The sequence below is a fragment of the Camelus ferus genome, chromosome 15 (assembly GCF_009834535.1).
Source record: "Camelus ferus isolate YT-003-E chromosome 15, BCGSAC_Cfer_1.0, whole genome shotgun sequence".
Classification (NCBI taxonomy): Eukaryota; Metazoa; Chordata; class Mammalia; order Artiodactyla; family Camelidae; genus Camelus; species Camelus ferus.
This window is the reverse complement of record NC_045710.1, coordinates 51,461,144-51,746,530: the sequence shown is the minus strand read 5'-3', so window position 1 is coordinate 51,746,530 and position 285,387 is coordinate 51,461,144. Positions and strand designations below refer to the sequence as shown.

General features: G+C 45.4%; 9 protein-coding genes and 2 long non-coding RNA genes across 27 annotated transcripts in view; 6 read left to right on the top strand and 5 right to left on the bottom strand.

Annotated features, from left to right (window-relative positions):
• ZNF638 (zinc finger protein 638) overlaps positions 1-42,989 on the bottom strand; it is a 108,996-nt gene extending 66,007 nt beyond the window's left edge. Inside the window, exon 1 of one of the 6 annotated variants that reach the window (XR_004326408.1) lies at positions 42,885-42,988. The gene's annotated coding sequence lies outside the window, so the exon portion shown is untranslated. Of the gene's footprint in view, positions 1-42,884 lie in introns of all 6 variants that reach the window. The other 5 variants (XM_032497786.1, XM_032497784.1, XM_032497783.1 and 2 more) reach the window with 5 other exon arrangements.
• Positions 30,407-61,907, top strand: LOC106728613. 2 transcript variants are annotated; one of them, XR_004326410.1, is made up of 4 exons: positions 30,407-30,859; positions 43,423-43,533; positions 50,439-50,613; positions 61,677-61,907. It is a non-coding gene; the product is annotated as an uncharacterized LOC106728613 (long non-coding RNA). The 2 variants fall into 2 exon arrangements; XR_001364866.2 differs by lacking the exon at positions 50,439-50,613.
• A 4,212-nt stretch (positions 61,908-66,119) lies between these two features.
• On the top strand, positions 66,120-102,399 carry PAIP2B (poly(A) binding protein interacting protein 2B). 2 transcript variants are annotated; one of them, XM_014551861.2, is made up of 4 exons: positions 66,120-66,306; positions 91,582-91,730; positions 95,546-95,689; positions 96,701-102,399. In XM_014551861.2, exons 2-4 carry the CDS (start codon positions 91,593-91,595, stop codon positions 96,755-96,757), a joined length of 339 nt encoding a protein of 112 aa, XP_014407347.1. In that variant the 5' UTR covers positions 66,120-66,306; positions 91,582-91,592; the 3' UTR covers positions 96,758-102,399. The 2 variants fall into 2 exon arrangements, with proteins under 2 accessions (XP_014407347.1, XP_006176162.1); XM_006176100.3 differs by having other exon boundaries at positions 66,121-66,306; positions 95,546-95,722.
• Positions 102,400-105,262: 2,863 nt separating this feature from the next.
• Positions 105,263-114,533, bottom strand: NAGK (N-acetylglucosamine kinase). The gene is made up of 10 exons (XM_032497782.1): positions 114,250-114,533; positions 112,349-112,433; positions 112,095-112,193; positions 111,150-111,291; positions 110,245-110,355; positions 109,444-109,556; positions 107,901-107,988; positions 106,820-106,917; positions 106,236-106,314; positions 105,263-105,602 (listed from the first exon to the last, which is right to left on the bottom strand). Exons 1-10 carry the CDS (start codon positions 114,276-114,278, stop codon positions 105,412-105,414), a joined length of 1,035 nt encoding a protein of 344 aa, XP_032353673.1. The 5' UTR covers positions 114,279-114,533; the 3' UTR covers positions 105,263-105,411.
• A 17,900-nt stretch (positions 114,534-132,433) lies between these two features.
• Positions 132,434-140,434, top strand: TEX261 (testis expressed 261). Of its 3 annotated transcripts, none has more exons than XM_032497781.1 (6): positions 132,438-132,621; positions 133,531-133,610; positions 134,755-134,908; positions 136,703-136,770; positions 137,437-137,555; positions 137,722-140,434. In XM_032497781.1, the coding sequence occupies exons 1-6, from the start codon at positions 132,552-132,554 to the stop codon at positions 137,723-137,725; spliced, it is 495 nt and encodes a 164-aa protein (XP_032353672.1). In that variant the 5' UTR covers positions 132,438-132,551; the 3' UTR covers positions 137,726-140,434. The 3 variants fall into 3 exon arrangements, with proteins under 3 accessions (XP_032353671.1, XP_032353672.1, XP_032353670.1); XM_032497779.1 differs by having other exon boundaries at positions 132,441-132,621; positions 137,453-137,555; XM_032497780.1 differs by lacking the exons at positions 137,437-137,555; positions 137,722-140,434 and adding an exon at positions 137,195-137,416 and having other exon boundaries at positions 132,434-132,621.
• A 585-nt stretch (positions 140,435-141,019) lies between these two features.
• On the bottom strand, positions 141,020-147,082 carry ANKRD53 (ankyrin repeat domain 53). Its single transcript, XM_032497778.1, has 6 exons — positions 145,888-147,082; positions 145,554-145,692; positions 145,097-145,296; positions 143,851-144,015; positions 143,336-143,456; positions 141,020-141,789 (listed from the first exon to the last, which is right to left on the bottom strand). Exons 1-6 carry the CDS (start codon positions 145,938-145,940, stop codon positions 141,061-141,063), a joined length of 1,407 nt encoding a protein of 468 aa, XP_032353669.1. The 5' UTR covers positions 145,941-147,082; the 3' UTR covers positions 141,020-141,060.
• Positions 147,083-156,502: 9,420 nt separating this feature from the next.
• On the bottom strand, positions 156,503-182,393 carry ATP6V1B1 (ATPase H+ transporting V1 subunit B1). Of its 5 annotated transcripts, XM_032497772.1 has the most exons (15): positions 182,204-182,393; positions 175,843-175,898; positions 165,086-165,172; positions 164,886-164,984; positions 164,574-164,667; positions 163,909-163,986; positions 163,208-163,347; positions 162,132-162,233; positions 161,470-161,567; positions 160,363-160,486; positions 160,031-160,181; positions 159,707-159,789; positions 158,773-158,877; positions 158,448-158,577; positions 156,503-158,355 (listed from the first exon to the last, which is right to left on the bottom strand). In XM_032497772.1, exons 1-15 carry the CDS (start codon positions 182,319-182,321, stop codon positions 158,192-158,194), a joined length of 1,629 nt encoding a protein of 542 aa, XP_032353663.1. In that variant the 5' UTR covers positions 182,322-182,393; the 3' UTR covers positions 156,503-158,191. The 5 variants fall into 5 exon arrangements, with proteins under 5 accessions (XP_032353663.1, XP_032353665.1, XP_032353666.1 ...); XM_032497774.1 differs by lacking the exon at positions 165,086-165,172 and having other exon boundaries at positions 182,204-182,392; XM_032497775.1 differs by lacking the exon at positions 165,086-165,172 and having other exon boundaries at positions 164,561-164,667; positions 182,204-182,342.
• Positions 182,394-184,196: 1,803 nt separating this feature from the next.
• VAX2 (ventral anterior homeobox 2) lies at positions 184,197-209,666 on the bottom strand. The gene is made up of 3 exons (XM_032497771.1): positions 209,382-209,666; positions 190,798-190,985; positions 184,197-185,034 (listed from the first exon to the last, which is right to left on the bottom strand). The coding sequence occupies exons 1-3, from the start codon at positions 209,617-209,619 to the stop codon at positions 184,591-184,593; spliced, it is 870 nt and encodes a 289-aa protein (XP_032353662.1). The 5' UTR covers positions 209,620-209,666; the 3' UTR covers positions 184,197-184,590.
• Positions 201,238-204,327, top strand: LOC116669030. The gene is made up of 3 exons (XR_004326407.1): positions 201,238-201,662; positions 201,960-202,210; positions 204,000-204,327. It is a non-coding gene; the product is annotated as an uncharacterized LOC116669030 (long non-coding RNA).
• Positions 209,667-209,887: 221 nt separating the features above from the next.
• CD207 (CD207 molecule) lies at positions 209,888-262,337 on the top strand. 4 transcript variants are annotated; one of them, XM_032497768.1, is made up of 9 exons: positions 209,888-209,907; positions 210,001-210,096; positions 235,956-236,075; positions 237,235-237,314; positions 255,930-256,046; positions 257,473-257,847; positions 259,010-259,161; positions 260,150-260,268; positions 260,755-262,337. In XM_032497768.1, the coding sequence occupies exons 4-9, from the start codon at positions 237,236-237,238 to the stop codon at positions 260,903-260,905; spliced, it is 993 nt and encodes a 330-aa protein (XP_032353659.1). In that variant the 5' UTR covers positions 209,888-209,907; positions 210,001-210,096; positions 235,956-236,075; position 237,235; the 3' UTR covers positions 260,906-262,337. The 4 variants fall into 4 exon arrangements, with proteins under 4 accessions (XP_032353659.1, XP_014420652.2, XP_032353660.1 ...); XM_014565166.2 differs by lacking the exons at positions 209,888-209,907; positions 210,001-210,096 and adding an exon at positions 211,265-211,310; XM_032497769.1 differs by lacking the exons at positions 209,888-209,907; positions 210,001-210,096 and adding an exon at positions 227,351-227,369.
• A 5,507-nt stretch (positions 262,338-267,844) lies between these two features.
• CLEC4F (C-type lectin domain family 4 member F) lies at positions 267,845-279,340 on the top strand. The gene is made up of 7 exons (XM_014565165.2): positions 267,845-268,180; positions 268,962-269,078; positions 269,393-269,494; positions 271,396-272,514; positions 276,879-277,030; positions 277,877-277,995; positions 278,941-279,340. The coding sequence occupies exons 1-7, from the start codon at positions 267,850-267,852 to the stop codon at positions 279,083-279,085; spliced, it is 2,085 nt and encodes a 694-aa protein (XP_014420651.2). The 5' UTR covers positions 267,845-267,849; the 3' UTR covers positions 279,086-279,340.
• The last annotated feature ends 6,047 nt before the right edge of the window (positions 279,341-285,387 follow it).

The following is a 285,387-nucleotide window of genomic DNA, read 5'->3' as shown; positions in this document are numbered from 1 at the left end:
GAAATCGTCATTTTAAGTAAAATAAGCCAGAAAGAGAAAGAAAAATACCATATGATACCACTTATATGTGAAATCTTAAAAAAAAAAAAAGACATAAATGAACTTATTGACAAAACAGACAGACTCACAGACATAGAAAACACACTTACGGTTACCAGAGAGGAAAGGGGTGAGGAGAGATAAACAGAGTTTTGGATTTGCAGATACTAACTAATATAAATAAAACAGATAAAACAACAAGGTCCTACTGTTTAGCACAGGGAACTATATTCAATACCTTGTAATGGCCTATAATGAAAAAGAATATGAAAAGGGATAGGTAGATAGATAGATAGATAGACAGATAAACTGTATCACTATGCTGTACACCAGAAATTAACACAACATTGTAAATTGACTATACTTCAATAAAAAAAAAGTCCTGCTAGAGGCAACAAGCCAAAAACAAAAAAGAAAAAACCAACAAGCTCTCCCAAAACTCCAAATAACAAATGTTAACTTTAATATTTATTTCCTTCCATATATTTCTTTCTATTCCTACAAACATACACAAATACAAACAGCCTTACCAAATGATAGTTTTATTTCCAAGGACAAGAATCCCAAGTGAGACAACTAGATTATAGGAGAAAGAAAGAAAGAAAGAAAGAAAGAAAGAAAGAAAGAAAGAAAGAAAGAAAGAAAGAAAGAAAGAAAGAAAGAAAGAAAGAAAGAAAAGAAAGAAAGAAAGGAAGGAAGGAAGGAAGGAAGGAAGGAAAGGAAGGAAGGAAGGAAGGAAGGAAGGAAGAAAGGAAGATAGATAATTTAATTTTACTAGATATTGTCAGAATACTTTCAAAAAAGCTTATACAAATTCCCACTGTCACTAAACAGGTAAGAGAATGGACATTTCTCCACAACCTCACTTCTTTTCTAAACTCTGAAATAACCGAAAAATCGTTGGACCTGTCTGCTCTTTAAGATTGGTAGGATTCACCTTTGAAGTATCTCTTCTGGTAGTTTTTCTAGGGGCTTCTCTTGAATAACTTTCTCTAGATACTTTATAATATATAATTTCATTAGATTTCTCTCTCTCCACAATCATTTCTGTAATTTACATTCTCCTAAAAAAGCATCCACTCGATCTAGGTTTTCAAATTCATCTCCCTGAGAGTTGGGCAAACTAACCTCTTCAATTGTTTTCATTTCCTTTATGTCCCATTATATGGTTTTATTTCTACAGCACCTAGCACCTTCTAACATACCATGTTATCTCTTATTATTTCTTAACTATCTCTTTCCACTAGAACACAAGCTCTATGATGTTAGGAATATTTGTCTGTTTTCTTTACTGATTTATCTCCAATACCTAGAATGATACTTGGCACACAGTAGAAAATCAGTGCATATTTGATGAAAGAATGAACGACACTGATGGGTTAAAAAAAGAGAGAGAGTATGTATGTATGTATGTGTGTGTGCATGAAATTGTTGAGCATCCTTTCATACCTAGCGGCCATATGCATTTCCTCTTTAAAAAATAAAAAATACCCTTTAATATTACTTGCTCGTATTTCTTTTTTTTTTTTCTTTTTTATTGAAGTATAATCAGTTTACAAATGTGTCAATTTCTGGTGTACAGCATAATGTTTCAGTCATACATATACATATATGTACTTGTTTTCATATTCTTTTTCATTATAGGTTACTACAAGATATTGAGTATAGTTTTTGCTCATATTGAGCTAACTGTCCCTTTTTTATCAGGAGATAGTGCTTGAATATAAAGAGTATAACCCTTCATCAAATCTGTTGCAGTTGGTTTCTCCCCATTAATATTTTGAGTGTCTTTTGCTATTATAAAATTTAAACATAATCAAATTTGTCAATCTATTCCTTTATAACTTCTGAATTTTTTTTTGTCTAAGAAGACTCATCTGACCGCCCAGAAGCATATACACCCAGAAATTATACAAAAATTCTCCTAAAATTTCTAAAGTTTTGCTTACAATTTTATAAATTTATTTTTTGCAGTTAGATGCTTAGTTAATCTAAGATGTATTCTTTTTGTGATATGAAGTAGCAATCCAACTTTGTTTTCCAAATGTATTAAATCAGTCACGTGATGTTTCCAGATACTAAGTAAACCACCATTTCCCCCCTTCATTGAAATGCTTCTTCCCTTTAAAAAACAGCAACAACAAATTATTAAGTTCCTATGAAAATGGATTTAAGGACCTTCTAGTCTGTCCTACTAATCTATCTGTTTACCCATGGGCCAGGACCATTTATTCATTCATTAACTAATCCAAAAAATATTACTTGAGGGCCTACTCTGTGCCAAGGACTCTTCTGAGTACCAAAGAGTCAGTGACAAATCAGAAGGCAACACCAACTCTAACTCCGGCCCTATGACACATACAGCTTTGATGGGAGAGATGGACAATCAGTAAGTACATAGTATGTCAGAGGGTAATAAGTGCTATGGAGAAAAACAAACATAGGGGTCAGGACACAGGGAACAGGAGGTGATGGGGCTTGTAATTTAAATAAGATGGTCAAGAAAGGCGTCACCAAGAAGGCAGCATGTGAGCAGAAACCTGACTGAAATGTGCGAATAGCTGAGCTATCTGGGAGGAAGAGTATTCCAGGCAGAGTAAACACAAAATACAAAAGCAATGAGGTGAAAGCCATCTTGGCATATGTGAGAAACAGCAAGCAGGCCGGACAGGCTGCAATAGCATGAGTAAGAGGGGACATAGGGGATGGGGTGGAAGGGAACCGGGAACACTTATAGGCTGTATGAGTCAGCTTGGGCCGCTGTAACAAAATACCACTGGCTTAAAGAACATGAGTTAATTTTCACACAGTTTTGGAGGCTGGAACCCCAAGGTCAAGGTGTGGACAGGTTTGGTTTCTTGGGCTTTTCTTCTTGGCAGCTGGCCACCTTCTTGCTGTGTCCTCAAGTGGACTTTTCTCTATGTGTGTGCATCCCTGGTGTCTCTCCCTCTTCTTATAAGGACACGAGTCATATTGGATTAGGGCCCACCCAGATGACCTCATTGAACTGTAATCACTTCTTTAAAGGAAAATAAAGCCAGGGAGGGAAAATGATGAAGCAGGGGCTGGGTAAATGCTTTAGACAGGGTAATCAGGGAAGTCCTCACCGGTGAGGTGACAGCTAAGCAGAGATATAAAGAAAGAGGGGGAAGTCATACAGATACCTGGAAGAAGAGCTTTTCAATAGAGAACACATCAAGTGCAAAGGCCCTGGGACCGAAGAACGTTGCATTGTCTGAGGAATAACAAGAAGGCCAGCTTAGTTGAGGTGAAGTGATGCAGAGGAAGGACAAGGATGGAGATGCAGCAAGGAGTCAGATCATGAAACTCCTTATAAACCACTCAAGGCAATACTGCACACTGAACAAGACACTGGATTACCCTCCTAGCCCCAGCTCTGATACTAACCTCATTGGTTTTCAATGTCTTACAAGGGAGAGGACTAGGTTAGCTTGCCCATAAGATGTGAGTCTGGAAATCTTCTGTAAACTGAAAGATGCTCATCAATATTCATGGCATTCCAAAAAAATATTTTTTAACTCTTAGAGTCCACTATATCCATGCTACTCCAAGCTCTTATATCATCTAGTCTCCTTGGACCACTTACAGACATTCTAATTCCCATCGAAAGATGTCAGTATTCTTGATAGAAGAAAAGCTAGCTATCCAACCCCACATCCTTGTCTCACCATCACTCTATTCCACAATTCCCCATCGTTTCCTTTTATGTACTCTGTTTTCTGATTGGCCAGAAGAGTACTGAGCAGCTCCATCCAGAGCTCAGCTTCTGCTTTTTCAGCACAGCCACAGCTCTAGGCCCGAACGTATTAGAAAAAGAATAGTCATCACAAACTTTCCCCTGTGACTTGTTAACATAAATGGGGCTTTGTTTCAGTGACATAAAGAATCTCACTGCCATTTCATCTCAAGTGCAAGTGTCCCAATAAATAGGATCTGGGGGCAACCATTGCCCTCCTTCTGTCTTTAGAACCCAAATCTAACTATTGGGATAGACACAGGGCCAGGATGAAAGTTTGAGAAATCCCTCAGCCATTTCATGTCCCGCAAAAGGACATGAACATCAAGAAAACTTGGTTCTGCTATTTGAATTTTGCAGCATTTATATATGTAACTATTTCTATATATAAAATAGTTAGAAACTAACTCAATAAAACAAGCAGTTATTTTTCTGAGTTTGTATCAAAGCTTCTATAATGGTGATCAGAAATCAGTTTGCCTCTTTTGTTAAGGTGGTTTCTAACTACGTCCATGAATTCTTTGATACGTTTCACTTCACGTGGTGGAAACTAATTCCACTTCCCCTGAATGTAGGGCAGACTTGGCAAATTGGTTCTAGTGAACAGAATGTGGTGCGAGTGATGCTGTGTGACTTCCCCGGGCAGGTCATGAAAAGGGCAGCATCTGACCCTCCCTTCACTCTCTTGGATTACTCACACTAGAGAAAGCCAGCTGCTAGGTCATGAGGACATCCAAACAGCCTGTTGAGAAGCCCATGAGGAGAGAAAGTAAAGCCTCCTGCCAACAGCTACCACCAAATTGGCAGCTGTTTCAATGAGCCACTTTGGAGATAGAAGCTCCAGCCTCAGTTAAGCATTCAAGTGACTGTGGTTTAAGTCAACATTCTGAAAGCAACCTCATGATGGACCCTAAGGAGGAACTGCCCAGCTATGAATTTCTGACCCTTAGAAATGATAAAGATTAAAAAAAAAATGTTTGTCGTTGTTTTGAGCCATTAGGTTTTGGGATTATTTTTTATGTAAAAGTGCATAACTAATGCACTTGTTATCTGAAGATTAAGGTCTCAACTTATTAAAAATACAAATCAAAAGCATGATATATCCATCAAAGACCTAGGATTTGGAAACAACAGAATTTGGACTTGAACTCTGATTTAAGCAATACAAGCAAACAGTTTCCTCAAGCATAAAATGAGAATAATCCATTACCTTCAGGATTTTCATCTTATGAGTTCCTTACCCCATAGCACTTTGTATAGCGTCTACACACCAGCTACAAAAGCAATTCAAGAAAATGATCCATTTCAAGAATGGAAGCATGAAAAGTTGTACAGACATACTCCCTAGTGAACCAAACATACTGGTGAAAATTATTTTAAAAAAAATCGTTTAAAGTCTCTATACATTGTCCTCAGGATATACAGCAAATGAAGAAACATTTATTTCAAGAAAATCTACTAAATCTTGGTAAGAAGGGAGAGTTTGTGGTACTTGACCCATGGCCCACTCACTTACCACTCCCACCAATCTCAGTGCGATGGAAGCTCTACACCAGTTGCTACTGATAAGAAGATGGGGCTCCCTCTTCCCCTAGCTCCAAGGGAGATGGCATCCCTCCAGGAGGACAGGCCACCAACACTTCTTTCCCTGCGGGCGATGTGTTATAGAGGCTAAATTTCAGGCAAGTGCAGGACAGCGGGTTAGGGCTCTCTTCTTAAACCTAGCCTACATTCATAAGTTGGAGGTTAGGTCAAAGATGAAGCAGGCCCAAAATACTGTGGCCCTGATTAGCCTTGTCCCAAGCCTTTGGTACCACTTAGAGTGGTAGAGATTCCACTCTAAGAGAGGCAAGCCAAGAAGAACAGAGGCTGTGCTGCCCCTACCCAGAGTCCTGCTCATAAGCAGGGTTGTTGTCCAAAAGAAATGGGCCATTCTCCCCAACACTTGTTCTGGAGCAGTGGCTCAGAAATTTTGCCCAGGGGGAGAGGGAGGCCATAACGACAGAGATCTTAACAGTGTAAGGAAGTTCAAACCTAAGGGCAATCTCAGAAATAATGAAGAAATTGGATAAGAATTAAGAGAAAGCTGATAGCTTTATAATATCAGCAAGCTAAACTGGTAGGTCAGCAAGTTTAACAGAGAGAACCAAGAAAAGATAAAGCTCAGAGAGCCTCCTGAGGACAGAAGTAATGTCAGAGATTAGTCTCAAAAAGTACCCCAGCAAAGGAAGCCCAAACTGAATTGGATCAGAGTGTAAAGAAATTTATCTCCCAGGGGATCGTCAGAAACAACACAGCAATCAACCTAAAAGCTGGGTGTGATACCAACAGAGGCCTATAGCTTAACAGAGAGATCAGCGGAATAGACAAAGAGAGCCTTGCTAAAACACTGTCATCTCAGAGCAACTTGTGCACATTATAACCTCTGAGGAGCAAGTATACAGGCTGCATATTGCAGGAGCAACAGACATCACTAAAATAGTCAAGTCACTAAACAAATAAACAAGAACAAGGACAAGCCCCAGAGCACAGAACATCGGTATCCAGATTTGCTACATTACCTAAAAGATCCAGTTTTCAACAACAACAAAACATACAGAAAAACAGTATATGTAACTCATACACAGGAAAAAAAGCTAGGCAACAGAAACTGGCTGTGAGAAGGCCCACATATTGGATTTAACAGGCAAGGATCCCATAATAACCACTATAAACATATTCAAAGAGCTAAAGAAAACCAAAGTGGATAAAGATATGACAATGTTGCAACAAACAGAGAATGTCAATAAAGAGAGAGAAGTAATTTTTAAAAAGAACTATATAGACATTGTGGAGGTAAAATGTACAATAACTGAAATGACAAATTCACTACAGGTGTTCAACAACAGGGTTTGTATTGACATAGGAAAGAATCAGCTCTCCTGAAAATTAGAGATTTGATCAATAGAGATTGTGCAACCCGAAGAACAGAGACAAAAAAGAATGAAAAGAATGAAGAATATGCATGATGGAAGTACCAAAAAGAGTGGAGAGAGGAGACAGAGAAAGGAGCAGAAGAAAAAAAAATTGAAGAAATAATATCCAAGTACTTCCTATATTTGATGGAAACCATTAAGCTACACATCCAAGAAGCTTGACCAAGTGGTATAAACCAAAGAGATCCACACACAAACATATCATAGCAAAAATGTTGAAAGACAAAGAGAATTTTGAAAGCAGCAATACAAAAACCACTAATTTCTCATCAGAAACAAAGGGGGCCAGAAGGTATGGAATTACGTATTTAAAGTGCTGAGGGAAAAAAAATGATCAACCAAGCAATCTGTCTTTCAAAATCTATCTTTCAAAAATGAAAGTGAAATAAAGACATTTCAAATAAACAAAAACTGAGATAATATGTTGCAAAAAGACCTATCTTACAGATATGTAAGAATGCTAAAAGAAGTTACTAAGGTGGAAAACAAGAGACTGCAGGCAGTAATTCAAATCCTCAGGAAAAAGCAAAGACACCAGTAAAGGTAATTATGAAAGACAATATAAATGCCTATTTCTTTTCCTTTCTTCTCTTAAGTGATTTTAAAATCAACCTATAAAACAACAGGTACATAATTATATTGTTAGCCTGTAACATATAGACATGTAATCCATTTGACAATAATTGAACAAAAGAAGTGTACAGGAGCAAATCTCTGTTGCAGTAAGGTAGTGACACTACTTGAAAACACAGGAACAAATGAAGAGAACCAAAAATGGTAAATAGGAAGGCTACTATAACAAACTCTATAAATAAATACATATTACTTGTTCCCCTTTCTTCTCTCAGCTTCTCTAAAAGTCATAAAATTATATAAAGTAATATTTGTAACAATGTATTTTTGGGTTTGTAACATATACAATGTCATTTAAAAAGCATCAAAAAGGGGAAGAAGTAAAGAGTAATGCTTTTAAATATTACTACAATTAAGTTAGTATAAGTCTGAATGGATTCTGAAAAGTTAAAATGCATATGGTAAACCCTAGAGAAACAACTAAGGAAATAATTCAAGAAATATCTATATAATGAAAAAATATTAAAAGAATTAAGATGTTACACTAGGAAGACATCCACATAATGCAAAGGAAAGTAATAAAGGAGGAAATGAGACTAACAGAAAATTAAGAGTAAAATGACAGACATAAATCCAATCAGATTAATAAAATATTAAATGTGAATTGATTAAAGAATCCAATCAAAAGGCAGAGATCATCAGAATAGATAAAAATATACATTGTCTACAGAACACACACTTCAGACCCAACAATACAAAAAGGATGGAGATTGAGGGATAGGGTATAGTTCACGCAGTAGAGTGCATGCCTAGCATGCACAAGGTCCTGGATTCAATTCCCAGTACCTTCTCTAAAAATAAATAAACCTGATTACCTCCCCCCACCAAAAAAAAAAAAAAAAAAAAAAGATGGCGATTGTATCCCCTGGACTATTAGCAGGAATGATACGAGCATTGCAGGGAATGCTACAGGAGTTCCAGACAACACGGTGTAGTAGTACGACCATGAATTTGTCTCCTCTCACAAACACGACAAAACCACAACTGACTGCTGAACAATCACTGATAAAAAAGACTGGAGCCTACCAAAAAAGATCGTCAACTGGAGACATAAAGAGGGAACCACAGCAAGATGGTAGGAGTGGCAGGCTTGCCATATAATCTGGTCACATACCCCAGGTGGGCAACCCCACCAGCTGGAGAATAATTGCACTGCAGAGATTCACCCACAGGAATGAGAGTTCAGCCCTACATCAGGCTCCCCAGCCTGGGGGTCCAGCATCGGAAGGAGGATCCCTCAGGGCATTTGGCTTTGAAGGCCAGTGGGGCTTAACTGAAGGAGCTCCACGGAATTGGGGTAAACAGAGACTTTACCCTTAAAGAGTGCACATAGAATCTCATGTGCACTGAGACCAAGGGTGGAAGTAGTCATTTCATATGAGCCTGGGCCAGAGCTGCCTGCTGGTCTTAGAGGGTCTCCTGGGGAGGGGTGGGGCGTCTGTGGCTTACCTGGGAGATGTAAAAGCTAGTGGCAGACATTCAGGAAATATTCAGCCACATAAACTTTCCTGGAGGCTGACATCTTGCCTGGATCATTAGCACCAACACCTGGCCCCAACCAACAGCCAGTAGGCTTAAGTGCTTGGATGCCTCAGGCCAAACAACTAACTGGGTGGGAACACAGCCCCACCCATCAGCAGAGCTACCTAAGCTACCTAAGAACTTCTTGACCTCACAGCTGTCTCTAGACACGCCCCTAGACACAACCCCTCTCACCAAAGGGCCAGGACCCAGCTTTACCCAGCAGGGGGCAGGCACTGGCCCCTCCCACCAGGAAACCTGCACAAGTCTCTAGTCCAGCTTCACTCACCAGGGGGCAGACACCAGAAGCAAGAAAACAACAATCCAACAGCCTAAGGAAGGAGTCCACAAATGAAGGCCAGACTCTACCCTGGGACCAGCTGCCACCCACCCCACCCTGGCCCTTGGGTTATGAGGGGAGTGCACTACTGGAACTCATGGGATGTCACCTACAGAGGGCTATTTCTCAAAGGCTGAGAAACATAACTAATCTACTACATACAGAAAAATACAAATAGAAATTTAGACAAAATGAGGTGGCAGAGGAATATGCTCCAGGCAAAGAAACAAGATAAAATCCCACAAGAAGAACTACGATGAGAAGATAGGAGATCTACACAAGAAAGTTAAGAGTAATGATTGTGAAGATGATCAGAGAAATCAGGAGGAGAATGGATGCACATAGTAAGAAGTTAGGTTTTTAGTAGACTTATAAAATATAAAGAACAACCAAACGGAAATGAAGAACACAAACACTTAAATGAATAATATACTAGAAGGAACCAAGAGAAGACTAAATGAGGCAGAAGAACAAACCAATGAGCTAGAAGACAGAGTAGTGGAAATCACCACCGCAGAACAGAAAAAAGAGAAAAGACTGAAAAGAAATGAGGATAGTTTTGGAGACCTCTGGGACGATATGAAGCACACTAATTTTCACATAGGGGTCCCAGAAAGAGAAGAGAGAAAGGACCTGAAAAAATATTTGAAGAGCTAATAGCTAAAAACTTCCCTAACTTGGGAAAGGAAATAGTCACCCAAGTCCAGGAACCACAGAGTCCCATACAGGATTAACCCAAAGAGGAGCATGCTGAGGCACATAGTAATTAAACAGATTAAATTAAAAAATTAAAGATAAGGAGGAAATATTGAAAGCAACAAGAGAAAAGCAAAAACTAACATACAAGGGAACTCCCATAGGGTTATCAGCTGATTTTTCAGCAGAAACTCTGTAGGCCAGAAGGAAGTGATACTATGCATTTAAAGTGATGAAAAACCTACAATCAAGAACACTCTCACCAGCAAGGCTTTAGTTCATATTTGATGGAGAAATCAAAAGCTTCATGGATAAGCAAAAGCTAAAAGAATTCAGCACCACTAAATCAGCTTCACAACAAATGCTAAAGGAGCTTCCCTAGAAGCTTTTCTTTCCCTAGAAAAGAAAAGGCCACAACTAGAGACAAGAACATTATGAAATGGAAAAGCTCACCAGGGAAGGCAAACATACAGTAAAGATAGGAAATCATCCACACACTAACTAATAAGGAAGTTGAAAGACAATAGTAGCAAAAATCATCTGTACCCACAATAATCAGTAAAAGGATACACAAAAATAATTAGATGTAAAATATGATATCAAAGCCAGCAATCATGAGGGGAGAAGAGTACAAATACAGGGTATCTAAAATGCATTTGAAATTAAGAGACCATCAACTTAAATCAATCATGTGTATATATACATAGAATTCTATACCAAAATCTCATGGTAACTGCAAACCAAAAATCTATAATAGATATATATACAAAAAAGGGAAAGGAATCCAAACATAACACTAAAGATAGTCATCAAATCACAAGACAAGAGAACAAAAGAAAAAAGGGGGTAAAAAGATCTGCAAAAACAAGTCCAAAACAATGAACAAAATAGCAATAAGAACACACATATCAATAATCAGCTTAAATATAAATGGATTAAACACTCCAACCAAAAGACTAGACTGGCTGAATGGATACAAAAACAAGACCCTTATATATGGGGTCTACAAGAGACCCACTTCAGAGCTAGAGAAACATACAGGCTGGAAGTGAGGGGATGGAAAAAGGCATTCCATGCAATAAAAACCAAAAGAAAGCTGGAGTAGCAATACTTATATCAGACAAAACTGACTTTAAAATAAAGACTGTTATAAGAGACAAAGAAGGACACTACATAACGATCAAGGACTCAATACAAGAAGATATATAAATTGCATATATATATGCACCCAACATAGGAGCACCTCAGTATATAAGGCAACTGTTAACAGACATAAAAGGAGAAATCAAGTTACACAATAACAGTGGGGGAACTGAATACCCCACTTACATCAATGGATAGATCATCCACAGAAAATCAATAAGGAAATACAGGACTTTAAATAACACTCTAGACCAAATGTACTTAACTGAAATTTATAGAGCATTCCATCTGAAAGCAGCAGAATACGCATTCTCCTCAAGTGCACATGGAACAGTCCCCAAGATAGATCACATGATGGCCCACAAAGCGAACCTATCAACCCTCAATCTTTAAAGGATTTTAGAAAATTTTAGATGTGAATACATGACCTAGGTTGTTCCAATCAGACTAAGGGAAAAGAGTTATTTCATTTTAGTGGGAGATGTCCCAAGATATCACCCAGGAAGTCTGTGTTCTCTATAGTTACTGGCAGCTCCCTTGTTACTACAAGAAGTCAGTCTTAGGTTGAAGCCTCTGCAGATAATAGCAGATGAAGACAGGAACAAATCTGGGTGTATAATGACATAAATGAGCTATTGCAAATCTTTCCCAGTTTAAAGCCCACCCTACTGCTGAACTTCTGGTTATGCAAAACAATACATTTATTTGTCTGAATTTTTTTTTCTGTATCTCAAAATCAAAAACTATCCTATCATATAATTAGCCACTTCTGACATGTAATTCTTGCAAAAAAGAACAAGCTTCAAACTGGTCCATCTGAAAGCAGATAGGAGATACCATAAAGCCTTGCAAAGAGGCACCTTTATTGCCGACAGACAGTTAATCCCAAAGTGGGTGTGAATCAGATATCACTAACCTTACTAGGTTGCAAAAGCCAAAGCTTTTACTGCATGCTAAAGTAAAGAAGGAGACACAATGGGAGATCTGATCAGTACCCAGGAAGAGCCAAAGAACCACCATGCCTGAAAGGCCAAGGTCCCTTCTTCCTTCTCCAGCCCCACCCCAAGCTACTACTAGGTGGGACAAAAGGAACCAGTCTCTGAGGTGCAGACTGGGGACAAGAGGACAATAAGCTGCCCTTCCCTCAAACCCCAAGCCCACTCAAAGATGACAGAGACAGAGGCCAAGACTGAAACAGTTAAATTTATTGAAGGAGCTTAACAGAGAAAGAGGCCTACTGCTAAGGAACAGAAATGAACTTTCCCTTTCAACACTGATGGGGATGCAGTCTTTCTGGAAGGCAACTTAGCTTAACAAAATCCTTTTTAAAAAATGTCTCTACCCTGGATGCAGCAATTTTTTATCTAGGAATTGATCCTAAAGAAATAGAGTTACAACAGGTATGTTCTTGTAGTATTCAAAATAGCCAATCCCTGGATTGGGAGAGGGGGGAGCCATTAGTTCTGTCTAGCTTGGAATAAGTAGAGTTTGAAGTGTCTTTGATCCAAGTAGAAATGCTACGTAGGCAGTTAGACACCCAGCCTGGGGCTCAGAAGAGGCTTACGAGACATAAATTTGGAAGTCACTGGCATGCATCTAATAACTGAAGCTGTGAGACATCAATGAGATTACCTGGGGAGATAATACGGAGTAGAAGAGAAGACGGCCAAGTGTTGAGAATAGGCAATATTTAATGACTGAAGGAAAGGATGAGCCTGTGGAAATAATTGAGGTCAAACCACATAATGGTTTTATACTCATATAATAGAATATTACTCACTAGTTACATTTTTTAGATTTGTAAGATTAGCTGAAAAAGTTTAAACTATCTGTAGTATGTTCCCATTCTTAAACAACAACAAAAAAGACATATGTAATCATATATCCAAAAGTGTACGTCATAAAAAGCCTGGAGTTAACAGTGGGAGAGATTGAGAGGTATTTTTTCCTGATTATTTTTATTTCTATATTTTCTTATTTTTGTTTTTCTAAAATGACCACAGTTTTATTTTTCTTATGCCAAAGCAAACTTTTAAAAACTTATGTGCATGCCAGGATACAGTTCTCAGATTTAAAATTTTTACCTGAAACACAGAACATACATCAAAGAAGAGTATTAAAATTTTTTTTAACAGAAGTATAGTCAGTTTACAATGTGTCAATTTCTGGTGTACAGCATAAATGTTTCAGTCACACATATACATACATATTTCTTTTTATATTCTTTTTCATTATAGGTTGCTACAAGATACTGAATGTAGTTCCTTGTGCTATACAGTATAAACTTGTTGTTTATTTTATATATAGTAGTATCTACAAATCTCAAACTCCCAATTTATCCTTTTCCACCCCCTTCACCCCCTGGTAACCATAAGTTTGGTTTCTATATCTGAGTCTGTTTCTGTTTTGTAAATAAGTTCATTTGTGTCTTTCTTTTTTAGAGTCCACATATAATGGATATCATACGGTATTTTTCTTTCTCTTTCTGGCTTACTTTACTTAGACTCATGATCTCCAAGTCATCCATGTTGCTGCAAATGGCACGATTTTTTATGGCTGAGTAGTATTCCATTGTATAAATATACCACAACTTCTTTATCCAGTCATCTGTCAATGGACATTTAGGTTGTTTCCATGACTTGGTTATTGTAAATAGTGCTGCTATGAACACTGAGGTGCATGTATCTTTTTGAATTAGAGCTCCCTCCTGATATATGCCCAGGAGTGGGATTGCTGGATCATATGGTAAGTCTCTTTTTAGTTTTTTGAAGAATCTCCATACTATTTTCTATAATGGCTGCACCAAATCACATTCCCCACAGTGTAGGGGGGTTACCTTTTCTCCATACCTCTCCAGCACTTATGGTTGTGCACTTTTTAGTGATGGCCATTCTGACTGGTGTGTAAGGTGATATACTTCATTATAGTTTTGATTTGCATTTCTCTTATAATTAGTGATATTGAGAATTTTTTCATGTGTCTATTGGTCCTTTGTATGTCTTCATTGGAGAATCGCTTGTTTAGGCCTTTTGCTTATTTTTGGATTGGGTTTTTGTTGTTGTTGTTGTTGTTGTTGTTGTTAACTTGCATGAGCTGTTTATATATTCTGGAAATTGAGCCCTTATCAGCCACATCATTTGCAAATATTTCCTCCCATTCCATAGGTTGTCTTTTTATTTTGTTTATGGTTTCCTTTGCTGTGCAAAAGCTTATAAGTTTAATTAGGTCCCATTTATTTATTTTTGTTTTTATTTCTATTGCCTGGGTAGACCGTCCTAGGAGAACATTGCTAAGATTTATGTCAGAAGATGTTTTGCCTATGTTTTCTTCTAGGAGGTTTATAGTGTCTTGCCTTATATTTAAGTCGTTAAGCCATTTTCAGGTTTGTTTTTTTTTTTTGCATATAGTATGAGGATGTATTCTAATTTCACTGATTTACATGCAGCTGTCCAATTTCCCAGCATCACTTGAAGAGACTTGTCTTTTCTCCATTGTATATTCTTACCTCCTTTGTTCAAGATTAATTGACCGTAAGTCTGTGGATTTATTTCTGTGCTCTCTATTCTGTTCCACTGATCCGTATGTCTATTTTTGTGCCAATACTATGCTGTTTTGATTACTATAGCTCTGTAGTATTGTCTGAAGTCCAGCAGGGTTATTCTTCCAGCTTCATTCTTTTTCTTCAGTATTGCTTTGGCAATTCTAGGTCTTTTGTGATTCCATATAAATTTTGGATTTATTTGTTCTAGTTCTGTGAAAAATGTCATCGGTAATTTGATAGGGATCACATTAAATCTGCAGGTTGCTTTGGATAGTATGGCCATTTTAACAATATTAATTCTTCCAATCCGAGAGCATAGGATAACTTTAAATTTCTTTAAGTCATCTTTATTTTCTTTAATCAATATGTTATAGTTCTCCATATATGTCTTTCACATCCTTGGTCAGGTTTACTCTTAAGTATTTTTTTATGTGATTTTTAAAAGGGATTTTTTTTTTACTTCCTTTTCTGATATTTCATTGTTAGTGTAAAGAAATGCAACTGATTTCTATATGTTAATCTTGCATCCTGCTACCTTGCCAAATTCTTCTATCAGCTCCAGTAGTTTTTGTGTGAATCTTTAGGGTTTTCTATATATGGTATCATGTCATCTGTATATAATGACAATTGTACCTCTTCTCTTCCAGTTTAGATCCCTTTTATTTCTTTTTATTATCTGATTGCTATGGCTAGGACTTCCAATACTATGTTGAATAAAAGTGGTGAGAATGGGCATCCTTGGCTTATTCTAGATTTTAGCAGAAAGAGCCCTCAAGTTTTGACTAAAGATTGCCAAAATCACATAAAGATCCTTTGAAAATATAGTCTCTTGGGAATGCTAAATTTGTATTTTTTCTAGCCTGGTGCTTATCAAAACTACATACTAGCACCAAGGAAAGAAATGATTTACAAAAAAAAATCACAAAATCAGAAAGTGTGGAAAACATTATTAAAGGGTAAATGTATCTACAAAAGTATTTGTAACACATATTACAAAGGACTAGTTCTACTACATAGCACCTGTATATCAATAAGGAAAAAATAACTCCTTACTGTTACTGTTACCAGATTAGCGTAGATCCAAAAGTATGATTATGTTGGGAAGAGTGTGGGTGATCAGCACCCCCATGTATTCCTATTTTGAGTGCAACTTGTTAGGACATCTATAGAAGACAATTTGGCAATGTCTGTCAAAATTACAAAAGCACATGCTCTTTGAAACAGCAATGCTAGGAATCCATAGGAATTCCATTACTGAGAATTTATCTTGCAGATGTACTCATAATTGTTCAAACATATAAGATTATTCACTGAGCATTATTTGTAACTGCAAAAAACTGAAACTATCCTAAATATCCACCAACAAGGTAGTTAAACAAAGCAAGGTACATCCCAGCCAATAAAAACACTATGAAGTTGTAGAAATGAGCAAGGACTCTGTACAATGATCAGGAAAAATCACTAAGTTGTATTTAGTGACAACAGAAAAATAAGAGGCAGAACACTGTGTCCAGGGAGTAGCTGGAGTATACACTTTGATACCTTTTAAATTTGAACCATGTGAATACATTGCCTATTCAAAATAATTTTTTAAAAGAGTGGGCTAAAAAAAAGTTCTCTCAAGTTTAAAGTTAACACACACACACACACACACACACACACACACACACACACACACACACACACAGAAAATAAATAAATAAACATGGCAGTAACGTCAGGAAAAAGATAAAGATGCCCATTGCTCTAGCTTCCTAGAGCTGCAATAACAAACCACTTAAGCTTAAAACATAGAAATGTATTCTCCCATTTCAGGAGGCCAGAAGTCCAAAAGCAAGCGTTATTAGGGTTGGTTCCTTCTGAAAGCTCTGAGGGAGAAACTGGTACATGCCTCTCCCACATTCCAGTGGTTGCTGGCAATCCCTGGCTTGTAAATATATTACTACAATCTCTGCCTCCATCTTCACATCACCTTCTTCTCTTTGTGTCTATGTGTGTCTTTCTCTGCCTCTTATCAGAACCCTTTCATTGGATTTTGGGCCCACCCTAATCCAGTATTATCTCACCTGGATTCTTAGTTATAGTTACAAAGACCCAATTTCCAAACGAGTTCACATTCTAAGTTTCCAGGTGGATGTGAATTTTGTGGGACACTATTTAACTATTATACCCATTTTCCCTGCTTTTTTGGGCATTACATTGGAGGTCATGGCTAATGAGGTAAGATTTTTTTAAAAAGGCAGTATAAAGATTAAAAAGAAATAGAATTATCACACTTTTACGATGCTATGGCTATGTATATAGAAAGCTTCAAAGAATCGACAGGTAAATAATTAGAATTAATAAGATAGTTTATCATAGTAACAATATAAGAGCAAATTACAAAATCAACTGCATATCTCTACATCAAAAGTCAGAAAATGTAATCAAAATAACTATGGTAGTGATAGAAATTTAGGTACCAAGAGTAAATTTTGTAAATGATATGCAAGATTCTATGTGGAAAAATCCTAAAACTTATTGAAAGATATTAAAGAAAATCTAAATAAATATGAACTATATACTATGTTTATGCATGGTAACATTCAATACATATAGCAATTCTCCCCCAAAGACATGTTAATTTAATTGAATTTCAATTAAAACCTGAACTGTATTTTTTTTGGAATTTGATAATCTAATTCTAAAATCTCTATGGAAGAATAATGAGCCAAGAATAGCTAAGATTCTCTTATGGAAGAAGAATTAGAAGGGGAGAATTGTTCCACCAGATATTAAGCGGCATTAAAGTTATAATATATAAGAAAGTGTGGCATTATGCAGAAATACACAAAAAATTAATGGAACAAAAAAGAGAGCCCAGAAGAAGACCTAAGCATTTATGGAAAATTGATTGATATATTTCAGAGGTGGCATGCAGATCTGTGAGGGAAAGGATAATTACCCATATGAAAAAAAAAATGCACTCCTTTTTCATAGCATTCCCCCAAACCCATTCCAGACAGATTAGATACTTGAAAGAAAGCTAAAGCTTTAAAACCGAAAGATAACAGGCAAATATCCCTATGACCTCGGGGTAGGAAAGAATTGCTTACAGAACACTCAAACAACATGCACCATAAAGGAAAATATTAATAACTTCACCACTTAGAATTAGAAAATTGTTTATCAGAAGATACCGGTATTTCCCAAAGGGTAAAAATTAAGTCACAAAGTGGAAGAATATTTATCAGACAAGTAATTAAAAACTTTTTTTTGTTATGTAAGGTTTTCAAACATGCAAATCAAATATGCAACATGGTGTATATGAATATGTTTATAAATTAGAAAGTACTTTTTAAGATAAAAGATTAAGAAAACCAGAAGTCAGAATGGGGGAAGTTTAAGAAATGGCATGGAATACAAAGGGCTTCCTAGGGGCATCTGGGGCTTCAAAGTATTATTAATGTTCTATTTCTTCAACTGAGTTGTAAGTACATGGCATTAATTCTATATTTATGATTTTATCAAATATAAAAATGTATTTATTATACAAATATATACAGTATCTTTTGGATACTTGAAGTATTTTATTTAAAAAGTTTTGTTTTCTAGATTATCAGCCTAACCATTTTTAAATTTTTAAAATTTAATTTATTATTTGGGGGGGAGGTAATTAGGTATTTATTTATGTATATGGCAGTACTGGGGACTGAACCCTGGACCTCCTGCATGCTAAGCATGCCCTCTACCACTGAGCTATACCCTGCCCTCTACCACTGAGCTATACCCTCCCCTCTAAAAAAGTTTTGTTTTCTAAAGAGTGAATGTACAAGTTTCAATTTCATTAGCAGATAGTTTTAATATGATCCTGAAATGGTTATAAATTGTAGCAGTATTTTTTTGGATCTGTCTCCTAAGGCAAGGGAACAAAAGCAAAAATAAATAAAATGACACCTAACTAAATTTAAAACTTTTGCACAGCAATGGAAACCACTGACAAAATGAAAAGACAACCTACTGAATGGCAGAAAATATTTGCAAATGATATGATCAATAAGGGTTTAATATCCAACATATATAAACAGCTCATACAACTCAATATCAAAAAAAAAAAAAACCCAATAAGAAATGCGCAGAAGACCTGAATAGACATCTTTTCCGAAGAAGACAAACAGATGGCCAACAGGTACATGAAAAGATGCTCAACATCGCTAATTACCAGAGAAATGTAAATCAAAACCACAATATCACCTTACACCAGTCAGAATGGCTATCATCAAATAAAGACCACAAATAACAAATGTTAGTGAGGATGTGGAGAAAAGGGAACTCTCATACACTGTTGGTGGGAATGTAAATTGGTGTAGTCACTGTGGAAAACCACATGTAGGTTCTGCAAAAAACTAAAACTAGAACTACCATATGATCCAGCAATTCCATTCCTGGGTATATATCTGAAGAAAACAAAAACACTAATTCAAAAAGATACTCTCCAATGTTCACAGCAGCATTATTAACAACAGCCAAGATATGGAAGCAACCTAAGTGTCCATTGACAGATGAATAGATAAAAAACATATATATATATATGCCACGTTTTCTTTTATATATATATGTGTGTATATGTATATATATTCATGTGCGTGCGCACACACACACACAGTGGAATACCACTCAACCATAAAAAAGAATGAAATTTTGCCTTTTGCCACAACATGGATGGACTTGGAGGGTATTATGCCTAGTGAAAGAAGTCAGAGAAAGACAAATACTGCTTTCACTTATATGCGGAATCTAAAAAATAAGACAAAAAAATGACCATTAAAAAAAGGCAAACAGATTCACAGATATAGAAAACAAACTAGTGGTTACGAGAAAGGAGAGGGAGGTGAGAAGGGCAAGATAGGGGAAGGGAATTAAGAGGTACAAACTACTATGTATAAAATAAATAAGCTACAAGAATATATTGTACAACATAGGAAACATAGCCAGTATTTTGTAACTATAAATGAAGTATAACCTATGAAAATTTTGAATCACTATGTTGTACACCTGGAAGAAATACAATATTGTAAATCAACTATATCACAAATTAAGAAAACCCTCTAAAATATATATGTAAAATCCTGAAATGGTTAAATAAGTAAGCATAGTACCCTTTAAAAAAATCTTCTGGATTATTGAAAAGGTTTTTCTTCTATACAGTTAGTGAATATCTATAAAATAAAAATGTTTGCTTTAATCTGTCGTTTTTTTTTCTTTCACTTTCTGGGAACATAACAACCCTATACCCTTTAATAAAAATCTTCCATATAAACAAAATTCGTATCATCTCTTCAGTAACTAATCTAAGGATGGGAAATAGGAAAACATGACTGATAGAAAAAAAAAACTATTAAATACCACCTACACCAAAGCAACTATTTGATTTAAAAGTTTTTTTTAACAAGAGCAAATCCTGAAACAGTTCACTCATCTGCTTAGTAAATTAAAACAATGCAACTCTGTAAATGAGTAGAAAATATTTGAAACCTTAATTCTATAAAAAATTAACATTTTTATATGCCAGGCATTGTTCTAAGTGTTTTTACACATATCAGCTTATTTAATCCTGAGAATAATCTAATGAAGAGGGCACTCTTATTATTTCTATTTTACAGACAAAGGAACCAAGGCAGAGTGAAGCAATTTGCTGAATGTCACACAGTTAATAACTGGTGGTCTGCATTTGAACTCAAACAGTAGGGCTCCACAGCCCATGCCGTCAACCACTATGTCACACTGCTTTCCTCAAATTGTGATGTCTTGGTGGAAGCAGAGAGAGGGATAGAGGTCAGAAAAGAGAGCAAAGGATGGCAGAAGGCTAAGGAGGCAATCCTGATGTCTGTTAAAGTCTGAGAAACAAATATCTAACTCATTTACCAATATTGCTCTTTTTTCTTTTTTCCTCAGCTTTATTGAGGTATAATTTAAAAATAAAATTGTAAGATTTTTAAAGCGTACATCGTGGTGATTTGATACGGGTCTGATTGTGAAAAGATTCCTCCCATCTAGTTGATTAACACGCCCATTATCCTATAACATTCATCACCCTGTATATGTGTGTATGTGCATATATACATGTACACATACATATATTTAGATTAACCCAACAAAGGTTTTTTTTTTTTTTGGCTTGTGCTACATGTCCAATGCTTTTTGGTAAAGGGGTTCTGTCCCAAGTAATCACACACTGTCCCTGGCTGAGAGTGGTTCCATCTTCTTGTGACACTGCTTCCTCACCATGTGGCTTTATACATATATATGTATATAATACTATATCTATTTTATACTCTATATAAATAGTGATGGATATATAAATTAACTACATACTATATATTAATTATATATATACTATATATATATATGCCCATATATGAATTTTTGTAAGAATATTTTAAAATGTTTCACTGTCTTGTTTCTCGGTAAAACACCACAATGTTGGTAAAAAAAAAAAGTTTCACTCTCTTGGTACATTTCAATTATACAATACAGTGTTATTATACAATAGTCATGTTTCACATCAGATCCTTAGAACTCATTCATCTTATAGCTAAAAGTTTGTACCCTTTTACCAACCTCTCCCTATTTCCCTCACTACCCTCCAGCTCCTGGAAACCACATGTCTACTCTCTGTTTCTATGACTTTGAGGTTTTTTTCAGTTTCACATATAAGTGGATACCACAACATTGTCCTTTAACGTGTATGAAATCCTTCGTCTAAACAATAAGCAAGTATTGCAAAAACTGCCAGAGCAAGTATTTTGATAATTCCGTAAGTTTTAAAATATAGACATTCTTAAACTTTCTTTTTCTTGTTTTCATCAAGGAACGTCTGATCCCAAATCTAGCTTTAAAAAAGTGGCCTTTTGGCATTCTTTTGTCGCCATCTTGTGGCCTTTTATAGTATTGCTACTGAAAACTATAAACACCTCTGGGCTGGGATCCCAAAAAATTCAATGCCAATCTTAGGGCTGATATGTTGCCTGCTTTTGATCACTCTGATATCCTTCTATGGGCTCCTGAATTTACATCTCTTTTTTTTCAATCAGAAAATTTACCCATTTTACTGATGCATTGCAATTGCTCTACATTTTACCATATTATGTAGAAAATTCTAAAAATACAAGCTACTTTGTAAAACCAAAGACAAATATTGAATCCAGTATCTACATCAATTTTTTTAAAGTGTGGAGACCAAAACTGAGCCCAGTCAATTAATGCCGTGCTAGACCAAGGATGGCCATGCCCAAAACCAGAAGGGAAAGCTGTTGGACCAAGCCCCTCCTGACGAGAAGTCTGTGTGGCTTTTCACAGTTATAAGTCTCTATGGTGGATTCATTCTGGGTTTCCTTAGTCTAATCCAGTAACACTCTGCATCAAATTAGAATTCTTAAATTAGTCACTGTCATATCTCCTCACCTCAGGGCTGTTCTCCCCCCTCGAGGGTATCTCCCCTTCCGTTCCTCTGGGAAGGGGGAGGGACAGGCTGGCCCTGGGCTGAGGAGGCAAGTGCAGATCCCGGGGGAACACTTCCCGGTGAGGGTCAGAGGGGAAGACTGATGAGTCTCTTAGGCACGTGTCCATTCCCTGGCAGCTCCCTGGTGTTGGCAACTTGACAGCCCAACTTAAACCCCAGAGAGAACTTGAGTGCACTCACCTTGCCTGCTTTTCTGCCTCGCTTATGGTCATAATAATCTGAAAATTCCTTATTCAGATAGAGCATTCACAGTTCTGTGCAGCCAATCCTAAACAACCAGGTGGTCAGTTCCCTTAATTCTCTTCACTCAGCTTTCTTTTTCTCAATGATCTTATATTCTTTCTTTCTTTCCTCTAGTGCTCTCAACCTGAGACAGCATGAGCCAAACCTTTGCTCCACCCACTTCTGTTCAAAGATCTGGAGGGGTGGTTCCTTGATTGACCCAATAACTCAGGAACTACCGGCATTTAATGGTTGAGGGCCAGATATACTAAATATCCTGCAATGGTGAGACACTCTTAAAACTAATAATCCTGCACAAGAGTTAAGATAGCCACAACGGTTCACTCATCTGGCCTCCCAAATTACGCATAACTCTTCTTTATAAATGGTCAGTAAAACCCTTAAAATTATTTGCATACTATTCCATAGACTGTTGTAGGACGGACCACATATTCACAAAGTAGGGAAAAGGCAACAGCTGCCCCCTGTCCCTCCTTAATAATATATATTTCTCTTCCTTTTACCTCCATGAATTGGTTGATTTTGAGTAACATAAAGGAATTTTGATGAAATTCCACTGTATCTATTTACTCCTCTGCCTATTTATAAACATACTATTCTGTGCCTTATTTTTGACTTAATAACCATTCTTTGAGATTCTTCTATATTAGTACAAAGAGCTCTACCCCATCCTTTTTAATGACAGCAGAATATTTCACTTTATGGAGCTATTCTAGCATTTACTTAACCAGTCTTTGTGGAAGAATTTTAAGCCAAAAAGCATCAAAATTAGATGTATAGTCAGACCTTTGAAAAGTCATTCTGGCTGATAATTGCCAGATACCACTCATTGTGGAAAAAGGCTTGAAGGTTTGCAATCATTTGTGAGAGGATACTACCGTAATATTCCTGGTGAGCAATGATTTCTTTAAATTGTTGCTCTCTAATAATTCCCCAGCAAGGCTAAAACTTGGTTGGAAGGAAGGAAGGAAAGAAGAGAGGAAGGAAGGGAGAGAGGGAGGGAAGCTCTTTGAGAAATATGACATATACACAAGGGAAAAAATAAGACAAGACAAAAATGTGTAACTCAATAATTCATGACAAAGTAAATATCTATATAACTCACCCAGATCAAGAAATTAAACATTGCAAAGACCCTCTAATGCCCTTTCTCCATAATAAGCCCTCCCTCCCTTTCAGAGGCCCACTATTATGGGCCTGATGGTTATAATAATCACTTCCTTGCTTTCCACTATAATTTTACCACCTAATCTTGCATTCCTAAACCTTTTAATTTAGTTTCTCTATTTTAAAACTTTATATAAATGGAATGATACAGCATGTATTCTCTTACATGTAGTTTCTTTCACTCAATGTTATGTTTATGAAAGTCACCTATATGGTTACACTTTCATTGTTCATTTTTATTGCTGCATAATATCCCATTGTTTGAACGTATTATAATTTAACTGTTCTATTGCTGGAGGGTATTTCACTTTGTTAAAAACTGGACAGTTGCAAAATGAAGCTATTTATCCTAAACCCCACATCACCAAACCAAGACTTGCTTAATACTTAATTACACTTTCTACTCTCCCAGAAATGGAATCTTAAACCAGTCAATCTGGAATTACCTGATCAAGACTAATGGGTCCCATAAACCCTTACTATCCCCTAAAGGAAAGTGACCTTGCCACAGCCCATCTGCTTTTTGCTGGTATAACTTCCTTGTCCTTCTCTCTTCTGTATATAAAAGCCTTTCATTTTGAACAGCTCCTCAGAGCTTCTTTCTATCTGCTAGACGGGATGCTGCCAGATTCACGAATCATTGAGTAAAATCAGTAAGATTTTTAAAATTTATTCAGTTGAATTTTTTTTTAACATTTGTTTCCAGTTTGGGACTACTATAAATAATGATACTATGAACATCCTTGTGCATGCTTCCCGGTGCACATGTGTATGCATTTCTGTTGAATATACAGATAAACTGGGATGGTTGATTACCCTAATATAAACCAAAGGAGTAAAAATTCTGGGCCAAAGAGTATGCATATCTTCGACGTTAGTAGATAATGCCAAATCATTCTCCCAAAGTACTCTACCAATTTACAAATGACGGGGTTCAGGGCATGCTACCATGAAATATGACTCTATTAGCAAAGCTCTATGGTAACTAACCTTAAACCAGCACCCCCCACCCCGGCTCTACTCATCTCCGGCCCAAGCACACTTTTCACATCTTTGGATCACACAATACCTTGCCTAACCCATCGGTTCTTTCCGAAGATCAAAGAAGTAGAAATGAAGAATAAGTAATTAACAGATGACCAGTTCTCTTCCCTAGCTGCCCCTCAGTAATCTTGCAAATAGACTGTGTGAACAAGACATTATCTAAAAAAAAGGTCATGGGAAGTCAACAAGCCTGCATGCAGTGGGAGAGGGCTGCAAGTTTGATCCCGTCTTCATGATTAACTGAGATTACCTCCCCTTTTCCCTTTAAAAACTTTCACGGCTGAGCAGGATCTTCAGAGTTGGTTTTGGGGGGATATGACTCCACCTTCTCCCTAGATTGCTGGCTTTCTGATTGAAAGCAACTTTTCATTTCCACCAACATATGCGTCTTGGGTATTGGTTTTCAAGCAGGCGAGCAGCCGGACCTGAGTTCAGGAATGCTCTCAGCATCATTTGCTGAAAAAAATTAGTCCTTTCCCCTTTTCTCTTTAGGGTCAATTTTGTCGTATATTAAGTATCCAGATACATGCATGTGTTTCTGGGCTCTGTATTCTATTCTGATGCTCAATTTTATCTTTCCATTAATATGCTACTTTCTTAATAATCGCAGCTTTATATAAAGTCTTGATAGCTAATTTACAGCTCGTCTTCCCACTGCTCAAGACTGGCCCTATTCTTGGCCTTTTGCATGCCCATGTACATTTTAGAATCAGCTTGTCAAGTTCTCAAAAAAAACCGATTGGATTTTAGGTTGGGATTGCATTGACTCAATAGATCCTTTTGATAAGAAGTGAAATCCTCTATAACTCAATAAAAAATGTTAAAAAAAAGTGAAATCTTTACAATTCTTTACAGTACAATAAACATGTCATATTCTCCATTCAATTAGAACTTTAATTTCTCACAATAATATTTTATAGCTTTCAGCATTGATACAGTACATACATTATGGTAGATGTATTCCTAGATACTTAATATTCCTGATGCTTTATGTCTAGATGCCTTTGTATTTTCTACATACACAATCATTTGATCTATGGCAATTACAATTTTATTCCTTCCTTCCCAATCTTAGGATAGTTTAGGGTTTTTTTTTTTTCTTATTTAGTGCACAATCTATGGTCACTAGTACATTGCCGAACACATGGGTGATAATGGACATTATTGTCTCATTCCCAATCTTAAAAGGAACACTTTCAATCTTTCACCATTAAGAACCCTGTTTTCACCAGTAAGATTTCACTTCTGTAGGATACATAAATGCCCAAGTGCTACTGCCGGGTTGTATGGTAATTGCATGGTTAATTTTGTAAGAAGCTGCCAAATTGTTTTCCAGAGTGACTGCACCATTTTATAGTCACACCAGCAAAGTATGAGGGATCTAGTTTCTTGGCCTTCGTGCTAGTATTTGGTGTTTTCACTATTTTTTACTTTAGCCATTTTAATAATTGTATAGTGATATCTCACTATGGTTTTAATTTGTGCTTCCCTAACAGCTAATGATATTGAACATCTTTTTCATGTGCTTACTTGCCATCTGTTTGTTTATTTATTTATTTAATTAATTAATTAATTTATTTATTTATTTAATTTAAGGGGGAGGTAATTAGGTTTTTATTTATTTTAGTGAAGGTACTATGGATTGAACCCAGGACTTCGAACATGCTAGTCTTGCACTCTACCCCTGAGTTATCCCCTCTCTGCTGTACATCCTCTTTGTTGAAATGTTTCTTAAGGAATTTAAGGTTTTTTTGCTCATTTTCTAATTGATTTTTAAGTCTTTAGCTTCTGAGAGTTCTTTATATATTCCAAATACTAGTCCTTTGTCAGACACGTGGTTTGCAAATGTTTTTTCCCACTCTGTAGCTTGTTTTCATCCCCTTAACGAAGCCTTCTGTAGAGCAGATGTTTTTAATTGTGATAAACACCGATTTATATCACTGTTTCCTTTTCTAGATTGTGCTTTTATGATTAATTTTAAGAACTTTTTATTTAGCCCTGGATCCTGAACATTTTCTCCTATTTTTTTTCCTGAAAGTTTTATAGTTCTATACTTTATATTTAAGTCTGTGATCCATTTTGAGTTAATTTTTGTATAACCAATGAGATTTGGGCCAAAGTTCATATTTTTGCCAGTGGGTGTCTTATTGCGGTAGCACCATTTGTTGAAAAAGCTCTCTCTCCCCCACTGAAATGCTTTGGCATCTTGTCAAAAATCAGTTGGGCATATTAGTATAGGCCTGTAACTAGATTCTCTGTTCTGGCCCATTAATCTATGTGTCTCTCCTTCCAGCAACACCAACAGTCTTGATTACCGTAGCTAAATACAGTAAGCCTTAGACTCAGGTAGCCTGACTGCTCCCATTTTAATCTTATTCTTAAAGATTGTAGCTATTATAGGTTCTTTACCTTTCCATATAAACTTTAGAATAAACTTATCTAGATCGACAAGAAAAATTGATGAGATTTTTATAGGAATTGCTTTAAATCTATATATCAATTTGGGAAGAACCAACATCTTCACTATATAGAGTCTTCCAATCCACAGTATTTCTCTTGAAAGAAGTATTTAGTGTTGTATAATTTTTGGCAAACAATTCCTGTATGTTTTTTCTTAGACTTACACCTAAGTATTTCAGGGTTTTGGAGCAACTGTAAATGGTATTGTATTTTTAATTTTGGTGTCCACGTGTTCATTGCCAGCATTTAGAAACATAATTGATTTTTGTATGTTTTTCTTGTATCCTACAATCCTGCTGAACTCATGTATTAGTTCTAGTTTTTCTCTTGATTCTTTGGAATTTTCTATTAAGATTATGATGTCATCAAAAATAGGAACAGTTTTATTTCTTCCTCTCTGATCTGCTGCCTTCTATTCTCTACTCTAACTTCCATCCCCATTCTTGTTCTCAAATCTTAAAGAGAAAGCAGTCTTGCACCTTTAAGTGTGATATTAGCTGTAGGTTTTTTATAGATGCTCTTTACCAAGCTGAGAAAGCTCTCCTCTCTCTCTTTTTTGAGAGTGTTTATCATGAATGGATGTTAAATTTTGTCAACTACTTTTTCTACATTGATTAATATGACCATGTGATTTTTCTTCTTACCCTGTTAATATGATTGATTACACTGATTAATTTTTCAAGTATTAAACAAGCCTTGCACCCCTCACTTGGCCAAGGTGTATAATTCTTTTTATATCTTGTTGAATTCTATTGTTAATATTTTGCTAAGGATTTTGCATCTTCAGTATTATGAGGGATCCTGATCTGTACCTCAAGAAAAATTCTTTGTCTGGTTTTGGCATCAGGGTAACACTAGCTTCATAAAATGAATTAGAGGGGGAAAAAATCATACAATCATCTCAATTGATGCAGAAAAAGTACTTGACAAAATTCAACATCATTTTGTGATTAAAAAAACACTCATCAAAAAAATGGATTGGAAGATTTAAAATTATTCAAATGTCAATAATACCCAAAGAGAGCTATACATTCAATGCACAGGTAACAAAAGAAAAAAATCATATAAATTGGACTTCATTTAAATTAAAACTTTTGTGCATTAAAGGGCAGTGCAAAAAGTAAAAAGGCAAACCACAAATAAGAGAAAATGTTTGCAAATTGTCTATCTGATAAAGTATTAGTATCCAGAGTATAGAAAGAACTCCTACTCAAAAACAAAAGAAATAAATAGCCCCATTAAAATAATGGGCAAAGATGTGAATAGACATTTCTCCAAGGAAGATACTTAGATGAACAACAAGCACATGAAATCAGTATTACTAATCACTAGGGAATTACAAACCAAAACCATAATAAGAAACCACACACATTAGGGTGGCCATTATCAAAAAACCAGAAAATAACAAGTGTTGGTGAGGATGTGGAAAAATTGGAAACTTAGTGCATGGCTGGTGGGAATGTAAAATGATGCAGCCACTGTGGAAAACAATATGGCAGTTCCTCAAAAAACTAAACACAGAAGTACCGTAAATCTATCAATTCCACTTACAGCTATAATATACCCAAAAGAGTTGAAAACAGGGACTTCGACAGATATTTGTACCCTAATATTCACAGCAGCATTATTTGTAAGAGCCAAAAAGTAAAAACAACCCAAATGTTTACCCACAGGTGAATGGGGAAAAAAATGTAGTACATACAAACAATGGAATTTTATTCAGCCTTTGAAAAGTACGAAATTCTGATAGATGCTACAACATAGATGAACCTTGGATACATGATGCTAAGTGAAATAAGCTAAACACAAAAGGACAAAAATTGTACGATTCCACTTACATAAGGAAACTGGAATAGTCAAATTCATAGAGAAAGAAAGCAGAACAATGGTTATCTGGGGCTCCAGGGAGTCCATTACTAACAAGGGTAGTTGTTCCTTAAGAGGTACTGAATTTCAGTTTGGGATGATGGAAAACTTCTGGACATGAATGGGGGTGATGGTTGTACAACAATCTGAATGGGCTTCATGCCACTGAACTGTACACTTAAAAAAGGTTATAGTGGTAAATTTCATGTTATGGACATATTACCACAATAAAAAGAAATTGAACACACAATTTCACATACAAAGTCATATATATACTCAGACTTTTTTTTTTCCCAGTGGATTACTTATACTATGTAATCAGGATGAGAATAATTGCTCTTGGCCACATCTCAAAAGTAGGTTCCCCTCTGATCAGTAGTTCCTGGGATCCCAGATCTAAGTGACTTCTTCTGGAAGTGCCTCTGTCTCATCCATTACCTCAACAATGAGTAACTGTCATTCAAGGCAGTTAACTGACTGCAGCTACCACAAAGTCCCAGCCAGCTGGGAGAAAGGTCCCCTATTCATCACAATATATATTTTATCCCAGACTCCCAAAGCAATGAAAGGAAGGTATGAAGACACTAAAAGAGTTGTTTGAAAACTTTTGTAGGTTTCCATGTACAAAGCTAACAGTATAATTCAAGTTATATAGAGCAGTGGCTCTCACAGTTTAGTGTACATCAGAATCACCACCTGTTGCTACTCACCATACTCCTCAAGAGTTTCTCATTCTGTAGATCTGGGATGGGACCCAAGATTTTGCATTTTCAGTAAGTTCCTAGACTGTACTGGGAACTACTGGCAGAGGGACCACACTTGAGAACTACTGAAAAACATCACAATACCTGATACCTATCTGACCCCAAAGAAGGATCAAAAGGGAGCAAGAAGAAATGTGAAGACTGGAGAGTTGCCATTTTACCCCTTGATATTATCATTTCTTTAAATAAACAGATTTTCGCTAAACATTCAGCAAAATTAAACATTTTTAAATTGAACTATAGTCAGTTTACAATGTTGGGTCAGTTTCTGGTGTGCAACATAAAATTTCAGTCAGACATATACATACATGTATTTGTTTTCATATTCCTTTTGATTATAGATTACTACAAGATATTGAATATAGTTCTCTGTGCTGTACAATAGAAACTTGTTGTTTATGTATTTTATTTACAGTAGTTAGTATCTGCAAATCCCGAACTCGCAATTGACCCCCCCCCCGTAACCATAAGTTTGTTTTTTATGTCTGTGAGTCTCTGTTTTGTAAGTAAGTTCATTTGTATCTTTTCTTAGATTCCACATGTAAGTGAAAAATTAAAATTTAAACACCCAACTAGACACTGAACTTAAGGGAAAAAAATGTTAATAGCGACAATTTAGTACCTACAAATTACTTAAGATTTAGAAAACCTAGTCCTCTTTTTCTTTGTTTTCCTTGGGCCAGTTTGGAAACTAGCCAAATTTTTTTTCTTCCGTGGTCAAAGCTTTACTACACTCTTTAAAGGTCTGTAATTCTATTAAAAGGCAACACACAGCAAGCAATTGAGAAGGCAGAGCCATAGCTGCGTCAGAGCCAAAGAGAGGACAGCACCGCGGCGGAGAGGGGAGTACCAGGCGGCTTCTCACGCACCGCACATGCGCGATCCCGAAGCCACGAATCAACGACGCGACAGCCGACACTCAGCAGTTACTACAAAACGAAGCACAGCCTCTGATTCCTCCCCAGAACAGAACTACCCGTCTAAACAGAGTCTGGATGGAGTCTCTGATCCTATCGAAGCTTATGGGTGTTGTTTTTCAATGGTTTGCCCAGAAATTCTCCCAGGGAATTCTCACTGAGGATTCTGCAGGGGGTGACAGAAGAGTGAAGGGAAAAGCTCTTGCCGCGTAATACTGAGAGGCCTAACGTGTGCTTGCAATGTTGAGATAAGTAAGTATAAATGCTCAATTTTCCTTTCCTAAAACTGCCACCGTGAAACAAACCGCCATGAAAACATGTTTCATGCCTAAGTTAAGGAAAAGTGGTAAAACTGTAAAATCAATTAGAACGATGTGATCACCATATTTTCATAGGCATCTTCCCCAAGGACATAGTTGAGATTTACTTTTCAACTATGACAAGGGTCACAAACTCAAATATGTACAGGGGACAAGCTAGTAACATAAATAATTGATCAAGATAACAGAAAATTCAGAGCTAGAAATAGAATCAAACTTTATTATTTGTTTATTTGTTTATTTATTTACCTATTTCTTTATTTATTTATATTCTTTTTCGGGGGGGAGGTAATTAGGTTTATTTGTTTATTTATCTATTTTTTAATGGAAGCACTGGGGCTTGAACCCAGGACCTCCTGCATGCTAAGCACACACTCTACTAATTGAACTATACCCTCCCCCCCAACATTATTTTTGAATGATGATTTAGGCATGTAACATAATGCAACCATTTATGCTATCAGAGATTATAAATTTGAAACCAAAAACATACAAATTAAAAAATAGGAACTTCATTATTAAATTTTTCTTGTAGCTCATACATTTTTGATCTAAAATAAAAAACTTGACACCCCTTGCCCATGCCAAGATTTCAGTGTAGTTAGAGTTGTATACAATGTGTAATATAGCTTTCAGCCCTGAATCCTTGAACTAAGAGCAGTATGTTTTTTTAAATTGAGTTTCATGAGAGAAAACAACTCCCCTTAAATAGTTACTTTCAAACAAAGAAGAAATTTTTGTATAGTGAGTTTTGAATTTAGAATAATTCAAAGGTATTTGAGAAATTCTGTTGCTCTGATGTTACAATAATCAGTTTTTAATACTTCCATCTGTAGCTATCTATTCACATTATTGCTACTAATTGAAAAAAGTTCATTTTCATAAAGTGTAAAATCGAAAAGCCTGCTTGGAATTCAGTCTTAAATTCCGTAATTTAGGGGATGAAGTTAAGGCCATAATTCTCATTTCTGGAAACCAACTTTAGCATATGAAAAGTGATCCTGGTTAGTCCTTTCAAAAAAAAAAAAGTTTGCCGAAAAACATATATATTTACTACAAATGGGAGAACTGAATCATATAAATGTGGCACTCCTTGTGAATGCTCATGCAAAAAAAAAATTTTACAGTATTTAGATGAGCTGTGATGTCAACCAAAAAAAGCCAGATCTTTGAACCATTTGTCATCGGTAAACTGAGGGTAAAGATTTTCCCTTGGATGACAAGTACAGATTGATTTCTTACAACAGATTAACAAAAAGCACTGTCAGCCCTAAACAACGTATTGGAGACTAGAGTTGCGCTTACTACGAATCTTGAAAATCCTTGAGACACCTGAAGTTCAAGAATCAGTATCCAATTTATGGTAATAATTACTATTTTGGATGCATTTTTAAGCTTTTGGCCTAAAATTATTCCTAGCAAAACCTGCAATAAACAAATTATTAAATCCATGGATTGTCTTTTCAATATGGTCCAATGTACTATCTATAATCAAGTTAATATATTTTTACCCATTTACATTAAATTTTGACAGACATTTCTAATATACATACATGAGTTATTTGATACTGGCCTTTTCATGGGCAACAAATCCAGAAGTTCTTCAACTCCTTCAAATTTCCAGATACCACAAATTTTGCTGTGTGATATTATCTATATATGTATTTTCACAAGCTTAAATTGAAAATGCCATAAATAATTTAAATTCATAATACCTTTTAAGTGTTTGGTCATATCTTCAGTATGCTATGAAATATAATTATGAAGTGTAATTGGAAATACTGTTTCCAATTATATTTACATTTATTTAGTTTTTTTCCCTGTTTGAGGTACATAATTTCTGCTCTACTCTAAAGGCACTGATTTAGGAATTTACTATTGATGTAATGTATTGAGACCCAGGAAATTTTTTCACCAAATAAATAACTACATGTTGTAATGGTGTCCCTTACTTAATTCCCACTCAAACACAAACCCTATTGTATCGTTTCTGTATACTAGTTAGGGTGCTTACTGTGTATGGTTGGTTTTAAAATGCATCTTAATTTGCATATTTTTGACACAGATACACTTTGCATACTAAAACAGGGGCATTCTGTGCTTCCACAAACAAACAAAATCTCTTTTTTTTTTTAATAATGAAAAGGCCTTTTTTCCTTCTTAAAGCTACAGTGGAAAAACAGCATCATAAGTACAAAGGATAAAGGGCTACTGACACTTAGCCTAGATACTGGGGGCAGGAGGGAATGGTGGGGACATCTAAGTGGAGAGCACATGCCTTTCTAAAAGGGACAGGCACTCCCCAGTTCCAGCCTATTGCAGCCAGGTACTACTGTAATCTCAGTGGTCTTAGAGCTTCCAGGTCTTTAAACACTGGAAAGGAATGCATGGGTGTGTGTGTGTGTGTGTGTGTGTGTGTGTGTGTGGAAAGAAATGCAGGTATGTGTGTGTGTGTGTGTGTGTGGAAAGAAATGCAGGGGTGTGTGTGTGTGTGTGTATCTGAAGCTGCTTTATTTTAAAGTGTTGGCAACTAATTCAAAACATACAAAATACTGTAAGGGCCCAACAAATGGTCCACAGCCAATCAATTTGAGACACCTTCCCCTCCAGATACCCTCCCCTGACCCATCATAAGATTCAAGTCCTATCAACATTGACCTATATTCTTAGTAAAACTAGCAAAGCAAACAGTAGTCTTTCTACACAAAAGGCCTTCCTTCTTTGTCTGGAGCTTAACAGTCTCCTACCAAACCTTGGTTAACTGCCCAGAACGCCCAGTTGCGTCTAAAAAGCCTAATTTTTTTTTTTTTGCCTTTTTAATGGCCTCACCTCCTAATTTTTTGTCATCCAAACTGCCTTGTTCTAATGAAACTGAGCTCAAAATGGAGTTAGTTCTTTAGCTTTTCTAAACTAAGCCTGTGGAGAAAAATAAATAAGAAACAAGTAAGAAAACTCCTGGGATGAGAAATTCTTGTTTTGTTTCTGCAGCCAGTTCCTGTCAAAACTCCTAAATACATGGCACATAGTCTGTCTGTCTACCTGCAAAGCTATTAGCCCTCCAAGCTCTAGGCAGTGTTGAACTTAAACAAATTGCCAGTCACTCTCCGGACTGGTACGGAAAACAGTCTGGGACCAATTGAGAAGCCTTCTAAATTATCTATTTAGCTCATCACTGATTTGCCTCATAAATCTAAACAAGTTGCTTAAAACAAGCAAGTAACTCAGCAAACAAAACAAACCCAGAATACAAATTGTAACTTCTCCATCAACCAGAATTTTTAGATAGATAATTTTACATGAGCAGGCAAATTAAAATAAAAACTTTGCTGGATGAATTATGTAAGAGAAAAATGTGTGCTTCAGTGGAAAACTATGCTGCATTTAGATCACACCCTCCCAGATTATGAGTCCAGCCTTTCATTGCTGTTGAACTATTTTACTTTGTTAGTTACTACTGAAGAAAACTGATAGTTTTGCAAAATAACTCTTGCCTCTAGGCTTGTAAATTCTGTCTGGTAGAGGTTTAATTGACTTTACTGTGGAAGAGGCCAGTTCTGCCTTTGTCTGCACATTCATTTCAATATTCCTCATCTATAAACGTGTCTGTTCTTTGGATTCTCCCTTTGCACTGGCTGTAACATCTTACTGGTTCCCTCATGTCATTAATGAGTTAAATAAGTTATATAAAATCATTTTATATCTGCATGAAAATCATGATTTTACCCATTTTTGAAAATTTTCCTTCAACAGCACATCTATCTGAGACAAGAGGGACTGATTCGGTGCTCTTAACCAAGGTTTTTTCAAAGCACAGGCTGGAGAATTACACAAACTGGGATTCAGATCCTGGCTCTTTGAGGCATTCAGGTCCACTGCACTGCGCACCTCCAGTGGGAGCCACTCACACTGCAGTTTTTGTGAACATGCATCACTGTGTGGTGCTCTGCATAGGTCTGCATTGCATACATGGCAGCATCACCTCCACTTCACGAGCTATCTGAGTGTGCGTGGGTGTGTGCACTAGAAGCATGCCTGTCCCATCCCTTTGCTTTGGTGATGATAAAATGTTTTATGAATAAAAAATAGATGTATATGTGCTCAGCTATCATGATGTAAACAAACAGCATGGGGTAGGAAAGAATAAGTGGAGGAGATAAGAAAAGCTTCTAATAGCTTTGATCAGCACTGTCCAAAAGAACTTTCTGCAACGATGCCAGTGTTCTACATCTATGCTGCCCAATACAGTAGCCACTACCCACAGGTGGTTACTGAACACCTCAAATGTGGTTAGTATGACTGAGAAACTGATTTTTGAATTTAATTTTATGTTATTAACTTATATTTAAATATAATATATTTAACTTACATTTGAATAGCTACATGTGACTAGCGGCTATCTGGACCACACAGGTATAAACAGACACCTAGTAAAAGGCAAACGGCTAGACTCCGAAAAATGGGAAATGTAGGTTTCTCAAGCTTTTTGGTCCAAGGACCTGTATGTTTAAAAAGCACTGGGTGAGACCCTAAGGAACTTTTGTTTATGTGGGTTATATCTATCTAGATTTATTATCTTAAGAAAAACCAAGAAATTTAAAAATCTTTATTAGTCCATTTAAAAATAATAAACTCATAATTTTTATGACAAAATAAATTTTCCAAAACAAAAAAATAAATTAGTGAGAAAAGTGGCACTGCTTTATATTTCTGTGTTCAGTCTATTGCAATATTATATAGCTTCCAGAAAACTCCATCCTATGCTTATAAGAAAAAGCATGTAACTGAATCACTTTGGGATACATCTGAAACTTAACACAACATTGTAAATCAACTCTACTTCAGTTTAAAAAAAGAAAAAAAGGGCAAATATCATGTAAGTATTATTACAAAAAGGGTCTCAGGAACCCCCAAGACTGCACTTTGAGAACCCCTTGCCTAGTCAGAAGTACACAGCAATGGTTTACTGATACAAAATGTTGGATACCCCCTTTCCTGGGGCCACTCTCCCCGTTGTTACAAACAGGTGACTTTGTCAGCCCCACAGCAGGTGACAGGCTGTTGCCTCCAGGTTACCAGTAGAGGGTAAAGATAAGGTACCAGGCAGAAGATGAGGAGGTTAAGAGAAAACCTATACAGTTGACCCTTGAACAACATGGGGTTAGATACACTGAACCCCCTCATGCAGTGGAAAATCCACCTGTAACTTTTGACTTGCTCAAAACTTGACTACTAATAGCCTACTGTTGACTGGAAGCCTCACCAATAACATAAACAATAGCTTAACGTGTATTTTGTTTGTTATATGTATTACATAGTGTATTTTTAGAATAAAGTAAGCTAGAGAAAAGAAAATGCTATTAAAACTATAAGGAAGAGAAAATACATTTACAGTACTATACTGTATTTGATACTGTAACATCACATCTGTTTACAAGATGAATTGTGTCAGTACCTAGATCATATTATCTTATATGATACAAAACACTAGATTTTACATGTATTACTAACACTAGACATTAAAAATGAAAAGATAACGTGAAAAAGAAATTCATATTTATTTACACATAGAAATGTTGCAGAAAAAATGTGTTACAGCTCAGTGTTACACCTCAGTTGTGACAGCAACCTGGATCCAGGCGAGAGACCAAGCAGCACTGGGAGAGTTGGAGAACTCAGGTTTATTACGCCAGCGGGCCCATAGAAGTTAACACTCCAAGCTCTGGACCCCCATCTGCAAGTTTACACAGGCTTTTATAGGCTGCCAGTTTACACTTTGCAATGTCATATGCAAATAAGGTATAATAAAAGTTGACTAATTAGGAACAAGTTTTGTAGAAATGGGCCAATCAGGAAGGAGAGAAATAACCGATCAGGAGTGAGCTCCATGTAAATGAAGTACTACAAATGGACCAATCAGAAGTTAGGGAGATGGACCAATCAGGAGTGAAGGAAATAACCAATCAGGAGTGAGCTCAGGGAACCAACAGAATTATAGGGATAAGTTCCACTTTCTTAGAAGTAAGCCATTTAAGAGGCAAAAAGTGAGATAGAGCCTCTGGGCCAGGGAACCGGATGGTGCTGGCAGGAGAGTAGTGGCCCTGCCTGGGGGTCCTGTCTGTCTTTTTATGGGGCTTCCCACCTCATAACAACATGCACTGATAATGAAGAAGCAGCAATATGATTGCTTTATGGTAGCCTAGTGTAATTAACATGATTGTTTGTGGAAACCTAGCCTATACACTAATAATGAAATCATTATAAATTTTTTAACATCTTTACAGTCATATTCATAATACAGTATTGGAAACACTGTTACACTTAAAAAAAAACCCCACTTTCCTGTGATGATATGCTGATACACAGTTTCTCCAATTAGGAGAACGACAGAAAGAGATGGGGGAGGGTATAGCTCAGTGGTAGAGCGCATGCTCAGCATGCACAAATTCCTGGGTTCAATCCCCAGTACCTCCATTAAAATAAATAAATAAATAAACTTAATTACCTTAAAAAAAAAACTTAAAGATAAAAGAGAGAGGCATACTGTATGATAATGTAATTCTTTGAAATCAAAGTCATTAAAACAGTAAGAAAACTTATACATTATTAATTTCATATTAAATATCACTCATCTTATGCTTAAGGATAGACTAGTATTTATATGTATTTTATACCTTCACAACATTTTTTTCCTTAATTTTTTCGATATTTCTAATCTACAAAGTTTCTCTGCAAGTATTTCAAATTGTAAATCTCCAAAAAATTTTCCAGCATATTCATTGAAAAAAATCCATGTTAACAAAAAGAAAGAAGGAAGGAAGGAAGGAAGGAAGGAAGGAAAGAAGGAAGGAAGGAAGGAAGGAAGGAAGGAAGGAAGGAAAGGAAAGGAAAGAAGGAAGGAAGGAAGAAAAAAAATCTGTGTACAAGAGGACCCACGGAGTTTATCAGTACTCCAAGTGATTTCCTCTTCAGTCAGCAAGAAGGCCTTGTACTCAACACCCCAACCATGAAGAAAACTCTTCTTTTAATTGTCTCTTCAATGTTTTGATCAAGGCCCATCTTTTGTCTTTATTCTCTCTTTCTGTGCTAATCATTTTTTTAGGAAAAAACTCTTTTTGAGGATGCTCTCTAGGCTACTGATGTGAAATGCTCTCTATGATGACAGTACGTCAAGTGGAAAAAGCAATGGAAGAAACCTGCAGATACATCTAAGAAGGGGAAAATGTAAATCTATTTTGATGTGGAAATGCATGAACTATCTCTGGAGGATAAGCAATAAACTAGTAATAATGATTACCTAGGGCAGGCGAGTTGAAGGAATGGAAATGGAGATGAGGGACAGGGGAGAGAGGAAGACTCTCCCTAGTATACTGTATATTAACTTTTTGATCTTTAACCCTGTGAAATGATTGCCTACTCAAATTTTTAAAAATATATTGTCATACTTCCTTATCTTGGTGTAAAATTAAAACATCATTATTTTCAATGTTTGGTGAAGTAATGAAAATAAAGAAAATAATACCCCCAAACTCCATCTCTCCAGAGATAACTGCTTTTAACACTTTGATGCACATACAGGGCAATCTTATCACGTATTTGGAACTTGCACATTTACATGCCAACATGAGAACATACCTGCCAGTCTCTTAATCCTCACAACAACAACAAAAAAACCTACTAACCTATAATAAGATTATAAAGGCTTAAATAAAATAGAAAGTAGTAAACCTTGTGGATTAGCAGGGACACTTGAAAACTCCCCATTCATCTCTAGGGATTCGATGATTATTTCAAAGACATAAAGGTTTCAGCCTAGATATGTGAATACAGCCTTTCCTTTTTCCTTCTTGCAATCTAGCTCAAGAGTTTTTATTTTTTTAATTAAATAATTTTTTTATTGAAGTATAGTCAGTTTACAATGTTGTGTCAATTTCTGGTGTACAGCACAATGTTTCAGTCATACATGAATATACATATATTGTTTTCATATTCTTTTTCACCGTAAGCTACTACAAGGTATTGAATATAGTTTCCTGTGCTATACAGTATAAACTTGTTTATCTATTTTATATATATCAGTCAGTATCTGCAAATCTCAGACTCTCAATTTATCCCTTCCTACCCCCTTCCCCTCTGGTAACCATAAGTTTGTTTTCTATGTCTGTGAGTCTGTTTCTGTTTTACATGTAAGTTCATTTGTCTTTTTTTTTTAGAGTCCACATATGAGTGATATCATATGATATTTTTCTATCTCTTTCTGGCTTACTTCACTTAGAATGACATTCTTCAGGGCCATCCATGTTGCTGCAAATGGCATTGTTTTATTCTTTTTATGGCTGAGTAGTACTCCACTGTATAAATATACCACAACTTCTTTATCCAGTCATCTGTCAATGGACATCTAGGCTATTTCCATGTCTTGGCTATTGTAAATAGTGCTGCTATGAACACTGGGGTGCAAGGGTCTTTTTGAATTAAGAATCCCTCTGGATATATGCCCAGGACAGGATTGCTGGATCATATGGTAAAACTATTTTTAGTTTTTTGATGAATCGCCATACTGTTTTCCACAATGGCTGCACCAAACTGCATTCCCACCAGCAGTGTAGGAGGGTTCCCTTTTCTCCACACCCTCTCCAGCATTTATCGTTTGTGGACTTTTGAATGATGGCAGTTCTGACTAGTGTGAAGTGATACCTCATTGTAGTTTTGATTTGCATTTCTCTGATAATTAGTGACATTGTAGCTCAAGGGTTTTTAAACTTTACTATGCAGAAGAACTCTTAAAGTGGCAAGCCTGAATCAAGAATAATCTTTACTACAATTCAATCTTTTTATACTTCTTTTAACCGAAGTGAAATGATACTCATAATTTTAAAGAATTTATTATTTTTTCCCCGACATTATGACGACCTTTCATTTTGTCAAATTTCTTCCAGTAATATAATTTATAATGATTGTACAGTTTTACATTATATAAATATATAGTGTGAATTATTATAGTCTATGATTTTAATTATTTTACCATTTCCCTTTTTAGGGACATTCAGTTTTTTCAAAGTTACATCATCATAAACAACATTGCAACAAACGTCCCAGTAACTAACCCTGTATATGTAGCCTTTGTTATTTCCTGAGAATGAATTTATAGAAGTGGAATTGCTGGGTCAAATGTATCTAAAAAATTAAGGAATTTTAATAAGTATAAGTGATATGCCTTCCAAAAACCTAATTAGCTCTTAATGGGAAAGTAAATATAAGGTACTTAGGGGAAGTGACAGGATATTTTACTAATTCCACCTGTGAGTCTTCAGGTACCAGGTAAATTCCCAAATCTCAAACTGTAAAATGTTGCTCCTGTAACGTGTCAAAAAGTCAAAAAGGAAGGTGACAAACCTTGATATCAAAAACCACAGCTCTGATGTGAGAGCTGCAAGGAAAATCTTGAGGATTCAAAGAGAGATCTCTATGACAGAGAAAACTCTTTTAGCAATGACGTGTCACTGAGAGATGACAGAAAGATTTAAATTCTCAAAGCCTTCCAATTTAATTCCATTTTTAAGAAAGCCCAGCATTTAATGGTAGTGGTTATAATATTCAAAATTATGAAAGGGTTTTATCATCAAATCCCTTTCTTGAAGGAGAAAATACCGTAACAGTCTCTGCAGGGGCTGACATTTCAATAGAGAAAAATAACTTTTTTAATAAGCCCCCACTCTCCCAAATTTCATATTGAACACTATTAACAACATTCCAAATTTGGAACCTGAGTATTTAGTTGTGGGTGAAAGCAGGCCTAAGTAAATTAGGAAAAAAAACTTTCAAAATCGATGATTCTAACAACATACATATTTTTTCTTTTTTTTTCCTGTATTTGGCAAATTTTCTTTAAGAAAAGATAGTGTTACTACCACAAAATAAGAAAGCTCACAATTTATTATTTAAGAAACAAATGTCTATTGCATTCCATTGACTATGATGACATCAAAAACTATTTCAAGGTGAGATAACAGCATACTATAGCATTCCAGAAATCATAATGAACACAATGTAACTTTTTTCAAAAACAGCAAAATTCTCTAAATCATTCTATTCTCATGGATCAGTCCTAAATAAATTTTCCTGGCCACCACAAAATGTCCTCAGAAGCAAAAAGTAAAGATTCACTACATTTTATAACTCCCTCAACTCCCCTCCCTAAAAGACACTTAAAGCTCAGCTAAAAGTCACTCAGAATCCAGACAACTAGGAACAGTAAAACACAACCCAAGTCCTTTAAGCAGATTCAAAAGAAAGAAAGAAAGAAATGATAAATTAAGGGTCCTTTTTTTGATTTTACAAGAGAATTCACAGAAGCATTGGCAGTTTTAAAGTGTGCATTTAAAGCACTTCACTTTTCCTGATTACTGAATATGAGAACGGCATTTGTTTTCCAACCCCTTAATAAGAACAATAATTACAGTATTCTACAATCTCCAATATGCCCTCATTTTTAAAAATCCATAATCTTCAGAATCTCTGAAGGAGGCAGACTAAATTCCAGCACCTTATTCTCAAGCCAACAGTCCCCCTTCCCAATTCTTACGGGATAAGAAATAAGCATTCCTTTTTGACTCAAACTAACCCACGGGGGCTTGGAAAAGGGCAAAGCAGGCTGAAACAATGCCACCAGAACTTGGACTGGGAAACCAGCTCTAAGAAACATGACACAACATCACAGCGTTCCGTTCTGCAAAACGTGTATCATTCTCTTCACTCCCGGCTCTCATCAACTCGCAACAAACGGCACAGAGATTAGAAGAGGGCAGTTATGGTACTTGTATTTAGTATTCTGAGCAATTCACTTAATTACTCTAAGCGTCAGTTCTGCCTGCCTCCAGTGAAGGACCAGAGGTCAACTCAGGCCACAGAAATTAAAAGAAATAGCCGATGCTGCGAAGTGACCCCCATATTGAGACTTGAGCAGTGTCCTAAACTGGCGTGCAGCCCGGCTTCCTGGATTCTCTCGGAACATGCAAATCGCTGCAATCAACAACCGGGCCGGGCGGCTGTCCGGAACCTCTCCTGCTCCGGGGAATGACCCGAGTCGGCAGCGCAGCCGGGATCCGGCACACGGCCGACATCCCTCGGCTGTCCAGTGGAACCCGGGCGGGGGCGCACACGCTTTTTACACCACTCCAAAATCGAACGTAGGGTATGTGGTTGCAAGTAAAAGCAAGCCTAAGCAAATGGGGAGGGCGGGGGGAGCATGGAAATCCCTTGACATTGATGGCTCAAAACAGTATGCATGGTTTCTTCCTTTATTTTTCTGTACTTGAGAAATTCCTTTAATGAAAGAAATCTATCACTCGAAAGTAAGAAAGCTCAAAACCTATTATCCACGGAATAAAAGTGTCAGCGTTGTCTTCAAATGACTACCCTGACATCAAACACTATTTTTGGCTGAGATACAGCATATTATGCTATTCTGCAATGTAATTTTTTAAAGAACAATCTTTAGAAAGAGCCCAAGTTCATCCGAGCTATTTCACTGACTTCGAAGCGAAAAAGAGACTATTTGGCGAGCCCTCATCACCCTAACCCCACCCCAAAAGCCTGCGTGTAAAGATCATTTACTTAATCGTGGTCTCCCAAGACCCTCATGCAGAGCGCCGCGTCCACTGAGCGTGTCCAGGACCCGAGAAGAGTTACTGGGACCGCAAAGTCGAGCGACAAGTGCCAGTGAGGCGTTCCATGGCGAGCTGACCCGCTGACGCCTCCGCACACACAACTTGCTTAGCGCTAAGGACCAGCCGACTGGGGACTAACAGTCACGGGGTTGGGAGTCGGGGTGGGGGTCCCAACGCCGCGATGTGACGATGCCTTGGCGCGGAACCAGCCGGCCATCTCGCCCCTGCTGTCCACCGCCTGCCAATTGCCCCTGAACATGGGAAAGGGCAGGGAGCCCAGGAAGTGCTCACCGCTTCAGCGGGTCCGTAGTCCGCAATGCAGCGGCGGTGGCGGAGACGGAGCTCGGAGCAGCGGACCCGGCAGCCGCCTGGGTTGTAGTCCCGGCAGGAACGCTGTCCCGCGGCATTGCCGGCCGCGCGCGCGCCACATCCGCGCAGCTCCTAGCGCTCCGCGCACGCCGGCCGTTTGGTTCCTAGGCTCAAGGCACCCTGCAGTGGGGCCCGCCCAGCCCCAAGGACGGCCAATGGGCGCAGCCCATCCCCAAGGACCGCCAATGGGAGCGGAGCGCGGGAAGCCGGGGACGAGGCGGGAGCGGACAGGGCCGCCCAGCCACTCTGCAGGCTCAGCGGGCCTCGCCCGCCCGCTGAGAGGCGTCCAGATTTCCTCGTGGCCCAGCTTGGAAGTGTGTTTCAGGTGAATGAGAAGAGGGGAGGAGAAACACATTCCGCAAATAAAAGATCTGTGAGTGTCTAAGACCTACAGGACTCGCTTCTGATTTTGCGGGGTCTCTTTCTATTTTTAATCAAACATTTCATCTACTGTTTACAGAACACCGATTGAGGGCCAGCCACAGTGCTTGGGGACGCACGGCAATGAGAAACACCTCCTACTTTAAAGAATCCCCGAGTCGGTCGGATACAGAAGGAGATAAGGAAACAGGTAACTAGGGAAGCCTGCATAAGGTGCATTCCAATTTCAAAAGTCCTGTTTTGCAATGGCGGTGGGAGGGAGATTTAGGCCAGGTGAGAACTGAAGAGCATGCTACTCTGGAATTCTAGTGGCCATGATTAAGTGGAGAACAATCCACACATCATTTATTTTCTTTTTTCTTTAAAGACGACTGGGTAGTATATGTAACAGTTAAAGTTTTCAATAGCCTCAAAAATATATGACATGCAATGAAAAGAAAGTTTCCATCATCCGCTGCCCCTAGTTTTCTTTCCTTTTAGGCTACAGTGTTAACTAATTTTTGCATATCGTTTCAGAGACATTCTGTGCATTAAATATGCCTGTGTATGTGAATTTTTACTCTTTCCCCAATCTCTCTCTCTCACACACACACACACACACACCCACACACATACACACCCAGTACTCCACACAGCTTTGCTACCTTGCTTTTTCTTCACTTACTACCGTAACTTGGATAACTTTGATTCTTTTTAATGATTGTATAGTATTCCATTAAACTATTGTTTCAGTTATGCTTCTGCAGCAATTTATCAGGGTACCTGTTTCACTACATCTCTCTATACACTATTTATCAAACAATTTTTTAAAATTTCATTTCTGTGAGCATTCTGTTCATATCCTTTGCCTGTTTTTCTATTCAATGTTAGTCTTTTATCTTAATTGTTGATATATATATATACAGAGAGAGAGAGAGAGAGGGAGAGAGAAGGCCTTTAGAGAGGTAACATGAGGTCATGGGGGTGGCGCCATAACCTAATATGCCTGGTGTCCTTATGAAAAGAGGAGGAGACACCAAGGATATGCACACACACAGAACAGGCCATGTGAGGACACAGTAAGCATGTGACCATCTCCAAGCCAAGGACAGAGACTTCAGGAGAAACCAAAAGTGTGGCTATCTTGATCTGGGACTTATAATCTCCAGAACTGTGATAAAATAAGTTTCTGTTGTTTAAACCACTCTGTAATATTTTGTTTTGCCAGCCCTAGCAAACTAATATAGCAAGAATGTGGAGAAGTTGGAACCCTCTTACACTGCTGGTAGGAATGTAAAATGGTGCATCTACTTTGGAAAACAGTCTGGTAGATCCTCAAAGAGTTAGATGTAGAGTTACGACCAAGCAATTGCTTTCTTACATATATACCCCCAAACAACTGTGCACACAAATACTTGTGCTTGAATGTTTATAGCAACATTATAGTAGACAAAAAGTGGAGACAACCCACATGCCTGTCAGTTGGTGAATGGCTAAAGAAATATGATATATCCATATAGTGGAATATCATTCATCAATAAAAAGGAATGAAGGAGCAGAGAGGGTATAGCTCAGTGGCAGAGTGCATGCTTAGCATGCACAAGGTTCTGGGTTCAATCCCCAGTACCTCCATTAAAAATAATAATAATAAAAAATAGATAAACCTAATTACCTCCCCCCTAAACAAAGTCAATTGTATCTCAATAAAATTGGGGGAAAAACACAAATATTAAAGAAAAACTCCAGTGGTAAGAAAAATCTGAAGTTCAACAATTCATTTAAAAAACAAAAGGAATGAAGGACGAATACATGCTACAACATGGAAAAAGTTGACAACATTATGTTAAGTGAAAGAAGCCAGTCACTAAGAACCACATGTTATATGATTCCATTTATATGAAATACCTGAAATGGGCAAATCTACAGAAACAGAAAGATTAGTGGTTACCTAAGGCTGGGGGTGGAATGAAAGGATTGGGAGTAATGACTAGAGATACACAGTTCCATTCTGAGGTAGTGAAATGTTCTAAAATTTATGGTGGTGATGGTTTCATAGCTCTGTGAATATACTAAAATTCATTGAATTGTACACTTTGAATGGATGAATTGCATGGTTTGTGAATTATGTCTCAATAAAAGTATTAAAACAGAATCAATATTTAGACTTCACTAGAGAAGAGGTCAAAGCATCTGACCAAATATTTCATACATGAAGAAACTCAGAGCTTAAGGAACTTAATCTTGGGGAAATGATTAGCCTTGCTGCAAGGCTAATTGATAATTACAAAGGAGAATATAGGCAGAGCTAAGAAAAATGGCCAAACTCATAAACTGACACAATTATTTATTAGGACAACTGTTTTTGAAAGTACTGAGGCAAACACAAGATCTATGAAGTTATTCATATGTGTCCCATAATCCACATTTGGGGATACATTCCCTTAAAAGAATCCAAATGAGAATAATCAATTTTCACAAAATGTTTATAGCAGTACTATTCAAAATGCAAAACAAAATAAAACTGGAAATAACTCAAATACCTGACAATTGGAAGGGCACTTAATAACATAACAAACATATATAATAAATGGGGGAAAGTGCATGCAAAATAATGAGAAAGTAGAATATAAATGTTTCTAAATTCTGATGACTGTACATTGCACATGGTTGAGAATAAAGAGGAGAAAATTTAGTAATAAATGTTACCAGAATTCTTCTTAGGAAAAACTGTCTTTGGGAAAATATTCCGATAAACTGTTTCTGGTATTAGGTGAGACTTTGAAAACATGGGTGTGAGCAGAAGCCCTAGCCACACAAGAAAAGTGGCTCTGCATGAAAACATGGAAGGAATCTCTTTTTGCTGCTGAGAGAGAGGGAGCGGGCGCGGGAGCTGGGAGAAGAGATGGGCCAAGCGAGGGAGGGATGGGAGAGGAGCTGAGAGGGGACCGAGAGCCTTACATAGGGACAGAGTGATGACATAAAGTCAGTCCGGGCTGCGTTGTGGAGGGAAGGCTGCTGGGAAATCGCTGGTGATTGGGTGGGTAGGAGATGGGACTATTAAAGGAACACGAGTGTCTGGTATACACATTTTAAGTTGTTTTCTCTGATCTTAAAATGTCGCTAAAGCTCTGTGGGAATGGAGTTTTGTAAAAGGGAAGGAAGAGACTGAAGTTGAGGTTAGGACAGTGAAAAGACAGCACCACTGGACGCAGGGGCTCAGGGCCAAAGAAGACGGAAGAAAATGAGCCCCTCAGAAATTACTGGGAATCTTGGGAAGGCCTCAGAACACCCAAACTGATGTTTGGGAGGATCGTACTTAAATTACAGAGGGAAGGGCCGCTCTAGCTGACATCTGCCTTACATAGGGATGGAACGATAACATAAAGTAATTGCAGGTGTTTTAAGTTTACAAGAGGCTTAAATGTATGAAGTTTTAAAAAGTTCCCATTTGTTCTAACAATACTGATCACCATCCACTGACTGAAACAGAATGAATGGATCCTGGCTAAGCCCCTGCCGTGGCAAATTCCAGTGGAAGTGATGTTCAGGTGCACCCTGGATAATGGCTGAGGGGAATGAAAATGAATACGCAAGATGAAAAAATTAACACCCAATCTCAGGTGGCAGCAGGGCTGGAGGGAATGTAGTTGGGCTGTCCAGCTTTTGAAAAAATTGTTCTATGTGTTTGTTGAAGTATCACTGGAGCAAAAATATGATCAAATGTTCAAGAACTGGCCTGTGAGAAAAGTTCACAGGGGAAAGGATTAATATGTAAAGGACTCTCGGTGAGCACATTGAAGTCCTTAATTGCCCAGTTCCAGAATTCAGGACTTCTACTGACTCAGCCAGAGGAGGGTTACTAACCAGCCCAAATTTACAGATGGCAGATCTGTGGCACAAGGCCTAGAAGTGATTTTTCCCAAGGTTACAGAGCAAGCCAGAGGGTGGGCTGAAAATAGAACTGGACCTCACACTCCCATGAAGGCTGTATGATAACTTGTGTACTGTCAGCAAAGAGCTGAGGAATGAATGTCCTGGAGAGATTAGCATAGCTTTATGGCGAAAGGAGTCTTGCTCAACAATTGCAGATGTAACTTGACAACAGCAAATGACCTACCTAATCCTATAAACAGTAACAACCCAAGCACTAAAGCAAAAGTTTCAGAAAAAAAAATTCCCTTTGACCCTTGCAAAATTTTTAAAATGCACAGCTCCACTGTTATGAAGCCTCTACTTGTGTGGAGCTTGAACTGCAGAGGTCACCTTTCACCCTCTCCCTCTAAAGACTAAACTTCCAAATAATGACTTGCAACACTGTAATATCGGCAAGCTTACAGGATCTTGCAAAAGTGTGTAAACGTTTTCATAGAGGCAGGATTTTCTGGAGTCCCTCAGCGATAACTTTCTGTAAGTTTCCTTACAGAATTAACAGAAGTGAAAAGTTGACTGGGATAGTCAGATAGTTAGAACCCCAGGGCTTAGCCACTAAATTTACGTCTCTAGGTACCGAGGCCCTGGAGAGATTGCTCAGCTAGCTGCCGAGCTCTATCTGAGCTGCTCTGCTCAGAGCTTTATGCAAACCACTGTTAGGTGACTGTTCTCTAGGGTGCATTTTTATATTGCACTGATCCAGTTATTAGAAAACTTAAATAACTTGTTTTCAGGAGTGTGGTTAATCCCATTCCCACTTTTCAGAAAGGATTCTTTGAGATGTTTGCTGTGTAAAGTGGGTTAATACTATCAGCCCGGGGGGCTGGGGGATATAGCTCAAAGGAAAAAGTGTGTGCTTAGCACAGGTGAGGTCCTGGGTTCAATTCCCGGTACCTCCATTCAGGACCTCCATCACAAATAAATAAATAAAAGTTAAAAAAGTTTTTTCAATCCAGCTCAGGTGGGAATATCACAAATAACCACAGGCTATGGATTTTTTAATTGCTAGTTTCCTCCCTTTCATATAAGGGGCTGCACTATTTCTGTGTTGTGCCTTCTACAAGACCCCAACCAGAAACATAAAATCTAAATGTACTATAGAAGAAAGGAAGTGATAGGTCTAGCAACTATTTCTCAGAGAGCTGTCATCTCACTGGTAAGAGCAGTGGAAGCCAATCCCCTTTCCATAGCATAACGGTGTATTTGAAACCATATTACAGAAGCCCCATGAAAAGCAGGAACAATGGAACTATCTGGATATTAAAAATATCCACCAATAAAATCAGGGTTATTAGAAATGTTACCTTTTGCAGGCAGTATTTTACTAATATGTTAACAACCCAGTTATCATGAGGTGAAGAAATAATCCAAACATTCAAATTTGCATGAAACTTTTTGCTCCTTCAGTCTCTTGTAGCATAAATATTTTGGCTGCTACCATTTTTTTTTCCTTTTAAGCAGCACAGTGACATAGGTTAAGATTTTCTGGGTTAAATACACATAAATACATAGGTTAAATACATTTGGAGTGGGAGTGGATCTAGCTCTATTCAGATGCCTTTTATGCATTCTTGGCCATTCTGTCTAAATTCTGGCAACATGCAGGATTTATCTCTGTTCACCCAACATCACCTATGTTTCACAGAGAAGGTGAAGAGTGTGAAAAACTCCAAGGGGTCAACAGTGTATTTGGGTTGCTCCTTTACTCACTTCCATTCCTGCCTTCTCAGTTTGACCCATGCTCTGTTTTCTAGTTCTGTTTTATTTTCAACCCTGGTTTAGCAATTTCTGTATGCACAGTTCCAACATATGGACTATTTTAATTGATTCATGAATTCACCCATCTATTTATTCACCAACATTTTTGTCACTGTAAGAGACATAAGCATTCTTAATAAGGCTGCATTTGAATAAGGGAGATAGCCAAGTGACAAACACAATGTAAGATATATGGAATATGCACTCCAGTGTTTGCAGCAGCACTATTTACATGGAAACAACCTAAAGTCCAGATGACTGGATAAAGAGGTTATGGTATATTTATACAATAGAATACTATTCAGCCATAAAAAAGAATAAAATAATGCCATTTGCTGCAACATAGGTAGACCTGGAGATTGTCATTCTAAGTGAAATAAGCCAGAAAGAGAAAGAAAAATACCATATGATATCACTTATATGCAGAATCTAAAAAAATAAAGATACAGATGAACTTATTTACAAAACAGAAACGGACTCACAGACATAGAAGAGCTTATGGTTATCGGGGGGAAAGGGAGTAGGAAGGGATAAATTGGGAGTTCGAAATTTGCAGATACTAGCTACTATATATAAAATAGATAAACAACAAGTTTCTCCAGTATAGCACAGGGAACTATATTCAATATCTTGTAGTAACCTATAATGAAAAAGAATACGAAAATGAATATATGTATGTATATATATGACTGAACCTTTATGCTGTACACTAGAAATTGACACAACATTGTAAACTGACTATATGCCAATAAAAAATAAAAATAAAAAAATATGTGAAATAAGTGTTAGAGGTAAGCTGTGAGGTCTGAAAGACTTAAGTTCAAATCCAGCTCTGCCATTTACTAGCTGAGTGACCTTGGTCGAATTATTGACTCTCACCGAGGTTCAGCTGCACTATTTGGGAAAGTGAGTGTGGCAGCTGTCTTTGAAGATGGCCCTCAATGATCCCAGGATTCATGCCCTTGTGTATCTGCTTGCCTTGACTGAGGGCTGGACCTAGTGACTTACTTCTAACAAACAAAACTGCAATTTTTTTTTCTATGATGGAGATTCAAAAACTGACTTACGTCTTACTGGATTTTTCTCTATTGCCTTCTTACTTCCATGCTTTCATGAAGTAAGCTGCCATGTTATAGAGCCCCATGTGGCAAAGAACTGAGGGCGGCCTCCAGCCAAGAGACAAGGAGGAACTAAATCCAGCCAACAATCATGTCAGTCAGCCTGGAAACAAATTGTTTCCCGATTGAGGCTTGTGATGGCCATAGTCTCGTTCCATACCTAGATTGCAGCCTATGAAGCAGGGAACTCAGCTAAGCCAGCCCAGACTCAAACTAAGATAATAAATGTTGTTTAAAGCCATAAGTTTTGATGGTCATTTGTTACGTATTAGTGGATAAGTAATACAATGAGATAACATGTTCCTTGCAGAATTATTGGGAATCAGAATATATATGAGGATTATGATGATGATGAAGATGATGAAGGCAACAGGAGGGGACCTAAACTAAGCTTAAAAGAAGACTCGGAACCTGGCAGAAATGCTACAAATGTGAAGAAGATGTTTTTAGTGCTTGAGCCTGGGAGGTGTACAGGAGAGATGAAGGTATGGAGAACAGGGTATTGTATTTCTCATTCAGGCCCTGACTGTGTCTGACTGATGAAAGGGACTTGTGAAAAAACTACAGTAGCAGATGTGTGAGGATTGGCAAACAAGAAATGGTGCTTGGGGGCCCAGGTGACAAAGTTTAGCAAAGAACTGGGGTGAGGTGCATTCTCACACTTCTGCTCAGATTGGAGTGTGGCTCCAGCTATACAGTGAGAACCGGAAGTCAAGGACTTCCTGCCTCAGGAGCATGGGGAGCAGCACCCTTGGCAGGGAGGAAGGGTTCTCTTGGGGGACAGTGGCCATGGTAGAGATATCAAGACCCTCCCACCTCTACTGAGATTGGGGCATAGCTCTTCCTGTGTTTGTGGCTGGTGAACAATAAGAAAGAGACTGGGGCAGGGGATAAGTTTCTTCTGTATAGCACAAGGAGCTATATTCAATATTTTGTAATAACCTTTAATGAAAAAGAATATGAAAACGAATATAGTGTATGTATGTGCATGACTGGGACATTGTGCTATACATCAGAAATCGACACATTGTAGCTGACTGTACTTCAATTTAAAAAATAATTCAGAGAAAAAGAAAGAGCCTAGGGAAGCGACCCAAGTACACTTGATTCTGGGCAGCTTCTGAGATAACAAAATGCTCTTAAAAAAATAAAAAATAAGATGCTCTTAAAAGAACTGGAGGACCAGCATCACCGTAAGCAAGTGAAATTTGGATTTTAGCTGTCTTAAAGGATGTGCAGGATTCTGACAAAGAAAGATAAACAGACACTCTATACGGAGGGAACAGCACAAGCAAAGATTCAGAGCTGTGAACAGAAATCATTAAGGAAAAGCAAGTAGTCTCGTGTGACTAGGGAGAAGAGTACAAACTAGTTAACATTTCCTATTCTGATTCTGATTTAGTCCCCAGAGCAGTGATTCTCAAACTTTTTCGTGTCAGTTTCCCTTTACACTCAAGAATTATTGGCGACCTCACAGAGCTTTTGTTTATGTGGATCATATGTTTTGAGTATTTACTGGATGAGAAATTTAAATGGATAAATTTTTAAATATTTAGTTTGAAATGATCTAAAATAGCAATAATTAATATGTTAACATAAATAGCATGTTTTATGAAAATTAACTGTATTTCCCAAAACACAACAAAAATAAGTGAGAAGAGTGGCATTCTTTTGTATTTCTGAAAGTCTTTTTTGTGTCTGGCTTAATAGAAGACAGCTGGGTTTTCATATATTTGTTTCTGCATCAATCTGTTACAATATTACACGTCACATTGCCCCTGGAAAACTGAGAATGAAAAATACGAATTATGTTTTTTGTATTATGCAAATAGTTTTGATCTCCCAGACCTTCTGAAAGAGTTTCAGGGACCCACAGAGGTTCCTGGACCAACCTTAGAAAATCACTGTCCTAGAACTTGCTCTGAGAGAAAAAGCCAGAATTTACTAATGTAGTAATGATGATGATGATACTAATAGTATTACTGATAATGAACACTTACTGGTTGCTTACTATGTGCAGTTCTAAGTACTCACAAAAACCTAAGAAGTAGGGGGAAGGTATAGCTCAAGTGGTAGAGCACGTGCTTAGCATACACAGGGTCCTGGGTTCAATCCCCAGTAACTCCTCAGAAAATTAATAAACCTGTTTACCTACCCCCACCAAAAAAAATAATAAAATAAAATAATTGTTTTAAAAAAAACCTAAGAAGTTCTTAAAATTATACTTTCCAGATGAGGAAACTAAGGGCAAAGAAGTTAAATAACTTGCCTAGTTTACACAGCTAGTAAGCGGGATAAAACTGGGATGTTCACGCAGGCAGCCTGGCCCCAAAGCCTGTCCTAACCATTGCACCATCGCACGTCCTCAGCGGACAAAAGCCTGCAGTATAAATTACAAAGAGTTGAGTCATCCCACTCACCCACCCCTACTCCCTCCTCTCCCTGCCATTTTAGATCTCAATGTTCTTTTCTCTTTCCCTCCCCATTTAGGGAACTCATGTTTCTTTTCACTCTGCAGTAAGTCCTTGTCCATTGCCCGTTGTTCATTATTCCCACCACTCCATAGAAACTGCTCTCTCCTGAGGCACCAGCGGCCTTATAATTACTAGATTCTGTTGCCAGTTTTCAGTCCTCATCCTCATTGTTGTGAGATGTGGGATATTTTTGACCATTTTCTTTTATATGAAAATTCCCCCTTTTATTGGTTATTCTGACACCAGACACTTTTCTTTTACCACTTATCCAATAAAGAATTTTAAAATAAATAAATAAACTGGTAACACCAATCCTTTATTGAGTAAATGCATTGTATCTTCTTCCAGTGCATGGTCTGTCTTTTCACTCTTTTTTTTTTCTTTTTCTTTTCTTTCTTTCTCTCTCCCTTTCTCTCTTTCTTTCTCTCTTTCCTTCTTTCTTTCCTTCTTTCTTTCTTTCCTTCTTTCCTTCCTTCCTTCCTTCCTCCCTTCCTTCATGGAGGTACTGGGGATTGAACCAAGGAACTTGTGTATGCATGCAGTCTACCACTGAGCTATACTCACCCCTAAGAATTTTCTTTTTATTTCTTTATGAGGTCTTCCTCCTTGGCTTGTCCCTTAAATATCTTCATTCCCCTGCACCCTTCTCTGATGTCTAGTGTTCTGTCCTGGACCCTTCTTTCTTCTCATTGTACAACTTCTCCAACTGCCACATCATTCACCTCCAAGGCTTTAGTTACTAAACATACACTGTTAACTCCCAAAGACATTATTTACCGCCCAGGCCTCAGTCATATGTCCAAATGATGCCTAGACATTCCTCAGACACCTGAAACTTAACACATCCACGTCCTGACCTCCATCTCCCCCCTCAAACTAGCCGCTTCTCCTATGGTCTCTGACCTGGGGAGTTACACCACCATCCTCCCACAAGTTGGGACAAAGAGTACAACCTGCTTGGAACCCACTTACCCCATCTAATGTGCACAGGAAAGGAGAACTAGTAAGGAGCAAATTGGAGCAGTTAGCTCACTTTCTATCGGTTGGATGCCACCAGTGTTTGAAAGGGAAGTCAAGATGCAGCCATCCTCCAAAAGATAAGTAACAGTCCCTCAGTACGTTCCATTGCCCTACATGCACTCAAATTCTCTCAGCTTCTGGATTAGGTTAGAATGATCAAAAAGCGTGTGGATATCTCCTTTTTGTCTGCCCAATATCCCTTTTTCTATCGGAGAACGTTCCCTTCCCCATCCTTAGTGGTTCTGGTAGTATTATCAATCATGGTGCCTTCTCCACCTCCTGGTGCAGGGGTGGGAGGGTGACCTAGGCCTAGGCAATTGTGGTGCTTCCACCTTCTGTCCCTAGCAGTTAGTCAAATGAATGGGTATATGACACAACTATAGCCAATCCGAATCACTCCATGAGATGCACTAGACCATAGCTGGAGAGCAAGGCTCTGTCTTTTTCCAGAATTGAAAGTTGTGAGAATCATAAATTCAAAAGCTGCATGTGTCCATCGTTTCTACCAGAGTGAAAGAACCTGCTTAACAATGAAACTACCACAGAGGAGAGCAGAGCAGGGAGAGAGAAGGAGAAATAGGGCCTAATGACATCGTTTGAACCCCTGGATCCAGCCATGCTTGACGCTAATCCTGAGGCTTTCCAACTAAGCAAACCAACAAATTCCCTTTTTGCTTAAGGGAATTTCAAGTTGGTTTCTGTCAGTTGCATCTAAAGAGTCTTGACCAGCAAAGGGCACTGCTGATGTCTGTATCTTGAATTCTGTGAAAGGGAGAACACTAATTATTCACCCTTATCTGGAAAAGATACATTCATTTTTCACAGCCCTTGAGCATCAATTCTAGGAGAGGGTAAGGAGGATGGAGCAATTCTCTTAATTTTTCATGTGGAGTATCTGGAGAAAGAGAGATGAGGGGCCCTCTGATAAGTCAGTAACTATTCAATTCAAAATATATACTGAGTAGAATTATATAATTAGCACTATGCTGGCCATTACTGAGAGTACAAGATATTCACCACCATCAAGTAAGGAATTTCGGAGAGAAGATTTATATACATTTAACACCTAAATAGCCATCCCAGGCTCAACACATTTTACAGGCCAAAATAAAACACGCAAGTGGCATGTACCATAAACATTTGAGGAATTTTAGGATGTCCTGTTCAGGTGATGGAAAGCCTCAAAGAGGAGTCTTGGGAAGTATTCGCACGATAAAGCGGTTGGGAAATTTGGCTCCTGAGGGCAAAGGGGCAGGTGGAAACTGGAGATCCACAGTCTATTCTGTTGTTATTTGTATGTTCTCTCTCTGCCCCATAGAGTCTGAAACCTGTCGTTGCTCTTATTTATATTTTGGTCTTTCCCTCTCATTGTGTGTCCTTCAAAGGCAAGAGCCATGTCACGTTCACATGTGAGTCCCCAGCACCAAGCTTTGCAGCTGGTGTAGAATAAATGGTCAGTAGGTGGGCGATGAGTGGAGGTGTGAATGGATGAGGCAGCATCACCTAGATCTGAGCCCTGGGAGACCCACAGACTGTTCCTGTTTTTACCTCCTTCCTGCACTTCCTGTCTAACTTTCCTCCCTACCATATAGGTTTACTCAATACATATGTCATTTGCCAGGATACAGGATGCCAATAAGTGCTGGGGAAGTAACAAATTAGAGCTCAGTCCTACCCATTTCCCTAGGCCCTGAAGTCCTGGCTCTGCCAAGGGCTCCCTGCCCAGTGACAGAAGCTGCACTCTCTTGCCAGCTTACTGTGCTGACAGCTCTAATTGCTAAATGAACAATCTGCGTTTCTAATGGGGAGAGAGCTTCTCAAAAGAGGATCTGGGCTCCTGCAATCTTGGGAAGGGAGTACACTAGTGTGCAATCAGAAACTACCACCTCAGCGGGAGAGGTCAGCCCTGAATTTTCCATTACAGGATGGGTAAATTTGGAAACTGGAAGCATTCTTGGAATTTTCGATTCCCAGAGTATGGTGGAACCCTTCTGTCATGGGGAATGTGCACGAGCTTTGCTTTCAGAACACAAACTGCTATATAAACATAATGGTTTGCAAAAGATAAATTGGGTGTGGGCACTGCAAATGTGTTCACAACATGAATATTTAAAATAAATCCATAAATAAATACTTGTTGGGCACATGCATGTGGGGGAGAGAAATCAAGAATATTAATATATGACCCTTAAAGAGGTGGCAACTTTACTGAGGAATAAATCAGGCAGTCACAATGACATAATTTAAAATGCTAGACAAAAAAATGATACAGATCCCATCATAAATACAAATACTCAGGAGAAGAAAAGAATCATTACTCCCAATGTCCTTAAAATGGAAGAATTTGCAAATGAATATTTAAATCATTGAAATCAGGCAGACCTAAGAAACTGCTGGAGAAATTCACTCAGAGGGCAATGTGATTTGTTAGGTCCCGGAAATTACCCTATAATCCAGAGGCTGCCGGCTCTGAACTTGTCTGAGCCAGTATGGTATTTTATAGACTCTTAGCTTGTAACAAAGTTATGGCGTTGACTGTATCTCAGTGGGGAGGTCAGGTCTGGTAACCTCTACCCTGTGCCCATTTCTCATGGAAGATGACCCCAGTCAAGGTCAAATATTATCTCCAGAAATGGGAATTCCAGCCTAAAATCAACTTTTAGTCACGGTTTCCTAAGGGCTCACGTTTAAGGCTAGGGCACACATCCCATCATAGCCTGTAGCATCTGCCACATGCAGAGAAGTTCTGTTCACACCAGGCAGCTGCCTCTTTTGAATGGTCTGAGTTTTCAGTCTAGACAGCCAAAACTGCCTGTGTTCAGGGAGCACGTGTTCAGATTGCTGCTGTGTCACTGCACTTCCTGACTAGTTTTAATTAGCCCTGAATATAGTCTACAAAGTATAGAATCAAAAATGACATCCTGTGCATTACTACTACCTGAGACTTCCATCCTGAGGTCAAGGAACACCTGGGAAGTGAGTGCATCCTCTCCAACTCCCAGTGCTTCCTTGCATGTTTTTGACCCAACCTCTCATCATGGACATTTTCCATTATTATCCCCTATCTGCACCTCAATGGCCAATCTGTTAATCAGCGAGGTCATCTTCCTTCAGAGACATTTGACTTCTGACCTAGTCCCCAGTTCGTGTCTCAGTTCTGAAGGGTACATCCTTGTCCACCTGAATGTTGCCCACCACACACCGTGATGACCAAATAGAACATCTCATTCAAAGGCTCAAAGGGAACCAACCATCAACATCACTGTGCCTCTGCAGAGCTCCCTGTCACTGCAGGGTTTGTGTTCAACAATTTGTTCCCTCTCTCTAATCAGAGCACCCCCACCATGTTCCCACATCTCCCTGCACTTCCAACCTGCATAGTAATGATGCTCTCATGTCCACTTGACCTGGAGCCTTCAAACCCACCAGACTAGCCTGTGGATCAGAATTGATAGAATAATAAAGACAAAGATTGCTCACTTTCAGTTCTTTCCCTAGAAATTAACTAGCATCCTCTGAATTTTACTTCCAGCTTTTTTTTAAAAGTATGTATGTATGTATGTATTTTAAAGTGGCAGTTTCTTTTTATTTATTTATTTTGGGGGGCTTATTCAATTGGCTTATTTATTTTCAGTGGAGGTACTAGGAATTGAATCCAGGACTTTGTGCATAATAAGCATATACTCTACCACTGAGTTATACCCTCCCCCCCTACTTCCAACTGGTGTTTATCCCAGCTCTCCTCAGCTCTTGACTCTTGACTTTGCCATCATCTGAGGCTCTGTTCATGCCCTTTGGAATCACTGAATGAACTTGGTTTTCTGGGCTTAACCCATCGAGTTCTTAAAGACTCTGCCTTGTATTCATTGCTCTGGTATACCAGCCATGATAAGTTGGGTCAGGTTGCGGTAACAATCAATTCCAAGATCTCAGAGCCTTCATGTAACAAAAGTCTGTCACTCATTGTATATGTCCAGGGTGAGGCAGCAGGGAACTCTGCTCATTGGAGTTACTCAAGAGACCCAAACTGATGGAGGCTTCATCTCAACACCTGTTACATGATCACTGTGGTAGGAAGAAGATATGGCATGTAATGTGCTGGCTTTTAAGATACCTGTCCAGAAATAACACACATTGCTTCCACTCACATTTCATTGGCCAAAGCAAATAACATGTTCATGCCCAACATTTTTTAAATATTGATTTATTTATTTATTTTAATTTTTTTTTAAATTGAAGTATAGTCAGTTTACAATGTTGTGTCAATTTCTGGTGTACAGCATGTTTCAGTCAGACATATACATACATATATTCCTTTTTATATTCTTTTTTGTTATAGGTTACTACAAGAGATTGAATATAGTTCCCTGTGCTGTACAGTATAAACTTGCTGTTTATCTATTTTACATATAGTAGTTAGTATCTCCAAATCTCGAACTCCCAGTTTATCCTTTCCCACCTCCTTCCCCTCTCCACCCCCAGTAACCTTAAATTTATTCTCTATGTCTGTGAGTCCATTTCTGTTTTGTAAATAAGTTCATTTGTGTCTTTTTTTTTTTTAGATTCCAGATATAAGTGATATCACATGGTATTTTTCTTTCTCTTTCTGGCTTACTTCACTTAGGATGACAATCTCCAGGTCCATCTATGTTGCAGCAAGTGGCATTTTTCTTTTTTATGGCTGAATAGTATTCCATTGGATAGATATAGATATAGATACACCACATTTTCTTTATGCAGTCACCTGTCAATGGGCATTTAGGTTGTTTCCATGTCTTGGCTGTTGTTAATAGTCATGCCCAACTTTAAAAGTGAAAGAAAAGTGCAACCTACCATAAGTCTACCAGATAAGCCCTTGTCTGCCTCTCCTCTGACAGCAGAGGCTTAGATACTGAGAGGCCCAGACTTGCAGCTGGAGGACAAATACCAAAGCTGTGTCCAAGAAAGGGTGCCAGGGCTGAGGAACTCAGCCAAATCTAGTTGTCATGCAAGGAGCCAGAGGCAAGAAACAGGATCCTAAGAGAAGGTCAGGCAGACAGGGAACATGAGAGTAAAAACCAGCAGAGCGGATGCTGCAAATAGAAACTCTGTAAACAAGATCCCAGACTCACACCTTTGGGTTTTCAAATTAAATCTCTTTAATCAAAATAATGCTTGCACATATTTGACAAAATCAACTGGTTTTCCAAGCCTTTCTGGGAAAATCACATTTCGTCCTCCACCCTTGAGGCTACCTTTTCAACTTTCTTTACCTTATCTTTTGAATCATATCCTCATATATTCTTGGATTTGGTGGAGGGAGTGTTAGACTCTCTATTTTAGTCTATTAGTTCCTTCCTGCTATGAAATAAGGGGAATTAGCTCTCTTACCCACTCACTGCATACTTTCCCTCTCCTTAGCGTCCCAGTGTTAATCCACATTGAGTGTCAATGTGATTCTGAATATGTAAATATTGTCATAGAAGCAACACAGCATAATGAGTAAGAGTAAGAACTCTGGAGATAGATTACCTCGATTTGAATCCTGTCTCCACCCCTTCCTGTGTGTGATAGGCTAAGTAATGTCTCCTCAAAGATGCCCACGCCCTGATTTCCAAAACTTATGAATGTTTTACTTTACGTGGTAAAAGGGACTTTGTAGATGGAAGCACTGTGAGATGGAGAGATTATCCTGGATTACCAGGTGGGCCCAGTGTAACCACCAGGGTCTTATTAAGAGGAAGGCAGAAAAAGAGAAGAATGTAAAGATGGAAGCAGAAGTCAGAGGGAGAGAAGATGCTACACTGCTGGCTTTGAAGATGGAGGAAGGCGCCAGGAGGCAAGGAATACAGGTGGCCTCCAGAAGATGGAAAAAGCCACGAACTGGATTCTCCCTTAGAGCCTCTAGAAAAAATGCAGGCCTGCAGACACCTTGATTTGAGCTCATCAAAACTTATTTTGGATGTGTGTTATTTTAAACAATTAAGTTTATGGTAATTTGTTACAGCAGAAAGAGGAAATGTAAGTACCGTGTGGCTTCATCGAGGTACTTAACCTCTTTGCCACAGACTTCTTATCTGCAAAATGAGTTACTGTGAGAATTAAATGAGTTAATAAATGTAAAATAGTTAGAACAGTTTCTTGCACATAGTAAGTGCTATATGTGTATTTCCTATTATTGTTTGTAGCTAAGCCACCAAGAGGAGTATGCCTTTTCTTTTGTCTTTTTCTGGCACTTATAAATCCCTTAGTCTTCTATGCATTTATCACTAACTCATCTCCAGCTATAAAATTGCCTGTCAATATGCCCATACATATAAATGACATGTCTATTTCATTTTTTTCTGGGAGACATCACTCCTGGAGCCCCGGGTTCGCCTCTCCACTGCAAGCAGGTTGCCCTCCAGGCCTGCCGCACGGCCACTGTCCCTTCATTGTCCTTCTGGGGACTCCCTTCAGTCTTCTCTTCTGTTAGGTCTCCTGCTTTCCTTGGTTCTGTCTCTTCCTCTTTCTTTTTTGTTTTCACTCCACTTTTATTGAGATATAACTGTATCTTTCTCTTTCTTATTTACTTTCTAACTTTGATGGTGTATATCCTCCAATAGCTCCTGAAAAAAGGTACCTCAGAGGTAAATTTGCTGAGACCTTGATTGTCTGAAAATATTTTTGTTCCATTCTCACACTTAATTGATAGTATGGCTGGATACCTTTTCTAGTGCCATAAACTGAATGTTTGTGTTCCGCACCCTGCCCCCGCCAAAATTTATATGTTGCAACTTAATCCCCAATGTGATAATATGTGGAGATGGGATCTTGGGAGGTCTTGAAGGTAGAGTCCTCATGAATGAGATTAGTGTCCTTATGAAACAGGACCTAGAGAGATCCCTCACCCCCTCCCCCATGTGAGGTTACGGTGAAAACACTGCCATCTCTGAACCTGGAAGCCGACCCTTCCCAGACACTGAATCTGCTGGCACTTTGATCTCGGTCTTCTTGGCCTCCAGAATTACAAGAAATAGATTTCTGTTGTTTTTAAGCCATCCAGTTTATTTTGTAACAGCTGCACGAACAGACTAAGACATCTAGATTAGAAATAATTTCCTGCATGATTTTGAATGTATCATTCCCCTGGCTCTGTCCTTCTATGTTACCTATGGAAAGTCTGAGTTTCTTGATTCCTGATTTTTTTTGTGTGACCTATTTCTTTCTGGGAACTCTTAGGATCTCCTCCTTATCTCTATTCATTTTTTACATTTGAATGCTGACAGATTTCAGTCCCCACCCCTCCCACTTCTCTTCCTCTGCATGTAGGCAAAACCATAAGCCCCATGGCCCCTCCTTTGGGAAGTTCAAACCATGCAACCATGTCTGTACATGAAAACTCTTAACCACACCCCTACTCACTAACTGCAATTGGAGCCAAAGCTAGTCATCCCTCCTGCCTCTGTCAAGATATTTTCTGACCTCCTTGGGAGCCTGGGGCATGGAAGACCTCATCATGTGCATAATAGACCTCTTCATGCCTTCTTGGTACATATGTGGTATCACTAGTGTTGACATCCGAATCCGTTCCTCATCTGCAAAGAGACCACAACACAGCTTCACCACTTACTAGCTGAATGATCTTAGGTAAATTCCATACCCTTTCCCTACCTGAGTTTATCTGTTTGTAAATGGGAATAATTGCAGTATTCATACTGTTCTGTTAGAGATGAAGTGGGTTAATACTTATAAAGTGTCTGGCCCATAGTAAAAATTCAACAAATATCAGTTATTACTGGTGGGAACCATTTTTCTTCAAAGATTTGGGCACTTGTTGAGTTCTCTCAGTTAAGAGACTCAGACGATTTTAGCTATAAGCTATGTTTCTGGTATTGTTGAATTTATACCCCTCCCTCTGTCCTCTACTTCTAGAACGTTTCCTACATTTTGTCTACTGTTTTCTATCCCACTTTCTTTTTATTTCGCTTTATGGGCCATTTCATCAACTTTATCTTCGTGCTCTTCTGCAGCCTTTATATCTAGTCTCTCGTTGTTAATTAATAGTAGAATCCTTGTTTCTTTTTTTTTAATAGCTACTTGGAGATCCAGACTGAACAGCTCATTTTCCAGCCTTCTTTGCAGTGAGGTATATCCATCTGACTAAGTTCTGAGCAGCAGAATGGGAAGGACAATGATGAGTGAAACGTCTCCTTGAAGTCTCTTAAAGAGAAGAAACATACTCTTCTTACTCCTGTCTGCTGCCTACGATGTGGAAGCACTGGGTTTCTTACTTTCAGGCTTATTATATGGGAGAGCAAAATAAAACACTGAATTTTGAAGAGTTATTTATTTATTTATTTTTGTTGGAGGGGACATAATTAGTTTTACTTACTTGTTTATTTTTAGGGGAGGTACTGGGGATTGAACCCATGACGTCATGCATGCTAGGCATGCACTCTACCACTTGAGCTATACCCTCCCCCAAAGAGTTTTACATTTTTAGTTTCTGAAAAGTCTTTCTTATTCTCTAAATGCTTCTTTTATTAAAGTAGCATTTTGTTCTCAATTGGTGATGAAATGTCTTACCCTTAAAGGATATTAATTACAGGGATTTTTGTTTGTTCATTTTTTTTCTTTCTTTTTTTTTTTGGCTTCTTATATTGTCTCTATTTCTACTGAGTTTAATTTTTTCTGTTTGTTTATTTTGACCTTTGACTTTTATGTTAGAGGCTTTTCCTTGATAGTCTGGTAATCATTGACTCTTCATGTTATAGAATGAGATGCTGTAAAGATAACTGTGTGTAATGGGGTTTGATCTCTCCATAAGGAATAAAGTAAGACCCAAACATTTTTTTTCAGGATCTCCAAATGCCAATATCTGTATGTCTTTTACCCTGGGCTAATCAGTGCCCCTAAAGGAAGATCATTTGCCTAAGGGAGTATAAGCCTGGCTACCTACACTGGTCAGGCCATGGCTGAGTGAATGATGGGAGGATGAAACCCGACAGGCAGTGTTGGAGAGGAAATTCCCCAGGATTGGTGTAGAAGTCCTCCCCATCTCTAGAATGAATGGATAGAATAACTATCTTGAGGAGAGAGGCAAAGAGTTCCTCCGCTTGAGCCCAGCACAGGGCTCAAGGGGCCACATATTCTTGACAATTGCTTCTTGGAGCCCCAGAAGATATCCAGGATGGCCTCAGGTGGCTCACTGCAGCTGGTCTAAGATGCAGCTGGTGTGCACAGTAACTTCTTTACTTTAGTTCTCTAGCTGATCTAGTTTTCTCCCAGAAACCTCTCTGGGTTGTGAAGGGAGAGGAAAAAAAATGGATATCCACTCTGATTTAAAGTTTTATCTGATTAAGTCATTTAAATAGAACCTACAAGAAATGCATAGCTCCTTCAGAAAAAAAAATTGCCTGTCTGCATGATAGCCTCCACTGTATCCTCCACAGTTTCTTTTCCTAAGGTGGCCTTCAGGTGCATGGTGAGAGATGGGCTTACATGATCTCATAGCTTTGGAAAACAGAGCCTTCAGATCCACATGGTGTTCTTGCACAATCAGAAATACTCTTCAAGTATCAAAGGATGCTATCCACAGAGAAAAGGCAAGCCACAGAATGGAAGAAAATATTTGCAAATCATACGTCTGATAAAGATTACTATCCAGATATATATACAGGATTTGTACAATTCAAAAGCAAACCAAAAAAAAAAAAACTAATTTTAAAATGTGCAAAGGGCTTGTATATATATTTCTCCAAAGAAGATATACAAATGTCCAAAAAGCACATGAAATGATGCTCAACGTCACTAATAACTAGGACAATCCAAATCAAAACCATAATGAGATACCACTTCACATTCATAAGAATAGATTTTTTTTAAAGCGCAGAAAATAGCAAATGTTGGCAACGATGTGAAGTTGGAACTCCTGTGCACTGCTGGTGGGAATATAAGATGGTGTAGCTGCTGTGGAAAACAGCAGTTCCTCTAAAAATTAAACATAGAATTACCATGTGATCCAACAATTCTGCTTCTGGGTATATACCCAAAAGGACTGAAAGCAAGGACTTGAACAAATATTTGCACAACCATAGCATTACTCACAATACTCAAATTCTATTGGCAGATGAATGGATAAACAAAAGGTGGCATATTTATATATATATATGCAATTGAATACTGGTCAGATTTAAAAAGGAATAAAATTGTGATTCATGCTATACTGTTAAAACATGGGTGAACCTTGACTACATTATGCCTAGTGAAATAAGCCAGGCACAAAAGGACAAATATTATATGATTCCACCTATATGAGGTATCCATAGTAGTCAAATTCATAAAGACAGAAAGTAGAATAGTAATTTCCAGGGGATGAGGGAAGGAAAGTTATTGTTTAATGGGTATGGAATTTCAGTTTGGGATGATGAAATCATTCTGGAGATGGATAGTGGTGATAGTTGCACAATAATATGAATATACTTAATGCCACTGAACTGTAGCCTTAAAATGGTTAAAATAGTAAAAATTGTTATGTGTAATTTACCACAGTAAAAATAAAAGAGATATCCTTTAAGGTTGAAGATTTATCATCAGGGGAGCAGTGGGATGTCGGGGAGGGTTAGTGGACTCCTCTTGTCTCCCTCTCTCTAACTGACACCATCCCCTGTAACTCCATGATGGGTTGTTGTCTCCTTTCTGTCCCTTCGAACTCCCATCTAGTCTGCATACTACCACCAGGTACCCACAAGGCTGCCTCCCTCCTTCATTGTTTTTTGGCTTCCATAGTTTCCTATAAGTCCGATGTAATTCTTACTTCCTCCCCCAAAATGTATATATCTTTTTTTCTCTGTCTGCTTTTAAGATTTTCTCTTTATTATTGGTGATATCCAGTCATTAAGTTATGAGACAGTGTCAGAGCTAGGAAGGTAACACCAACCCTTCCAAGAGCCCACCAATGCTTCCCCACATCCCATTGCTATCCTGGTAATAAATCTTCAGTTTGAAGAGTATTTCTGATTGCACAAAAATACCACATTGACCTGAAGACCCTGTTTTTCAAAGCTGTGGACTTATGAAGCCACCTTAAGAAAAGAAGCAGTGGAGGGTATGGGGAATTCATCTTGGAGACAGATTTTTGTTTTCTAGAAGAGATAAGTGTTTCTTGTAAGATCTATTTAGTCAGATAAAGCTTACAATCCTAAAAGGATATATACCTAATAACACAAGTTGTAAATGCATGGAGCAATATGACTAGTGATTCTAGACTTGTGCAGCTTAACGGCCCTGGAGAGGGTACCCACTTCCCACTCCTCACATTATTCACGTCTCAGTTCAATGATCCTTCTTCAAACAGCTCTTAAACACTTAAATCAAAAACAGCTATTCTTTCAACCATTCCTTAACCCTGCTTTATTTTTCTTTGTAGTGCTTAGTCAAAACATGACATTTTATTTTTTGGTTACCTGTTTACTGTCAGTTTCCTCAGCTGGTGAATAAGCACCCTGGGTGCATCTTTATTATGTTATTCATATCATATACCCAGAACTTAGATCAGAGTCTGGAGCATCATAACCTGCTCAATAATATTTGTTAAGTGAATGAATTTAATTATTTATATATTTACTTAATTCTTATATTTAATGTTACATATATATTTAAATTACTGTTATTTAATGAGTTTACTTAGCTATTCTTGTCATTTTTATCATGTATCCACTCATTTTGCAATGAATTAGTAAGCCTCCACTTTGTGTTATGTACATATTTAACATGACAGGTGGGGAGACACAAAGATGTATAAAGTAAGACTTCTATAAAGAAATCCCACTTTCTGAAGGATAAAATTCAACGTCCTTAGCAAGCAAAGACTGGACACCCTAAATCCAATGAGGAAGTAAGGATTTAAAAAAAAAAATCCAAGAAGCTAAATTTGTCTCTAGAAATGTGGCAGAGTCCCTCTGCTTCCCTCCAGCCCCTCCTACAAGCCCAACTCCCGAATTTCCGCAACGGAGGGCGGCTTCAGGTACCAAGCCGGCCTTGCTCAAAGCACCTCCCTGGGTAATTGACAGCTGGGGAAATCCCACTGAGACCCGCCCCCAAGCCCCTCCTTGCTAGACTGAGTGGCGCAATCCGGTGGGAGTGGCTGCTGGCTCAGCCAATGGAAGGAAATGGGAGCAAGCGCTTGTGTAAACAAACCGAGAGGTGCTGCGCTTTGAGCTCCTCCCCCACGTGGGGGCCAGACGCATCCTTGGCCCAGTGCCTATCCTGGACTACCTTAGCGTTGTTTCAGCCAATCAGAGCCGGTGTCTCTCGCAAGGAGGCGCTCCACCCCAAGGGAAAGACCGAAGGGAGCAAAAAGACAGACATTGATACCAATCAGACGCTGGAACTTCTGCGGGAGTGGGCGGGAACTGCTTCACATTTAGACCAATAAACAGCACACGTGCCCTTCTAGGTGACTGAGCGGCGTCCTCTTTCGCCCAATAGACGAATGGGGCGGTGCCCAGCAACCAATGGCTTGGGTTCCGGGGCGGGGTGAGGAGTCAGTGTTCAGTAAGAGGTAACCTGGAGAGTGGTAACGGCGCTCCTCGGGTGCTGTGGCTCACGCTTTGGTACTGGAGGCCGAGACTGTTCTGACGACGGCGACCTCTGCGGCTACAGCTGAGGTTCTCGGAGGAGTGGCGGAGTACGGTCTGGAGGAGAGGCTTCTGGACAGCCCAGGTGGGCAGGGGCGCCCGGGCTGCCGGGGAGGGGACCCGCGGGAAGCGCCGCTCTCCCGGCTCTGGGGGCCGCCCTGCGCCTCCCTTTCCGCCGCCGTCGGGGCTGTGAGGGGCATCGCGCGCCTGCCCGAGCTCCCGTGGGGAGGGTAAGGCGGCGGGTCCCACGTCGCGGCGGCCGGCGAGAAAGGGCGTCCGCTGGGGTCAGCCCCTGCCCCTCGGGGGGCGCTATGCGGTCTTTAGTCCCTTTCTCCCCGCACTGGCGCGCTATTCTTCCCCCACTCCCAGCTTCCCTGGACTCCCTCAGCCCCCTTGTAACACTCGGACTGAAACCTCAGGCTTGCGAGTCCCTTTACTGCCCCGGTGCACCACTGCTAGGCAAACTGACCAGTGCAGCCTCCTTCCGTACCCCACCCCCCCAAAATGGGGAGGGGGAAAGAGTTGCGCATTATCGGCCCTCTCCCCTTCGCGGGCCCCCGTGCATTATTTGCGTTTCTGATACTCCCTTCGCTTTCCGCGTTACTCTAGCCCTCATTCTTGATACCTAATTTGAGTTAGGGACCTTAGCCACTTCGCTTCATCCTTCCCTTCAACGAATGGGTCCTTTACTCCCTTCCACTCCCTGAATTTCATTCTCACCTCTCTTGGAAACTAACGTTTTCCACTTGCCCCTTCCAGGCAGCTGGAAGGTGGACGCGAGAGAGGCAGAATACACTATAGAGGGAGCTTTGCAAGGCTGGAAACTTTAATCGGTTTTGTTCATGGTAAACCATTCTTGCCTTCCTTAAAATGGCATTTGATCATTATATCCTTTCTAGAATCTTTGTCCCATTACAGTTGTTTTGGTGATAATTTTTGAAAGTGCAAATGACAAGGGTTTGCTGGCAGCAAGAAATTTGAAAATGTTTTATTTTTCAAGTGGATAGGATTGGATTATACTTTAAACAGCATAGCTGGAGTCTCCCAGAGTTTGCAGTGTAAGGGCCTGACCACCCTACTTTGTCATAAAATATAGGATATACTTTAGCTGTATAGCATAATGTGATTTGATCACACCCAGACTGTGGATAATATAGCATTGAATCTGTTTAAAAACAGCATTGTATTTATCTTCATAGTATCTTAGTTTGGGTTTCAATAGTTTTGGTTATAGCCATATGTTTCCAGATAAAAGTACAAACTATGTTGTGCCTGAATAAAATATGTCAAGAATTTTAGGGGGGAAAAGTAACTTATCATACTTAGTTTTGATTGAGACTTCAGAGTTTTGAAAATATTAATTTAGATTTTGAACAGTGAGGATTTTGTTTGAGGGGATGGAGGAAATCAAAGTATTGGGATAAGCCTGTTGGGTCCTTTACCCTGTGTGCGTGGAAATGGGAGGTGGGGGAGGGGAGAAAACACGGATACAAAGCCTTGTAGGTCCTGACAGTGCTTAGTTTCATGACTTTACATAAATTGGAATTATTTTTCCTAGTTCCTAGTGGGGAAATGTAAGTAGTGAGTTTAACATCATGTCCACTGTGTTTTGGCCAGAATTTCACAAGCTTTTGTGAAAAGTTCTCATTGTTTTCCTTATCCTATTTGTGACATATATATCAATATGCTACCTTGTATTTTACTGTGGTAATACTGTATCTTGTATATAGAGAAATAGGTCTAGTAGAATGAATTAAAAGGAATCTTTACTCTGAGGAGGCAGCATTGTCTAATGGACCATATGTTTGAGCCCTGTTAATACAAAAAATCACACTGAAAAGAGGAAGATCTTAAAACTGTTGTAACAAATGCCCAGGTGTCTAGAACAATAAAAAGATTTATGACAGAATTATTACCAGTCATCAAATAAAAGTCCTAGACAAATTGCAAACCTATGAGTTAGTCACTATTGCGAGTTGGTATAAGGCTGCACTGGAAAACTAAAGTTATTTTTGTACAGTCTTTTCAAGTATGTTTATGCTTAGTAATTATTTCTTTGCAAATTTAGAGCACTGTAGCTGTGATTTCTTCCTAGATTCCTTGCCTTTAAGGAGCTCATAGTTTAATGGAAAAGAGACCTGTAAACCACGAATTAAATGCAGAGGGAGAGATTCTGTAGTGTAGGGGATGTACAGGACGCAGAGAAGCACTGTGGCCCTGTGTTCTTCCTCATCTCCTACTGCTCTAGACTTTCTAAAGTGCCATTTCCTGAACCTACCTGTTTACTTCACATACCTGGGCCTGTCTGCAGGCACTCTTCTCTCTTCTTTCAAGCCTTTTCCACACCTTATGTGCCTGATGAGGTCCGATTTCAAAATCTTCTTGAAGCCTTCCACTGCCTACACTCTATCCAAATAATTGTTTTCTATATATTTCTGTTATTTTGTTATAAATAAGTTGACTCTCATTATTGACAGTGATTATGGTCTATAAAATCACACAGAACTCTAAATTAGCAAATACTGAACCGTTGTTCCTAAGGAAAATATGTACATTTCTCACATAGATTTTTATCTTAAATCCTGAATACAACCCATCCTGGTAGATTCGGTTTTCTTTATTTTACAAGAGAAAATGAGGTTCAGAAGGGTTAAGTGACTTGCCTGAGGCCAATCCCTAACAAGTGCGGAAGTTAGGACTCAAACCCTGTCCTACTGGCCCATGAGCCAGAACTCCTTGCACTGCACTACACTGCCCCCTACTGTCTGTTCCTTAGTCACTCCCGTGAGAGCTGAAATGCAGAGCACTGCTTAGTTTGACCTTAGCTGGGAACGTGCTCCAGGAGTGACTTAAAATTTTTGCTATTCTGTGCCTATCCGTGAATGACTGCAAAGGCACCACCAGGATTGATTTTGGGGTTCAAATAAATTTTAGCAAGTAACCAGATTCACAAATAGAGCATACACAAATAATGAGGGTCAACTGTACTTGAAGATCAACCCTGGAGTCTTTCATGGTAACCGTCCCTGCAGTCCACTGTGGAATGTGCCTTTAGCGTCTTTGAGAATTTATTCACTTATTCATTTATTCAACAAATATTTATTAAGCACTTACTATAAGCCAGGTTCTGTTTTAGACTGTGGTGAACAAACTAGAGATTAAGCTGCTACCCTTATAGATGTTAAATTTGAATAGGAAAGACAGATAGCTAACAGCCTGGAGCTCAGGGAATTAGAGATTAACTTGGCCAAGGTGATACCCGGTGCGGCCCCTCCAGCTTCACATGCCCTAGCACATTGATTTCCTGAACAGTTCTGTTCTCCTCTGTGCATACGCTCTTCCTTTTGAGCCTCTCTACTTGTTAATAGTTGGTTTTGAGGCCAGTTTTTTCCATGTTACTGGCAGGATATTCTAAAATAATCGAGTTAGCCAGGTCTTTGATTTCTGCCTTTGCCACCCAGCAACTGAGTGAATTTGGTCAAGCTGTTGAACTTCTTAAGCCTATTTCCTAATTTCAAAAGTGATGATGTGATGTGCTAGGTCCCTGTGGGTTGGAAGAAAGAGGCACACACACTACTTTTGATGATGAGGGTTTAATGTAAACTTGAGTGGGATATCATCTTAGCCACCGTATTGTCCCTTGACCCTAGTGCTTTCAAAACCTTATAAAACAATAATTTAGCAGTATTTCAAATAGGATTTGAGCTCTGGAGACCAGAGCTTGTTCACCCAGGATTGTGTTTCCTATGAGAGAGCATCTGATTGGATTGGTTTGTCACCTTTTAAAATGGAGGATCCGTACTGAGAAGAATTTTGAACCAAGCCATGTCCTAGGCAATCTCCCTTAAGTTCAAGCTGTGGATTGTCCTTAGAGCTCTGAGTCTGGTCCAGGCACTTGTGGCCAAAGTAGTAGAATTAGTTTCATGTATTTTTCTATGACACAGACTGTAATATATATGAAAAGACCCCTTTGGAGACAATTTCTTCAGAAAACAATTGAGGGTAGAGCAGTCCTTAGAGTTTCATGGACTTCTGTCCAATTCAAATACCTATCTAACATGATTATAGACAGTGTTTAATAAAACACCTAACAAGATAATTGACACATGTCAAATATTTCAAAGGTCTTCGTTTTGGTGTTGCACTTAACGTTATTATAGTGTGGTTATTTGTTCATGTGGCTGTCTTACTAGACTTTGAGTTCCATGAGGACAGGATCAACATCTGTATCCTTCTATCCAGTTAGTTCAGTGCCTGATATATGGTAATAAATGCACAAATGCCTGACTTGAAGAATTCCCTAACTTCCTGAAAGGATGGAAGGGTATGAAAGCTTCCCAGAGAAGGCATTGTTTAAGCTGGTTCTTAAGAATGAGTAGGAATGCTTTCTAGGTGTATAAATCCTTGAGGCAGCATTCCAAGTAGGGACCAGCAGGTGCAAAGGCACAGACTTATAAAAAGATAATGAAGTTTACGGAACATTCCTATAGATTAAAACAACAAACAAAAAGCAAACAAACAAAAATCACCTAACGGGAAAACTGTCATTGGGCTTGGCCAGAGGGCAAGTCACGACTGAGTTAACCATGACCACAGCTGCTCAGTAACAGATGCAAATTTTAGGGAGAAAGTGTAATATTCTCAAGTTGTTGACAGGGTATCAGTAACAGTTTAGAAAACAAGCATTGACTTCTGGGAACTGTTACACTGTAGTGAAATTATTTACTTCTTTATCATGAAGCTTATATGTGTCCCACACTGTTCAAGATGCTGAAATGTAATCAGACTCATTCTCAAGAAGCTTACAAGCTAATGTGGAGGACAGATGGATGAACTTGACTTATCATGTAAGAGAGATATGAACAAAATGTTACCTAAACCAGGAGAAAGGATTAGTTAGTAATATGGAGCCATGCGGGAAAATTTCTCAAATGAGGTGATATTTGAGCTAGGCCTTGGTAGATGAAGAGGTAGGAGTTCGCAAGACCAAAAGTAGGGACTTTATGAAGAATATTTGTGGTAGGAAAGATTGAAGAATTTTCCATTTTTGCTATATCTGTTGTGGGCGTTCAATTAATAGTTACAGTTATTTCAGTAACTTCTCTGAGCGTAAGACATGAGTAGCTATGCCGTAGCAGAAGAATTTTGTGTCAAAATATGCTGGGTTAAACAAAGATTTCTGTAATGCAGGACTGCTCTAGAGCTTTTATTTTTGTGTCCTTTGTGGATTGTAGATCTCCGAAAGGGGTACATTGTGTTTAACCATGGCTTCTCCTCTCCTCAATCCCCCACCCCCACCCCCTGCAGCATACAAAAGATGTTTATCTTTTGGAGAAGAATTGTAGAGATATAGTTTGAGAAATGATGAATTGAATTAAAATATATCTTTACCAAACTAAGATTTATTGATAGTGTCTATGTGCATTGTAAAATAGCATATATAATCTTTCAGAAAAAGAGAGACATTTGGAGAAAAAGAATACATTTCTACCGAAGTTATTATCATCTTGGTTAGTAAGTCCCAAACTTAGAAAAAATTGTTATATGATCACACCCATCCTTGAAAAGTCTGGCTTATTCATATTTTGAAATTCTGTAAAGTGATCAGAGACACCCTGGGGTGTCGCGGAACCGGAGCAGGAGTCAACGGTGGTGGCAAAGGCAAAAGTCATCTTGAAAGTGAGACTCTTCCAATTTGAGGGGATGCTACTTTTATTCTGCATTCATTTTAGGCCATATTAAGCATGTACCTTGCCAGTTGGGTCTTTTATTTAAGAGCATATTTAAAATCCACACCCTCTTCTGACTCTGGAATTTTGAGGACTGTATGCCAGTGTTCCCTCTTTTCAGTAATACTTGATCATATAAGCATTAAGGTCTGAGACCTTACTGTGTAATTTTAATTCATTTGTCAAATTCTGATTATGTGATTAACTCCCCAAAATATTGTTAAAATTAAGGAAGCAATGATCATGTTTTTGGTAGCGCATTGAATTTGAAGTCAGAAGATCTAGTTTTGAAGTCTGTCTCTGCCAGCTTTCTATTTGAATGACCTTGGGCACAACTGCCTAACCATCTGTGGCCTCCTTTTCTATTTTTTTTCCTTTCCCATTTTGACAAAATAAAAATGCATAGGGTTAGTGTAAGAATTAAATGATGCATATAAACATACTTTATGAATTCTGAAGTACTATACAAAGACAGGTGAAGGAACGTATCCAGCTTAATTTGAATCAATTTTATTTTTAGTTTTTAATTTTATATTACAGAAATAGTGTGTATTTACCATTGTAAAATTAGAAAGCATTGCATAGGTGAAAGGGGAGAAAAACTAGAGCACCTCATAGATCTACCATACTGAGACAATGGTTACCATTTTGATGGACATATTGAATGGATGTATACTTTCTGTGCATGTTCTTGTGTGCGTATGCATTTTAATAGAAATGCGTTCATCTTGGGTGTTTTGTTTAGTCACTTTATAAGTCCCCTAAGAGTACATTTGCTTGGTTCAAGGAATTGTTAAGTCTTTTACTACTGTTTTTGTATATAATGAGGAAAGGACATTGCCTTCTCAGCCTGGTGAACGTGTGACCCTTGTGGTAATCTAATATCCTGAACCATTTCAGAAGCTTCATGAAAGGCACGTTCAGAAATGAACTTGCTGTACATATGCAGTTATGCTTGGCATTTTTGTAATATCGTGCATGAAAAGGATGACTCCAGTGTGTCATCAAGGAGCTGGTTAAATAAACATCCAAAGCGTAGAATATTGTATAGTTGTAAAAAGAATGAAGAAGAGAGAAAAAAGGGTAGAATGAGACTATACATTGCTTATAATTGCAAGAAGAAATTCTAAAATGATATATAAGAAACCAATGAAAGAAATAGGAGAAATGGGATTTTCACCATATGCCTTTATATATATTTACATATTAAAAAAATTTTTGAATCATGTGTTTGTATTACATTTTCAAAAAATGAGTGAATGAATGGTGAATTAAATGAGTAAAGAGAGAGAAGAAGAAAGGATGTTAGGGGCTGCCCATCTTTTTGGTACCAGGTGAATACATAGTAACAGTAGCAGAGATTGGAAGAGAGGCCCCAGGGAGGAGTTGGCAGCCTTATTTTTCTCCTTTTACCAAGTTTTGAATATTTAAAAAATATTTTGAGAAGAATGAAATGATTTAAAACTGCCAGAATGCAGTCCCCATGGCTTGAATAGCTGCTTTCTTTTTCATATTCGCTTGTATTTTTTCATATGCATACAAATGAGTTTTCATTTCATTGCACTTTTAATACTTTTAAACTTACCTAATTAAATTTTTTTCTGTGTTGCTATAGGAGGACCTTTAAAAAAAAAAAAGTAGGGCAGGTTTGTCTCATGCACATCCCCAAAGTGGTCTCATCTACCTCAAGAGTCAAGAAATTCTAGCTGCCTATTCTATATGTGACATACTTACATGAGAAAAGATAAGAAAAAGAAGAGATTTAAATATACACAGATGAAAGTAACATATCTCGCTGATTATAAAAGAAACTACTTTTTTATAATTCAGAAAACAAAATATAAAGAAAAATGATCTTTAATTCCGCCACCCAAAACATTGTTTTTTTTTCCTTTTAAACCTTTTCTAATGCATGTAAGCATTTTTAAGAATAGAATTATATATATTTCTGGCAACTATTGAGATGCTCATGTAGTTTTTTTCTTTTCCTTTGCCTGTTAATATGATAAAATACATTTTCATATTTTTAAATTTTAGACCTTCCTTGCATTTCTGGGCTGAACCCTATTTGATCAAAGTGTTTTTGTTTTGCTTTAATTTTTAGATACATTGCTTGATTGTACTTGCTCATGTTTTATTTGAAATTACATGTTTCTAACATGGAAGTCGGTCTATGGTTTTCTTTTGTATTATCTTTGTTCTGTTTAGTGTGCTGAGCTGCCTGTATACTAATCGTTGGACTGCTCTCTTCATTAGCTTGTCTTCTGAACCAGTTGCATAGGAATCACCTGCTTTTTGAAAGTAGGTGCTTTGTGGAGTGTAGACTGGTCTTGCCTATCCTTTAAAATACATTAATCTCAGAGGAAGTCAAATTTTAACATAGTGATTTGAGTGTAAACAAAAGGAGAACAGAATGTAATTACCTAGTGAGAGCTTGCTTTTGTTTGGAAATGGTGTTCTCAGTGTCTTTTTGTTCCTTAGGCTAGTGCAGACGTTACACTCGCCATCTGAGAGTTTATAAAGCCTTTGTTTTAATGTTGGACAGATGTAACTGTCTAGTTCCAAAGCATTGCACGTATACAAAATGTCCCTACCAAGGCTCTGCTTTATCCCCACCAAAAGCAATAAGCAATGCGGTAAAACTCCCTAGCTAGAAGCTTTTGAAGAATGGAGTGTTCTGGTTTAATTCTATTAACTTGGGGAGTCTAAAGGTTTAAAAAAATCCTAAATTTCAACTCCCTGTTGAATGCAGTTCTAATACATAGCCAATAATTCCACTTTTCTTCTTTAGTAAGTTTGATATATTCAGACCTAGTTGATGTTTTATTATAGAATCCCTAAAGTGTGTGAGGCGCACAATAAAAAGATCCTTTTTTAGAACTTTAGATGTAAGAGGATGTAAATGGTATTGTGTGAAATCAGGCTGGATGGGAACCAATGCCTGTTAAGTATATATTTCAGTCTAAATCTCTGATTGCAGCTTGTTTTCTTATTTAACTCATTAAAATAAAACACACTGGATGGAGAGTGGGAGTTGTGAGGAAAGTATATCTTTTATTTGGATGTCTTTATTTCATATCAAGATAAAACATACAGTACCCCTGGCTTTGGACCCACAGAAGGAAACACGTTTTTCTGTTTGGTGTATACCAGTGGTGCTTCAGGAGCACCTGAAGTGCTTATTACTACTCAGATTGCTGGCCCCACCCAGGGTTCCTGATTCCCCAGGTCTGGCGTAGGGCCTGATAATTTGCATTTCTAACAAGTTCCCAGGTGATACTGATGGCTGCTAGGCCAGGAACTGAAGTTTGAAAGCCATTGCTGTATACTAACTGTAAATTCTAGAAATCTGGTTCTAGAAGAAAGCTAAGTTTGGTCTGGGAGTATAAGAAGCACATGGGTTATGGAGCAGATCATGAAAGGTTCAACTCTCGGCTGCTGCTAAGCATTGTGCTGAGTTCAGGTAAGGAGCCAGGTGCACTGAGGTGCCACAGTTCTTGTTTTATGATTGGAAATCTGAGCCAAATACCAAGTGAGAAATACCGTTTTATTCACAAGGCTTAGAGACCAGGGGGATTCTGATCAAAGAGGATTACGTGAGAATGGGGGTTATTTATACCTCCGTTTTGTCCTCCCCACTTAACATTTAGCCTTGCTTTAGAAAGGCCTGATTTTATTTTTTTGGGAAAGAACTTTGAGTGCCTATTAAATAGAAAGTTTTATGTATTTTAAAAGATATTAGCTATATTTATTCTTAAGCTTTTTTAAACAATATTTTAAGAGAGTAAGAAACTTTTTTTTTTTAAGAAATCAAGAATTAAATTGTGCTCTACACTGGAAATTGACACAACATTGTAAACTGACTATAACTCAATAAAATAAAAAAAGAAATCATTGGAATTATATTGTGTTGTAATATGTTGGAGAATATAATCTGCTTCATAAAACATCAAGCATACGTTGGATTTTTTTTTTAAGTGATTTGTCATTACATTGTTTGAGGTAATACTAGTAATTCTTGTAATCCCTCTGAAGATGAAAAATGAAGGCCAAAATCACAGACTTGACACAGAAACTGGAGACAGGAGACAGCTATGAAGGAATAGATAGACACACACATTTACACGCACGCGTATATATGCATATATAAAATACCCATACCTACACACAGTTTTTTTAATTATTATTTTTATTATTTTAGCTAAAGACATAGATACCTGTGTTGAACTCAGGCATCTGCTCTGGAAGCCACACCTTTTCGTGAAGGAGTTTTGCTTCAACAAGTTTTTCTCACTTGTCTGCTACCTAATTTATGTGGTTCCTCTGCTGACACCGTCAGTTTTCAGGTTGACCAGCTGGTTCAGCATTGACTGTTGGAGGGAAGAACTGGTATTACAGACAGTGGTTTGGGCAGATTCCCTACTTGGAAACCTTCCTGTTTTGCTCCATTGACCCCTCCAGAGGAGAATTGGGAGGAAAAGGAGACTACAGACTAGAGCAGTTCTGAAGCTTGTTGCATCTGAGAAACAACCCTCAAGCTTTCTAATACACAGTATAGATTTTGGGGGTCTCACCCCAAGACCTTCTGAATCGTGATCTCCTAGAATGGAGCCTTGGGGCTGCATTTTTAACAACTTCCTGAAATAATTTTATGGAGCCCCCAGGCTCTGTGCCTCAGACCAGATGAGAGCTGGTCCTAGGTGAACTTTAACCAGCTGTGAAATAAAAAAATTAGGACCACATAGTGTTTTTCGTAAAATTACATGTATTCAATATAAAGAATTGGTTTTTGCATTGAATTAAGGTCTTCTTGTATTTTTGGATGTTACAATATCCTTTTATAAAATTATGTTGATAAGGATATTTTTGTCATCCTTATTTAGTTAAAACAAATTGTCGTCTTATGTTGTCCTGAAAATATTTGTGAAAATTTACTGGTCTGTGAAATCCTAAAGATTGTGTATCTCTGATCTATTCATTTTTGGAAATTAAGTTTTTAAAATACTTTGGAATACAGATCCACAGAAGATCCAAAATCTTTGGCTAGATAAGTTTTGAAATTCAGAATTTTTCAGATTTGAGAGCGATGCTTTCTCTGAGGGTTTTATAATACCTCAGTGGGTCTGGTGCCGAATCCTTAGTCACACACATTAATATTTCTCAGAGAAACAAGAGTATTCACACTAAGATAAATGAAGCTATATATAGCTTCACATCAGTTCAGGCCAAGTTTGACTGTCAACTGTGTTTTGACGTGAAGCATATGGAAAATTTTTAGTTTTTAGAGCTTTTTGTGTTTTGGAATTGTGCTTAAGAGATTATAGACCAGTATGGGGTCTGCTTTCTCATCCTAAAAGTGCCAGCAAGCTACAAATTAAATGGAGCATTGTATGTTCATAGTAGGGAATATAATGTATTTTGATTTAACACACTGTTGTGTGATGTGACCTTATTTGTATTTTCCTTCCAAAGACCTAGTCCTTTGGTTGAGTGGCATTTTTCTTCAGCCTGGTTCTCCCACTCTTACTCGCAATATTTGAGAAAAATCAGAGTTTTATATCATAGCCATTCTGGAACTAAAGTGGGAAGTGTGAGAGTGTAGGGTAGTGATTAAGAGCATGGGCTTTGAGGACAGAAAGACCTAAGTGAAGCCCCAATCCTGGCACTTACTAGATTGCACCTTCCTTTAACAAATCTCTGAACATCAGAGGATTCAGAGAATTCATCTGAAAAACCAGGATAATAATAGCACCTACCTCAACAGGATTGTTGTGAAGGTGAAGAGAGAGAATGTTAGTGAAGTACTTAGAAGAGCTGTTACTCTTTTCTCATCTTCGTCCCCTGGTATTTGGCTGGGTTTCTTGCTTCCTCTGTGTAACTTGATTGTCTTATGGTACCCTCTGTTTCCCTTATAAATCTGGGTAAGCTTGTATCAAACACTTTCCCAATTCATGACCTAATTCTGTTCCATCCTTGCAACTTAGACATCACATCTGCCTCTCCACACCAAAAAATCCACAGGCTCCTAAGTTTAGTAGTTTTACTAAAAATGAGTGTTTTAGGGTAGAGTCCACATTACAAAATGTGAGACTTTTCACTGTCTGAAAGGTACTCCTCTTACTTTTTTCATCTTTACTTTGTTCCAGCACTGTGACCCCGCTAACCAGGGAACCCTTTCCCTTTCTCCCATGGAACAGTTCTGCTCTTACCTTGGCCCCTCAAGGACTCACTTTCCACCCCAAATTAATTTTCAAGGAGTTTCTCCCACCCTAAATGGTATCTTTCCTAAAAAGACTTCCAGTGAATACAGTTTTCTCTTCCTCATTACACATGTATTTAAACTGCTTAGCTCCTTTTTCCCCATTTTGCTGTGGAAGACAATTCTTTTTCCCCCAGAAATATATCAAATAAAATGAGCATGTGGTCCCTTTTTTTGGTGATTTTTATTGGGCTTCATGGTATGGATTGCTTCCAGTTTAGATAATCCACTATGGCAAGATTTTATAGCTAGCCTGCAGGCCGTGAAGAGAATATTATAGCCACCTGGTGTTATTAAATGCTAAAATAGTAAACAGGAACATGTAAAATATTTTCATGGACTAGAAGAGCCTTTTTTTCCCCTGAAGAGTAATTTAACCTGTCAAAAACAGATTCCTGAGTGATATTGTCGCTGGCTGTGGGGAGTAGCTGTTAATACTCAATGCAGAGTGCTCAGCCCACATCCAGGCCCCTAAGGGCATGCGCTTCCCTTCCTTGGAAATGAGATGTTTGTGTGTGTGTGTGTGTGTGTGCGCGCGCATGTGTGTGTGTCTCCATAGGTAAATTTATTGGAAATGGGATTTAGAATACGGCATTCTAAAAATGGCACTCCGTCAACAAATTATTTATTGAAGACCTGGTGGGCACACAAAAGCATGCCAGAAAGTGTAAAGGACTTGATTCTTGCCCTTAAGAAACTTCTAAGATTATATATAGACAGTTCTCAATACAAATAGTAATGCTTACTCGAATATATGTACAATCAGATGTGAAACGGGGGAGATCTTAGACGGAGATTGTATTTAGGCTTGTATGTTGGCACTTCTAATATTATTGTGCATTTGAAAAATAAGTTAAACTGTCATCAGATCAGTCTAAGACATTTAGAGGCCGTTCTTTCGTTATTCAGAAAAGTTACATATATTTCATACGTAATAATTTGCCCATAGGAATGTTTTGATGAATGTTATCTGCTAAAGATTCACAGTTTGCAATATTTCCATGTTAATAGCAAATAATACCTTGTTGGAGCTGAATATAGAGAAGTCAGGGTCCCTATGATCACCATTTGATGTTATCCTGGGAAGACAGTTGATGAATTTTACCTTGGGAAGTAGAGCTTAAGGGCAGATCTGGGTACAGAGAACTTGCCACTGACTGTAGTCAATCATTGATTCACTGTGAGTACCTTTAAATCCTTTATGGAGAGCATTTTATGTCTGTTCTGTACATTTCCAGTAAGATAATAGTAATATCACAGAACATCCTTAAAGCATTGCTTCTAAAAGTTTGTTAGGTGTTAGTTTAAAATGTAATAAATAGATAATAAGACAGTTAATTGGGGAAATGCTTGGTAGTTAAACAAGTCTTCTTAGAGCAATGAATTTACTTAATCATGGATTTTTTTTTTATTAATTAAAAAATATTTTTTTGCAAAGAACATTCACAAGACTGATGTTTTATAGAACACCAATTTGGGAACTGCTTATGTAGGAATTAGGGCAGTTGGGATTTGTACCGTTCCACATAGAGTTTGCCACTGTATTAGAGAAATTGTTCTTAATCTTTAGTCTTTCTGTGTATCAGAATTGCCTATAGCAGTTAATAGGCAAAAGTACAAATATTGGACCTTGGCTCAGGCCTAACAAATCAGAGTATCTGAAAGGCTATGACTGTGGAAAAGCTTCCTGGTGATTCTGATGTGCTTCAGAGATTGAGAACCACTGAATAGGAAAATGCCTTCTCTACACTTACTAAATGTATTCTTACTCCTGTTTGAGTATGTTTCTGTTTTGTATTCTTGGCGGTGGTCCAGGGACTAGACTATTGCAGTAATTAAGTTCAGTATTATTCCTCCCAGAATGTCTGTATCCAGATTTTCAGATTCCATTTCATCAGTAGGGCAAATTTATAGGTCAGTATAGAACACATTTTAAATAATAGTAGAAAAGAGATTGTTTTCTATTTATATTGTCTTTCTAATCTGGCAGCCTTGAGTTTAATTTAGAAGATGCTTCTATTTGTAATTTACTTGGGTTTTTAATGTATTTTACTATTAGGGAACTCAAATGATTTTCTTCTTGACAGCTGGTAAGCTTTTGAAAGCTTCTTATCAACTTCTAATTGCAGGTAAGTTCAGTTTTCTCTGTGCTTAACAAGCATTATAACATTCTGTTTGCAAGCCCTTGTCTTGCATCCAATGGAAGATAACTAATGGAGCATTTGTGTATTGAGGTCAAGACAGGAAAGCTTAGCAGAGTGATTACTTCCTTGTTTTCTGTTAAAGGCCATGCAGCTTCTCCAAGAATAAATGAAATGGAATAGTGGGGACAAGATCATTCTAATTAGAGATCGATCTGGAACCTGTTTTTAAAATCTCTGTGTATGTATCTTATGTGTCCTCCCCAACTACCTCCCCCCCAAAAAGCGGAACTATTCATTCTGCTTTCTTTGCACCTTGATCTAACACCAAATGATGGAGAAAAGCTGATGGATTTATTTACTTAAGTAAAAGACTTTGTAAAACAAGGGGAGAGAGAAATTATTTTAGTGCAAAATATAACATATCATATAAAACTATGTTTTACATTATGAAAGGTAAATCAAAATGGAATCAGTGTTGCTAAGAGAGCTCTTTCAAATGGAGCTGGGAAGCCATTAATGAAGTGTCAACTCAGCCTGGATGGAATCTGACCTTTTGACCTGATGAAGTCATCCAGAATACCTGCCAGAAACTTAAGATACTCTTCGGACCCTTAGCCTAGAATAACTGTAACAGTCTACCTACACACTCACAGGACCCTTACCCGAAAACAACGTGTGCCTTAAGGACAAATAATCTCCAACTCAACGACAGTTCAGTCACGATCCTCACAAGGCAATGTTTTTCTTTTTCCAAAGTGAAGACTATAATATTCTTTTATTAGTCTGCATGTAACAAGTTTAATACATACCTCAATCTTATTGGAGTAGTAGAGGAATCTTTGGAGCCAATAGAAAAGAACTGGGAGCTCCATCAAGCAGCAGTAACAGGGTCGTTTAGCAACAATTACCATTAAAGGCAAAACATGCATGCATAATTATGGAGGTGAGCTATTAAATAGTAAAATCATGACTTATTAATTATGATCAAATAAAAGTTAACATTGATTGCTTGTGATATGACAGGCGCTGTGCTGAACACTTTATTTTTTTAATTGGGGTACAGTCAGTTTATAATATTAGTTTCAGGTATATAACATAGTGAATCAAAATTTTTAATACATTATACTCCATTTAAAGTTGTTATAAAATAGTGACTGTATTCCCTGCATTGTAAAATATATTCTTGTAGTTACTTATTTTATACATAGTAGTTTGTACCTCTTAATCCTCTACCTCTATCTTGCTCCCTGCTTCCCTCTCTCCAGTGGTAACCACTAGTTTCTTCTCTATATCTGTGAGTCTGTTTCTATTTTGTTATAGTTATTCATTTGTTGTATTTTTTAGATTCTACATATAAGTGATAACATACAGTATTTGTCTTTCTCTGTCTGATTTATTTCACTAAGCATAATACCTTCCAGGTCCATCTATGTTGTTGCAGATGACAACATTTCATTCATTTTTATAACTGAGTAGTATTCCATTGTGTATATATACATCTTCTTCATCCATTCATCTCTTGATGGACCCTTAAGGTTGCTTCCAGATCTTGGGTATTATAAATATGCTGCTGTGAACATTAGGCTGCATTATCTTTTCAAATTAGTGTTTTTATTTTCTTCAGATATATACATAGGGGTGAAATTGCTGGATCATATGGTAGTTCTGTTTTTAATTTTAGGAGAAACCTCCTGTTTTCCCAATGGCTGTACCAATTTACATTCCCACCAATAGTGTTCCCTTTTCTCCACATCTTTGTCAACATTTGTTACTTGTGGTGTTTTTGATGATAACCATTCTGACAGTTGTGAGGTGCTATCTCACTGTGATTTTGATTTGCATTTCTCTGATGATTAGCAGTGTTGAGCATCTTTTCATGTTGGCCATCTGTGTGTCCTTTGGAAAAATATATATTTGCATCTTCTGCCCATTTTTTAATCAGGCTGTTTGTTTTTTTTAATACGAGTTGTATGAGCTGTTATATATTTTGGATATTAACCCACTTTAGGTCTCATTTGCACATATCTTCTCCTATTCAGTAGGTTGTCTTTTCATTTTGCTTATAGTTTCCTTTGCTGTACAAAAGCTTTTCAGTTGAATTAGGTCCCATTTTTTGTTTTTGCGTTTGTTTCCTTTGCCTTAGAAGACAGATCCAAAAAAATACTGCTACAATTTATGTTAAAGAGTGTTCTGCCTATATTTTCTTTTAGGATTCTTATGATTTCTGGTTGTATATTTAGGTCTTTATCTGCAATAAGCCGTTAAAGGATACACATAACAAAAAGATGTAAAATATGATGTCAAAAACAGTAATCATGAAGAGAAGGGAGTAAAAATGCAGTTGTTAAAATGCATTTGAAGTTGCGAGATCAGCAACTTAAAACAACTATGTGTGTGTGTGTGTGTGTGTGTGTGTATGTGTGTGTGTGTTGGCTATAGATAGGCCTCATGGTAACTACAACCCCAAAATCTATAATAGATATACACAAAAGAAAGAGGAATCCAAATGTAACAGTGAAGATTGTCATCAAATCACAAAGGAAGAGAACAAAAGAAGAAAGAAAGAAAGAAAAAAGAACCACAAAAACAATTAACAAAGTGGCAATAAATGCATACCTATCAAAGATTACTTTAAGTGTAAATAGACTAAGTGCTCCAATCAGAAGACACAGATTGGCTGAATGGATACAAAAACAAGACCCTATATTTGCTGCCTAAAAGAGACTCACTTCAGATCTAAAGACACATGCAGACTGAAAGGGATGGGAAAAGGTATTCCATGCAAATGAAAATCAAAAGAAAGTCAGAATTTCAATAGTTACATCAAATAAAATAGACTTTAAAACAAAGACTGTAACAAGAGACAAATATATTACATAATGATCAAGGGACCAATCCAAGAAGAAGATATAACAATTATAAATATATATGTACCCAACATAGGAGCACCTATACATAAGGCAAATATTAACAGATATAAAAGGAGACCTCAACAGTAACACAGTAATAGTAGGGGACTTGACCACTCCACTTCCATAAGTGGACAGATAACCTAGACAGAAAATCAATATAGAAACACTAGCCTTAAACGACATATTAGACCAAATGGACTTAATAGATATTTACAGAACATTCCATCCAAAAGCAGCAGAATATACATTCTTTCCAAGTGCACATGGAACATTCTTCAGGATAGATCATATGCTAAGCCACAAAACAAACCTTAGTAAATTTAAGAAAACTGAAATCATATCATGCATTATTTATGACTACAACACTGTAAGACATATATCTATGGGATGCATCATGACCAGGAAAGTTTATAGTGATACAAGCCAACCTCAGGAAATAGGAAAAATCTCAAATAACCTAACCTTACATGAAAGGGACTAGAAAAACAAGGACAAACAAAACCCAAAGGTAGTAGAAGGAAATAAATCATAAAGATCTGAGCATAAATGAATGAAACAGAGACTAAAAAACAATAAAAGATCAAAAGAGCAACGAGACTAAGACCTATTTCTTTGAAAAGATAAAATTGATAAACCTTTTTTTAAACTTTTTTTATTGATTTATAATCATTTTACAATGTTGTGTCAAATTCCAGTGTAGAGCACAATTTTTCAGTTATACATGAACATGTATATATTCATTGTCACATTTTTTTTCTCTGTGAGCTATCATAAGATCCTGTATATATTTCCCTGTGCTATACAGTATAATCTTGTTTATATATTCTACAATTTTGAAATCCCAGTCTATCTCATCCCACCCCCCACCCCCTTGGCAACCACAAGTTTATATTCTGTGTCTGTGAGTCTATTTCTGTTTTGTATTTATGCTTTGTTTGTTTTTTTTTTAGATTCCACATATGAGCTGATCTTATATGGTATTTTTCTTTCTCTTTCTGGCTTACTTCACTTAGAATGACATTCTCCAGGAGCATCTATGTTGCTGCAAATGGCGTTATGTTGTCGGTTTTTATGGCTGAGTAGTATTCCATTGTATAAATATACCACATCTTCTTTATCCAGTCATCTGTTGATGGACATTTAGGCTGTTTCCATGTCTTGGCTATTGTAAATAATGCTGCTATGAACATTGGGGTGCAGGTGTCATCCTGAAGTAGGGTTCCTTCTGGATATAAGCCCAGGAGTGGGATTCCTGGGTCATACAGTAAGTCTATTCCTAGTCTTTTGAGGAATCTCCATACTGTTTTCCACAGTGGCTGCACCAAACTGCATTCCCACCAGCAGTGAAGGAGGGTTCCCTCTTCTCCACAGCCTCTCCAGCATTTGTCATTTGTGGATTTTTGAATGATGGCCATTCTGACTGGTGTGAGGTGATACTACATTGTAGTTTTGATTTACATTTCTCTGATAAAAATTGATAAACCTTTAGCCAAACTCAGCAAGGAAAAAAAAAGAAGACCCAAATAAGTAAAATCAGAAATGAAAAAGAAGTTACTACCAACACCTAAAAGGATTGTAAGAAATTGCTTTCAAAAAGCTATATGCAAATAAAATGGTCACCTTAGAAGAAATGGACAAATTCCTAGAATATACAATCTCTCAAGATGAAACAAGGAAGAAACAAAAAATGAAGAGACCAGTTACCAATAACGAAATTAAATCAGTAATTAAAAAAAAAAACCAACTCAACAAAGTCCGGGACCAGATGACTTCACAGGTGAATTCTACCAAACATTTAGGGAAGAGTTAATACCTTTCCTTCTCAAACTAGCCCAAAAAATTGCAGGAAAATAAGGAATGCTTTGGAACTTATTTTACAAGACCAGCATCACCCTGATACCAAAGCCAACAAAGATACCACACACACACATACACACAAATTAAAGGACAATATTACTGATGACCACAGAGGCAAAAATCCTCAATAAAATATTTACAAATCCAACAATACATTAAAAGGATCAGACACTATGATCAAGCGGGATTTATCCCAGGGATACAAGGATGGTTCAATATCTGCAAATCAATCAGTGTGGTACACCACATTAACAAACTGAAAAAAAAAATCATGATCATCTCAGTAGATACAGCAAAAGCTCTTGACAAAATTCAACATCCATTTATGATAAAAACTCTCCACAAAGTGGGTAAAGAGGGAACATACCTCAAAATAATAAAGGCCATATATAATAAGCCCATAGCTAACATCATACTCAATGGTGGAAAGCTGAAAGCATTTCCTCTAAAATCAGGAAAAAGACAAGGATGCCCACTCTCACCACTTACATTCAACATAGTATTGGAAGTCCTACCCCTTGCAATTAGATAAGAAAAAGAGATAAAAGGACTCCAAATTGAAAAGGAAGGGGTAAAACTGTCACTCTTTGCAGATGACATGAAACTATATATAAAAAATCCTAAAGATGTAACAAAAAAACTACCAGAGCTTATCAATGAATTTGGTAAAGTTGTAGGATACAAAATTAATATACAGAAATCTGTTACATTTCTGTATACTAACATCAAACTATCAGAAAGAGAAATTAAGGAAGCAAATTCATTTACAATCACTTCAAAAAGAATAAAATACTTAGGGAATATCTAACTAAAGAGGTAAAAGACCCGTACTTGGAAAACTATAAGACATTGATGAACGAAATTGGAGACAACACAAACAGATGGAAAGATAGAACGTGTTCATGGGTTGGAAGGCTTTAAAATGTTCAAACTTGTCAGATCTGGGTCCTGAATCCTCTTCTCATCTCCCTTTGCCCTTTTTCCTTAGGCAATATATTCTAGTCCCATGACTTCTGTTACCGTTTATGTAAATGACTACTCCAAATTTATCTGTTTAGTCATACCTCTCCTATTGATGCATATAGACAACCTACTTACATCACCATTTGAGTGTTTCAGAGGCATGACGCATTTAATATGTCCAAAACAGAACTCATCACCCTTTCTTCCTTCACTCCCCATCAGCACCCAAGAAAAGCTTACCCTTCCCACAGAGTTCCTTAGCTCCGTGAATGACATTACCACCCACCTGGTTCCTTGTGCCAAAGTTATCCTTGATATTTCCCTCACCCTGTCTCCCCCCATCCAGTTCCTCACAAAAACAACCTAAAATAGTTTTGGAATCTGCCTACTCTCTTCTTAATGCCATTATCTTAGTCCACATAGCTATCATTTTTTTTCATCTGGATTTAGCACATTAGCTGCCTTACTGGTCTCCCATTATCCACCCTCGGTCTCTCCAATCCATTTTCCATATGGCAGCCTGACTGGTCTCAAAATTTAAATTGAATTGTGTCACTGGGCTGCTGAGAACCCTTTTTAATGGTTTTCATTGCTTTTAGGGTGATACCCAAAATCCTTCGTGTAGACTCTGATGTCCTGCGTGATCTGGTCCCACCTGCCTCTGCAACCTCTTCTTTCTTCCTTGCCAGTTCTCCCACCGGTTCTCCTTTGACCCTGCAACTTTATGCATTCCTATCTTCTTCAGTTCCTGAAAGTTCCCTCCTGCCTCCGAGTCTTCGCACATGCATTTCCCTCTCCTTCCCTGTTGCTTGTGCAGAGACACCTTTCCTAATTGTCCCCTACTCCTGGACTAGGTTGGGTCTTCCTGTTGTTTTCTAATAGTCCCTTTTACTTCTCCTTTTAACTCAATAGTAATTATTCTTAATTATTTGCTTATCTCTCTCCTGGGAGAATGTAAATACTGCAGGGCAAGGACTATGTACCCTGCCAAAGCACCAATCACAGTGCCTGTGGTAGACAGGCACACAGATTTTAGTGAGCGAGTGCATCTCATTACCTGAGTTGCTGACATGTGACTGGGAAAAGACGAAAGCTGAATCTAGCGGCAGCATATCTGGAGTAAAATAAAAGTAAAATGTAAAGCTGTTTACATTAAACCACAATGTTTAATTTTTAAAATGATATTAACCAGACTGAATGAAGTTTACCAAACTATAGGAAACAGAATAGTAGAGACTAGTTTTTATATCAACGGCTCAAAAGACTTTTTCCCAGTAATTCATTCAAAAGTCCCAAGTATTCTTGACAGTCAAGCTGTTGTCCTGGGCACAATCTAGGTTTATAGCTTCTGAGAAATCTCATTTAGGTTCAAAAATAGCCAGTTTTTGGTATGAGCGTGTTGGATCTGAAAGTTGTGGCTTTTCAAAGTGTTGAACTGATGACGTTTGTATTCTAGAAATATCCTAGATATATTAAAAGTCCTGAAGTTCTTTATGGCTGGGAACCGAGGCCCCTGTTTCAAGCCAAATATCTTAAACACAAGCCTTTGGCCATGATGAAGTGTTAAATCAAATGCTTGGCAGGAACTTTGCTTTGACCTGCTTTGACTCCGAACAGGACTACATGCTTTCCCATCTTCAGCCAAATGACATTGTTTTTTTTCCATTTTCTGCATATTTGCCACGTGTATAAGAAGGAAAGTGAGATGGAGGGGGAGTAAGTTTCAAATAGTTCTTAGATTTCTTAATGCACTGTAGACACAGACCAGAGACCAACTCCTTTATGTACTGTTGAGGTCTAGTTCTTGAAGAACTTATCAAGCAATGACCTACTTCACACTGCACATCTGTCCTCTTAATAGGTAAGTGGAAAGATGTGGCAACTGGTGGTTTGTGTGACTGAGCTAGTTGTCAGTGTTTGTTGAATACCTACATTAGTTATTTATTATTATATAACAACTTACCCCAAAGTTTAGCAGGTTAAAACAACAAACATTTATTATCTCACAGTTCCTGGGGGTCAGGAAGCTGGCAGCAGCTCAGCCGGGTGCCTCTGTCTCGTGAACTCACAGTCAGGCTGTCAGCGGGAGTGACAACCTCATCTGAAGGCTTGACTAGGGGAAGACGAACTTCTGAACTCACTCAGATGGTTGTTAACAAGATTGAGTTCCTTGTCCCCTGGGCCTCTGTGTAGTATAGCTGACACCATGGCAGCCGTTCTGATTTGTGATCCTACATATGTAACCAAGCATTTCCCCCATCTGTGGACGCTTCGGGGGTATTTTCTTTGTCTCCACTACAGTAGAATTTCACAGTGATGTGCCTTGATGTGGGAGGATCAAATGAAATAATGAACGTGAAAGGTCAAAGCAGGTAGTTTAGAGAAACACTGTGCGCTTGGCGGGTAGGCGTGATGGACAGGAAGCTGGAGAGGAGCTGAAAACAGCGAATGGTACATGCAGTTCTGGAAGCAGGAAGGTCAGGGAAGTTGCAGGCCGTGGTCCTCTCTTACCTGGGGTCTTCTCCAGGTTGGAAGGCATCCTGAATGTCCTACCTAGGTGTTACCAATCTCCAGCAAAATCTCCCCATTCACACCTGACTGCTAAAGGCAAGGGGTGCATTAAATACCCAGTTCTCTGTCACCCAGTCGGCCTACAGACCAGTACTGTTATTGAACTAACCCAGCAACTCAATTTGCTTAACCCCTGAACCGGTACCTTCTTTGGTCTTACTATAGCACTGTCTAGGTGTTTTTCCAAAGTGAGGTTGGGCAGATTATGTGCCATAAGTTACAGCATAGGTATGAGAGTGCTTTATAAATTGTTAAATACTATACAAATTAAGTTACTGGGTTGCTGCTATTTGGAGAAAGCAAACTTCCCAATTGTGTGGAATACACGGGTGGACTGGTATAAAATACAAATCAACACTGTATAACCTACGACGAGAAGACCGCTCTTCTGGTGCTGACAGTCTCGTAGCTCAGCGTTTTCACCTTTTCTAAAGTGTTTGCGTTAAATTGGGTAACATCTCCATGTTGAGTTTCTGGTAATTTTCCATTCCCTTTCTCATGAGCGAGTGTACCCTGCAATTTAATTCTCTGTGTTTTGCCTTGCTCTTGAATTAGCCAGGTTATTCTGTTCTGTCTTCCTCTGCCTTCCCTTTTTCCCTTCTGGTCAGGAGCACTCAGGTTTTATTTTCCGGGCAAAGGCAGATGTTTTAGAAAACCAAACTGTGATTCTCTGTGGATGACTTCCATAATGATGGGGAGAAATCACTGTGTTGGTGGTAGACACCTGCCAAATGAGTCTTTGGAAATAGAACTGTGTCATCTGCTACCCAGCAAGGTTCAAGACCCGTAAGAGTCTCTGTGATCAAGAATACCCACTAAGGCAGTTGCCCTGGCATTTAGAGCAGACTTGCTACTGTCATTTTTATGCTGCAAATGGAAGTGGTAAAAATAAAGAACTACCCCACCTTTTAGAGCCTTATGGAACTATTATTCTGAAACAGTGTTTGGAATAATCATTGATTTCTTTTGTCTGTATATAAATATGGTAAACTGGTATATTTCTTACTACGGGCCCTATTTAAACCAACAGTAAATTAAATGGGTGCTGTCTTAAATTCTTTCTGAACTATCAATGAATCGTTTTTCCATCTATTTCATACTCTGTACAATTTCTACTTTGTCTTTTAAGATTAGATTTTCTACTGTTCGTAACAGGTTAGAAAATTGCAAAAACTCTCAAGGGGAGTAAGCCAACATTTTTTAGCGTACACAGAAGCAGAGAAGGACTTTTTCATGAATGTTGCCAAGATAGAAATGAGTGAGGAAAGAACTTGTTACCGCGTAAAGATGCCCCGGGGAGGGTGTGGGAGGGAATGGAGCTGAGAGTGAAGAGACAAGCTAGAAAGGAAAGCGGCCTAACTAAACCTGGTGATCCACCTGTTTTTGGAGTTCCTAATATTTAGGTAAGTTACAAGTGGATAAACCTCCATCTTGTGTTTCAGGAGTTGAGAATCTAATTGGAAAGAGAAAAATTACACACATGAAACAACAATTAAGTAGTATTAACACCATGCTCACTGTGTACAAGAGCTTAGGAGAGGTAGTATAAAGACTGCAGTGGTTTTTGAAGAATAGTTAATATTTGAATAAAGAACAGGAAAAAAGACATATTCCAGATGATAGCAAACACATCAAAATGGATTTGGAAGTTAGAGTGAAAAACATGTACATACTTTAAAAGCCATAGACAGACAGACACTCACACAAGATGTAGACAAAAATTAAAGCCAGCAAAAACTGCCATCAAAAAAATTAAGCAAATACAATAAATAAGTAATTTTTATTTATAAATTAGTTTATGAAAAATAAAAATTATGACAGATGTAAAAATTCTTACAAAAGATAAGGAAATGATATATACCCTGAGAAAAAAACAGGTGAAGTACTTTAGCAGAAAAATTACAAAATAAGATGTATAAATGGCTAGTAAGCTTACCTCAAAATACTCAGCCTCAGTAAAAATCAAAGAAATGTAAATGAAAATAATAACTTGCAAGTTTTCTCTTATTATGAGGTTGGCAGTGGTTTAAAGAAATAACAGGAATGCAGAGACACAGGCACTTACATACTATCAGTGAGAATTTAAATTCATATGGCAGCGTGGCAATAAATCAAGTCTCCAAAAAAAATTCTTTTCAGTTTAGCAGTTCTATTTCTAAGAGTTATCCTAAGGAAATCAGAAAAGATGAACACAAAAAGTTCATCCAACCTTTATAATACAGAACATGGGAAAAACACCAGATGACAGCACAGCTATGTTAACCTAGAAATGAGGAAAAGCCAGTGCTGGAGCGTCGCACTGTTACTGTACGAGTGGGCACCTGGGGAACGGGTCTGTGTGTATGGATCTGCATACACATAGGGGAAGTCAGGAGGGTTATATCCAACAACTTTGTTAACCATTTTTTAAGTTTTCTGGATGGTTAGACAACTGTTACCTTACTTTTTTCCCTTTTGCTTTTAAATGCAATGAACATGTATTATTTTTTTTAATATGTTTTAAAGAAAAACAGAGCCTAAGAATCAGAATAAGATGCACTTGTTTACAGTGTTTCTTAAGAATGCATTTTCTCTCCCTATTTAAATGTTAAGAAAACTGTGTGATCTTGGTTAGTTTCTAGAAGAACCTAGAGAAATTTGGCTTGAAAAGATTTTCCCCACTGCCAACCCACTTGCCTAGAAAGGTTAACTGAGCCTACACATTTTTTTTCTTTTAACACTTAAAGAATTGTACATCTGTATAGTTGATAACTCCAGGATATGGCTAGTTTTGTAACAGTCCCAGACTAGCAGTTTCTGTTTATCTGTAGTTAATAACTTTGATTTAGAACTGCAGAGGCATCTGGAGGAATGTGGATATTACAGGTTTTTCATTTCCTTTGATCCCTGTATCATTTTATCCTTTTCTTGTTTGCTCCCATTTAGGTTCTATCATAATGAATGGATCCAGTGTGGTGAATACATCACCCAATGTAAAATCCAAAGAGGACCAGGCGTTAAATGGGCACGATGAGAAAGAAAACCCATTTGCAGAGTACATGTGGATGGAGAATGAAGAGGATTTCAACAGGCAGGTAAGGAAGCGGAAGGTCACTGACACGTGTAACTCAACAGCTGTAATAGTTTACTGTCAGTCTGTTCTAAGAGAATGGGTTCATTGGCGTTAGAATAACTTAAAAATACTCAGAAGCCTGGTCTGGACTGACCAAGAAGCAATTTCAACTGGTAAGGGACCAGATTGAAAGTAGCTTGGAGGAGGGTATTGAAATTTTTCTACCACACTGATTAAAAGAGGATCCAGTGGCGTGGTGTTCCAGTGTAGACTTCTGGGAAACAGCAGTTGTGTGCAGACAGGCCAGCGCAAATAGAAACTCGGGGACCAGCAGAATGCAAGTCTGAGATGGAGAAGTGTATCAGGTCGGGGAAGGCTAGACTGCTCCCACAAAGGTCCGGCAGTAATTGTTTGTCTTACATCTCTGTGATATTAACAGCCCAAGGTAAGCATTCGAGGTAGACCAGTGACTCTGGGAGCACTCGGTTCCCCCCGTGATGGGGCTCTGCCACCCCCCGGGACATTTTATCAGCTGAGTAGGTGAAGGATAACAAAGAAAGCAAGAGAGCCAAAGGCAAAGGTGATGCCAAAGTGCTCATATCCCTTCTGGGGACATTACGTGATCAATAGTTACATGGCCATATCCTGCATGGGAGACAGGAAATGTGGGGTTCTTTTTCTTTTTTTCAGGGGAGGGAAGGTAATTAGGTTTATTTGTTTAAATGGCAGTACTGGGGATTGAACCCAGGACCTCGTGCATGCTAGGCAAGCACTCTACCACTGAGCTACACCCTCCCTTACTTGGAAATGTGGTTTTAACTGAACAGCCCGGTGCTCTGGGGAGAAGGAAACAAGTTTAGGGGGCAGCCAGCAGTTCCACCCCCTGTGGCTCCCTGTGTTGTGGCCTGTGTGACTAGTACATAGAACATGCTCCCTGTCACACCCCTGGGTCCAGTAACCATTTTCTTGGACTGTGCCTGTGAACAGCGTTGATTTAATACAGAGTCATTAACGCTCTTGGGGAGAGTTGGGGCAGATCTTGAGCAGTACCGTCAAATCTTGTAGTTTGGAAATATTTTCTAGTTGTTGGTGTTTTAAGTACCTCGAAACTTACTTATTTGAGGTTAAAAAAAAAAAAGTGTGGCTAATTGTAATGTTACTGAAATAGTATGTTTAAGCTCGCTACCAGTGACTTTTCCTTTGAATTCATGAGGTTAAGTGTGTTAGTCAGTTTGAGTGATTATTTTTGCTTGACCAGCCCCCTAGTGGTGGCACCAGTGAGCCGCGACTCTGTCACCAGGCAGCCTGCAGGAAGTGGATGGCCAGATACGAAGCGGGAGGCCTGTTAAAACCACACTTACTCTCCAGAGTAAAGCATACTTTTTACTAAGAGTTAACAGTGTGCAAAGAAATGTAAAGTATCCTAGCTATATATTGCTTTAGTTTAGGGCAACCTCTAAGAAATACGACTTTGTTTCACTATTCACATTATTTCTTGTTTTGAAAGAATACTACGATGACATCATTTTCTGTTGGTATGCCAAAAAGTGTTCTTTACATCTTTCTAAGGTTCTGAAAGTATTTTTCTCCGGAAGGGGCCTCATTCCCAGAAAAGTGGGCCAGAAGCTTAGAGTTGGTTTTGATTTAATCTCAGGTATTCAGGTCGCGGTCTAGTTACATAGTTTCTATACCTTCTTACTTGTAAGATGGGACATTTAAGGAGAATTGCTTCTTAAAAAGATTGAGAAAAGAATTTCAAGCTTTAAAATGATTTTCTCTGAGTGCCATATGAGTGGGAAGTATCTGTGTCATGTATCAGAGATGTCAGAAGATCTGTGAAGACCTGGAATTTCTGTTATTTTGAATCACTATTTCCTCAGTCTTATTTTTGAATGAATTTGGTTGAAAAAAAAAACTAAAAATTTCATTTTCTCTAGCCTGTCATTAGAAGCATTGTAATTCTTAGTCGATCTCATGGAAGATCATTTTTTTAAACATTTTTTATTGATTTATAATCATTTTACAATGTTGTGTCAAATTCCAGTGTAGAGCACAATTTTTCAGTTATACATGAACATATGTATATTCATTGTCACATTTTTTTCTCTGTGAGCTACCACAAGATCTTGTATATAGTTCCCTGTGCTATACAGTATAATCTTGTTTATATATTCTACAATTTTGAAATCCCATCTATCCCATCCCACCCTCCATCCCTTTGGCAACCAAAAGTTTGTATTCTATGTCTGTGAGTCTATTTCTGTTTTGTATTTATGCTTTGTTTTTTTTGTTTTTGTTTTTTGTTTTTGTTTTTGTTTTTGTTTTTTAGATTCCACATATAAGCGATCTCATATGGTATTCTTCTTTCTCTTTCTGGCTTACTTCACTTAGAATGACATTCTCCAGGAGCATCCATGTTGCTGCAAATGGCGTTATGTTGTCGGTTTTTATGGCTGAGTAGTATTCCATTGTATAAGTATACCACATCTTCTTTATCCAGTCATCTGTTGATGGACATTTAGGCTGTTTCCATGTCTTGGCTATTGTAAATAGTGCTGCTATGAACACTGGGGTGCAGGTGTCATCCTGAAGTGGGGTTCCTTCTGGATATAAGCCCAGGAGCGGGATTCCTGGGTCATACAGTAAGTCTATTCCTAGTCTTTTGAGGAATCTCCATACTGTTTTCCATAGTGGCTGCACCAAACTGCATTCCCACAAGAAGTGTAGGAGGGTTCCCCTTTCTCCACAGCCTCTCCAGCATTTGTCATTTGTGGATTTTTGAATGATGGCCATTCTGACTGGTGTGAGGTGATACCTCATTGTAGTTTTGATTTGCATTTCTCTGATAATTAGTGATACTGAACATTTTTTCATGTGCCTATTGATCATTTGTATGTCTTCCTTGGAGAATTGCTTGTTTAGATCTTTTGCCCATTTTTGGATTGGGTTGTTTGGTTGTTTCTTATTAAGTCGTGTGAGCTGCTTATACGTTCTGGAGATCAAGCCTTTGTCGGTTTCATTTGCAAAAATTTTCTCCCATTCTATAGGTTGTCTTTTTGTTTTACTTATGGTTTCCTTTGCTGTGCAGAAGCTTGTAAGTTTCATTAGGTCCCATTTGTTTATTCTTGCTTTTATTTCTTCTAAGAGAAAATTTTTGAGATGTATGTCAGATAATGTTTTGCCTATATTTTCCTGTAGGAGGTTTATTGTATCTTGTCTTATGTTTAAGTCTTTGATCCATTTTGAGTTTATTTTTGTGTACGGTGTAAGGGAGTGTTCTAGCTTTATTGCTTTACATGCTGCTGTCCAGTTTTCCCAACACCATTTGCTGAAGAGACTGTCTTTATTCCATTGTATATTCTTGCCTCCTTTGTCGAAGATTAGTTAACCAAAAGTTTGTGGGTTCATTTGTGGGCTCTCTATTCTGTTCCATTGGTCTCTATGTCTGTTTTTGTACCAATACCATGCTGTCTTGATGACTGTAGCTCTATAGAGTTGTCTGAAGTCTGGGAGAGTTATTCCTCCAGCCTCTTTCTTTCTCTTCAGTACTGCTTTGGCAGTTCTAGGTCTTTGATGGTTCCATATAAATTTTATTATGATTTGTTCTAGTTCTGTGAAATCTGTCCTGGGTAATTTGATAGGGATTGCATTAAATCTGTAGATTGCCTTGGGCAGTGTGGCCATTTTAACAATATTGATTCTTCCAATCCAGGAGCGTGGGATATCTGGAAGATCATTCTTAATTGCAGAGTAATAACCTCTGAAAGAAAGTGGTGGAGAAAAAAGGTGTGAGTCCCACTGGGACAGTAAGTCTGAGCTCTTGCCCTTGCTTGCTAGGTGGAGGAGGAGCTGCAGGAGCAAGAGTTCCTTGACCGCTGCTTCCAGGAGATGCTGGATGAGGAAGACCAAGACTGGTTTATTCCATCGCGAGACCTGCCTCAGGCCATGGGCCAGTTGCAGCAACAGTTCAATGGACTGTCGGTCAGTGATGGTCATGATTCTGAAGATATTTTGGTAAGAGCATATGTAGTTCGACGTGTGACATAGCGAAAAGAGTGTGGGATTTGGAGTCACAGGCTCTCCCTTCGGCCCTCCAACCTTGGGCGAGCTCTGGGGCCCTCTGAGCTGCTGTTCCTTCACTCATCACCTGCGTGTTAATAAGAGGGTACATTGAAGATGCACCACTCAGAGCGCTGTGAAAGCGTCATTATTGCAACATCACCAGCTTTCATTTTCTCCAGTGGGCTTCTCAAAGCAGAACTGGGATTAAGGATAAAAATTTGAGCGTGGAAGAGGTTTGGTTTCAGATTATCATCTGCTGCTGTCCTTTCCTTTTACTAGCCCGCAAATCTGTATTTATAGTTTTGAATGATGCTGTTAGAAAAACTGCCTGTTCATTGTGGAAGGAACATACTCCTAAGAGGCCATTTTTCACATGTAATTAGAAGACCGGATAAATGAATTCCCTGCCTTCCACAGTTACGTAATGTCAGAATTCTGTAAGTGATACCATTCTCAACACAACTCATGTTTTGAATGATTGTGCCCTGCAGTTTGCCAATGTTTTAGATATGGCAACTCTCCCGAGAGTAGATACCAAAGAGAATGCAGCAGAATGGAGAGGAAAAAAAAAAAACCAACTAGGGATTGTGGTAACCAAACTGGCTTGCTGGAGTACTCTGATTTTCATTAAGCTAAGGTACTCAATGAATTAAAAAATTATTTTTAGAGTTGCACTTAACAAGCCTCTAACGAAAGCACCATGAAGGGAATAGGAGTCTAAAGCAGGAAGGAGAGAATGAGGTTAGCAGGGCTTAATACGTAGGAGCCACTGAGAGCATCCCAGCAGTGACAGCTGGAGTTGCAGGGAATTTTTTTTTTCCCTCTCCTTAAAGCAGAGAGGAAGGTACTGGTAATACTGGAAGCAGGAAGAAAATAAGTTTGAAAGTGCAGCTTGCCTTGGGATTTATTATCTCTTGGTTCTTATTTCAGAGCAAAAGTAACCTGAATCCGGATGCCAAGGAATTTATTCCAGGAGTGAAGTACTGAGCTGGAAGAAAGCTTTGAGGAGGACTTGTATGTCCCCACATCTGGGGACAGTGCTGCACAAAACGGCAGAGCTGAAGAGAGGGATGGGGTGGGCAAGGGGTGCGCAGCGGGGAAGGGGAACAGTGGTTTAACTTGACACTGTGACTAGAGTTAACCAATGCGCTCAGTCTGACTCTACAAGCCTCTGAGTATTGCTCTTTTGTTCTACTGATTTCATTCAGAGCAATTTCCTATTACTGTTATTAGCTTTTTGACTTAAGGAAATTGCAGTCTTCTTTCCCCTTTCATCAGGAATGTTCTACTGTGTGTGTTGAAGCAAAATAAGCTGACCGAGAAAGCCCAGGTGTTTAATTTAAGAATGCCCTTCTCACCCTGCTGTAAGCTTACTACCAAGGGCGTTGAACACCTGCAGAACTACTTGTTGAGTCTGGGTGGCGAGAGGGATGAGCGGGAGAAGCAGGTGTTGGAACCAGAGAAAGCAGCTCCCCGACCCCGTGGGATTTCCTGCGATGAACTGGGATTGCCATGGCCTGCTGAGCCTGTGCCTCCCTGCCCTGAAACCCATTCAGGAAGGCCCAGGCTTAAAGCGCTGCCTTACTGGTACTTCGGATGGTTAGTGAAGCACCCATTTATGGTAGGTGAACGCTGTAAATCCGAAGGAGAGGACTGGGCCGGTGATTATCACTTGGGTCATTCAGTTGCTGCTGGCCTGCTCTTAAGCCTCTGATTCCAGCTACCATCAGACTCATCACTTACAAGGTAAAAGAGCACGGGGGTGGGTTTGCCACTTCATCCCTCATGTTGTCCGGTCCCCTGTCTCCTTTCCACACCAGCCCTACTTTGTTTTTAAGAAAAGATGTTGTTGCCAAAGGTATAGGAGAGGTGTGCTGTGCTGGTCGTCAGCTTCAGCCTGGAGAAGTCATCTCTGAATCCTGCTAGTTGGAGCTTAAGTTTATTTTGACAGGTTTTTTCCAGCCTCATGATGAGTTGGTCCGCCTGGTATCCTTAGAAAGGTTTATGCACTTGTACAAGTAAATGTATTTTTCAAGACACTAACAAGAAGCTCAGTTTACACGTTGGATGCTTCTCCCCACCTTACAGAATTGTGCAGAATAACTACACAAAAGCCCAGGAGAATGAGCCCCGCCTGACCCTGTGGCCCTGTGACCCACTGGGACAGCTTTAGCAGTTAGAGAGTTTTGCTGTTCCCACACACCGAAGCTTTTTGAGTTTTCCTGGTTGGACGTTCTGGGTACGTTCTTTCCTGCCTACGAGTCACAGGGGTTTTTGGTTGTTAGTACTCGTGAGGAACTAAACCGGGCGCTAGGAGCTGCTTTTGTGTGATAGAGGTGTCAGCAGCAGAGTCAGAGCTGAAAGAACGCATCCAGTCCTGCCCGTCCTCGCAGGGGCCTGAGAAGGACAGCGGCTTCTGTATGGCTGCTGCCGCCGCCGTGTGATCGGCCTGTCAGGAAAAGATGGTGTAACTTGAAACAAAGTCTGTAAATACAGTATGTGGATGTGGGACAGAGGTTGAAAGGAAAAGACTAGGGTTTGGAAAGCTTCAGAATTTGTCCTTTTTCTTATGAGCTCCCTTGTTGACTCTTTGAACGGCCACAGGCTAATGTCGGATTGAAAATATGAACCCACATCATTCCCTCATTCAAGTCTGTAGGATGGTGTCATTTGAAAGATGCCCTCCTTGTGAGGTCACAGGTCACAGGGAAGTAGCTTAGGGAGGGAGCTGGTATTGCCAGGTGTGCTTATGAATTCCCAAAGCCTCTACATCAAGAGAGTGAAACTCGTAACTCGTTTTCAGGGAGGGCTACAAATAAAGAAACATCTTAATTCCAGGGCAGCTTTCAGCTGGAGTTGTTACCTTTAATAAGGAGAGGGCCTTGGAAGTGCAGGCAGAGGCCTCTCCCTGCGGGGGTGGCTTTTCCTCCTCCCATCTCCATTCACTCGTCCAAGCTCAGAATTCTAAAGGCTGCTGGAAGTGTGTCGGGATTGCAGAAAGAGGCGTTTTCCAGCCGGTGGTGTCTTCCATCACAGACAGCATTGTGCATTCTTGTTGTGTGGCTCCTGGTCTGAGAAGTCCTAGAGGGGTCCAGATTAAGCCGTTCCTTCATCCTGAAGAAGGCTTGCTCTTCCGACACCAGGATAAGCGAAGGTGTGAGGTGCAGTCCGCAGGGCTTGTCTTTCCACCTGCTGTGGGGTTTCGGCTTGGATGTCAGTCTTCAGCCCGGTTTCACAAGGCATGTTTGGTCAGGACGAAGAAAGCTTCCTGCTGGACGAGCAGTGGAGCCTGAGGGCTGGGCTTCCCAGTCCTGTGCAGAACCAGCGTGCTGACTTCAGAATCAGAAAGCAGCTAGCAGTGTGCCCCCCTTTTTAACGCATGGGTTTGTGCTTCCAACGGTTCCTCTTTAAGCCTACTCTTTTCTCCTTCTATTTTACGTTATGAGGTGGGAGCACAGTTGTCACCCAGACCACAGGCTCAGCTACAGTCAGAGTTTGCCAGCTTCTCAGCAGAAAATATGTGCGGGTCTTGTTGGCTCTTCACTCAGAAAGGCTGGGAACCTCTGTCTCAGACTTTTCCTCATCGGATAGGTTCTGGGTGCAAGGCAGGCTAGACACCTGACCCTTTAAGGGTGACTGGTATTGCAAGTGACCCCTTTGATGTTGAGTTTAAGCCACTACAGTTTAAGCTGTTTTTATTGGCAACTAGAAGTTTAAGTACAGAAACCGAATATGTATTTTTAACAATTGCCAATTCTGGCTGGTCCCAGTGTCAGTTTATTAGTGATTGATTTCTTATTTTTGTGTTTACTGCACTCTGAGACTCCAAAATGAAAATTATTTTATCTCTTGGTCTTCCAGAGGGAAAAAAAAAAAAAAAGGAAATGGCCTTTGAACTGTAGCAGAAAGCTTGATGGATGCAGCCTAGGCCTGAGACCTACAGCTGTGGGTCTTTGGACCAGTTTCTGACTGCAGCAGTTGACTTTTGGGGATCATACAAAGTCATACCCAAAAAGATCATTAGGAAAAGGCTGAACCTTACCAACACCTCTAGTTCCCAAAGCCAGAACAGCCAGCGTCTCTTTAATTAGGGTTCTAATGCTAAGGGTGGCTTTAAAAATGTTTTTAGTGAAACAATCACCATTTTTCAAGTTGTGCATTGCTATAATGTCAAAATTTTGTCTTGATTTTTGAAGAGGTTGGGAAGTAAGGATGTCAGTCAAACCCTGTGACCTCAGAGTAGAAATTAATATAACGTCAGAGAGGAAAGTTGTGTGAAGAAGTAGCCAAAGGAAACAGCTTGACTGAATCTTGTTGTGTTCGTGCCGCTGCAAAACCCATGTCTGTATAAACATCAGGAGCCCAGGAGCCAACACCGCTGAGACTGGGGGTAGCAAGTGTTCTTTGATAAACATCCTGGCATCACAGGTTAATAATGTTGCTTAGTTTTGGTGATGTTGGGGGGTGGGCTCAGGCAGAGGCCTGACAGATTTGACCAAGGTTTGGAGGTGTGCGCCTGGAAGACTGCACAGCCACTGTCCTCCAGGATAATTGCAGATCTCTTTAGTTTGGGAAGCGGGTGGAGAGAACAGAAGGATTGACCTGGATCTGGTCGGGACCCAGAGCTATCAGGAAACTTGATTTCCTCCTGCCTCTGCCCACAGTTCCCCACGTGAGTCATTTCCCCCCTCATTGCCCACAGAGACCATTAGTCCTTCTGGTCCCTGTGTGGTACACAGAGTACTTTTCTGCAGCCACTGCTCTGCTGCCTTGTGAATTTCATCCGTAGGCTTGGTTAGTTACAATTTTGAAAGGGCTTTTTTTTGCCCCTTTGTTTTTAATTTTGTTTTTGTTTCTCCCATCTTAAAGCTGCAATTAGTGACAAAGGACAGGGGAATAGGAGGCTGACCCAAGGAAACACTCAACTGCCCTGCTGGCTACTTGGCCTCCTGCCTCATTGCCCAGCACCTTCTGCTGTCCTCAGTCTAGACTTCGGGGGTGGGGGTGGGGGGTCATACAAATAGGACAGCTGAGTACACTGATCTCTACAGGATGCTGCCAAGAGACTCACCACCCTGTCCCCGGGGGGACAGAAGAGAAATCGACAAAGGGACAGATGCATCATCTTTATTCTGAAAGAAAAAGCCCCCTTAGATTTTGTTACTAGGAGTCATTTGTGAGGTCTGCCGACCTTTCCTCCCCAATCCTACCTTCTGACTGGCTACTTTTAATATTGTAACTAATGAAGAACACTCTAAGCTGTGTACTATGAGTTAGTACAGCGTTTTCACTCTAACTCAACACTGATAATACTGTCCTGTTGGTTGGGAGCCTGCAGAAGTGTTTAATACTTGATGGATCATTTGGGAGGCAAGGACTTTATTATTTTTTTTAAACAACTTTATTGAGGCATGTTTTACATATCATAAAATTCACCCATTTCAAGTGTACAATTCACTGATTTTAGTAACTTTCTTGAGTGGTGCAGCTATACAGTTCTCAGTTTTAGAACATTTTTATCTCCCTCAATAAGATCCTTCATGCCTATTTACATGATAATACCTGTTCCTAGCTCTAGGCAACCACTAATCTCTGTAAATTTGCCTTTTCTGGGCATCACCTCAATGGAAACATACAAAATATAGTCTCTTGGATCTGGCTTTTGTCACTGAGTGTATTTTCGAGGTTCACCCATGACATAAAGCTTGTATTAGTAGTCTGTTCCTTTTTTATTGCTGAATAATATTCCATTGGTGGATATTACCAGTTTGTCAGCAGAGAGTCTTTTAAACTTGGATTTCAACCTCTTGTGGTCTAAATGGAACCCTCAGAACACAGGACTCACGGGGAAGCGGCTGTGCATGTCAGAGGAACGGCTTATCAGAACCAGCTTTGTCATCAGAATCTCCACCTGAAGCTTCTGAGGCCTGAACTGCTGCAGAAATTTTTATAATAATTTTGCAACTTCTTTTTTATATGAAACTCCTGTGCCGTCTACACGTCAGGGCTTCCGAAGCATCTGACAGTTTAATAAGTACAAGCATGTGTTTGAGCGGACAAGAAAGTGAAACCATCAGTACTGTGTTGGATATTTTTTCCTCCCCGACTGGATGGGGGAATCTCTGAACTTTCTCAATGCAGTGCCTTCTCCGTTACAAAGCTGAACCTGTATTAAAGATCGTGCTGCCTTTGTTGGACCGATTTGGAAGGAAAGAGGGCAGCCAGCAGAGAAGGTCAAGAGGAGAAGGGGAGTGGACTTTGTGGTACAAGGGGTCCCCAGAGGGTTTGTGTATGGCCCACGCATCTGCCAGTGTGGAGAGTAAAGTGCGGCCGGTGCCTGCAGCTGAGCATGTCCAGCGGGCCCGGGGCGGGGCTTTGGACCTTTATCCCTGTTTCTCAAGTTTTTAAAAGCTCTTTCTGTTCCTTTTTTTTTCTTTTCCTAAGTAAACATTACATGGTAGTTATTAATACTTCTTTGGGGGAGGGACAGGGCTTTAAAACTGAAGAAAATGATTTTCATAAAAATATCAAAAATGGAAAAAAGTTACTTTTTAAAAAATTTGCTACACAAACCAAATGGCAGCTGTTGAAAGTCTCATTAAAATGAGAATAAAATACATTTGCTGGCAGTGGTACCCTTTTTCCTACAGTTGGGTCCTTCTATTACAGCGGGTGTATGGTGTGTGTTTGGTTTGGTTTTTGTCTCAATGTAGATCAGTTTTAGTTGTGTAATTCTCCATTGTAAATAGTGTTACAAAGTAGTAAAAGCATTGTCTTGGAAGTCACAGGCCTGATTGAATCCCACCTCCACTACTTTGTGCCTTTGGCCTGAACCTGTTTATTTGTGATGGTGTAACACCTTCCTCCTGGGGTTATTGTGAAAATTAGGCTGAATTTAATTTCAGACTCCTGGGTCGCATATAATAGACACTCAATCCATGGTAGTAACTGTGGCAATAATGTGTGTAGCGTTGAACAGAGGTGGTAACAGGAAATCCTTGGGCTTGAAGGGAAATTGGGTAGCTGTCATTTTCCTATTGCTGGGCAAAACTGACTCGTCTAGAAAACAAAGGGGTTCTATATCTGCCTTTCAACCACTCAACACGTCTGAGCACCTGCTAGGTACCAAGCACTGTCCTAGGGGCCAGGGCTGCAGGGGTTAACAAGCAGACATCATCCGTGCTCGGCTTTATTATATGTTAAAAAGATCACAGGACTAGACCGTAGCCCATGGGTTTTGCTTTGAGTGCTGTCTTTTCTTTGCCTTTTTCCTACAATCAGGTTTTAAAAAATTCTGAGCTCACTTGCCTGTTTACAGCTATAGTTCTATTTATACAGGGCCTGGATTGGTCACAGCCTTGAAGTGAATGGGGTATTCATTCATTTAAAATTGTCATTAAACTTAAGTATAATATACTACAGAAAAGTGCAGATACTGTAAACTGTGCAGTTCCTTAAATTTTCAACCACTTTCTGTTGGTGTAAGGTGTAAGGGTACACTCATTTTTCATCCTTAGATTAAAAATTCTTAGAGCACTCATCACAGCTAGAAGACATGCAGTGAATGTTTGCTGAATGGTACAGACGAGGCTGTGCCGTCCACGAGATCACACAGGTAGATTAAGGCAGCGCTGGCCTCTTCAAGTCCTGTTCTTGCTCCAAGCTCTCCTGCCTTGTCCAAAGGCTGTTAAAGCTCAGATATGAATCATATATCCAGCGCCTTGGCAGTACGGCATCCTTTTCATTGTTCCTGGTATCTTATAGGGAAGGAGGTTATACATTTTAAATTAAAGGGAGAGAATCTCATCAAACATCGCTTTATGCATTGCAACCTCCGTGTAATGGAGCCTGACTAGTTGGAGAAAAAGCCAACTCATCACATCTCCTTTGGTCATGGGAACTGGGAACACATCTGACCTTGTGCACGTTAATACCGCCTTCGTTTTTCCAACTAACGTTTAGTCAACACTTACATGTTGGCATTAAAAATCCGTCATGATGTGCTCCTTGCTGTGCTCTAAACCTCCTGTCCAACTGGAACAGCAGAGGCTAGGCAATGGTAAGGAAGTGATGGTTGTATCCTGAAGAACAGATGTCTCTTATTTATAAACTCATACAGTTTTAGATTCTAAATCCAAACTACTGCTTGATCCTGGTCTTGAGGCCACTCATTAGTAAAGTGTTCTTAGGACTGTCAGATCCTGTCGAGGCCCCTCTGCTGGGTCCCTGTTCTTTGCAAGCTATTCACCATATGATGTACTGGGGATTCACTGATAGCTGGCCCCCAGCTGTTGGGACCACACCTAGATGTGAAGAGGGCTGACTGTCCCCCAGGAAGGGACATGGCTTGAGTTCTTATTGCTGTGTTGAGCTAGAGCTGACGGGATGAGAGCCACCACCGTCCTGTTGTACACAGTGAAAGAACAGTGTCATTTGACTTGGGAAACGGGTATTCAAGAGCTGAATCAGAACTCCAAAGTTACCGGGGAGAGCTCCCCCAAGTGCAGATCGTGGACCTCTGCAGCAGAAATGACCCAAGGTTATTTAGCAAAAATGACAATTTCCCATCTCATCTCATCCTTGATCTACTGAATCAGACACCTTACAAAAGGGGGGAAAAAATGAAAATCAGAGTTTAAAACAAGTCTGTGAATAACTGATGCACAGAAGCTTGAGAACTGATGTTTAGGACACAATCCATGCCTTGTAACAGCTTCCACTCTGAACACCCGGAGAGGCAGCCGCTGTGGGTCAAGACTGTCTTCAGTCTTCACCCAGCACAGGCAGAACAGGAAGCCCCGGGCTTGTCTTTACTGATCAAACTACAGTATCCACAGGACAGGAATCCTATACAGGAATCCTATCTGCTTTCCACTGACGTTCGTCATTTCCGGTGCCACACAACAAATGCAAAGTTGTCATCCTGTAACCAGAGCCAGGCCAGCAGTCTCCAGGAATAGGTAGACCACCCATTTGTGTCTAGTTGGCCTTCTGGGACCTCAGCCATCCTCATAACCTCTTAAGAACTCATTCATGCAGAAAAACTGCACAATGTGCCCTTTACCTCTAAGTACCAAATCCAGTGAGGTAAAAATTCTCCCAGATTAGAATTGTACCATCCCCAAAATCCTACTGGGACTATGAAGACAGGGTGTGCTGTGTCTAAGGTTACTTCTGGGGATGTTGCATGGAGAACACTTAGTTTCACTAAAGATGGTCAGGCAGGGATCTTTACCCACTTGGACAGGGGAAAACTGAGACCACAGGTGAAGTGGCAGCCACACGGCATAGGAGTATGCTAATGTGGTGGGGGGGCAGCACACACATAAATGACCTGCCTGGCTGCTGGGCGAGCAGACTGTGACCACAGGCCAAGCACCTCGAGTGGGGCTTTAAACCCTGAGCTAAAACCATTTCTGAGCCCTCTGGGATAACCTCCTGGCAGGTGAGCTGAGGCTGTACACAGCATGTGTGCCTGATAACACCATCCAATTGGGGAGTGGGTAAAGTGCGTTTATTTTCTTCTATATGTGTTTTTTTTTTTTTTTTTAAAAAAGGGAAAAAAAGAAAGAGCCTCCTCCCTTCCCTTCCAGCACCCAATGTCCACTGGGCTTGGAGGGGGTGGAGCCAGGGCCAGCCCCCTAGGAGAAGGTGTAGGAGTAGAAGGCAATGGCATTGACGCTGTAGTCCATGGGGAGCAGGTGCCCGATGTGCCTGGCCCCCAGGCTGGCCCCGCCCAGGGCGGAGGAGTGCCGCAGCTTCATCAGGGTGAAGCTGGAGAAGGAGTTCTGAGCCTGGATCTCTCTGCCCTGGGTCAGCGCCAAAAGGAAACCTGCAGGAAAGAACACAGAGGGCGGAGATGAGAGACCAGGGAGAAGGTGGGGATGAAGAGGGAGGGAAAGAAGAGGCCCAGGCCCTGAGGCTTTGCATGGAGGTCCCACATGCCAAATCCCTAACGGATGGCGCACCAGGTGTGGGAGCCCAGGGACAGCTGTGGGGCCCCAGCACCCAGTGCCACTCAAGGGCTCCAAGGGAGCATCAGAGGCCTTTGAGCTACTTCAGAATGTCTAATGGGAACCACACAGCCACCCAAAACAAGCTGCAAAGGTGCGGACAGCACATTTCTTTCCTTCTGGCCAGGATTATGGTGATGAGGATGTTGCCACATACTGGTCAGAAGCTCCGACTTCCAAAGTTACATTTGTCTTTAATTTTTAAAAGGTGATGCTTATTTAATATATTCTTTGGGAAAAAAGACCTTTTTGTGACTTCAAGGAAGCTGGATGAGACGTTGTAAAAGGGCTCCCTGGAAAAGTGAAGTTTGAGGGTCTTGGTTTGAGACTTCAGTGGCCTGTCCAGGCCTCAGTGCCCAGGTAACCAAGTCCTCCCAGTTCTCCCAGGCCACCTCCTTCCCAGCCCCACCCCTCACCCTTGCCCATCCCCACCTGCCCCCACCTCTTCTCACCTTCCTTCAGCAGATCCCAGCTCTTCCACACAGAGCCCACACACAGGATGGGGAGGCCAATCTCACCCTGGAACAAGACCTGGGCAGAGAGCAGAAATGGAGATTGGGGGCAACCGAGCCTCTCCAGTGCCAAAGTGGGGAGTTTCTTAAGACCAGCCCACTCTAGCCCAATTCCTCCCCTCTAGCCAGGGACCAGGAGATGGAGTCAAGAATAAAGGGTAGAAAATAGGGAGAGTCATAAATGTGAGGGAGAGAAGGGAAAGGAAAAAGGGGGTTAAGCAACAACAGAGGAAGGAAAGAGAAGGGAGGGAAACAGACAGAAGCAGGACTGAAAGAAAGGGCGCAGCGCATTCACCACATTGAACAACTGACTCTATGTATACTGGCCTGGGACCAGCCAGAGGGGAGGCACTGAACCCAAGCACTTCTCTGTTACACACTTCCCACAGATGTTTTCTCATACCCAGAGTTCCTTTCAAATTATATCCCATTTACACAGTTTTATGGGAAAGTCTCACCCCTAATGGGGAAGGGTCAAATCTGGCCCAGCAGCTCCCCACCCCTCATTTCCCACCTCAACTCACCGGGTCAATCTCAGGCAACACTGCCACCACGTGTCTGCCCAGCATCTCCCCAGCCTTCCTGAAGATATACCGGGAGAGGGGGTCTCCCTGCTGAGCACCTGGGTAGGGAGGAGGGAACAGAGCTGGTGAACAATGGGGAGCCACTGGTCCTCAGTTACTCTCTCTCTCTCTGCTGCAGGGCAGCAACAGTGGGAGGTAGGAGTACCGAGAGGCAGCCAAGGTCTGAATCAGGAACAGATGCTCACGGCATGGCACGGGGCTAAGCCAGCCTCCAAAGCTGCCCTTTGTCCTTACTCCCTCGGCCCCCACCAGGAATTTCCACCCTAGGAAGGGTGCCCTGTACAGAGGTGGCTCATTCCAGGCACTTGAGAAGGGGAACCCCCCTAGGGGGCACACTGGCACTGGAGGTCTGTACTCCAACTCACACTGAGTTCTTCAGTCGGTCCCTGAAGGTCTCTCAGCTCTGGGGCCCCAGGACCCTACCTGAGCAGCTGGCCGGTACTCCTGTCGGGGCCCCCCACCCGCCTCTAACAGTCTGCTGGTGGTCAGCCCAGCCCCCTCCTTGCTCTGCTCTGAAGGGGCCTCAGACCAGCAGATCTCAGAGGGACCTACAATGCCCCGAGGCTTCAGGAATCCAAATGAAGGGAGTGTGGGCTGTATAATGGAGAAAGAAATGTGCAAACAAACATGCCCTGTGGTTCAGCTTCTCCTGATACCCAGCCAAACACGCCTCGCCTGTCCGGGATCCCCTAGTTCTGTGGGTATCATCGGTTAAAAAAGCAAGTTATAGATTTGCCCAAAGGACAACAGCCTCATACGTTTCTCAGAAACAGACACACAGCCTGCACAAGCCATGACAGCTGTCAAAAGGACCAGGTTACATAAAACAATTGTCATTACAACCTGTGTGTCCTGCCTCCACCCCAAGGCCCACCAGTACCAAGGCCCATGGTGGCAGAAAACAGGTCACCTGGACAAAGGGAAATTGGCTTCCAATCCCCATGTGACCCCTACTCCACCCTCCAATTGGGGAGGTCTTTGCAGAACAAAACCAGATAAAGCCCTGCCCCACCTCCAGTACCTTCTGCAACTTTCCGGCAAAAGCCAGCAAACCTGCATTTATCAAAGTCTCTGTACAGGTGGGTGAGAATTCCTAGCCGATCTGGCACCTGAGAGGCAGAAAGGGCACAAGACAGTCAGCAGCAGCAAAGGAAGACCCCCAGTGTGCCCACCCAGTTGGCCTTCCCGATATCTCTACTGTTTGAAAAGCTGGGGAAATGTTTACGCTCTAGAGAGTCCAAGGATTTGAGATTTCTCATTTGAGAAAGGTCCGTTTTCCCCAACATGGACCCTGCTGCTCTTTAGAGGTTAGCTTGGACGCAACATAGAACACACATCTGTGCCCACCAGAGTATTCTGTAGTTCCCCGAGGAGCTCTTGAAAAGATTTCTTGGGCCGAAGGAATCTAAGGACACCGCACACTGCACCCCTCTCTTAAAGAGAGTCACAGGGCAGATCAAGGGCTCCGAGAAGTCCTAACCAGGAAATTGATTTGTTTCTCCCCTCTTATTTGACCACAAGATCTATCTTCTTCCTCAACCAGCTTACACCCCTGTAACACCTCTGAAGGTCCTGAGGAACCAGAGATCCCCCGGCAAAATGGAAGGAAGAGGGGGTGGGGGCTAAATTGTGAGCATTTACGGCAACGTACTAAGCATGTTATACACACTGTGTCATTCAACCTTTGTAACGACCTAATGAGAATGACTAAAGGATAAGAGAGGGACTAGCAGACATGTCAGTGGAGCTTGGAACCAATCTGTTGCTTAACTCCACTTCCCACAGCAACTGCCATGAGAAGTGATTTCTCTTCCTGGCCCCTCCATACTCCTTACCTTGGCCCAAGCCAGAGTTCCTCTTCAATCGTCAATCCCTAAGCCTTGAGAATACAGGTCCTTCTTTCCAGCATCTCTACTCTTCCTTGACCCTGGCCCCAGCTCACCTAAGTGGCCCTCGTCCAGAGAGACGTCTATCAGATAAATTTACCTCCCTTCTCCTCTCCCACCTTTCACCTCTGCTTCAGCTCCAGGCAGCTGTTTCCTAATCCACTACAAATGAGCACAGCCCAAACCAAGAAGGGCGGTCAGTCCCTGATGCCTGGGGTAGGAGGCTGTACCTTCCCAAGAACCCTCCCCGCCCATTTCCTGAATGCGCTCTCCTCCGTGGCCTGTGCAGGTCAGAGGCAGCTCACTGTCCAACACATCTGCTGACTTTCCCCGCTGTCCCTGTGTCTGTGTGCACCGCCCCCGATCTCACCCCGCCCTTCCCATTCCAGCCTAAAATGGCACCTGCTTTCACCTCTCAGCAGAGTCTCGCTGCCCAAGAGTGAAGTCTAGCTTGTCCCTACCCTACCCCCTCCTCATGCCCGGAACCCTCCTGGAATGCACCACCTGCCTCATTCTGAATCCTGTCCTCACCTATGACTTCTCCATCCTCCAGCTCTGACCCACAACTCACCCCGACCTCCCTCTGGCTCACCCAGCCCCTCTCCTGCGTTCACCCCTGCACAGTCTCCCACAGCCCTATCCCAGGTGTGCACGTTTACCAGGGGGCAGGGGAAGTACCTGGAAGTAGTTGAACATGGCCTGTTTGACATAGCCAATGTCATGCGGAGCCGCCTCTAGGTTGTCGATGGAGTCAAACACTATTTTCACTGCTTGGTGTGCAATCCAGTAGGCTGCAGAGAGCAGAGAGGGCTAAGAAGATGGGGGCAATCTCCCCAAGCTCACAGGGAAGGGAACTCAGACCTAGACAGGGTTGGGTATTACAGAGAATTAGGTGCCCCGATTCCCAGCCTGGGGTCCTCTAACTAAACTGTATCTGACTGACCCACATGATGGAAAGCTGGAGGGGGAAGACAGAACAGGTGAAGCTGGGTCACACCAGCTCCTACCCCCGCAGACAGACACGGTCAGTCAGCTATCACACAAACCACCACGGTCACTGCCAGGAGCGGGGCCCTAAGGGCCCTTATGCAAACGTACACCTGCTACCCATATAGAGGTGGTGGTGGGAGCTTCCATCCCTCCTTCCCATGAGCAGACTGGTACGGCTACAGCCTTAACCTTCGTAGTGTCAGGTCCTTCCTAAGGACTCCAACAGTCAGCACAGATAGGCAACAGCCATTAGGCTGAGGCATGGCTCTTGAGTCCTGGGTGCAAATCGCTGCTGAAGACCAAGGCCAGCCAGGAGTCCCACAGCTCCATCTCCATGATCCCAGTCATTACCCTGCCCTCAGATTCAGGAGGTGTCCCAGAGAGCCCCCAGGCGTCGGCAGGCCAAGGGGAGGCGGCGAGAGGAAGATGGGGAGCTGCAGGGAGGGAAGGGTCCAGGACCCTGAGCCAGCCCAGTCGGCGTGCACTCACCTGAGCCCTCGTCTCCCATCATGTGGCCCCAGCCGCCGCAGCCGCTCTCAGAGCCGTCGGGATTGATGAGCCTGCAGTTGGAGCCTGTCCCTGAGATGAGCACGATCCCACCTGGGGAAAGGGCACGGGACACTCAGCGCGGCCGAGGCCCTGCAGAGCACAGAGCTTCCGACTGAGGGACGACAGGACAGACACCAGCCCCAAGCAAAGCGATCACCACCCAGTTTTGCAGAGAAAACCCAGCCCAGCTATTTTCCTGCCTGAAGGAGGAGGGCCTGGGTCTCAGAGAAACCCCAATCACATACAGCCCTTTTTGGGGAACAAGGAACACGAGTCTGTCTCCTTGCCCAGCCAGCCTTCAAGTGACTCCCTGCTTAACTGAGTCCCTGCCATGTGCCAGGATTGTGCTAGACTCTTTTCACATTCATTCAATGCCCTGACCCACCTTATGAATCTAATTACCCCCATCTCATGGATGAGGAAATTGAAACTCAGTTTCGTAACTTCTCCAAGATCGTACAGCTGGTAAAATGGGAGCTGAGATTCAAACGCCAGTCTCACAATGCCATCCCCTTCTGCGCTGCCATCACACTTCCTCCCATTTTCTTTTCCACACTTGCTGCTTTCCCTAGCCAGCTTCATCACTGCACTGCCTGGGGCGTCCTCCTCTGGAATGGAGTTTTATGCTGGACTCCATTCTCTGCTTCCCATCAAGATGCCCTTCCTGCCCTCCTTCCTCCTGCCCAGTCCCTGCTCTGGCCAACTTCAGCTAATGAGAGGAGTGGGAGGTATGACTGAGGCTGCCTTCCAGGTATTTGCAAGTCAGGTTCTGCCAGCTAAACCTAAGGGGCTTCTTCCCCCAAGAAAACCACTTCTCAACCTCACCCCTCCCTCCACCTCCTCACCATCCGGCGTGGCTGTGGCGATGGAGCCGGCTGCGTCGGTGGTGATTAAGTAGCTTTCACTCAGGTAAGGAAATCGGTCCCTCAGCTCCTCCATCAGGATCCTCACCGCGTCCTCCTGATCCCCACCGCTCAAGGATAGGCCCTAGGCCACGCGGGAGGTGAGCGAGCAAGCAGGGCCCCAGACCCAGCTCCTTTCTCAACCCCCTCCCCTTCTGATGTCTGCCCCCTGCTTTCTACATCGGGGCATACCCTGCTCATGCGGCCCGGGTCCTTCCACCCCACACAGTGACTCATCAGAAGGCAAGAACCTGGACTGAGGATGGACAAGAGAAAGGATTCGACACGGCCAGATTTGGAGCTGGAGAGGACAGTAGCGCCCTTAACAAAAAAAATCAGGCAGAGGAGCAAGCTGAGGGGAGAGAAGCTTGGTCCAGAATACACAGGGTCTGGCTGTGCCTGCAGGACATCTCACTGAGGGTGTCCCGGCAGTAGCCGGAGCTACAGCAACTCGGGAGAATGGGCTGAGCTAGGAATAATGGCTAACATTCATCGGAGCTTATGGGCCAGGTTCCCTGCAAACCATTTTGGGATGTACCATGTCATTTTACTTCCCCAGCAACTCTGAGGTAGCTACTGTTATCTGCATTTTCCAAATGAGGAAACTGAGGCTTAGAGAAGGTAAGTAACCTGCTTAGGGTCACATAGGTGTTGAGTGACAAAGATTCAAACCAAGATCTCAGTGGCTCTCCAAAGCCCTGTGCTCTTCCAATCCATGTGGCTTGTAGGTGGCAACTGGAGCCACAAGAATGCACGAGATGAGGTGAGTTTCTAGACCAGAGACTAGGCCCTCAAGGCCTTTCCTTCTGCAGTCATCAGACTCATCCAGTGCAAACTCACTGTCTCAGTGCTGCTGTGATCTCATTCCCAAGCTCTACCAGGACTCACCAAGCTTCGTAGAGGTACCAGAGGATCCACCCCTGCTTTCCGTTTGGCCCTGTTCACCATCTCGTTGATCCTCTCCACACACTTGTCTGTCCCGATCAGCTGGCCCCGATCAAGGGAAGGAAGAGTTACAAAGGCTCGCATGACCTGTGTTGCCCCTATGAGCTGCTAATGAGCCCCCAGCCACCACCTTAACAGGAACTACAGAGACTAAAACCACAAATCAAGCCCACCGGTCCCCTCAGTGTGGCCTTTACCCAGTGGTTTGTGCTGAGTCCATCCGCTTCTGCCAGGATCTGCCCATCCTCTGAGAGTAAAAGGACCTTGGACCGTGTGCCTCCCCTACAGAACACAAGGGGGCACTCAGTCTTGCTCAGAAAAACCTGCAGACACAGCTAAGCTTGTGCAGTCCTGGTCACAGGCAGAGCCCAGTGTGATGGAGACAGCTTCAGCAAACCCAGCCACCATTCCCAAATGCCCAGTTGCCACCTCCTCTGCAGTTTGGCGTTTGCTGTGTTCTTGGATTTCTGAAACACATTTCCCGTTCAGCCTCCCTTGGGGGTGTCCCACTTATCCTGCAAGACTCTACTCATATATCACCCAGTCCTTGAAACCTCTGATGTGTGGCCCTCCACCAAAGCTCCATTAGTTCAGCCATGTCAGTGCCCCTACGAACTCCTCTGTAGTAAAAGTGTGTTAAGCTGCTTTACTGTGCGCCTCTCTCTAGACTACAAACTCCACTGGGTAAAGCTCTGGATCATTTATTTACCTGCATGAATGGCACAGGCAACCCTCAGTAAATGTGACTGAAAAGAATGGCACGTCTCTCTGCTTCTTTCACAAAACCAAAGGCTGCCTTTTGCAGCTCCAGCTGCCAAGGTCTTCAAAACACTCTCATGAGAAATGCTGACCAGATGGCAGGGAGTTAATACCTGCTTAAGCAACTAAAGGGTCAAATGCTTATTACTGGGGCAAATGGTAGTTTCGACAGAGGGCTGTGGTGGTGCAACGTATGTTTATTGATCAGTACTTTCAGGAATATCAGAAGAGGACACAGAAGACCTGCTGATCAAACTCACAGGTGACAAGAAGTTGCAAGGAGTAATTAATGCATGAGGTAGCTGATTAATCGTCCCAAAAAATCTCTTGACAAGCTGGAAAAATGGGTCATACCTTACACCTGAATAGAACAGGGATGAATGCAAACTTCTGTACTTTTTTTTTTTAGTGCAATAGATACAGGGCAGGAGAGATCAATCATAAAAATGCACGTGAAAAAGACAGACTTTGGGGTCCATGAGTCAACAGTGAGATGTGACTGCCCTAGGAATAATCCAATCTTAGATTCAAAGTGCCCTGTCTTGAGACAACAGCCACTCTATTATGCCCTGATTTGATACACCCAGAGTCACAAAATATTGTCACTGGCAAGGGACTTGGCGACCATTCTGTTCATCCCTCTTCTGACTTGACACATAAGGTAACTGAAGCGCAAACAGGGCAAAAGTCTAGACCACCGTCATACCGAGGGCAAGAGCTACTATCAAAAAGTCCAGTAGACAAGCTTCCGAGCAGGAAATTCGCAAGAATAACACAGGGTGGATCTAGAGTGAGGAGCCCGGAGTGCCGACAAGAATGGAAGGGCTTCTGGCAGCAGGACAAGCCAGCAGTCTGGCTCGTCCAGCTTCAGTTCCCAGATACCCTCCGGCAAAGATCTTTGTCCGGGATTCCACCACCCTCCCACTGCTCTCCCCAAGTCCAGCAACTTCACACCTGACACCTGTTCAGCAAAACTCTCTCTGGGAGCAAGAATGCAAAAAAGGAGCTTCTTCAGCGGGGCCAGGTGGAGCGGGTCATCCGTGGGAGAAGGGGGCGTGGTTCCGCCGCAAAACACAAAGGTCCCCCCCCAGAGGTGTGGCCGTGGCACACACAGTGCGTGCAAATCACAAGACTGCGCGCGCGAGGGCACCGCCTCGCGTGTACACACTCCTCCACGAGGCCCCGCAGCCCGAAAGCCCAAAGTGGCCGAACCCTGACAGAGGCGGGAGGCCACCAGCCTGCCGGCCTGGCCACGGCCTTCCTTCCGCCCTGCCCAGGGAGCGGCCCAGGCCGCCTCCCAGGCGCCCCTCCCTGACTCCCTCCTCGAGGCCGCACTCACCCCTCTACACCCCCGTAGAGCGCGGCCATGCTGCTGCTACCGCCTCCGCCGCCGCGGATCCCGCCGTTCGCTTCCCTCCCGCCGGCGCTCCCCTCCCTCCAGCCCGCTCTGCACCGCCCCGCGTCACGTGAACGCCCCGCCGGTCCAGCTGAGGCCCACTGCGCCTGCGCGGGGGCGTGGTGCCCCTGCCCGCCGTCGGCCCCAGAGCGGCGGGCCGGGCGACTCCGGCAGGCTGGGTGAGTCCGGCAGGCTGGGTGAGTGCGGTGCTTAGCTGCTCCTCCGGACCTCCTCCCCACCTCCTGGGCCCCGCTTCTGGAGATGAATATGGGATCCCCAGCGGAGGAGCCAGAAAGCAGTACCCGGGTCGCATCCGCTAGACGCGTCACTGACCTGCCCTCCCCATCAGTGCCCGGAAGTGGCTGGCAGCCCCGTCTGGCGCGTGCGCAATGCTTGTGAGCCACGTAGACTGTGGGTGAAACAGTGACGCGCGCTCGGCTGGACCCCCCAGCGGTGTGTGAGGTCGGGGAGCCGGGCACGCAAGCTGGGGGGCCGCTGGGACTCTTAAATCATTATTGCATTGTTCAGCCCGGCACCTGCCTGTCAGTGGCAGTTACACGTGCACGCACAAGCACCCAGGCCGACTTGACTCTGCACTCGTGTGAATCTGCGTAACCCGGAGTAACTAGAAGTGGGCTGGGGAAGGGGAAAGCCCTGGAGGCTGTTCTTGTAAGACCAGAGAAGGAAGCGGTGTTTTTACTACGCGCTTACAAAAAAAGTTTGGTTCTTTGTGGAGGATATTGGCAGAGACATAGACTGCTTGGCAAACTAGCAGGTATGCTTTGTGAAATAAAACATTTTTTTGGGCAGGCAAAAATTTAAACAAAAAAGTTGTTCTTTGGCTTCCTCTTTTCCTCCTACTGTGCATAGTGTATCTGCATTATGCATGGAGCAAACCTTCCCAAGGCAGAAACACCTGCTCAACCAAAAGAGCAACATTCTCCTAGCATCAGTAAGAGAGCTCCTTAAAGGTTACATTCCTTCTTGATAAGGGGGTCACGTAGCGCTTAGATCTGGATTATGTAAACTGCCAATAGTACATCATTTAATGTACATCCTTCTCTCTCAAAAAACTTAATATAACTGTGACTTGACTTCTAAGGGGCAGAGCAGTACTCAGATAATTCTGAGGCGCTCCTCTGAGGTTATAATCCTCAAATTTATCCGGAATAGAATTTTGTTTCTTTCCTAGGTCGACTGATTAACTTTTCGTCGACAGGTTTTACAAGCCTTTTGTTGCCCTCCAGCCACCACTGCATTCTTCTTCCTTCCTTGCACCAGGTCAGGACAGGGAAAGGTAGTGCAAAGAGAGAAAATACTAGCCAGGTCTGAAAATCAAGCTGGGGCTCCTCCTCCTCTGTGGGCTCATTCGGGGGGTGCTGGGCCCATGAAAAGTAGCAGCTCGAACTAGGAGGGCAGTCAGCTGCACTTGGTATCTCTTCAGGAACATCAGCCTAGGGAGGGGTCTGTCGCAGGGTGGTTCTCAAGCCTGTCCCCACTCTCCCATCCATCTCTCCGGTGTGCCTGCAATCTTCTTATACAGAAACCCTGCACTAGGAGCCTCTTTCCCTGACAGCCAGCTGGATCTGGTTACGCTTTGCTGTGAACGCTTGGCGTGTATGTGCTTTTAAAACTGGAAGAGAGGAGTCTTTTCATTTCTTACCTACTTGGGACACAAAAACACTCCAATTTAACCCGCAAGAGTAATTAAAAAGTAAATTACATCACAGAGAATATCAGAAGGAAGGGTAGGATTTTTTTTTTATGCCCACCTGTATCATTTACATCCATAGCACGTCAGAGCTGGAAGGTGTTTAATCCATACACACATATTTTTAGAATAATGGAAGTAATAGGTTCTGGTCAGATTAAATTGGAAGGATTTTTGAAAGGAAGGAGATTGTAGGTGGATTTTCAAAGGACGAGTAGCTTTTCATGCACTAGTGCAATGAGCCTTGGGGTCTATGTGTGTGTAGTATTAAAATTTCCCTTTGTGTTTCCTGTTAAAAAAGGAAGCAAAAGAGAAAGGTTTGAAGATAAGGATTGAGCCCACCATTCACTAGCAGATGCTCTTCGGTGAATTACACATAATTGCCACTGCTTCTCCTCCTCTACAAAGTGGAGATAATAAACATCCACCTACACAGACAGGATTTAAACATCAAAAGAGTTTTGGAAACCATTATTAAGTACTACACAGACCTTAGCTAATTTTTATTGGCATCACTAGTTAGTATGGGCTGTCCAACCCAGTAGCTACATGTGACTACTGAGCACTTGAAATGTGGCTACTCCAAAATGAGATGTGCTGTGAGTGTAAAATACAGGAGTGCCCAGATTTAGTACCAAGTTAGAATGTAAAAGGATCTGCAGTAATTTTTATATGAATTACTTGTTGATTTACCTTTTGAGAGATAGTGAGTTAAAAGTATATATTATTGAAATCGATTTTGCCAGTCTGTTTTATCTTTTTTAATGTAGTTGCTAGAAATTGTTTAAAATTGTAGCATAATCAGTTTACAGTGTTGTGTCAATTTCTGGTGTGAAAGTTTTAAATTACACATGTGGCGCACCCATTTCTGTTGCACAGTGCTATTCTATATTTTGTCTCCTATCCATCCAGGCCAGACGATTTCAAAGTCATTAAGTGCCTGTTTATGAAATGACTAATTTAAAGAAGAAAACCACATTGAATAAAAGACTATATGTTTGTGTTGTACATTATAGTTCTATAAAGCTCTTTTATGTACCTTTATCTCATTTGATCATTCTAACAACCCTATGAAAAGATCAGATTTCTGACCACATACTACAAGTGAGGAAACTCTGAAATCAAAGTAACTAGCCTAGGTTCACACCAATGAGAGATGTTGCTTATAATGGGTGTGGGTATTTACTGTAATGGGACGGAAATAAAGATGTTGCAATGCAGACAAGTGTTAACGACTATTTAGCTTTGTAACAGTTTAATGCCTGTTTGTACTGGGCTTGCAACATCCCAGCGGCTGCTCCTGTGATGCTTATGAGGTTGATAAATTCCTCTAAGAATCTGCAAGCCACAGTTTCATTCTCTGTCTTCTCTCCTTTGTCCCCATGACTCCAAGAAGGCCATATTTCCTTGGGGAGGGAAAGGGCAGGTAAGAGGGACAGTGGAAAAATGTCTTCCCTCCCAAATCCACTTAGAATTTCAGGGAAGAAGACTTTGGGGCCCAAGATCCTGAGCAAGTTATGTGGACTTGGTTCATGAAAGCAAAACTACATCTGTTTTTACTCACCACTGTACTTCCAGGGCTAACCTTGGTACCCGACACGTGCTGGGAGGTGCGTGAAGAGTTTTGAGAGTGCTTCTAACTGTAAAGCACTGCACCACAAACATGACGGGTAGTAAATGCCTCACTGTGAACTAAAGAACGAAGCAAGCAGATTCTATGGCAGAGGCAACTGCAGATTAGGGAGAGGAAGACGTTTGGAGAAAATAGAAGTGAAATTGTGAACTGGGGAAGCAGGAGTTGGACAAGCGGTCAGGGGGCCTCAAAGGGACCTAGCCCTAATCTGTCCTGCATTGGGAAGTGGCCAGTACATGTGTGACCTCAGCACTGGGCTTCAGGATAATTAATCTGGCAGGTTTCTTATAGCAGGACAAATGGGAGGGAAGAGCCTGGAGCAGAGAGACATTTAGAAGGCAGGGGCAATGGCCCAGGCAAGAGATGAACAAGGAGGTGATAAGGGACAAGGCAGAAGTCATGCGAAAGGATGCAAGTAGGGAGGCGGGGGGTGTCATGCTGACCTTCTCCTCTGTTGATCTAGGATGATGGTAGAGACAGAAGCTGGTATTGGCTTTCCCACAAGGAAAGAGAGGGGGTGAGGGGCGGCCTTACTAAGGGGTTGGGGTGGGCCTCTGAGGCTGGTAGCTGTAAGGCAAGAGCTCTTCCAGACCTGCAGGACCACCAGGAACAACCCAGAAGGAGCAGGGTGAACACAGAAGCAGGAGTGGATGACTGACTGTACACAGTCTGCTCTTCAAGTTTCCTCTGCTTTGATCTGAGGTGGTTCTGAAAGGGGCAGCCTTAGGCCAAGGCAGCAACCCCAGAAAATCAGGTTGGTTTATTCCCTCTTCCTGGGCATGTGGGTGTTTATATGTGTGTTTATGTGCATGTTTTGGCTTGTATCGATCTCTATGTAGATGTGTGTATATTTATTTACATACTTGAACTTGTCTTTGTATGTGTTCCTAACTTTGTGTCTGAACTTGTCTTTGTATGTGACTAAATGTGTCTACAAGTGCATGTATTTGAGATTATATCTCTGTATTTTTCTGTACTAGTGTATGTATAGAATTAGAATTAGCATTTCAGTTCTTAAAGGGACCTAAGCAATTCTGCACATCCAGGCACCTTTGAGCAGATACATAGTGCCCAAATGTAACTTTGCAGTTTGTGCTGGAGCTGGCTCGCACTAGCTCACAAAGAGCTAATTGTGCAGATCTTTCTCCTTCCTTCAGTGATATGGTGTTGGTAGCTCTAAATTGCTGTGGTGGGAATGGTTGCAACACAGAAATCAGCAACTGCTACAAATCAGGTTACTGTTATTGTTGGTGTCCAGAAAGCCGGCTGTTAAACATTTACCAGTCCACACTGGATAGATGTTTCACGTGCGTGAGAACACCCTTGGTCTGTGTATATCAGTGTAGAAGTACAAATATGGAAGTGTGTACTTATGTAATTGAGACAGGAGAGAAGGGGGCAGGGCACAACCATTGAAGGAATGACACAGCAATTAAGGATAGGACACAAACTGGTTAGAACCAACTCAGCCCAAGATCTGGAAGATTCGACTCCCAGCAGTCCTTGAGCCTTATTATAGGCTCATTGTAATATATTAGCATGCTAAATGACACACCCACAGGGACCATGACGATACCCAGGCTGACTGTAAAAGGCCCAAAATGGGCGTGGCCCAATTCCTGGAAGTCCCTGCTCCTTCCTCAAGATAATTGGAATAATCCTCCTCATTAGCATATGAAATTACCCAGCCCATAAAAACTAACCACCCCACACACCCCAGGTCCGCTCAGGTTGGAGTGGGTTCTGTGGAACTCAGGGTGGGGTGGGTTATGTGGACCAGACCGGAGGTCAGATTCTCCCAGAACATGCCTCCTCTGGAAGAGGCCTGGGAAGAGGGGAGCCTCATCTCTCCCAGGCTCCTGTCTTGCCCCTTAGCAAATGTGTGGAACCCGGAGCCCCCCTTTTATATGACTTATTCCTTTTTAATAAATAAATAATTGTAGCTTTTATTGAGACAATTGTAGATTCATATGCAGGTGTGTGAAATACTGCAGAGAAATCCCATTCCCCTAAAGGTAACATTTTGTACAACTATAGTACAATATTGCAACCCACTTATTGACATGGATACAATCATCAATATAATTTCCCCAGTTTCACCTGTAGCCATTTTCGTGTGTGTGTGTGTGTGTGTGTGTGTGTGTGTGTGTGTTTAGTTTTGCAATTTTATCACATGCATAGGTTCATGTATCCACCACCTCAGTCAAGAGACAGAACAGTTCCATCTGCAAAGTCTCCCTCAAGTCACCCTCTATAACTGCCCTCCCTCCCCACACCCCACTTCTGCCCTCTGGTGACTACTAATTTGTTCTCCATTTCCAAAATTCTGTCATTACAAGAATGGGATATAAATAGAACCATGCAGTGTGCAACTTTTTCTCATGCAACATCATTCCCTGGAGGCTCATCTGAGCTGTGACATGTCCCAATAGCTCCTTTTCATTGCTGAGTAGTACTCCACAGTGTGCACGTTGTATATTTCTTTTTAGTGAAATATCTCACTCGAACAAAAATCTATGTAATGTACATAAAGGTCATAGAGTTGTGGCCTCTTATCTATGAACCCTTGAGTCTCACAGAAGAACCTGAGAAATGAGGAGAAACTATGTTTTGGCACCAACCTTGGAACCCTTGCAGGTGAGTACCCTCCCAGGGCCTGGAGGGACTGTTTGCGAGAGAGGGGGCTGATGAGAGGGGGAATGGAGTGAGGAGTTAAACCGAGCCTGAGACCAGACTAGTGCCTATTTAGACTAGGGCCTCCCTTTATGCTCAGACCTGTCGGAGAAGAGGCTGGAACAGATGGCTGCCGATGGGGGCTGGGCAGACTCTCCTGAGAACAAGTCACCTCCTGTTCTAGCACCATCTGTTACCCAGGGACAGGATGAGTCCAGAGCCAGTGCCAGGAGGGCTCCCTGGAGGAGGTGGGAAATCAGGACAGATACCTCTGAAGCTTTGTCCTCGGCTCCCAGAGCTGAACCTGTCTAGGACCTCCTTAGCAAGCACTAAGTCTCTACCTTTGGGTGTATGCAGGCAGCCCCAGCCTTGGACTGGTCGAGGCAGATGGGAGAGCCCAGCTGAAAGAAGGGACCTGGAGCCTGGGGAAGATGAGGTGTGTGAGGAAAGCAGAGGCTGGGAGCCTTGTTCAGGGCATCATTACTGTCCCAAATGGCTCAGCCACTCCCTACCACAGGCCCCAAAGACTCGCCCTCCAGCCTGAGTTTTCTCCTCCCGGAATCCTGAGGGTTTGCAACCCATTTCCCAATTTATCCATCCTAGGGGCCACAGCTGCATCTTCGTATGCTCTGTCCAACCCGACCCTCTCAGAATCCTCCTAAGGGTGGACCCCCACGGAAACTCAGGAGTCGGGAGGTGAGAAGGAGGGGCTGGGAGGGGAGACTGGGGCACTGGCTTCTGAGCATCTCCATATGACTTGGTCAGGTTAGGGGTGGGCAGACAAGGGTCTCACAGACTGGCTGGGGAGGCAAGGTGTCAAGTCCTGGAGAGTTCAGTAAGCCCAGACGTCATAAGGAGGCAGTAAATGAGCCCCGTGAGGACCATGGACTCTGGGTGCAAACAGGAGGCCAGCACAAGGATGTGCTGGAGCACCCAGGAAGGCTCCCTGGAGGAGGGATGTTAAGTGGGTCTTGAAAGACTGGTGGGACCTGGATGGGCAGACAGAATGGGCAAGAAGAACGCTGTGAGTAGGGGAGGAGGGTCTGTGCAGGGCAGGGGGCCAGGATGAGCAGGGTTCTTAGGGTTCCAGAGCCATGATTTCAAGTGCCACGTGTTGGGGTGGGAGATAGAGCCAGATAGCTTTCCTTCCCTTCTCCACCTGCCCAGGAGACTCTGCCAGTGTGACCTGCAGGGTGAGAGACAGAAGAGGAAGGGCTGGCTGGTAGCTTAACCAGTTAAGCTTTCACGGCGCCCTGCAGGTCTCAGAGGGCTCCTTGGGCTCCTTGGAGACAATCCCTGCTGTTTCAATACCCGCTAAGAAATAGCAAGACCAATGGTCTGGTTTGCTCAGGACCGAGGGAGTTCCTGCCGCGTGGGACTTTCAGTTTTAAAAGTGGGATGAGTTGGTCACCCCATGAAAAAAAACCCTTCCGGAGAGGAGTCCTAATGCAAGTCTGAGCAAGTCATTCGCCTCAGTGACCCGTGGCAGATTGATTCTGTGGTTTGGTTTTCAGTTCTATAAAATTGTCTTCCAATAATTTAGGAGACCAGGATTTATATGTCACTGCAAATAACAGAAAGAGGTATCATTCCCCGCTCAGTTTAGCAGTGTTTCCCCGTGCTGTCCCCTCGGGGGATGTTAATTGGTTCTTCCAGAACAAAGTGCTCCTGTGGTCGCTGGGAACCCGGAGTCCTTTCAATCTTCCCACCCAACCCTTACCTTGGAGAGTCCCTCTGCCCATCAGTACATTAAGGCTCAGAAAAGCCCCAAAGGAGAGAAACCCATTTCGTCCTGTTTAATGGCTCAGTAAACAGTGTTATTTGCACCAAAGGAGTCTTGTTTCTCAAGAGGTATTAAGTCCCCATTATATAGATCTAAGGATCACCTACTGTATGGTCCTGGAGGCCCTAAAGCAACTCAATGACATGGACAGATTTTAAGGATAATCCGGCTGAAAGTGTAATTTCTATTCTTGTTCAGTTTCCCTTTCTCTCTTCCTTCCTCCTTTTCCTCCTTCCTTTCAATAGTCTACTGGCTTTTCAAAGCTGGACTTTTCGACTCTCCAACATGCCTCACCCTAAAGCCTCAGGTCTGGACTTTGTTTCCCTCTGGGTGGAGCCACCAGCTGCCCCGACCACTTCCTGGGGCCAGGCCATCTCTGCTGGAGGCCCAAGGCCTGGGCAAGATGGACAAAGCCGCGCCCTCACAGGGTGGGAGGATCGGGGTGGCACTTCTCCACTCCTTCCTCTTACCTCCTTCCCTGGGGCCGCCTAGAATCTTCCCCAAGATACTGGCTCAGTAAGACGTTGGCCTGCCGCAGCCTCTTCTGACCCCTCAGCGGGAAGGGCAAGGTGGCTTTCAGACCCAGCCCAAGAGGTGTTACCGGTCTCTTGTGGGCCTCTCCCAGCATCCTGCCTCTCCCTGAGTGGGGGACTATATCAAAGGAGGCCATTGGAGTTGTTGATCAGGTGGGGATTTTTTTTTTTTTTTTCAGTCATGAATCCCTGAGCTGGAGCATTGAGGGAAGAAAGGCATGCTATAGCCCAAATATGCCTGGAGCCCTGTAGTCCCCTGAGTAGGGCAGACGGGGAAAGGATGGAGCCTTAGGTCGCAAGAGCAGGCCAGAGCAGCAGGAAGGGAGCCTTGCAGGAGGAGGCAGGATCTGAGGATGGCTTGGAGAGTGAGAGTATGCTAGACCCAAACTGGGAGGAGGCTTGGGCCCTTGTAAAACTGTGAAGGCGTACACGTTGGCCTCCGGAGTCATGAAAACTAGGAGCTAGGTGCGCACTCCTGGTTGGAAGCCAGGTCCTAAGAATTCTCAGGCCGGGGCACCGCCCCAGTCTCCACCCTCAAGTCCCACTGGGAGGAAAATCGGATAAATCAGCACACACGGAGGATCCGAGTCTGGGCTGAAGAAAAGCCACTTCATCTTCCCCAGATTCCTAGGGGATGGCAACAAGCTGGGGCAGCAGCTTCTCCTCAAAGTGGAAAATCTCTGGCAGGGAGGGTACAGCTCAGGGGAAGAGCACATGCTTAGTATGCATGAGATCCTGGGTTCAAGCCTCAGTGCTGGCATTAGAAAAAATTTCTTTTGATTAAAAAAAATAAAGGAAATCCCTGGAAACATGGTGCCAAGGGCATAACGGCATGCAGCTTAGAGTCCCGACAGATGATAGACGCAGGGCTAGGTGTAATATTCCAGTCAGTGGTGTTTCCTCTTCCCTTCCCACCCCACCCCCTACCCCCATCAGGGGATGTGTACTTTAAGAGAAACCCTGAGGGAGAACAGGATGGATCCAGAGGACTGTCCTCCTAACGGTGGCTTTCCAGGCACTGCATCAGGTCATCCTGAATGGAAATCTGGGTTTGGGGTCTTCCTCATACCCTTGTCATCACACCACTCCCTCCTCAGGCAAATGCCTCGCCCCACCCCAAGCCTGTCCTGTGTGCTGAGCGATCTCTGTTCTTTCCCAAGAGTGAGAGGGGCAGGGGCCACCATCAGAGGAGCTTGCTGGCCCGGCTGGTCCCACGTGGCCAGCCATGTGCGGTTCAGCAGCTGTCTGAGGTCTAAGCAGAGGGGACAGCAGCGCCTTTCCTGAGACAAGTGGGAAGAAGGTATCAGCCATGGCTGACCGAGCGGTGACCCAAGGCCCAACACAGAGCCAATTAGCAGCCACCACAGTGGTAGTGGACTCGCCGCGGCTTCCACGAGAAGCCCCACGTGTGACTGGCATGTCAGGCCGAGTTAGCACCGGGCAGGCTGAGTGGATCTGGCTGGAGGCTGCCTGCATGGGGGAACAGTGGTGATAATGCTTCCCCTGGGCTCTGGGGAGCTGGGCCAAGCGAGATGCGGGAGCGTGCGCAACTCTGCCCGAGAGATCCCGTGTGGGTGTCCGTGTGCTTGGTGCATGCGGCACAGTCTTCATCCAGGACTTGGGTGCCACCGTGCGTGTGCATGCCTGCTCACCTCCCTGCAGCAGGCTTAGTGTGTCCTTTGTGTGCCTACCTTGGGTGAGCAGGGAATTCTAGGACTGAGCAGGTCCAAGTCCCTGCCCTCACGGGGCTTACACTCTAGAAGGAGAGACAGAAAAGAAACAAGTAAACATCTACTATATTGACGTGGGGTGGAAGGTGCTACGAGGAAAAGCAAAACAGGAAATGGGATGGGGGACGCTATTTTGGGCTGTGATCAGGGACGGCCCCACTGAGGAGGTGATCTTGACCTAACAGAGGGAGCAGCTTGTGAGGAGGGCTGTAGGCAGAGGATGGGCAGTAAGCGGAGCGGCCAGTGTGTGTGGTGTGACAGGAGGAGAAGGGAGATCCCACAGCTGGGGTGACATGTGACAGCCAGGACATGGGGACAGCCCTCAGTGAGAACCTACTTGCCCAGCTTGGCTCTGAGGGGCAGCTCTGACCACCTCCCCAAATGCAATCCCACCGTCCAGCACAGAGAGGCCTCCTCTGCTTGTGCAGGGCCTGGGGCCGTCCCCGGGAGGGCCTCTCAGCACTGCTGATGTGACCACACAGCCACAAGAGGGGCCACTGGCGGGGAGAGGGAACAGGGCTCTCACAGCAGGCTCGCCCATGGGACCAGAGCCCGAAACTGGCCTTGAAGCTGCATCCCAGAGGCTGGAGATAAGCCCACCTGCGGGGACTCTGATGCATGGGACCCGCTGGCATGCGGTGTGTATTGGGACTGCCGAGAGGCTGCTAGGGGACATGGAGACCTCGGATCAGGCTCTCTTGGCCCAGACTTTCCCTTGGGAAGACTGGCAGAGTGCAGCCACCAGGGCTAGGCCTTGGGAAATCTGGAGGCCTCGCTCACTGTCCCGTGCACCTCCTCTCTGTGGAAGGAGCAGACTCTAGACCCCAGCAAAGGTGCTGCAAGCTGATTTCAGACGTGGTCCTCCATTTCCCAAACCCCACGGCCCTGGACAGAGAGCCTCGAAGGCCTAGGCGGGGAAGCTTAGCTGGTTCTGCCCGCCTTGGGCAGCCTCCAGGAGAGGTTGGGTGGATGAAAGGAAAGGGAGGTGGTTGGGTAGGAAGCTCTTGTCACCACACCAAACCAGCTGATGGCTCCCTGGGGCAGATGGATTCGGGCGTCTCAGGATGACGGCAGGCGTGGAGCGTGTCTGAGTGTCTTGCTGGGGAACCTGCATCCTCAGGTCTGCTTGTACAACTGCATACCGGGTGTTTGGGTCAGTATGGGTCCTTCTTGGTTGTCTGTGTGTCTGTGAGCGAGTTCCCTGTGCCTCTGAGCCTAGATGTCTGCCCGTGGGCACCTCCATGGCCCCCGCACATGCCAGCTATGGGGGGCCCTCTCTGGGTATGTCCTTTTCAGGGTGTGAGGGAGGGAGGTGTCTTGAGGTTTGTCGCCTGTCAGCCTCTGAAGCTCTAACACTCTGTTCCCTAGCGTGAGCCCAGGGCTCTCGGGGAGAAGCTGCCTGCTCCATTCTCGTCAAGGCGGCGGCTGGGGGCAGCGGGAGAGACGAGCAGCTCTTGGAAGACCTGGAGTGCTGGGCGGGTGGGCAGAGATCTGCACTTAGCTCTGCCTTCGCTGTCACTACCCCCTGCTGCTGCATGGCTGGCCGGACTGGCGGCCCCAAACCGGTCCCACCCTGACTCTGGCCTCTTCCTGACCTCTGGCTGTGGTTTCAAACACTCGTCACTGCAGCTGCCGACACCGAGTGGGTATGCAGCGTGGGGGACAGGAAGGGGGAAGGTTGGCTGGGATGGGCGGCTTAGCTGGTGTGTGGGGCTCAGAGATGTTGGATTTGGGAGGGATTTAAGAGGTAATCTAGCCCCCTTCCTCAGTTTATCCATCCTGGCGGCCACAGTTGCATTTTTGTGTGCTCCCTCCAACCTGACTCTCTCAGGACCCTCCTAAGGGTGGACCCTCACTGAAACTCAGGAGTGGGGAGGTGAAAGGGAGGGCCTGGGAGGGGCAGCCAGGGCACTGGCTTCTGAGCATCTCCATGTGCTTCTCTCAGGGTTCGGCCAGGCCAGGGGTGGAAGACATGGGTCTCACAGAGTGGCTATTCCGAGGCCGTGCATCCGTGGGAAAGGCATTCGCCTGTGTGCAGTCTGTCTCCCCTCCCTGGCCCGCATGAGAATGGACCTCGGGCTGGAACATGTCCTCGCCAAGAGACAAAGAGCCCAGGGGGCTGTGCCGGCTTGTCGCCTGGGTGGGAATACCTTTGCCTGTTGCCAGCTCAATGTGTGCTCCTTTGTTCAGCTTGTATCTGTGTATCAGTGGCCCTCAGGCACGCCCACAGATTTCAGTATTTCAGACTGCATGAAGGAGGGGTCAGGGTCCTTCCGCAGCAGCACAAGAGAGTGTGCGCAGAGGCCAAGTGCCCTGTGTCTGCCGCGCCTGCCATCAGGGCCACCTGCTGGCCACGAGAGACCAACTCCCACCCGCTGCGGAAGCTGCTCCTGCTGTCTCTTCTCTATGGGAGTAAAGTGTTGTGCCATCAGCGCTTGAGTGGGTCGTGTTTTCCTTGACGATTGCAACACCAGGATGCCGTGGGCAGAAGTGCTGGGACTTCTGTTCTGGTGACTGACAGTGTGGTGCTCTTTGCTGCCCTCCGCGTTGTTGGAGTCTTCCCCTGGCACTAGTTACCAGTACACGGTACTGTGGTTAAGCATGTGGGTACTGGTGCCCAGAAGACTGAAGACTGAGGTGACCAACTGACTCAAGTTTGCCCATGACTTTCCTGCCTGTGGTCCTGAAAGTCCTGTGTCCTGGTTGGTCACCCAGTCTGGGACTTACTGGCTGTGTGATCTTGATTAAATTACCTAACCTCTCTGTGCCCCCAGGTTCCTCCTCTGTAAAATGGGTGTGAAAATAATACCTACTTTTTAGAATTTTCATGAGGATTAAGTGAAAGTGTTTCTATAGAGGACCTAGCTCGGGGCCTGGCAGAAAGACGTGTTCAGCAAATATCAGCCGTGAATAACCGCATTATATTAGATTTATAGACTTTTTCTGGGGACTCCTACAGGGGGAAACTGGATCACTCCGTTCAGTAGAAGGAAATATTGCCTCACAGATTACGGAATAGATAGTTGCCAAGATGTTCAAATAAAGGCTGATGGTGGGCCTGCGCTTTGCGGTGGAACTTCCTCCTGGCCCCTTTATTTCTTAGTCTTTTGATTGATTCATCTCAGCGTCCTCTTTTCCCCTTGAGGAGGGCAGCAGGCTTGTCAGAGAGAGCTGTCCCTTTTCTTCCAATCAGGATTTCCTGCCATGGGAGGCCACTTGGAGCTGCCTGAATTGACAGGGATACACTCCAGCCACGATTCTAGGGATCTGGGTTAGGCAGAGGCAGAGCGAACACAAACAGCCGTCCAATGGGGCTGCCTCCTCTTTGGAGAGGAGCTCCCAGCCCTGCCTGGGCCTCCATCAGCCAGCTGCTTCCCCACAACCCTGCTCAGGGGCTCTTCCGTGTGTGTGTTTGTGTGTGTGTGTGTGTGTGTGTGTGTGAGAGAGAGAGAGAGAGAGAGAGAGAGAGAGAGAGAGAGAGAGAGACAAACAGACAGACAGACAGACAGAGCTGCAAGGGTCTCCGGTGATGTGTGCAAAGCCTCAGAGCACTTCCCTCCCCCTGCCTTGTTCTTTCCCGTCATTCCCCAGCCTCACGCCTTCACAAACCCCCTCCCCCCTCCCCAGCACTCCCAGTCCTCTCAGGCCCAGTAGCTTAGCTGAAGACAACGCTGAGGCAATTAACAGAGCCCTTTGAGGACTTGCCACCAGAAAGCTCTTTAACTCAGCCACCTGAGTTGGGCCCCCAGGCCTGTGATGGGATGGGGGAGGGGTGCCAGGGACACCAGGGCTGCCGCTTCCCTGGGTGGGGACAGCGGCAGAGCAGAGACACAGGCTCAGGAGGCCCAGGTGACGTGGGCATATGGATTACGCGGACGTAGCAGTGGTCACTGTCCTTTATGGTTTGTGGCGTCTCTCTTCCTAGAATTTTACTCTGGCTGACTCGCTGCAGAACCAAGACTTTGAGGTGAGATGCCAAACAGGAAAGCTGCTGACTACATGGACTGTCACAGCACAAATTTTCCTCTAGGATGTGGGCACCTTAGAGAGTCGACATCATGTGGCGACACTGTATGTATTAGGGGTAGAGCGGGATGGGGGCTGGCGTGTGCCCTTAAATCTTCCTGCCCCAACACGGCGCTTCTGTTGTGGCTGCCAGGGAAAGAGGCAAGAGCTAGCCAGGGGGAGGAGAGGAAGCGGAGAGAAGAGCGGCCTGGGTCTCCAGCCCTGTCTCTGCCTTCACGGTGTCTCTCACAAAACAACCACTGCCTGTAGCCAGACCAGGGCTCGCCCTCCTGGTCCTCACTCTAACACCGGCAGTGGGGCTCCCAGTTGTCTCTGGAAACTCCTTCAATAGGGTTTGAACTGGCCCTGGCTTTGGTCCTCTTCAGCTCCTCTGGATGCCACTAGGGGGCAGCAGCGAACATAGCCGGCTGGGGGAACTTGAGCCGCACACTCCTACACTCCTACACTCCCCAGCCTTTTCATTCCACACTTCCCTGCCCTTCTGAGCGCCTAGGGATGCTCAGGCCCGAGCCACTGGGACCACAGAACCAACTAAATGCCTGTCCCCAGCCTTGGGTGCAGTGGAGGTGTAAGTCTGAGAGAGTGTGAGAAGGTTAGCTGGTGAAAACACTGGAGGGGACCAGAGGAGAAGAGAGGTGGCCAAAGCCAGAACCTGAGGTGTATTCATTAACTTCTATAAGGATAAAGGTAGAGGGGTAAGAGAAAGAGCCAGGGGACCAGGCAGGGAGATGAAGCAGGGCCCAGCCCACTGGCCAATGGCATCTGAGGACCAGGCAGGCAGAATCGCCGACAGCAAAGGCAGGTTACTTTAGGAGACCAGAAAAAGCCACAGCCAGACTGTCCAGATTCAAACCCCAGCTCCTCCAAGTACTAGCTGTGTGACCTTAGATAAGGTACTGAACCTCTCTGAGCCTCGGTTTCTTATCTGTGAAATGGAGACGGTAACAGCATTATCTCTTCCAGTAGATGTGAGCGCTAAATGGGTTGAAACACAAATCACTTAGCACAGAGGAAGAACACTATACATGCACTAGTGTGCATTTATAGAAACACTAAAAAAAGAAACAAGAAGCAGTCACTGTTTTCTGCAGAAGAGATCCATATGATGTTGAAAGAGCTAGTTTCCCTAGAACATCCTCATGAGATGTATGGGAATGGGTCCCCACACTCGCAGGCATCAAATGGTAATATATGAGCGTGTGAGTCAGTAAAGTTAAGGGAGCACGTGTAACACTGGTGTAAGTGTATGTCGTCACTGAGGTCTGACAATGTGTAAATCAATAAAGCTTTGAATCTACAAATCTTTTCACTCTTGAGTCCCATGAATTGAGCATGGGAGCCCTCCTGCTCCCTCCCATCCCTCCTTCAAGAGAGGCTGGGTTTTTTTCATCCTTGTGACCTCCTGCCTGAGCTTGGGTCCCAAAGAGCATCCCTGAGCCCGCCTTGCTCTGCACTGTGGGGCCGGTGAAGCAGATGGGGGTCAGTGCCTCTGGCTTGCTTCTCACAGAGCGCAGGAAATCAGGGCTTCTCCATTCCTGCTGGCCCAGAGGAAATGCAAATCCAGGGGCCAGTTTTGGCTCTAAGATGATGGAGAAGTGAAAGTGCCCAGCTCTGGAATAACAATCCTGAATCAATCATCTGAATGAGCTCAACCTTTTTGGACCTCAAATTTCCTTATCTACAATTCTGGAGAGGGGAGGGAGGATACTTTTGTAATGATTTTCCTCCTTCCCTGGGAGGATAATGGTTAGGAAAAATTAAGACTGATGGAGATTTTATTGTGCTTCTATTGACTGATGCTTCTATGTCTCAAATACAAACTCCCCAATAGAAAAGACCTGACCATGAAACTCCCCTATTGGGCCAATCAGAGGTGACTGGGTCACATGATCCAAGATTAGCCAACTTACCTGTAAGGTGCCACAGGCCTTTCTCACAAAGGGACTGAGCGATGACAATTTGAGGCATCCTAGCAGGTCCAGCATACTACGAACATTTAAATATTCAACTTAATTACGAATAAGTAATATATTTACATAGTTCAATGTTTTAAGGATATATATATTGGGCATAGAGTGGAAACGCCCTCTCTTTCTCTTGAACCCCACTCTTTCTCTTCCTACCAAGCAAGCAAAGTTACTGTTTTCTAATGGATCCTTCTGAAGATATTCCATATAAAGAAGTATCTATGCAGACAGATACTTCCTTTCTGTTTGTTTGCTTTTTTCCAAGAGGGCATCCTCCTGATGTGGGTACATGAAGAATATCCCCAATTGTATTTATGACTCTGCTTTATGATGTACCAAAACGCACTTGCCCAGTTTCCTATGGATGAATGTAGGTTGTTTTCAGTCTCCTGGTTTGTTCTTTCTAGTGACCATCCCCCATCCTGCAGCTATTCAGGAGCCCAACAAGAGTCACCTCATTAGAACGAAAGATGCTCCCATCACCCAGGAAATTCCAAAAGATTTCAGAGCTCTGTGTCAGGAACTGGGGGCAAAGACCCAATATATATATTCTTATTATGTCACTGGTAGGTAGTTATTAGGTTTTTTGTTGGATCTGCTTATTTATGCATTAATAAAGAAGCATATATATTACTATATCAGTTTTCTAAAGAAACATTTTGATATCTGTATTTCAATATAATTCCTTTGTAATCTTATGTATTTTTTAATCACGGCAAACTATACATAACACAAAATTTACCATTTTAACCTTTTTAAGTGTACAAATCAGTGGCTTTAAGTACATTCACAATGTTGTGCAACCATCACTACCATCCATCTCCAGAACTTTTTCATCTTCTTAAAACTGAAACTCTGTACCCATTAAATAACTCCTTATTACCCTGCCCAGTCCCTTCCCCATCCCATCACCATCCTACTTTCTGTCTCTATGATTTTTGACTACCCAGATGAGTGGAATCATACTATATTTGTCCTTTCGTGTCTGGTTTATTTTACTTAGCATAATGTCCTCAAGGTTCATGCATGTTATAACATGTATCAGAATTTCATGTCTTTTTAAGGCTGAATAATATTCCATTGTATGCATATGCCATTTTGTTTATCCATTCATCCGTTGGACATTTGAGTTGTTTCCATCTTTTGACTGTTGCAAACAATGCTGCCATGAACATGGGTGAGCAAATATCTCTTTGAATCCCTGCTGTCAGTACTTTTGGGTGTATACCCAGGAGTGGAATTTCTCGATAAGATGGTAATTCTGTTTAAATTTATTGAGGAATATATATTTATTTTTATGCATGAAAGATACTCTGAGGTAAGAAACATACCAGACTCCCGTTTCACATGCGTTATTTTTGCATGCCTGTCTCCACCACTAGATGGGGGACTTCTTGATAAGGGCTGCCCGGCACCTTGGGCCCCCTCAGCTCTCCCAGAGGCACAGTAAACGCATTCAGCGCCTCGTGGGCGAACTCAGCCGAGAGGGAGATTTTGGTTTAAGGATGACTTCAAAGGCGCCCCAATTTCAATCTGTGCCACTTCCTAGACGTAAAACCCAATGCAAAGGAAACTTCCTTGGCCCCGGCTTCCCCATCCATAAAATGATCTACATCATCGCATTAATTTCCGCGAACCTACAGCCTAGCCTTTAGCACGGTGCCTGGCACACGTTAGGCACTCAACAGTTTTGTCACTGTAACCTGCGGTAGCAAGAGAAAGCGCTGAGGGCAGACCGCCTGGGGGCTTGCGGCGGGAGGTGGCTGGGGAGAAGGCCGGCGGCCCTCCCCTGCCCTGGACCGCACTCCGGGCTGGCGCGGGAGTGCACAGGGAGGGCCGGAGGCTACCTTCCGAGCTTCTGTACCAGCGCCGCGCCGCGCCCCGCCCCTGAGGACCTTCTAGCCTCCCCAGGGCCGCAGAGGCGACCGTCCCCCTCGGTGCAGCCCTGGGAACCCGGCGGGCAGCGGGCGCGCGCCGCTCCGGGCAGCAGCAGTTGACCCTCCGCGCCGGCAGACGGCGCTCGTCCGGGCCCGGCCGGGGGCGACGCTCGGGCCGGGCTGCTCTCGGCGGCGGCGTAAGGCCGTCCGCGGGGCGGGGACGCGGCAGGCGGTGGCGGCGGCTCTGTTTCGCCGGAGCCCGAGCGCGCAGGCCCGTCCCGGCGGTCGGGGGGCGGGCGGGGCGGGGGCGCCATGTGGTTCATGTACGTGCTGAGTTGGCTGTCGCTCTTCATCCAGGTGGCCTTCATCACGCTCGCCGTCGGTGAGAGTGCGCGACCCCGGCCCGCGCGGGCTCCCGCCCCGGCATCTGTTCCGCCGGGGGTCGCATCACGAGGGCGCCGGAGCGACCCGGGGGACCCCCGCCTGGTCTTCCCGGGCTTCGCATCCCCTCTCCTGTCCCCCCTGGTCCTGCCCCCTCCTCCTGCCCCCAGCAGCCCAGCCTGACCGCGGGTGCGCCCCAGCGCTGCCCGGGAGAGGCTGACTCAAGTGCTCCTTGCCCGCGCACCGCCAACCGCTGCTGCGCTCACCCTCGCAGGGCCGAACTTTCCCCCGACACCTACCGCCGCCTTTTCGCCTCGGGCCCGTCGTGATTACTACACTCTCTGACTTTGACATGCTTTCCGCTTCTGGCTAGTTCCTACTCTTGATCTCAGCCGAGATCTCACCTCCTCCGGGAGGCCCTCCTTATGGGGTTTAATGGCTCAGCAGTGCCCAGTACTTTCCCTGAAGTAGCACTTGTCACACTGGGATCGTCTGACTTCCCTCCGCCCTCAGCAACACCCTCCCAGCCCCCACTCCCGCAAAGCTGTGTCGGGGATGGTGCCTTGTCTGTCTCCTCGTCCTGTATTCTCAGCACTTGGCCCACACTAAGTGCCAACAGATAGTTAATGAATGAGTGAATGAAATCCCCCTTTATGGGCCAGAGGTTAGGTTCGTGCTGAGGCATCAAAAAGTGAGGTTTTCATTCACGTTTATGAAATCTCTCCTTACTGCCCCAACAAAGTGTTACTTCAGACTTGGGAGGGTAACACATGGGTTGTTTAGTTTGTTCCTTACCTAGTGGAGTCCATGAAGGGTGGGTGGGGACTCAGCTGCAGAGAGAGGGATGAGCAGGACGGTGTGCGTGACCCTGGCTAATGTTCTCCGTGCTTCCCCCCCTCCCCCCCAACAGCGGCCGGACTCTATTACCTGGCAGAACTGATAGAAGAGTACACAGTGGCCACCAGCAGGATCATAAAATACATGATCTGGGTAAGTGGCAGCTTTCCCCGAGGAATCCCCCTCAGCCTTTTGCTCTGCCTCAAAAGGAGGAAGTGGGGAAAGTTTGGCATGGGTGATGAGACCTCTGTCCGTGCTGTTTCCTGAGGGTCCCGCCCCCACCTCCCTGCCCTGTACCTTTTCCCCTGGGTGTGCTCTCCTGGGCCCAGGTCTTCCCTGTCCTCCTTCCCCAGGTGGCATCGTTTCACTGCATGCCTCGTTCTTGGCTCCCTAAGGAGAGAGTGCCCGTTCTCTGTTGACAGGACTGTGGCTTTGCCTTTGCTTGGCCATCTTCAATTGTCTTAGCCCTCTGCTCTACTCACAGCGTTTAGAACTGAGAGGAACCCTAAGAACAGTTTTGAGTACTTGTTCATTGCCCTCTAATTGGATCAAATGACTTACTCTAAGAAGGAGACACCTTCCCTGGCCCAGGCCCTGCCCTGCCCAGGGCTCATGGAAGGCTTCTCTTCCTGAAGACACAATCCTTGTGATAGATGTCAAGGCCACGGGAGTGACTGCTGGTGGATAGCTTTCTGCAGCTGCAGGAAAGGTTGGGGTGGGGCTGGGGGCACACTGGGACAGGAGGAGTCCAGTGCCTCTCAAGTCACGTGGTGTAAGCAGCCACTTCCACTCTGGGCATGGCCTGGGTTAGGGAGTCAGTGGTGGAGACAAGACTGTAGCTCGGTTCGGAGGTCCAGGTCATGGGTGTTGGTGCAGGAATTAGACCTTCATTCAACCACCTGCCTGCTACTTGTTAAGCACTGGCAACTATAAGTCCTTCAGAACAATGTTTTTCAAACTGCAAGTATGATTCATTATTGGGTTTGTGTAATCAGTTCAGTAGGCCATTATCAGCATTTAAAAAAAAAGGAATGGAAAAGACTTGAATTGAAATTTGAGGTTTGATCATATATATGTGCGTGTGTGTGTGTGTTTTGAGATCATGTGTTTTTTCTGTGGGTTGCTGTCAAAGAAACTGAGAATGGCATTAAAAGATGCTGCCCTTTGGGAGCTGAGAGACTAGTTGGGGAAACAAGGAGAGACTGAAGCATGAACACAGTGAGTAGGCTGGGGTTAGTGAGTCCAGGAAGGCTGCCTGGAAGAGGCTCCCTGCACTGTGTGCCTCTGGTTGTTTCAGTTCTCCACAGCCGTGCTGATTGGCCTCTACGTTTTTGAGCGCTTCCCTACCTGCATGATTGGCGTGGGCCTCTTCACCAACCTTGTCTACTTTGGCCTCCTCCAGACCTTCCCCTTCATCATGCTGACCTCGCCTAACTTCATCCTGTCGTGCGGTGAGAGGGGACAGAATGGGGAGGCAGCTGAGGTGGTTGAATGTGCCCAGTTCAATCTGGGATGCTGAGGAGGACATAAAGACAAGAGGCAAAGCACTGAGGTTCCCCAGGAGGCCAGGCAGATTGGATGATGGGGTTCTCACACATGAGAAGCTTAGAGCTCACCTTGTCACTAGTGACTAGAATTTAGGGGGATGGGATACTCAGAAAGAGAGGGCTTTCCCAGGGAGGTAAGTTTGATGAAGGGTTTGAGAAGGACAGAGAGGTGGGTTGGCTGAGTAGTTATAGCCCCTAAGAAACCACTTGACCGGAGACAGCCCAAAGCCCTTCCCCCGGCCTGCAAGCAGCTCCCCGTCCAGTCCTCTGGCCCACAGTTACGACTGAGACGAGCCTCATGGGGCTGTGGGTCTCCCTGCAGACAGCTGCCTGGGGGTGACAGGCGTGTTTGGAGGACCCTGGCCTTCCTGCCTTTCCTCTGCCACCGGTTTCTTCTCCCGGGGAGTCATCTCCCCTTTCTGACCTTGGCTTCTCCATCTGGTCAGGGATATTTGGGGGACTCATTGGGCCCACACGTGCTTATAGATATTTATAGTTATTCCCAGGAAAGGTTCTAGAAAATATTTGGTTATCAAGATTGCCTTTTCTCCTGTTAATCATTATTAGTCTTTGGTCAAGACACTGGGTGGAACTGGGGTTTTCTTAGAGCTACTTTTCTGTTTCTGTGAGAGAACCTGGAAAGAGAAGGTTGCTCATAAGGAGGGCACAGTGTTAAAGCCAGGACTGAGTGCCCCTGTGCGAGGAGTCCTTCCCTGGAGACCAGACCGCTTCTGCATCTTCCCTGGGGAGGGTGTGCCCAGCAGCGAGCTCCCCCCGCTTCCCTTTGTCACTCCCCTGCCTTGCCCTCTAGATGAGGTATCTGAAGGTCTGCGGGCATCAGGCAGCATCCCGTCCTGCACCCGCTAGCCCCAGGTGGGCCGGGCAGGGCGGAGCTGTGGTCTCCGCCTTAGAAGGGGGAAGGCAAGCGAGGAGAAAAGAGAAAAGAGGCCTGACGGTCTGCTGCGAGGTGTGTGTGAGGGGGGTTGGGCTGAGGGGCTGCTTTGTTCTGATGCTTGCCCTTCACCTCCCCGTGGGAACCGGAGGAGCGCCTGTCTCCGAGCAGCAGGTCCCCCGGATCTGTGCACGCATGTGCGCGCGCTCTCTCAAGTTCAGTTGCACACTAAGGGGGTGGGGAGGGGTCATCCAGAACATCCAGTTCAGACCAGTGAACCTCACCCTGGGGCAGGATGAGGAAGGACCCTCTTCCCCAGAATCTTGAGAAGCCCTAAGGCTGCACCCCGAAGCCTCTAGCCAGCTGCCCTTTATTCCTGAGGAGTGAGAGCCTCTTCTTTTGCTGCCGAGCTGGGAGTGTGTGATCTGCACACCCATGACTTCCTCTGCCCACTGCCCACGGAGAGCGCACCGCAGGGCTCACCCCCACTAAAAACCAGGTTAATCGGCACGGTGCTTCTGATTATGAACACTGAAGTCTCATTTCTACAACATTCAAGGAGCTTTTTTTTTTTACCTACTTCTAACTTCGCTAATAAATTAACCCTCTGCAGTGGGCAGGTGGGGGCGAATTCTTCCATTTTCACAAGTGGGAAGCTGAGTTCTGGAGAGCAGTGTGTTTGTACCCTGAGTTGGGCGCGAAGTCAGGACTAAGATGGGCCTCCAGCGTCCAGGGCCTTGGGAAGGCTAGAGGTCCAGCTTTCCGCCAGCCCCCCCGAACTAACTGGCTCTTCGTTCCCTCAACAGGGCTAGTGGTGGTGAATCATTACCTGGCGTTTCAGTTTTTTGCGGAGGAGTATTATCCTTTCTCAGAGGTAAGAAGTGCTCAGTACATCAGCCTGTTCCCAGCGACAGAGGGAGTAAATGGGACTGGCATGATTTCTTTGTGAACTCAGCTATGATTTGAAGCTGAGTCTTTTCAGGGATAACAGATTTTTTAAAAACACAGTGTAGATGCTTTTTGAAGCAGTGTGGTTGGGAAGCAGGGATCCCTTTGGCTGAGGTGGGGACGACACTGCTCTCTCCCAGTCAGTCCTTTAGGTCTCCCAGGATCCCAGCCTAAGGTCCTGAGGTCAGGAAGGGGCGGTGGGTGGCCTGGTCCGGCACAGACCTCATAGGGCAGGAATGGGCTGAGGCCCTGAACCCTGCTGCTCCAATTTGAACCTGGGGGAAGAACAAGTTCTCCTCTTTAGGGAGTGTGGGTCAGTCATGCTTTTGCCCTCCATCTGCCTCCTTCAGTTCAGAGGAGTTGCTGTCCTAGTGACCAGGATCTGGGGATCGTGGCCACTTAGTCATCTTCAGCCTCCACCTTCCCCCACTGATTTTCTCCACGTCTGGGGATGTCCTGTCTCTGCTTCCTGGGCCCTGCCCCTTCACGGATCAGGTGTGGGCTCTTTGGTGCACGTTTGACCACCTCGCCGAGATGCACGGTGACCACACTTGGCCCACCCTTGGCACCCGCAGGGGTACCCTCTTTTCAGTGTCTCTTGTTGCCAGGTCCTGGCCTATTTCACTTTCTGTCTGTGGATAATCCCGTTTGCGTTCTTTGTGTCACTGTCGGCTGGGGAGAACGTCCTGCCCTCCACCATGCAGCCAGGAGGTGAGAAGGGGTTTGTAAGGGGTCATGGTGGGAGGACGCCAGCGAGGCCTGAGTTGCTGGGGGAGCCGGAGCCCCGCCCAGGGATGGAGACCCTTGGACTCTGGGCGGGCAGAGATGGGTTCACGGTCAGGCACGCACACTTACCTCCCTGCCTGTGTCTCCACAGATGACGTGGTCTCCAACTACTTCACCAAAGGCAAGCGGGGCAAGCGCTTAGGGATCCTGGTTGTCTTCTCCTTCATCAAAGAGGCCATTCTACCCAGTCGGCAGAAGATATACTGACCCCCTGGGGAGGGGATGCGGGGGCAGGTTCAGGAGACTCAGGTCCCTGGGCCTCTGCACTAGGTGGGGGCCATCAGCGGGAAGCAGCGCCCCCAGCCCTGGCCCTCCTTCCCTCGACTTCCCCTGACGCCCCCATCCCTACGCTCCTTGGGAGGCTCAGCTTGGCTCAGTCTGATGCTGCCAGAGGCTGGGACCTCAGAGGGCACCAGGGAGGGGGCGGTGCCTGCTTAGCCAGCAGGCCGTGGTCCACCTGGGCGCGCGGAAGCCGAGCTCCTGTGGCCCTCCCGCCCCCTCCTGTGATGGGGCAGGCGTTCTGGCTCAGCCAGGGCAGGCAGGGCAGGGGCCATGAAGCTGGAGAGCAGACAGTGATAAATTCACTGGGCAGATGGCTGTGGGGAGGGGCCATGACTTAGCACTTGCAAGGGAAGTTTTTGCTGTTGAACTGTGATTTCTGTCCAAGTGCTAATTTCCGTTTGAATAAAGATTCTAGGTGGCACTGTTTGCCTTAATGCCCTGAAAGTTCATCTTCCTTTCTTCCTGCTGCCCTCCTGCCTTGGACTGGCTTTTCTCTGCCAGGGACTCCTTTTCTGGGTTTGGGTCTTGCCCTTCTGGAGGGACTGCTCTTGTGGCCCTTAGTGGGAAGTGGGCCGAGAGGAGGAATCGAGCTGGGGAGTCATGGTGGAGGCAGCCTCTCTTAACCCCCGCCCCTTTTTCCATCTCTTCTTTCCCGGAGGCTCCATGACTGTCAGGCTGGGAGCAGAGAGGGGCCAGTGTGGGACTGGGTTAGATTTTCAGAAGAACATCTACAGTATCCTATTTATATAAGTCTTCCCCTAGGGAAGAGGAGTGGTTTCTGGCTGAATTCTATCTTAGGCTCAAGGAGAAACAGAATAAAACTCGGCAGCCTGGGCTACAGCCTGTTCTTTGGGAAACGGGACTGGTACGAGCAGCTGTTTGTCACTCCGAGACCTCACAAGGGCTGGCCCTCTCTTCCAATAGCAGGCAGGCCAGGTCCTGGGCGCAGAGCAGCATTTGTTGACCTTGCACTCCAACTGCAGTGCCTTGCAAGTACTCAGCAGTACGTGTGGGAATGAAGTCCCCAGGAGGGCCATCACTGGCCATGTCCTATACCTCAAAGCAGGGCTGGTAGGTGCAGAGCTGGACTGCACACATGTGGTACTTGTAAGCCACTGGGAAGACCCCTGTGCTTGAAAACCTTTTCTCTACATCCTGCCTCAAGTCCCACCAGAGCCCTCCATCTCCTTGGCTTAGGCACTCCCATTCTCTTCAGAATACCAGCCTCCCCCTTTCCTTCGGGGAAGCAGCATATTTTGACCTCTCAGTGGGACCAAAGCTGCCGGGCCCTTGTGTCCTGTGCAGATGAGGGAGGACAAGTCGAGGACCCTGGGGGCCAGTGTTCTTACCGCTGGGCCAGCAGCTGGCCTTGCTCTCCCTTGCCGTCTATCTCTTTGTTCCTCTCCCCAGCGGTGTGGCTTGGCCCCTCCATTCACTCCACTGCCAGTGTTGGGGGGTTGCCAGTGGCCTTGTGCTAAGTCCAGCGGACCCTCTTCCTGCCTTCTCTTACTAGGTCCCTGCCACACCTGGCAGGACTGAGCACCCCCGGCTTCCTGAATTGCGCCGCCCTAGCACTGCTGTGGCTGGTTCTCGTCCCTCTCTGGCTGCTCCTTTCATGGTCCTGTGCAGGCTTCTCTGCTCACCCCGTGCACAGTGGCATTTCTCAGGGTTCTGTCGCGGGCTCCCTAGGGGAGCCCATCCATGCCGATGGCTTCAGTTGAGAGGTGGCCTCCGGCCCCAACATCCCTCTTGGTCGTCTGAGCCACAGTTCTGCTGCTGTTGGGAGCACAGGTAACTCTCATGGCCCAGCTGGCACATGTTGCTGTCCTCTGCCAATGTGCCTCTTTTGGGTGCCTGCCTTGGCCCCAAGACCACTCAGGAGCCCGACCAGAAACCTGCTTTCTATGCCTGCTTTTCTTTCTCCCCCACATCCAGTCTCCAGAAACTGTCAAGTTTACCTCCTTAACATCCCTTGATTTGAGCGCTCCCACTGTTACCAGTTTTCACCTGGGTTGTTGTGACAGCCTCCTTCTGCTTCTTTGTCCCACAGCCAGAGCTGTCTCTCTCCTGCATAGCTGACCGAGTCACTTTCTGGCTTAAAACCTTCCATGGCTCCCCACTGCCCTCAGGATAAAGTCCAGACCCTTAGCGTAGCTGTGAGACTCATGAGGTCCTGGTTCCTGCTCGCCTCTCTGGTCTCATCACTTGCCACTTTGCCCTCTGATTTTCAGCCTCCTGTATCCAGAGATGCCACTTTGATTCCCCTTTCTTCTATTCACCTGGGTACCTTCTCTGTCCATTCTCAACTTAGGTTTCACTTCCTCCAAGGAACTTTGAATTTCCCCTCTCCCTCCAGCACACCACACAGATCACTCTGGGCATATCTGCCTGCTTACTGGTCTATCTCCCCACTAGACTGTAAGCTCCTTGAGGGCAGGAACTGTCCTTCAATTTTTGTATCAGCAGTGCCTAGCTTGGCGCCTGGCACGTAGGAAGTACTCAATAAATGTTTGTTTCATGAATGACTTGAAGTGATGTGTACAGGGGACAGCAGGGGACCCAGGATAGCTTCCTGGAGGAAGTTCAAGTGCTTTCATAGTCTCAAACTGAAGCTGTAGGTCCTCCCCCCACTCCAGATAAGCTGCCTGTGCCTCCCTGCACTGCAGAAAGCCCAGTGGCAGCTGGAAGTGAAGGGAAGCCCGTGGCCTGTGACACATAAGCTGCCTTCCCCATTCTGGATCTGCAGATGAAGAGTGAGGCCTAGAGGCTGCAGCAGGAAGGACGTCATTTGAATAAGAGGCAGAATTTCCCCAATGGTCCCTCATCCTGGAATCCATGTCCCTGATGAGCTTTTGGAGGGGGCAGTAATGGGGACCCCAGGGTGCCACTTTTACAACGCTAGGGCCCAGGATAGAGATGGATCCCCACTCAGCTGGGGCCACTGCCCTAACTCGGATCTCCTGGGGGCCCAAGAGGTTCCTTTGAGGAGAGAAGGGAAGCCTGGGATCCAGTTCTACTGAGGGAGGTGGCTCCGATCTTTGAGCCGGGGAGTGGGCGGCACTCCTCCCCCGCCTCCCCGTCCACAAATGAGTCACCACACCTTAGCCTTCACTGGGAAGCCTCAGGTCCAGAGGCTACCGAAATAAGTTTAAGTGGGAGGTGGTCTGGGGGAGGGCAGAGTGGGGAGCCCTTGATGGGCTCGCACAGCTGCTAGGAAGGCTTCGTCACATGTCTCTCGCAGGCACATGGTCACAGTGTCGGTCCATAAGTTGCCATCACTACTTTCTGGACCCAAGCGCCGCTTCTGGGGGATGTCTCTCAAGGTGACAGAGCAAAAGTCCTGGGGCACCTTCATCCTGTGTGGCCGCAGGGAAGGGAACAGCTCACGGATGATCACCTCTGAAGGCAGCCGAGGCACGGGCGCCACCTGGTGGCCGGACACGGTGTACAGGCTCACACCACCGTGCCCATCGGCCCTCATCTTTAGGAAGTTGCTGAAGTCTTGCTCTGGGCTAGGGTCGGGATGCACGCCCAGGCGGATGCCCTGCGGGTAGCCGATCTGGGTGGTGGGGGGCCTTGCAACTTTGTTGCTGGGATTCCACACCTTGGGCCGCCTGACGGTGAGCTGCTTGCTGATGGCAGCGGGAGTCACTGAGGGCGGCTTGGGCCCCATCTGTATCAGGCGTTCCTTCGGGGAGAGGTGGAAGCCCTTGGGAGGCCACAGGTCCCCGCGCTTGGGGGTCTTGGAGAGGGCGGTGGCCCGGGGTGGGGTACGGGGCTCTTGCTGAGTGCTGTGGACCAGGGATTGTCGTTGGGGCTGCTGCTTGCGATGGAGCCACTTCTTGAAATTAGCTTCTCTCAAAATTTGCTGCTTTGTCTGCAATGTCAGAAGGCATGAGACAGTTACAGAGGGCTGCTCCCCCTGTGGTTCTGTGCAAAGGCCCTGTGGCTGCAGCCCTGGAGACCTCAGGTCAGACTGAGTAGATACCTTCCTGCCCTGGTCTGGAGAGAGAAAGCCCTGCCTCGTGGGAGCCCTTGTTCTGATGGGGAGACAACTGTTGCCTGGAGGGGGCACCTGGGCTGGACAGACAGAGCCTCTCCCATAGGGGAGACCCCCAATCTGATGGAGATACAGCCTCCGCTCTAGGTGAGGTCTCCAACTTGAGAGAGGAGACAGTCCCTGCCCTACAGAAAACCTTGAGTCCAGAGGAGGAGACAAGCCTCCACCCCCGTAAAGGAGTTCCCAGTCTGATGGTGGAGACTTGTCCTCCCCTAAGAGAGTCTCTGGTTTGATGCGGAAAAAGGCAAATGAGAAGTAAAACGTATCCTTGACCCTGGAAAGAAAAGCAGAAAAGTCTGGAAGGACAGGAACTGGGTGGAGCTAAAATGGGCAGGCTTCCTAGAAGTGGTGGGCAATGAGACACAGTTGGCTGGCTCTCCAGGCTGGATAGTGATGCTCTGTCCTTGCCTCCACCAGAGCTGAACCTTCAACTTATTGTCACAAAACCACCCCCTTCCTCCCTCCCAGTCTCAGTGTCACTTCCCAGACTGTTGCTAAACAACCAGGTGGTTTGGAGATTGACCCAGCTCCAGAGATAGGCTCTGATTAGGCTAAGCCAATCATAATAATTCCATCAGCCTTGCCCCAGACCTCAGTCAGTCAGCACGTGGCTTTCCTTTAGCTCTAGGGATTGGAACAAGAATGGACACCTGATGCAACTGAGGCCAATATGAGACAAGGGGAGTTCTGCAAGGGGCTTCTGGGAAATTTTAGAGCTTCAAGGACAGATGGGCTTTGCCTCCTCTGGACACATGTGGCTGTGAGGACTGGATGACAACACCCACAACAGAGGAGGGTAGGACAGAGAAAGCTGGAGAGGAATGCAGCTGGGACAGAGCTGGAGTACCGGATTTTGCCAGCCCCGAAGCCCTCCCCAATTCTGGGTCCACTTAGGATTCCCAGCATCTTCTTTTTGGGTTTTGTGGTACTTGCATCCTATGTAGTTATACCTCCTTTTCTTCCCCAGCCAAGGTCTGGCATTGATCTGGCTCCTGCCGGGGCTCTAGCTCGTCGGTGTCCAGCACACATCTGCTTCCCTGGCTGTCTTGAACTTGTACTTCTTGGCAAACACTGCGCTCTCATGTGCCCCTTTGCCTCTCCACAGGGCTGTGTGTCCCTTCCGCCTGGTCAGCCCTTCGCTGCTTCTTCCTATCGCCAAATGCTGCCCATCTTTAAAGACTCTCCTCAAGCATTATCCCTGACACCCTCCTCAGAGGAGGAGGGGGGGCGAGGGAGGCTCTTTCTGGATGGGACCGCTTCTAGCCACTCTTCTATGTAACCACACATGTGAGTCCCTGCCGCCCCTGCTCCCACACCTGGACCTCAGCTGGTGCCCGGCGGCCCTGCCTGCCCTACCCCTTACTTCATTCTCAGCCAGGAAGTCCTGCTTCATGAGGACCAGCTGGTCCTTGAGCCGCTTCAGTTTCCCCATTTCACGGGCAAAGTCTTTCTTGTCCTTTTTCCACATGGCATCCTTCAAGAACCTGGTGCCAAGGTAGGGGCGTGTCACCCTCCCCCCACCCCCAGTGACTGCGCTTCACCATGGGCAGCAAAGACTGGCCACAGCCGAGGGCCTAGGTGGGGGTGGGTGGAACTGCCAGAGACAAGATGAGCAAGATGGTCCATACCCACTGCCTGAAGCCCCTCTGACTAACTACTTCCTCTGCAATGAGAGAGGAAAGTGGCTGGATCACCACTCTCCAGCTGAGGAGCCAGGGGCCTCAGGGCAAGGAAGAAGGGAGATGCTAGCCCCCTGGGAATAACATCGTGGGGAGGGGCCCCCTCCACAGAGTCATCCCTGGACGCTCTGAACCGCCCAGCCCTGGGTGAGGGCTCTGGGGAAGGGTGGCAGGCAGGGGTTGGCTTTTACACCCTCACCGGATACAGTCGCGGTGGTTCCATATTCTGCAGTAGTCAATGGGCTTGCAGCCCATGGCATCTTGGGCATGGACATTGGCGCCATCCTGTACCAGCCGCTTCACGCAGCTCAGCAGGCCCTGGCGGGCTGCCAGGTGCAGGGGTGTGGAGCCGTCGCGTGTCCGACTGTGGAGGGCCCCGCCACGGGGAAGAAGACAGACAGGAAGGGAAAAAATGGCATCTGCCCATCAGGTGGGTCGGCAAACCAGCTTCTAGGCCCACTGTTAAATCACCCAGCCCCCCTGCCCCTTCCCTACGCCTGGCCACGGCTGCAGGGCCTGCATGACCCGGGCCCTGCTTCCTCCTCAGCCTCAGTCTCTGACCTCGGCCCACTGTCTCCCAACACGCAGCCTTTGCGCCTCAGCCTGGAACACTTTCCTCTGGCTCTTTGCATGGCTGGCTCACTCATATCCTCTCCTCAGAGGTAACTGCCCCTTCCACAATAGGTCTTCTGCCCATCACCCGGCTTATTCCCTTCATAACCACTTACCACCCTCCGTCATTTCCTGCATGTATTCATTTGCTAATTGACTGTCTGATCCTGCACTACTGCATCAGCTTCATGACGGCAGGGGCCATTCTGTGTGCACTGTTGTAGCCCTCAGCTCTGGCACAGTGCTTAGCACATAGCACATGCGAGATATGTAGCATGGCTGCACGAGTGCATTCTCCTCTACAGCATCCTGGCCGTTTCATGCATTTCTCAATGGTCACAGTCATCTCCTGCGATAGGCACTGTCATCCCCCTAGATTTCAGTTGAAGACACCGAGGCAGTAGTTCCCAAACTCTGCTGCAAGTTAGAACTGCCTGGGGGTCTTCTGAGTCTTCCAAAGCCCAGGCTACACCCCAGACCAATTAAATGACAACCTTTGGATTGGAACACAGGCACTGATATTTCTGAAGCTCCCCAGGTGATTCCAGTGCATTATCAGGTTTGGGAACCAGAACACGGATTAGGGCTGAGTGACCTGCCTGAGGTTTTGCTGTCTGCTAGGTGGCAAAGCTGGGACGTGAACTAGGTCTGTCCTCTGCCGAAGTCCGATCTCCTAACTAATACACCATGTGGGCTCTCTGCTGCTTTACGTGGGACCCAATCCTTCTGTCCCCGTAACCCCTCTACCTGTCCTGCTTGGATCTGCCTGCCTGAAAGTGGGGTTTCTACCTGCTCAGCCTCCAAGCCACCGTCCCCACACAGGCTGGACTCACGTGTTGAGGGCCGCCCCTTGCGTAATCAGATAGTGAATGCAGGCGAGGGCCATGGCCTCGTTGTTCCATTGGATGACAAGGTGCAGGGGTGTCTGGCCACTGTTGGTGGGCAGGTCCACGGGAAACTTGTACTCCTCTACCAAGACCTGCAGGCATGCAAGCCTGCCGCTCTGGGCTGCAAAGTGGATGGCAGTGAAACCCTGTGGGGGCCAAGGAAGGCAGCAATTTCTTTGGGTTACCCTCCCCCTCTTCCTTGAGCCCCTCGGGAACCACACACACGCCTTTCCCAGCCCCGTCTGTGTTCACCCTTCTTCGATCCCCCAAAATGGCCATCTACCCAGGAAAGGACGTCTCCAGATATTCCGTAGTCGGCTCTTCGCGCGGTAGGCAGTCTCCGCCGAGCTCTTTGAGGAGTGGAGGGGACTTCCACTCTTGCGCCTGCGCTCTGGGGCCTTACCTTGTCATCCGGTTGCCTTTCTCCGCGGTTCAGATTTAGACACATCCGCAGCCATTCCAGGTTGCCCAGGGAGGCCGCGAACAGCTGGGAGGAGCTCCCGATCATCCTCTGGTCGCATTCATCCACTTGACTCAGCAAGCTGGGGTCCTCGGGAGAGGAAGGCGGGAGTGAGCGCCAAGGCGTTTTTGGAGCTGGGCCAGGGCGGGCTGGTCGGCAGGACACTGGGGAAGGGAACCCAGGCCCCGGCCAAGCCCTGCCAGCTCCAGACCCCGCCCCTCCTGGAGGCCCCAGCGGTTCCCGCGCCCCGCCGCCCGCACACCTGCTCCCTGCGCACCTGGGCCCCTGTGCCAAGTTGTTGTGGGTGGCCTTCAGGGGGACGTTCTTCATGGTCCACGTGGAGTTCCCGCTGGCGCTGCGGACCCGGCCTCGGGGCCCAAGGGTAGCTCCCAGGCGAGGGGGCCGGCAGTTGGCCTCCCTGGGGGGGCGGAACCCACGTGCCTCCGAGCCCGCCCTCCCCGCTCGTCCTGGAACCTCAGCAAGACTCCACCAGGCTTAGCTCCCCTCTCCACCAGACTTAGCTTTTGTTTCTGATTATAACATTAGTTAAGTGCAGACCATCATCAAAAGAAAAAAGGACAATGATGATATTAAAAATCACAGTGCCGCCACCCACGGAAATCACGGTCTGTTAGGATATGTGTATATACAGTGGATACAGTTTTGTGCCTCTTAGCATCGTTATAAGCTAGCTGGTCAGTCCACATACTAAACGTATGACGCCACCATAGCCAACGTCATAATGGGTGTGCTGGCATGCCACAAGTGCTGCAGAAAACAAAATGGCTCATCTCAGGATGCATTCCTAGCTGTAGAATTACTAGGTGAAAGGAATGAACATTTTTTAGCTGTTGCTATGTTTCCAAGCTGCCCTGCAGCAAGACTGTATATTCACTTACACTTTCACCTGCAGTGCAGCTGGTGCCGTGTGACTCTGGTCAAGTAGCTGAGCAATAAATGTTGCTTAAACCAGTGTTGAGTTTACTGAACCATCCACATTCTCACCCCTTCTCCAAGGAAAACAGACCCCAAGCTTATCAGAGGGCTAGTGAGGCCCCAGGGTCAATTCTAGGCGTATCTGGCCACACTGCCCGCTTCTAACGACCTTCTCCCCTCTCCGCTAGACGTTCCAGGTATTTCCCCTGGCAACCTCTATGATGGAGTAGGAAGGGACCACAGTGACCTTCAAGGAGGAACAAAAATGCAGATTCTCCACCCAGAAGAACCTCTCCCCCTTTCCAGGGAAACCTCCTTTGGTAGCCCACTTGCCTTCCAATCGCAGTGGTCAGAAAGAGGCAGCCCCACTCCCGAGCACCTAAAAAAACAGCAAATCCTACTGGATGCTTGCCCCAGGTGGGACTTAAGGAACTGGCTTCAAATTACAATAAAGTGACAATGCTTTGCAGGGACAAATTTTGAGGATTTCCTAGAAGCTGAGGGATTCTTTGGGCTGTTGCTTCTGGGACATTAGGATCCTAACAATGACAGCAAGACACTATGTCTGCATTGGGGTTGGAGGGTGTGTCTCAGGACCTCTTCAAGTAAACCCTCTTTATCTTCACCTGGGGTGTCTTGTGGTTTCTAGACCACCAGTTGCAAACTTGGCTATAACTTACAATTACCTGGGAGAAAAATACCAATGAAAACTCTTTATTCAAGAAAATCCACTAAATCTCAGTTAAAACAGTGAGAGTCTGTGGCACTTAGGCCACAAACTGCTCCTTCCCGTCTTTCTCCCCATCTCAGAGCAATGACTAAAGCTCTGATCCAAGTGGGTGTGGCCAAGAAAATAGGGCTCCCTTCCCCCTTAGCTCCTAGTTAATCTCACTGGCATCTCGCTGGGAGGAGCAGGCTGCCAGCATCTTCCAACAATGTTTCCTCTCTCTGCTCCAAGTTGCAGAGGTTAAATTCCTGATGAGTGCAGCCAAGAGACTGGGGCTCCCTTCCTCCACCCAGCCTTTACACACAGGGAAGAGGCTTGACTCCAGGCATGGCAGACTGAGAATAGTGAGGCCCTGATCACCCTTGTCCCAGCTTACATGCTTATGGGGCAGAGGTTCTGCATTGGGGACCAGAGGCTACCACCCCAGTACCCTGCTCATTAAGCAGGATGTCATTCTGAGAGATAAGAGCCACTGTCCCTGCCCTCAGCTCCACCACAGAGACTCAGATTCTGTCCAGTCAATCCAGAAAAACTGAGAGCTCCAAAGCTCTCCCCCAGATAACTGACTTTATTTGAAACAGAGCGTGGGGACATTCAAACTTAAGAATGCTCTGAAAACAATGGATATTTTGGTGGAATCAATTAAAAACAGCTAGCTGTAGGTCTGCTAGTTTACTAGAGAGAACTAGGGCAAAAGACAGCTTAGAAGAGTCCTCCTGGGGTCAGAACAAATCTCAAAGACTGGCTTTAAAAACTATTCCCACGAAGAAATATTTGCAGAAGGAGAAGCAAGATGGCGGAGTAGAAGGACGCTTGTAGCTCACCCTCTCCCACAAATACATCAAAACTCACATCTACAGACCCATCAGCCAACCAGAGCACTTGCCGAACTCCAACAGAACATCGCCCTCTTCGAAAGACAAAGACGCCAAAAATCTGGTAGGAGAAAAGGAAAAAGAAAGAAAAAGCAAAACAGTGTGGGACCGGTCCCGCGGGGAGGGAGCAGCAAAGGAGAATAGTGCTCGTTCGCTGGGTCCCCCTAACCCCAACGGAGAGGCCAGCGGGACGGAGGGGGAGCCTCTAAGGCTCAGATCTTCCCCGAGCACCCCTTGACCCAACAGAACTAAGTTAAACAGGCACAAAGGGTCCCTGTGACACCCAGCCTGAGACGCGAGCCGGCAGCTGGGGGCTGGGCCAGGCCTCCCAAGCCGGGGGTGGTTGGGGGCTGCACTGAGGCAGCCCCCGGGGACGGCAGGAGGCTGCGCGCTGTGGCTGGGAGGGGATACGGAGCAGAACAGCCTGGGCCCCCCATGAATTACGTTGAAAAAAAAAAGCAAACCAACACTACTGGCGTGCGCTGGGGGGAGGGGCGCCGTAGCCTTTTTCTCTTCAGACCCGCTGCGCCATTACTAGCGCTTCTCGGGAGAAGAGAGGTGGGGCGCAGCCACAGCTGCCATACCCTCTTGTGCGCAGCGCTAGGGCGGGGGCGGGGCCAAGACCTGAATCCGCACGCTGGGGCTCCGCAACCCCCTGGGCAGGGCTGAGACTTGTTTACAGCCCAAGGCAGATAGGATCTTTCTGCCCTGGTACCTCAGAGAACTTACGCTGCCAAGACAAACAAGGAGCTGAGTTTTGGAACGGAGCAGGGGCGGGGCGGTTCCATGGTCTTCCCCGAGCCCGCCTATGGAGCATTCACCCGAGGCGGAGCGGGCAGCTGCACAGAGCAGAAGAGCAACTGGAGCCGGGAGAGAGCGCGATCCACCAGCCTGCCTTCCCCCGAGCATGGCATCTGGAGGGGTAATGACCCTCCCGCCCACCGAGAAGGAGAGCAGCACCTGACCCAGAGTTGGGAGGCGGCACGATCTTCTTGCCGATAGGCACTGAGAGCAGCACAGACGAGAGCCCCAATGGAGGGCCTCTGAAAACAGCAAGCTGAGTTTGCAGAACAGGGCGAAGACAGAAAAACTTCTCGATAAAACCATTAAGAGTACACAGTCTCCAGGAGAACACATCCTTTTTTTTTTTTTTTTTTTAATCTTTTTTATATCTGTTTTATTTTCTATTAGCTTTTTAATCTTTACTTTTTAAACAGTTGTATGTTTACAGTTTTAATCACTTTTAAAATCTTTTTATTATTATTTTAAAAAATCCACCTCATTTCATTTTTAATTCTCTTGGTTTTGATCTCCTGTTATTGATTATTCACAGGTTTCAAATATTGTTTTTTTTTAATTTTTTCTCCTTTTTATTAAGATTTTTAAAAGTCATCTCAACTCGATTGCTATTCTGCTTCAGCTTGCTCTTCTATTATTGATTATACACTGTTTTCAAAGCTTTTCCTCTCTTTTAAAATTCTCCCTTTTATCTTTCATTAAAATCTGTTCTATTTTCTATTACCTTTTAAAAATTTACTTTTTAAACAATTGTATATGACTCCAGTTTTAATCTCTTTAAAATTTTTCTTTTAAAATATTTTCCTTTTTATTTTGATTTTTATTACTTGTAAACATCCACCTCATTTCATTTTTATTTCTGTTGGTTTTGATCTCCTGTTAATTGATTATACACAGGTCTCAAATATTGTTTTCTGATCTTTTCTCCTTTTTTAAGTTTTCAAAAGACGTCTCAACTCAACTGCTATTCTGCTTCAGCTTGCTCTTCTATTATTGATTATACACTGTTTTCAAACCTTTTTTTCTTCCATTCTTTAAAATTCTCTCTCTCTTTTTTTAAGTTTTATTTCTGCTTAGGCTTTAGATAGATAAATAAATAAACTCCTTAGGGACCACAATAGATAACTGATACTCCTAAAGCCACAGTGCCAGAGAGATATGAGCAATATGAAGAGGCAGAGGAACCACTCCAAATTAAAAGAGCAAGAGAAATCCCCTGAAAGCACGATCAATGAAATAGACATTGAGGGCCTACTAGATCAAGATTTCAAAAGAGGAGTGATCTAAAGTACTGAAGGAACTAAAAGAAATAGTGTTTAGAGATTTAACATATGTAAAAAATGAAATTAAAGCTATAAAGAAGAGCCAAGTAGAATTGGTAAACTCATTGGCTGAAATGAGAACTGATCTAAAAGTTGTACAAAGCAGGCTAGATAATGCAGAGGAATGAATGAGTGACCTAGAAGACAGGACAACAGAAAGCACCCAATCAGAACAGCTGAGAGAAAAACAAATAAAAAACAATGAAAAAAATATAAGGGACCTATGGGACAATATAAAGCATGCCAATCTACTCATAATAGGGGTTCCCAAAGGGGAAGAAAGAACAAATGGAATTGAAAAGGTATTTGAAGAAATCATGACTGAAAACTTCCCAAACCTAAAGAAGGAATCAGACATCCAAGTAAGGAGGCTCAGACGGCCCCAACAGGAAGAACCCAAACAGACCCACACCAAGACATATCATAATCAAGATGGCCAGAGTCAAGGATAAAGAAATGATCCTAAAAACAGCAAGAGAAAAAACAAAGAGTGAGTTACAAGGGAATCCCCATAAGGCTCTCAGCTGATTTCTCTACACAAACACTACAGGCCAGAAGGGAGTGGAAATATATATTCAAAGTCCTGAATGAAAAAAGATGCAGCCTAGGATATTCTATACAGCAAGGCTATCCTTTAGAATAGAAGGAGAGATAAAGAACTTCACAGACAAGCAAAAACTAAGAGTTTAGCAACACTAAACCCATGCTAAAAGAAATATTGACAGGTCTAGTCTAAATAGAAAAGAAGCAGGATGCTACAAAAATGAGAAACTCGTAACTGGAAAGGTTATAACTACCATGAATTACAAATAGAGTGAACACAAAATTGTAAAAGAAGACATATAAATCATTAAGAGTGGGAGAGAGAAGCAAGGAAATATAGAGGTTTTTTTTTTTTTAATTTAAAATATTTTATTCTCAGTAGGATGGGTTTGAGATTATATTACTATCTGTTTAGTACAAACAGTTATAGTAATAGGTTAATAGACTTACAAAAATAGGTAACCACAAGCCAAAAACTTACAAGTGAGTCACAAAAACTAAATAAAATCCAAGATAATACAAAGGAAAATTACCAAACCACAAGAGGAAGAAGAAAGGAACAAAGAGGAAATACCAAATCAACTGCAACTATAAGTTCAAAATGGCAATAAACAGTCTCTATCATTAATTACTGTAAATGTTAATGGACTAAATGCTCCAGTCAAAAGATGTAGACTGGCAGACTGGATAATAAAGCAAGAACCTTCAATATGCTGCATACAAGACACCCACTTTAGGGAGAAGGACACTTATAGATTGAGAGTGAAAGGATGGAAAAGGATATTCCATGCAAATGGAAAAGCCAAAAAAGCAGGTGTAGCAGTACTGATTTCAGACAAAATAGACTTTAAAACAAGGGCCATAAAGAAAGATAAAGAAGGACAGGAACCCTACTTCAAAATGACACCTTACCCCAATGTTCATAGCAGCACTATTTGCAATAGCCAAGACATGGAAACAGCCTAAATGTCCATCAGCAGATGACTGGATAAAGAAGATGTGGTATATTTATACAATAGAATACTATTCAGCCACAAACAACAACAACATAATGCCATTTGCAGCAACACGGATGTTACTGGAGAATGTCATTCTAAGTGAAGTAAGCCAGAAAGAGAAAGAAAAATACCATATGAGATTGCTCATATGTGGAATCTAGAATAAATAAATAAATACAAAACAGAAACAGACTCATAGACATAAAATACAAACTTGTGGTTGCCAGGGGGACAGGGGGTGGGAAGGGGCTGGGATTTAAAATGTAGAATAGATAAACAAGATTGTACTGTGTAGCACAGGGAAATATATACAGGATCTTGTAGTAGCTCACAGCAAAAGAGAATGTGACAATGAATGTAAGTATGTTCATGCATAACTGAAAAATTGTGCTCTACACTGGAATTTGACACAACACTGTAAAATGACTATAACTCAATAAAAAAAAAGTTAAAAAAAAAAACTATTCCCTCAAAGGGACCCAGGTTTAATTGAATCAGACCCTAGAGCAATTTATGCCTTACGGCATTGTTGACAATAGAGCAGTAAGCTGAGAATTCACAGAGCCTAAACGGTGGGTGAAACCAGCAGAGGCGGACAGTTTAACAGAGAGCTCAGGGAAAGAGAGTGTGAGAGAGTCCTGCTAAAACTCCTACCATCCAAGTTACCCTGCATATGTCCAGGGCTGCATCCTCTTAGCAGTCATATCAGTGCTTCACAATGAGGGGGCAAAATGCTTCACTAAATAGTCCATCCAAGTCACCAAGGGAGTAAACAAGCAAATGACAACAAACCCTGGAGAAAGGGGCAGGAAAATCAGTATCCACCATTGCTACAACATATTAATCAGAAAGTCTAATTTTCAACAAAAAATTATCAGACATACAAAGAAACAGAAAAACTATACAGAAAAACTATGACCTGTAAGCAGGGAAGAAAGCATACAACAGAAATTGTCTGTGAAAGGGCACAGATAGAAGATTTAACAAATCAAGATTTCAAAACAGCCATTTTAAGTATGTTCAAAGAACTAAAGGAAACCATGATTTAAAAAAAATAAAAGAAGGAATGTCTCATCAAATAAAGAATATCAATAAAGACAAACTATTTTTTAAAAAGAACCAAGTGAAAATTTTGGAATTGAATGATACAATAGCTGAAATGAAAAATTCCCTAGAAATTCTCTAGAGTAGATTTGAGCTTGCAGAATAAAGAATCAGCCAACTTGATGATAAGCCAATAGGGATTATGTAATCCAAAGAAAAAAGATTAAAAAAAAAAAAAGAATGAGAAAAAAATGAACAGAGCCTCAAAAAACTACATGGGACCTCACTAGGCACACCGATGCACATGACAGAAGTACCAGGATGAGAAATGAGAGAAAGCAGGAAGTCATGACTGAAAGAGATTAATCTTCACATTTAAGAAGCTCAACAAAGTCAAAGTAGGAAAACACAAAGAGACACACACCCAGGCAATCATACTAAAAATGCTGAAGGGGAAAATTTTGAAAGCAGTAAGAGAAAGGTGATTCACCACACACAAAGGGACTCAAAAGATAAACAGCTGACTTTCCATCAGAAATAATAAGGCCATAACGCAGTGAGATGACATAGCCAAATGCTGAAAGAGAAAGACTGCCAACCAAGAATCTTATATCCAGCAGAACTATCTTTCAAAAATGAAGATGAAATATTGCCTATTCCCTCCAAAAAGAAAAAACAAAAACAGAATTTTTTGCTAGCAGCCCTGCCTCACAAGAATTACTAACTGAGGTTCTTCAGACTACTAGCAAGTGATCCTATGCCATATTTTGGATCCGTATAAAACAAAAATAAAACAAAGAAAAAACCCAAAGAGCACTGGTAAAGGTAGTTATATACTTATAAAAGGCAATACAGATGAGTATTTCTTTAAAAAGGACACTATGAACAAATGTACAAAGCAGAAAGAGACTCGCAGACATAGTAAATAATCTTATGGTTATTGGGGAAATGGGGTGGGAAGGGATACATTTGGGAGTCTGAGATTTACAAATGTTAGCCACTATATATAAAAATAGATTTTAAAAAGTTTCTTCTGTAGAGCACAGGGAATTATGTTCAATATCTTATAATAACCTTTAATGAAAAAGAATATGAAAATGAATATATGTATGTATATTCATGACTGGGACATTTTGCTGTACACCAAACATTGACACATTGTAACTGACTGTACTTCAATAAAAAAGAAAAAAAGTGAAATAAATGTGTATTTCTTTTCCTTTTAACTGATTTTAAGAGAAATTGTATAAAATAATATACATATAATTATACTGTTGGGACTATAATATATAGAAATACATTTCACAATAACAACACACAGGAGGTGAGGGGGAGAAAAGCTGTATGGAGTAAGGAAATAACACTGGATTTTAACTTGAATTCACAGGAACAAAAGAAGAGGACCAGTAAATAGTAAATTAGAAGATTAACATAACAAAATCTATAAATATATACTGTTCTTCTCAGCTTATTTAAAGGACATAAAATTACATAAAGCAATAATTGTAGCAAAGTATTATTACATATGTTACATATACAGATGTAATATGTATAATAATATCACAAAAAGTGGAAGAGAAAATAGAGAGCTATAGGATATACAGAATTTATATGATGTTCAGTATCTCCTTGGAATTAATATAAGTCTAAAATAGATTCTGCTAAGGTGAGATGTATATGGCAAGCCCTAGAGGAAACACTAAGAAAACAAATAAAAAACAAGAGTGAAAAACATAATTAACAGAATTAGAATGTTACACTACAAGAGATTCACTTAATGTAAAAGAAAGCATTAAAGGAGGAACAGAGAAACAACATGATACATACAGAAAATGACAAGTAAAATGGCAGATGTATATCCCACGTATCAGGTATAACATTCAGTGTGAATGGATTTAACAATCCAATCAAAAGGCAGAAGTGGTCAAACTGAAAAAAAATAAAGATATAACTATGTGCTGTCTACAGGAGATGTACTTTAGATTCAAAGATACAAATAGGCTGAAAGTAAGAGGATGGAAAAAGATATATGTTGCAAGCAGTAACCAGAAGAAAGTTGGAGTGGTTATACTAGTATTAGACAAACTAGACTTTAACACACACACAAAAATACTATTACAAGAGATAAAGAGAGCCAATTCATAATGATAACAGGGTCAATCCATCAGGAAGACATAGCAGTTATACAGATATGCACTTAACAACACAGCCCCCAGAATATGAAGCAACAACTGACAGAATTGAAAGAAGAAATCGACAACTTAACAATAATAGTTGGAGACTTCAATCCCCCACTTTCAATAATGGATAGAACAAGAAGATAGAAATACAACATGGAAACAGAAGACTTGAATAACACTGTGAATCAAACTGCTATCAATATAGAAGACATGAACAACACTGCAAATCAAATCACTAAGAGGCATCTATAGTACCTTTAATGAACAACAGCAGAACACACATTCTTCTCAAGTGTACCTGAAACATTCTTCAAAATAGACAACGTACAGGACCATAAAATAAGCCTCAATAAACTTATATGAATTAACTTATACAGTTGTGTGTTCTCTGACCACACTGGAATAAAATCAGAAATCAATGACAGAAAGAAACTTGGGAAATTGACAAATACGTGGAAATGAAGAAACACACTTCCAAATAACAAATGAGTCGAAGAAGAAATCAAAAAATACTTTGAGATGAATAACAACAAAAGCACAGCATACCATAACTTACTGAGTGTGCTAAAGCAGTGCTAAGCAGAATATTTATAGTCGTAAATGCCTATGTTAAAAAAAGAAGAAAGATCTCAAATAAATAGCCTAAAATTCCACCTTAACAATGGAAAAAGAAGAGCAAACTAAACCCAAAGCAAGTAGAAGGAAATAACAAAGATTAGAGTAGAAATTAATGAAACAGAATTTTAAAAAATAGATAAAATCAACAAAACCAGAAGACGATTCTTTGAAAAGATCAACAAGATTGGCAAGTCTTTAACTCCACTGACCAAAAAAAAAAAAAGAAAGAAGAATCAAATTACTGAAACAGGAATGAAGGAGGGGACATTACTCCAGACATTACAGGAAAAAAAGATTACAAGGGATTACTGTGATCAATTATTTTTCAACAATTTATTTAATTTAGGTGAAATGGACAAATTCTTAGAAGGACACAAAGAACCAAAATGGACCAAGGAAGAAATAGAAAGTATGAATACAACTATAGCAAGTAAAGAGATTCAATTAGTAATAATAATCTTTAAAAAAAACCTACCCACAAAGAAAATCCCAGGCTTAGACATCTGCTGAATCTGCCAAACATTTAAAGAACTATTACCAATTACTCACAATCTCTTCCAAAAGTGAAAAATAAAACAGCAAACAATTCCAACTCATTCTATGAGTCTAGGATCACCCTGATATCAAAATCAGACAAAACATAACAAGAAAAAAAAATTCCTACAGGCCAATATATCTTGCAAATAAAAATGCAAAAATTCTCAACAAAACACTACCAAACAGAATCTAGTAACCTATAAAAAAGATTGTACACCATGACAAAATGGAATTTAATCCCAGGAATGCAACATTGGTCTAACATCTGAAAATCAAGGAATGTAAAGCACCATATTGATAAAGGACACAAACTCATTATCATCTCAACAGGCACAGAAAGGGCATTTATTAAAATTCTGCACCGCTTCTAAATAAAGCACTCAGTAAACCTGGAATGGAAGGAAATTCTTCAACTTGATCGAGTCTTTATGTAAAATCCACAGCTGATATCATACTTAATGGTAAAAGATTAAATGATTTCCCTTTAAAAAATTTTTTTTGTGGGGGAGGTAATTAGGTTTTGTTTGTTTGTTTGTTTGTTTACTTATTTATTTTAATGGAGGTACTGGGGATTGAACCCAAGACCTCGTGCACGCTAAGCACACACCGTACCACTGAGTTACACCCTTCCCCTAAATGATTTCACATACGTGACCACATGGATGAACCTTGAAAATATTATGCTAAGTGAAAGAAGCCAGCCACAGAAGAGCACACAGTGCATGACTCCATTTGTATGAGATGTTATGAGCTACAGAGATAAAGATTAATGGCTGTCACAGGCTAGGGAAGGGGCAGGGGAGGGGCTTGAGGGGGGAAGGCTAGGGGTGCAGGGTTTCTTTTTGAGGTAATGAAAATGTTCTACAGTTGATTGTAGTGATGATTGCATAACTCTGCGAATATCCTACAAGTTGTTAATTGTTGAATTATACGATTACAAATAGGTAAATTGTATGGTATGTAACTTGCATCTCAATAACTCTGTTATTAACTAAGAACAACCCAATGCCGTGTGGACACCCAAAAGCTTTCCCTAAACTGGCTGTAAATTGTCTTGGGGATGGGGATTTTCTTCTCAGGGCCTCCTTTGTTGCCAGCTCTTGACCCCAGAATTCTGGCTTGGTTCCACAACACCCTGACCCAGAAATGGAACCCAGCCTTCTGGGTTCTGTCCTCCCAATCTGCCCTGCCTCTTAGGAAGCATCCATGACGTCACTGCAGTTGGGGCAGAGGAGACAGGAAGGGGTGACATTACAGAAGAGCAGGCAGCTTTCAAAGAAACTTCAGGCATCCTGGTTTTTAGGACACTCCACACCCATTTGTTAACTGACGGGCCATCCTCAGCCTTGCGCTCACGGTCCCCACCGTTCCTCAGGCTATCTCTCCAGCAACGCCCCTCCCTGCCTGAAGCAAACCAAATTCCTCCCTAGCATCTCTTAGGCACAGCTGTTCAAAACCAGACACATCTTTTGTGGCCTTGAGATTGTCCTTTTAATGGCCCCTGAGCTCACGTTCCACCCAAGAAATTTCTCGGTTTTTTTTTGTTAAACAGATAAGCGTCTCCCTAAGAAGAATTCTGTTGTCAGCTGTTGACACTAATGTGCTTGTTGTTTTAAGGCAGAGAGAACAGTTTAATGAACCTCTTGTATCCACCACCTTCAGCTCCAACAATTATCAATGTTTTCCCAATCTTGTTTTCACATAAGATTAATTCTTACATGGGGGGAGGGACACAGGGAGAGGGCTTTTAAAATACAGATGCTCCCATCAGAACAAGACAGAATATAGGCTTGACAGCCTTCCGTTCTTCCCCAATTCGGGGAATCCAGGGAGAGGACTGGAGCGTGGGGGGTGCTGCGGGGTGCTGAGGGGTGGGCACGGAGCGGCTGGCTCAGGTGTGTGGACCAAGCAGACGGCGTGGGGTGTGTGGACGCCGGCGCCCACTGAGGGCTGTCCGGGACCTCGCTCTGGGGCCTCGCTCCGGGGCCTCGCTGTGGGCGGGGCTAAAGCGCAGTGTCGGGCTCGGGGTTCTGCGGCGCCCCCTCGCGGGAGTAGAATTCATCGATCATGCTCTGCGGGATGCGCTTCAGCATCTCCTTGGGGAAGATGCGCAACAGCTTCCAGCCCAGGTCCAAAGACTCGAACACGGAGCGTTTCTCATAGGGGCCTAGGGATGGAGCAGAAGTGTTAAGGGTGTGTGTGGGGGTGTGTGTGCCGGAGTATGGGGGTTACTGCCTAACCGCCCCCCGTGTGCCTCACCTTGATTGATGAAATTCTTCTCAAACTTCTGCAGGAATTCTAGGTAGAGCAGGTCCTCTGAAGTGAGCGCCTCCTCCCCCACCACTGCCTTCATGGCCTGCACATCCTTCCCGATGGCGTAGCAAGCGTACTGGGTGAAGGGTGAGGCCGTCTGAGGTCATGGCAGGTTTGTCATAGGAGTAGTAAGTTCCCCTGTCTGACTGTGCAGGGACCCCCAAAAGGGGAGGGATTTTTGCCAGGAGAAAAGCTCGTGGTCTTTTAAGGCTCCAACCTCCAGTTTCTGGAACTGGGTAACCCACCAGCCCTTGGATTCTCTCCTTCTTACCAGCTGGTTGGAGACATCTCCATGGTCCTTTCTCGTCATCCCTTCCCCAATGGCGGACTTCATCAGCCGCGACAGGGAAGGGAGCACGTTGATGGGAGGGTAGATCTGGGGGAGCAGAAGAAGGGAGTGGTAGAGGCGGGGTCCAAACTTTCCCTTCTTCCCCACCTCTACTTGTATGCCCCCCCGACCCTGGATTTCAGGAAACTGGTCCTTATTTATCCAACCGTAAGGTCCACTGGTCACACCTGCCCTCCTTTATCTCCCACAAATTCTAGGGCTTGTCTACACGTGTGCTTCTAGACAGGAGAGTGGAGGGGGGAGATGGCATGACATTAGTTAATGAAAATCTCGCAATTTCAAAACTTTTGATTATTTGGACAGGAACCAAAAGCTTGTTTTTGCTTGAAGCTGAATAGTTATAGCTCCAAAGAAAGAAGCTGCCAAGCAAAGAGGAAAAAGTCATAGGGGTTGCCTTCAACCTCAGATGGGACTGACCCATCTTCTAACCCTTTGGCACATTATACACTATCTACTTTTGTCACCAAAGCACATTACTAGAAAGGAAAGAAAAATGGTATTTATTTAGTACCTACTATCTGCTAATGCTTTCCCTAATGCCAACTTATTTTATTCTCCACAATGTAACTGCATGCTAAGTATTATTATTCTCATTTTATAGAAGAGGAAACCTAGGATCAGAGAGATGAATATTTTCTCAAGGTCCCACAGCCAGATAGGCTGGATTCCACCCAGACCTGTCTTCTTCTGTGAACCACAGTCTTCCTGGGGGGTTGTGTCCTATTTTGGGGTTAGCCTTGCCTGGCCCCTCCGAATTCACAGGGAGATGAAGCTCAAAGGGTTGGCAGGAGATCTGTGGGCCAGTGTCTATGGGGATGATGGAGAGAGCAGGAAGTGGCTAGGGAGGGGACAGTACCTGTCTGTTGTGAAGCTGTCTGTCCACATAGATCTGTCCCTCTGTGATGAAGCCTGTCAGGTCTGGGATTGGGTGGGTGATATCTGCAAGGAAATTCCGTGGTGTCAGTGTAGATGGCGCCCAGGTCTCGGCCCACTCAGGGCCATGTAGGTTCCATTCCCTTATGGGAGTGGGTGATGGATGGAGGCAAGGAAAGAACAGTGTCTATCTGGATGGAGGAAAATGTGCTACTGCACATCTATGGAATGAAGCCTGGCCCTTTAAGTGTCTGGGTGGGATGGAGGGCAGGGGCTGCGGAGCGCAGCGGGCAGTGAGGCAGCTGACCGTCGTTGGGCATGGTGAGGATGGGGATCTGAGTGATGGATCCGCCACGGCCCTCCACGCGGCCTGCTCGCTCATAGATGGTGGCCAGGTCTGTGTACATGTACCCGGGGAAGCCTCGGCGCCCAGGCACCTCCTCTCTGGCAGCTGAGACCTGCGATATCCGAGGTCATTGGGGTAAGAAAGGAAGCAAGAGGCTGCAACAAGGAAGGGGGAGGGGGAGATTCACTGACAACGAGTAATGGGGGTCAGGCCTGGGGGGGCAGCTCTGGGTGCAGTGACTTGAGGGAGGCAGGGCTGAACCGGACCCCCCCCCCCACCACCAGCCACCTCACCTCCCGCAAGGCCTCTGCGTAGGAACTCATGTCGGTCAGTATGACCAGCACGTGCTTCTCACACTGGTAGGCGAGGAATTCAGCCGTGGTCAGTGCCAGGCGCGGGGTGATGATCCGCTCAATCCTGAGGGTACAGCCAGTGTTTAGAGAGCCTGGAGGCCCCAGGCCTGTGCTTCATTTAGCCCCAGTGCTGAGTGGAAGGTGAACTGGGAAACTGGTACAGGGACCAGTAGCAGAGGAGGGGGTGAGGTCAGCCCCAGCCCCGAGCCCCGAGGCTGTGATAGGTCCTGGGAGTGGGCCCTCAGCCATGTCCAAGGTGGGAAAGGAGACAGAGGCTGGGGCAGGAGGGAGCTTGGTAGGAGAGAGACAGGCAGGGCCAGGAGTGTCTGATGAGGATGACAGTGGCCCTGTCCCCATGGTCTCTGCTGTCACCCCTCCTCCCCTCAGGGCTCCTGCACTTGGGTTAGCTGGAGCTTGCACTCTGTGTCCTCAGGACTCTTTCCTTATGGTTTCCCTCACTATTCCTGACCAGCTTGCTGTACATGGGCATCCCGCTCGCCTGCCCCAGCAGCCCCTTCCACTTTGAGCGCTCCTGGGTCCGGGCACTCTCAGTCCCTGGGCTCTGCGCCTGTGACTCTCCATCTGCGCCTTGTGCTAGCGGAACTCTGGAAACTTCAGTTCCCAGGACAGTTGATTGGGTTTTTCTTTTTCATCACCTGACCTGCAAATTTAAACTCCCATTTTCTCAACTTTTAAAATAGCAGTTTTTCTAAGAAAATGGTTTAGGGAAATCTCTCTTTAGGGGTGACCTTGTGGAAGTGAGTCAAGGATGAGGAGCCCTGACTTGGGACGGTGGCCGGACGTAGGTTGGAAGAGCGGAGGGGCGGCAGGTGCCAGGCGGGCTTGTGGTCCAGCTCCTTCTGTCTCTCCGGGGTCTGTCCCTACCTCTTCCACAGCCTCAGTTTCCCCATCTGCACAACAAGGGGCTGTTCTCCCAGCCCTGGCCGGTGGCTGTAGTTCTGGGATGCCTGAGACCTGGTGCTCCGGGTCTGGGGAGGGGACAGGGGCTGCTGCCTGAGGGCAGCATGAGTGTCGGGGGCAGCTCACGTGGGGTCGTTGGCCAAGTTCAGGAAGAGGCAGACATTGCCCATGGTACCGTTCTGCTCGAAGTCGGACTTGAAGAACCTGGCTGTCTCCATGTTCACCTGGACACACAACAGGGAGGGCTGGAGGCGGGGCCCTGCGGCCTGAGGGATCCTCCCATCTCTTCTTGGTAAAGCCTGTTCACTGACTGGCTAACAGTCACTGGGGAGACCTTGGGGCTTGAGAGGGCAGGGCCTGGGTTTGCTACCCAAGTCTGAACCTACCCAGAGTGAGGTTCAGACTTCAGGGTGCGCTCTGCCCACTGCCACCCCTGCCCCTCACCTGGCCAGCTGCTTCCCTGCTAAACTCCCTGTCCTCACCTTGGGCCCCCTGATGGCCTCCAGTATCCCCTCTCTGAAGTTGCCTTGTCTTCCCAGATTCTCTCCTCCCCCAGCTACCCTGGGCTCATCTTGTATCTGCGGTGGCCTTTGGGAGGCTGTGAGGGACACACTGCCAGTCCCTCCAGAAATGCCCTTGCCTCTTCCACCAGACAGGCCTGGACTCTGCCGGCTTGTCAAGGAGAAGGATAACGCCGCCCTCACCAGACCAGGCCCGCCAGGGGCTGAGGGGCCAGGGCTGCCCACCCACAGCTCCCAGAGCTTGCCAATCGGCCCAGCCCCTCTCACCCCCATGGCTGCAAAGACGATGGCGAAGTTGTCGTCGTGATAGTCCAGCACGGCCTTGGACTTCTTCACCAGCCCAGCCTGGCGGCAGATCTGGGCGGCGATCTGGGGATGGGAGGAAGGCCGTCAGACCCAGAGCCGGAGCCCGCCGCCCTGAGCACCACTGAGGAGCATGGACGGAGCAGTTCCCAGCCCACCCTCCTGCCGAGGCCTGTGGTGGGAGGATTCCAAGGCCAGAAAGGTGGAACGGCTGCCCTGGGTCCTACAGCCATTCTCAGGGGAGGGGCTGCCCTGCTCTGTGGCACCGGAGGGCCCGGGGCGCCTGTCATGAGGAGCAGGATGGAAAACCAGTTCCAGGGAGCAGCTGCCTACCATGGGTTTGGGGCAACTCAACCCTTCAGGACCCCCTGTGCCCCCCAGCCCGCTGGGGTTTATCTGGGGTTTGCCCCAGGCCTGCAGGGTGTTACCAGTCACCACGTCCTGATCCAGGATGTGTGTGTCTGTAGAGGCAGGCGGGGACACTTATGCCCTCTTATCACTCAGACCATTTTGAGGGTGAGCCGGGGGCACATCAGGTAGTTGGGTGGGGGTGATAGGGGGGAGCATCTAGAAACCTTGTCGCACCAGCTGCTTTGAGAAGAGCTGGGCTATTCACTCTTGGTGGCAGGGGCAGGGTAGCAAACCTGCACAGGGGGCCTCAGACAGCAGTGGGGCTGGTACGAGGTGGGTTCACTCAGTGCAGGCGAGTGCAGACCATTAGCAGGACCAGTGAGCAGAGCTGTCCACTCAGCTGAGCAGGACTTCCAACGCTGGGGCTACCCATGGGCTCTCCTGTGAGCCAGTGTGTGCCCCACTCACTCAGGATGGAGTCTTGCAGATCCGCCTGGGGACACTGAGGCCTTGTGCAGCCCTGAGTCCCTGAGCTGCTGGAAGACAGCTGTCCGCCTGGACGCCGGTGACCCCAGCTTGGCTACCTGCTGCCTGCTCAGCACAGGAGGCCTCCTCGCTGGCCCACCAGCCCCGGCCTCTGCTCTGTCCCTTCCCCTTGCTTGTGCCCACAGGCCCCCCACAGTCCTCACCTCGTTGTGGGGGAGCCCAGCCGCTGAGAAGATGGGGATCTTCTGACCACGGGCGATGCTGTTCATGACGTCGATGGGCGAGATGCCTGTCTGAATCATCTCCTCAGGGTAGATGCGGTCGTGGGGGTTGATGGGCTGGCCTGGGAGGGGGCGATTATGGACCCCTGCTCAAGGGTTCAGGTCTTTCCCTGCCCTCCCCCAACCCTGCCGCAGACTCAGGAACTCTGTTTAACAGGATTTTCTGTGATGATGGCAATCCAGAAAGCAGCCCTGGTCACACATGGCTGTTGAGCATGTGAATTATGGTTTTGAAATGAAGTTAATTTCATTTGAATTAGCTTATTTAAATAGCCATAGTCCAGTGCTCCCTTGGATGCCGCCCTGGTGCATTAGAAGCGGCAGGCAGGTGGGGGCTGGAAGGCATTAGAGTGCGGTTCTCAAGTGTGTGGGCAGCTTTGCACAGTGATGATGGCACTTTACAGGAACAGGTCGTGAAGTGATGCCGGCCCCTCTGCAACTCCCACAGCTCACCTGATCTGCCTGTCACTCTCACCAGCCCTGGGGGTGAGCCCTGGGCGATGGCCCTGGCCCATATCAGGGCAGAACTTCCAAGGGCGAGGTGGCAGAAGCAATGACTGGGGTGGGGAAGGTAGCTGGGAGCTGGGTCCCGAGAGCTGTCGCACGTGCCACTGGTCACTCACCATTGATATCCAAGAAGTCCTCTGCCATGACCACTGGCCCATTGTCAATAGGTTTGCCAGAGCCATTGAAAACTCGACCTGGGGTGGGCAATGGGGGTTGCAGGTTGCTCAGGACCAGCCCTGGGTCTCTCACTGCTGCTCACCTTCCACACCACCACCAGCTCTCACCTGCCCCTCGCACCCCAGTTACCCCACGGCCCCTCCCTTCAGCCCTCAGTTATCCCCAAGGAACTGGCTATGGTGTCTGTCTCCTTGGAGGTCTTCCCTCTTCTCCTGGGAACCTTTACAGGCACAGCCTTGGCCCAGGACAATCACTGTAATGGGGGGCTTAGGGCTGGAAAGTGGAGAGGGCCAGGTATGGCAGATCTTGGGGGAAAAGTAGGGGACGTGCAGCCCGTTTCAGCCTGACCCCAAACAGATGGCTATGTACTCTGCCTCTGGTTTATTGAACCTGCCTTCCTCATGTATTAAACATCTGCTGTATATCAGGCCCTGAGCTGGGGTGGGCGGTCAAAGAGATGACACAACCTCTGACCTCAAATGGCTCCCCGGGGAGGCAGACATGTAAGGAGGCAATGCCAGTGGGGTCTGCTAAGCACCTGGTCAGGGAAGCTGGGCTGGCAGGACGGAGGGGCGCCCCCACCCTACTCACCCCCACCCCTCACCCAGCATGTCCTCCGACACTGGAGTCCGTAGGATGTCCCCTGTGAATTCGCAGGTAGTCTTCTGGGCATCAATCCCAGAGGTCCCTTCAAACACCTATGGGGCAAGAGGTTAGTTTCTCTAGAAAAGAGGCTTGCTGGGGAGAGCAGTGCCCCCCATTCTAGGCTCCCTGTGCGTCCAGCTCTGGGCAAGGCACTCTCGGGTGGGGTGGTGAAATAGGACATTTTCTGTCTTTGGAGCTTATAAAATAGTGTGGAAAGTTTGTGGGCTCATTTATTTATTCAGCTGGCCAACATCGTACTGACATCACTTACCTGAACAATCGCCTTGGTCCCAGCCACCTCAAGCACTTGCCCGCTCCTCTGAGTCCCATTGGGGAGGGTGAAGTTGACGATCTCAGCATACTGGGCAAACTGGGAGAGGGGGAGAGCAGCACAGAGTGACAGTGAGACAAACCAAAGCTGAAGTTCCTATCTCCTCCCCACCCCTCCTTGACCCAGTCTCAAGCTCCTACCTTCCCTCTTGTGCCCAGATTCTCTTGGAAATGAACTTGAGAGACTAGTAAGTGGGAAGTTTGAATCCTGTTTGGGAGGCAGTATACCTGCATGGGTAGGAGCACCGACTTTAGGGTTGGAAGACCAGGGTTAGAATTGAAGCTCTGACGCTTAGAAGCTGTGTGACCTTGTGAAAGTTACTTACTGTCTCTGAGCCTTACTTTCCTCATCTTTAATCTGAGGATAATAATAACACCTACTTCATAGGGCTGCTGTGGGGAGAAAATATATGAACGTCATTAGCTGGTGCCTGGACCTTTTCACAGTTTAATAAAATGTAGTAGATATTGTGACTGTTTAGATCTCCTGGACAGCACAGTTGTTTCTGCCCCTGTGGACTTGTGGTAAACACACTGGCAAGGTCCTCTCCTCGGCTCCCAGGTGTCTCCATCTACCAGTGGCAATCTTTCCCTAGCCATGGGGCTGGGATCAATTCACGTGTCGTCTTCACAGTCTTCAGGAATAAAAAGAATAAGTCAATCACTTCTCTTTTGGCTAAGATCCAGTGTAGTTTTCATTCTGATCAGTGTAAAAAAGCATCAGGCTAATATCTGGAATACGTAAAGAAATTTTACAAGTCAACAATAAAAAGAGAAATACCCTAATTAAAAAATGGCAAAGGAGCTACATAGACACTTCTCCAAAGAGGATATACACGTGCCTAATAAGCACATATAAGCTCAACTCTTTAGTCATTAAAGAAAGCAAATCAAAGCCGCAGTGACATAGCCCTTCACGCTCATTAATACGGCTGGAAGAAAAAAGACAGATCATAACAGTTGTTAAGGGTGTGGAGAAATGGGAACCCTCAGACACTGATGGTGGGAGTGTCAAATTATGCGGCCACTTTGGAAAACAGTCTGGGAGTTTCTCAAAAGGTTAGACATCGAGTTACAATATGACCCAACACTTCCCCTCCCAGGTATATACCCAAGAGAAATGGAAACACCTGTCCATGTAAAAACTTGCACATGAATGTTCATAGCAGCATTATTCATCACAGGCGAAAAGTGGAAACAACCCAAATGTCCACAGACTGAAGCACGGATAAACGAAAGGTGGCATAGAACACCCAGTGGAATATTAGTCAGCCTTAACGAGGAACGAAGTACTGCTACACACTGCAACGCGGATGAACCTTGAAAACATTATGCTGAGTGAAAGAAGCCAGACGCAACAGGCCATATATTATATGATTCTTTTGATGTGAAGTGTCCAGAAGAATCAAATCCATAAAGCAAAAAGATTAGTGGTTGCTGGGGGCTGGAGGAGGGACGATTGGGGGTGACAACTAATAGGTCCAGGGTTTCGTTTTGAGGTGATGAAAATGTTCTGCGGCGGGGAGGGTATAATTCAGTGGTAAGTGTGTGCTTAGCATGCACGAGGTCCTGGGTTCAATCCCCGATACCTCCATTAAATAAACAAACAAATAAATAAATAACTGAATACATATGTATATATATATGTTTATATTTATATATATATATATATAAACTGAATTACTCCCCCCCTAAAAAAAACAAAGAAAAATTTAATAAAAAAAGAGAAAATGTTCTGGAATCAAATAATGGTGATGGTTGCACAACTCTATGTATACACTAAAAACTACTGAACTATGTACCTTAAAAGGGTCAAGTTTGTGGTATACAAATTATAACTCAATTAAAAAACCAATCAGGCTGTCTCTCCAGGACCACAGGCAGCAGGTGGGCAGGCAGAGGTCTGCCCCAAGGGAAACCAGGTTCCCAGTCTTCATCCACATCCAGAGGAGGCTATGAGCTGAGCCGAAGAAGCTGCGCTGGAGAAGCAGATCCTCCCCACTGACACTGGTCCTGTGCTCTGATCAACAGCAGGAGGGCTCAGTCCCGTACCTGCATCTTCTTCCCAGGGGAGGTACTGGAGAGAATGCATAGCATCTCCCCAGGCTCCCTCACCTCGCCTCCCATCCATCCTACTTCCTTGATTTACTTCAGGGAATAAATCATAATCTCAATCCAGTAAAAATAAATGGTAAAGAGACTGCACCCCTCCTTGCACTGCTCCTAATATTCTGGGAAATTAAAGGAGTACTTTTCTAAATCACTCCTTGGACATTAGAAGAAAGCAAAACTGAAATGACAGGTGAAATAGAAAATAATAAAAAAATCTTACTTCATGCCATGGACTTAGAGGACATACCAAGCTGTACCATGTTTTCTGACCAGAGTCAGAGTAAGTCAGAAACCAGTAATGAAAAGAGAGTGAGAAAAGCTTCATATATTTGGAAATTTTGAAATATTCTAAATATACAAGAACTTATCATCAGATCAGAGAATATTTAGCACCATATAATAAAAAACTATTTCTCAACATTGTATGTGATACACGGAAAACTTAAATGCTTTATATTAGAGAAGAAAAAAAGTAGAGGTAGTTTAAAAGTACGCAACATGAAAAGCTAAAAAAAGAAAGGCGTTAACATTTCAAATAAAATAGAAGAAACAATAAAAGGGCATAAACCATTAAAACACAAACAAATACATAACACAGAAGGTCAACAGAGCCAGACTGGTTCTTTGAAAAGCCCTAATGAAGTCGACAAACCTCTGGCAACTCTGATTAAGAAAAAAGGCATGAATAATTATTGGAATAAAAAAAATAAAACTAGTAACACTAATAATATTTTTTAAATAATAAAAATTATAAATAACTTTCTGCAATTTATTTCAGAATTTTGATGCAATGAATAAAGTCCTAGCAGAATACAACTCAAACCAAAAACAATTAAAAATAAAATAGAGAGCCAGGATAGCCCCAGAATCTTCAAGATATTGGATGAATAACTTAAAATCTTTCCATGAAGAAAACACCGGTCCCAGACAGTCAGTGAGTTCTAACAATTAGGGAAAAAATCATTTGAAACTTACTTAAGCTCTCAAAAGACTGAAAGAAAAATTCCAGTCTTAATTCATTTTATGAGGCAAGGATAACCTTGATACAAATGAGATAATAATGGAAAAATTATAGTCAATCTTAATCATGAACATAGATGCAAAAATACTAAACAAATATTAGCAAACTAAATCCAGCAATGTACAGAAAAAGACCAAGTTACAAACAAACCAAATAACAAAAAAAAGTTTTTTTTAAACAAAAAAATGAAGATAAACACATATGCACACACAAATAAAAAAAAGAAGACCAAGCTGGGATTAGTCCAGGAATTCAAGGTCATCTAATATTAGAAAATGTATCAATGGGAGGGAGGGTATAGCTCAGCGGTAGAGCGCACGCTCAGCATGCACAAGGTCCTGGGTTCAATCCCCAGTACCTCCGTTGAAAAAATAAAAAATAAAAATAAATAAAAAAAGAAAATCTATTAATGTAATTTACCTTATTAATGGGTTAAAGTATTTAAAAACCTGGTATCTCAAAAGAAGTTTTAGAAAAAGTAAAAAAACCTATCTATGATTGAAAACAAAAAACAAAGAACAAAACTACTCTTTGAAAATAGAATAAAAGGGGAATTCCTTAACTCCAAAGTAGCCTCAAAAAACCCTACAGAGAATATCATACTCAATGATATAATGTATAAAACATTCTCTTTAAAATTTAGAGCAAAACCACATGCCTGCTATCATCATTCCAGTCAGCACTGAACTGGAGGAAATAACCAAAGTAATCAGATGAACAGAAAACAGAAATTAGAAGGAAACAAAAGTGTAAAAAGGAAAACTCTGACACCCCTAATCTAATAAAGATAGCACCCCAAAAAGCCTACAGACCAGTTTCTCTTATAAAGATAGATGCAGACATTATAAATAAAGTACACGCCAGCCAAACTGAACAGTATATTAAATAAGTGTGACCACACAGGGTTTATTCCAAGAATGCAAGCATAGATCAATCAACATTTAGGAACTGGTCAGCATTTGACAGTATAGTTCATAACAGTAGAGAGTTTGTCAGCATAAAGGAAAAACCCCACAAGATTATGTAAACAGAAACCAAAGGCTTTTGACAAAATTCCACAGCTGTTTCTAATACAATTCTATGTAAAACAGAAACGGAAAAGAACTCCTTAAATATCAGACTATTTACCAAAATGAGCATCAACATCCTTCTCAATGGTAAAATGCTAAACCCATTTTCATTTCCAATAAAATCACTAACGCGGAGAGAGAAAAGCCTGTATCACCAATGTTATTTAACATTGTTTCGGTAATTTCAGTTTATACAAGTAGACAAAAAAAAATTGAAAATAATATCAATAAACATAAATAGAGAAAGATCTATTTTTTAAAAAGGTAGTGAGAGGAGACTATTTTTCAGAAATGTGAAAGAAAGACTGTGGAAATATTCCAGATGACAGGAAGCTGAACAGTCATGATGATTAACTGTGATTCCTGGCCCTAGGCTGGATCCTACATGGGAGGGAGGAAATGCTCTAAAGGACTTACACTAAGTTAGCTGATAAATGGGAATATAGATTGTAGATCAGATGAAAGTATCAGTGTAAATTTCTCAAGTTGGTAACTCTACCGGGTTGTGCAAGGAAATATCCTTATTTGGGGGAATTACATACTGGAGTTTGGGGCATAATTTACCCTCAAAAGATCTTAAAAAAAAGATGATGCCCACATACACACATGCATGCACACGCAGAGCATGTGACTGAACAAATGGGTCTGTGGATGTCCCTCGCACTATTTTTATTTTTGCAACCTTTTATAAATTTGAAATTGTTTCAAAGTTAAGCTTAAAATTAAAGTATGCCAATGGAAAAAGAGACATAATTCCCTTTATTTGCAGGTGATATTGTGTGTCTAAAAAACCCCAAATGGATCTGGTTTAAAACAAAAACAAAAAGAAACAACAACAACAAAAACCCAGGATTAATAAGAGAATTTGGCTGACCACAAGATAAACATGTAAAAATCAATCTCACATTATTTTCGATAATAGGTCATTACAAGATATTGAATATAATTCCCTGTGTAATACAGTAAATCCTTGTTGCTGATCTGTTTTATGTATAGTAACTTGGATCAATCACATACTCCTAAGTTATCCCATAGTAAGAAAAAAAATATATATATACACATATATATAACTGAATCACTTTGCTGTACACCTGAAACTAACATAATATTATAAATCAACTATACTTCAATTTAAAAAAGTGTTTTCCTCCCAAAAGAATCACAGAATGTTACAAAAGATCATCAAAAAAAATTTATGCAAAAATGGAAAAAAATCAGTCTCTGTTTTTTTTTTTCCCTAGTGCCAAAACGGATAAAATATCTGGAAATAAATTAACAAGAGAGGTACAAGAAAATAATAAAATCTAACTGAAGGGCACAAAACAAGCCTTGGAGAAATGGAGGACAATAGTGTTTCCCAAGACAGAATGACTTACTGTCATAAACATATAATTCCTTTTCAAAAGTGTGTGAATTCAATGCATTCCCAATGGAGTATTTCTTCTGGAACTTAATAAAGTGATCTTAACGTTCATATAAATGTCTGAGAACATCCAAAAGCGGTTATGGAAAAGATCAGGGTGGAGGACTTGTCAGATATTAAAACGTGTTCTAAAGGTTCCTGGGTCACATGGTCAATGTTGGTGTTGGACAGATGAACCGAGAAGTGAGAAGGCTGGAGTCGAGAAACAGACCCCAGGTTTTAGGAGACTGTTAAAGCACAGATGTGGTATGTTAGTTCACAGGAATAAGAATTTATTGAACAAATGGTGCTAATATAACTGGGTATCCACACCTATTATAAGCACAAATGCATTCCAGGCATATAAAAATTTTAAATATAAAACTAGAACAAATGAAATACTTGAAGAGCTTTTCTTCTGTCCTTCCTAATGGAATAATGCAGTTAAAAGCTGGCTAAGAGAGGTGTCTTTAAGAAATCCAGAAGCCATCAACAAAAAATAGAAACATTTGATTATATAAACGAATATTGACATTTCCGTATGGCAAAGATACCATAGACAAAGAAGAGCAATCAAATGAAGAATCCCCACAATGCCCAATGTACAAGTCAATGTGTAGGAAGATTTTGCAGAGAAGGAAAAGAGATCTAAACAGACAAATGGATGCTCAACTCCCTTAGTCATCAGGGAAATGTAAATAAAAGCAAGACAGGTCTTGCCTCATCTATTAGGCAAAATTACAGGAGGGCACATACTCAGGGTTGGCAAGGATGTTGGGAGTGGGTCCTCTCATGCATGCTTGGTTGGAATGTGAATTACCACAGCCTTGAATGACCACAGCCCTGCAATTGTCAATATCTATTTAAAAATAAATATCCACTTTGAATCAACAATTCCATTTGGAGGGAATCCATCCTGTAGCAATAGAGGCACCAGTGTGAAAGGGATATAATACTGCTATACTCTTGCTCTTTGTAAGAGCAAAACCTGGAAACATGCTGAATGTCTCCCAATAATGGAATAAATCAGTCCATCCAGACCATAGCCTTCAGTGCTACTATCAAAATGAAAGAGTAAAATGTGTGTCTACTGACATGGAGGAAATCCTTGCTGTTGTAAGAGACTAACAGCAACGTAAACATCTAACGTGTTTATTTTTGCCCAAATACAGCAGGGAAGCGGGGTGCGTGGCTCGGTTCCCCAAAAGGATGTGTGCAGGGTAGGGGGGTCTCTCTCCCAGGGCAGGAGGATTTGCAGCCCTGCCAGTCACTGAGAGAAGCTCTGGCTTGGTCCCTCCTTGTCCTGTGAAGAGGATGCCAGGGAAGCAACCTTGTTCTCCCCCAAACCACCCTCAGGCCCTATGAAATGGGGACAGAGGGCAGGAGACCCTCCCCAACAGGAATGCTCAGATATCCTTGGAGGGGCTGATGCCTGACTGTCTTTGGCTTCCCAACCACAAGAGGGAGCCTGAGAGCAAGGACTGCGAGGCCCCGGGACAGTTAACTAAGCCCTGGATCTTTCCCTTCTGCTTCGGGTGGGTCTGTGTCTCTCTATTTGAAATGGCCCCTGGCTTCATTGTCTGTGGGCTGGTGGCCTCAGGAGGCAAACCTCTGGACAGAACACAGGCCAAAGCTGGCCCCACAGCAGTCAGGCAGTGGGCTCAATCAAAACCAGGCAGCAGGGGTGATAAAAAGCAATCGTTTTTATGTGAGTTTCTGTGGGTGAGGGCGGGTGGGAGGAAAGGAGAGTGGAGAGGAGGTGGCCCTCTGTGTGCCCCTGAAAGATGCAATCAGAGAAAATGAACTTTAAAGAGCAGAGAGGTACCAATCAGACAGGAGGAAGAACCATCAGAACCACAGCGCCCGAGCCTGGAAGGTGTTGTCTGGGATCTTTTAGGAAGAGAATGCTAGTCATTTGTTTGCAGGGAGGGGTGGACATAGCCACTTAGAGCAGTGCGTGCAGGGGGAGACTTCTAATGTGCAACAGTCAGCTTATGTGTCCACCCGGTCTCTCAGGCACAGACCTGATTCTCTCAGCTCTCACTGTTGGTTACCAGACTATAGGGAGTGTGGATGATTCAGTACAACCCATCTCCTCTGCTGGGGATTCAACCCAGTTCTCAACAGGCAAGGGGTCAGACACAGGGGAGATGCCGTACAGACTCAGGGGCCTGGGAAGTTCTTAGTAAGCCTGGCAGGACCTGCACAGGGCATGCTGCCTCCAAGGCCTCTCCCTCTGACAATGCACGGGGCAGTTTGGGAACGCCTCTTTGGAAACTATTTTCCGATCAGATGCACACCTGAAAGCTCTCTCCTTGAAGAGTATGGGAGCAGCCATAGACATTTGGACCCAAGTCTGGTGGATGAGTTGAGTCTCAAATAAGGCTGGTTTGAGTCACAGAATACAGGAGTTGGGAGCTCCTCTAGAGCAGTGGTTGGAAGTGTGGTCCCCGCCCAGCAGCAGTAGCAACCGGGAACTCGTCAGACCTCAACCCAGGCGCTGATTCAGAACTTTCAATCGGGGCCCAAAGATCCCTCCAGGGGATTGTGATGCATGCTCGAGTTTGACAACCTCTGCTCTAGTGAAATCTCTCTAGACCATCCCAGGCAGGTGGAGTTCAGCTAGCCAGACTCCTCTTGAATGTATACACGACCTGTGTGATCGTGTGTGAGGGTATGTGAGTGTGTGGGTCTATAAGTGTGCTTTTGTGGGATCAGGTCTGTGGATATTTAATGATCTAGACGAGTCAGTTTTACACTAAAAAAAAATCAGGGGTGTAGCCTTTGCTGGGTCACAAACCCTAGAAAATCAGATTAAATTGTGTAAATTACCCCCCAGGAAAATGCATGGTCACATGAATACTGCCTTAAAAGATATGCGGACAATTTCAAGGCCCTGATTACCTGGTTAAGAATTTCTGATCTTCACAAAATCCTTCCTCCAAATTATTTTTCCATTTGAGAAGGAAGTGTCATTGCATGTGTGATTCAATTCGGACAGAAGGCGGCGCTATAGAGACAGAATTGTGGCCTTTGTGCCCAAGCAACTCTGGAACAAGGGGTGTGGGACAGTGGAGAGGGTATGAAGGTGCCTTCTTCATGTCAGCGCTTATGAGACTGTCGACTGCCGCTTCCTTTCCTTCCCTCTGCAAACCCAGGGTTCTCTGAGTGTCTCCATCACCCAGTTACTCTGCTCTGCAAGAGTTACAGATGCATCCGATAATCACAGAACCACTGCCTGGGGATCTACCTCCAGTTTCTTAGTCCAGCCCCACTTTACAGCTGAAAAATGGGTGTCTGCATAGGTGCTGGCTCTCCATACACGTGGGGTCCTAGAGACTGACAGGTAGGGAGTGCAGTGGAGGCGGGCAAGGGGGCAGGAGATTCACCAACTGTGTATTTAATCAGGCATATGAGCAACCGTGCACTCCAGGCTGGGTTATTGTTAGCTCTTCTCAAGGAGGAATAATAATAATAATAATAATAATAGTACATTAATCTGATTTGATTCCCATCACAACTCTATTACCATTTAATCGAGGAGAAACTGGGGTTTACAATCCTAGATGGATGATTCTCAAACTTCAAGGAGCATCAGACCACCTGGAAGATTGTAAAAACAGACCTCTGGGCCCCATCCCCAGAGTTTCTGATTCTGTCAGTCTTGGGTAAAGGAACCTGTATTTCTAACGAGTTCCCATGGGGAGCTGCTGCTGCTGATCTAGAATCGACAGGTAGCTAGCAGAAAGGGTGGGACGGATCTGGGGCGAAAACTGCAGAAGTCTGAGTCAGACAGTCTGACCCCAGTGCACACACACACAGAACGACTCCATCGCACTTCCATCCAGGGCATCCCTGACACTGATGGGTCCAAGTGTGATGTCCGTATGAGCTTGGAATCTGTTTTCCACAAATCAGTGGGTCTGATTTCCTTAACACAGTTGGCCCAGCTTTTGATAGGTCTATATTTAGTCATGCTAACACTTACTCATTTATTCATTTACTTGCCCTTCCTTTGGACAAACGGAGCACCTAAGATGGGCTGGGTTTTCAGTAGAAGTGCACTGTGGGGCCCAGGATTAATAAACACCATCATGTCCCATAGGAGGGCACAGTGTGTGGGGGGATGGGGGGGGGCGGGAGAAGACATGTGGCCAGGTGGTGAACAAATGCCTCAGTGGATGCTGCCAGCAAGACAGTACACAAAGCCAAAAGCAAGGACAGGGTCACTGCCCAGGAGGCTTGGCGAAGCTTCCAGGAGAAGATGAGTCAGAAGAAGGGATGAGGGGAAAGGTAGTCAAGAAGGCAGAGTATGTGCAAAGGCCCAGAGACATGGAATGGCAGCTCCACACGGAGACAGTGTGGGTTTCTAAGTGGGGAAGGGAGAGTGATGCGACATGGAAAGGAAGGCAGGACCCTTAGAGGATGGAGGACCTCTAAGGTGAAGGTTTGGGGAGCCCTAGTGAGTTTAACAGGGGAGAGAAGGGGTCAGGGCTGCATGGCTGCAGGGGAGAGGATGGGAGGGCACCAGACTGGGCGCCCATAGGCCACGGCCAAGATAAGGGAGTTGGTAGGGAGAGATCACCGACCCAACATGAGCACTGACAGACTGGGGTCCGGGGAGGGTGGAATCAAGGATGGTACCCTGATTTCCAGGTCGGGGGTGGGTGCTGTGGTGTGGGAGATGGGGGTGGCCCTAGTTGGTGGGGGTGCAGGAAGCAGAGTGATCTGGTGGTTTTGCAGGGCTCTTCGTGCCTCGAGAATCCCCAACATTGGGATTCAAAACACTGCCAGTGTCTGCCATGGTCCTACGGTTCCCCAGGGACACCGAGTGGCCCACACCCCACCTCCCCCGTGAGGCCGCTTCCCACTCAAGCTGCCGGTTCCCAGGCTGAGCTATTCCAAAGGCCTCTGCAAACCTCAAGCTCTGGAGAAAAGGTAGCTGGCATCCATCTGCCGCCTCCACCTCTTCCCTTTAAAAGAGGACCCGTGGGAGGCAGGTGGGAGTGTCCTGCCTTACAGGGAAGTTTGATGCAGGACACAGCTGTTCTACTGATGAGGAAAGAGACATGATAGCCGGGGTCCCCCAGTTCATTGCCCATAGCAGCAGGTCTCTTAAGGCCCAGAGTGGGGCCCCCTGATAAGGCAGGAAGGGGAAACCTCAGGTGGCTGGGGGTGGGGGGCAGGGGGTTGGAAAGAATGGGGTGGGTGCATGGGGGCCACCTAGGGGCAGGGCAATTTAGAAGAAATCTGGGATTTGGCCGTGGTGCCTGGGAAGAGCCAGAAGTCTTACCTTGACCTGGTCCAGCACCACCAGGGGGCCATTGACGCTGCACACGGTCCTGTAGGCTGGAGGGGGGAATGGGTGAGGGTCTCACCCCGACACCCCAATAGACAGACAGACAGAGACATACACACACACATACACACACACACAGAGGCATCCCCTGCCTTCCCTTCCTCTAAGCACCACCCCCACTCCTGTCCGGGGCCTGGGCCGTCAGGGTCATTAGCTGTGACAGGGCCAGCCACCATTGCTGTAAGGGTCATGCCCCTGCCTGCAGGTCCCCCGCTGCTTCGGACACCTGCAGGAGGCTGGGGGAGGGCCAGGGCAAGGGCAGAGGCCCCTTGGAGTCCTCCCCTCCCCTCCCCAGCCCTGCAGTGGCCTTTCTCATCCCTGAGGAAGCTCCCCTCTGGCCTCAGCCCCCACCTAACTGGCTCCCTCCTCTCTGACCCACAACATTTTCCAAAAGCTAGAGATGTAATGAGAACTGCCCTCTGCCCTTCACCAAGACCACACTTCTCTCCATCACTGGATGCTGGCTGAGCTCTGTATGTGTGTGTGTGGTGGGGGTGCAGGCATCAGTGAGAAAAACCAGCCAGAACCCTGCTCTGCCACAAGGCTGAGCTCACTGGGTGCCTGTGGGGGAGGGGAAAGAGCAGAGCCACAAAGAAGGAGGAAGCAGCAGATTGTCCCCATCCTAGTGACCGGAGGCCTGCAGATGGGGACGTGAGCTCAGCTTCTAGGGAGGGATGGGGTGAGACAACAGGGAATACTTCCTAACTCCAGTGCCGGGGACCCCAGGAGGAGAAGCACAGACTGGCAGACAGGAAGCTTACTTTGGTTCTGAGAGGGGCCAGCTGAGTGCCCCTGGGTCCCTCTCTCACCCATAACCCCAGGACATGGAAGCCCTTCCCCCTGGGTCCTTGCGAAGCACCCTTGAGCCAACTGGGATGAAGGAACTCGGCAGGGCAAGATGGTCAGGGGTGTCGGCGAGGTGGCTGGGTCACTGCCAGGCTGGAAGGGCCTCTGATGGGAGAGTGGTCCAAGTCCCCCACTCAACAGGCCAGGACAGTGGGGCCCAGACAGGTGGAGAGCCCACGCAGGGTCACAGACCACGTGGGCTCCCGGCCAACCACCCTTGTGCTTCTGGCAAGTTTGGCTTGAGTCCCCCGCTTCCCCAGGGAAGCCACGCACAGGCCCACACCCTCCTTGGTTGAGGGCTTAGTGGTCAACCCCTTATTTGTGTCAGCCGTAAGCTCCTTTCCCAGGGAACTGGGCTAGGAAGACGAGCTGGGCCAGGTGATCCTCGCACGGATGTTTGCCCGGTTCTTCTGGGCTAAAGGGCTGTTAGGAAAACTCAAGAAGGCTGACAAGTTCTTGGACTTGGGCCCAGAGCTGGGGAACGACCTCACCTTCCTGCCCTCAAACTACCAGCCCCCACCTGAGCTGCCCTCGTCTCCTTTCCCACGGAGGGGATGTTCACCCTCCAAGCTCTGCTGCCCTTCCCCCTCCTCCCATCTTATCTTTGAGCCCATCTGTCAGATGCCTCCAATTTAAAAGGGGCTAAAGATGAAATAATTGCCAACTGCTGTGAAGGGAGAAAGTCGGGCGGGTGGGACTGGGCTGGAGCACCAGGCTGGGAGCTCGCGAAGGAGGCACCTGGCAGGAAGGGCCATTTGAGCTGCAGCTCCAAGGTCAGGTGGAGTCATGCAGCCAGCCCCCAGAGATCTGGACAAAGGGCATCACTGGCAAAGGTGAGGAGGCTCAGAGGCCGGAGAGAACTCGGGGCTTCTTGGGAATGGAGAGATGGGCGGCTCGGCTGGTGCGCACAGGCTCCCTTCTGGGTGTGAAAGGACACTCAGCCCTGTGCCCCACGAGGCCAGGGGCGTCTGCAGTGTGGGCTGCTGATGATAGACACTCAGTAAATATTTGTTGGATGAATCACAGAAGGCATGGAAGGTGTCACCTGGTCCCACCAGCTCACGCCCATCTTTCCCAGATCAGGACCGATGTGTCCCCCTACACACACACCTTCTCAGCCCCAAACCAAATGAGGGTCCTGTCAGCAGCCTCAGGGCTGGCTCCCCTGGCTCCTGCCACCCCCGTGAAGACAGAATGGAAGGGCTGAGAAAGAGGATGCACAGGGCTGAGAGGGTAGTCGGCATAGGAAGACCCCAGCCTCGGAGGGCTAGGGCAGAGGCTGGGGCCTCACCTCCCCACCGAGAAGAACGATCATCAAGCAGCTACACATGCCCTTCCTGCCCATGTGGCATTTTGATCAGCGCCTCTGGATTAGTAGGACTGTGTGGAGTGGAGTGGGGCAGGTGAGCCCAGCAGAGGGAGGATGGAGAAGAACTGTGAGAACAGGGGAAGGAGCGTGGGGCAGCGAGAGCCGGAATTTTAAAAAGCCCGAGGGAAGAGCTGGCATCTTACTGGCCCTGTAGAGAAAATACCAGATCAGCCAAAACAGTTGAAGAAAGATGCAAGTTGGGCTGTGTAGGGAGGTGGGGGTGTGGGAGGAGAAGGAGTCCTGAGGTGCAGAAAGCCCCGGGGAATCATTTCAAAGTCCACCTGGGGAGACAAATCTTTCAGTTTCCTCCCTTCGTCCGCAGCTGGCCCTGCTCCCCTCCCCGGCCCATTTCACAGCTTCTGCCACGTGAAATCCGTTAACTCTGACATCCAACAACTCTACCTTGGAGGGGGGTGCCTGCCAGGAGAAGAGGAGTGATGGGTGCCCCTCTAGCTCCCTGGGAGGAGGGGTTGGTCTGGGGGGAGCCTAGGGGCCAGGGCAAAGTGCTTGCCTGCAGCAAAGCCGGGTCCTCTGCGTGGCCAGCTTCTCAGTTCCAGGCAGCATGAGGTCCCTAAGTCCCCATCTCATCACACCAGGCTCATCCCTAAGCCAGACGCAGTGCTTGGCTCGAGGTGCCGGACACATGCATCGCTCCAGAGCCTGGGCCTTTCATTGCAGTTACTCCACTCACGTGGTTCAGCGTCTGGCTCTTAGCGTCCTTCAAGGCCTTGCGCTTGACTGACTATTGCAGCTCACTGGGTCCTTTCCCCTCTTAAGTCCCACAGCTGGTACCCTACAGGATGTCCGTTCTCCAGCTTGTCTGTGACTTAATGAGATGGATTGTGTCTCTCCCCTCAGACTGAGGTGTCTCCTCTGTCAGACTAGACAGTATCTTTTCTTAGAGGCTGTCTGGTTTGGACATAGCTAAGGTGGTGGCTGAGCAACAAAGGTGTCCTTGACTGGAAGCCAGGCCTTCTGTTTGTACCCATCCCCTGACTCTGCCTGTGTCCATTGCACAGAGTGGCAAACTAAGGCCCAGGAGGCCAGCTGATTTCTCCTAGGGCCAGTCACAGATCAGGACAATATCCTGAGGCGCTCAAGGCTTACGGCCACCACCCCAGCCCTGGGACACGCCCCTGACCCTGGAGGTAGTGCTGGAAGCAGGGGCTGAACCAGAAGACCCCTGAGGGGCACGGGCCTCCAGAGATTTTGCAGACACTCCCTCCAGCTGCTCTGCCCACCCCCTCTCCATTGTCCTAGCTGACACTTGGGGTTGCTCCTAGGGCTGTGGGCCACGAAGCCCCTCCCTGCCCCCACCTCCCCACCGCCTTCCCTGTCAAAGGCTCAGCGGGGCTCCGCTAATTAGGGCCGGCCCAGCCACACCTGCAGCGTCCTGGGAGAGGGCTCAGGCGGGCGCCCATGCGTGAGGCCAGGGTGGGGGCAAGCCCGGGGCAGCAGGTCCCGCACCTCCTCCCTGATCCCCGCTGGAGGGATTAGGGGGGGAGGGCACGGGCTGGAGGGCTCTTAGAATCAGCCCAAGACCCTGACCGGTGGGTGGAACACGCTCCGTGTGACCTCCCTTGCCTTGCAGTTAAGGAAAACGAGGAGGCCTGTGGTTCGGCATTCAAGCCCCGGGGCGATCTGACCTGGCTCCAGCCCACCAGCCAGGCTGCCAGCCTGTCTGTTCCAACCTGGACTCATGCCGTGCGCCCCCATCCCTCACTCTACCGTCTTCTGCCCCACACAACCAGAGAAAGCTCCATGCCACCTCCCCTCCTTGGAGGGCCATTCCAGCTCCGAGGAAGGCAAAGGGGTCCCTTCTTCCCCAGGGCGGCGGCTACTGCTGGGGTGGCCCCCCGTCCTGATTCCACGCCCATTCCCTCCCTCAGCCACTACAGAGAAATCACCTTTAATGCTTCAGGCCTGCTTAGTCCACCTCCTCCAGGAAGTCTTCTCCTGGACTCATGCCCACCCATGGCCAAGCGAGCTCTGGGGTTGGGAGCTAGCTGCCCCGTCCTCTGGCCCTCTGCTCCCCCAGCTCTCCTTCTAGGCTCTTTCTGCCTCTGCACAAAGTCCTCCTGCCTGGAAGTGCTCAGAGGCCCCGGGTAGGAGGCCAGGGCTCAGGAGGAGGGCAGAGAGGGACACAGGTCTGGGCAGAAAACCCCTGAGGCCCCTGAGGAGGAAGGAGGGGATTGTTGAAAGTCACAGGTGCAGAAGCACACCGAGGAGTCCAGCCTCCCTCGGGTGGCCAGTAGCAGGCTGGGGCTGGCCTCTGGGGGGACCCTGTGAGGACACTGGCCTGCAGCAGAAGCACAGGCAGCGGCCTCTGTCATCGCAATAACATCTTTAACGCAGGCACTGAGCAAGGGGCTCGCCCTGCGCTGACCCGTGTCTCTGGGCCGATTGTTGGGTGTGAATACGGCCTCCTGGGTGGGGGCTGCGTGGTGCGAACTGGGGGGCACTGCTGTTCCTGGCTCCAGCCGGGTCAGACCTCCTGGGTGTTTCCCCTTGTGCCAGGTTCTGTTGAGTATAAATAAGAGGCTGGCTGGGAGGGGACCCTAGGGTAAGACTGCACCCTGGGAGGGCACATTCCAGGGAGAAGGAAGGCGGAGCAAGGAGGTCCAGACCTCAGACCGCACCCCCTACTCAGCACCCAGGTGGCTCTTGGGTTCTCACAGAGGGGAGGGGAGCCGGAGAAGAGCCCCCAGGGGTGGGACGTCCAGGGGCCTGAACAAAGGTCAGTCAACTCCGCTTGGGTCTCCAAGGCTGGGCTCTGGACCCACGGGAGGCCCAGACACTGCAGATTTCTGGGCCTTGGTGACGCCACCTTTGCCTTAGCGGAGAGTCTGGAACTTACTTCGTCCTCCCTACGCCTCCACAGGGCAGGGCCTGTGGGGCCTCGTGGATAAGTCAGACCCCACTGGCTCTCAGTTTCTCCTTGGCTGGCGTGTCCTACACGCCTCGGTGCCTGTCCACACCCCCGGCACTGCTCCCACGCGCCCTGGGCCTGCCCACTCTGCTCGGGCTCTGCTCCCGGCAATGTCGGCCCCAGCTGCCTCTCCGGGCACTCCCCCTGCCCAGATGGGAGGGCTGGCTGTACTAGGCCAGCTTCTCCCCATCCACACCCTGTTAGGAGCCTCTGGCTCTGCTTAGCTGGTACTGGCCAGGCCGGTTTACTCCAGTGAGCTGGGCGGTCTGAGAATTTGAGAATTTGCCACACCAGAGAATGTGACCTTGGACAAGGAAAGATGGTGGGAGTGGAGGAGGGTGAGGGGCGGGGTGCTCCCTTTGGTCCTGGGGCCTTACTGAGCCCCAAACCTCTGGACTTGGCCCACCCCAGCAGGACAGGCACTCTAGCTGCACCCATAGATGCCCCCAATGCCCCCCCCCGAAGTCCACAAAGGAACATTCCAGATTCCAGTACTCATGGCCCTCATACCCCTACACCTGGATGCCAGGCATGTGCCCTGCTCCTAACTGCTCATACACAGATATGTGATGTCACCTGACCATGCGCTCAGCTGTGTTCTCCCCTTGAGCATGTAGGCTTGTACACACGCACCCTGAGTGTTCAAGCATGCGCACACACTGGCACACAGCTCTCTGATCACACACACCCTCACACATATCCTCACCCAGCTGAAGGTGGGAGCACAGGCCCACCCAGGCACATTCTGCACGAGAAGAAACACGCACTCTGCATTGCCACACCACCCCTCAGAAACGTGTGACTATACAGTTCATGCTGAGTGTTCTGGTGGATGCACACACACACCTCAAACACATACTCTCGCGCACACACGCACACATACACTCTCTGGGGCAGTTGGGAGCTCTCTGTGGACTGAGGGTCTCAGTGCAGGATCACTGATGACAGGAAGGTTCCTACAGCTACTCCTCTGCCCTTTCCTCTGGGGTCCCCAGGCCTGGGGACCCCATCCCTCCACCTGCATCACTCCGAAGGACCAGACGGCCCCTAGGTCTCCCCAAATCTTGGGTCCTCCTCTTTCCCTGAGGCTGAGAAGCAGGTCCGGGGACCGGCAGCCCACCCGACCTCACCTGCTGGGGGCTCATACTCACTGACACGGGGGTGGGTGATGTAGTTTCGGGTGGCTGCCTGCACGTGCTCTCGAGCGGCGCCCAGGTTGGAGCCACTGCTGGGGAGCGCTCCGGGCCTACTGTCTACCTTCGCGGCCATGGTGAGGTGCCAGGCTGGGAGCCGAGTGCCTGAGCCTCCAACACTTCAGGCCCAGCTAGAGCTGGAGAGAGCTGGCCAGCCTCCCACGCCCCGCGGCCACCCCTCCCTTCCATCCTCCTCTCCTCCCCCCGGGGTTGACTGTAAACAGGGAAACCTGCTGCTTTGGCTTGGAGCTCTTCCAGATCTGGGAGGTGCCCTTGACCACCTGGGAGTGGGAGGCTGGGAGAGGGGCAGAGGGGTAAGACAGGACTCTCTGCCCTCTGTCCTTGACTGTTCCTCTGTCCCTGCCCCCTCCCCTCTCCCCCTGCAGCCAGGGAGAACTGTTTCTCCCCTGGAAGCTCAGGTGCTTGCATGGCCCCCGCCCCTCACACCTCCTCCTGGGCTCCCTCCTATGCCTCGTTTCTGGCAGGATGCCATCTCCTCAGGTCTTCTCCTCACTGTCCTCCCAACCTGCACGCTGTGCTCTGACCATACCTGGGTACTGCTTGCCCTGCACAGTTCCATCATCAGCTTTTGTTTGAATACCTACAGAGTATCATCCTTGGACTTGCTTCAATGCCTCCTACAGGAAGCCTTCCCGGGCTCCTCCGGGGCCCTGAACTCTTTCCTCCGTCATGCCCTTTTGGAGAGTTCTCTCACTGCCACCACTTGGCTGTGAGCCCCCATGAGACTTAGGTCCATCAGACTTGAGTCTCCTTAAGCATTTATGTCTCGTAATTTTGAGGGCCCCCTGAGGACCACAGCAGGTCTCTCTCCATTTGATCGTAAGACCTTAGGTTTCACCTCCAGGGTCCCAGGCAGCAGTTATGCCCTGACATTTTCAGCCCAAGGCAGAAAGTAAAGGATCCCTCTCCATGCCTGGTGGCTAAAGAAGTTGTCTCCTGGGAGGCAGAGTGTGACACAGGTCTGTTCGGGCAAGGCAGGGTGGGCACTGGGGGATGGCTGCTCTGGTGACTCCCATGTCTCCTTCTAGACTCAAGATTTCCTGGCATTTCTAAGCAATTCCCCAAACTCTACTGGTGCACTAAAAGGAAGGAGATGTATAGCTGTCTGGGGACCCCTGTCTCCCAGCACCCCAATTGGGTGACTCAGGGCAGCCAATTTGAAGCCAAATACATTTCCCGGAGCAGACTGGAGCTGACGTGCTCGCCCTTCCTCCCCACAGAGTCAAAAATCTCACCCTGCCTCCTCTGATCTGAGAACCCATTTGGGGTTCCCAGTCCCTCTCACAATTCCTAGTCTTGCCAAGATTCTCTCGGGCGGTGGGGGCAGAGTGCGTATGACTCAAGGGCAGCCTGGGGGAGAGCTTTGTGGTGATCAACAATTCTGTATCTTGTTTGAGGTAGGTCCACGAATCTTACACAGGTGATAAAATGACATGGAACTACACACACACACACACACACACACACACACACACACACACACACACACACACACACACAGTACCAATGTCAATTTCCTGGCTTTGACATTATACTGTAGCCACGGAGGATGCAACCATTGGGGGAAACTGAGTGAAGGGTACACAGATTTCTCTGGACCATCTTTGCAACTCCCTAGAGATTTACAATTATTGCAAAATAAAAACTTAAATGAAAGTATCTTATTTGAGCCAAAGAATTTTTTAAAAAGTGCTGTAAGTTGGACTGTTTGTGATGGGCAGGTCCTCTAAAGCATGTGGGGCCTTGCCTGGGTGTACCTGTGATGCCCTCTCTCCAGGTCTCTGGATCCTGGTCTCACCTTTCATTGGTCACCCTCTCCAAGGACTTGAAATTCCCCCCTTCAGTCCATGTCTGAAAGAGGAGCTTGCAAAGGGCAAAGCTCACCAGCGAAAGCACTGATAGTGCCACCATGGGCCTTGTAATGCCGGGGTGGGAGCTCTAGTTGGGAGCAGGAGTCAGATGGGTACCCGGAGCCTCCCAGCCGTAACCATGGCCCCAGTTTCTGCCTCTCCCATGAGGTCCCCCTGACTCTCGCCGGCTTTCCTTCCCAGTGAGGGGAGGGAGAGAGGGGATTGAGGGGCACTGGCGGTGCTGCGGGGACTCCGTTTCCCTTCTGGTCATGGTTTTCCTTTTATTTCGGTGAGAGGCACGCGCACACACACTGCACTCACGCACACACGCTGCGGGACCAGCGCTGTCTGCTGGAGAGTCTCTGAGCTGGGGGATGGGTGGGGCAGGGCGTGGGGCTGCCCCCTGTCCGTCCGGGCCCGGGAGGCGGGGGGCGGTGCCGTGCTGGGGACTCAGGGTCACACGGGGGTGGTGGCTTAAGCGTTGGCCTTCTTGCCGCCGCCGCCGCCGGGGCTGCCTACTCTCGGATCCAGCCGGCTGTAGGGCTCGAAGGCCGAGGAGCCCAGTTCGTAGCCGGCGGGCAGGTCCAGGAGCGGCGCGGTGGAAAAGCAGAGGGCCGGCGGCGGGGGCGGCAGCGGGGGGGACGCCGAGGCCGAGTTCAGCGGGTTGAGGTGCGGGGACGAGTTCCTGGGGTCACCCAAGGAGGTGCCCCTGTGGCCGGCAGGCAGGCCCGGCGGGCCGGGGGTCAGCGCCAGGAGGCTGGGGGCCCCGGGCACGGTCAGCAGCCGGCCCTGCTCCAGCAGCCGCAGGATGTTGGAGGTGGCGAAGGCCTTGGAGGCCGAGGAGGACGCCCGCTTCTCCAGGTCTCTGCTCTGGTCTTTCTTCTGCTTGGTGCGCCGGTTCTGGAACCAGACCTTCACCTTGGGGCGGAGCGTGGGGAGGGGTGTCAGCACGGGGGCGGGGGGGGGGGGGGACAGGCAGAGCAAAGTGGGGGCAGGTGGGGCAGGAAGAGGGAGGACACAGCGGGGGGCAGGGGAGTGGGGAGCAGGGGTGCAGTGAGAGAGGAAAGAAGAGGAATCGGATTAGGATCTTCCCATAACCAGCCTCCTCTCGGTGAACTGATAAGAGATCCTGGTCCCCCTCCGAGTCATGGGCACCCCTCCACTGCTAAGCTGACCCTGGCCTAGGACAGAAGGGTGGATTGGCAGTGGAGGGGGCGTCCAAAGGGCACAGAGGAAGGTCCCCTCTTGGCCCACCCTCCTTCCCCTCTTGGCCACTCCCACCTCTCCTGGCCTGGGCCCCTAGGCTGTCTGTAAAGGGAGCTGCTAACATAGTCTGGACATTCACCTGTTTGAGCCTTTCAGCAGCCCCTCCCACCCCATCATTTATAAAGGCTGCACATCTCCATGTGATGCCCAGTGTAAGAGGATGTGTCAGGATGCTGAGGGAGACTTCAGATGACTACACACTCAAAGCTGGGGACATAGAGATGCCAAGTAGCCCCATCCTAAATAGAGCCACCAACCAAAGGGCAGAGACCTTTTTCAAGGCGGATGGGAGGAGGAGAACTTGCCCTCTGCCATCACCCAGTACCTGGCACCTGGCCCTGGGCACTCCAACCACATCCTACTCTATAGGAGGAAAGGAAGTCTGGGAGGGAGGCTCAGTGGTCAGTTCTGCAGGCCCCAGACAGTGAGGGGAGTTCCTCCCCTCTCTGGGAAGGACAGGGTGCTTCCCCCTGCCCAAGGCAACTTGGGAGTGTAAGTGAGTCGCTTGTAGGGCCTGGAAGTACGTGGAAGGAGAGAGCATGACATCTACTCCCCACAGCATCTGCCAGCCCATGTCACTGGAGCCACCAGTGCAGTACCCAGACCCGTGTCCCCAGGAGCACAGAGACTGACCCTGCTTCTGGCCTGGAAGTTTTGGAAGGCTGGCAGCCGACTGGGCATTGTGTGTCAGCAGGACAAGTAGGGACCATGGAGTGGAGGGCCTGGGGGGAAAAGAATGGGGAGACCCACTAGTTCCCTCCAGCCTCCGAGGATGTAAGGGAAGCAGCAACTCCGGTGGCTCCAGGTGGAGGAGCTGAGAGGTGAGGAGGAGGAGGCAGGGGAGGGAGGCTTGCCTGCCTGGGTGAGGATGAGGGCAGAGCTAAGGCTGTCTGGGGTGATACCCAACGTCACCACCTGTGGGAGCAATCACCCCTCCAGCAAAGGCCTCGAGCTAGGAGGCTCCTCAGGCCAGAAGGTGCCAGGTTCCCTGCCCTCCAACCCTGGGGGAAGGTGCTGGCGGGGAGGGAGCAGGTGGCTCAGACAGAGCACACCCCCTTCTAGTGACTACAGCAGGAGGGGCTTCTTTCCCTGAGGTCCCTCCAGCAGGGAGTCGGGGCAGTTCTGAGTTGGGGCGGAGAGGTTGTGACAGATGTGAGTTTGTTGTTTTACGCGGGACTAGACTGAGTTTCCACAACTGAAAGTGACCCGGGAGTCACAGGATCCACTTGAGGTTGAGTACTTCATTCATTCACCCATTCATTCATTCAACAGATATGTACTGAGCACCCACTATGTGCCAGGTGCTGTTCCAGGCTCGGGGAATCAGCAGTGAACAAAGCAGAGCAAATCTGTGTGGAGTGGATGGCACAGAGGGGGAGACAGATGATAACAAATAAGAACAAACAGGTATGGCTGCTGAGTAGCAATAATGATTTGTGGTGAGGAACCACTTTTTAAAGTTTCCAGTCTGTCGTGGGCCAATATTTTTGTAAAATAGAACTAAAAAAGTTACTAGAAAAATTGCCGTCCACGTTTCTAAATGCTTACTCTCCAGTCTGGACTCATCAAACCCAGGTAATAGTGTGTGAGCTGGCCGCACCCCGAGGACAACACTTTGGGGCGCTGCTTTAGAGAAAGGGGGCGAGATAAGGAGGGGAGAGGTGTGGAGGTGACTATCTTATGAGTGGGGTGGCAAACACAGCTTCTCTGAAGAGGTGACATTTGAGGCCATATCATTGAGGGATGGTCAGGGAAGATTCGACCAAGTCTGGCTGAAGGAAGTGACTGTAAGTTATTCGAGAATTTGATTGCTCCAGGAAGTGATCCCACCAGATCCTTGGGGACCGTGGCTCTGCAATCCTTTCTCCTGCTAGGAAGGCTCCTGGCTTCTTGGCCAGGTTAGTACCTACCATCTTAGGACCTCAGGCCAGGGACCACCCTCAAGAATCCATGAATCTCAGTTTCTCATATCTAGAGTGGAGACAGGGAGGGTACAGCTCAGTGGCAGAGTGCATGCTTAGCATGCACAAGGTCCTGGGTTCAATCCCCAGTACCTCCACTTAAAAAAATAAAAAACGGAAAAAAATAAAAAAAGATTATGCTTCTTAAAAAAAAAGCTAAAATAAGGAAATCCTTGTAGAGGGCTTAGCATCCTGCCTGGCCCATGCTCAGTGGGCATTATTATTTCTTGCTCACTTTTTCTGTTCCTATCTCTGAACTAGAGGGAGAGGACAGACCCAGAAACTGAGGGGATATTGGGAGAGCGGCACTAACCCGCCCCCAGCAAACGGAGGGCGGTTAGGTACAAAGGGAGTGTGACAGGGGTGTGACTGCTGAGGACGCAGGCTTTCAGGGGGATCTGCTCCATGTCCAGCTCGGCTGCAGCCCTGGCTGTGACAGGGAGAGACGGGCATGCCTAGGGCAGTCCCTGGTACACAGCAGGTGTTTAGTCATACTTCTGAACAGAAGTATGGGGTGAATATACTCAGAAGTCCACAAAATTCTAGCCATATCACCTTGGGCAAGTGAATTAGCCTCTCTGGGGCTCAGCTTTCTGAAACAGAGATCCTCTTACCCATAAAGTCATCTTTCTGTAAAGATGAGGTGAGCTAATGGATGTGCCTGCTTTAAATTTTGAGCGTGTTATATAATTTCTGAGTGCCTCAGCTTCCGTCTCTTTAAAGTAAATATAGTAAAGAGCCTTTCTGGTGGGCTGAAAAAATATCCTTGGTCTTTGTCCCTGGTCCTTGGCACAGGGCTCCTGAACCCCCATGCATTTCCTGACTGACACACCGGCTCCTCTGAGCGCACCTGAGTTTATGCTAATGAGGTGACTCAGGGTGAACTCCAAGTTTCAGGATGGAGGTTGGTCCCAGAAAGATCAGACCTGTAATTAGAAGGTTGGAACTTTCAGTCCCATCTCTGACCTCCAGGGAGGGGAGTAGGGGCTGGAGACTGGGTTATAAAGATTCTTGAATAATGAGATTTGGGGGCTCCATGAACTCTCCCCCATATATCCAGCTCTATGCATCTCTTCCATCTGGCTATTTCTGAGTTGTATCCTTCATAATAAATCTGTAAAAGTAAACACAGTAGAAAGTGTTTCCCTGAATTCTGCGAGTCATTCTAGCAAATTATCAAACATAAAGAGGGGGGTGCGTGAACCCCCACATTTATGTCTGGTCAGAAGTACGGGTGGCCCCTGGGATTTGCTACTGGCCTGTGATGTGGGACTGTCCTGTGAGACTGAGCCCTGAAGCTGCAGCGTCTGAACTCCAGGAGTTAGTGTCTGAATTGAATTGAGTCGAACTGTTGGACACTCAGCTGAGTGTCGGAGAATTGGTTGCTGTTAACGTGGGAAAGCACCACCTATTTGGTGTCAGAAGTGGTGTCAGAAGGAAAACCTCCCAGGGATCCCACAAGGCTGTGGTTAGAACACGTCAAGCACTTAGAACAGTGCCTGGTGCACAGGCAATGCTCAGTGTTAGTCAGCTGTATCGTATATTATCTGCAAAACTCCAGGGCTGGGGAAAGAGAAGGGAGGGCGGTAAGTAACAATCTGTTAGTTGAGGATTCACTGGGGGCCCCCAGGAGGCCTGAAGAGGAAAAAAGGCCTTCGAATACTTTCTTGTCCTTGGGAAGAACATGCTGGCTAGTGCCCACCACACACACACACACACACACACACACACACACACACACACACACCCCCACACACAGACCCCCCCCACACACTCACCCCCACACATACCACACACACCCCCTACACACGCACACCACACACATATACCACACACAGACCCCTCCACACACCACACATACACCCCCACACACCGCACCCCACCCCCACATACACACTCTACACTTTACAGTTCAAGCCATGTGGAAAAGGTCTTGGAATGAGGTAAAGAAGCCTTAGGGAAGGCTTCCTGGAAGAGGAGGAGCTCGGTCTTGATCTTCAAGGGCAGACAAATGTAGCCTGTACTGGGGGCAGAGCAGGGGAAGGATGAGGACTGAGAAGGAGCTACATACAGGGCATCTGAGAGGCCCTTGGAAAGAAGGTTTCTGGGGAGAGTTTGGGGACAAAATTGGGCTAGACAGAGGGAAATTGGGACACAGGGGAGGGCTGGGGGTTGAGGGGTGACTCGGTGCCTAGATCCTGGGGTTTGAGGTGTCTCCCTGACTTCCCCCGGGAGCTCTGGCCTGGCCCAGCCACTGCAGGCCCCCTTCTGAGCAGAGCCTGGCCCTGCAACCCCGCTGAGCTCAGCTGGAGGAAGGGCCCCTGCCCCTGGCCATCTGCCGGGTTTTTTGGGACTGTGTACAGGGAAAGCTGGAGGACAACAGTCCAGGTGGAGATGACCCGAGCCTGCAGGCCGGCTGGTTGCCAACCTGCCCTAACTGCAGCGGGCCATGCGGTGGGGGACCTCCTGGAGCCGCCGCCTGCGGCCTTCCCCAGGGAGCGCACCCTTCCGGCCTGTCTGCTCCCTTAGTCCCTTCCTGCCTCTCCTCCCCCCTCAAGTGTCCAGGCCCGGCACTTTCCATACATTTATTGACTGACCCTCCTCAGCAGCCTACCTATAGCTGAACCAAGAGTCTCTGAGTCTTCCTTTGACAAGCTCCAGGGTAGTTACCCAGTTTCCAGGCAGCAGAAAGATGCTGGACTGCTTGTCCAAACCCCAGCTCTGTATGACCTTGGGCATAACGTCTCCTCATGTGTAAAATGGGATAATTCTGGTAGTTACATCACAGGGTTGCCGGGAGGGATTAGTGAGTTAACATATGCAAGGCACTTAGAACAGCGCTCTGGCACGATAAGTACTAATATTATTATTATTATCATTTAGCTCTATTACCAGCTTGAAATGCCTCCATTCACACAGAGTAGGTGCTCAGTTTAGTAAAGTTCTCCCTTTGGGTTGAGCATACAGTTGTTAAAGTGCTAAGCGTGAAGTCCTGTGTGAGGGGGATGTTCAGAGCCCTTCTCTTCAACAGGCATTTCTGAGGCACATTGGGATGAAGGGAAGGCGAGGGAAGATGGGGAAAGGTCCAGAATGGGGAAATGAGAGGTCCCTAGCCCAATTTTGTAATGCCTTATCTCTCCCCTGGATCTTTGCTCCCAGAAAGCCAACCCCTCTCCATCCCTTCCTGCAGGCTCCCTCCGGCACCAACCAATACCCTTACGCCACCCCCTGCCTCTGGAATGGCCCTCCCTCCTTTTACTTTCTGTTGGCATGTAACTTTCTCTCATCAGCGCTATATTTATGTGCTCTTATTCTTGTGTAACTTTAAGCCTTTCCCTAACATATGTCTGAACTCCAGAATCGGGTTTCCATGCAGCAGCCTGCAGGTCTCACACCCCAAGAGGTTCCCCGGCTGCCAGGGAAGGGGTGGAGTGGCCTGGCCCTGCCCTTTTACCTGAGTTTCTGAGAGGTTCAGCTGTCGGGCCAGCTCAGTGCGCTCACGGCCCACCACGTACTGGCAGCGCTGAAACTCCATCTCCAGGCGGTACAGCTGCTCAGCTGTGAAGGATGTGCGGGTCCGCTTGGGCCGGTCCAGGTCCAGGCCCTTGGGCAGGACAATCTCCCGGATGGTTCCTTTGGCGTCTGCAGATATCATAAAAGGAGGAGATTAATTCACTAGTTAAGGATTTAAGTCACCAACGAGCATCTTAATAAGAGGTAGTGTGATCTAGTGAGGAGCTCCTCAGGTCTGAGCCTGGCTGTGTGACCTCTGACAAGTTGCTTACCCTCTCTGGGCCTAGCCTCCTTAATCACCCAATGCAGAATGTTATATCTAATGGGTATATGTATATGAATGGGCCTCAGTACAAATGTCAGGTCTATCATCATAGCCTGGGGAGAGAGGACTCACTTTGACCCAGCCAAGATTCTGCTCCCTCAGCAGAGCAAGAAACAAATGGAAAGAGAAACACCAAGTCCTCAAGTGCAGAGGAAAAGATGGGTTAGACCGGGATGTGACCCATCAGGTAGGTCTTACTGGAGGAGATATCCAGAGACTTTTTTTAAATTGAAGTACAGTTGATTTACAATGTTGTGTTAGTTTCAGGTGTCCAGCAAAGTGATTCAGTTTTACATACATATACATGTATGTATATATATGTATTCTTTTTCAGATTCTTTTCCACTATTATATAATATAAATAAAATACTGAATATAGTTCCCTGTATACAGTATACATACAGTAGGACCTTGCTGTTTATCTATTTTTGTGTATAGTAGTTTGTATTTGTTAACCCTAAACTCCTAATTTATCCCTCCCTGCTTTCCTTTTTGGTAACCATAAGTTTGTTTTTTATGTCTGTGAGTCTTTTTATGTTTGTAAATAAGTTCGTGTCACTTTTTTTTTTAAAGATTCCATATATAAGTGATATCATATGGCATTTTTCTTTCTCTTTCTGGCTTACTTCACTTAGTATGATAATCTCTGGGTCCATCTATGTTGCTGCAAACAGCATTATTTTATTCTTTTTTATGGCTGACTAGTATTCCATTATATATATATATATATATTATTATATATTCATATAGACCACAACTTCTTTATCCAGTCATCTGTTCTTGATGGACATTTAGGTTGCTTCCATGTGTCGGAAGAGCCATGTCTTAAGCCCTGTGTGTGTGTGTGTGTGTGTGTGTGTGATGAGTGCAGGGGTGTGCACTTTGCCCACAGACCCTCCTGGGGTCCATGAAGAGGCTCACTGGTGAGGGTTAGAGGTGGGATACCCAGGGGGAGAAGAAGAACCATTGCTACTGTGTCAAGCTGCTGGGGGTGACTTCAAAAGGGGGAGCTTCTGCCACACCCTGTGCATCTAGTCCTAAATAGCAGGCCATCCTCCTGGGCCCTGGACCAATGCCATCTATGCATTGGGTCCCCAAGATGGAGCCTACATAAGAGATGTTGAAAATCCTACAGCCCATGTTCACCAGATAGTCCCACTTAAAGTAACAGCAACAAAGTCTTCAGCAAAAGCAACATTGCTTAGGGGTAGGGCTGGTTATACACATACATCAGCTTTAACTACAGGGGCAAAGATGATCCAAGTTTGAACCACCCATACTGACGGCTTGAAATCTAGTTCTTAGAAAATTTTATGTCAAAAATTAGAGTGTGGAAATAATGCAGCATAATACTCTGTAGGATTTCCCCAACCACTCCCAAAGTATGATCTTGATAATAATAAAGCTAAACTAACGGTAATTTGCCTTTACATAGGAAGGTTAGCGTCAATGAAAAACTTACCAACTCTCAGACCTGGATCAAGCCCAGGTAACAGCCCTGATCAAGCCCAGGTAACAGAGCAAGCCGCCACAGTTGCAGTGACTCTGACCCTCTCCAGGGGGCGAGCACAGCCAGCAATGGTAGTGGTAGTGGCTTTGGCAGCTCATGGTTTAGTCATGATAATAGCTGACATCTCTGCAGTGCTTGCTCTGGGCCAGGCACTGTTTTCAGCACTTTAACCCTCCCAGTGTCTCAGTGAAGTTGGAATTATTATTATCCCCATTTTACAGACGGGGAAATGGAGGAACAAATTTTAAGTCACTTACCCTAGGTCATACTGACAGTTCTCAGTAAGCTTTAGACACACCCTCATTTGACTTGATGAATACCCTCTTTTAATAATCCTTAGTGATTCAACTGACAGGTTATAATGAAGAGAGCTTTGGTGGGTAGAAAATGGAATGTTCTGGATGGGTTCACCATTGCCCTGGAAGAAGCAGGAAAGGACCTGTTTTGGGGATGTTCGGGCTGTTAAGAGGCCCCCTGTGAGCCACAGGACCGTAGAACCTATTATTTCAGGGTCCCCGCTCTAGAGGTTGAAACAGACCTCTCCCTCCAAATCCCCCAGCTTATGACTTACGCCGAGACTGGTTTTTCCTGCCTCCCACCAGGGCCAGTTAATGTTCACTCCTCAGGGTGCACTTTAGTTCCTCCTAGGCTCCTGGCTGGCAGGTCTTGTCCCCGATCTCAGAGGTTCTAGCGCCTTCGTGTGCTCAGTCAACGCTGAGGGAGAAGGTGAGTCTGGGTGGGGGACGCGGTCCTGCTCGGAGGCTGCTCCTCCCCACCACCAGGCTGGTCCTGGGAGGGCGCTGGGCAGAACACAGCCCACGGGTGGGGGCCCTGCTCTTGGAGAGCTGGTGGAAACACAGGCCTTTTGGAACAACTCAAGCTTCCCCACTCTGATACTTTCGACATTTCAGTGTGGTGGGGTAATCTTGTGACCCCATTGTGACTGGGTCCCCTTTCCTCAGCTTCTACTGACTCCATCTCCAAAGGCACTGATTTTATTAAAAGAGTCTTGGCAGGTGTGAACAGGGGGAAGGGTGGTGGGCGACTGTGATGTGCTGGAAGCTCACATCTTTCCCCAGAGCCCATCTGAAGCTCTGAGCCTGTGCTCCTGACCACTGAGGCCAAACCATAAAGCTCCCCCTTTCCACTTCCATAGAGGAGCGAAGAGGAACATTCCTGCCTCAGGGAACAGCCAGAGCAGCACTCCTGCCCTTCAGGGCCAGGGGAGGCAGGAACCAGTAACAACCAGGAACCAGGGCACCTCAGACTTGCCCCCAGATACCTAAACGGGCCATACAAATTGGCACATGAAAAGATGTTCAACATCACTAGCCATTGGGGAAGGCAAATGAAAACCATAAGAAATACCTCTCGGAGTAGCTACAACGAAAATATTGAGAGGACCAAAGGCTGGCAAAGATGTCGAGAAACTAGAGCTCTTGTACATTGCTGGTGGGGATGGAAAATGGTGCAGCCACTCTGGAAACTGACCTAGCAGTTTCTGAAAGAGTTAAACATATATTTACCATGGAACCCAGTGACCTCACTCCTGAGCATTTGTCTTAGAGAAATGCAATCTTAGGTTCACATCAAAACCTGCACGTGGATGTCCATAGCAGCTTTCTTTGTAACAGCCCCCAAACTGGAAACAGTCCAGATGTCCCGCAATAGATGAATGGATAAACAAATTGTGGTACAGCTATATTATGGGATGCTACTCAGCAGTAAAAAGGAATAACAATTGACATGACAATTTGGGATAAATCTCCAGGGAATTATACTGAGTGAAAGAAACCAAGCCCATCCTTAAGGCTACATGCTGTATGATTCCGTGTATATTACGCTATAAAATGACAAAGTTATAGAGGTGGAGAACAGACTTGTGCTTGACAGGGGTTAGATAAGGGGGGGTGTAACTATAAAGGGGTAACATGAGGATGCTTCTTGGTGCTAACAGAACAGTTCTGCATCTTGATTGTGGTGGTGGTTATATGGATCTATAAATGTGATCAAATGTCATAGTACTATATACAAAAACAAAAAAGGGCATGCCAAAAATGGGTGAAACCTGAGGAAGGCTGGCAGTTTAATTAATTATGTTGTACCAATGTCAGTTCCCTGATTTTTGATAATGTATTTTAAATATGGAAGATGTCACCACTGTGAGGAGCTAGGAGATAGATAAATGGGACCTCTCTACCATTTTTACAACTTCTTGTGAGTCTATATTTCAGTAAGTGAGTCTTACTTCAAAATAAGACATTAACAACAGTTACAACAAAACATGCCATGGAGCTAGAATGATGTTTTGTCACAGAAACTGACAAATCCATTAGTGGAGAGAATACAATAGTGTTTCCCCAAACGCCTCTGCATTTCGCTTGTGGTTTGTAAGATTATTTAAAATGATACATAAATAAATTCTTTGTCATTTCAAAAGTTATGCACTTATTTTAGTGTTTACTAGAAAAAATTTAAAGCTATGATTTTACATGCTTAGAATGAAGCTACAGTAGGTATTTTGTTTTAAAATATGCTGAAATATTAAGTAAATAAATGAAACATGAATATAATAGAAATGGTAAAGATAGTATTCAAATAACTGACTATTGGGAAACAATGGAATAAGGAATACACAACTGGAGCTGTGTATATATAGTGTAGAAAGTTTGTGACAAAGGTAATATTCTAAATGGAGACGGGTTCGTCTAGCCTGTAAGTGGAGTTAAATAGATTGGTTACCAGTAAGTTATCTGTTTGGAATATCATTAAGTTAAATTCATGTTTCACACCATAAAGAACAATGTTTTGAACTGGATTAGAGATCAAATCACAGACTACAGAATGATAAAAGTATTTAAAGAAAATATAGGAGGATATTCTTATAACCCTAAGCTTGGGAAGAGTTTTCCAAGCAAGATACCAACTTGGACTGTAAAGGAAAAACTAGAGGTTTTATTTGACTATATGAAAGCTAAAAACTTTTGTATGATAACAAGCATCAAAATCAAGGTAAAATGCAAAAGACACAATTGAAGAAAATACTTTTGAACACCAGAAACTAACACAACATTGCATATCAACTATACTTCAATTTAAAAAGAAACAAAAAAGAAAATACTTTCTTAAAAGGCAAATAAATAATACCCAGGATATATAAAATGCAATTATGAGTAAACTAATTTTTTTTTAAAAAAGGGCAATGGTCCAGTAGAAAAAATATTCAAGTCATTTATGTGAGCCATTCACAGAAAAGATATCCAAATGCCCAATAAATATATGGAAAGATGAGCATAGCTTCACAGTAATTAGGATGATGCAAGTTTAAGAAACAATGGGTAATCATTTATCTCGCATAAGTTTAGAGAGACATTTAGTAGATGATTAATAAAGCAATGATGCACTGTGGGGGAATCCACACTCCCACTCACTGCTGGTATGACCACAAATTGCTATAGCCTTTTAAAGCTTCATTTGTCAAATTTAAAGATGCACATAACTATTGCCCCAGCAATTTTATTTTAGTAGGTAATTATCAATAAAAGCACAGGCTGGCAGGCGTACGTGTGTAAAGCTCAGTGGTAGAGTTCATGCTTAGCAGGCATGGGGTCCTGGGTTCAATCCCCAGTACCTCCATTTAAAAAAAAAAGAAAGAAAAAAAAAAAAAAAAGGAAGGAAGAAAAGCAAAGGACAGACTCATGTGCTCCAAGGTATATAAAAGAATGTTTGCTGCCGCATTGTTCAAAGTGTTGAAAGCTTGAAAGCATCCTGAGTGTTTCCTGTAAGGGAAATGACTGAACAAATTGTGATACATTCAGATCATTCCTATTTTATAAAATACCATGTAGCAATTAAAAAGAATAAGGCAGTATCTATATGAACTGACACTAAGAGAAAGAAAGTTGTAGATTAATATGTGTAGTACTATCCCATTTATGTAAATAAAACAACTGTATATATTCAACCATTCAACAGAAATTTAGTAAGTGCCTACTATGTGCCAAATACTATTCTAAGGTGTGAGGATACAGAAATGAGTAAAACTGACAAAGTCCCTGTTCCCATAGACCTTGTAGTGGTGAGAGAGCCAGAGAATAAATTTAAAAAACTAATATGTAAGGTAATTATAAATGCTGCGAAGACAATAAAACAAGAGGATATTACTGATCCTCTCCAAATAATCAAAACCCAATAATCACAGAGTGCTTGTGTTTGTACTTGCCGTTTTTAGCCAGGACCATCAGAGAAGGCCAGTCATCAAAGTCAAGTTAATGTAAAAACCATGAATGCCGTTTGCCAGGGTTTCCAACTCCTTCCAGGTACATGGTAGGGCTGCATTAATTTTCTGCCCTTTGAAATCAGACATGGCCACATGACGTGTTTTAGTCAAGAGGAAAGGATGGGGTCACTTTCAGGCGAAAACTTCAAAAGGCCGGTTCATAATTTGCCACACCCTGTACCCTTCTGTGATGGGGGGCGGAAGAGGGGGCAAGATGGCGCCTTGTCAGCCTGGGTCTCTTAGTACCAAGATGGGCCCCTGCCCGCTTGGGATGGAGTTATCAAGTCAGCGAGAAATATACCTGCATTTTGTTAAAACTCTGACATTTGGGGTTATCTCTGCAGCAAAATCTAGCCCATCCTTACTGGCACAGCCCTCTTCCCTGAATTGTTCTTTTTCTGGGTGGAGTTGGTGGGGAAGCACCAAGAAGGAGGGACAGCTTAATTCCCACAGCCTCTCTGTGGGTAGGTCTTGTTAGGGTGCAATGCACCAGGTCTAAGTGGAATGAATACTGAGCTTTGCTGCCCTTCAGATATCCTCAAGGACGGGGTGAGCCCTGAGAGGTGGGGGGGGGGGGGAGTGGATTCCATCCAAAGAGCCTTTGCCACAGGAAATGTGGTGACCCCTGCCTAATAATAGATAGCTAATGCTACTGACCTCCAGGACCAAAGATTACCCCCTCCTGCCTCTCACCCCTTCTCACCTTTCCCAATAGAACCCCTCAAAGTCCCACCTGACTTCATCCAGGTAGCACCCAGGTTAATGCGCTGCTGTTAAGGTGCTGATTTTTAAGTGTGACAAGGTCCTTCCTGCCTTAATCTACAAATATGATGTGATCACTACAAAAAATCCCTTATAAAAAATTCATTCTCAAGTTTATTGGGAAAATTGAAAATGGAAGAAAAGTTGAGAAAAAATGTTAAAGAGTGAGGAGAGAATACTCGCATTGCCATTACAGAAAAATCTATTACAAGTTGACAGCAAATGAAATGGTGTGACGCTGGTGCAACAGCTAAGAAGCAAATCCTTACTTATATGAGGATTTGATATATTGTAAAGATGACACCTCAAATTAGCTGGAGGAAAGAAAAGATTATTAAAGGCCCGGGTTTTGGACATTTAGTTTATTATTTGGAATAAAGTAACTTATCTCACACTGCATGCAAAAATATATACAAGATGGATTAAAACTTAAATGTAAAAATAAAGTTCTAAAAATTGGATGAAAAACATCGAAGAATTAAAAAAAATAAATAACTGATTTGAGTACCTAGAAATAAAAGCTTCTGCAGGATGAGAGACTGTTAAAAGACAAATGACCGATTGGGAGAAAATATTAATAATACATGCATAACAGAGTCTTAATGTCTAGCATGCACAGCCTCTATAGAACGGTGAATAAAATCAAGCAATCCAGTGGGGGAACTGAATACATTAGACAAAAGGGTTATTCAGAGAAGAAGAAATCCTAGTGGCCAATAAATATGAAAAAATACTCAGGTTCAGAAGGACTCAGGGGAAATACAAGTTAGAGCAGCAATGAGATAAATTTTTTCTTCATATAGCATATTTTACCCATCAGACTGGGAAGATGTGCTGGCAAAGGTGAGGGAAAATAGGTTTTTCTCAAGCTCTGTTGTTAAGAATGCACATTAATACAAAACAAGCTTTTCTTGGAGGGCAATTTCACAGGACCTAGCTGAATTTTAAAAATGCGTAGTTCCTTTGTTTCAGAAATTTTATAGAGGTTTCAAACCCAGAGAAATATTAGTATACTTGATAAAGACAGAGCCACTTTTTGTAGCATAGTTAGTAAGAGAAAAAAAAAGGAAAAAGCTGAATGTTTGTCAATAGGAGTACCGTCAATGACGTCACAGTACAGTCATGCCTTCAGCTGTTGCGCAGACATTAACAAGAACGAGACGCATCTTCATATACTGATCTGGAGGGATGACCATGATATATTGCTATATGAAAATAGCAAATGCATACATAAAACCCATTTTTATAAAGAACAAAAGGTAAAACTAAACTGTGTGCCTGCTTGTATCTACGTAGAATTAAGTCTGGCAGGATGAACACCTCTCTTTTCTGTTTGCTCTGTGGAGTGGAAGCTGGTCAGGGAGGGAAGATTTCTCCCACCTTACTTTGTACACTTTTTTATTATTCAGTTTGTTGCAAAGACTGTCACAGTGTAAACAGACTATTTTAGCAGTTTGCAAAAACATTCCACTTATGTAATACAGAACTTACATATTTATGTTTTTCAGTTACTAGGGAAAGTTTAGGAGATTACATCTTGGGAATGGAAGTGTATTACATGGGGGAAATGAAGAATTTTCAGCTTTCCTTTCACATGATTTCAGCATGGATTGATTTTTCTAATTAAAAGGGTATTTTGTACTTCAGAAAGGAAAAGACATTACAAACAAAAATAAAGATAAATTGTAAACTCAAAAAAATTGCAACACATAATGAATTTTTGTAACAAAAAGTGATACTATAAATATATATGACATGGACATTATATATTATATATAATATTGTTTTTTTGGTTGCAGAAGAACTTTCTGGTTAAGAACTAAAATGTGGAAGTTCAAAAGGAAATGACCATCAGATGTAATTACAGTTTAAATTTGAGCAGGAAAAAAAAAACTCACAGGAAAATTTTTTAAGAAAAAAAAAGATCTGGGGATGTTTACAATACATCACAGAAAAAGGGATCGCTTCCCTTTTATACAAATGTATAAAAACATCTAAGTATATTTTATGTTTATAAATATGTTTACGTAAATGTTTATATAATATATAAATATTGATCTATAAATAAGTATAAATGGTATTTACAACTAAAAGAAAACAATGAGCAAACCAACAGAGATATGGCTGAGTCTATGAATAAAAAATTCACAGAAGAGGAAATAAAAATAAAGAGTAAGTATAGGAAAATATGCTTAACCTTACTAGTAATTAAAAATGCTAATAAGATTTTTTCACTTGAAAATATTTCACTCTAAAGGATTGAGTATATCCTGGGCTGGGACAATGTGGAGAAATGGCACATTTGTACACAATTTCTGGAAGTATAAATTAGTACATTTTTGGCATTTGGAAATATCTATCACAATTTTAAGCATATATATACTTGGATTTCAATTTTTCGCTTCTAGGAATTTACCCTGTAATTATATGCATACCAGACGTACATGAAATGATGTTTATTATTTTTAAAATTTTACCATGAGAAATTCTAAATATATACAAAATAAGAGAGAATAGTATAATAAATCCAGATATACTTATCCCCCAATTTCAATTATAACAGTTCTATTTCAATATGAAACAATGATAAACTCAGGAACAATCCGATTTCTTCTATATCACCATAATTTTAAGCAAATCCCAGATATCATATCATTTTATCCAGAAATACTTTTATAAGTATCTCTAAAGAATCCTTAAAAAAACCCCCACAATACTATTGTCACAACTAGACATATAAAATGTCTCACCTGTTTACATATTTTTCATATTGTCTCATAAATAAGACCAAAAAATCTGTTCAAATTAGGATACAAAGATGTTCACTGAAACATTGTAATCGTGAAAAAATAGAACCAATATAAATATCCAGGAACAGGGGACTGGTTAAATAAATTACATTTTATCTGCATAATGTGGTACTTTGCAGCTGTTAAAAATAACGAGGCAATTCTTGATAGAAAAACGTATATTAAGTGAATGTTTACTAAACGAAAAAAAAAGTTTGCAAAAATCCTGCCTTTGTAAAATGTAACTTACATTTTTTTTTTTTCAATTACTAGGGGAAGTTTGGGAAATTGCATCCTGGGAGTACAAGTGTATTATATGGAGGAAATGAAGAATTTTCAACTTTTACATGATATAGCAAAATAGCATGGACTGGTTTTGTAATTAGAAAGATATTTTGTACTTCAGAAAACAAGAGACATCAGAAACAAAATTAAAGGACAACTTATAAACTAAAAAAACCATGCAGCATATACTAAAAGCAATGAGCTACTATCCATAATACAAAGTTCCTACAAATCAGTAAGCAAAGGCATATCTGAAAATTTAAATGGTCAAATGAAATGAACTAACAGATAGCGGAAGAAATACAGCTGGCCAATAAACAAGAAAAGATGCTCAACTTCACTAACAATCAAAGAAATAAAAATTAAAATGCCAGTGAGGTTCTTCTTAGGTATGTAAGACGTATAATGTCCCATATAGGGAGAGGGCAAAGGTGGAGCTATAGATTACTAAACTTTTTTCCTCTGGAAGAACAGTTTAACATCTATCAAGATATAAAGTGGACACTGTGCCGGCAAGACTTGGGGATACAAACACTTGCAGGCATTGCTGGGGGAGTTTCAGCTCACGGAGGGCTCTTCCGCATTATCTTCCAAATTACACACACAGATATTCCTTGACCCAGTAAACTACTTCAGGAACTTCTCTGACAGAGCCACCCATGTGGAAATGACCAAGGAACAAGTTTATTTACTGCAGCATTGTATATAATAACAAAAGATAAGGAAAAAAGTTAAATGTCTACCACGAGGGCACCAGCTGTATAACATACATTATGGCCCATCCAGTCTCTATAAATGGACTACTACGTAAATATAAAAAACTAACAAGAAGTTCTTTACACCCCAAGATACACTGGTAAGTGAAAACAGTAAGGCGCAGAAAAATGTAGAGAGATGTCACCATATGAGTAAAAAATAAAAGCAAGAAAAAATAATCTAGCTGCATTGATTGCATGAAGCATAGGAATTATTTGGAAGAACCTACTAGAAAGCAGTAAATCATGGCTGCCCTTGGTGGGGTGGTGGGAACTGAAGGATGGGGGACAGGGGTGGGAAGTTTTTCACTGTGTACTTACAACAACTTTTTGATGTTTGAATCAAATGAATTAATTACAATTTTTTAATGAAACACGTATAAAAAATTTTTTTTTAGTGTGTGTAAACCTTTTGAAGCAGCCATTCCACTGCTCGGAATCCTATCCTTTGGAAACACTCAAGGGCGCGAAGACGCGCGCCTTGGGAGCCCATTTCGCCGTGTCGGTACCAGGGATAAACAACCGGAACCTCCTTCCCGAGGTTAGGAGAATCCGGCTTTCCCAACGGAAGGAGCCCTGTACAGTCACAGAACAGCGTGAGATGGTTGGGTCCAAAAGATGATCCCTGCGGATTGCATTTTTCAAAACGGTAAGTCGCAAGATAGCTTAGGTAATGTGATTCTGCTTCCGCTGATGTTTGTATAGGAGAGTGGGGGTGGGGATCTGAAACACACCTAACATTGGAGACGGTGGCTATTTTGGGGAGCCTCCCACCGCTTCGTATTTTTTTTTTTTTTACACCTTCAGCACTTACTACTTTTTGAATTTACATTCTCTGTCCACCTGTGCACGCTGTAACTATGGCCCTGCCAGAGGCTGGGTCCTCGCAAGGTGTCCTCATCCGCCTCGCCCCGGCTCCCCAGAGCTCCACGGGTGGCCCCCGTGGGCGGCGGCACAAGCAAAATACAGAACAAACTGTGGCTTTTGTTACCCGGTTATTTCAAGCTCCGGCGGAGGATTGGAGGCGTGTGGATGGGGCGCGGATTTGTCTAGTTATTTCCCCGGTTGGCTTTGCGGGTGAAACCTCACACCGAGCAGCTGCGGAGAGCCGGGAGTCTCACTACCGCCCTTGAGGCCCTGCACTTCCCACGACCTCCCGCTCCGGACGCAGCCGGCCTCTAGGCGGCTACACCAGCCCTGGGGATCCAGAGACCAGTAAAAGAACCAAATCCGAGCTTTTTCAGATTTTACATTTCAGTGGTTCCCAAATTTGAGGATTCCACAAAATTCCAAAACTAGGGCGTCGTCAGTTTTATGTTTTAACACTTACTTTGTGCTCTGTCATAATCACCATTTCATGTAAGGAACGGCTTTGAAACGTAAAAAAAATAAGGTCATTTCAGAACAGATGTTCCTCCTCCGAGGGGGTTGCGACTTCCTACCTAGTTAAATACCTAGCGATGTGGATGTTTTGCCATCTTTCATTCATTTGGCAAGATATTTACTGGGTGCCTACTGTATGCGTTCAGAATACGCCTGGGGAGATCGCGTAGGTTTGTCGGGCGCGCTGACAGCCTCCTAAATAGTCTCCGTGCGGGATCAAGGGAACCTGGCTCTGGGCACCTGCCTCCTGGAATTTAGCGCAGACATCCCTCATCACCCGAGTCTGGCCGCCGGTGCCTGTCAGGAACCCCCTGCACGTCGTCCCCGCATGTGAGAGGGTCTCTTGGCTGGCACGCTGAGCGCCAGCAGCCCCACCAGGTCGGTCTGGCACAGAGTAGCTACTCATTAATGTTAGCGGATTGAATCAGCTAGCAAGTGAAGGGCAAGATCATAGGGAAAAGTGGGAGAGTGTTTTTTTGCTGGGGTGGGGAGGCAGCAGTTAGCATCTTGGCCATCTCCACTCCCTTGCCGCCCTGGCAGGCCCAGAGCCCTGGTTTTTTCCCGGTCCACCCATTCCTCGGCTTTGTAGGCCAGATCTGGTCCTGGTGCTGCCACCTCTTTCCGCAGTGTCCACTGCCACCCTGGCATCCTCAGTGGAGACCCTCCAACTGCCTTCCTGGACTGGGGCAGCGGTATGCAGAGGCGCCTAGACCACCCTGGGTCCCTGGGATTCCTGGCAGGCCCACTCCCCTCGGTGTCCTCAATCAGAGCTTCTCAAACTGAAGTATGGGGGAACTCTGCAGGATGCACTGCGGGTAACCGGCTACCCGCTTTCCGAGGAGAGTCAGACTAATCTTCAGTTTATATTAAGCAAACAGGGAATAAAGGGAAATTCATATGCTTTGTATACTCCCCTGCCCCTCCCCACCATTTAAAATACAAATCAAAGAAAGTGCACTGAGAGGGAGCTTGGGGTTACTATGGCCTCCAGTAGACTGTAATTGAGGAAATGGCATAGAGCCAACAGAACCCACTAATGCCCTCTCTCCCGACAGGTTCTGTGCAGTGGGTGAAGCCTCAAATTGGTTGGTGCCAGCGTACATAGGCCCAGGGACACAAGCCACCATGGTCCACTTCCTCCCTCCAGTTCCGAGTAGTATACACTGTCCCAGCCACCTTGCCTGGCCACTGTCACCTGGGGACCACCTAGAAGCTCAGATCCTTCAGATTATGTGTGTGTGCGTTTTCACACGTGTGCGTGTGCCAGCACGATGTGGTCGCGGGTTCACGGGCACCCCGGTCCAAAAGACCACCTGGGGTGGTAGAAATAGCTGAGAACACAAGGAGCCACCAAATGCCCTGCACAGTTGCTGGAAAATAAAAACGGTGCACACAAGAAACACCAACAAGACAGTACATTTTTTTTTGCAGGTTTGCTTGTGTGTGTGTGTGTGTGTGTGTGTGTGTGTGTGTGTATGTTGAAGGCGGTGTGGCAGGGCATGGATATTAAAGGGTAAAAATGGAGACCCAAATGATTGGTAGGGCCTGGCATTGACCCCCGTGAGACTGTGGATCCTTCTGCCAAAAACAAAGCAAAAGGAAAAATGTAACAAACATAAAAGAAAAACAATCCCAGGAAAATAAAAGAGAAACCTAATACCCCCCCAAAACTCCCAAACTAAAACTAAAACTAAAAACAAAACCCTCAAAATGCAGTCTGCTGCATAAATCATTTAAGCCTTTCAACTGCTGCATGGGGGGCTGGTCCTGCATTCTGCAGTCTGTAAACGGTAATACTGAGGCCCTGGTCCCACAGTCTGCAGAGGACCCAGGCGCTGGGACCTGCAATCCAGTGCTCCTTTCAGTACAACATTCTGCCCTGCCTTCTCCGTTGCCAAAACACCCCCTCGGGCAGGTGGGCAGCTGTGCCCTTGTGGAGCTGCCACAAGTAGACTCTCCCCACCCTCTCTCGGTGAGGCCAGCCAGGTCCCAGCTGAGTCCTCCTAGGTCCAGTGGCTGCTGTAAATCCAAGAAAGGAAGTGAATGGCAGGTCAACGCTGAGCCCAGACCTGGCTGCCAGAGAGGGTTTTCTGTTCCCGAAGGCTGCTCCTATCTCAAGTCCCCAAGCCTTGGCCCCTTGCCCGGCATACTCGCATACTCGGATGTGTCTACAGCAGCCAGGGCCCTGCGAGGTCTATGCCATTGTGCTGTCTGTGTTTGGACCAGTGAGTTTCTGCAGCTCAGGTTCAGCACTGTCCCCAGATTCTCAGTGGGGTCGGACCGCACTAAATTCAGTGACTCCCTGTCCCACACCTACTTCTACAAACAGGACTGTCTAGCTGCAGCCAGAGGCCTTGGCCTTCCTGCACCCTCCCACATCCCCAGCCACTGGTGCATCCATCAAGCTCCAAGGTAAAAGCGTTTCCGCTGGTGGGTGGTGGTCCTGCAGGGGTGGGGGGAAGCCATGCACTCACTCAAAGTGTCTCTCGGTTTTCCTGTTCCTCTGCTTCCAGACCGAGGAGTGAGGAGCCAGGTGGGGAATGACGCAGGTCTCAAGGTGCAGGAGTGCCCTGGGGGCAGCCTCTGAAATCCACTCTACTCTGGCCAGTGTGGCTGCACAGAGCTGGGGGCAGAAAGTGAGGCCCCACTGTGGTTTTGAGACCCACAGTTTGTAGGGACTGAGTTGGGCGAGTTGGGACAGGCGCTAGCATTGTTCATAACATTTTCTGGGTTGAGTGTTGCTGGCAGAACACCATTCCCCGCTCTGTGCAGAGGGGTTGTTGAATTTGACTCTGAATTCGTTTGAGAATCATGTAGGTGCCTCTGAGTGAGAGAGGGAAAGCGCAGATCATGAGGTTTGGGAGTTTGGGGTGAGGGTTGTCCCACCTCTTTTAACTGCAGGGATCCGGGCTTCACCGAATAGGCCATTGCACCGAGGCTGCAGCAAATGAATTTAGAGCCACAGTTGGGAGGCGGCCTGTTCCTTCCATCGGCTTCCCAGGAGCAGTTGGCTCGCTCTGTTCAAATATAAAACAAAAGCATCCCACACCTCGACCCCTCACCGGCCGATGGGCCATGCATGCAGTGGTGTGGGGCGGCCTAGGAGGCCCTTTGGTCCCTGTGGAAGCCGAGCTGCGTCCTCGGTGGGCTGTGTGCGGTGCCGGTTGTGTGTACATGCCTATTATCCTGGTGGCCTTGTTTGTGCCCACTAGTGGCATGAAGCAGCCTCCATTTTGAGGCAGGGGATTCAGCAAGGTCGGCCTCCCTGGCTCCCTGACCCACATTTTGCAGAGGCAGCAGAAACTTGGGTGAGTCGTTGAGGGAGGGTTCCTCAAAGGGGACTGGGGAAGGCCGCACTGTGTGATCTGCAAGGTGGCGCTGGGTCTTCTTTCATCAGCCGGCTCTTGACCCCTTGGCTGCTCACCTCCCAACACTTACACAGCCTCTGGGCCCAGGAGGGTGAGGTGGGGGAGGCCCCTGAGGAAGGAGGCCCACTGCTTGAAGCAGTTTGTGGGTTACCTCACAGCTCCCTCTTTCATTCAACAGAATATTTATGGGGATCCTGCTGGCTGTTTGCAGTTTCATAGGCAACATCTGTGACCCTTAGCATAGCCCTTCAAGGGAAGAGCTATGGTGTCTTTGTACAGGTGAGGAAACTGAGGCATGAGAGGCAGAGAACCTGGTTCAGCTTCAGAGGGCTCTAAGACCTGTATTCCAAACTAACTCCCCTCAATTCCAGCCCCTGTGCTTTCCTCTTACTCCCCTGCACCTTGGGACTCCCCCAACAGATCTGCTACCCTGAGGTGGGGCCCTCAGGGGAGTGCAGAGTAGAAAAGAGGCAGAAAGAAGGGCCAAGACCCTGAGAGAACGGGGCTCTTTCCCAGAATCTTCACCCCACCAGCAACCAATGACTATGATGGCCTACCTTCCTGTCCTTTTGTAGTTTCCTCCAAGGGTACTTTGGCAGGATATGTCCTTGGAGGTCAAGGGCAAAATGTACTCTCTGCTTAGAGCATACTGGAGGGACATTCAGCCAGGGGCCATGGTGCCACAGACTCCCCTTCACAGTCCGGGGGGCCTTTCATTTGTCAGAGCCTCTGCCCTGGGCCCAACGGGGACAGGAGTGACGCAGGTGACCCTGGCTAGGAGGGATTAGCGGTAAATGACGTCCCTGGTATCTCAGGCCTGTAATAACCTCCTTGTTATTAAATGGAAAAGGGCAGAGGGATTTATGAGGGCCCTGTTTACCTTTTATTTTTTTCAGGTGCATAAATACCTTCTCTGCGCTCCGTTTCCATTATATGGTACAAAGGTAACGGCATGGCTGTAGTTTCCACACGCATTTGTGAAAGCACACCTGCTGACAGTGCACACAAGCTGCCCCACATACAGCGGCGGGGCCCTCTCTTCCTGGCTGCGGATTGCTCCCAGCGTGAGGGGTCTCCACCCCACAGGGTGGAGGGTCATTTTTGACTTCTACTGTCTTTAAGTCCACACCAGACATCTGTACACAAAATCTATTTTTTCACATCTGTATTTTGAAATCTACATTTTGACATCTATACACAAAATCTACAATCTACACGCAGAGTTAATACAGCAGAAGGGATGGTAGGTGTGCACAAAACTCACAATTGTCCAGGCAGAAAGAAATGGCTACCCATAGGTGGAGTGTGAGGTGGTGAGTGTCATGCAGGGACTTGGGGCCCTTAATCTGGGAGTGCAGGCTTAAGGGGCTGATTTCTCTGTTTCTGGAAGCCCTGCAGATTTCCTTAATGGAACTCCAAGCTGGCTGCTAACACCTTGTACACAGGACACCCTACAGTCTATGAATAGGATCTAATTTAACCCCAGGTTCCCAACAGGTCCACACACCTGATGGAATCCCTGCTGGGTGGGGAATCACCCACCCTCCATGCCCTATCCTGTAACAGCTTTGACCCAAGCCTGACCCAGAACAGCGCTGGGCACCCATCTCTAGGTGACTACACCTGGCACCAGAAAGTGTTTCAAGAAGATCTGACTTTGTGTCCCTGAGTCTGTGTCCAAGATGGTCATCACTCAACTTCACACTGGCTGCCTCCGTACTCACCCTTAGCCCCCATTCTGAGAGCCACCTAAACCCAGCAGCTGTGGGGAGGCTGGGTGCAAGCAGGCCAAGGTGTCCTAGTCTGCGTGTGGGGAGCTCACACACAGCCCAGTGCTGGAGCGACCGTGGAGCCAGCATTAGGCTGGTTCCCCTTCCCTAGGCAGTGGCAGAGGATATCGCCTCTGCCTGATTTCTCCAGAGGCCCTTGGGCTCCCAGGAGGGGCACTCAGGAAGAAGGGGCAAGAAAAAGGCAGCGGAAGGAAGCTGGGGGAGGGAGTCGAAGAAAAAGGCCGGGGAAGCCATTACCCTGGAGTAGCCTCTTCTAGGCGCTGGGTCTCCTGGATCCGGGACTCCGGGCTGATGGGGGAAACAGACTTCAGGCTCTGGCCCAGGCCTTGGGCCTAGGGACCGGCTGAAGGCAAGACCCCTGGAATCCCTTTCTCCTCCTATCTCCCTGGGTGAGCCCCGGATCCAGCGAAAGCCAAAACTAGAGCTTCGTGTCAGGCTGGCTTTGGGGGCCGGGGGAGTCCCAGCCTCTTGGCAAGGAAGGCAGGCAGAACTGGGCACTCGGACGCAGTCCACAGGCGCTTGCAGAAAGCGAATGCTGAGAAGGCGAGCTCGGCGGAGAGAAATGGTCAAGAAAGAAGAGAGGAAGGCGAAGGGCGAGGGAAAACCAGAGAGACGTGAAAGGCCAGGCTGGGAGAAGGCCGCACCGAGAGCTGGCTGGGCCCGGGCGCCGCGAGGAAGTGGGAACCGAGAGAGCGAAGCCCAGGCGGGCGAGCGCGGCGCACGCAGCCCTCCGCGTCCCGGTGCCCTCTCCCGCGAGCAGCCGGTGGGTCCGCGTGGCTGGGAATGGGAAACGAGGCTGGGCAGCAGGGCAGGGAAGCACCCGGCCACTGAGAGGAGCCCGGGCCTTTTCCTCTCGCGGTTCCAGACGCTGGTCCTTCCTCGTCCTAACCCCGCGGAACGCTTGTGACGCTTTTCTCCGCACCCGCCACGAGGGCCGCGGGGCGGGGACTCGGCTCTCCGCATCCCGCACTCCCATCTCGGCCCCCACGCCTCGGGAACCCGCCGGGATGGGTCTGGGGTGAGGCTCCGGCCCTAGAGGCTAAGAATTGTAAGGCAGTGAAATGGGGATCTCTTCGGTACCGGTTGCCGCTTTGTCCCCTGCACTCAGCTCAATGCCCCGCACACAATAGACGCTCAAAATAACGTTTGCTGAATGAATGACCGAATGATGACTGACTGAATGAATATATGAATTGAGAGGTGGAGGTTGCAGGAAGTTCGGAGGCCCCAGTAGGGACAGGGGTGTCCAGCGGGCTAGGGCTTCGAGCATTCCTCTTACCTCGCACCAGGATGCGGCGGCAGTGGTCTGCCTCGCCGGGCCCGGGCTGCCCGTCGCTGTCGGCGCCGCTCTCCCTCGAGCCCGCGGGGCTGGAGGCGGAGGTCCCAGCAATTTCCTTTGGGCTGCGGCCGCTGGCGTTAGCGCTCGAGTCCTCAGCTCCGCCGCGGTCTCCGCCGCGCCCGCCCCGAGACTCCCGGCGTGAGGGGCCTCGGTCGCGCTCGGCGCCCCCATCGCCCATGCCGGCCGCCACCGCCGCCTTCGCCACCGCCTGGCCAGCCTGGGCTGGCCAAGCCCGCGCCTCCCCGCCCCTCGCGCCCCCACCCCCGCCGTCGGCTCCTCCTCCTCCGGCCCCGCCCCGCCCGGCCGCTCCACCCCTCCCTGCTGATTGGGCCCGAGTCGGGGTTCTCCGACTCCCAGCGGCGCGCGAGGGAGCTGCGCCGGGGGTTGGGGGTTGATGGCCTCACTCCTCCACCCCTTGTCTAGCCTCACACTGAACCCGGCAGACGGAGGCCGGGGATGTCCTGGGGTACGGAGGAACGCCCTACACCCCCTCCTGAAGTTTATCAACTCCCTCCCCCAACAACCAGCCTACTCCCCTCCCCACTCCCTTCGTCCCCAGGGAAGCGCGGCCTCCGCTCTCCGGCTCTTTCAGCGGGATCAATAACCAAAGTGTTCCAGGAAGGCGACCCCGGCGAGACCGAGCAGAAAACAGGAGGTTGGCCTTGCTCGGGCGCTTGGAGGGGTGGAGGGCTGGAGATGGGGGCTCAGGCCTAGGGTTCAGTGCCCCGCACCCCCCCCCCCATACTTCCATCCACACTCAGGAACACGGACCGAAGGCCCCTCCCGGCGCTCCGTGGGAGGGCAAGGCCAGGAATGTGGTAAAAGAGCCTGAGAGTGGGGCAAGGGGACTGAGGGAAGGACCCACATTGGCCGGGAGAGAAAATAGATTTGCAGACAGACAGCTAGGTCCAGGAACCGAGAGGATGGAGAGAGGTCTATACTGTGGTAGGGTGCAAATGCCCGGGTGGGTCCCCAGCGGCTCTGAGGCCTTCTCACCCGGAACCGCACCCCTATACTGGGAAATAAGGTGGACATCTCGTTGTCGCCCTCCGACCCCCAGAGCTCTCCCCGTCTCAGTCTCCCATCCCTCGCCCTCTTCACCAGGTTGGGGAGAGGGGAAGGGTGGATGGAAGTGATCGAGGCTGGAAGCCTGGCGGGCCTTGGGGCTTTGAAGCTGAGCAGTGGGTATCCCTGGGCTTAGCGCGAGTCCCCAGCACTTTCTGAGGATCCCAGTGTTGGAGGAAGTCGAGCCTCTCCTCTGACAGCACCAGGAAAGGCCAGGCCCGGATTTCTTTCCTTTGACTCAGAAAGGCGCTTGGAAGAAAAATTGAGAGACCCTGGCCAAGTTGTGTAGGCAGACTTGTGCGGGAGGGCCCGTGACCCATCCCCTAAAACACTATAAACACAGACTTGGCTTCCCTTTACTGCACCGCATGCTGTTGTGAACGAAGGTGCTTCGGTGTGTCAGAGGGACCGATTGAGAGTGTCTGTGGGGGCGAGGTCGGTGGATGTGCCTGGTGAACGTGGATGTGGCATGGTGCAGTGCTTTGCCGGTGCAGCCTCCATCCTTCCCTGAGCCGGAGGAGCGGGCAAATGAGAAAGCCCCTGTGAGTCAGTGCCTTAGTATGTGTCCAGGGTGCATATGAGTGGTTGAGTGTGTTTGTGTCCAATCTCTAAAGTCTCCAACCGAAGGCGAAGTGGGCGGGGCGCACCAGTTATTTAATTGGGTGACTAATGGCGCCTCCAGAATAGGGTTTGGGACTTCGGGAAAAGGGAGGGTAAAGGGGGCAGGGGAGGAGGCGTGCTGGTCTGTACTAACAGGAGGGAAGGAAGGGAGGAAGGAAGGAAGGAAAGAAACTCGGCCACAAGGTAATTTGGGTGGGGGAGGGGAGTGGCGGGATCGCGCCCAGGATGTGCAGAGCGAGAGCAGCTTGGATCTGCTGCCGGGGCTAAGAGTTCGTGGCACTCCAACTCTTGGAGGGAAAGAAGGAGGTTTATAGTTACATAAGAGCTCTGGGGCGTGTAACCCAGCGGGACCGAGCTCGGCTGGAAGGACCCACGCTGCGTGGCACCAGGAGTCCTGCATTCGCACTTGGTCCCTCCGAGCCTGGTGCCTAGAGGGTCTGCCAAACTCCACAGTGACCACTCCCCAAGGGCCAGGACGTTCGCCACCCGAGCCCAGTAGACGCTGGTCCCTTGATTCGGTCCCTCATCTTTGCGCTGCACTTTAACATTTCTCTTCTCTGGCTCTCTCAAGGCTATTTTTATTATTCAAATAAGACATGCCTGGTATAGAAAACTTCTAAGCAGAAAGTAAACATTCGGCTGGAACCTTCCCGGCGACCAAGTCCTTGCTCGCTGTTTCACGGGCCACATGGGAGGCCCCGGTTTCTGTTCAAAGAAAAATGGAACAGCACCTGTTGAGTCCTACCGGATTTTGTTTGTTTTTATCCTTTTAAATTTTCATTTCGTGAATGATGATGGCTTTCCGTGCCAGTAACTCAGGTCTCCATGCCGGCGTCCTCTCCCGAAGTCCGTAGATGGGCTTCCGGGCGCGCACGCACTCCCGGGGGAGCCGGGCCGTTCTCCAGGAGAGGCGGGTGGCCTCGCACAGAGTCCCATGGAACAAGGACCTTGAGAAGGTGGGGACACCTCCCCTTTCCGGGCTTCGGAGACGAGCCTGGCAGGGAGAGTGGGGGGTGGGGGGACCTCAGGCCAGCCCCGTGTTGACTCTTGGGAATTCCCAGTCTCCCTCCTGCGTCCTTTCTTCTTTCCTCTCGTTCTCTCTTGGCAGTATGGGATTTGGCCTCCCGCAGGAGGTCCAGTTCTCTCTACTCCGCAGGCCTGGGAAGTGGGGCCCCGGCTTGCATGGTTGCGCGCGGAAATCCAGTGAGGAGCTCGAGGCTTCTGCGCGCTTAGGGGGAGTGTGTGTGTGTGTGTGTGTGTGTGTGTGTGTGTGTGTGTGTGTGTGTGTGTGTAGTGTGAAGCTGGGATTGGTGGTGGGCTGGATCTCCTTGCCAAGCCCCGGCTCTGGCCCAGCAGGTTTATGAACCCGGGCCGCCTCGAGCCCTCCAGTCCCTCCTGGGGCACAGTGTCTAGGCTGCCCAGTTCCCCGCCCAGGAAGCGAGTCCTGTGGGGCCACTGGGTTCCCACCCGCGCTCTGCCGGACTACTTCCCCGGAGTCCTGGCTGAAGAAGGCTGGGAGCACCTGTGCCCTGTACAGCCACGTGGCGGGGATGTGTAGTGTCGACCGTATTGAGTGTGTGTGTATGTGCTCGCGCACGCGTTCGGGTGGACTGGAACGCTGTTTGGCTCTGGGGGGACCTTCTCGCCCCCGGGTAAGTGAGACGCAGAGCTCCAGGTGTCCTGAGTCCTTCTGGCTCGAATTCACGAGGATCCAGGGTTCCTCACCCTGCCGCGGGGACCAGAGGACCAGTATCTTATGCCTGCTGCCCCAGCCCTCAACACCCTTCTCCAACCGCCGTCTCACGCATCTCAACCCAGCCAAGACGCTAGACACGCCGAGAGTTTCTTCAGACTCTTTATCCCCATCCCCACTCTTTTTGTAAAGCAATCGGGGAAGTTCGGCATGGGGGATGTGGGGCGATCCCAGCCAACAGGGGGCAGGGCGATGGCCTAAATTGCTTTTTCAGAGGCTCTGGTCCCGCCGAGGTTCAGTGTTGACAAACCCCACACTGGTCCAGCCCTTCTTGGATTCCAAAGGGCCGTGTCAGCCGGAGGCCCAGCTGCATCCGCGCTACTGGCCTCCCTTTCAGCATTAGCAGTTTCCTGGGCATTAGTGTGCTTGGGGTTTAGGGGAAGAGTGGGTCTGGCTACAGAGAGCTGCTGCTGTCCTGGGCTGGAGTCTGGTGACTCTCTGCCACTGGGAGTTCTCCTGACACGTGGTGGTCCAGGTTTTCCACTCACAGCGGGAAGGAGTGAGGGGAGGATCATCAGGGAGGGGCCCCCAACCCCAGATCCCCTCAGACACCCTTTTAGGACTAAGTTTCCAGAGGGTTTCTTCAAGGAGCCGCCTGAGTTGGGGAAAGAGCCCCTTTGCCTTGCTCAGTGCCAGGAGCCTCCAGTTCCTGCCAATTTCCCAGAAACTGAGCCTATTCGACTCTTTCTCCAGGGACCTCCAGTCCCTCCCCACCCCTCTTCTCCGCTACTTTTAGTGTCTCAGAGAATGAGACTGACTCCCTCAGTTTCTGTGCTGCTAAGAGCTGGGTCCCAGGCACCTGTGGGTAAATAGCGCCCCCCCCCCCAGCATCAGGGCTTTCTAGGATCAGAAGTGGGGTTCCAGGGGAGCCAAGATGTGTATGTGGGTGGGTGGGTGGGAGTGGAGCCTGGGTTCCCTGAGGAACTACCTGTACCTAACTGCCCAGCCCTCTCACCCTCCACTGCCAGTTGGCACGCAGCTCTGGGCTCTGGTGGGAGTCTTCAGCATCCCCTTCAGGTGCTCAGAACCTGGGGCCTCAGAGGCCTGGTCCAGTGTCTGGTTGTTTTCATCCATCTTCTGTATCCCTTGGATGCTTTAGCAGACACATCAGACCAGGTCTCCATGCCTGGACCTCTGGTCCCAACTCAGCCCGCTCCTTTTGTCTCTTCCTCTTGCTGAGGCTGGGCCAGCATCTCCCCTAGGGCTGCTGGTGAGTCCAGGTTGAGCTTGCAGCCAATTCGGGTGCCTGCCCTGTCTGGCTTCCACTTCCTTCCTGTCCTCCTCCTTGGCCTCTCTGTCTCTACCATGCTACTCCCCACCCCTAGCCTGTGCATCTCTCTAGCCCCAGGTGTCTACAGCCCATGGAGACTGGCTTCCTCTGCCCTGATTCATTCCCTGTCTGGATCTCCTGTCCACCTTTCTTCCTGTTAGTTTTCAGGCTCCACCTAAAGGTCTCTGGGAGATCGTGGGCAGCACTTGCTTTGCCCTGAGGGAATCCAGTCTCCCAGGCAAATGAATCTTCTCAGCCATCACTGCTGGGATGGGGGTTCACCTGCAGCTGAAGGGCACTGGGGATTTGGGGTGAACAGAGAGGGACACTCCTCACACTCAGCTGAGGAGCATAAGACCCAGCTTATAGAAACAATCTCTTCATTACTTCCTGGAGCCTGCCTGTGCCCCACTCTACACCCTTGGGAACCAGACCTTTGCGCTGGCACATTAGGGAGGGAACCACTGTCCCACCCCCCGCCCCCAGGTAGGGAGGGATTGGCATTTTAAAAGGAGATGGGATGTTTTGAGGTTTTTTTTTTTTTCTCACAATGAGCATTATCATTTTTGTAAAACACAATTAAATGTATTTGTTTCTGAGATCAGCAGTGCTGAAACCCAAGGAGGGCAGCTCTAATGATGGGATGGGATGGGATGGGATGGTGGCAGAGGTGCTGGGGGCAGAGTGAGGCTCTTCAAATTCCAGTGTTTAGGCCCCTCCTAGGTCACCAGCTGCCTCAGGCTCAGTCACTGCAGCCAGTCACTGACTCATTTCAGGCAACACAAGAGACTGAGGCTAGTCTGTGCTGAATTCCAGGGTTCCACTGTGAGGATTCTGCAGGAAGCAGGACCCTCAGGGCACTAGGGATGCCCATCATAATGGTGGAGGTCACCCCTGTTGGGAGAAAAGGGAACCCAGTGGACTGGGTGGCCACAGTGGTGCAGGTGAGGTGGGGGAACAGGAAGCAACCACCTGCTAGAGAGGGAAATGCCATGCTGTGGGACAGGCTCCTGCACCACCTCCTGTGGGTGCCTTCCAGTTCCCGGTAGCCTGGGCGGCTGCTGAATCCCTTCCCTCACCCCCACCTTGATCAGTTCAGAAGTTCAGAGTCATGGGGTGTGGCCTGGACTCCCAAGGCCACCTCCCAGGCACAGCCTGGACCACCCAACCCCTCCCCCCTACTCAGACCCCAGCTGTGGGTCTGGCCAGAATGTAAGGAGGGCCACAGTGGAATGCCCCGCATAGGGGGCCAGGTCTGATGAGATGCTCCATGTACCTACTACCCAGTGGGCACCAGCGGGCAGCTCCCATCTTGACTCTAGCCTTGGCCCAGGACCAAGAAGGCTTAAGAGAGGAGGCAAAGAAGTTCTCAACACCTGTCATGTATTAAATTACCTGCAGGACTTAGGGGAAAAAATGTATTTTTGGCTACAGACCAAGTGCCTTCAAATCCAGTTCCCAGTGGGCTCCCTATATTTAATAGTTTTCCAGGCAAAGCCTGGATGGAAACCTCCAAACTGGACCAAGAGTAGGGGAAGCAGGCATTGTGAGACAGGCAGGAGTAATGGTCTGGAGGTGGTCATTATATGGTGATTCGGGGAATGAGAGATGGTTGTTTTGGCCAAGACCTTGGGTGGAGCGGATGAGGGAAGTGCTGGGGACTAGAAGCTGGGAGCCATTCTGTGGAGGGAGTCACAGAGAATGAACAGGCTTGGTGAAATGTCCAACGTGACCTGAAAACTCCGCCACCGGTAGAGCTTGGGTAGAGGCCACCCAAGGATGAGGGAGGAGGCAAGCTGGCCGGGCAGGACTGGATGGGTGTCCCCAGGTTCTAGGACAAGCGCCTGGGACTCAGGATTGGTGATCTTCTCTTCCCGTCTGTTTTCCTCCAGATCCCATGAAACCTTTCATGGCTTCCAGCTCCTCTTCCCCACGTAGTTCTTTGTGAATCTTCCCTGCTTCCCCTCCTCTGATGATTTTTCCACCTCTATGTACTCCATTTGTCTCCTTTCTTCTTCAGGTTCTTCAGCCTTCCTCCCTCTGGGGTATCACCTCCCTCCCTGCACTGTCCACCCCAACCAGACCCTGACTGGGGCGGTTCCCCTCCATCCCTCCCTCCCTCTCTCTCCCACCTCCTCTTCCTTTCACAAGCCCTTATTTCCCCTCTTCTCTTCAGCCCTCTCCCTGCTGGAGTGGGAGTGCCATCTTCTACTTGTCTATCTTTGGAAATTACAATCCTGACATGTGCTCAGAGTTAAAATCAATGAAAAGACACCAGAGACTTGAGAGAATCTTCTTAAAAATTCTTCCTTCTTTTGTAACAAACAAAATCCCTTCACTCCTACCACATTCTGATTTTACCTGGATCATCCCGTAGAATGATCACACTTTCATTTGTTTCCTAGCAAAGGATGCGTGGTGAACTGTCCGAAGCTGTGCTGGCACAGAATTTCATGAAACAGTCACAGCAACTCTTAGGGTAGGGACCCTGTTGCTCCATTTTGCAGAGAAGGAAACTGAGACCAAGGTCAAATGGTCTGTGTGAATTCAAACCCGGGTGCTGGATCCTGGAGTTCTGCCAAGGCAAAAATCTCTACCCCTCCCTCTTGCTTCACTCTGAGAACCCGGCTTCCTCCCAAACTCGAGAAAGTGCTCCTTGGGCCAGAGCTGCAAGGTGTCTCCCAGCACAGCAGCTGGGGAGGGGCTTTGGGACTGAGGGGTTAAGCACCCTCGCAGGGAGCTGTAGCCTCTGCAGAGACTGAAGGACATCCGGACTAGGAGGACGCAGGCCCTGGCAGAGCAGAACCTGGGTTGATGTGAACAGGGAACTCACCTCCTAGAACTACATATGTATTATTTTGTTTTTGCTGTCTTGGTAATAGCTTTATTGAGATATTATTCATATATCATGCAATTCACACATTTACAGTGTACAATTCAATGGTTTTTCATGTATAAAATATATGGTATATACACAGCACAAACATCACCCTAGCAAATTTTAGAACATTTTCAGCACCTCAAAAAGAAACTTGCTGGTGACTATAGTTAATAATACTGTATTGTAGTGGGTAGGGTACAGCTCAGTGGTAGAGTGCGTGCTTAGCGTGCACATGGTCCTGGGCTCAATCCCCAGTACTTCCACTACAAAATTAAATTAAATTAAAAATTAATTTAAAAATACATAAAGAAACCTAATCACCTTCCCCAAAAAACAAAAAAAAACAAAGAAATTTTAAAAATAACAATGTTGTACTGTATATTTGGAGGTTGCTGAAAGAGTAGATCTTAAAAGTTTGCATCACAAGAAAAAAATTTAACTATGTGTGATGATGGATGTTAACTACACCTATTGTGATCATTTTGCAATATATACAAATATGGGATCATATCTTATACACTGGAAACAAATACAATGTTATATGCCAATTATATCTCAACTTAAAAATGAAAAAAAAAAAAAAAAAAAAAGGGAAAGAAACCTGTATCCTTTAGCCATCACCCACAATTTCCCATCTCCCTTCAGCCCTAAGCAATCACCAATCCACTTTTTATTTCTATGGATTTGGCTATTCTGGATATTTCATGTAAATGGAATCATATACTATATGGCCTTTGGTCTGCCTTCTTTCACTTAATGTTTCAAGGTTCATACATGTTGCAGCATGTCTCAGTACTTCATTCGTTTTTATGATCAAATAACATCCCATTGTATGGTTATACCATATTTGTTTTTCTGTTGATTATCAAGACTTCTGGATTGTTTCCAGTTTACCTTTGTGAGACTGTGAGTACCCCCCTGGCTCAGATGGTAGGTAGGTTGGCCAGAAGAGGGGGAAAGTTTTCTGAGAGCAGCTGAAGGAGACTGGTGAGGGTCAGGGAAGGGCCACCCCTGGCTGTGTGTCCCCAGCTAATTGGTCACTTTCTGGAAACCTCTTTTCTACTTCTGTCTAAAGAGGAGGGCCAGGCTGGACTGAGAGTCTTGTAGGAATTATAGATTGCAGTAAAGAATCAGAGCCTTGGCTCTCTGCTAGGTAGACATGGAATCCTGGCTATGAGAGCTAATTCTTAATGGGTTGCTGAACCTCTCTGTGCTTCAGTGTCCTCATCCATTAAGTGGGGATAATATTAGTACCAACCTCCTGAAGTTGTAATGAGGAGTAAATCTGTATAGAGCACTTTTTCCAGGACCTGGCACTCTGTGGGTGCCAGAGGAAATAATACTGAAGCTTGTATCATTTAAGGCTTAAAAGCCGAGAGTCCACCGGTAGCACTGGTAGGTTGTTGTCCTTCTCTAGGCCTCCCAGGGAGACAGGGGGATGTCGTCTGGTCTGCGGGTTGTGAGCTGGAATTCTGGGCCCTCAACCCCAGATTCCACCATTGGAGTCCAGGTCGGAGTGCGGAAGAAACCCGACTGGCTGCCAAAGCCCCGGGACAGCACACCTCTGGCTGCTCTCACCCAACCTTCCTTCAAAAGCAGACACTGAGCTCATTGAAGAGAATGAGCGGTGAGGCCGGGATTCAGCCCTGCCTTAGTCCTCCAACTCAGGGCCCTGGCGCTCACGCGGCAGAGCTTGGCGTGTTTATATTGCCACTCATGCCTTGGCCCCCAAGCCAGATTCTCCCCGATAGCCAGCCTCCCGGCGGCATTTTCCGACCCCCAGGGAAGAACGACTCAGGCATGCGTCTAGGAGGGAACAGCAGCGCTAGACTGGATGGTTCCCGAATCCCGCCTAAAGGCGATGGGCAGGGTCCCACACCCTTCCCCGGGCATCTCCCTCGAGGCGCACCCAAGAGGGAGCGCGAGCCGCCGCGGGGGCTGCATTTTATACCCTTTGATATCGTTTGAATTTGTGGGATGCCGCAATTAAAACGAATCTAGTACAACGACTTCTTAAATGTTATTAGAATAGATTTGAAGAAGCGTTTGTTTCCGTACTTCCATCAAGGGCAGACACTCCTCTTCCCTCCCCGACTTTGTGCTTCAGAGAGTTGGCCGGCAGCGACTTAACCGTGTAGACACGGTTCCATTTTGTCTTGGCCGCTCCCTGCACAACGCTGCACATTCAGGGTCATCAACCACCCCAGACCCCAAGCCCCAGCACCCGGGAACTCGCAAGCCTTGGGCCCTGTTGTCCCAAGAAGTGATTGTTTGCGGTCAGCGTCACCCGCAGGCAGGTTCCAGGGAGGCAGCGCGGAGTCTCCAGCACCACTTCCGTGGCCACCCTGGTTCTGGGGTCTTCCCTACCTCGCTTGCCGAGGCGTCCTTGCTCTCTGGGTCCGGTTGAGTCTGGTTAGGAGCGCCATGAAAGACGGGATTACCTAGGGACATGGGTGAGGCGAAGTTGGAAGAATTCTCCATCACTGACCCAAGGAAAGGACTTCCGAAGGGCGAGGGGCCGCCTAACAGTCGGTGTTTGGTGACTGTTGGGCCTCGCAGGAGTGCTGGGAGCATCCTGACCACTAGCCAGGACCCCCCTTGTGATCCCGTCTCTGCGCTTTAGGGAGCCTGTCCCCTTACTCTGAGATGTCGCCAGGAATTTGTATCTACTGAAAACAATTCTCTAGGATTGACTGCTACGTTCTTTGGAATATCTTTCATTCAACAAGTATTTCTTGAGCTACTACTATATGCCAGGCATGGTGCAAGGCATTAGGTGACAGTTGTGAACCAAACAGACCCAGATCCCCTGGTCGTGGATCCTATGTTGTTGGAGATGGCTGTTTCTCCTGGACAGTCCAACCCAATGTGAGTTTAAGGCAGGGGACCTTGGAAGTTGACCTTGAGTTGCCATTCCACCTGTTGGTTCACAAAGATGCACATACCAGCTGGATACTGAGCACAGATTTGCTTTCCTGGCTAGAGAACTGCTTCTGAAAATAACTCTCCTTAACAAGACGCTTTGATGCAGCCTCAGGGACCCTGTAATAAACCAAGGTTCAAGAAGCGGAACATACTACCTCGTGTTCAGTTCATTTGGCTGACAAAACAAAACAAACATACAAACAAAATACTCCAAACAAACATGCAGACCCAGGCCTTGGGTGTGCTTATGGGCTTGTATTTGTAAGTGCATATGGTGTGCACTAATTTCATTAATTCTTTAAATGCTTTTTTTAAAACTTCTTTTTTTAACATCTTATTTTTATGTTTTATTTCTTTATTATTGTATTATTTATTTTGTTTTGGCAGTGGCAGGGGAGAGGTAATTAGGTTTATTTATTTTTAGAGGAGGTACTGGGGATAGAACCCAGGACCTCATGCATGCAAAGCATGCAGTCTACCACTTGAGCTGTACCCTCCTCCCTCATTAATTCTTTAAACCATCAGTTTTAATTTTTTTTCAAAAAGGAAAACATGCATCTGAGGGAAAAAACTCTAAACAGCACAAAGTATTACAAAGTGACAAGTAGGCGTCTTCCAGACCGTCAGTCCCATCCCTGGAAGTCCCAAGTTGTTGCCCTGTATGGGCAAATATCTACCCCTTCACCCGCTTAAGATGGGGATGAAGTCACACTGTCCTCTGTTCTCCGTCCTGCCTTTTCCGCCTTCGCCCGCGCTCTGGCGCTTGCTCCTTCCTGGAAGCCGGTCTCCGCCTTACCCTTGTGCGCCCTCACTGTTTGCCAGTCTGGTGTCAAAGTGCGAGCTTCCCCACATCGTCACCAGTTAAGGGTGTTACCTAAGGTTTTGATCTTTATGGGTCTGATAGATTTCTAAAAGAAACGAATTAAACTAAGGGGAAACAAGGGAAAGCAAGTGAAGAATGCTTGCAACACGGGGCTGTTGCGTTCGGAGGGCGCAGAAGCATGGGTCGGGGCGATGCGGGGCGGTCGTAGCCTGCGCGTCAGAGCGCCCCGAATTCGGAGGCTTGCAGCCCTCGCCGCGCTTCAAAGCCGGGCAAGCCGAGAGAGGCCGCGGGGCGGTGGGGTCAGCGGGAATTAGCGCGCCAGGGCCGGGGCGAAGGATCGCCTCTGGGCGAGAGTTCGGGACAGGATTAGCGGGTTCAAAAGCAGGTCAGGGAGAGCTAAACGAGGCGGCGAGGTCCGTGCGAGGTCAAGGTCCTCAGTAGAGGCGGGCTCCGGGCTGGGCGCCCGAACGGCAGCTGGGGGACTGCGATCGCGGGGAGGCTGGACCGGGAAGCCCGAGGTCAGAGCGCGCGGAGCGGCTAGGCGGGCTCTCTAGGGCAGGCCTCGTCCTCCGGCGGCCGCGGGACTAGCACCCCGCCGAGTGTGCGGCTGGGCCTCGGAGAATGAGCCGGCGGCGAGATGAGCCCGGAGACCCGCACTAGACAATTCCAAAAAATAAAGAGCAAATGTATCTGAGCTCCCAACGGGTTTACGCGTATCTGCGGAACAGGGTTCACCTATTCTTTAAGATTTTTTCCTTTTAGATTTTAATTCCATTTCCTTCCCTTCGTTTTTAATAAAAATTTTTCTTTCCCTGCAAGGTAGAACATCTTTTGGGCAAATAACTAGTTCAACAAACTGCACGGATCAGTGCTAAGAAATTTCTTGCGGTTCTTTCTCCCCACGGCAGATTTCTGAGGCCTCTGCTGCTGAACAGTTGCTAAATATCACACTATATGTGTAAAAATAATCACGACCCATATCCCACACTTCTGCGAGTCGTGAAAGTGTATGAAGTGGGAACCGGAGGGACAGCTGAGCGAGACGACTCTTCCCTGAAAGAAGCGAGCTTTGGGTGGCTTGTGTGTGTGTGTGTGTGTGTGTGTGTGTGTGTGTGTGTGTGTGTGTGTGTGTTTCTAGAATCCCCTGACTCGAAGTTTTTTTTAGGAGAATGAGAGTCTATTCACATATTACTTGAGTTCGCTCTCCTGAAAGAGCTCCTGGATACTGGAGGAGAACAAACTTGGGGATACTGCGCGATGCGAAGTGGGTACTCCATTCTGAAATCCTGGCGTTGGTAGATCCAAAAACACCAATAAACAGACGACGAATAGACGACGGATAGCGCTCAGCGTCACTCCGTGGAAGTGGCCCCGCCCCGTCGCCATCTCCAGTGTCCCCACGCTGGGTCATTCCTTCCCCAGGGATCTGCTTCTCCCTTCCCCAGACTTGGCCTTTAGCCTTCCCTTCCCCAAGGGCGAGGTCGGCGCCGTCGGGAGAGAGGGAGCCAGGATGCTCAGGCTTGCGTCTTGATCTCCACGAAAGCCAGCCCCTCTGGACTGGGTTCTGCTGATTTTCCGTGGAGAACTCTCGGAAAGAGTCCGCTCCTCAGGGGCAAAGTTTGCAAATCCTTTGGGTGACTGTGGTGGAGACGGTGCTGGAGGTCGTGGTGATGGGGGCATGGGGGCATGTTTGAAGATGGCAGAAGAGGAAAGCGCGGGGACAAGGCTGGTGGGAAGGGGAGAGAAGCCGAGAAAACTGGGTCCCAGGAGCCAGAGCCCGGGTCGCGGAGAGGGGGGAAGGGGCGGGGCCGGAAACCGGGAGGCCGCGCGCGACCCAAACAAAGCGCCGCCGGGTCTCCGCCGACAGAGATCCCTCTTTCCCCCAATTTCTCTTGAATCTTTCGATTTGGTCTGGAGATCGGCTGGTTTTGATGGCGATGTGCAGGTTGTTACTGGGGAAACCAGTCTAAAGGGACAGATCGCTGGAGAAATCCCACTCACTCAGCCAACCGGCGTTCAGCTCCGCCCAACCCGGCTCCGGTCGCCGGTGCCGGGCCGGTGGGGAGTGGGCGAGAGGCCCCTTTCTTTACCAGCTTCGTCCAGGTGCACTCGGTGGCTCTGGCTTTGTTCTGAAAGACTCTGAGGCTCTCATTCCCGGCCCCAGGCCCCACTGGCTGGTCAAGGTGTAAAATGCGTTCCTCTCGCTGAAAAGACTCCTTGCTCTGTTTTTAAATCTTGTAAACAATATTGGGACTCTTCACGGTGCTTCCAACGTCTGCACGCTGTTCAAAAAATTAGAACAATGACACTAGAATTGAAAGAAGGAAAAAAAAATCCCAGTGCCCAAACCTAAAATCACCATCCTCATTCCTTAAAAAAGAAGAAAGAAAGAAAGAAAGAAAGAAAGAAAGAAAGAAAGAAAGAAAGAAAGAAAGAAAGAAAAGAAAGAAAGAAAGAGACAGTCTTTTTTTCCCCCACTGCTTTCTTAATTGCTATCATTTTAGTCGTGGGGAATGTGTAGTTTTGTATTCAGCCTTTGCTGCGTGAGGTCTCACCTACATAACTGTCAGGCTCTATGGTTTGTATGAGTATACTTTTCAATGGCCAAGTAATATTATGTTATTGTGTAAAGTAACCATTCTATTATTAGCTATTCCAGCATATCCAGCCTTTCAGCATTAAAATAAGGCTCAAATCAAAATGGTCAAATACATAGCTCTCTCCTTTGGGAGAGGATTATTTCTTCAGGATCCTTACTGGGTCAACAAGTTTCATTGCTCTTAACATATTGCCAAACCGCTTTCCAAAGCAATTTATACAGGCATTTATTTTCGGATCGTTCGTTATGGGCGTGGTGCTGGCGGTCAGGCCTTTAAAGCATTTTCCCTGCGCTCCAAGCCGCTGCTGAGACAGACTGCAGCAGAATTACTGCACAAAGTTCTCCAGGAGAGAGAAGATGAGGCAATGGAAACGCTGAGGGATGGAGAAGGCCGGGGTTCCTTCCCTAGCCTAGAGAAAGCCAGGGAAGGCTTCTCAGTGGAGGTGGCGGCCAAAGGTCTCAGGCAGGGTTTGTCAGGTAGAAGTTGAAGGAAGGACAGGGCGGGCGACCTTCGCGTGCATAGGCTGAACAGTGGAGAGCTTTGTGGGTTTGGAGACGCACGTAGTGGCCTATATTTTGCGGGAGTGTCGAGCGTGGGTGGGAGAGTCCGGGAAGGCGAGATTCACCATCCCCTCCAATGGAATTGGAAACCGACCTCACCACTGGTCATTTACACTATTTTAAACGATTGCTGCATTAATGGGGGCATACTTACATGATCATTATTTTTTAAGATTGTGTTTCATTGAAAAGGAGCTCACGTTTCCTTATTTAAAAAAATACCACTTGTCCCTTGGGAAGCAATTCCTTCTTTTAGCCACAATAATATATATCTTAAACACAATACATATATTACTTGATTGTTTCCATAATGAGAATATATTCATGTGTTTATATGGTTAATTAAAAATCGTAAGTTAACACAAATTTTTTGTAAAATAATCAGACTGAATTGTAAACAAGTTTCTCTCTTTAATCCTCCCTCCAGAATTGGCATGGCTGATAGTTTTAATATTCCATATGCAAACTATATATACATATTTTTAATTGAAATATAGTTACAGTGTGTCAATTCCTGGTGTACAGCATAATGTTTCAGTCCTATATACACATACATATATTTGTTTTCATATTCTTTTTCATTGTGGATTACTACAAGATATTGAATATAGTTTCCTGTGCTATAAAGAAGAAATTTTAAATCTATTTTATACATAGTAGTTGCAAACTATATTTTTTTTGCAACAATGGTTCATATTATCCCCGCTACTCTACAAACTGCCCTTAAAAAAATTAGCAATAGGCCATGACATTCTTCCATGTCAGTGGACATAGCTCTATCTCATTTTTAATAGCTGTCTATATCATTCTATGGATGTTTCACCATTTTCCCTCTATTTAAAAATTTACATAAATAAAATATGAAAGTCTTTTATATCAGAAAACAATTCAAACAATGCCAAAATATAAAGATAAAACATGAAACAGTGTGGCTTTGTCTGCTGTTTTGCCTCTTCGTGTTGCCACCCCATTCCTCAGAAGTGTGAGGTGACAGATTTGGCTGTTGTTCCTTTAGCCCTCCTTCTGGTGTTTAAAAAAATTGTTTTATTCATTCTCTTCAGCCCACACACTTTCCTTCTCCTCCCTGGCACAGTAAGGGACCAGTGGGTTGTGTTTACTGTGTGTATCTCTGTCATTATATGTTCTCACAAAGTATGTGTGTGTGTGTGTTTCATTCATGTACATTGGGTTTTCTATTTCATTATTTTTTTACATTACATTATTTTTAAAATGTTATTTTTTAAATAATTTCAAATTTATGGAAAGTTTGCAAGAATAGTACAACAAACTCCTGTATTCTGATTTCTTAGCTGCGTTTGATTTATCATTCTTTTCCCTATGTATTTATAAAATTATTGTTGTTGAAGCATTTGAGAATCAATGACAGACAGCATGCTTCCTTATTCCTAACTATTTCAGTATTTCCTAAGAAAGGAGACCTTCACCTACATGACCTCAGTGCAATGATCAAAATCAGGACATTTAACATTGATACAATGCTGTTATATAATCTTCAGATTTTACTCAAAATTTCCCAATTGTCCCAATACTGTTCTTTATATTATTTTTTTTCTAGTCCAGGATCTAATCCAGTATCACTCATCGCATTTAGTTGCTAGTCTCCTTTAGATGGAAACAATTCATCAACTTTTCATTGTCTTTTGTAACATAGACATTTTTGAATATAGACCAGTTATTTTATATACATTATGGTTTCTTTAATTCTTTTATTTTATTGAAGTATACTTGGTTTACAATATTTCAGGTATATAGCAAAGTGATTCTGTTATATATATATATATATGATATATATTATTTTTCAGATTCTTTTTCATTATAGGCTTTTATAAAATATTGACTATTGCTCCTTGTGCTATACAGTAGATCCTTGTTGTTTATCTATTATATGTATTTTTATTTTTAAAAATTTTTTCATTGAGGTATAGTCAGTTTACAATGTTGTGTATTTATGTATCTGTAGTGTACATCTGTTAATCCCAAATTCCCGATTTATCCCTCCCCCTCCACATTATGGTTTACTTAAAAAAATCTGAAACTTACAGAAAAGTTGTCAAGTGCGAAGATCTCACCCCACCCCAGACCCATTTGAGCATGGAAATTGCTGACATATGCTTTATTTTGTATTTCTAACCAAGGGCACTCTCCCTCATAATCATAATACAATCATCAAAATCATAAAATTAACATTATAGCCATCAACTACTCAGACCTGTTAGGCTTTATCAGTGGTCCTGACGATATCCCTGCAGCAGATGAATCCAGACGAGATTGTGTGTTACACTGAGCTGTCATTGTCTCTTCAGTCTCCTTCAATCTGTAACATCCAGTCTTGTCTTGACTTCCATGGCCGGTTCTCATGTTGTAGAATGTCTGTCAGGGTGGGTTTATCTGATGTTTCCTCATGATTAATTCAGATTATGCATCTTTGGCAGGCGTATCACTGAAGTGATGCTGAATTCTTCTCACTGTATCTTAACCAGGTGGGGTGTAATTTTGATCAACCCCTTTGCTGGTGATGTTAATTTTAACCATTTGAGTAAGGTGGTGTCTGCTCAATTTCTCCCTGTAAAGTTATTGTTTTTCCCTTTGTAATTAATACGTATTTTTCAAGAAGGAATTTTGAGTCTATGTATATATCCTGCTACTTATCAAATTCTCTCTGCATTGTTTATATCAACAAATCCAGTGGATTCCTATTGTAGTCAATGGGTTATCACTTGTTACTATCATTATTTACTTCATTGTTTACTTTGCAAATTGTCCCAAGTGTAGTCAGTTGGAATCCCTTCAAACTGGCCTCTGTGTCTTTTTAAAAACAGCTGTATTGAGATGTAATTCATATAGCATACAAGTCACCTATTTAAACTGTACAATTCAGTGGTTTTTAGTATATTCAGAGTTGTGTAACCACTTCTACAATCAATTTTATTGATTTATAAACATTTTCATCGCTCCTCAAAGAAACCTCAAACCCTTTAGCTGTCTACTCCTAATCCTCCCCTGTCCCCAGGCCCTGGGCAACTGTGTATTAATCTACTGTCTGTCCCTATGGCTTTGCCTATTCTGGACATTTCATATAAATGAAATCGCACATGTCACAGTCTTGTGATTGGTTTCTTTCATTTAGTGTAGTGTTTCCAAGGTTTACGCACTTTGTAGCATGTAGCACTATTTCATTCATTTAAAAATTTTTTTATTTTTATTTTTTAGGAATTTTCCATTCATTTAAATTTATTTTTATTTTTTAGGAATTTTCTCCCAAGTGGGAGTCCCATAGCTTTTATTTTTATTTTTGAAATATAGTTGATTTATAATATTGTGTTAGTTTCAGGTGTACAGCATAGTGATTCTTTTTTTTTTTCTTTTTTTTTTAGATTATATTCCATTATGGGTTACTACAAGATATTGGGTAAAAACTTTATTCATTTTTAATGCTGAATAACATTCCATTGTATGGACATATCACAATATGTTCATCTATTGATCAGTTGATGGACATTTGGGTTGTTTGTACTTTTTGGTTATTATGAATAATAATGCTGTTATGAATATTCCTATAAAAGTTTTTGTGTGGGTATATGTTTTCATTTCTCTTGGGTATATACCTAGGGGTGGAATTTCTCAGTCAAACAGTTAACTCTCTGTTTAACTTTCTGAGGAAGTGCCATGCTGTTTTCCAACGTGGCTGCACCATTTTACATTCCCACCATTCCAGTTTTTCCACATCCTGGCCAACACTTGTAATTACCTGTCTTTTTGATTACAGCCATCCTAGTAGGTGTGTAATGATATCTCACTGAGGTTTTGATTTTCATTTCCTTGTTGCTGACTGTCTTTTCATGTGCTCATTGGCCACTCATCTATCTTTGGAGAGATGTTTATTCAGATACTTCGCCCGCCCATTTTTAAATTGGATTATTTGTATTTTATTATTGAATTGTAGTATTGTTTGTATAGTCTAGATATGTCCCTTGTTTGATGTCTTATTTGCAAATGTTTTCTCCCATTCTGTGGGTTGTCTTTTCAGTTTTCTGATCGTGTTCTTTGAAGCACAAAAGTGTTTACTTTTGCTGAAGTCCAATTTATCTATTTTTTCTTTTACTGCTTATACTTTTGGTATTATAGCTAAGAAACCATTGCCAAACAAAAAGTCATGAAGCTGTAGGCCTATGTCTTCTTCTAAGAGGTTTATAATTTCAGCTCTTACACTTAGATCTCTGACTCATTTTGAGTTAATTTTTTGTACATGGTGTGAGGGAACCATCCAACTTCGTTGTTTTGCATTATCGATATCCAGTTCCTCCAGCACCATTTTTGGAAAAGACTATTCTTTCTCCATTAAATTGTCTTGGCACCCTTGTCAAAAATTCCTATCTCTTTTTGACATGTCCTTATCATTCCTTGAACATTCCTTTACTTCCTGCCACAAGACGGTTCCATTTTGCCTTGTACTTTTCCATGCCCTAGCTCTTTCCCCAAAGGAGTTCTGGTTCTTTTGGTGGGAAGTGTTATTTAGAAGCCACGATCTGGGTCCTGTCTGTGGCCATCGCCATTGGGACCTGCAGCTACAAGACCTTCTCAGTGGCCAGGGCCAGGGAGTATATGGATGTACCTAAAACACATTTATACTTACATTTACGGAGACTCATAAATTCACACCAATAGCTCCAATTCCAAAGCAGCATCACGGGGCTTCTTTCTAGTTTTCTTCTTTTCTGTGTAAGCTCCTTCTCTGAAGTGAGAAACCTGCTTCCTATTATCCTCAGTCTGGTTACTTGGTCATTTCCCTGGTGTGTTACCAGTTTTCTGTTGCCACCTTGCCTCCCCTCACCCCCTGGTCCAAATGCAGGGGCCCTTCTCACCCTATTGGGGCTCAGACACCCAGACTGAATCACTGCGTCTCCCTACTTGAACCCCAACCCTGGATCACTGTGGCCCGCACCCACCCTTGTGTGGACATTTGCCTTTCTGGGCCCCACCTGCTGGCTTTTGGGCAGAATTTTCAGGAAGGAAGAGCAACATGATGGTGTTAAAGATCCATCGCTGTTGCTCTGTGCACACCCAGTCTGTTGCTTCAGGCGGCTGTAGAACACTCCACTGTGTGTGGCTCTGCTCTTCCCGGCAAAGACACCCAGGTGACTCTAACTCCCCTGCCACCTCAAATAATGCCACAGCGAACACCCTTGTGCAGGTTTCCTTAAGCACCTACATGAGATACCTTTGGGATCTGTACCCAGGAGTGGAGTTTCTGGGTCACAAGGTGTGAAAATGTCTAACTTGCCTGAACACTGGTAGCTCGCTGCCCGGATGGCTGCTCCAGTCCACACTCGGCAGCCATGCATGTAGTTTCCTGTATCCACATATCCCCTCCGCCCTCCACATGGCATGTCCCCCTCTCTAGTTGCAGGTCTACGAGGCATAAGGGGATATTTTGTTTTAATTTGCATTTCTCTGATGATCAATGATCTTGAGCATTTCTCCAAGTGCTTGTTGGCCTTTTGGCTTTCTCAGGTCTGTCCCTAAGCATTTAGCTATGTTAGACCTCTCTTTCCTTAAGATCTAAATTGATCTGACTGTGATAGTATTGTTCTCCAACTTTCTTCCCTCAATTAAAATGTCTTGAAAATCTTTTTAGCAGCTGCATGGAAGTACACTGCTTGGGTGACCCATAAAATAGTAAGCCATTTCCCTACTGAAGGGCATCAGGGCTCTTTCAGGGGTTTCCCTGCCACAGACAAGTGCTCCCATAACCATCCTTGACCACACATCTCTGCACTGCGGCAAAATTTCTTTAGATGAGTTTCTAGAAGTGTGTTCTTTAATTTAGAATGCACGTTTGGAGACAGTGTATTTAATCACTTGTAATAGTGTCCTCCAGTCTACAGTGGAGACTTAGGACTCAGTCAGATGTAAGTTTGGGAAGAAAGAGGCATCACTGAGAAGCACTCCTGGTTTTGGAAATACAAAGAGGTGTTGAAGAGTTAGGTGGTGAGGAATGTTCCTAGGAGACAGAGCTGAACACACAGGAGGAGCCCACCATCTTGGCCAGGATATGCCAGGCAGTGGAGGGTGACCCCCCCGACAGGCTTCCTGAAACTGCCCTGTAGACTCCGCCAGGTCCAGAGTCAGAGGCTCTGGAAGGAGCCACCAGGAGTTCTGGGTCCACTGATAGGAGTAAGAAGTGTTATATCCTCATAGGAACAGTGACTGCCCTCCCCTTAAGCTCCCTCGGTGGCCCCAGAGTGTGGAGGTGGACAAGTAGACAGCTGCCTGATCATAGATTTATTCACAGTCTAAGTTTCTCTTCTCCATGAGGATTGACAGGATGTTGTTTTCGGCCATGTACAGTTGGGCAGTTTGTGCACTGTACAAGGTCACCTGACCCAGAAGGTAAACGGGAACTGAAAACCGGCCTAAGCTCATTTTCACAGAGGTGCTGCATGGGTTAGAAGTGGACCTGCTTCTGAGCCATGGAGAGGAGGCCAGTGTCCAAGGCTCCCTGGCCTCAGGCCAGCCACATGAAATTGTCCATGAGAGGGTTCCCAGGGCCTCTGTCTCACCAGCCATCTCTTTCTGAAGAGGACATGTTTCCCTTCCCAACAGTCCCTCAAGGAGAGTAGCCCAGACTCTCTGGGAAAATCCTTCCCTGTACCCCTTTGGGCTGCAGTGAACAGAATAGAAAAATTTTCACAGGCTACAAGCTGGGTTGAGCCTCCAACTTGCTTTCTTTGGGAGAGAGATGAGGAGGGCTAATTATATATACCAGCTTCTGGTAGTTGAGGAAGAAACTAGAAAGATAGTATTTCCTCTTCCTCCTTTTGGAATCCACAGCCTGTGACAGATACAAGCACAGGTAGAAGTAGGCAGAGCCAGACAGAGAAGTGGTCGTGGAGACCCAGGACCAGGCAAGGCACTCTCAGGGGCTAAGCATCCAGTGTGGGCTGGATGGACCACTGGGGGCTGGGGGAGGGACAGACCATCCTTTCACACAGCAGGGAGGCCAGGCTGCCTGAACAGAGCAAAGCTCTGTGTGGCTGGAGTCTGAGGCTCTGAGTGTCTGATTTGGACCGAAGTTTGGGCAGGGAGTCTGTAGGGCCCTATGTAGGTTTCCCACAACCTCATCCCAACTCAGCTCCTTGGCTTCTCCCCAGCTCCCTGAGCAGATATTTTTATCAAGGCTGGTGCTGGGCACTGGTAACGCCAAGCAAGATGACTGACTCCTGTTATCTCCCCAGGGGAGCTCCCAGTGTGAGCCCCTGTGGTGGGTCGAGTGGGTTGGGGGGTGGGGGAAGGGAGCAGAGTCATGCACAGAGAGGCAGTTATGATGCAATAAGAAAAGCGCTGAGAAGGGCTGACGTTTATTAAGCACTTATTTGTTGTGTGCTTATAAGCTCCGTCATGACCCAATGAGGTGGGTTCCACTACCCTCATTCAATACATGGGGAAGCCAAGGCTCAGGTAGGTCCCGTAACTTGCCCAAAGTCACACAGTAAACGGTGAGGCAAAGTCTTTCAGTCTCAGGGCAAAGACTATTCCCTTCACCACTTGCAACCTTGTCATATTGTATCACCCGGTCCTGGGTGTCAGGGACCGCGGGGACGTGCGCCAGGCATGCCACTAGAGCCCCGTCCCTGTCCTTCTTCTAATTTTGCCGCGAGGTGGGGATGCCCTTTCTCTCCTTCTCCCCCCACCGCAGTTGGGTGCCAGCCTGTCCTCCAGCCGGACGCTGGGCTTGCCGGCCACCTCCAGGGAAGCGGCCTCGTGCCGCCCCCTGCTGGCTGCAAATTTACAGCGACGAGGGGGCTTCCACCAGAAGGGATTTCCCTGCGCATGCGCCCTGGGCGGTGGGCGCCGGTCCTCACGGTTCCTTGTGACGCCCCATCCCCGTCTCGGGGTCCACGGTAGCGGTGGGGGTGGGGGGAATGTCTCGAAGAGAGGCCAGGCCGAGCAGATGGTCGCGTGTCTCAGTTCTCTGGTTTACCTACCTGCGTCCCAGGGCCCTGGTTCCTCCAAGGGGTGGAAAGGGGGCGGGACCGAGGGTCCCCTTGGGACCTGGGGCCCGGAGAGCTGTGGCCGGGGCGAGGGGCGGCCTATATGCCTTCCTGAGGTGCGTCCTGAGTACCGAGGGTCCAAGGATGATGAAAACACCCACTTTGAGGTAGCCCCGTGGGCTGACGTCGCCGCCCTTCTCTTACTGTCTTAGAGGCCATTTTGAGTGTCTCGTGGGGGAAACAGACATAGGAGCAGATGACACAGGATGACGCATAGGAGGTGCCAGGAGGGTCAGGGGTCACCAAGAGGTTGCACCCAAGCAAGGCTTGGTAGGCTCTATAGGACCCCACCAGGTGGACCTTTCCTATGCAGAAGGGCCCCCGGGAAGAGGGATGGTGGGGAGATGTTCCGATGTGGGCATCTTGTCTTTTCTGTTCCCAGTGGCAGCGCCTGTCTCTTTCCTGAGCTTCTTGTCTTATATCTTGGCACACTGGGGGAGATAAGGTCCTTCAACACTACGCGGTGACAGTTCCTTACTGTGTTTGCCAAGTTAAGAGGACAATTGTTACCTCTAACTGAAGAGATAAAACATGACCACAGGAACACCAAATGCGTCAGGGAAAGGTGAGTCCCCCTAAAGATCAAGAGGACAGACCTTTCCCAGACCCTTATCCTGTCCAGTGGGAAGGACTTCCCTGTTCTCCTGGAGAACAATCACAGAGGGGAGTTGGTTAGAGGCTGCTGCTTTCATCCCTAGATCTGTCCACCTTGGACTATGGGTTTCTGCGGCTCAGTTTTGTCATATGTACAAAATTGGAGGCAATGGCCCTTGGCCATTAATTCATTGGTCTGTCTGATAGTGGGATCTGGGTGCTCCTGGGATGTGGTAGACCCCTGACCAGGACAGCGGCTATCAGGGGACATTGATATGGACAGATGTGTGGCTTGTGTAAGTGGAAATTATCTAAACTGGACCTGAAGGATGCCACTGGGAATTTGTGTTGTTTTGGGCACTGGGCCCATTTCAACATAAAATGGGATGCTGTATTCCTCAAGGCAGGGGGCATGACAGATATGCAGGTAACTAACTTGTGGTAGAAACTGATCAGGACTTTAAAGCAGCTGCCCCAAAGGCAGCAGAGAGTTCAGAGAAGAGAAACAATCTTCTTGTTGTGGTGTTCAGAGAAGACTTAATGAAGTACATTGTGTTTTTGATGGTTTGTGAAAAATGGGGGAGGGTTTCAACAGGCTGAGATGACACGGACAGTGTCGTAATCATTAAGACATTAGTTACTAGGGAGAGGTCCTTGAGACCTGAAGATAAAATGCTGTGGGTGTGTTTGAGAGATTTATTAACTAAAAAAAATCATGTTTAAAAATCCCAGAAGGAAACTGTGAAGGATAAATAAATAGGAAATTTGAAATAAAAGTTAAGAGTTATGGCAGGAGACATACAAATGCCAGGATCCTGATAACAGAAGTCATGGAAAGAGAGAAAATTAAATGTGTAGAAGAGGAAATCTTTTAAAAAAAATAACAGAAGTAAGTTTCTTGAAATGTTAAAAAGTTGAACAACCTCCAGTTGAAAGGGTGTACAGAGTATCAGACAGGAGAGAGAAGAAAAAACTCACTTTTAGGCACATATGATAAAATTGAAGAGTATTAAAGACAAAAAGAACATTCTAAAAGCTTCCACAGAGTAAGAGCAGATGATATCAAACACAAGTCAGGTTAACATTAGATTTCTCGGGTGGGGAGAGTAGAGCGCAGTGGTAGAGTGTGTGCTTAGCATGCATAAGGTCCTGGGTTTAATTCCCAGTACCTCCATTAAAAAATTTTTAAAAGAAATAAACCTACTTACTCCTCCCCACCAAAAAACAAAGAACGAAAGAACCCCCCCCCCAGATTTCTCAATAGTAACACCTGATACAGACAACAATTAAGCAGTATTTCTAAAATACTGAGGGGAAAGAATTTTGAAATTGAAATTTTAAATCTAGGCAGATTGTCATTCAAATATCAGGGCATAATAAACATTTTTTCCCTCAATATATACTGTAGAATGAGCTACACTGAAAGCACTGTTGGGGAAAGAACTTAAAAAAGAAGAGAAACAAACTTGGCTATACGTTGTTTAAAAAGGTACATCTAAAGCATAAAGACATAGACAAGCTAATAGTAAAGAGATGGAAAAAGATTTATCAGGCAAATAATAAACATTAATATCACAGACGTTAAGGACAGGGACTCTAAGGACTTTAAGATAAACCTCATTAGGGATGAAGAGGGACACTGATAATGACAAAACATTCACCAAGAAGATGTGACAGTTCTAAACATGGGAACTGGGGAGAAGCCAAGGAGCTGAGTTGGGATGAGGTTGTGGGGAGTCCACACAGAGCCCCACAGAGTCCCTGCCCAGACCTCAGTCCAAATCAGACCCTCAGAGCCTCCGACTCCAGCCCCATAAAGCTTTGCTCTGTTCAGGTGATGCTCAAGTTTCTGGCTTAGGTGACCAGACATGGGGGCAGGGGCAGACTGGGTGGCCGAGGAGGGGCTGGGAACCGTGGTAGACAGATGTGGATGTTGGGCTCAGGTTTTGCTGCCTTTGAAGGGTCTGTGTGATAAGCAAGGAATGTCTCATGAGTTCTGACCTAGTGAGTGAGGGCGTAGGGGCGGGATTACTAGTATTACTAGCCACATTTATTGAAGGGATCTGGAACCCCTAGAAGGCCAGGATTCCATCATATCTGTCATCCGGTCCTACAGAATTCCAAGGAGGACCCTGATTCAAGCACGTAGTAAAAGCATTAATCAGAGGGACTGTCCTCCTGTGCTCAGCCAAAGGTAATACTGCCATCTATGGGTCAGTGGAGGGGAGAGCATGGGTGTAACTAATAACACAAGGGGAGCGGCAGTGGCAGGACCCTCAGGAACCGAACTCCAGGTTCTTCCTGTTGACTATTGGGAAGTGAACTCTGCAGTGATGTGATGGTTGTTTAATGACCAGAGGCTTGAAAAGCAACACAAGAGATGGATGGACCAATATGTGAGCCTGAGCTTGACTTAGGAAGGGGGAAAGGTTAAGTTTCTGGATGTCTGTGTCCTACAAAAGCAGAGCTAAAGGCTTCCTTTCTAGAATGTGACTCCCCCCTACAAAAAAGTGATGAGGATGGGGTACATAGTTGTGTTGGGAAAGACAGTGGATCACATCTTGGGGACCAATTTAGTGCTGAACTTACTCAAAAACAGCCTGGAAAGTCAAGTATGTGTCTCAGTTACTTAATAATACCCAACCCTTGCTCACCAAGTGCCAGACATTCTCCTAGGCATTTCAGAACACGTATTAACTCATTAACTCTCATAACAATCCTGTGAGGTAGATGCTGTCTTAGCTCCCATTTTATATATAAGGGAGTTGAGGCTCAGGGAGGTTGAGTAACTTGCCCAAAGACACACAGCAGGGGGAAACCAAGACAGCAGCACCAGCGTCTCTGACCAACAACTACTGTACATCCTTCTAAAATGCATCACATGTTCCCTAGCTTCCAAAGTGGAGCATGAGGAGCATAAAGTAAGCATTTATTGGTGGTTTTGATTGAAGTGTTCATCAGCCCTGACAGCACAAACACAGCGCTGGGTTCAGGGGCTGCTGAGAAGAGGCTCCCAACAGCCAGGACACTTGGGGTTCTTGAGTCTACTTTTTGTAACCTTTATCCCATGGAGGGATGGACAGTCATGGAGGTGTTTTAAGCAGGGTAATGACATGGTCTGATTTAGGTTTTAGAAATGGATTTAGGTCTTCTCCAAGGGTGGTGGACGTGGGAGCTCAGCGATGACTGTGGACCCAGAGCCCCTCCCTACAGGTGTGGCCTCCTGGCATGGCTTCTGGGGACTGGTGCGGGGAGGAGGGGGGACTGCGAGTGAGGAGAAGAGGGGCATGGAGGACCCAGTGAATTGTGGTCAGATACTTTCTCTCTCATTCTCTGTTCTCTGCCCCTAGTGCCTCCCAAGGTGACTGTCCTGCTGGAATGCTCTCGAAGACAGTGTCCCCTGTCTGCCCTTGATTCTGGCTTTTGCCTTTGCACTGTCTTGTTTCACTGGAAGAAGGACTAGGCGCTCAGTGAGTGGGGCTGGGGGACTCAGGGAGATGCAACCTTTTGTCTGTGCACTGCCCTGGTGCTGCTGACTGGGGGTGTAGGGCGGGGCTGTGCCTACCTGATGGGGCAGAGCCAAATGGCAGTAGCTGCCGGGTACCCCGGTGAGTGCCTTACCTCCTAGTGCTGTGGGCACCGCTACCCCAGCCCTTTCAGTGAGCGCAGAGCCCCAGGCAATTAATCCTGTGGGTTTCTCCAGTCTTGGGATGGGAGTGGGATGGGAATAGGATGGGGGGCTCCTTGGAGCAGTCCAGTCCAGGGCACAGGGGACCAGGAGGGGACCACACTCAGGAGGGGGAGTCTGGCAGGCACTGCTTCTCCCCTCCTTCTTCCTCAAAGTGCTCCCCACGGGGTGCCCACTGGACACTGCTTTTCCTTCTTGGCCCTTCTCTGCTTTGGCAGTTGTCTGTCCCTGGGCAGCTCTAGGCAAGTCCTCTGGGGGAAGATCTCGGCCTTAAGCATCTTAGCAGCTGCCTTTCTCGTGCTAGATTCAGCTAGGGTGTGGAAAACGGAAGGAGAGAGAGTGAGAGAGGGGAGAAGGTGAGAAGGGAGATGTTGCTGACCTCAAGAAGGATCCAGCAGCAGCTGAGGGTAGATTTGGAGGAAAGGATCTTTTGTAGGTTTTCTTGAGAGGTCAGTCCTTCTCCTGTCCAGAGTGCAGAGCCCTAGTTGGGGGTGGGTGGGAGCCGTCTGACCCGAGCTCTGTCCTCAAGTCCTTGTGGTCTCCTGGGGGACGGATGCTCCCTTCACCTGGACCTGTCCTGCCGACTGCATGGTCACAGCAGCACTCTGCTGGCCCCGGCATGAGATGACCCATAGGTCCTTTCTGGTTTTTCAATTTTTTTAAATTAAAAGTTCTTTTGTATTTTTACATTTTAAATTTTTTTATTGAAGTATAGTTGATTTACAGTGTTGTGTTAGTTTCTGATGTACAGCATAGTGATTCACTTATACATATACAGATTCTTTTTCATATTCTTTTTCCTTGTAGGTTATTACCAGCTATTGAATATAGTTCCCTGTGGTCTACAGTAGGACCTTGTTGTTTATCTATTTTATATATAGTAGTTTGTATCTGCTAGTCATCTTTCTTCTTCTTCTTTTTTTTCATTTTGTTGTGTGCAGCATGAATCTGAAACAAGCAAGGCCTTCAAGAGCAAGGAGGATGTGTCCTGATTTGGCAGAAAGATTGAGTCACCGGCTTGGTGAGATCCTTCAGAGAAATTTCACGCCCTTGGGGGTTTCAGCATGAACCCTTTCACCCACTTCCTGTCCTTAATCTCCACTCTGCTAGACCCTCCCAGTGGCGAGTGTGAAAATGCACCTGTCAGATCTTCAACTCCAGGGAGTGTAATTGACAGAGGTCCTCAGGTGCTGCGCTCTGACATCCGTCACCTCCTTGGAGCTGAGACCGCGCTTTCCAGAGCGGCTCCCGGCCAAAGGCAGAGCTCAGTGGGGACACTAAGTTAGGATCCCAGGGGGATGCCTGGGAGATGTGAGACCCCTTTGATGGGTCACTGGCTCCAGTACTCCCCGTTGGCCTTACCAAACACTTGTTGGATGACCAGCCACTTGGAATGGTTCCACCCAACCTCCCTTCCTCTTCACTGGGGTCAGATTCGCATCTCCGTCATATGGCTCCCCAGCCACTTCCAGCTCCCTCCAGATTTCTGAGCACAGTTTGATTCTGTCTTGATGCCTGCTTCTGGGAAGACTTAAACTAAACCACCAACCTTGCTCAAGAATGGGAACCCCCTTACAAGTTTTTTTTATTTAATTTTTTAAAAATGGATTTACTGGGGATTGAACCCAGGACCTTGTGCATGCTAAGCAAGCACTCTACCACTAAGCTATACCCTCCCCTCTGGGAACCCCTTTTGAACTCTTCCTATCTGGGGTGCTAATCCAGACCCCCACCTTCACTGAGCTGCTGGCAGTGAGGGGTGACAGGGAGCAGGGGAGGCATTGAGGTGCTCGGTACCCTGGAGCAGATGCCTGCCCTCCAGCCTCCTTCGCCAGGACCTCCGAGGCCAGGAGATCTCTGTTCAGTGGGGCAGCTAATCTGTCGTGACTGTGGCTCTGGACGGCCTCAGCAGTGCATGGAGGGCAGGGATGTCCGTCTGCTTGCAGTGTCCGCCTCCCCCTCTTTCACTGCTCTTTGGCATCATTCTCTCAAACTGCCTCATTTTGGGTGCTAGGTAAATAAGAGACAGGGAAGAGCTGCCAACGGCATCACCCACCCATTCCCTCCCCACTGTCAGCTTCCCTTTGGTGGCCTCACAGGAAAGATAGGGCTCATGCAGTCTCAAATTTTGGGAATGCAGACAACTGCAAAGGACAAGAACTCTCCCACAAGAATAAAGCCAAGACACGTGGCCTCAGAAACTTCTGTAGCTTCCTTTATTTACTTATTTTAAATTTTAACATATTTATTGAATGTTTATTGGGATAGACACTGCCACTCATTTTGATCCAGCTTTATAAGTCCAGGAGGGAGGTACTACTGATTACTCACTCTGCTGGGCTGAGCTGACTTGCTCTGAGGTCATCAAACTGGGAAATAGTGGAGCCAAGATCTGAACGGAAGTTGTCTGACTTCACAGCTGCTCATTCACTTAACACGTTCTGAGCACTTGGGATGCAACAGAGAGCAAAACAGGTGAAAATGCCTGACCTCATGGGGCTTATAGTCCACGGATTGTTCTGCTTCACCAACTGTCTTTGCCAGGAAGATGGAAGACTCAGCTAGGTTTGAACCCTTGCTCTGTCACATGATGTCTTTGATCCTGGGCAAACCACTGTGGCTTTCCCCCCCAGCTTCCTCTTGTTCAAGGAGGCAAAGCCTGTCTAGCCAAGAGAGGTTGTCCTGGATGGGATGAGGCCATGCAATAATGTGTGATACATTCTAGATGCAAAACAGAACATGCCCTAAACAGTACATAGGACTGGAAGGAGACGTTTGTGACACAGCACACCTGGGGCACAGGGCTGGGAGTGGAGGTGAGGCTCGTGTCAGACTGTCATGCTGTGGCAGGCGTGGTGAGGGCCTCGGCCACACCAGGGCCTGGCCACATGGAATACTGACTGCCTGGTGGTGGCCTGGCTGGCATGTCCCCATGGACGCTGGCGTCATCTCTTTCACTTCTCCCCAAGGCTTCCTCTGCTGTCCTGACAGGCATCCTGGAAGGATCTTCACCTTCTAGCTTGGCTAAGATGTGTTTAAAACCCTTGATGATACTCACCATGTTAATCTGAGCTCTGATGTACCTTGGTCTAGCTTTCGTCATGTTTCTTGTGCTTGGAGTTTGTTGAACTTCTTGGATCTGTGGGCCATAGTTTTCTTTAAGTTTGGAAAAGTTTCAGCTATTTTTCTTAAAAAATTTCTGTGCCCCCTCTTCTCAGGAAATCCAGTTGGTTGCTTAAAGTCGTCCAACAGCTACTGATACTTTTTTCATTTCTTAAATTCTTTTTTCTCTCTTTTGGGATAGTCTCTATTGCTATGCTTTCAAGTTTACCAGTCTTTTCTCCTGCAATGTCTAATCTGTTGTTAATCCCTTCCCACGGTTTTCTGTTTTGTTTTGTTTTTTGTTTGTTTGTTTTGTTTTTTCAATCTTAGACATTAGAATCTTCAACTCTAGAAGTTTGATTTGGGTCTTTTTTTATTTTTAACTTCCATGTCTCTACTTTCCTTTTTATTTTAGTTTAATTTAATTTGTTTTGTTTTGTTTTAACATTTTTTATTGAGTTATAGTCATTTACAATGTTGTGTCAAATTCCAGTGTAGAGCACAATTTTTCAGTTGTACATGAACATGCATATATTCATTGTCACTTTTTTTTCACTGTGAGCTACCACAAGATCTTGTATATATTTCCCTGTGCTATACAGTATAATCTTGTTTATCTATTCTATGTACAACTGTCAGTATCTACAAATTTCAAACTCCCAGTCTGTCCCTTCCCACCCCCTCCCCCCAGCAACCACAAGTTTGTATTCTATGTCTATGAGTCTGTTTCTGTTTTGTATTTATGGTTTCTTTTTTTTTTTTTTTTAGATTCCACATATGAGCGATCTCATATGGTATTTTTCTTTCTCTTTGTGGCCTATTTCACTTAGAGTGACATTCTCCAGGAACATCCGTGTTGCTGCAAATGGCATTATGTTGTTGGTTTTATGGATGAATAGTATTCCATTGTATAAATATACCAAATCTTCTTTATCCAGTCATCTGTTGATGGACATTTAGGCTGTTTCCATGTCTTGGCTATTGTAAATAGTACTGCTATGAACATTGGGTTGCAGGTGTCATTTTGAAGTAGGGTTCCTTCTGGATATATGCCCAGGAGTGGGATTCCTGGGTCATATGGTAAGTCTATTCCTAGTCTTTTGAGGAATCTCAATCCTGTTTTCCACAGTGGCTGCACCAACTGCATTCCCATCCAGCAGTGTAGGAGGGTTCCCTTTTCTCCACAGCCTCTCCAGCATTTGTCATTTGTGCACTTTTGAATTTGTCATTTGTGTGAGGTGATACCTCATTGTAGTTTTGATTTGCATTTATCTGATAATTAGTGATACTGAGCTTTTTTTCATGTGCCTGTTGATCATTTGTATTTCTTCTTTGGAGAATTGTTTGTTAGGTCTTCTGCCCATTTTTGGATTGGGTTTTTTTTTTTTTTCTTATTAAGCTGTATGAGCTGCTTATATATTCTGGAGATCAAGCCTTTGTCGGTTTCACTTGCAAAAATTTTCTCCCATTGCGTAGGTTGTCGTTTTGTTTTACTTATGGTTTCCTTTGCTGTGCAGAAGCTTGTAAGTTTCATTAGGTCCCATTTGTTTATTCTTGCTTTTTCTACTTTACTTTTAAACATATAGAATGTAGCTACAGGTCTGTTTTAATGTCTTTCTCTGCTAATTCTAAGGGGGTTATCACTTCTGGGTTGATTTCAGTGGGTTGATTATTCACATTGTGGGTCTTGTTTTCCTGCCTCTTGACATGCCTGGTAATTTTTGATTCGAATGCCATACATTATGAGTGTTTCCTTTTCGGGCACTGGCCATTTTTGTGTATTTGTGAGCCTTTGCTTTATCCTGGGGTGTCGTGGAGTGACTGGGTAACAGGTCCTTTCAGGTCTAGCTGTTACGGTTTGTAAGGCAGGCCCAGGGAAGTGCCCGGTCCAGGGCTAAGCATTCTTTACAGCTGAGACAGTGCCTTCCTGGGAACGCTATCCAGGGCCCAGTGAGTGACAAGTTTTTCAGCCTGGCTGGTGGAAAGAGGCGCTATTCCACGCTTTGTGTGAGCTCCAGCCACCTTTCCTTCTAATCCTTTTGCACGGCCTCCCCAGCTTCCTGTGTTTCCCCCACCCCAGGCTCTGCTGGAAGTGCAGGGGGCGCTCTGTATCCGTGTGGCTCTCTCCTCTTGGGTGCTCTGTCCTAGGTACTCTGGGTGCTCTGTTCTAGGTACTCTGGGTGCTCTGTCCTAGGTACTCTGGGTGCTTCCGTCTCCCCGGACTCTGGGAGTTTGCCTGGCTCCGCCTGTTCTTCCTCCCTGTGTGTGGAAACTCTCAAGGTAGTGAGTTGAGACAATCGTAAGGCTGACCTCACTTGTCTCCTTCATCCCATGGACCACACCCTTCTTTGCCTGATGTCCAGTGTCTTAAAGACCATTGCTTCCAGGTGGGAGAGTAAACACGGTCTCTGTTACTTCTTCTTGGCCAGGAGTAGAAGACTTCATTCAGCCCCTTTAGTCTTGAACTGCCAAGCCAAATTCCTGGGTGGCTTTAAAGATACAACTAGAGAGGACCCCAGGTGATCTCGGTGGATTTGGGCTCAGCCCCTCTTCTCAGGGGTCACACAGTAAAGGCAGCATCCTCCCCGCACCAGCTGGGTGTGGTTGGTGTCACAGGTGTGTGACAGTGTCCGCTTCTATGGTCCCACAGTGGAGGCCTCGGACATATACCTGGGGCCAACACGGGCAGGAAACAGTCTCTCTGCCTAATAATGGGGCATCTTTTTGGTCTTGGTCAAGGGTCCTTGAGACACGGGCTTTTGGGTAGAGTTGCTTGCTAGTTTCTATGTCCTCCATCAAGACATGTTTGCTTCAGGGCTCAGGTGTCGCTCTCAGAGGGCAATAAGCACTTGAGTCCAGGGGCTCCAGAGCACTTGCTGGCCCAGAAAATTTCCCCCTTGGTTCCAGCCAAGAGGGCTCAGGACCGGAGCAGCATCAGGGCTGTGGAGCCCAGGAGACACCTGGAGGCTGGGCTGGACCACACTGGGGCACGCATGCTGGTTCCCAAAATCCTGCTTAGGAGGGGCTGTCGAGCTGCACTCAGTTTTTTTTTTTTTATAAAGAAAATTCATAACTTGAATCTAATCGTGAGGAAACAACCTGACAAATTCAGAATTAGGGGCATTCTACAAGCAACTGTCCTGGACTTTCCACAATGTCAGTGGCATGAAGGATAATGTGCATGACTGATGGTGGAGGTGGTGAGGCCGTTCTAGGTTACAGGAAACTACAGAGCCATGACAATCAAACACAATACCAACTTTAATTGGATCCTAGAGTCAGGACTTTTTATTTTTTTATACATTTATGTGTAGCTTCGGTATTATAGCCATGTTAAATTCCTTGGGTGTGGCAAAGGAATTGACTATGAGAGAATGTCCTTGTCTTTAGGAGAGAAATGCTGAAATGTTAAATAATGTGACCATGGTGCAATTTACTTTCAAATGGTTTAGCAACGAAAAATATGTATATGTAATACAAACATACATATATATATATACATATATACATTTGCAAGTGCAAAGGGCCTGGGGAAGAAACAGGCTGGGCATATTTCCAAATGTAAAGAACGTCAGGGGAAAGCAGTGGTGAGTGTGGGAATGCAGAGACAGACAGGTGCTAGATCTTGAAGGGTTTTGTTAAAGATGATAAAGATGTTTTATTTTAAGGGTAATGAGAATCTTTTGAAGCAAGGGACTGACATGATCAGACTTCTATTTTAAAATCCCATTATGCAACTCATTTCTTCCCTTCTACCTGGGAAAGGTCCCCAGGTCCCTGGAATTGCGACACCCTTGGAAAGGATTTGTGTTCCTTGTAGACACGTAGCCATTCCCTCCACCCATCTCTCTGGTGGCCAGACATGGGGCCTTTGTGGTCCTGGTGGTTCTTGCCCCTGGGAAAGTACCCAGGAACCAGAGGGTTTCGCTGGCAGGTCACCCTCTCCTGAGAAGGGGACCATACATCACACCCAGGAACAGGAGTCATGCCCACATCAGGGAGATGTGGTTGTGAGGGGCAGCCAAGGAAGAGGAACGGTTCATTCTGGAATTTACAAAGAGAACTTCGAATAAGCAGCAGGACTTTGTTGGTGGAAACTGGTGTAAATAGACAAATAAGCTCTTAGAATAGAGGATCTCCAAGAGGAATGGGGGCTCATTCCTTCCATCTTATGCTGAGTCTTTGCATCTTCTCCCCACTCTGGTCTTCCTGAGCACAAGCTTAGCATGCATGAGGTCCTGGGTTCAGTCCCCAGTCCCTCCATCAAGGAAAAAAATTAAATAAACCTAATTACCTCCCACCAGCAAAGAAAAAAAAAAAAAGGCTATGATGGGGATATTTACACAAGGATAATGGGCAAATATTACAAATATTACAAAAGAGGGCTCCCCCCCGTAGAACCGGAGGGCCAGTTGTTAATCGTATATGAGCATACCAGTACATATTCTATGTGTTTAAAATTCTTTTCTGCTCCTCCCCTCTTTTTTTCCCTCTTTTTTTTCCATATTGAAGTTTCTCAGGATTTTCCTTTTCTCCTAGACTAATGGACTTGACTTTGAGAATAGGTTTAACCTTGAGCTTGGTGCTCATAAAAAAGATTGTCGAGACGTAAGGAGAAGATGCTCCCTCCCACAGAACTGTTGGAAAGCAGACCTGTTTAAAGTGAGTGCTGATAAAGAAGTGTATTGAGAATAGTCACAAAGAGCATCAGTTTTACTCTCCTGCCAGTGGGAAGACTTGTTGAAAGTATATAATCCTGTTCTTTTGTCATATAACAGAGGAGTCTTTTAAGACGCCTGGATTTCAGAGATTGTTATATACTGTGAAGTGAAAGCCTTTGACCCTTAGAATTCCACAATTCTGACTGACTGTTGCTCAATGGTTTGATGCTGTGATAACAATATTTACAGTGGCATATTTTTTTTTCTGAAGGCATAGCTTGCAAAGTCTTAAGTTAGTCTAGCACAGGGACTTGGGCACTTCCCTGCCTACCATCCACGCATGCGGAATTCCTTATTTAAAGGGTCTGAGAGCACATGAAATTTTGCAGGACCACTTTGCACCCTAGGGCCACTGTGACTATGTGGTCTCAGGGTTGCCTGTCCATTTCCTTGTCTTTGGTGAGTTTCCTCTTTCGTTCTCCTCTATGCCGTTGTCAATAGTCGGTCTTCCTTTCAGTTCCCCATATGCAGTTCCAAGCAGATGATTTTTCTTAGTTCCAGCAAAGGATCTTTTCCTCCTACTTCATCGAACAACCAGAAAAGATTGAGAGGTAAGTAGTCAGAGAGAACCTCCCAGGCAGTTTACTAGGAATAATGGTAGGAGCTAACCAAACCTGCTTCCACCCAACTAAAATGAAAAGAACACTGAATAAAAGCAGCAAAGGTCACACCAGCCAAGAACTTTGATAAGTGTTATCTGGAGCCAAAAATTTGGAAATGAGATTATATAATCCAACATGAATCTCCTGGAGAGTTCAGGAGGCCTCGTGACATTCTGAAAAATGTCATTAATCCTGACACCCCAACATACTCTACACCAAACCCCTGACCTAGTCCTGTTAATTCTGTTCCTGATGTATCTGGAATCCTCCCAATTTCTCTTCATACCCATATTTTTTAATGGGTTATTTTTGGTGTCCAGGAAAGTTATTCATGTGGATTATTTTTGTCTATGTGATTATTGACTCTCAACAATTTTCATAACTTTCAGATTTCTTAGGTAAAAATAATGTCATGTGCAAATAATAACAACTTTGTCCTCCTCTTAAAAAAAAGGTTCAGGGGGAGGGTATAGCTCAAATATTAGAGTGCATGCTTAGCATGCACAAGGTCCTGGGTTCAATCCCCAGCACCACCTTAAAAAAAAGATAATAAATAAACCTAACTACCCCCTCCCCCCCCAAAAAAAGTCTGGGACTTGCATGAAAACTGAAAAATGTTGATTGACAGATATAAAGAAAATAGAGAAACTTCATGTGCATCTAGATATGAAGGTTATTTTTAAGGACGTCAAATCCTCCTAAACTGTTTTATAGCTTTACTAAAATTACTGAAATTACTAAAACTGAGTTTTGCTTAAAAAGGACTCTGTTTAAAAAAAAGAAAAAAAAAAAAGGACTCTGTTTTTGTAACTTGCCAAAAAGTAATTTGAAAGAACCAGTTGAGAATGGCTAAGAAAATTTTAATTAATAAAAAGTTTAAAAAAGGGGGACCGGTCACATTTTAAGATGTTTTGTGAAGCGATTATTAGCTTGGTAATATTGAAAGGATTCCAAGATAAATGAAACAAAATTGAGAGGCCCTTAACAGACCCCAGAATAAAGCACTTTATTAAGATCAGAGGAAGCACCTGCAGTTAATGGGGAAAGTACAGATTAGTCAACAGAATGGCGCTGGCATCCTCTGCTTAGCATGGGCACTATTGAAGGGGGTGATGAATTTTTGTGTGATTAAACCGGGGAGGCGGCAAGACCGCAGAGCAAACTGGAACTTGGAAAGCGGAGGGAACCGCCGTCTCTGTCTGAATTTCCTTCCTTGGCTTCAGGCCAGCGTTTCTCTGAATGGGAAGTGTCATCCATCAAGTAAATGTCGAAGACAAATGGTAACGGAACTCTGCTATAAACAATGTTAAACAGATTTTCTTAACACAGGACGTCTCAGAATCTTTAATATGTCCACGGTTACCTCGAATCTCTACGAAAGGTATACAGCATGGACTATTTACCAAACTTATTTAATGCTGGTACCCTTTTGAGGCAGAGTGTATTTCTGTGTCCCATGCAACACATTTGAGGAAAACTGGATCAGTCTTAATAGGAAAGGAGCCATGTTGGTGGGTATGTCATTCTGAGTTCTTGGTTGGAAGCACAAGCCCATGTCTGCATAATTTAAGCATAAAAGGAACTTATTGGGAAGGTAACCACTTGCTCTCAGACTCAAGGGGAAGACTTTGAAAATGGGGCACGATGAAGGAAGGCTGGCCATCAGAGAAGACTCCTGAGATGTCCCTTGAAGAACCTCCGATATAGATAGAGCACATTGTCTCAGTCACGCAGACGGTGTGTTCTTGATTCTCTGTGCACGTGTTCTGTGTTCAGTGCATGTGACCGACAGACGGGGGTGGGTGGCTCTCCTCAAGGCTTTGTGCACAGAGCAGTTAAGCTATGGAGTCTTGAGGTTTGTTTTATTGGCCACAAGGTGGCGCACTTCTCGTTTCCATTTCTGTTTCAAGACCCAGCAAAAGCAGGGCACTGAGCATCATTCCGGCACACAGTACCCGGAGAGCCTCCTTCCTTTCCAGCCTAACCCTGGTCGGCAAGAGCATGCGGAAAGCCATTTAATCTATTATACACTTAAGCAGTTACAAACTCCACATGATCACCAGTGACAGCAGGGTCTGCTCGGTTACACTGGCAATTTTACAAATGTGCTCCGAGAGTGAGGACCACTGCAATGGGACTTCGACATGTAGCTCTCATTCTCCTACCCCCTCCTCCCCCCGCAAGGGATGGGAGCTCTGGGCAAAGGCAGTGTGAGAACATGGTTGTCCTGGGGTTGAGGGTCAGATACTTTGCAAGAAACAGATTTGCAGGAAATGAATATATCTCTGTACTATGTTTTAAATAAAAGTAGTTTGGAAAAATGTCCTGTTTTACATCATTTTGAACTACATTTTTTTGGGTCATTGCTTTAGACTTAATCTGGGGTAGATTTTATTTTTCTTATTTGTAAGAAAGCAGGTAGATGCCAAGAATTATCCAGAGAGAATTGCAGCCCCCTGCAGGGCAGGAACCATGGAGGTTTTGTTCAAAGCTGAATCCTCAGAATCTGGCACAGAGTTGGGCACACAAGTGGGCACTTGATAAATTTCCCCAGGTGGAAAAGTGAATGAGAGGCAATACCATCCATTTCCGTGGGGATGTTCCTGGTAGAAATGTAATGGAAGACGCTCATTCTAAGGGTTTTGGATCAAAGCAGCAGCAGCAGCAGGAACATTTCTAGGGAGCAGGGGGAGGCAAATGAAGGCTTAAGGTTCTATCTGGGAGACTGACTCAGCTCAAGGGCCAGGGATGGAGAGCTTAGTGGGGTAAAGAAGTTTGTAACCTTAGGAAGATGGGAATAGAAACTAAAAGCATAAAATCGCAGCTGAGAGCCGTTTTCTCATTTGCTTTCTGAAAAAGAGGAAAATGGAAATTTTTGGAAAAAGAATCCAGTTGTTAAAGCTGAAAGAGAAAGTTGGAGGGAACCACCCACAGCCTTGGTGTATGAAATGAACGGTGTTAACGATTTATTAGAACGCGGGTGGATGTTGGGATTTTGTCATTTCTTGGCTTAATGATTTTGGTTTGTGGAGGATAAATGTCCTGTTATGGTATGGGAGATATTATCACAGGATTTTGGGGTTTTGGAGGTCCCGTTCTTTTTTGGGGGGCTGGGCACAGGTTTGAACAGTACACGCAGCAAAAAGAAGTCCCATTAAGACAGAACTGGACAATTACTGGATTTAACTTACTCTGGGCACTGGGAGCTTGACTCCAATGTCCAAGCAGGATCCATGCGGTCAAGGACTAAATGATTGTTAGACAAGTTATTTATGCATTATGCATGGAGGTGAAAAGTCAGCTTTCATGCCACCCCCTCCCCACTTCTGGGGGAGGGGACCCTGAGCAAAAGCAGTGAAGACCGTGGAGGAGTGAATTACAAAACACGTGCTGTGGGTTATGCTGTTGCCACTGTCTCAGTTCTGTAGTTCCTCCTTGCTAACTAGTTAGTGTTAACTCGTGTTAACCAGCAACTAGTTAACTAGTGCCAACTCCTGACCAGCATTGCTCAGGGGACGGTTCTGATTCTGGGGATGCTCTTCTGGGTGTTCCATGACATCCTTCCACACAAAGGTGAGGTTGTGCCCATTTTCAACTCTTGTCCTTTCTGTGTTCACGGTCGCAGTAACCGGCAGCTCTCCATCGTAGCTCAAGTTTTGTATGAGCCGGAGAAGAATGGCTGGGGCGCAGGTGGATGGAAGAGGCTGTGATTCTTGCCCCATGTTGGGTCTGTGGTCTCCAGGGCTTTGGGGACTCCTAAAGTTAACTAGCCTTAGTAACCGGTTTACTGAACGAGCTGGACTAGTTGGAAAGCATCCTTATGATTTCCCATCATTTGCCCTTCAAGCTTGCTTTCCTTTCTGGTTCGTCCTCACACCTCGGTGGAACCTCAGGCAGGTGTTAGACCTTTTCTGATCACATTCATTCACCCCCCAGATCAAGTCAGATAATCACAAAAGTGCAAATACCGATCGGATTTGAGTTTCTCCCCCTCCCCAGGATGAGATGGTGGAGGGAGGGCTTGGTCTTGTCTCATTCCCCTCCTTTCTCTCTCCTTCACTCTGCCCCCGCCTGCACCCAGACTACCTTGCTCCAGGTGGCAGAAAGGTCCTCCCTGGTGGGAACAGCTGAAATCTGGTACTCACGCCTCTAGATGGAGCATGTTGTAAATGTCCGTTCCTTTTCCTCCACGTGCATTTGGAGGCCTGGGGGAGACTGTGTTGCCGGAGGTGTCTCACTGGCCTTTCTCTGTGTGTGACCTCACCCCAGCCCCTGCTTTCCTGTGGACCCATCAGGCACTCATCCAGGTGGTCCTTATCCGCTCAGTCCCTCTAAGTCAATGAAGAGTAGTTTCCTATGGGGTGAGGGTGTGGTGAAGGGTGGGGAGTAGATCTGGTCCATTAACACACATTTGTTTCCCCTCCAAACTCTGGAAAAGCAGATTTCACTTTTACCTTCTGTCATTCTTCCCCACGCTGCTGTCCCAAGCAGTAGCGAGCTACAGCCTTAGATTCCCCCCTTCTTTTAAAACAGAACTTTTTAAGAGCAGTTTCACGTTTACAGTAAAATTGAGCAGAAAGTATGGCACTTCTCACATGCTCCCTCCCCCCCGAGGGTCCCCCCAGCCTCCTCCACTACCAACATCCCCCACCAGAGTGATGCTTTGTTACAATCGATGAGCCAACATCGACAACATCACGATCACTTGAAGTCCATAGCTCACATTAGTGCGCATTCTTGTACATTTATGAGTTTTGACAAATGTGTAATGACATATATCCACTATTCCAGTATTGTACGGGACAGTTTCACTGCCTAAAAATCCTCTCTGCTTCACCTATTCGTCCCTCCCCCCCATAAACCCTAGCAACCACTGAGCTTTTTACTGTGTCTGTAGTTTTGTCTTTTCCAGAATATCATATAGTTGGAACCATGCAGGGTACAGCCTTTGCAGATTGGCTTCTTTAACTTAGTAATATATATTTAAAATTCCTCTATGTCCTTTTATGGCTTGATAGCTCATTTCTTTTTCTTTTTCATTATTTTTTGAACCCCCAGACAAATTGTTCTTTTGAATTTCTTGGTTTTCAATTACTTCTAGTGTTACCTTCCATTTTTATTTTTATATTCCTCCCTTTCATTTTTGAAAAAAAAGTTATTTTTTACTGAGATAACATTATATAAGTGTCATGTGCACAACCTTGTATTTCTACCTTTGCATACACGACAGCATGCTCACCACCAAAAATTCAGTTTCCATTCATCACCAAGTAGTTGACGTCCTTTGCCCATTTCACCCTCCCTCCTGGCCCTGCCCCTCTGGTAAACACTGCTCTGTTTTCTGTACCTACATGTTTGTTTTTCTTTAATTTGGTTTGTTCATTTTTTTGTTGTTTTTTTATATTTCACATATGAGTGAAATCGAATAGAACTTATCTTTCTCCATCTGACTTATTTCACTTAGCATAACACCCTCAATGTCCATCCATGTGGTTGCAAATGGCAAGTTTCATCTTTTTATGATTGAGTAGTATTCCATCATATATATATATGTAAACACTTGGGTTGTTTTTATATCTTGGTTATCATAAATAATGCTGCAATGAACATAGGGGTGCATACATCTTTTTAAAACATTTTTTATTGATTTATAATCATTTTACAATGTTGTGTCAAATTCCAGTGTAGAGCACAATTTTTCAGTTATACATGAACATACGTATATTCATTGTCACATTTTTTTCTCTGTGAGCTACCACAAGATCTTGTGTATAGTTCCCTGTGCTATACAGTATAATCTTGTTTATCTATTCTACAATTTTGAAATCCCATCTATCCCTTCCCACCCTCCGCCCCCTTGGCAACCACAAGTTTGTATTCTATGTCTGTGAGTCTATTTCTGTTATGTATTTATGCTTTGTTTGGTTTTTTTGTTTGTTTGTTTTTTTAGATTCCATATATGAGTGATCTCATATGGTATTTTTCTTTCTCTTTCTGGCTTACTTCACTTAGAATGACATTCTCCAGGTGTATCCATGTTGCTGCAAATGGCGTTATGTTGTCGGTTTCTATGGCTGAGTAGTATTCCATTGTATAAATATACCACATCTTCTTTATCCAGTCATCCGTTGTGCATACATTTTTGAACTAGTGTTTTCACATTCTTTGGATAAATACCCAGAAGAGGAATGGCTGGGTCATGTGATAGTTCTTGATTTTTGGAAGAATCTCAATACTGTTTTCCATAGTGGCTGCACCAATTTACATTCCCACCAACAGTGTACTAGGGTTCCCTTTTCTCCATGTCTTTAACAACACTTGTTATTTCTTGTCTTTTTGATAATAGCCATTCTAATAGGCACAAGGTGATATCTCATTGTGGTTTTGATTTGCATTTCCCTGATGATTAGAGCTTTTGAGCATCTTTTCATGTGCCTGTTGGCCACCTGAATGTTTCCTTTGGGAAAATGTCTACTCAACACCTCTGCCCATTTTTAATCATGTTTTCCTTGTTGTTGAGTTGTATAAGTTCTTTATATATTTTGGATATTAACCCCGATCAGATATGTCACTTGCAACTATCTTCTCCCATTTGGTTGGTTGTCTTTTCATTTTTTAAATGGTTTCCTTTGCTGTGCAGGAGCTTTTTAGTTCGGTGTAGTTCCATTTGTTTGTTTTTGCCTTTGCTTCCTTTGCCTGAGGTGAGATATCAAGAAAGATATTGCTAAGACCGATGTCAAAGTATGTACTGTTTATGCTTTCTTCTAGGGGTTTTATGGTTTCACGTCTTACATCCAAGTCTTTAATCCATTTTGAGTTGATTTTTATATATAATGTAAATAGTGGTCTAGTTTCACTTTTTTTGCATGTAGCTGTCCAGTGTTCCAATACCCTTTATTGGAGAGACTATCCTTTCTTCGTGTTATGTTCTTCGCTCTTGTGTCATAAATGAACTGTTCATATATGTGTGGGTTTATTTCTGGGCTCTTAATTCTGTTCTGTTAATTTCTGTGTCTGTTTTTCTGACAATACCATGATAGCTCATTTCTTTTTAGTGCTGAGTAATATTCCATTGTTTGGATAAATAAAGTTTATTCATCTTACTATTTATTTATTATCATCTACTAAAGGCCTTAGACTTTTCATTCATGTGTCAAGTATCAGAACTCAATATCTCTCAAACTCCAAAGATATATATCAAACTTTCTGAATGGTTCTATTAAGGCTGCCCTAACTTAATATGTTGAGGAAGTGTGGCAGGCAGAATAATGGCCACAAAGATGTCCACCTCTTAATCCCAGAACCTGGAAGTACATTAAATTATATGCCACAGTGGAATTAAGGTTGCTAATCCGATGGCTTTAAGATAGGGAAATTATCCCGGATTATCTGGGTGGGTCCAACGTAAGAGATCTTAAAAGTGGAAGCAGGAGGCAGAAGACTCAGTGTCAGAGTAATGGGATGTGATAAAAACTCAATCTGCGGATGCTGGCTTTGAGCCAAGCAATGTGGGTGTTGAGAAGGGGGCGTAATTTCCCAAAAGAAAGGGTACTCTTGGTATCAGGAATGGAGATGAGAAGGATGCTGGGGAAAAGTTGCAGTAGGTGTCCCTTTTGATATATATACACAATTATAGTCGGTTACAGCTATGGATATAGATTTATATGTATATGCATACACATGTGGACAGCTAAGAAGAATGAAGCATGTGTACAGCTGTTTTTTTTTTCTGTATGTTAGATAATTTTTTCATTTCACTTACCTGGAATTTTTCTGTAAGGAATATCATTAACAAAGAAATAAAAGATGCCAAAAGAAACTATGCATGCCTTTCCCAAGAGCCCTTTGTTACTTCCCTGCTGCGAATTTGCCCTTCCCACTAAGGCCCCGGGAAAGAAGGACTCTTTGATCTGGATGGTTCAGAGCAGCCTCCCCTTCCTGGAACACAGCGATCCTTCCACGCGGCCAGAATGCTCACTCATATGCGCACCACACGATTTACGATGGCACCAGACCAAACGGTCTGTTGACTGAGGTCCCTCCTTGTTGTCATGGTGCCAGAGAAACACTGGCTTCCCACAATGTCCGAAAAAAGAAGAACTCATTTGCAGGGTCAGGGGAGAGCTGGGGAGGCCCCCTGCTGTGTCCTCCATCCTTTACAGGCTTGGGAGAGTCTTCCCTTCTCCCTAGGGTCAGCATGCCATGTTTCCCCAAAAGGAACACTATTTCTGCGGGCAGCCTCCATGACTGTCTTTCTCCTTGTGTCTGGGGCAGAGCAGGCATTCCAGAGAAATGGATGAATGGTCCCACCTGCTATTCCTTTCTTTTTGGTTTCTCTGCAGTATCCTCTGCTTGCAGGTCACACGTCCAGAGGGTGGCATGGAATCCGTCAGTTATCTAGGGTCTGCTGGTCAAATCCTGCATCACATCATACACAGGAGTCCCCTGTGAAGCCTGTGGATCAGCCTGACAGCTGTAGTCGCCGTCCCCTTTCTCATTTCACAGTCATTCTCCCTTCCTGTCCATCCCTCCTGTCCTCCCCACCCCCTCTCCCTGGTTTGCTGTCTACTCTAGTTTCCATTTCCAAGCCTTGAACGGAGGGACTCGAATCACCACTCCTAGGAGATGACATTTCAAACAGCCTGGGTCTCTTTTCCACTCCCATTGACTGTGTTCATGGTCCATCTCCAAGCAGGAGAGCCCCAGCCAGAAAGGAGACAGTGGCCAAACTGCCTCCTTCTTCCTCTTTTGCCCAGAGGAGGGCTTAGAACCCCAGGGGCATGGCAAGTGGGGAAACAGAAAATTGAGCACTGCCTTTCCTTTTCCTCATCACAGCAGTGATTTTTGACCGCTCTAGACTTGGCCCCAAGTTCCTCCTCTGTTTGGAAGAGCTGGCATCTCCTGAGTGTCCAGGAGAACTGCCCACCTTCCTGGCTAGAAAGCGTGGCTGAGGCACCCACATCCCACTGGGTCTCTTCTCCTCCCAGGCTGTCAGGCCGGGGGCCAGATGGGGCACCAGAGGGGTGCGTGGGAGACGGCTCAGGAGTTACCTGCAGATGAGCATGGCCAGAGGAAAACGGCTCGTGACTCACATCTTCCCTGCAAAGAGGGAAACGAAACCCCTCCTGGCCGGGACTTTTACACAAACCATCTCTGAAACCCCAGGGGCCCGCAGGATTCTGGCTGCTTCTTGCTGAGCTTCCTTCAGCTGGATCAGCCTTTGGTCCAGCGATCAGCAGGGTATCTACCTCTCACTCAGAGTAAATGCCTCCCAAGCCCAGCCCCAGCTTGGTGAGGCTTCCGGGCCCTTTCGTGAGACCACTGGGAGGGCACGTGGGCGTTCCACTAACAACTCATGCTGCACACCAGCAGAAGTTTGGGGAAAGTCAACTTTCCAACAGACAGAAGGGGTCAGACATTCCCGTGTGTTATGTGGTAGCTATTCTCCCTCAAATGACCCTGGAGGAGACCAGGACCCCCAAGAGCTCTTTCTACCAGAGTTTTGAGGAACTTGGGTTCTTTTCCAGCCCAGGCGCTGGGATGTGGGTGTGGGGCCAGAGCCTGGAGCAGAAGGACTGAGATGACTCTGGGATTCGACTGGGTACCAAGCATCTTCCATCCAGCCAGCCATCTTCCATCCACCCAGCCATCTTCCATCCACCCGTTCACCCATGCATCCATCCATCCATCCCTCCCTCCATCCATCAGTTCATCCAACCATCCATTCATCTGTCTTCCAATAATCCATCTTCCAGCCATCTATATATCCAGTCATCTATCTATCCATCCAATTATCTGGACTGACTTCCTTCTTTTTCTCCTTCCTTCTGTCTCTTCCTGTCTCTCTCCCCTCCTCTCTTTCCTATCTTCAAGAAATATTTGTTTAGAATCTGGTATGTAGCAGGTTTCTCAGATTTAGTAGACTTCATCTTTTCATGCTTCTTTAAAGCATGAGAAGTTGCCCACTGAGCTCCAAATCAGCTCCTCTCTGCCCTAAGCCTCTCCTTTGAATGAAAGAACATTCATGTTCTGAGTTGCTGAGACTCCACTTTGTTTGAGATGCTCATGGTGCAGGAAGCAGAGAGGAGAACCCAAATCTTACATTTCCATTTTGAATCTCCAAGCCTCATTTTATAAGGAGATACTATAACATCTAAGATGCCCTAATAACAGAGAGTAGAATATTTTATTGCAGTGGTCTCCTTACTGGACTCCCTACTTCTACCCTGGTCTATGCTCCTCACTGTGATCAGAGTGATCTGTCTTCAATGTTCCTGTCCTTGTCTCTCTCCTGCCTGAAGTGTTTCACTGGCTCCATGCCACCCGCAGACCAGAGTTCAAGCTCCTTAACGTGACCCGAGAGGATCTTTATGATCTGACCCCAGATGCCTCCTTAGCTCATACCCTCCCTGCTCCTGTCATATACTATATCCTCCAACAGCACCAAAAACCTTACGATTCGCCGGAAGCACCATGCTATCTTCTGCCCCTTATGTTTTGAATATGCTGATCCCTCAACTTGGAAATCTTTAAAACCATTATTCCAGTTTCTGAACTTCCTTTGAATTGTGCACATTCATCTGTTATACTCATCACCCTGTATTGTAAATTATTTGCTCAAGTCTGTCTTTCCTACCAGACGGTGGGAGGACTGTGAGCTATGCATCTCTGCGGCTCAGTCCTTGTGCGGTCCCTGGTACCTAGAAGGCACTCCATCTATATTTGTGGGATGAATGGCTGGCTGGCTGGCTGATGGGTGAAGGTCATCTTATAAGAGAAATGGGAGAGCTTGAGGACAAGATGGTTAAAGTGTCCATGTAACAGACCCCCAGAGAAGGTGACAAAGGCCTCTTCCTGAAAGCTCAGATCTTTAAGGAGAGGACTGTGCTGTGGTCTAGGCCAGGCGAGGTGTCTCAGCCAGAAACGGGGAACTTTGGGATGACACAGTGACCTCTGGGGCACCCACTTCCCATTTCCTCCAGATAAAAGGTCCTTGTGGAGGCAGCCGACCAGGGGCATCTGTGCCACGAGGGTGAGCGTGCAGGATGAAGGGCGCCGAGAGCGAGGTCCCCGACGCGCACTTCACTGTAGATAAACAGAATGTCTCCCTGTGGCCTCGAGGCAAGAACCTGCGCAAAGCCTGCTCGGAGCTTGGCGCCCAACCTGCTGTTTGCTGGTCCTTCAACAAATGTTCTCCTTTTCTTTCCGCAGATCCTCCTCCCAAGACAGGTCGGTCTCTGGTTCTGGGGAGATGTCTCACCGTCGGCGCTGCGGTCATCTTCCTGACGCTGGTCCTGCTCGCCTCGGTCCTGCTGCAGGCCATTCTCTGTAAGTCCTCGGCTTTGATCCGGGCTCAGCCCTTCTCCACGGCTGGTCAGTTCCCTCGACATCCAGACCCTCTCTCTCCTGCTCTCTAGTGGTCCCTCCCGCCTGTGGCCTTTTCATCGTTTCCCCTCTTTCCACGTGCAGTCAGAGAGTCCTCCATCCCCAGTAAGATCAGCTGCTGCTCCTTTCTTTCCAGTTCCAGGGAGAGGGTCCTGACTGGGAGCAGCATGCTTGTGCTCAAGGGTGCGGCTCTTTTGTCCTCAGGGAACCTGCGCCCATCTTCATCCTCTGTCATTTTCTCCTTCCTCTCTGAGCACTGGGTCCCTTCGATACAGAGCCTCGTGGGCAGCTCCCACCAGTGAGCAGGATGTTTCCTGACCCTACAGGGGATGGAGTCCCAATTGTATCCTCAGCCCCTGCTACTAGATGGAGAACCTGACCAGCAAACCAACAGATCTCCACAGTTCACGCCCCTCACCCCTCACCAGGACCCCTTCATCCTCCTTTCATCCTCCGGTTCCCACAAAGATTATGTCAAGGGAGATTTCTCACTTCTTCACTGGACGAGTGACTCATCTTTCATCCTCTTCTGGCTTTGCCAAGCCTCATGGCCTCTGCTGCTGGTAGAAGTTTCTTTCTCTCATTAGGTCTCCAGAAAGCAGAGAGAAGGAAGGTCTGTCTTCTCCCTTCAAGGCTTCGGGATATCTCCAGTCTTGGACTGGCAGGCTCTGAGCAGAGTCTCCTCTGCTTTGAACCCATTTGGTTTCTTTTGGTTTCTTCTACGGCACCTGAGCCTGTGGCCTGAGCAGAGTGTGACAGGGGTGGGACAAGGGAAGGGGAGGAATGGATTCAGAACTCTCCCTTTTCATGTTCTTTCTTTGGAGAAGCCACTTCCAGATTAGAAGTCTGCATGACTGGTCCCTCCCATGGCCATGAAGGGACTATGGGCAGTCATGGGAGGGGTGGTGCTGCCCTAGCTGGGGGCCCCTGCAGGTGTCTCTGTAAAGAGAGGGCTGGGAATCAAGTGATGGGGCCCAGAGGGATGTGGCAAGGGCGACAAGGGGGTGATGGAAGGCAGCCCTTTACCAAATGTGCCCTGAACACTCCAAGAAAATTTGGGACTGGGTTCCAATCCCTACTTCTGCTGGCCTGTGAGGTCCTCTAACAGAGAGCCTGTGTTTTATCAATCTTTGCATCATCTGCATCTACCAGAGCTCCTGGCACATGGAAGATGCCCACGGCACGTGTGTTGAATGAGTACATTATGAATGAGTACATTATAAATTAGTGAAGGGCAGGCCACTGCTCCTTGGGTTGGATCCTTGGGAAACTTGAGTGCATCCTTTCCATTCCTTTTACCACCCTGGCAACACCTCCTTTCAGCCCCTGGGGTTCCCCTTGGCTGACCTCTTGACCTTCTCAAATCCAGATCCCTGGTTTCTGGGCACAATATCAGATGTCAAGACCAATGCCCAGGTGCTGGAAAGCCGTGTGGACAACATCAGTGCCCTGAGTTCTGAAGTTAAGAGGAACAGAGGCGGCGTGGAAGCAGCTGGCGTGCAGGTCCAGATGGTGAATGCCAGCCTGGATCACATGCGATCTCAGATCCGGAGGCTGGAAACCGGTGTGAAGGAAGCCAATGCACGGATCCAGACACTAACAAGTAGTTGGGAAGCAGCTGATAAGTTAAATGCCCAAATCCCAGGGTTACAAAGAGATCTGGACAAAGCCAGCGCTTTAAATGCAAAGGTCCAGGGACTCCAGGGCAGTTTAGAGAACATCAGCAAGTTGCTCAAACAGCAAAGTAAGTGACCTGGGAAAGAACGTTGCAAGCTGACCTGTGGCCTGTAGGACCTTGCCAATTTCAGGCATGAGGCCATGGGGCTGGGGTGTGGAGGGAAGAGAGAGAGGAGCTGGGCAGGCACGGCTCCAGTTAAGAAGAGAGGGCTCAGCATGAGATGGGCTTAGGGGCTGTTCAGGAGGGAAGGGACCAGGGCCCAGCCTCGGTGCCCACACCAAGGCATGGAATGTGATGGCATTACCGAGTCCCTCTGTTCTGACCCACACCTAGCCATTTTCCATTAGCTCCTTACCTAGAGCCCAGGGGCTCAGTCACTTGTGACGGCGCATGGAGAATTACTCATCCCTTGTGGAGAGATTGAGCCTTTTTTCATTTATATTGAAGTATAGTCAGTTTACAATGTGTCAATTTCTTGTGTACAGCACAATACTTCAGTCATATAGGAACATACATATATTTGTTTTCATATTTTTTCACTATAAATTACTACAAGATATTGAATATAGTTCCCTGTGCTATACAGTATAAAGTTGTCATTTATCTATTATATATATAGTAGTTAATATCTGCAAATCTCAAACTCCCAGTTTATCCCTTCCCACCCCTATTCCCCCCTGGTAACCATAAGTTTGTTTCCTATGTGTATGAATCTCTTTCTGTTTTGTAGATAAGTTCATTTGTGCCTTTCACATATAAGTGATATGATATTTTTCTTTCTCTTTCTGGCTTACTTCACTTAGAATAACAATCTCCAGGTCCATCCATGTTGCTGCAAATGGTATTATTTCATTCTTTTTATGGCTGAGTAGTATTCCATTGTATAGATATACCACAACTTCTTAATCCAGTTGTCTGTTGATAGATATTTAGGTTGCTCCTGTGTCTTGGCTATTGTAAATAGCGCTGCTGTGAACACTGGGGTGTTTACAGAGACTGATTCTTGATCCATCCTCTCTCACTCTCCCTTCTCTGAGCCTGGAGATCTTACCAGTCTCACTCAGACTTTCAGGATCTGAGGGAGTGTCCCTAAACTCTTACAAGGAACCAAAGACCTCAGCGCCCAGCCGCATTCACTCTGTCTCTGGGATCCCATTCAAGTAACCCTGCCTAGCCAGCACAGAGATAACAGAAACACCAGTGTTCACATTTCACCCTTGTTCCCCAGATGACATTCTACAGGCAGCTTCTCAAGGCTGGAAGTACTTCAGGGGGAACTTCTATTACTTTTCTCGAATTTCAAAGACATGGTACAGTGCCGAGCAGTTCTGTATGTCCAGGAATTCACACCTGACCTCAGTGACCTCAGAGAGTGAACAGGTGAGTGCTGTCCTGTGGGCTCTAGGAAGGGGTGTATTTTTAGCTGTATCATTGAGGATGGGCAAGATTATGCTATGGTGAAAAAAAACCCAAATATCAATAATTCTTCAGAATTACTTCTCACTTATACACTACATGTCCTACAAGTGGCCAGGGGTTCTGCTCATTGTGGTTACTCCAGGAGCCAAGCCAAAGGAGACTTCATCTCAGCATATGTTTCCACAATTGCTAAGATGAGAAAAGAGAACATGGCAAATTGTGTGTTGGCTCTGAAAGCTTCTGCCTGGAAATAACAGACATCACTTCTGCTCACATTTCATTGGCCAAAGCAAATGAGGCAACATTCCTAGCACCAAAGAGGGCAGGATAGTACAATCTTTCCATGTGCCCCCCAAACAGAAAGATTTGTGAATAGTGTTAACGACACTGTCTAGCCCAAGACATCCCCCCACCTGGTGAGGGAGAAGATTGAACAAGCTCCCTTCATCTGGAGGTGGGCTGGAAAAGCAGGTCAGAACATGGGCTCTGGAGTCAGAATCTAGAGTCCTGACCCTGCCCCTAGCTAGTCCTAGAGCCCTGGGTGCATCACTCACCTTCATTAGGCCCCAGCCTATTCATCGATGAAACATACATGATAAAGTGCCTGCCTCGGAGAATAAATGAGTAAATGCACGTGAAGGCCTAGTGCCTTGCACTTATTAAGTGCTCACTAAATTTAGCTGTCATTACCTGAGCCATTCTCCAGGGCTCCTGCTCTGGGGTTTAGCTGAGTCTTTCTTGTACTCCAGCACCTGCCTCCCGAGGGATACAAATGCTTGAGTCCCGAGTCTGTGAGTGGCAGGGAGGGGAAGAGGCTTGAGAGAGGTCAGTGTGAGTGATATGACTGTGGGTTCCGGGGCTGTCGCAGAGGACGGATGAACACCCAGAGAGACAGATGCTCCAACTCTGAGTCGTCGCAGAACCTCTGCTCATTCTGTCTTTCCTGCAGGAGTTTCTCTACAAGATGGCAGGCGGACTTTTATACTGGATTGGCCTGACCAAAGCAGGAAGTGAGGGGGACTGGTACTGGGTGGATGATACCCCATTCAACAAGGTCCAGAGTGCGAGGTAAGCCCGGAGAGCCCCCCTTCCCAGGCTGACTTTCCTTGGGACAGGACCAGGGCTGGAGGAGTGGAGTAATGTTCCCCCCACCCATAGGGTTTGTGGTTTTTCTCTGTTCTCGGGTGGCAGGAGCACTGAACAGAGATTGAGCTGATCCTTACCACAATCAGCTGTGGGACCAGGAACAAACCCTTGGCCTATCCATGCCTTCCGGGGCTTGGCAGCATGGCCGTCCACCCAGCCTTGGCAGGGACCCCCTTCTAAGTCTAGGTCATTGCACTGTGGGTTTGTGCAGGGCTTCGAGATGGGTGGGCTGACTTGGCCTTGACTTGGGGGGCAATTGCAGACACAGAGGTTGACAGCTCACCAGTCCCCTTCCTCTCGGGCATGGCTGCAAAGACTTGCTACGCTATCATCCAGGACCAAAGCTGGGGTTGAAGTCACTCATTTATTCCCTGAAAATACATTTTTCTTTGTTTTTTCTTTTGGTAGGTTCTGGATTCCGGGTGAGCCCAACAACACTGGGAACAACGAACATTGTGCCAATATAAAGCAGTCCTCACTTCGGTCGTGGAATGATGCCTCCTGTGACAATACGTTTCTCTTCATCTGTAAACGACCCTATATCCCATCAGAACCATGACAGGACTGGCCCCCAAGCTTGCATTTTGAGCTACAATGTTTGCTGAATGCGAGGAAATGGCACTGTCTCATCTACACTCCAGGGTGACTCTGACCCTGAATTTTTCTTGCTTTAAAATTGTCCTAAAGGCAGCCTGGAGTCCATCTGCTTTGGCTGGGAATTCTCTGAGCTGAAATGGAAAGAAGATCTCGGGTTAAAATAGGAGGTGAAGGTGGAGAGGATTATGCATTCAAACTGCCCCAGTGAGGTGAATCAGGACCCACAATCTGGGGCAGCACCTGGGGTCCCATCCCTTCAGAGAACCCTCAGTTTCATTGCATGAAGGTTGCTTCCGACCACCCAAGCAGTTCTCCTGAGACTGAGACTCAGGGCTTTTCTGGTTGACCCCCACAATTCCCAGTTGCCTGCTTAGGCAGCTGTGTTCTCAGTGGGAGGAGCTCTGTTCTTGGTGACCTTCTTCATGCCATGTCCCCGTGGCCCCTTCATCCCTGTCCTCTGAGATCGGAGCCCCTTCCTCTCTAGGATGGGCTCAACTGGTCCAGATCAGGGGCTGCCATGGAAATGTGTCTCCTTAGAGCTAGATCAGCATCCATTTGCCTTCTCCCTCCACCTCCCTCACTAAACTCTGGGGCCCGTCTGTCTGCCCAGCCCCTCTGCCTCACCTCCTTACCCCTCCACTTTCTCCTGCATTTCCTCTCTTCCCAGGGCACAGGGGAAGTGGTCTTCAGTAAAGAGGGCATCTCCAAGCTTCATCTGAATAAAATGCCACCTGGGTAAAGGCCAGTCTCTTCTGTTGCTTTTGTCCCTGGAGGTACAGGTGAATGTTGAGGGGAGGACATAAGCTTTGCCTGACATGAAGTTCTGGGGTGTCCTCAGGAAACGGGAGTTCAAAAAGGACAAAGAGTAGGAAAGTTGTAGCCCCAGAAATGCGGTAACATATGAGCAGAACTTACCTCTGGTTTTGACTGAAATGCGGCAGAGCGCGGCGCCAGTGTCTGCAGCATCACCACCCTGTTGGCAGTCTCTCCTCACGGATGTTCACGGACCATCTTCTGTTCTCTGGCTGTGTGTCATGTTTTTTCATCCTTCTTTCACAAAGAGCAGCCTCTTGTTTTAGGTAAGTTCCAGGTTCCAGCCCCACCTTCTCAAGTTAGCAGCAGAAGTAGCATTTGCAATCTTCCTTGGAGAAAGGTGCAAGCCTGTTTACAACAGCCAAGACACGGAAGCACTCTAAATGTCCATTGACAGATGACTGGATAAAGAAGATGTGGTACATATACACAATGGAATATTATTCAGCCATAAAAAAGAATGAAATAATGCCATTTGCAGCAACGAGGATGGACTTGGGGATTGTCGTTCTAAGGGAAGTGAGTCTGAAAGAGAAAGAAAAATACTGTATGTTATCACTTACATGTGAAATCTAAAAAAAATGACACAAACAAACTTACTTACAAAAGAGAAACAAACTCACAGACATAGAAAACAAACTTATGGTTACCATGGGGGAAATGGATTGGGGAGGGGCAAATTGGGAGTTTGGGACTTGTAGATACTAACTACTGTATATAAAATAGATAAACAAGTTCCTACTGTATAGCACAGGGAACTATATTCAATATCTTATAGTAACCTATGGTGAAAAAGAATATGAAAAGGAATATATGCATGTATATAATAAAATTTAGAAATAAAAAAATAAATAAAATGCACAAACTGGAAAAAATATACAAGGACCTACTGTATAGCACAGGAAACTATAGTCAACATATTGTAATGGCCCATAATGAAAAAGAATACAAAAAGGAGTGTATATATATGTATAGCTGAATCACTATGTTGTACACCAGAAATTAACACAACATTGTAAACCGACTATATTTCAATTAAAAAAAAAAAAAAGAAAGGTACAAAAGTGTGATCCAAGCCCTACTGATCAGATTCAACCAGGAGAGAACTTTGATTTGGTCCTGGAGTTTGTTTAGGCCTCAGAATTTTTCTGCATGAGAAATTTATTTAATTATTCCAACATTTATTTATATCAGTATGGATTCATGGGTTTTACACTTTGAGTTGTAATCGAATACTTCCTTATTTATTTTCTTGCTCAAATTGTTCCAGTTTAGGCCATTGGGAGCCCTTTCAGTCTGTTGGCCCTGCCCCCTTTTGATACACCTTCATCTTTATGTTTTAAGCATCTCCTTACTTTCTGGCACTGCAAGGTGCTTCAGGCTCGTTTTGTATATTTCTTGCCCCCGTCCTAGAACCAGCCGTTTCTCCAAAGAGCCCTCATTTCTTGCTTTGGAGAATAGTATCAGAAACCAAGATCTGGGCGCCTTATGTGGCCAGTGCTATTGGGGTGTTACTCCTGCTTTTTGGCTTAGAAAGCTCGGCCGTGTACGTGTGAATACGTAATTTTTTTTTAAAGATCACTCTGCCTGCAACGTGGTGACAGGGCTTCAGGGAGGCAGGACCAGAGGCAGGGAGAAGAGTCAGAAGATTAAAGCCAGGTGAGATGCTGGCCTGCTTCGAGGCCTGCACTGTGAGGGACTGGCGTTGCTGTTGGACTTGATGTGGGGCATAAAGTCCAGGCGCTTTGTGCAGACAGACGCAGGTGCTCACATAATGCCATGAGGCTGCCCCTCTCCTGCCCTCCCCCAGCTGCCTCTGGTTTGGAAATAGTGCCAAGCAGACCCTCCCCGATGGTGATCTGGGTGGCTCCAAGCCTACAGCCTCACAGCTCTGCATCTTCAGAGGAAAGAACTTCCCTCTTCCAACAGTTCCAGCAAAAACTAAGCACCGGGTCGCATGCTCAGCCCTGAAGCAATGACGGAGGTCAGGGAGTTGGGTTATGTAGTTGGAGCCACAGGCTTATTCCTGGAAGTTGGTTATGGGCTCAGCCTCGCCCCTTCCAGGAAGACAGCGTGAGGGTGGGGTGGTTCTCAAGTCAAATCCCGGGAGAGAGGCCTGATGAGGGCCCTGCTTGCAGCTGTGGGTCTCTCCATTCCATCCAAACTGTGGGATCGGCCACTCCTGGAAAACAGCAGACCACCCTCTGTTGTTAGGGGTTAATGTGAATGGTTGAAAACTGCTGGGGTGTCTGAAGCCAGGGGTCTGCTCCTCTAGGAAGATGGCCCTGTCCGTTCTGCAGGGACAGGGACAGGGACAGCAGAGTGTGAGAGGTCCCCACCCATGACTGGTTCTGCTGTTAACACACAAGATGTCCATTGGGTTTTTCTGGCCAGAGAACAGAGAAACTTCTCAGCAAGGATGTGGCCGCCTCCTGGTACTTCTTTCCTGTGGCAGGTGTCCTCGTTGGAGAAATGAGAGTGGGCAGGGGAATGGGCACAGGGGAGGGGGTGAGAGGAGGAGCCCGGCTGACCCAGCCTGGAGGGCTGTGCTCCCTCCTGGCCCAGACTCGCCCTGCTGGCTGGGCAAGGGTTCCCCAAAGTTCTGCTTTTGAGGCTCCCCAGTGTCTCAGGCCCCGGAATAAACAGCTCCCGAGTGGGCTGATCTGGGCCCTTCCTGTATGTGGGGAAATAGAAACCAAAACAGGCGCTTTCTTTTCTGCTGTCGCCCCCGGGCTTATTTTGGGCCTCTTGGGAGGTATCCTCCGGCAGCCCCCTCCCCTGCAGAGGGCAAAGGGCCTTGCGGATGCTCATGGGGTCTTAGGCAAAGCTGCCGATTGACTGCTCCAGAGATTGGGTGCCTTCACATTCCTGTGTCCTCTCCTCTGTGTCAGCTTTCAAACAATGGGAGGGAGGTAGCAGGCTGGTGGATGGTGGCTCTGCATTCTACACACACACGTATGCACACACATGCACACTGCACACACACACGCACACATGTATGCACACACGTACACACGACACATGTACACACATGCACACACATATATACACACTCACACATCACACAACACACATAGCACACACATACACACAGACACATACACATACATGTCACACAGTACACACATTCACATATATGCATATACACATATATCACACATATACACACAGAGATATACACACAGAGATATACGCACATGCATACACATGCAAACACTACACACATCTCACACATATCACACACATACATGTCACACATACACACATACCACATATACACAGATATACACACATGCACATATGCAGACACACATACATACACATACCACACACCACACACATACACACATAACAATACACATTACACATACATATCTCACACACACACACACACACACACACACACACACACACACTGCCACGGCATCATGAGCTGGGTGTAGGCAAGCTCTCCCTTCCTCACCCTGTAGACCAGCTGTGCGCTCTGCTGGCTGCGCTGACGGTGACCGTCCATGACGCGGGCTCCTGCCAGGACCATCCGCGACACGGGCTCCCGCTAGACCAGAGCCGTCCTCCTGGCCTGGCCACGCGAGGAGGCACTAGAGCTTCTCCAGCACAGGAGCTGGGCAGTGAGCTTCTCGGGCGGTGCTCGGGCCCTGGGGGAGGCTGACTCCAGCATCTGGGGAAATGCCGTGGGAATGGGGTGTAGGGGCTGAAGGTGAAAATAGGAAAAAGCAACACAATTTGGATGAAACAAGCCATTTGCAAGGTGACTGATATCTTATAAATGGTCTGCGGGTGAGACCGGGGACAGATGGATAATTAGATTTTTAAGAGTTGGAGAAAATGAGATCCATTTTGATAAGCTTGTAACCATCTGAAGTAATGGGGGACGGAGGAGCGAGAATCTGCCATTATGCTCAGAACTGGCTTTGGGAGGGCTGCCTTGGTCAGCCACTGGGGGGGTATGGATTCTGTCCAGCTGGTCACCTCCACGGCGGGGGTGGGGGGGACTTGGGCTGCACGCCACTGGGACCCCTCTCCTCCGTGTCTTCTAGGTCTCTGCCCACAAAGGCCAGGAACCCCCTAGAGCAGTGTTTGTCCCTCCTGGGAGTCAGGGGTCTCGCCGGAAAGTGGCACACCGGCTTACCCACTGGTTTCTCCTGAGTTGGTCCCCAGCCTGGCTGCCAGGGCAGCGCAGATCCAGCAGCTGAAAGTGAGATCTTGGGTCAGCGTGGGTCTCGTCTGGTGTTTTCTGACATCACTTCTGGCACCAAATGTGTGGTATTTTCTGAAACCAACCGATTCTCCGACGTCAGCTGGGTGTCCTACAATTCGATTCAATTCAGCTCTGACACTCACCCCCGGAGTCACCGCAGACCCTGCAGGTTAAGGGCGCAGTCCCGCAAGACTGCGCCACTTCAGGCGCCACCTGCAGGCGGGGTCTCTAGGCGGCCACGCTTCTGCTCAGCCGACTCCAAATCTGGGGGTCCCCATGACCTCTCTCAGGTGGATAATTCACTAGAATGACTCACGGAACTCAGGAAAACACCGTAATGCTATCGCAGCTTATTATGAAGGATACACGAAAGAGCCCGGTGAAGAGGTGCAGAGGACAGGGTCCAGAAGGATCCAGAGCAGAGCAGCCCCTGGCCCCATGGAATTGGGGCGCGACAGCCTTCTCGTACGTGGATGTGATCACCAACCGGGAAACTTCTTGAAATCTCCTCGAATCTCTCTCGTTGTTTGCGAGCTTTTATAACCCAGTAAGAGAGATGAGAGTTTGGTCTTTCTGGGACTATGTTCCATCCTGAGACCATCTAGGGGTCTATTCTGAGTCCTCTCGTTAGCATAAACTCAAGTGTAGTGGAAACGGGTTTGTTTGAATAACAAAAGGCACTTCTATCACTCGGAAAATTCCAAGGGTTTTAAGAGTTCTGTTCTAGGGACTGGGACAGAGGCCAAATATATATATATATTTTTTTCATTTATTTTTATTTTTTCAAGCTTGAGTCTTGTATTTTTATTTATTTATTTTAATTTAAAATTTTTTTAAATTTTATTTTATTGAGTTATAGTCAGTTTACAATGTTGCATCAATTTCCAGTGTAGGACACAATTTTTCAGTCATACATGAACATACATATACTCATTTTCATCTTCTTTTTCACCATGAGCTACCACAAGATCCTGTATATATTTCTCTGTGCTACACAGTATAAACTTGTTTATCTATTCTATATATACCTGTCGGTATCTGCAAATTTTGAACTCCCAGTCTGTCCCTTCCCACCTCCCTCCCCGCTGGCAACCACAAGTTTGTATTCTATGTCTATGAGTCTATTTTTGTTTTATATTTAAGTTCATTTGTCTTCTTCTTCTTCTTCTTCTTTTTTTAAATTCCACATACGAGCGATGTCATATGGTATTTTTCTTTCTCTTTCTGGCTTATTTCACTTAGAATGACATTCTCCAGGGACATCCATGTTGCTGCAAATGGCGTTATGTTGTCATTTGTTATGGCTGAATAGCACGCCATTGTATAAATATACCACATCTTCTTTATTCAGTCATCTGTCGATGGACATTTAATTTAAGTTTTTTGTTGCAGTATAGTTGATTTACAATGTCGTGTTAGTTTCTGGTGTACAGTGTAGTGATTCACTTACACATATTCTTTTGCATATTCTTTTTCATGATAGGTTATTTATTACAAGCTGCTGAATACAGTTCCCTGTGTTATACACAGTAGGAGCTTGTTATTTATCTATTCTGTACATAGTAGTTTGCAAATACATTTTTTATTCTATCACAAACCTGAGGTCCTGAGTGGGCAGTGAGCCACCTCAGTCCTTCCTTTGACCTGCAAACGTCTGCTCCACCAACCCAGCCCCTTCCCTTGTCTGACCTCCTGTTACTTGATAGGGTCTGAGGCTAGGATTAAGTTAGCCATAGTCACAAGGATGTTTTTTTTCCCTGCAAAGCTGAGAAGGAACCCCTGACCCCCTCCTAGGTGACTGGGGCAAAGGTGTCTGTGACTTTGGGGCAGAGGCTTGTGTTTGGGGCTGCAGTGGAGTGTGGAGTGGGGGGAGGATGGGCCTGAGGGGAGGGCAAGGGAGGAGGGAGAGGATGGGGGGGAGGTGGCGCCTGGCGCCTGGGAGTCCTGAGGGGAAGGGCCCAGATGAGATGCTTCTGCAGAGTCAGCAGGGGAGGGAGGCAGAGCTTCGCGGGTGGTTAGGACTGACCCAGACGTATATAAGTGTGAGTATCTCTGCGGTTTTACTTCCCACCACCGCCGGCCCACAGCACGGCCCTCAGGAGCCCGCAACGGGGAGCAGCCCCTGGAGGAGGGAGGAGGCAGAGATGAGTGGTGATGAGGTCCACTTCTGCACAGACAGCCAGAGTGTCTCCCTCTGCTCCCAAGGTGAGAAAATGTCCTGCCCCAGCCCTCGGCCAGCCTTCTCAGCCCCTGCCTGGCAGGCCCTGGCTGTCTCAGCTTTCAGGGTGAACAGGTCTGGAGAAGGAGGGTCGGGGGATGGCAGAGAGCCCCCAACCCACACCCCATCTCCACGTGAAATCTCCTCAGACCCTTTCCCATGAAGATGGCAACCTGGCAGAGGAAAGAGTGGACTTTGAATTCAGGGGGACCTGGTTTTGAACCCCGTCTCCGCACACTAGGCTGGCCCCGCGAGGCCTCAGGGGTTCGACCTTCAAGTGGATTTCCCTGTGCTGTCAGCCCCCCGACTCCCAGGCACAGCCCTTCTTAGGACACCCACAGGGGGGCTTTCTGACCCAGCCGAAGGAGGCTCCAGGGCTGATCCATGGCAGCTTGTTGGGGCAGTGGCAGCCCCCAAGAGCCACGAGGCTTGCTCTGGTCAGGATTCACAGAGCAAGGCGAGCCCTGGGACTCCGTGGTCAAGGCTCCTGCTGTGTCTCTCCCTCCTTCCTTTCTGCTTTCATTCAGATGACCCCTTTGTTGACCCCTCCTCTGTGCCAGGCTCTGTGCCCTGCGCACGTCCTGCAGGTTCGGGGCTGTGGGCTTCTCTTAGCCTCTGAACTGCTACCACGCCCCCTACGAGCCCTGGGGAATGTTTCCAAGCACTCAGGCATGGTGACTGTCCTCAGCCCCTCGGACAGGCCGAGACACTGAGCCCGTCCAGCCCGCACAGCGCACTCTCCTTCAGAATCCTGCTTCCCCCCGGCAGGGCTGGACTCCGCGGCAGTGACTCCTGCAGCCTCCAAGATGCCCCGGCGTTTGTGGGCCACCCTGGCCTTTGTGGCTGTGACCCTTGTCTCCTCTCTTGTGGCTCTCTTTGTTGTGGGTAAGCTCCCAGGTGACCTGAACCCCACCGACTCTCTCCTTCCGGCATAAAGGCCCCAAAGAGCTGCAGATGCACCCCCTCTGCTCCCAGAAGGGCAGCCCCCCTCCAGTCCCAGGCCCAAACCAGAGCTCTCCTGGCACCCGACCGAGGCCGCTGTCCAACCTCCCCGGAGATGAGGCCTGTGAGGGGAACTTGGTGGGGGGTTGGTTGGTACCGTCTCCCCTCCTTCTGGAACCCTGACTGGGGGTGGGGCAGACTGTTCCCCCAGGATCAGTGCTGAGGGGCTGTGTTGACCCAGGAATGGGGTGTCTCAGTTCTACAGAACCCAAGACCTGAACTGGAGGCCTCCTTCCAAACGTTTCAAGCCAGGGTTCCTGGAGGCAGCAGTTCTGGGCAGTTTCCCGGGGAGCTGGACCGTGAGTAGCCACAGTGGAGGGGGTGGGAGCCGGGGCCTGTGGGTGCCCAGAACCCAGAACACGCTTCCCCCGATACCCTGAGGCCCCTGAATGGGTTCCATCTCCTCCAAGAAAGGCATTACCTTTTTTTTTTTTTTTTTTTAAGAAAACAGCTTTCTTGAGATATAATAGATACATAATAAAGTGTGCAATCTTGTAAGTTTTGACACATGTATAAACCCATGAAACATCATCGCAGTCAAGACAATGAAAATATTCAACCTCCTCCCCCAAAGTTTACTTTTGCCCTTGGCCATCCTTCCTCTCTGCTCCGCCCTCGTTCCCAGGCAGTTGCCACTCATCTCCTCGCTGTAATACAGATTGCTTGGCTTTTTTAGAGTTTTCTACAAAAGGATCTTTAGTATGTGTTCTTTTTTTGACTTTCATCAGTCATGTGATTTGCACATTTTTTCTCCAAGTCTGTGGCTTGCCTGTCTTTTCTCTTAACAAGATTTACACTTCGGTAAAGTCTAATTTATCCATTTTTAGTTCTTATATGAATTGTCCTTTTGGTCTTGTATCTAAGAAATCTTTACTTATCTCAAGGTCGCAAAGACATTCTCCCATGTTTCTTTCTGGAAATTTTTATAGTTTTCGGTTTTACATTTAGGTCTATGATTGACTTTGAGTTAATTCTTGTATAATGGTGCAAGGTGTAGATTGAAGTTCATTTCTTCTTTTTTGCATGTGGACATACAATTGTTCCAGCGCCATTTGTTGAAAAAGTTATCCTTTCTCCATGAATTGCCTTTGTATCTTTGTTGAAAATCAATTGTCCGTACACGTGTGGATTCTCTCTTCTGTTCCATTGAGCTAAGGCATTTCTGGTCTTACCTCAGCATAATGGCTGAAGTTTCACACGCCTACTAGGTAGAGCTTTAGAAATAGGGCAGGAATCCTCTGGAAAGGATGCTTGTCTACTTGAGTCCTCCCTATTCCTGAAAGGAGACTGGGATCAAAAGCCTCCCACGATGAGCGTCTGAGTTGAGGTTCTAGCTCACGAGATGCACAAAGGATGCTAGTGGGACCAAGGGCAGCTGCAGATGGGTTTGGTGGGAAAGACCATGCAGACGAAAGGGGCTACAGAGATTCTCCTTGAATGACCCCAACGACCAAGGCTTTTCACTCAGGTCTCCCATATCCTCAAACGGTTCTGCAGGGACCCGTGCCCTATGTAACACTGTGCGCGGGGGGGGGGGGGGGGGGCAGCCCTTTAAAGGGCCATTGCGGCTCAGGGTCTGTTATCAGCTGGAGGGCTTCTACCATAGCCCTGTGGTTGAGCAGAGTGCTTCCTCGCTTCCTCCATGGGCACCTATTTTGTTTAGCTTGTGACTTTTTCCCTCCATGGATTAGTGATCAGAAAATGTCTATGTTTGTGGTCTACATGGTTTTACGAAGAAACAACAGTGAATCAAGAGTCTTCGTGTTTGTACAAATGTAGCATAGGACTAAACATGGGCTCTAATCATATCTGTCTTCTTTGCCGTAATGACCTAATGGTGCTAATGGTGACACTGCAGTGGAATTAATTGTCAAGAACTCTAAATGATACAATCGGTTACTTTCAAGTTCAATTATAACAGCCAAATCATCCAGTGGGCAAGTATTTCAGTCCTTCTGCTCCTGAGTTCATGTGGGATAGCTAAGTAGGTCTTCATTTCGTTTTGGGGTTCACATTCTCAGGTGGCCCATCCCCAGGGTCTGGGTGGCTACGGGGAGCAGCAGGCTACTCGAGGAAAACTCAGGGTCATGCCGTAGACACTTCCCTTGGAAGCTGTCAGCACGTTCTGGCTGGCCTCTATTGTGAATGCCCCGCTGTGTAATGGGCATCTCTGGCTGCCTTCTCCATTTCCTCTCTTCAGATCCCTACCACCTTGACAGGGTAGCAGAATTGCAAGAGGCTGTCCAGATGTGCAGAGGACATGTGGAGAATTCCAGCGCCTGGAGCTTGGAGATCCAGATGTTGATGTGCAGAGTGGACAATGTCAGTTCTCAGATCCAGAGCCTCGGGGGTCGCCTAGACAATGCCAGTGCTGACATCCAGATGGTCAAAGGCCGCCTCAAGGATGCCCACACCTGGAGTTTCCAGACCCAGATGTTAAGGAGTTCCTTGGAGGGGACCAGTTCTGAGATCCAGAAGCTAAAGGGAGACCTGGAAGAGGCAGAGGCTGTAAATTCTCAGACCCAGAGTTTCTTAAAAAGCAGTTTAGGAAACACTAGCATGGAGCTCCGTCTGTTAAGCAGAGGCTTAGATGATGTCGACACGGAGATCCAGGTGTTGAAGGCCGGGTTGGAAACAGCAAATGCTCAAATCCTGTTGGCAAACAGTAACTTACAGAATGCTAGTGCCCAAATCCATGTTTTGAGAGGCCATCTGGACGGCATTGATGATTTAAGGGCCCAGCAGCAGGATTTTAGACGTGGTTTGGAAGGAGCCACTAGTGAGATGCAGAGGCTAAAGGAAAGTCTGCAAAACACAAACACTGTAAACTCCCAGACCCAGACCTTTATAAAAGGCAGTTTAGACAACACCAGTGCTGAGATCCAGGCACTAAGAAGTCATTTGGAAAGGGCTGGCGATGAGCTTCACTTGTTAAGAAGAGATTTGGAAACAGCCACTGCCCAGACCCAAAGAGCAAACGGTCGCCTGGAACAAACAGATGCTCAGGTGCAGGTTTTACAAACCCGGCTGGAAAATGCCACTGCCTTAAAGCCTAATATTCAGGTATTAAATGGTCAGCTAAGGGATGCCAGCCGAGAGATAGAGACCCTAAAACAAGGCATGAGGGATGCTGCAGCCCTGAATTCCAAGACCCAGATGTTAGAGAGCCAGCTGCAGAAGGCCAGCGCTGAGATCCAGAAGTTAAAAGGGGATTTAAAGAACACCAAGACACTGACTACGAAAATCCAGGAGATGCAGAGTAGCCTGGAGACCCTCCGTGCAGCCTCTGCTTCGCTGGAGCAGCAACAGAGGACCCGAAGTAAGTGGGAGAGAGGAGAGGGCTGGGGAGGGCAGAGGCTCTCCCCAGCCCCCTCCTTTGGCTTTCTTCAGCATGCACTCTGCTGGGAAGGAGTGTGGAAGGGCCAGATCCAACCAAAGGCAGCATAACCGCTGCTCTCAAGTTGCTTATTGTGTGGCCAGAGGGGCAAAACAAAACTTTGGGAAACAAACGATGTCTGGTGGAGATGTATAAGGGGCCTGGATTGTGTTAGGGGGACCGGACAGCCTTCTTTCCAACTCTCTGCTATCCCAAATATGGAGCTTTGTTCAACTTCTCTGAGCATCACTTTTCTCATCTGCAAAGTGGGGACGATAATACTGGCTTCACAGTGAGGATCAAACGAGTTAATGCATATAAAGCATTTAACAAAGTACCCAGCATTCATACAATCATCTGACAAAAATATTTTGACGTCCTGTTGTGTGTCAGGGGCATAAAGATGAACAAGCTGTGAAACACACAGACGGGTAGGGCAAGCGGCCTTACACGAGAGACATGTGGAGAGATGTAAGAGGCGTTATGTTAGGAGCCGGTCCTAAAAACTGCGGGTGGGGAGGAGCCAAAAGAAGAAAAAGAAGAGATCTGGGGGCTAATGTCCTCTGGTGTATAGAAGGATCTTCTGACGGGGGAGGAAATCTTTTGAGGGAGAAAGGATCAGAAGATTCTTTGATGGGAAGATGACCCTTGAACTGAGTCCTAAAGGACCAAGAGGTGTTTGCCAAGCAGGTAGGATAAGGGAGCAGCAGGTTACAGGCATGGAGATGTGAGCCATGAAGTTCAGGAAACTTCAGGCAGTTCGTCTGACTGGACGGTGGCCAAGAGGGCGGTGGATGAGGTGCAGGCTGAAAGGACAGTGGGAAGGGACCAGAGTGGTGGCTTTCAAACTGTTTTGAGTGTAATCAAAGCATGACATTCATTTTACATTGTGACCCATGTAATTATGTCTGTCTCTCTCACACACACACAAACACGTATCACAAAGCAAAACTTTTACCACATGAATGCACTCTGATATTTTATAATCTATTCTTCAAAAAAAATCCGTCAACACAACTCACTAGTGGGTTGATGATTGCAGGGTGAGACTCTATGGAGAAAGGTAGGCGGATCCAGAGAGACACCAGCTAGATGCGAAGGCCTCTGAGCTTGGGTTTCTTCCTTTAGGAAATGAAGCTTTACCGGAGGGCTTCACGGAGGTTGACTAGATGGGTCTCCCGACTGAGCCAGGGAGTAAAAGAGGAAGAAGAGCAGTGACATTTGGACATGCTGAGTCTGCAGTGCTTTGGGGATAGTCAAGCGGCTGTCATCTGCGGGCTGTCGGGAGCACAGGAGAGAGGCCCTGCTGCAGAGAGGGATGTGGGAGTCCTGGGCATGCTGGCTCTGGTGTGGCAGTGGGAGTGGGGGCGTTTGCCTGAGATAAAATGCTTTCGTGAGAAGAAGGCTGGGAGCCGAAATAGGAAGTCAATCTTCAGGTGGCAAGAAGGAAAAGAGGTGTTTTTGGAGGCTGGGGAAGGCAGTCTTAGAATCAGCAGGAGAGCTGGGACATGTGCTGGTGGAGAAGACAAGGAAGGAGGGAATTCCAAGAAGGGAGTGGCTAGTTCTGGCAAATGTCTGAGAGAGGCCAGGTGAAAAAACCAATAAGCATCCACTAACTTCGGGCAACTAGTAAGTCACTGGAATAAAGTTTCAGTGGAGAGTTGTATGTGGCCTGGAGGCCAGAACACAGTCAGCGTGGCGTGAATGAGGGATCAGGTGCCCAGGTCATTCAAGGACCTTGGCTGAGAAGAGAGGGACAGAGATGAGGCTGAGGTGATGGGGATGGAAGGGGGGAAGGAGGGATTAAAAACAACCTGTATCATCCACATTTATATCACAAAACTTTCATATTAATTATAGATAGCAAGGCAAATACTGAAAAAGGGAAAGATGAGAATATGACCACTTGTATTTCCATAAAAAATGTCCATTTTTAAAAATAAGAACCCACTGCTAACATTTTGGTGATATTCCTCGAGAGGGTTTTTCTGGATTAGCATAGGCTTGATCTGAGGTAAGAAAAAGGAACCAGCAAAGAGGAAGGAGGTTGAAGGAGAGAGAGAGGAGAGGAGGACCGCATTGCTGAGTGATTGGCCTTGAAGGGGTGGGGACAGTACTTGAACTTCTGAGGCTGGGAGGGGAGGAGGTGTGGAAGCAGATGACCACCCAGGTTTGCAGATGCAGCCACTCAGAACTGACGGAACTGATATCCAGTGGTGTCTCTGTAGGTAGAGGAGGAGGTCCCTGGTTAAGGGTGAGAGAGGAAGTAGGGAGCGGGGAGGGAGGGGGTGGTTTGGAGCAGCTGCTAACGAGATGGGGCTGACAGATGAGGGGCTTGGCAGACAGTACCGAGGACCCACTCTGTCAGAAGCCCGGACGTGTTCCCCTCTTAATGCCTCTCCTATGCCCCTCTGCTGTCTAACTCCATCCTGTGTCTTCCCACAGCTTTGCTATAGACTGGTGTTTCTCCACCATGGGGTGCATATTGGACCCACTCATTAAGGTTTTAAAAAATGATGCCTGGAACCCACCCTCAGAACTCTTGACTTTTTTTTAAAGGAGGGTCTGGGATGCAGCCTGGGCATCAGAATTTTTTTTTTAAAAAGCTCCCTATGTGGTTCTACTGGGCAGTGAGGGCTGAGAACCATTAGTTTAACTTTTTCTTAGAGGGCCAAGCAGTAGATATTTTGGACTTTTGGCTACACGGTCTCTGTTGCAACATCTCTGCTATTGGAGTGATAAAGCAGCCAAAGACAATGTGTAAATTAAAAGGCGTTGCTGTGTTCCAGTAAAACTTTATTTATAGGAAGAAGCTGCTGGCAGGCTGTAGTTTGCCAAGCCTCGGTTTAGACCACTGGTCCTCAGACTTTGGAGTGCATCAGAATCACTTGGGGAGTTTGTTAAAACACAGATTGTCAAAAAAACAATTTTGGATTCAGCTGGTCTGGGGTGAGTCTGAGAATCTGCTTTTCAACCAAGTTCCCAGGTGCTGCTGATGCTGCCAGTCCGGGATGACACTTTGAAAACCCCTGGTTTACACAGTCACCACCCATTATTCAGACACTTGCAGTCGTATCACACCTTGTGTCTCTGGCCTGATTAAGACTGCCTTCTCCCTGTTCAGCCTCCACGCTGTCGCTAGGTTGACATTTTTACAGTGCAAGTCTGAGCGTATCACCATCCTTCTTAAAACCCTTCATGGCTTTCCATTGCTCACAGAACAAACAAACAAACAAACAAACCCAAACTCCTATACACAGGATGCACGATTTAGTGCTGGTGAACCCATCCACGTTCATCTCCCAACCCTTGTGCACTGACCATACCAAGCATTTGAACAGATCAGGCTGTGCCACACTCTTTATGCTTTGCGACAACTCTTCCCTCTGCCCGGAATGTTCTCCTTGGCACTGCCCACCTGGCAAACTCTTCCTCAGTCTTTCAAGACTCAGCTCAAGTGACCTCTCACGGAGAGTGTCCTTCCTGAGTCCCACTTCCAGCCCAGGCAGGACAGACCACACCCTCTTTCGTGCCTCTATTCTAACATACAATGGTTTTCACTCAATGCATCCGCGACACCTTTTTTTTTCTTTTAACATCTGTTTTGTTTGCTAGACAGTAAGTTTCTTGAGGGCGTGAATCATGTCTTATTGATCTTTGTATAACAGTCCCTGATTCATAGATGGTAAGGAATGTGGAACAGAAGAAATGAGTGAATGAGTCTGTCTTGGCACCACTTCAAACAGCTGTGTTACAGATGACGATGGTTAAGAGCAGAGGTGTCACAGCAGGGAGGGCTGAAACAGCTGGGAGAATCAGGGCTGGTGCTCATGGGGTGAGCTGTTAGGGTCTGAAGCTGTGAGGTCAGGCAGACCAGGGAGTGACAAAGGTCCCAGGTGGGGTCCTGGGTGTGGGCAGCTGACGGGGATGGAGACCAGGTCAAGGAAATGAGTGATGCTACAGGATGGCTGTGAAATCCCCCAGGGAAAGGGCAGGAATAGGGTGTAGAGGACTGTCAGGTGATGGTAGTGAGTCGGGAAAGAGGGTGGTATAGCCAGGAAGCAGGAGTCTCGAAAGAGTGATGCTGGGAGGCAGGGCTGTCTGAATGTCCCCAGGGTGATGAAGCCAGACATCCCGAGCTGATGTCTTCTGGTGTATTGGGTAGTCGCTGGGCGAGTGGCCTCCCAGACCTTGTCCCTGTGGCACTGGGCATCGAGCATCGCATGGGCTTGTGACCCTCAGTCCCTGGAGAGATGGGGAGCCGCAACCAGCTCCTGGTTCTCTCTCCTCCCCAACCTTTGCTCCAGATCAACTTCTCCAGCTGATCCTGCAAGGCTGGAAGTCCTACAATGGGAACTTGTATTACTTTTCTCTTGCCGAGAAGTCTTGGCACGATGCCGAGCAGTCCTGTGTGTCCCAGGGAGCCCACCTGGCCTCGGTGACCTCCGAGGAGGAGCAGGTCAGAGCCATGGGCTTGGGGTGGTGCGGGATCGGGGACTTTGGGGCTTTGGGCTTTCCCCTCCCAGAGCAGCCGTGGCAGAGACCCGTGTGTCACCTCCGTCAGTCGGGGCACAAATGTGTATTGAGTTCTTATAAGCATCTTGTCTGGAGGTACAAGCACTGCCTGCAAACCCCAATGTCCTCAGTGAACGAGGGACAGTCAGCAGTGCGGAAGCACAGGGAGGTGGCACCACGTGATGTCCCTTAACGCGCTGGATGCCTGCTTCCCTCCCCACCCCCTCATTTTCCTCTCAGTCTCCCTCTCTAGTGGTCAGTCTTGATTTTAATGTCAGTCCATCTAATGGGTGTGGAAGGCCCATGAGCAGAAGACCCAGGCTTCCCGGGAAGGCCAGACACACATAAGAGTTTGAGGACCACCAAAGGCAGCATAGCCCCGCAGTGGCCCACAGGTTAAAGGCTCTTACCAGAATTTACTAGGGTTATTGACAAGGGACCCCTATAGTTTTCGTCAGATTCATTTTACAGACTTGCCCGTCTCTTGTGGTTCTCCTGAGAGTGTTCTCGTATGTCTGTCAAAGGATATGCTATTTTATAAAACATACCTTCTTAAAAAAATCATGGCCAGGTCTGTCTTAATCCCAACAAAGCCACACTCCTCATCAAGTCAACACAGGAGAAGCTGGGCTTTGCCTGAGGGGACCTGGCTACTGCCCTAGATCTGGAAAACAGTGGAATGCATAGGGAGGGGCCCAGCTCCTGCGGAAGAGTGGGCTTCATGCCCCCCACCCCCCAGGCCTAGGGAGGGAGAGACTTTCACACGAAGTCACTGCCTTTTTCTCTGCAGGCATTTCTGATGCAGTTCACAAGTACCGCTTACCACTGGATTGGCCTCACTGACTGGGGCACGGAGGGCCACTGGCGCTGGGCAGATGACACACCATTCAACAGCGCCAGGAGCAGTGCGTGAGTCCAGCCACTCACTGTGTGGTGCCGTCCTGGGCACTGGTTTGGGCAGGCCTGGCTAGAGATGCTTGTGTGTCTCTGTCCTGTGTATCTATCCCTGCCCCGTAAGCGTTAGTGTTCTGTGTGATATATGTGTATGATGTGTGTATGTGTATGTGTGTATGGGATGTGTTTATATGTGATTGTGTATGGTGTGTGTAATGTGTAGTATGATGTGTGTGGTGGGTTTGTGTGTATACATGTGATTGTGTGATGTGCGTGTGGTGTGTGTGTGTATTGGGTGTGTGTATATATGTGTGGTGTGTGTGGTGTGTGTATACTGGGTATGTGTATATATGACTGTGTGGTGTGTGTAATGTGTGTGTATGGTGTGTGTATACTGGGTGTGTGTATAGTTGATTGTGTGATGTGCGTGTGGTGTGTGTATAGATGACTGTGTGGTGTGTGTGTGGTGTGTGTGTATTAGGTGTGTGTATATATGATTGTGTGATGTGCATGTGGTGTGTGTATGCTGGGTGTGTGTGTAGATGACTGTGTGGTGTGTGTGGTGTGTGTATGGTGTGTGAACACCAGCACAGCTGTGGTCGTTGCCTGGGCCCCTCCACAGGGGCGTCAGAACCGGGCAGGCAGCCTGTCAGCGGGTCTTGCTGGGTTTTTTTGTTTGTTTGTTTTTGGTTTTCACCTATCCTGGTCCTAAAGAGCCTCGCCCCCATCGGAAGCTATCTAAATGTGACTTTGGGGGCGGGGACTTGGAGCTTTAGATAACCTTCCTGTTCCTCCATTCTCAGTAACTAAGAACGACCTTAGCAGCGCCACCTGCCCGGGCACCTCTGGCCCCATCCTGGGGCTACCAGGGGATTAGGGACCTGTGTCACGTCAGCTCCTTATGCCACAGCAGGAGGAGGGGACACTTCACCTGGCAGAATAAAGCCCTCTTGTCTTCAGGTTTTGGGACCAGAATCAGCCGGACAACTGGCGACACAGGAACGGGCTGACGGAAGACTGTGTCCATGTTCAGAAGAAGTGGAATGACATGTACTGTTCCGCCCTCTACCACTGGGTCTGCAAGAAGCCCATGGCCGGGGTGTAGCCTGAGGGCAGGCCCGAGCTGAGGGGTCACGGCAGCTGCCAGCTCTGGGTCCTTCTCCAGGACACCTTGGGACCCTCTGAACTCAGCTTGATCTCTGGGGCCTTCCATTGGGCTTTTGTTTTTCCTGACCTGTCCTTTTTTTTTTTTTTTAAAATCTTTCAAACACATTTACCTTCATGCAACCCTGCACAATCAACAAGTCCTCAAGGCCAGAGCCTTGTGCCACTGTATCCCCCTCCGCAACCAGCCTGTCAAGACAGCAGGCCCTCAATAAATACTCGGATGAACAGAAGTTTTAACTTGTCTGTGCGGCAGCCGCCATGCTCGCTTCTTCCTGGATTGCTTCTCCTTCCCTGTGTCCCTTCTTGCAGAAACAAGCCTATCTTTGTTTAAGGGCTTTATAGCTAGGAACTTTCAGTTGGTTCCTTGAAAGACGGTGGAGGTTTAACACAAACTACCTGGACTTGGTAGGGGTACAAATTCCCGGGAAGTCATGGCCACCCCGGTTGTTCTCTGCACTTTCTTCGTTGCAGATGGGGCTGGAGCTGGATTTTTCCAGACCTTTAAACCACTCCAAAAACTCATTTATCTCCTGTGGCTGGCCACGTCCTGTCCTCAGAATGTTAGCTCTCAGAGCCACATCCTCCACTTTCCTTGTGCACATTCACCCTCCCCGGGACGAGGATTTCTGCCCGATCAACTGAGAATGAGAATTTCTAGGGCAGGTTTTCGCCCCGCCCACCGGAGTCCCATCCTAGGCATGCGCAGGGAACGCTATGCAAATTTCTGGAGCTGCTTCTCTGCATCACTCCCCTTCAGTATTCTGCCCCCCCAATTATAGAATGCTCAGTCTCCCCAAACTCCCATCTCTCTCTCCTCAGTTTAGTGGGCCTGCCATGCTCCCTGGGGACACCCTCCCCCCTGCACAGTGGTCTGGGAAGATCCTCCAGGAACAAACCCAGGAAGGTGGTTGGGTCAACCAGTCAGACCCCAGTTGTTGTCCAATGTCTGAAACAATTGTTTCATATATTTTGTCTAGTGTTCTGCTTGCTTATAGAAAAAGGGCTGGTCCGGTTTCTCATCATGACCAGAATTGCTTGTTTAGGTCTTCTGCCCATTTTTGGATTTTTTTAAAATTATTAAGTTGTATGAACTGTTTATATATTCTGGAAATTAAGCCCTTGTCAGTCTAATCTTTTGCAAATATTTTTTCTGTGGGTTCTGTAGATTGTCTTTTTGTTTTGCTTATGATTTCCTTTGCTGTGCAGAAGCTTATAAATTTAATTAGGTCCCATTTGTTTATTTTTGCTTTTATTTCTATTGCTTGGGTAGACTGCCCTAGGAGAACATTGCTGAGATTTATGTTGGATAATGTTTTGCCCATGTTTTCTTCTAAGAGGTTTATAGTATCTTGTCTTATGTTTAAGTCTTTAAGCCATTTTGAGTTTATTTTTGTGTATGGTGTGAGGGGGTGTTCTAGCTTCACTGATTTACATGCAGCTGTTTCCCCAACACCATTTGCTGAAGAGACTGGCTTTACTCCATTGTATGTTCTTGCCTCCTTTGTCAAAGATTAATTGACCAAAAGTCTGTGAGTTTATTTCTGGGCTCTATTTTCTCTAAACGTCCTGTGGAGGATGTATTGAAAGCTGCAATTTCCCCAAGAATGAGAAAGGCAGGGGAATTAAGTTCTCTGCAGACTGACTGGAGCCATCTGGGGAGCTAGAGTGAAATCTGCTGTTATCCTGAAGTCAGCTTGTTCCACTGATCCATACGTCTGTTTTTGTACCAATACCATGCTGTTTTAATTATTGTAGCTTCTAATAGCTTTTGTTTGTTTGTTTATTTCTAATAGCCTTTGACTCAGGTATTTCAGTATTACTTTGTTTAATGTCTAAAGATTCATAACCATGAAATTTACTAGAAGAATTTTACTTTTTTTTTTTTAATGGAGATTCTGGGAGATTAAACCCAGGACCTTGTGCATGCTAAGCATGTGCTCTACCACTGAGCTCTACCTCCCTCTAAATTTTACTTTTTATCAATATTCATTCAATCAGGGAGTATTTATTGTGCTTCCGCTATGCACCAAGCACCCTTTGAGGGTTTGGGGATTCAGCAGTGAACCAAATAATGAAAAAACCCAGCCCTCATGAAGCCGGCATTCTAGTAGGGAGGAGAGCTGGTTAGGACATCCGGCCCCTTCTCATAATAGCCACAGGCAGGAGTCTTGTGACGCTTGCAAGCTGGGGCTGGGGCCTTCTGGAGTAGCAAGCAGCTGCTCACCATTGATCCAGCCAGCTGTGCTCTGTGGTCTGCAGCTAACGAATCAGGAACAGGTAAACGTGAAGGACTCTCTCCTGCTCACACTCCAGGGTCACGTGCTTGGGCTGGCCATGTCTCTCCTGTGGAGGATGTTCTGAAAGCTGCAATTTCCCCAAGAATGAGAAAGGCAGGGGAATTAAGTTTTCTGCAGACTGAGCAGAGCCATCAGGGGAGGCACAGTGAAATCTGCAGTTGTCCTGAAGCAGTCGGCTTGTCACCCTGAGGTGCTGGCTTCCACTGTGGGAACCCTGGGCAGCTGCCACTCTCAGTGACCACAGATGGCACTGGTGGCAATAGCAGTCTGTGGCAGATGATCGCCACCACACGGGGTATGCTGCTGCCCGCTGGTGCCCACAGCCATTCCTCCCAGAGCCATCTTTCCAGTCTTTCTGGGTATGAGGACCCCACCTGACAGAGGCTGAGGTCTACACCTTGGGATCTGGGGGCAAGCCTGACTCTGGCACAGGGAGAAGACAGCATGCACTTTCTGGTTGTCATGAACTAACCTCCCAGGCCTGGTTTTCTAGGGGAAGGGAACAATTTCTCAGTCAGGAGAGAGAGCATGTTTTGGAGAAAGACGTCACAGCATTTTGAGGATGATGGAGGTCACTAGTTTAGAAGGAAAGGTACCCCTACTTATCATAGTTGACAATTCTGAGTGTCCTCTGCCAACTGATATCCCAGCCCGTGCTCCGGAATTCTTACAGCACTCGCTCCCATATACCCAGATTTGGGGCTGGGCCTTGGCCCAGTCCCCCACGCGTTCCTACACCATGCCCACCGGACAGAGCCTCTCCCTTTGCATTGCTCTCACTTATAAGGGCCTGTTATAAGTGGCTGCACCTCTGTCTGCTACCAGCAATTCCTGGGGCTCAAAGCCAAACAACCCCAGAGACCCCCACCACCAATGAAAGCTCCAGGCTCCCAGGGAGAGTCACAGGAGAGTGAGGAGGCCTGGGTTGCATTTCGGAGGGGCAGTTTAGGGTAGAACAAGGGGCTGCCAGCTGGGCCTCAAAAAGGGCCCACATAGCACAGTGTCCACAGCACACTTGTGCCTCTCAGTTCCCCCCTAAAGCAGCCTGCACCCAGCTTCATCTAGAACTTCCCAGAGCCCTGCTTTTCTTGCATCTTACCCTCCTGGGATCTGACGAGCACTTCCCACTCCCAGCTGTACAGGTCCCAGGACTAGGATTCTGGGCCCCCTTCAAGGTGGCCCCAATGAACCTCTCATGACATCTCTGCTGTGGGGTCACTGGAACCGAGCCCCGTACATACCTCAGTGTCCCTCTACCAGCTTCTGCACTGTTGCTCAGAACATCCCTCTGCCTGGGTCACCTAGGATTTGTCTGTACAATAGCTGAGTTTCTGGATGTTCTATCTGGTTCATAAACCGTGATTGCTCTTCTAGCCATCACATCCCACATCCAATGTGGTGGGAGTTACATGAGGCAGGAGAGGCTTGTGGTTATAGACCCAGGGTGTGTAGCCAGACTGTCTGGGTTCAGTTCCAGCTTTGCCCCTTTCTAGCTGGGAAAGCCCATTACCTGACTTTTGTGTCTCAACTTCCTCTCCTGGGAATAAATTAGAATCCCTCTCTTGAGGCTGTCGGGTGGGCTGAGAAAATGAATGCACCACGGGCTTGGAATATGCATGGCACCGGGTCCCATTGTACAAGCCTTAGCTGTTACTGTTACGTCAGTGGCCTGGTGGATTTCTCACTGCATCACAGAGCAAGGTTCTTTTCTAATCCCTCCTTTACAGAAGGCAAGACGAGGCTTAGAATCTGAATGAATTACTCAAAGGCCCTAGGAACCCCAGTGTCTCAGAAGCTCTTCCCCTCTGACCCACGATGAACCCTCGGGCCCTTTTAAGTCTCAGCTCCTGTGTGAGGCTCCATAGCCCACAGGCCATAAGCATCCATCTACCCCTTTGCGAGGTGGCCCGGCATCTCCCTGCATCTTATCAGAGCTCCAGGCTCCTGGCTGCAGCCGAAACACAGCAGCACAAATGAGAAGGGCTTCAGCTGAGGGTCCCTGTGAGGAAACGACCTTTCAGCAGCTTCCTGGGGACAGAGCCCGTGGGTCTGTTCCTCTTTTCTGCTCTTGGTGGAGAAACACTTCTGACCCGCTGTTACCCCTGCTGGGGATGCGGCCAGGATGCTGACCCCAGCTCATGCCCAGGGGGTGAAGGAGGAGCACGAGGGAAGTGAAGTGTGGGCCACAGGGAGCAGGGCCTGCCTGCTGGTGGACCAGGTCAACCAGAAGCACAGGGCTGGGCCCAGAGACCTTGGGTTGGAGGCCGCTCAGACCTCGAGGAGACAGGACTGCCATGGAGACGGCAGACTCGAGTTCCAGCCTCAGCTCTGCCACTGAGCAGCAGTGGGACCTTGGCTAGTTACTCACTTGTCCGGCATCAATTTTCCCATTTGTCCAAGGGAAGTAAAGCCTAATTCCCAGGAATGTGGTGAGATAAGATAGTACATGCTATGTAATAAATAATATGTAATAATAAATACACTTATGTGACTACGAATAATAATATGCAACTTCCAAATCCGTTTCGATGGGAATTCCGGGCAAGGTGAGCATGTCTTTATACTTTTTGATTCCTTTTAAAATGTCATTCTGGGCCTTCCTTTACTAAAGCTGTTATTCACCACTCTCTCACATCTTGGCTGAGCGAAGGAGATGAAGGGAACTGTGTCTGAGCAAGGGTTTAGTTGGGGTGGAGGTCTTCCAAGCACCCAGGATGGGTGTTCCCATCAGGAGGTGGGTGTTCTGCTCAGCTGGGTGCCAGGGTAGCGAACAGGCAAAGACTGATGAGCTGAATCTGCTGGGGCTCTTACTCTGTGTCTGGGGGTGGAAGATGATGTGGCTTGGCCCCCTCGCCCATTTACCCCACCCCCCTCCATTTCTCAGAACCCCCTGGACCCAGGGTTCCGGATGACAAGTCAGAAGATGTAATTAGAAACAAGTGTGTGATATTGTGAGCGTGGATGTGAGGCAGAGTGCCCCTCCTTGTCCTTTTGTCTGTTTCCTGCGGACAAGCCAGCGCGTGGGGACTCCAGGTGTCTCCGCCGCAGTGTTCCTGGCCCCGCCCCAAGCTTTGGAAAGCTGCCTGGTGGTGTGTCCTTGAACTCAGAGCTCTTCTTGCTCCTTCAGCCCTCCCAGTGATTGTGTAAGCACTGAAATCGCTGAATTAAACCCCTTGGCATCTGCTGAGAATATCTAGAAGAGTTTCTGACCCTGCTCTGAACCCTGACTGGGGCGAATGGCCTGAGGTCTTTGCTGCTGCAAGGTTGGTCCATGCTGGGCACCAGTGATGGCAGAAGCCTCAAAGGGGACAGCTCCAGTTTTAGAAATGACACCCAGGAGCAATGATGGAGGAGTGATGATTTGGAAGGAATCCAAGGAGGAACAGAGCTGCATCGCTGACCTCCACTTTTCACACTGTTAGAGGCGAGAGAAATAAACAGTTTTGTTCATTGGGCCCTTGCATTATTGGATGATGGTAAGTTATCAGCACCTTAACTCAGACTGGCTTATGTGATTGCTCTCCCTCAGAAAAGATGGCTCAGTTGAGGAATTAAATGCCAAGAGGCCAGAAAATTATAGTTGGAGTTGATGGAGGGGAGCGGGTCTGAGGAATAAAGCCTGGGGTTCTCACGCTGGATTCCTGATACACACCAGCTTGCCCACTCAAGTGTTTGGAAATAAAATAGAATAATGTCGATAATCTCCTTTTTGATGCTCAAGGAAAGCTAAGTAAATGGGTAAACCATTTCCATTTTAAGCTTCATCCCCACACATTTGGCTCTTCCCTCTGCCTCCCAGCAGACAACACCAAGGGAATTTAGAGCAAACAAAATTATTTTCCTTCTTAAAAATATGTATTGTTATTGGTGTTGGATTGGAGTTAGAGGAATAAGTGTGAACTTACGCTTTTTAAACATACCTATCCATCTGTATACAGAGACA

What these genes read in the sequence shown, in the direction of transcription:
- VAX2 (XM_032497771.1), bottom strand. Translation starts at nt 209,619, where the DNA reads ATGGGCGATGGGGGCGCCGAGCGCGACCGAGGCCCCTCACGCCGGGAG. An exon ending in CCGCCGCATCCTGGTGCGAG is followed by an intron (nt 190,986 to 209,381) that starts GTAAGAGGAATG and finishes TGATATCTGCAG; the next exon opens with ACGCCAAAGGAACCATCCGG. An exon ending in TGAACCTCTCAGAAACTCAG is followed by an intron (nt 185,035 to 190,797) that starts GTAAAAGGGCAG and finishes CTCCGCCCCAAG; the next exon opens with GTGAAGGTCTGGTTCCAGAA.
- ATP6V1B1 (XM_032497772.1), bottom strand. Translation starts at nt 182,321, where the DNA reads ATGGCCGCGAAGGTAGACAGTAGGCCCGGAGCGCTCCCCAGCAGTGGC. An exon ending in CATCACCCACCCCCGTGTCA is followed by an intron (nt 175,899 to 182,203) that starts GTGAGTATGAGC and finishes TCCCCCCTCCAG; the next exon opens with CCTACAGGACCGTGTGCAGC. An exon ending in GACAGCTTCACAACAGACAG is followed by an intron (nt 158,878 to 159,706) that starts GTACTGTCCCCT and finishes CTGCTCCCCCAG; the next exon opens with ATCTACCCTCCCATCAACGT.
- TEX261 (XM_032497779.1), top strand. Translation starts at nt 132,552, where the DNA reads ATGTGGTTCATGTACGTGCTGAGTTGGCTGTCGCTCTTCATCCAGGTG. An exon ending in CTTCATCACGCTCGCCGTCG is followed by an intron (nt 132,622 to 133,530) that starts GTGAGAGTGCGC and finishes CCCCCCCAACAG; the next exon opens with CGGCCGGACTCTATTACCTG. An exon ending in TAACTTCATCCTGTCGTGCG is followed by an intron (nt 134,909 to 136,702) that starts GTGAGAGGGGAC and finishes TTCCCTCAACAG; the next exon opens with GGCTAGTGGTGGTGAATCAT.
- NAGK (XM_032497782.1), bottom strand. Translation starts at nt 114,278, where the DNA reads ATGGCCGCGCTCTACGGGGGTGTAGAGGG. An exon ending in GATGGGAGACGAGGGCTCAG is followed by an intron (nt 109,557 to 110,244) that starts GTGAGTGCACGC and finishes TGCTCTCTGCAG; the next exon opens with CCTACTGGATTGCACACCAA. An exon ending in TGTTGCCTGAGATTGACCCG is followed by an intron (nt 106,315 to 106,819) that starts GTGAGTTGAGGT and finishes CTCTCTGCCCAG; the next exon opens with GTCTTGTTCCAGGGTGAGAT.
- CD207 (XM_032497768.1), top strand. Translation starts at nt 237,236, where the DNA reads ATGAATCTGAAACAAGCAAGGCCTTCAAGAGCAAGGAGGATGTGTCCT. An exon ending in CCTGCTGCAGGCCATTCTCT is followed by an intron (nt 256,047 to 257,472) that starts GTAAGTCCTCGG and finishes TCTCAAATCCAG; the next exon opens with ATCCCTGGTTTCTGGGCACA. An exon ending in TGACCTCAGAGAGTGAACAG is followed by an intron (nt 259,162 to 260,149) that starts GTGAGTGCTGTC and finishes TCTTTCCTGCAG; the next exon opens with GAGTTTCTCTACAAGATGGC.
- ANKRD53 (XM_032497778.1), bottom strand. Translation starts at nt 145,940, where the DNA reads ATGAAGAACGTCCCCCTGAAGGCCACCCACAACAACTTGGCACAGGGG. An exon ending in AAAGGCAACCGGATGACAAG is followed by an intron (nt 145,297 to 145,553) that starts GTAAGGCCCCAG and finishes TGGCCCCCACAG; the next exon opens with GGTTTCACTGCCATCCACTT. An exon ending in ACTTCCTGGCTGAGAATGAA is followed by an intron (nt 141,790 to 143,335) that starts GTAAGGGGTAGG and finishes CTGACATTGCAG; the next exon opens with ACAAAGCAGCAAATTTTGAG.
- CLEC4F (XM_014565165.2), top strand. Translation starts at nt 267,850, where the DNA reads ATGGGCCTGAGGGGAGGGCAAGGGAGGAGGGAGAGGATGGGGGGGAGG. An exon ending in GTTTCCCGGGGAGCTGGACC is followed by an intron (nt 269,495 to 271,395) that starts GTGAGTAGCCAC and finishes TCCTCTCTTCAG; the next exon opens with ATCCCTACCACCTTGACAGG. An exon ending in GCAGCAACAGAGGACCCGAA is followed by an intron (nt 272,515 to 276,878) that starts GTAAGTGGGAGA and finishes CCTTTGCTCCAG; the next exon opens with ATCAACTTCTCCAGCTGATC.
- PAIP2B (XM_006176100.3), top strand. Translation starts at nt 91,593, where the DNA reads ATGAATGGATCCAGTGTGGTGAATACATCACCCAATGTAAAATCCAAA. An exon ending in AAGAGGATTTCAACAGGCAG is followed by an intron (nt 91,731 to 95,545) that starts GTAAGGAAGCGG and finishes CTTGCTTGCTAG; the next exon opens with GTGGAGGAGGAGCTGCAGGA. An exon ending in ATGATTCTGAAGATATTTTG is followed by an intron (nt 95,723 to 96,700) that starts GTAAGAGCATAT and finishes TTCTTATTTCAG; the next exon opens with AGCAAAAGTAACCTGAATCC.